The following is a 273770-nucleotide window of genomic DNA, read 5'->3' as shown; positions in this document are numbered from 1 at the left end:
GAGCCAGGAGTAAGTGCTGAGCGTTGCCGGGTATGGCCCCCAGCAAAAGCAAAAACAAACCAAAACCTGGAGAGGCCAGAAGGGTTCTGGTTTGGGGGAGCCACGGTGTGAATGAGGGGCCACAGAGAGGGGTTGAACTTGGACCACAACCCTTGAGATACATGCGCCCAAGCGGGGTGGGTTGTGTTGCAGGGTCTGGCTGCCGGGTCCTGAGCTGGAGAACGCCCCGATGTCTAGAGCCACAAGGGACACTTGGCTTTGGACTTGGGGCAGGCGCGCGCGTGCGTGTGTGCGTGTGTGTGTGTGTGTGTGTGTGTGTGTGTGTGTGTGTAGGTACCGTGAAGCTTAGCTTGCAGACACAGGAGCTTCCCAGGCCTTGAAGAAATGAACATAGAGCTGAGGGTGAGGCAGAGCAGGAACCCAGACTGGTGCCCAGCCCCCAGCCCCGCAGAGGGGATGGCTGTGAGCCCCGCGTTTCCGAACAGACCGTGCCAGATGGGAAGGATGCGAGCGCCACACTTTCCCAGCCGTGGCTCCCTGCTGCCTTCTCTCCGCCCCCCCCCCCCCCGACTTCTTCTGGCCCCAGAACACCCCTGAGCCAGAACTCTCCCAGATTCAGCTAGGAGATATTTCAAACCTCTGGGGCCCTGGACGGAGCTGGCTGGGATTTGGATGACGCTGCAGGTGTGGGGGGGCAGGTTGTGGCTCTGGAAAGATCCATCCCAGAGCTCACATCCCAGCCTTCCTGGAGCAGCATGTGCTCTGTCATCGGGAGGAAGGCGCTGCTATTCCCAGATGGGAAATACATTTTATTTTCCAGATGGAAAAAAACAAGGCTCAGGTGGAGGTCACATGCGGGGAAGGAGAGTTGCCAGAGGAAGGAAAAAAATACCCAGTGACATTGGCGTATTGGGGGCCAGAGAGACAGGACAGTGGGGAAGGTGCTTTCCTTGCTTACAGCTGGCCTGGGTTCTGTCCCTGGTCCCCGCTGTGGTCCCCCAAAACAAAGCCAGGAGTAATCCCTATGCACAGAGCCAGGAGTAAGAGCCACCATAGCCAGATGTGGTCCCCCAAGACAAAATAAAATAAAAACAAATAGACATAGGGGCAGGAGTGATAGTCTTTGCATGCAGCAGACCCAAAGTAGCAGACCCGGGTTCAATCCCCGGCATCCCATATAGTCCCCTGAGCACCGCCAGTAGTGATTCCCGAGTGCAGAGCCAGGAGTAATCCCTGAGCATCGCCGGGTGTGAGCAAAATAAATAAATAAATGGGCATAGCATAAGGCTGCTGGTGCTCACTGTTTTCCATGTGAGAAACCAGAATCCATGAGAGCTCGGGAGTAGCCCCTGAGCACGGATGGGTGTGACCCCAAAAGAAAACAAAACTGAAATGCCGACAGAACTGGGCATCTGGTATTTTTTCACTTGCTAAATCTGGCAACTGTACCAGCTTGGTACTAGGTAGGGCGCCCATTTCCTTCCTCTTCCCTTCCTTCAACTTTAGAAAGGGAAGAATGGCAAATCCGGAACGCCAGGCAGCCAGGACGGCTGCAACACCCCAAGCCCCAGCAAAAAACCTAGGGAGAAATAACGGTGGGTGGAAGGGGAGAGACACCGCAACTCAGACTCCGCCCCCGGAGCCTTAGGCCCGCCCCCACCCGGCTTCGCGGCCAACCACGCGCGGCCCGTACCGGCGGCGCCCGCCCCATCGTAGCCCCGCCCCTCCAGGCCCCGCCCCCGCCGCGGGCTCCTCCCGGCCCCGCCCCCGCCGCCCGCCCCGCACTTTCGGCTTCCAGAAAGCAGCGGCCGCTGCGCCGCCTCCGCCCGGGGCTGCGTCCTCCTGCTCGACCCGCTGGCCATGGAGCTTCGAGCAGCGGATCGCATGCAGTCGGCGCGGCCCGGCCTCTCCTCCCGGTGAGAGGCCGCCGGCCCGCGGAGGGGCGAGGGGGCTGGGAGAGGGGAGGCAGTGCTCGCGCTGCTAGCTCGCCCCAGGCCTCCCCTTTCGCCTGCTGATCGTGTGTCTGCGGGATGGGGTGGCGGAGTCGAGGCTCCGGCTCCCGGTTCTGGCAGACCCAGACCCGATGCGTGACCTTGAGCCGAGGGCTCCCCGCCCCTTCCTCTTTTCCCCCCACGGGGCACCGTGGGGATGGGCTGGCCGGACGTCTCCTGCGGGAGGTCCCCGATCACCCCCTTTCCAGTTCCCCATGGCACTAACAGGTGTTTGGGAGCTTGCGGGCGCTTGGATTCTCCAAGACCTCATCTCCTTTGATGCCGGGGGTCGAGTCTGCTGCTTCAGCTTCCCGAGGCGGTGTCCTCCCAGGCCTGGCCCCCCCACCCTTCTGAATTTCTGGTGCTTGGCAGGTACCCAGCTCCGACCCTGGCCCAGCCCCAGCCGTGGAGACAGCAGCCTCCCGAGTGCTGAGAGCAGAAGCAGCATGAAGGCCTGGGTAAGTCCCGGGAGGGAGGGAGGGAGGAAGGAAGTGGCTAGAGAAAGGGGGCACCGAGGCGGGCTTTGGGTTTCCTAGACCGGGCGCGACCCGGGGCACCCTCAACCCCTCGCCCTGCCCAGCAAGTCCAGAGCTCATGTGTCGGGCAGGTGGCTGTCCTCTCTGTCATGCCTTTGCCCCGCTCCCCCTAAAATGGAGAGCTGTCCCCTCCTGGAGCATTTGCAGACGACCAGATGAGACCCCCCCCTTCTCCCTGCCCCCCCACACACACACACCAGGAGTGGGACCACCCAAGGCCAAGTTAAATGCTGCTGCTGTTGGCTTGATCCTGCAGCCCCTTGGCTTAGAGGAAGAGGCCTGGATGTGAGTAGAAGTTGGGCCGGAGGGACCCAGTCTGTCCCCCTGCAGGAGCCCAGGACCTGGGGTGCCTCTGGGGCTGAGGGGGGGGACGGGATCAGGTATCAGTTGCAGCCTGAGACCTCAGGGGCCGAACCCTGCCTCCCACACAGCTGGCCATTAAGAGATTTATTTTTAGAATCTGATGTGCCTTGTGGGCACAAAGGGTGGGTCTGGCAGGATGTGCGGAGGGGGGTGCCTGCCTCCTGCCTCTGCTCTTGGGGCTGTTTAGAGTTTCTCAGCCACCCCACACCGGCCTGCCCTGCCCGGGAGAAGCCCAGCTGGAGAGACAGATGGCCTGAAGTGACCCCGTGCACGCTGCTTCGCCCTCCAGGCAGCCCCTCCTGAGGGCCTGGCGAAAGGTTTTTCATGACTGCCCGTGGCCCAGCCAGTGATCTGGAAGGTTCCCTGCTCCAAACCGGGATTGTGGAGCTTTCAAGGATCCAAGCTGGGTCTTCAAGGACATCCCCACCCCTCCCCGCCCACCGGCCTCTCTACTCTTGGGCGACTGACCCACATTTGACCTATACTGGTCAGCCGCTCCGAGCTGGCCCTGAGTCAGTAGTGGGGGGGGGGGGATGCTAAGAGAGCTGACAACCCCTCTTCGAACCCTGGAGCTCCTGAACTGGGGGTTGCAAGCTGAGGATGAGGTGCAGCCTTGGGGCAGAAGCTTCTTGGAACTCCGGGGCCTCCTTGGTGCTATCACCCCTCCCCCCCCAGAGTCGGCTCCTGCTGGTCATCCTGTGTTCTGTGGGCTTCTCCGCCGCCTGCTTCCTGCTCTGCTGCTGGGCCTGCCTGCCCGTCTGCCTGGCCTCCTGCCTGGACCCCCGGCTCGCTCCCCAGGCCAGGCCCACCGTGCCGGGACCCTTGCACTTTAATGGCTACAGTAGCGTCCCCGATGGGAAGGTGAGTGGACAGGGTGATAAGTGGGGGTGGGCAAGACACAGACAGCCAGGGGGCCTCCACAGCTTCCTGGGAGACAAAGAAAAGTGGGCTTGGGCCAGACAGAAAGTACCGGGTGGGGGGCTAAGGTGCTTGCCTTGCACTGCGGCCCTGGTTTGATCCCAGAGCACTGCCCGGGTTTCCTCCTGAGCACTGAGCTAGGAATAGTTCTTGAGCTGTTTGAGTTTTTTGTGTGTGTGTGGCCCAGACTGTCTCCCAAAAAAAAATGGGCTCATGAAATAAAAACTGGGCCAAGCTGGGCCCTGAGCTTAACTTCTCTTCCCACGAGCTCTGTGGCACTAGGCCTGTTCTTTCCAGCTCTACGAGGAAATGGGTTTTTTTGATTCAACAAGCATTTCCGGGCTAAGTGAGGGGGTGCCTGCCCCCGGCCCCTGAGGGGAGATTCATCATCAGGGCCTAGTCAGACATGTGAACTGGGCATCTCTTGCTCCCACTTGTACCATGTATCCCAGGGAAATGTCCACCTTACGGTGAAGCCTTGCGGTGGAGGCTTGGCAGGTCGACACGTGGACAGAGCAGGAGCTGATGGAGAAACAGCCGGGGTGGGGCAGCGATAATCGCTGGGCCCTCTGCTTGTCCCGTCTTCCAGGGCAGTGGCTCCTGTTCATTTCAGACCCTCAGCTCATGGGGGCCCAGTGTGGCCACATCCTCTGGGGCATTGAAGAGCAGCTGAGAGGCTGGAGCGGTAGTATAGCAGATAGGGTGCTGGCCTGGTACACGGCTGACCCGGGTTCGATCCCCGGCATCCCATAGGGTCCCCCCTAGAGCACCAACAGGAGTAATTCCTGAGTTCAGAGCCAGGATTAACTCCTGAGCATCACCAGGTGTGACCCCCCCGCCCCATCCCCCAAAAAAAGATATTAGATAGTGAGGACAGGCCGGAGTGATAGTATAGCAGGGAGGGCGTTTGCCTTGTACACAGCCGACCCGGGTTTGATCCCCGGCATCCCATATGGTCCCCAGGAGTAATTCTGAGTGCAGAGCCAGGAGTAACTCCTGAATAACTCTGCTGGGTATGGCTGGCCTCCTAACCCCCAGACCACCCACACACACACACACACACAGAAGCTGAAATCCAAGTCAACATCAAGAGGACTGCTTTTTACAAATTAGGGAAGAATTACACCCGGTCTCTGCCAGCAGTATTCAAAGTGCTTTATAAATATTTGCTCAGCTAACCTGAATGAGGGGCCCATGATGGGGACTGGAAGGGCCTCCGTCATAAGATCAGGACAAAAGGCTGCTGAGGGAGGCCAGAGAGATAGTACAGGGGTTCAGGCACTTGCCTTGCATGTAGCCGACCCCATTCTATCCTGGTTCAATTTCTGGCACCACATACGGTCGCTTGAGTACCGCCAGGACTCACTCCTGAGAACAGAGCCAGGAAAAGGCCTTGAGCACTGCCAGGTGCAGCCAGAAAACAAAACAAGAAAGCGGCCGAAAGAGGCCAGAAAGATCGACCGGCTGGTCAGGCACTTGCCTTGCAAGCAGCTGACCCTATGGCGGATCACTGGGACCACACAGGGTTCTTTGAGCTCAGTCAAGATTTTGCACTGAGTACTAGGGCTGGTGCTCCCTCAGCGAAAGAAAAAAGGGGAGGGGGGGCCCGGGAAGGCTGCTGAGGAGGAAGCTTGGGGTTCTGCATCCAAGCTCTTAGCTGTGCCACCTGCTGTCACTGTGACCTTGGCTAAGTTTCCTTAGTTCGCGCTTCTGCAAGAGGCAAAGAACCTGGCGCCAATAACGGGGTCCGAGGAGGTCGGCAGGCATTCCTGGGTGGCGGTGCAGCAGGAGGAAGCCGTGTGCCCACGCGCCCGTCCATCTCTCTCTCTCTCTCTCTCTCTCTCTCCCCCCCCCCCCCCACCTGCAGCCGCTGGCCTGGGAGCTGTGCCGCAGCTGCGCCGTGGTGTCCAGCTCCGGGCAGATGCTGGGCTCGGGCCTGGGCGCCGAGATCGACCGCGCCGAGTGCGTGCTTCGCATGAACCAGGCGCCCACCGTGGGTTTCGAGGCAGACGTGGGCCAGCGCAGCACCCTGCGCGTCGTCTCGCACACGAGCGTGCCCCTGCTGCTGCGCAACTACTCGTACTATTTCCAGCAGGCCCGGGACACCATCTACGTGGTGTGGGGCCAGGGCCGGCACATGGACCGGACCCTGGGCGGCCGCACCTACCGCACGCTGCTGCAGCTCACGCAGATGTACCCGGGCCTGCAGGTGTACACCTTCACTGAGCGCATGATGGCCTACTGCGACCAGGTCTTCCAGGACGAGACGGGCAAGAACCGGTGAGTGGGCACGCCTGCTCCAGACCCCGCCCCTCCGGGCAGGACTCCGCCCCTTGCGCGAAACCCCGCCCCTTGCGCGAAACCCCGCCCTCCAGGCGAGACTCCGCCCCTCCCAATAAGGCTCCACCCTTTCACTGAGATTCCTCCCTTCCCGACCAGGACACCCACCGGACACCGCACCCTCCAGACTGGGCGGAGGCGTTGGTGGCCCTGCCCTTCCCGGGGTACGGGAATCACTGGCACTGCCATCCTTAGGGCAGGGTGGGGTGGAGCACCGCCTCAGGTGGTAAAGATCCAGAACAGTAGGGGACTGGGGATAGATAACACTTGGAGGAGACAGCCCCTGCAGGGGTGGGACCTGATTTATCTCTGAGAGCGGGAAAGTTCCTGCTAGATAAGGAGGGCAATAAAAGTAACTAACAGTTGCATAAAGACCTCCTTTTGGTCGGGTACAAAACACCTTTTCACTTCCTTCTCCTCCCGCCTACTCTTCCTTTTTGCACCAGGCTGTCTCTCTCTTCCGTCTTCCACCCCTTCACCCCCCCTCCCTTCTCCTTTACCCATTATTATTTTTATTTTTTTGGTTTGGTTTTGGGTCACACCCGGAGGAGCTCAGGGGATTACTCCTAGCTCTGCACACAGGAGTCACTCCTGGAGGGCTCCAGGGGACCCTCTGGGGTGCAATGGATTGAACCCTGGTCTGCCACATGCAAGGCAATGCCCTGACCATTGTATTTCCACTTCCTCTTTCTCCCTCATTTCTTTCTTTTTTGGGTCTTACCCGGCGATGCTCAGGGGTTACTCCTGGCTCTGCACTCAGGAATTACTCCTGGTAGTACTCAGGGGACCGTATGGGAAGCCGGGGATCGAGCCTGGGTCAGCTGTGTGCAAGGGAAATGCCCTACCTGCTATACTATTGCTCCGGCCCCTCCCTCCCTCATTTCTTCCTCCTCCTCCTCCTCCTCCTCCTCCTCCTCCTCTCCTTTCTCACCCTCTTCTCTGAAGAGAAAGAAAGAGAGCCCTCAACTTGGACTTCCCGCATTCCGTCACCTGCACACACAGTCTCCTGTTTCTCCTCCTGGCCCATGATGTGACTACCACCCCCTGCCTTGCAAAACTTGGTCTCCCCACTGCCTCTCAGGCTCTCTGGAATCTGAGGGTAGCCACTGGTGACTGTACCTCTCAGCTGGGCCTCCCATCAATGGCCCCCTTCACAGAGCCAAGTGTCCTCTAGCTGGTCTGTCACTGCATAAGGCCCGCCTCCCCCACCCCAAGGCCTTTGAAAGTACTGTGGCTTCTGTCTGCTGACCATCAGCCCCAGTTCCCCATGACCTTGCCCTTTAAGTCTGGATGGAATGTCACCCTGCTAATTTCTCCCCATCTTCTCAGAGGTGGCCTCCACTTGGGGTGCCAGCACTTGTGGGTGCCAGGCTCCCGGCCAGCCCAGGCTGGAGGTGTTCCACATAAATGAGCCAGCCCAAGACCTCCTGGGGGAGAGGCCAGGAGGTCCCCAGCTGGGAAGGGCCTCATGCAGCTTGTTGAGGGAATCACGGTCTGGCTCCAAGTTGCAGGTGACTGACCTGACTGTCCCCCTTGCCTTCCAGGAGGCAATCCGGGTCCTTCCTCAGCACCGGCTGGTTCACCATGATCCTGGCCCTGGAGCTGTGTGAGGAGATCGTGGTGTATGGGATGGTCAGCGACAGCTACTGCAGGTCAGTTGGTGCGCGTGCGCCGGAGGAGCTGTGGGTCTAGCGGGAAAGGATGGGCTCGGGGGTTTGGCCAGGCACCCTACCTGGGTGGCAGGAATAACACGTGAGGGGCTGACTGCACTGTGGCCAGTTTTTTTTGTTTTTTTTTTGTTTGTTTGTTTTGGCTTTTTGGGACTGGAGCGATAGCACAGCGGTAGGGTGTTTGCTTTGCACGCAGCCAGCCCGGCCAAGCCGGGTTCGATTCCTCCGCTCCTCTCGGAAAGCCCGAAAAGTTACCAAGAGTATTTTGCCCGCACAGCAAAGCCTGGCTAGCTCCCCATAACGTATTCGATATGCCAAACACAGTAACAACAAGTCTCAAAATGGAGACGTTACTGGGCCTGCTCAAGCAAATCAATGAACAACGGGAGGACAGTGCTACAGTGCAGTGGGTCACACCCGGTGATGCACAGGGGTTACTCCTGGCTCATGCACTCAGGAATTACCCCCGGCGGTGCTCAGGGGACCATATGGGATGCTGGGAATCGAACCCGGGTCAGCTGCGTGCAAGGCAAACGCCCTACCTGCTGTGCTATCGCTCCAGCCCCATGGTGGCCAGTTCTCGTGGTGGGGGTCGCCCTGTGCTGGGTGTGGGGCGCAGGGCCTAGCACCTCCCAGCTTTACAGGTGGGTTCTGGGTCACAGTCAGCGCCAGCTTGTGCCAGGCAGCGTCCAGGTTTCAACCCCAGACTTTGGGATCTGAGGGATCCCCCGACCCCCACTTCTCCCCGCCTCCTCAGGACCAGGCCTGAATGCCAGGGGTCTGCGGGGACCGACCGGCGAGGAGGGGCGGGATTGGCAGAGGGTGGGCGAGTGCGAGGACCACACCTGTCCCTGTCCTTGCAGAGAGAAAGGCCATCGCTCTGTGCCCTACCACTACTTCGAGAAGGGCCGGCTGGACGAGTGCCAGATGTACCTGGCGCACGAGCGGGCCCCGCGGAGTGCCCACCGCTTCCTCACCGAGAAGGCCGTGTTCTCCCGCTGGGCCAAGCAGCGGCCCATCGTCTTCGCCCACCCGTCCTGGGAAGCGGAGTAGCTGGGAGTAGCTGCTGGTACTCTGGCTTTGGCCACGCCCACGTCAGACCACGCCCACCTGGACACGCCCCCACCAGGCCACGCCCCCTCTGGCAAAGGGCCTGCCTAGGCCATACCCCTGACCTGACCTCACTCTACTAGAACATTCCCAGAGGGATCCGCTACCCCAGGGCACTCTGGCTCCCTTCCTGCCAGCTGGAGGCCAGCAGCCCCTCTGTGCCTCCAGACTTGGGGATGAACAGGAGGAGGAGGGTCATGTGATTTCGGCACACCCCCCCCACCTCTGCTTTTCTGGAATCATCTGGATGATGTGTAAGGGTTCAGGCCTTGGGGGGGGTGGTGTCTGTGCAGTGGCTTTTGCCCCAGGGCGGGTTGCGCCCCTACTCACCAGCATCATGATCTTGGACCTTGGGCCAGCCCTAGGACTCGTTCTCCAGTGCTCCTCTGCCTGCCTTTGGTGCCACCCTTTCCTAGCCGGCTGCCCAGAAACGGGTTCGTTGGTTGAAGGGGACTTTCAGCTGTGACTCAGGGTTCGGGGGGAGGCGGTAAATGAATGTTTTCTTGATGCTTGTCTCCAGTGTGGTCTGGGGTAGAGGTTGGGGCACCATCCCCTCACGTACAGCTCCAGCACAAAAACCTTTCCGCTATACGGGCCTGAGTTCCTGGATCCCTCCTCCAACCCAGGCAGACTGGATTTCCTGCCTGGATTCTGCCTGCACCTCCAGAAGCCTCGCCCCCATCCCCCACTCCCCACCACCCTCATCGTGCTGGGACACCTCTCCAAGAACTTGGTCCAGGACTTGCCCTCCCCCAGAGGCATTGAGACCTCCTACCCCTCACCCTGTGGGAGGAAAAGCCCTCGACTTGAGAGGAATGAAGAAATCCCTCCCGCCCATGGCCTCCTCGGCCCTAGCTTGCATTCCAAGGCCCTCCAGTTAAATGCCTATTTCCTGTGCTTATGTCTGTAGTTACTCCTGCTTACAGGAAGCACTGGCAGAGCAGGCCCAGGGCTCAGCTTCTCGGGCTTCAGTTTCCTCCCCTTTCAAGTAGGGGACACGGAGCCAGCAGCCAGCAGTTGGCCTGGGTGGGCAGTGACTCGGAGAAGGGGCTGGTATCGGCCCATTTTACAGATGAGGTGATGCCATAGACTGGGCCCAGTGCCATCCCATGTCTGGGTCTCTGGCCCAGCACTTCAGTCTAGGACCACCCCATCCACCAGGATCTTGTAAAGACTAGAGAAGCCCCTAGGACAGGCGCAGGAGCCTATCTGTAGGGCACTGTCCTGCTCCTGGCAAGCTGAAAGCTTTCTTTGCTTTTCTCTGTCAAACAAGGACCCGTAGGGCTGGAGAGATAGTTCAGTGTGCCCAGTTCACAGCACCACATGTGACCTCCCCCCCCCCAAATCCCACCAGGAATAATTCCTCAGCACAGCCAGGCTGGCCCCAAAACCAAAACCACGGGTACCAGGGTGCCCCGTCTCCTGGGGTGGTTGGTATTCCGAGCAGTGGCATTTTCAGTGGGGTCCTTCCGGCTCTCTTGTCCTTGGGGACACACAGGCAGGTGTGTCCAGCTGTCTTACTGCTCCAGGGTCTCCAGGTAGCCTCTGCCAGTATTTGAACCAGCTCCGCCCAGAACTCTTCCAGGAATGAGAACTCTGCCCACTCGGCCTCTCCCAGTGGCTCAGCCCTTCTGTCTAGACAGAGGCGTCTCTGACTCCCGCGGGGTGTCCACCACGGAGTGGTGACCTTATCAGAGCCGGCCACGCACTGCTGTGGAGAGGGCCTGTTGGCAGCTCTCAGAGGACCCCCTTCTCCTTACCCTCAGTTCCTGCGGCTGGAGGTGAGTGAGGGAAACGAGGATGGGGGGAGGGGTCCTTGATGTCTAGTTCTTCCCTGGGTCTCTCTTCCTGCCCTCCCACTTCAGAGGGCCCACACTCAGCTGCAGGGTGCTGGGGTCCGGGCAGCAGCACCTCGAGGCCCCACTGTGTGCCACCACCCCAGGCAGCTGTCCCCACCTCAATCTCAGGTCCCAGAGGCATCTGATGTCCAACTTCCTGTACCCCGGTGGGCGTTGGCTTCAGGCTCTAAGTTGGGAGCAGGGGTGGGAGGTGATGGGGGGTGTCCGTAGACCATGGGGAGGACGACTGCTTCAGATCAGGACATGGGGTGGCCCCAGGGTTTCCCCTCCTCTGCCACTCAGCCAGGAGGGTCTGCTGTGGGTGAGGGCTGGGCCTGGGGTTTCGGGGCACAAAGATGACATTCAGTACCGCCGGGCCAGACCCGCCCGCGAGAGCCAGCCTCAGGTCATGGGAAGTTCACTGCTGAGAGCTCAGTTATTAAGAGCTCATAATCCTCCTGTTATTATTGTGGACGCAGTTGTGATTGCTCTGGGGTTCTGAAAAGGGGAAACTGAAAAGAGGATCTTGGATTAACACTTGGCTTCCAGACACAGGCCTGAGGTGAGGGCGGAGGGACCCTCACTCTGATTTCCCCCGCTCTGGTTCCCTGAGGTGAGGAGGAGCAGCACTAGGGCGGCCTCCACCCTGTCGGGTGACCCCAGACCCAGGGCTCCCCTCCCTGTGCTGCCTGGCTGATGAATCATGGGGCTGCCCCAGGCTCTGGCATTTTCCTTCCTGCTGGGCAGCCTCAGACTGCCCACCCCCTCCCGAACCCTCCCTCACTCTGCTGAGTTCTGTTTTAATGGAAAACAAAGTTGTGTTTGCTTACCAAATTAGTCCAATAAAAACAAGGTGGAAGTCAGGAAAGGGTGGGGGGAAAGGGTAGTGCCCCATATCCATTCTCCGGGGGCATCTCTGTGGCACCCTTATCCTGTCCTCCAGACGCCTTTGTAACATGGCACAGTTGGCCAGAGATAGCACTGTGGGTAGGGGTCTTGCTTTGCAAGCAGCCAACCTAGATTTAATCCCCGGCAGCACATAGAGTCCCCCAGACATCGCCAGAAGGGATCCCCGAGCACAGAGCCAGAAGTAAACCCTGGACAGGAGCGATCCCTCGGTACAGAACCAGGCTGGCCCCATGGCCAAAATCGAAACCAAGGGTACCTGGGTACCCCTGTCTCCTGGGGTGGTTAAGTATTCCGAGCAGTGGCATTTTCAGTGGGCTCCCTCTGGCTCTCTTGCCCTTGGGGACACACAGGCAAGAAGCCCCTTATCCCACCAGCTGTCTTCCTATTCCTCAAAAGTAGGGGAGATTGCTCAGAGGGTGTGTGTGTGTGTGTGTGAGTGTGTGTGTGTGCGCGCGCGCGCACGCACATCCTAGCACTTCGTGGGCCCTGCCAGTACCACATGGAGTGACCCTGAAGCACTAAAGTAGGAGTCGCCCCTCCGTACTGCCTGGTGGACCCCGAAAACCAAATGAAAAATAAAGGAGGGTCTGGGAGCTGCTCGGATCTGTCAACTAGTAGATACATGCCTCGCATGCACAGACCCGGGGCTCAGTCCTCAGCACTGTTTGGGGAGTGGTGAGTGTGGACTCCACAATTAAAAAAGGAAAAGTCACCAGTTTATATATACAGTTAATTAAAAAAAAATTCCCTAGCAGTTGGAGAGATAGTGCAGTGGGCAGGACTCTCGCCTTGCACACGACTGACCCTGGTTGGATCCTTGGCGTCCCATATAGTCCCCCAAGGCTGCAGGAGTGATCCCCGAGTGATCTTCCTTGCAGAGCCAGGAAGTAAGCCCTGAGCACTGCCACGTGTGCTCCCTCACTGACAAAAAAAATTTTTAGAAGTAAGAATATAAGTTCCTAGAACGAACAGATGCCACTGGGCTACGCTAGCACGCAACAGGGATGAATGGAGACGTTACTGGCACCCGCTCGAGTAATTCGATGAATAACGGGGGATCAAGCGATCAAGTGACGAATATAAGTCTCCAGAGCGGAGAGAAGAGATGAGCTGAGATGCACATGTTCTGCCTTGCAGATGGGAGGCTCAGGCTGGGACCTGACACTGAAGGTCGCTGAGCATGGGTGGGGGGGCTGAGCACGGGGAGAGCAATGGACACCAAATCCGCCCGCCCACCCACACCACACATGTGACCCAACTGAAAAAAAAAAGGCAAATCTACACAGCATCTCCTTATCAGGGAACATGTCACAAGATCTCCAGGGACTTCTGGAAACCCCAGACCCCAGTCTCTCTGTGCTGTTTGCCCTACCATGTGTCCCTGTTTGCTTCATAAGTTACAAGCGGGCCCAGCGAGAGTCCAGCAGGGAACTACTAGCTTCTGCCCTCCCTGCTGGACTGACCCCCCCCCCCCAGTTCAATCCTTGGAACCACATATGGTCCCCTGAGCCCCACCAGGAGTGATTCCTAGCACAGCCTGGGTGGTCCCCAAACAAGACAAAGCCTCAATTACAAGCATCTTACAGCTGACTACTAGTAATGCAGAACTCCGTGATGATACATTGCCAATCAGGTTTGTGGCCTCGCTCTTTTTAGAAGTACTTTTTTTTTTGTTGGCTTTTCTTGGGTCACGCCTGGCAATGCACAGGGGTTACTCTCCTGGCTCTGCACTCAGGAATTACTCCTGGCGGTGCTCAGGGGACCCTATGGGATGGCGGGAATCGAACCCGGGTTGGCCGCGTGCAAGGCAAATGCACTACCCGCTGTGCTATCGCTCCAGCCCCTTTCTGGAAGTACTTGACTGTGTTTAATATTTTTTGACTTAGTGTTTGATCATGTGGTCATGGGGTTCTTGAAACTCAGAAAAGCGCAGATAAGGGTATTCTTTTGTAAAAATATGAGGCCATTGTCTGAAAAATGGGGGAAATGAAGCCAAGAAGTGGGGTGGAGGGAGGAAGCAGTCCATAATCTTATTTTAGCAAAAGCTATTATTAACCTCTTAATCCCTGTGACAGGCAAAAAGTAAAAAAAATTCCCTTGGTTTTTCTTCCCTCTTTTCCCTTTGAGAAATACTGGGTTTTCTGGGGAACCCCTGTGACCTCCTTGGCAAGCCTGTCAACTCAGCGGGTCCCCACCCTCAGGCTTGTTGGGAAACGTATCCACAGTAGCCCGGCAGCTGACCCCAAGTAGCCTGTCTCTCTGCATTCCCCTGCCAGGCCCGATGGGTGGGATGGTCCTGTGGGGTGTGCTGGGGTAAGGTCTCTCGCATGCAAAATAAGCACTTTAAGCCTATATGATCTCCATCTCTCTCTCTCTCTCTCTCTCTCTCTCTCTCTCTCTCGTTCTCTCGTGGGCGGGGGGGGGGGCGGCTCACCTAGCAGTGCTCAGAACTGATTCTGGCTCTGTGTTCAGGAATCACACCTCAGGGGACCATATTGGTGTGGGGATCAAGTGCAGGTCAGCCGAGTACAAGGCAAGCCTTGCCCACTGTACCATCCCTCTGGTCCCTTTCTCTTAAAAATTAAAAATCTCAGGGCTGGAGATACAGTACAGCAGGTAAGGCATTTGCCTTGCACGCAGCCGACCCAGGTTCGATTCCCAGCATCCCATATGGTCCCCCAAGCACCGCCAGGAGTAATTCCTGAGTGCATGAACCAGGAGTAACCCCTGTGCATCGCCGGGTGTGACCCAAAAAGAAAAAAAATGATCTCTCTCTCTCTCTAGATAGATATAATACAGTGAACACAAATGAAATGTAAGTTATACAATAGAATAATAGAATGAACTTCTTTTTATTTATTGTTTGGTTTTGGGGCCACACCTGGCGGTGCTCAGTGCTTACTCCTGGCTCTGCACTCAGGAGTTACTCCTGGCGGTGCTCAGGGGACCCTAGGGGATGTGGGGGATCGAACCCAGTTGGCTGCGTGAAAGGCAAACCTTATCTGCTGTGCTGTTGCTCTGGCCTCATGTTTTGTTTTGGGGTCACACCTGACAGCACTCCAGGGCTACTCCTAGCTCTGTGCTTGGGGACCGTGAGGTGCTGGGGGTTGAATCCAGGTCTCCTGCACTCAAAGCACGGTCTCCGTCTATTATTCCTCAGCCTTTTCTTTTCATTTTCTTTCATGTTTAGTGCTTACTTAGCCCAGCGGGTAGGGCGTTTGTCTTGCAAGCAGCCAACACAGCCGAGTTCGATTCCTCTGCCCTTCTCAGATAGCCGGGCTATCTACTGAGAGTATCTTGCCCGCACAGCAGAGCCTGGCAAGCTACCCGTGACGTATTCAATATGCCAAACACAGTAACAAGTGTTACAGTGGAGATGTTACTGGGCCCGCTTGAGCAAATCGATGAACTACGGGAGGACAGTGACAGTGACTCCGCCAGCCAGGCGGGGGTTTCAGCGCTCTGGCCCAGCCCTTGCATGCTCCAGGCTGGATCACGGAGATCAACCCTAGTGTGCTTGGGGACCCTCAGGGTCACACGTGGGCCAGTTATGTACCCTAACCACGTATATTTTCAAGTATCCCTCCTTTTCTCTGGTGGTGGTGGGGGAGGGAATAGACCCAGCTGTGCTCAGGGCTTACTCCTAGCTCTGCACTCAGAACTCATTCCTGGCAGGCTCAGGGGACCATATAGGGTACCGGGGACAGAACTGGAGTCAACTGTGTGCAAGCAAGCGCCTTGCCCAGCGCACTATCACTCTGGCCCCATTTTGTGACTATTGCTGTAGGGACCCACACTTCATGGTATTGGGGACCTGTGCCATTCCTGCCGGGGTCCAAACCAGGATCTCACACACGTAAGACATGGGTAAGTGCTCTACTACTAGACTCACATTCCTGCTTCTGTGTCTTAGTTCTCTAGCTATGTGCCTGGGGGGCGGGGGGGGGGGGGGGGAGTCGCTCCTGGCAGTGCTCGGGGCGCTGGGGGTTGAAGAGGTTCTCAGTTTGCCAGGCAGGTGCCTTCCTCTCCGCACTCGCTCAGGCCCACCTTAGTCTTGTCACCCAGTGGCTATCAATGGTCCACCTTCATGGACTCTGAATAGCCTCATGATTATACTGTCACTGTCACTGTCCTCCTGTTGTTCATAGATTTTGCTTGAGTGGGCCCAGTAACGTCTCCATTGTGACGCTTGTGACTGTGTTTGGTATATCAAATACGTCACGGGGAGCTTGCCAGGCTTTGCCGTGCGGGCGAGATACTCTTGGTAGCTTGCTGGGCTCTTCGAGAGGGGCTGAGGAATCGAACCCGGGTCGCCTGGGTCGGCCGCGTGCAAGGCAAACGCCCTGACCACTGTGCTATTGCTCCAGCCCTGGAATCTAAAACCTACAAATACAAGAACTTTAAGCTGCCCAGCACAGTGCTGTCATTATTCATGCCAATTATTAGTAAAAGAGCCAGTCTTTTGCATGTTTATATTCTTTTTATAAAATCTAAGACCAAATCTAAAGACATAGTGATCTATAAACTGTGGAACAAGGAATATAATTATATTAGCTTATTATTTTTGTTCGGCTTTGTTTTTGGATCACACCCGTCAACGGGCTCAGGGGCTGCCCAGTGTTTGGAGGTTGCTTCCTGAGGGCTTCCACACCGGGACCACTGCGGGGTGGGGTGGGGTGGGGGCTGGAACATGCAACCGAGTCAGCTCCCTGGCCGGCCCTACCCTAGTACCTTGAAGCCTTCCAAAGCCGCACTGAGGTCTTTCTGCAGCTGGTGGGCGCCGGAAGCGAAGCCCAGGCAGAATCCGAGTTTACCCGGGGCGGGGAAGGTCAGGGTGCAATTCGACTGAGCTCAAATCGCGGGATGCGCCGGACTCAGTGTCCCCGTCCTGGTCGTGGTCAGCACCCCAGAGAGAAGTGGGCTCCATCCGGTCTTGGGAAGGCTGCTGCTCTCTCCGCCGTCACTGAGCGTTGCCGGGAGTCAGCTGGCGGCTCCGGTGGTGGTGGTGGTGGTGGGGTGCGGGGTCTTGCGAGCCCACCCCGCACCCTTCCCTCCCAGCACCGCCCCGGGGCGGAGCTAGCCGGGGGCCGCCTCCCAGGCCCCGGGCAGCCGCGCGGCGGCGCTAGGACCCCGCGGGCCGGGGCTGCGGCGGGGCCTGGGCGGCCGGAGCGGCTCGGACCCCGGCTCGCGGCTCCCGGCGCCATGTGAGGGGGCTCGGGGGCCGCGGGGGGCCGGGCGCTCCCCGGGGGAGGTGAGCCGACGCCGCGCGGGGGGCGGGGGGCGGGCGCGGGGGGCCCGGCCTGCACCCCGGGGGAGCGCGCCGGGACTGCGCGGGGCGGGATGCGGGGGACCCCCCTGGGGAGGGGGCTGGCCGCGCGGGACCCCCGGGGACGGGGCTGGCCGCGGGAGACCCCCGAGGCCGCTGCCCGCGCGCCCCACGCGCCGCGGGGCCTCCGGCCGCGCCGTTGGAGCGCAGGGACCCGCGGCCCGTTAGCCGCCCCGGGGAGGGGCGCGGGACCCCGGCGAGCGGGAGTCGAGAGGGGCGGGGGTCTCGGCCAGCCTGGCCCCCGCCCGCCGCCCGCGAACCCCGCCTCGGAACGGGGAGCCCCCCGGCCGTGCTCCCCGGAACCCTCCTCCCACGCGTCGTTGGGGAGGGGGCACCCCAGCCCTGCGGGAGCGCTCTTTGGGTTCGGGGAGGCGGAGACCCCCCAAACGGGGCGCAGGGTGGGGGTGTCCCCGCCGGAGCCCGGGCGCTCGGCCCTCCTGCACCGCCGCCTGGGCGCGGGGGGCCACGCTCCGGCCCGGGCCCTGCGCCCCGGCCCCCCGGCGAGTCGCCCCCACGGGGAGGCAGGGGGCTCGCCCCGCGGGGCTGCGGCGCCCACCCCCACGCCCCGGGAGTTGCCTGTGCCCGGCGCTCGGCCACCCTGACCCTCGGCCTCCTCCCCCTCCTCCTCTTCCTCCTCGTCGGGGTCGGGAGGTGGGGGGCGTTTGCAGCCCCTCCGCGCGGCCGCCTGGCCGGGAAGGCGCGCGCCTGGCACGGACGCGCCGCTTGGCACCGGGGTTTGCGGGAACCGGGACGTTTACCGGTCAGTGTGGGGGCGGCGGGGACTCCGGCAAGGCGATGGATAACCCCAGGAGCGCCGGGTCCCGCAGGCGGGTCCAGCGGGCCGGCGAGTGACCCACGCGTGTTCCCGTTTCTCAGATGTGGAGGCTGAGGCTCAGCGAGGTCCCATGGCTCTCCCGAGGCCCCTCACCCAGTAAGTGCTGGAGCCGGGATTACGCACGCACGCGGGATGCTGTCACTGACATCACCGGGCCGCTCAGAGCAGAACGGTGCTGGGCTGACCACTGGGGGGGCGGGGGGCGGCTCAGGCAAAGGTCGGACAGTGGGGGGAGCACCGGAGTCGGGGATCTGAGCCCAAGGACGAGTTAGCCACGCTTCCCTTGGGGTGAGCCTCGGTTTCTCCAGCCGAGGACGTGGTGAGCGCCCCGGGCCTCCTCGGGGCCAGGCCCAGGGAGAAACCTGAAGCCCAGCTGGGGAGGACGCGCCAGGCCCGGGGTCTGGCCAATCGGGAGCGGCGAGCGGGTGGGGGTGGGGGTGCCCCCGGCGGCCCTGGGGCCTGTGCCCTGTGTCACTGGCTGAGTAAACAACCTGTAGGTCAGGGCCGGAGCTGGGCTGCGCTCACAGGCCCCTGCCGCGACCTAGAACCCCAGTTTCTCCCTCTGCCCCGTCCACTCCACCCTCAGTTCTCTGTGCTCTCGAATCTTCCGGAAGTGGTTGGACCCAAGTACTTGCTCCCTTTTGACAGGTGGGGAAACTGAGGCCCCAGAGAGGCGCTGGTTTTAACAAGAACAGGAGGAGGAGGAGGAGGAGGATTCTGGGGAAGAGCAGACCCAGCTTTGTCTGACCTCCTGGGGGGGCTGGGGCAAAGAGGAGGGTCTATCCAGGGTGCCCCCCAGTTCCACGCTTGGAGAGCCGCAGCGCTGTGCTGCCAGCCCCAGGACCACGCGTGCGCAGGTGCCTTTAGTTCGCACCGAGATCTGTTCCTGAATGGAGCGATTCTGCAGCACCAACGGGTGCATCCTCCCGCCACCCCCGGACTCCCCCCAGGCTCAGGAGAAGCTGAGCTGGCTGCCCCCCCACCCCCACCCCGCAGAAGAGGCAGCCTGGCCTCCGGAACCCCGCAGGGGGAGTTCTCCCACCCCCGTGGGAGAGGGGTGGGGATGGGCAGGATGTGTCGGTGTGGGGGCAGACATGCACAGTCTGGGTGCGGGGGCAGAAGTTTGGGGCCCAAGGAGACTGTTTCACTGCAGGGACCTAAGAGCAGGGACGGAAGACAGGTCTTAACGTCGAGCATGTATGGAGAGGGAGTCCAGCAGTGGGGGAGGGGGGTTTGTCCTGCACACGGCCAACCCGAGTTAAATCCTCAGTAGCCCATCCGGTCCCCTGAGCATGGCCAGGAGTGACTTTTTTTTTTCCTTTTTGGGTCACACCCAGCAATGCTCAGGGGATTACTCCTGGCTTTGCACTCAGGAATCACTCCTGGCAGTGCTTGGGGAGGGACCCTATGGGATGCCGGGGATCGAACCCGGGTCAGCCACGTGCAAGGCAAACAAACGCCTTACCTGCTGGGCTATTGCTGATTTGTGGGCAGTCACATCGCTGCTGGATGTGACCGAAAAGCCGAAAATAAAGTTGGGGGTGTGAATGTTGCTCCCTCTGCTCCCCCACCGAGGAGCCAGCTTCAGCTCCGTGGGCTGCTAGGGTGTCCCCCAGGAGCGGCGGAGGGAGAGGGGTGGCTGTGGGGAGAGATCACGGCAGTGCTGCCGCCTGGCTGTGTGGTTTCGTGGATTCCTCCTCTTCCTGCTCTCGGTCTGAGACTAAACACCATGCATGGAGGGACCAGAGAGAGAGCGCGCGCAGTGGGTCGAGCGCTTTTCTTGCATGTGGCCATCCCTGCTTGGAACCCCAGTACCAAATAAAGGTCCCTCGAGCACCCCCGCGAGCTTCCCTCAGAGCCAGGAGTCAGCTCTGAGCACTGCTGGGTATGGCTCAACCCCCCCCCCACCACCACCGGAAATAAAACGTCCTGGGTGGGCAGGAGGATTGAGTGGGGTATGTGGAGGATGCCAGCCCCGGTGGAGGTGTCAGGACATGATCCTTTCATCTGTTCTGTGACTTGCAGGAGTGACCCCTCCTCCGTGTCCCCCGGGCCACTTGCAGGACACCGGCCCCTGCCCCACAGCAGATGCCGCAGAGAGATGAGTAGCAACAAAGTAAGTCCTTCCAACTTGGCCCCGTGGCCACCTCTGAATCCGGCTGTGGGACTCAGGCCCAGGCCATCGGAAGTCCCCCCTCCTTACTGCCCAGTGGCCATGGGGACCTGGGAGGGCCCCATTGTGCATGGTGGGGCGGCGGGTACAGCTGTGGCCACTCTGGGCTCTGTCCCTCACTGGCCTCCCCGGCCTGGCCGTCTTCAGGAAAGGACTGTGGAAGGGTGACTGGAGTGTTGTGGGGTGCAGGGGGGACCGGGAGCTGGCCGGGAGCGGGAGGCTGAGGGGGAGAGAGAAGTTGGGAATGAGCACCATTTCAGGGGGCACTGAGGGTCCCCCCTATCCATTCACCCCTGCTTTCCCCCAGCGCTTCCCAGTATCCTGGGCTGAGCCTGAAGGTGGTGGTCGGGGCTGTGTGTGTGGTGTGTGTCTGGGCGCAGTGGAACAGAGAAATCCTGCAGGAACTGGGCGGGGGAAAGTGGACCATGAATAATTACTGAGGCGTAGGCAGGACTGAGGGAGAGGAGCTCTGAGCAGGACAGAAATAGGCTGCATCAGGGACTCCCCACTCGGAGAGCTGAGGTCCCGGCTCCACGGGGCCCCTGGGTGCTGTGCAGCTTGCTGGGTGCTGTGGGTTGACGCCAGAGATGACACGCTCACAGCAGGGGCCAGGCTGCAGAGGTGGGAGGGGGCAGAAACTGCAGGAAGGGCCCGAGCCATAGGACACGGGGAGGGTGGGCAGGCGGGCGCTGGCCTTGCACGTGGCCAACCGCCAGGGGCCCAGCATCCCATCTGGTCCCCCGGACCGGCACGCGTCATTCTTGAGTGCAGAGCCAGGCGTGAATCCTGAGCACCGCCAGCTGTGGCTCAAACGCAAAACAAAACCATACAAAAAGCTGCAGGGTGCAGGGGACCCTTTGGGCCCCCCCACCCCCACTCTGGGAATCCCGCCTCCCGTGGGTGGGCCCGGCTCCAGCAGCCGCTCTCCAGCGCCCTCTACTGACAAAGCGTCGCCAAATTGTTTGGCAAAGAAACCCAGGGCCAGACTCAGATCCATTTGCAGGACACGGGCGAACAGGGTGCCCTGGACCTAAGGACAAGGCCCGGATCCATGCCCCGCACCCCGCAGGGGCCCCAGCCGCCGGGGCCGACCCGCACATTAACCCAGAGAAGCCCCAGGGCTCCGGGGATGGTTTGAGTGGAGCCCCCGGCTGACCCTGTGCCCAGCCTCAGAGCTCACGATCGCCCCGGAGGAGGGGACGGTTGGAATGAGAGGAGGCCTCCCTGGAGGAGGTGGGACCCCAAATGTAACTGAGCACAGGCATTAGGGGCAGGGAGGCGTGGGGGGGGTCGCACCTGCGACGGCTGGGCCCTCACGGCCTCTCCCCTCTCCAGGAGCAGCGGTCAGCACTGTTCGTGGTCCTCTTTGCCCTCGTCACCATCCTCATCCTCTACAGCTCCAACAGTGCCAATGAGGTCTTCCACTACGGCCCCCTGCGAGGCCACGGCCGCCGGCCCTTCAATCTCAAGAAGTGGCACATCAGTGACGGCTACGTGCCTATTCTTGGCAATAAGGTAGGGGCACGGCGGTTGTTTGGGGGCTGGCTGGGCCTCCTTCAGCTGCTCCCGTCCTTCCTTCCCTCCTTCCCTCCTTTCCACCTTCCTCCTTCCTTCTTACCTTCCTTCCCTCCTTCCCTCCTTCCTTTCCTCCTTCCTCCTTCCTTCCCTCCCTCCTTCTCTCCTTCCTTCTTCCTTTCCTTCTTCCTCCTTCCCTCCTTTCCTCCTTCCTCCTTTCTTCCTTCCCTCCCTCCTTCCCTCCTTCCCTCCTTCCTTCCTTCCTTCCCTCCTTCCCTCCCTCCCTCCTTCCTTCCCTCCTTCCCTCCCTCCTTCCCTCCTCCCCTCTTTCCCTTCTTCCTTCCCTCCTTCCTTCCTTTCCTCCTTCCTTCCTTTCCTCCTTCCTTCCTTTCCTCCTTCCCTCCTTCCTCCTTTCCTCCTTCCTTTCCTTCTTCCTTCTTCCCTCCTTCCCTCCTTCCCCCCTTCCCTTCCCCTTCCTTCCTTCCTTCCTTCCTTCCTTGAATTTTGGGTCATACCCGGCAATGCTCAGGGTTTACTCCTGCCTCTGCACTCAGGAATTACTCTTGGTGGGAAGTGGGACCATATGGGATGCTGGGGATCGAACCCGGGTCGCTCACGCGCAAGGCAGGCACCCTCCCGAGTGCACTATCACTCTGGCCCCGCGTCCATCCTTCCTGAAGGTATAGACCCCAGGAGCCCAGGCTTTGGCTCCTAGTACTTGTTTTGTTTTGTTTTGTTTGCGTCTTACCCGTTGGTGCTCAGGGCTTGCCGGCTCTGCACTTGAGGATCATTCCTTGAGGTGCTCAGGGAACCATTTGGGGTGCCGGCGACTGAAGCTGCGTCTGCCGCCTGCAAGGCAAGCACCCTCCCCACTGTGCATCACTCTGGCCCCAACTCCTAGTACTTCCGCTCCTTGTTTGCTGTGTGACCTGGGACAAGTGTCTCCTCTTCTCTGAGTCTTGGGTGTACCCAAGGGCCCGTGCTCTGTGCTCCTTTCCTGGTGTCTTTGGGTCAGAATCCCTCTGGAAAGGTACTTCTGGTTTTCCCTGATCTCTCTCTCTGCCGGGGGCGGTTCACACAGGGTTCCTCACAAAAACTCAGTCAGGATAATAGTTGCCCCTTGCCGGGTAAAAATGGGGCACTCTAGGACGTGCTATCTCCCATGAAGAGAGGAGGAGTTGGGGTCCCAGAGAGGTGGAGACACCGGTGAAAGTCCACACAGCAGGAAAGAGGAGGAGCTAACGCATTGCCCCATTCCTTCTGCCTCGCAGCTTGTTTGGGGGCCATCCTGGCGGTGCTCAGGACTTACTCCTGGTCTGGGCTCAGGTGGGTCTCCTGGTGGGTCTCAGGGACCGTATGAGATGCCAGGGAGTGAGCGAACCCATATCAGCTGCATGCAAGGCGAGCACTGTACCCGCTGTCCTGTCGCTCTGGTCTGAGTTGCCGTTTGTAGAGACCAGAAGTTGGGGTGAGGCTCCTGCTCGCCGTGGGAACTCTGAGACTCAGTATGTATCGCTGGGATTCTGGTGGCCCGCTAAGCCCGAATTGTCCTCCCTGGGGCCAGGGGGCATTATCAGCTTGAGGGTGACACTGCCCACCCAGTTTTTTTTTGTTTTTTTTGTTTTTTTTTTGCATTTTGGGTCACATCCGGCAATGCTCGGGGGTTATTTCTGGTTTTACACTCAGGAATTACTGCTGCCAGTGCTCAGGGGACCATATGGGATGCTGGGAATCGAACCCGGCTTGGCCACGTGCAAGGCAAATGCCCTACCCGCTGTGCTATTCCTCTGGCCCCCCAAACTCCCTTTTGCAATCCCAGCAGTAGTTTGTTTTTTCTTTTTGGGTCACACCTGACGATGCACAGGGGTTCCTCCTGGCTCTGCACTCAGGAATTACTCCTGGCGGTGCTCGGAGAACCATATGGGATGCTGGGAATCGAACCCGGGCCGGCCGCATGCAAGGCAAACGCCCTCCCCTATTGGTCCAGTTCTATCAGGCTCTTTACAAACACAAAGATGTTGGGTGCAGGGCTCCAGCTGTCGCCCACCAAGCCCATTAGCGGGCGTGTAGACCCCGTCCCCCAGGGGGACTCAAGAGAGAAATTGAAAACAGTGCACCCTGGGAGAACGTGGAAGAGTTTGGGGGTGACCGAGAGGGAAGGAAGTGGAGCTGGGTCTCTCGGCCTGTCTGAGTAGTACCCAGAAAAGCGACAGTGCAGGCACCCGGGATATGTTGGCAGCTCAGGAAGGCTGCCTGGTGGAGGTGGCTTCAAAGCTTGGCACTGGCTGCGCGAGAATTCCATAGCAGAACGCAGACTCCCCCCGCCCCCCCCCCCAAAAAAAAAATTAGTCCTAGCGGCACAGAAATACTCAGAGAGCCTTCTGCCCTGGTCCCTACTGATGTGCTCATGGATGCTGTGGAAATGTCACAGGTGTGTGGGGGAGTATCCCCTCTTTGGGGAGCTGGGCTGAGTTTGGGGCTCTGGGGTTCAGACCCCACGAGATGAGCATCCCTGCCTGTTTGGCCCACAGCACCCTGCACCCATCTCCTCCCCCCCCCCCCCCCCGCCACCCTGCTCCTCCAGCCTCCAGCTCTTCTCCGTGGGGTTCCTGCTTAGCTCAGAGAGGCCCTGCCTGACCCTCACGGCTTTCCCAGAGCCCACCCATTTTTCTTATATGGATCTTGGGGGAGGGGTCACACCTGGCAGTGCTCAGGGGTTACTCCTGAGTGCACTCAGGACACCCGTGGTGGTCAGGACGCATGTGGTGGTGACCCTCTGGGATACTGAGGATGGAACCCAGGTGGGCCATGAGTAAAGCACATGCCCACCCCCCCCCCCACTGTGCTATCTCTCAGCTCCCCCGAGTTTTTGGTCTGTGTTTCTGGGCCACGCCCAGCAGGCCACCCCCGTTGGTGCAAAGCCAGCCCCGTCCTCCTCTCTGCACACTTCCTGACATGTTTTGGTTGTTGTTTTTTGTTTGGGGACCACACCCAATGGTGCTCATTCCTTAAGGGACTTGGGGGGCTGTCTGGGAAGCTGGGGACCAAACCTGGGTGGGCCTTGTGCAAGGCAAGTACCCTGCCCACTTTACTATTGCTCCCTGTCATTATTGCTTTATTTATTTATTTATTTATTTATTTTTGGTTTGGGGGCCACATCTGACTATGCCCCGTGGCTAGTCCTGGCTCGGCCCTCAGGAATTACTCCTGGTAGTGCTCTGGGGACCATCTGGAATGTCAAGGATCGAACCTGAGTTGGCCACATACAAGGCAAGCAGCCTACCCACTGTACTATTGCTCTGGGCCACCTATTAATTTTTTGCTTTGTGCTACAACCCTTTGAGCCATCTCCCAGCACAAATACAGTGATTTTTTTTTTTTTTGGTCACACTCAGCGATGCTCAGGTATTCCTTCTGCCTCTACATTCAGGAATTAACTCCTGGCGATGCTTAGGGATCATATAGGATGCTGGGTATTGAACGCCGGTCAGCCATGTGCAAAAGCAAGTACCCTACCCATTGTCCTTTCTTTCTGGCCCTCACACGTTTTAAAATAATAAACCTTTTTTTTTTTTTTTTTGCTTTTTGGGTCACACCCGGCGATGCACAGGGGTTACTCCTGGCTCATGCACTCAGGACTTACTCCTGGCGGTGCTCGGGGGACCATATGGGATGCTGGGAATCGAACCCAGGTTAGCTACGTGCAAGGCAAACACCCTACCCGCTGTGCTATCACTCCAGCCCCCAATAAACCTGAAAATAAAAAATTTTATTTTCATAGCACTATAGCACTGTCCTCCTGTTGTTCATCGATTTGCTCAAGCGGGCACCAGTAACCTCTCCATTGTGAGACTTGTTACTGTTTTTGGCATATCGAATACGTCACGGTTAGCTTGCCAGGCTTTGCCGTGCAAGTGCAATACGATTGGTAGCTTGCCAGGCTCTCCGAGAGGGACAGAGGAATCGAACCAGGATCAGCCTGGGTCGGCTGCATGTAAGGCAAGCGCCCTAACCACTGTGCTATCGCTCCAGCCCTTTATTTTTATATTACACCTTATATAAACACTGTGGTTTACAAAGTTTTTCATGATTATTTGTTATAGATAATCAATATTCTGGAGCCCTGGTCGGGGCAGGGCGGAAAGCTCAACCCGCTCCCCTCCAAGGGGCCCCGGCGAGGACAGCCAGGCGAGGGGGCAGGAGACTGCACTGTTCTCTTCCGGGAGCTGGTTTTTATAGTCTCTGAGTCTTGGCCGCTGATGGGATTACACAGCGCCAGGGGCCCAGTTGGTGGGTGTGACCCCGAAGACCTCCAGGACCAGCCACCACCATGCTGAGACCACTCTCCGCACACCTGAAGGTACCGGCAGAGGAACAAAAGGCAAGCGGGTCCCGGGGCTGAGATCTCCAAGCCTACTCGGATCGGGACTGAGCATCCTCCACCCAGATCCTCCGAATTCCAGTAGGCAGGGGTCACACCCACCAACTGGCCCCCTGGCGCCGTGTAATCCCATCAACGGCCAAGACCCAGAGACTATAAAACCCAGCTCCCGGAACTGCGCGGCCGTGAATGCTTATATGACATCTTATTATCTCATTCCTACTTTGGACAAACTGGCAGGCTATCGAATGTAGCCTGCCCACATGGCAGAGCCTGGCAAACTCCCCGTGGCGTACCCAATATGCCAAATACCAGTAACATGATGGGTCTCATTCTCCTAAAGAGCCTTGAATATAATCTCAGGGCTAGGATGAAGGAGACGTTACTGGGGCCTGCTCGAGGCAATCGACGAATAACAGGATGGTCATGATTCGTGATTCGTCGTGAATCAATATTCCAGTACCAATTCCATAGTGATTGCTTCCCACCACTATCTCCAATTTTCCCAACCACCCCTTATGCCTGCCCACATAGCAGGCCCTCAATTATTTATTTCATATTCCTTGTTATAATATGCTAAAAGAATGATCAATTTTTATTTTAATTTTTATTAGTGAAACACCATGAGGCACAGTTGTAGATTTACAGATTTTTGTGCTTGGGTTTCGATTATACAATGATGAAATACCCATCCCTCCACCAGTGCCCCTTTTCCACCACCATGGATCCCAGTAGCCCTCCCACACCCATCCCCCCCATCCCACCTTGCCACTGTGGCAGAGCAAGAATGATAAAAAATGTTTTCTCAGAAGAAAGTGAAGATTGTGTATCTCACCGTGGAGCTATTAAGCCCTTGCATAAGCAATTACTAAGATATTATTACAGGTTAAGCCTCTGTGTTGGTATTTTGTTAATTGAGATTGGATGCCTTCTATATGTTACATCCCATCCAAGCTGGTGGGCTACTCCTGGCTTATCAGTGTTGTAGAGTTTGAGATGTCACTCCAGGAAGTCCAAAATTTTTATTTATTTATTTTTTTTAAGGTAAGCTTTTATTATATTTTTTTAATTTATTTTTTGCTTTTTGGGTCACACCTGGCAATGCACAGGGGTTACTCCTGGCTCTGCACTCACGAATTACCCCTGGCGGTGCTCAGGGGACCATATGGGACGCTGGGAATCGAACCCGGCTCAGCCGCATGCAAGGCAAATGCCCTACCTGCTGTGCTATTGCTCCAGCCCCAAGTCCAAAATTTTTAATAAACTGATACCGCTGGAGTTAAATTTTTAACTGGGTGGCATTTGAGGGCATGTGTGTGACTGCCATGGCATCTAAAAGTACAGGAAGATGGGGGAGGTAGCCCAGCCCCAACTTTGCAGAAGCCTGGAGATTTCAGTCACAGAACCTGCACAACTGTATTTTCAACAGATTAATCTCTGGATGAGGCTAGTCCTGAGCAGTGGAGTCCGGCCTGGAGCATGGCAGCACTATGGAGCGTGGAGGTTTTCGGTTGCCGGGGCTCTGTTTGGGCCGGTGCTCGGTTCACCCACACCCCTCGGGGGTGCCCCAGACCACTCAGCCTTGCATGGGGTACAGAGGAATCTCTGTATCTTGCTGATCTCTCTCGAGATTTATTTATGAGTCTCTGAACCATAGCCAGTAAAAGAGCTTGCATCTAAAATAATAAATTTAGGGGCTGGAGCAATAGCACAGCAGGTAGGGCGTTTGCCTTGCACGCAGCCAACATAGCTGACACAGGTTCGATCCCCAGCATCCCATATGAACCATATGAACCCCGAGCACCGCCAGGAGCGATTCCTGAGTGCATGAGCCAGGAGTAACCCCTGAGCATCGCTGGGTGTGACCCAAAAAGCAATAAATAAATAAATAAATAAATACATAATAAACTTAGAGCTATGCAAGGTATTATGAAGATTGCAGGTCCCTGGAAAACTAAGGGCTCCAATGCAAGGATCTACCCGTGGGCCACTTCCCCAGCTCCACCTGGCATTATTTTGGGTTTGTTTTATTTGTTTTGGGGTTTGTTTTGTTTGGGGGCCTTACCTGGTGGTGCGTAGGGGTTACTCCTGACAGTGCTTGGGGACCATATTGGATGCTGGAAATCAAAGCTGGGTTAGCCGCATACAAGGCAAAGGCCCACTGTGGGCCTGATTTGTTTTGTTTTGTTTTGCCTTGTCTTGTCTTTTTGGCATTCACCTGGCTGTGCTCAGGGATTACTTGTGACAGTGCTCAGGGGACCATATGTGTTGTGTTGTGGGGATTGATCCTGGGTCCATCACCTGCAAGGCAAGTGCCCTGCCCACTGTGCTATCCGTCTGGCCTTCCAACTTGGGCATTACTTTGACTTGTTCAGTCAGTCTACCCGATCCCGATGTTTGGTGGGCCGTTAGCCAGCTCACAAGAAACGTGATGAGGGACCAGCCCGACAGTACAGTGGGTAAGACACTTGTCTTGCACACTGCCGACCTGGGTTCGATGCTGGGCACCCCATATGGTCCAGCGCCTGCTGGAGTGATTCTGGAGTGCAGAGCAGGAATAAGTGCTGGGCACCACCCCGAGTGCTTCCCCCCCCCCCAATAAAATTGGTGACCGTTGTGAAGGGCTCCAGCTGCCCTGTCCCTACGGGGCATGATAACCCCTGCCTCCAGGGGTCCTGGGCATGGGGGGAGCTGGCCCTGAGTGACTGTGACAGTGCTGTCTTTCCTTGCCCCCTTCCCCGCAGACGCTGCCCTCACGGTGCCACCAATGTGTGATCGTCACCAGCTCCAGCCACCTGCTGGGCACCAAGCTGGGCGCCGAGATCGAGCGAGCCGAGTGCACCATCCGCATGAACGACGCGCCCACCAGCGGCTACTCCGCCGACGTGGGCAACAAGACCACCTTCCGCGTGGTGGCCCATTCCAGCATCTTCCGCGTGCTGCGGAGGCCCCAGGAGTTTGTGAACCGGACCCCGGAAACCGTGTTCATCTTCTGGGGCCCCCCCAACAAGATGCAGAAGCCGCAGGGCAGCCTGGTGCGGGTCATCCAGCGGGCCGGCCTGCTGTTCCCCAGCCTGGAGGCCTACGCCGTCTCTCCCGGCCGCATGCGCCAGTTTGACGACCTCTTCCGGGGTGAGACGGGCAAGGACAGGTACCGGCCTCCTGCCTGCACCTCGGGCCAGCCCTGGGGCCCCCCCTGCGCATGACACACCTTGCATGACACACCTCGCATGCCCGGCTCTGGGGTCCGGGCAGGTGACCCGGGGCCATGCTTCCAGCATGCATGGCAAGGCTCCAGCTTGACTTCCTTCCTCCCAGCAGGCCTGGGGCGGGGGGCACAGGGGCTCCCAGCACGCTCTGCTCCGAGATGCCCCAGCATCTTCCAGGGAGGGACCCTGGGAGCGGCTTCCGGTTCAGGGCCGGCTTTTCAGCATTGTCTTGCTTCCACACACAGTTCTCACGACACATCACTCCCAACATGCTTGGCTCTCCCCTAAACCCCCCCCTGAAAAGCTAGGTAGTACAGCGGGGAAGGGGGTTGTCCTGCACACTGGGGGCCCAGGTTCAGTCTCAGATGCCACACCAGGAGTAAGCCCTGAGCATGCCAGGTGCAGCCTCAAAAGAAAAAAACAAAAAGAGTAAAAAGGTCCAGAGAGCTCATACAGGGATAAAGCATCGACTTGTCTTGCACAAAGGCAACTCAGGTCAACTCCCAGCAGGCCGGATGGTCCTCTCTGAGCACAGAGAGAGCCTGGGAGGGAGCTCAGAGCACTGGTGGGTGTGGCCTGAAAAAATTTAAAAAATAGAGTGAAGGGAGTGGAGTGATAGCACAGCAGAGAGGGTGTTTGCCTTGCACGCGGCCCGACCCAGGTTCGATTCCCTGCATCCCATATGGTCCCCCCGAGCACAGCCAGGAGTAATTCCTGAGTGCATGAACCAGAAGGAACCCCTGAGCATCACCGGGTGTGACCCAAAAATAAAAAATTAAATAAATAAAAAATTTAAAAATTAGAGTAAAGGGAGTGGAATGACAGCACAGCAGGGAGGGTGTTTGCCTTGCACGCGGCCCGACCTGGGTTCGATTCCCAGCATCCCATATGGTCTCCCCCCCAGCACAGCCAGGAGTAATTCCTGAGTGCATGAACCAGGAGGAACCCCTGTGCTTCGCTGGGTGTGATCCAAAAGAAAAAATATTAAAGTGGAAAAGAGGGAGCAGAGAGATGTCTCAACAGACTAGAGTGGGGCTTTGTCTGCAGGAAGTCCAGGCTCCATGCCCAGCACTCGCATGGCCCCCAAGGGCCACTAGGAGCGACCCCAGAGCATGGAGCCAGGAGTTGCTCCTGAACATTACTGGGTGTTGCCCTAGAGGAGTGGAGAACAATAGTGTTTGTCTTGTGCTCAGCCGATGATGGTTCAATCCTCGGCACCCCATGTGGTCCTCCAGGCTCTGATAGAAGTGAACCCTGAACACCATCAGGTGTGCCCCACCCACACCCCAAAAAATGGAGGGAGCAGAGATAATGCAGGAGGCAAGGTGTTTATCTTGCATGTAGTTGACACAGATTGGATCTCAGGAACTGGATATGGTCCCCTGAGCACCACCAGGGATCATTCCTGAGCACAGAAAAATCAGAAATAGCCCCTGAGCACTGGCAGCGTGATCCCACAAAACAATCAACAAACAAAAACTAGGTTAATTTTAAGACTGGTGTGATAGTACAACAGGGAGGGTGCTTGCCTTGCATGTGGCTGACCCTGATTCAATCTGAAGCACCCCAAATTGTCCCCTGAGTCCTGCCAGGCATCACCCCAGAACACAGAGCCAGGAGTAAGACCTGAGGACAGCTGGTTTTAGCTCCAAAAATATTTTAAAGGGTTAATTTTAAGATATTTCACTGGACCCAGTATGTCCAATATAGAGTCCATAAATATTTAATTACATTTATACATTTTAAGGGTATGCAAATAGTATTAAAAAATTTTTGTTGGGGCTGGAGCGATAGCACAACGGGTAGAACGTTTGCCTTGCACGTGGCCAACCTGGGTTCGATTCCTAGCATTCCATATGGTCCCTCAAGCACCACTAGGAGGAATTCCTGAGTGGAGAGCCAGGAGTAACCCCTGTGCATCACTGGGTGTGACCCAAAAAGCAAAAAAAAAAAGAATTTTTTTGTTGTTCTAAATTTACTGCTATAGAAGTGTGACTGAGTTTTGTGTCCTAGAATCCTGGCAAGCCTATTTACTGATTCTAGAAGATTTTTGTAGCTTCTTAGTGATTTTCTTGCAGATGGTCATGTCACGAGGACATGAAGATAGAGACATTTCTTCTGGTACTATCTATCTGTGATAGCACAGGGGGTAAGGCGGACAACCCGGGTTCGATTCCTCCATCCCTCTCAGAGAGCCCGGCAAGCTACCAAGAGTATCCTGCCCACATGGCAGAGCCTGGCAAGCTCCCTGTGGCATATTCGATATGCCAAAAACAGTAACAACAAGTCTCACAATGGAGACGTTACTGGTGCCCGCTGGAGCAAATTGATGAACAACAGGAGGATAGTGCTACTCTCTCTCCGTATACCATGTTTCTTTTTCTTGCCTTATTGCATTAGCTAGGACTTCTGATACAGTTCTGAGATGGATTGGAAGAAGTGCCAGCCTTTCATCACTGAATATGGCTTTCACCGTGGGTTTTGTAGCTGCCCTTTATTGGGGTGAGGGGTTCCCATCTCTATTTTATTAAGAGTTTATTATCACTAGAGGTCAAATTTTATTACAAATTTTTTGTTTATTTACTCTGGGGTCATATCTGTCTGTACTCAGGGCTTACTCCTGTCTCTGCACTCGGGGATCACTTCCCGTGGGATCACTTCCGGTGGGCTCTGGCTACCCCATGGGTGCTGGAGATTGAACCCACGTCAGCAAGCACCCTACCTGTGGTGCTATTGCTCTGGCCGCTATCAAATGTTTTTTTCTTTCCTTATTTAAGTAGTGTTTCTTAAAATTATTAATATATAGATTATATTAATTAGGTATCAGTCAGCTTCATATTCCAAGAATAAATTCTTTTTTTTTTTTTGCTTTTGGGGTCACACCCGGCAATGCACAAGGGTTACCTCCTGGCTCTGCACTCAGGAATCACCACTGGCAGTGCTCAGGCACCATATGGGATGCTGGGAATCGAACCCGGATCGGCTGTGTGCAAGGCAAATGCCCTACCCGCTGTGCTATTGCTCCAACCCCCAAGAATTGGTAGATTTTGAATGTAGAATTTTTAGTTACGGGGTTGCATCTAGTCGTGCTTGGGGAGCCTTGCAAGTGTCAGGGATTGAGCCCGGGTCTCCTGCTTGCAAAGCATCCTTCCCTGTGCCCATGGAGCTATCTCTGCCGCCAGTGTATTTTAGCTTTAAATGTTTGGTAGAGGGGGGCTGGAGCAATAGCATAGCAGGTAGGGCATTTACCTTGCACACGGCGGCCCGGGTTCGATTCCCAGCATCCCATATGGTCCCCTGAGCATCGCCAGGAGTGATTCCTGAGTGCATGAGCCAAGAAGTAACCCCTGATCATCATCGGGTGTGACCCAAAAAGCAAAAAAAAAAAAAAGGAAAATTTGCCAGTGATACTATATAGTCTTGGATAGTTCTTTATTTCTTTTCTTTTTTACTCCTTTTTTTTGTGGGGGAGGGGCACACCTGGCAGTGCTCAGGGGTTAACTCCTGGCTTTGTGCTCAAGAATCTCTCCTGGCAGTGTTTTAGGGGACCATATGGGATGCCGGGGATCAAACCTGGGTTGGCAGCATGCAAGGCAAGTGCCCTCCCGGCTGTACTGTGACTCTGGCCCCTTGGAAGCTTTATTTCAAACTCTGAATTCCCTTCACTTCCCTGTTACAGGATACTCAGGCCATCTCTTTCATCTTAACTAAATTTTGGTCGTTCTTTAAAGAATCGGTTCATTTGTCTAAAGGGAGTGCGTGTCCATAGTGTCTCTCCTTTTTTCTCTCTCGGGGTCAGTGATGCCAGCCCCTCTCTATGGTCGTGGCCCCGGGGTTTCACAAACACTGTGGGGATGACAGGGGTCACATGTGGCAATATGAGGGGTTGCTGGGATCGAACTCAAGGCCTCACATGTGCAAGGCATGCAATCTATCACCGAGTCGCATCCGGGGCCCCTTTCTTGATGTTAGTCATTTTTGTCTTTGTTAGTCTGACAAGAAACTGATTTTATTTGTTTATTGCTTTTTGGGATCACACCCGGTGATGCACAGGGGTTCCTCCTGGCTCTTCACTCAGGAATCACTCCTGGCAGTGCTCAGGGGACCATATGGGATGCTGGGAATCGAACCCGGGTTGACTGCGTGCAAGGCAAACGCCCTACCCGCTGTGCTATCACTCCAGCCCCAAGAAACTGATTTTAGATTTCTTTTTTTTTGGGGGGGGGCCACATCCAGTGATGCTCAGGGCTTACTCCTGGCCCTGTGCTCAGGGATCACAGTGGTGCTTGGGATCCCTCCTGGTGGGGCTCAGGGACCCTATGGGGTCCCAGATCAGGGCCTGCGAGACACGTGCCCTGCCTGCCATACTATTTCTCCAGCCCTGATTTTCGACTTTCCAAAGAAAACCTTCCGCCAGATCTATCCAAAACTGTCTCGTTCAACATGTCATTGCTATAAAAGACAATCTATGAGCTGTTCCACGTTCCTTTTCCCACTCTGTGAAATTCTGGTGTCTTACCAAGGCAGCCCATCTCAGCCACAGTGGGGTGCTCAGAGGGGCCCGCGTGTGGTGGGGGGGGGCTCTGCTTTCTGGCCTAGTCTTGCATGCCTTGTACTCGACCCCAGCATCCCCCCTCTCTCATGAGCCCCCCACGCCCCCTCGGAGTTGGCTTGCGCTGCTTCCTGCATGCTCTGTGGTCCTGATCGTAGCCTGTCTGCCCCAGGGTCACTGGTCTCCTCAGGAGTTTATCTCTAGCCCGCCTGGCCTCCCCCTTTCCCTCCCAAGTGCGGCCTCCACAGCCCTATCTCTGTCCATCTGGACCAGTTGGACTTGGGTATCGGAAGTGGTTGGAAGGCCCCGCTGGGGGGGAGGGGTGCTGGAGGAGTTTGGGGAGCCTCCTTGTGGATTGGATTGGCCCTGCCCCCTGCCCCGCCTCTGTGCCCTCTCCTCATGCCCCTCTCTCTCTGCCCCCAGGGAAAAGTCCCATTCGTGGCTGAGCACGGGCTGGTTCACCATGGTGATCGCGGTGGAGTTGTGTGACCACGTGCATGTCTACGGCATGGTCCCCCCCGACTACTGCAGGTGAGCTTCCCCCCACCCCCCAGCAGCACCTAATCACTGACCTCAGTATGGAGCTGGAGACTTGGGTGGGGGTGGGGGTGGAGCCCCTGTTTCATGATGTTCATAGATCTAGGCTCCTAGGCTGGACAGTGGGGAGGGCGCTTACTTTGCATGTGGCTGAGCTGGGTTCAATCCCCAGCACCCCATCTGCGCTCCCAGGCACATAGGAGTGATCCCAGAGCACAGAGCCAGGAGTAAGGCGCCTGAGCACAGCTGGGTATGACCGAAAAAAGAACAAGAAAAGAAAAAAAGATCCAGGCAACTCAGAGCTGCCTTGGGGGCCTTCACCCCAAATTTAGCCAGAGTTTATTATTATTATTATTATTATTATTATTATTATTATTGTCACTGACCTCCCGTTGTTCATCGATTTGCTCCAGCGGGCCCAGTAACGTCTCCATCGTGACACTTGTTACTGTGTTTTGGCATATCGAATAGTCACAGGTAGCTTGCCAGGCTTGCTGTGTGGGCGAGATACTCTTGGTAGCTTGCCAGGCTCTCCGAGAGGGGCGAAAGAATCGAAACTGGGTTGGGCAGGTCAGCCGTGTGCAAGGCAAATGCCCTACCCGCTGTGCTATCGCTCCAACCCCAACGTTGTTATTATTATTATTATTATTATTTTATTATTTTGTTATTATTATTATTATTATTATAAAAGCCTCCTGGGTAATAGCTGTTCTTTAGCGAGTGCTACCCAGGTGCATTTAACCTCTTTTACTCCTCACTGCGACCTTAAGCGACAGTTAATTACTCCAGCCATTTCAGAGATGAAAATAACCAAGGGGCCCTTTTGTGAAAGGCCTTAGGGCTCACTTGCAGTAAGAGGTGGGTGAAGCTCCAGTTTATTAAGGAAAAAAAAAGTGTTTTTATTTTTTTTGCTTTTGGGGTCACACCTGGCCATGCACAGGGCTTCCTTCTAGCTCATGCACTCAGGAATCACTCCTGGCGGTGCTCGGGGGACCCCGTGGGATGCTGGGAATCGAACCCGGGTCGGCCGCATGCAAGGCAAACGCCCTCCCCGCTGTGCTATCGCTCCAGCCCCAAATGTCTTGTCTTAAACTCGTCCATCCTGCACCCCTTTTTACAGGTGGGAAAACCGAAGGCCAGGGAGGGGCAGGCATTGCCAGGGTCCGGCCGGGGCGGGGGGCGGGGTGGGGGGCGACCCGGCTCACGGCTCATCCTCTGCCCCAGCCAGCGGCCCCGCCTGCAGCGCATGCCCTACCACTACTATGAGCCCAAAGGGCCCGACGAGTGCGTCACCTACGTCCAGAACGAGCACAGCCGCAAGGGGAACCACCACCGCTTCATCACCGAGAAGAGGGTCTTCTCGTCCTGGGCCCAGCTCTACGGCATCACCTTCTCCCACCCGTCCTGGACCTAGGCTGCCGGCCAGTGGGGTCCAAACCACAGCCCCGGAGAAAGCACGCGGCCCTCGGCCCCGCCCCCGCGGCCTCGTCTGGGCCAATCAAGGCCGGCCCGGGTGGCCCTCGGGCCAATCAGGCTCCGGGCGGCGGCTATCTTCCGGCCAATCAGCACCTGCGGGGCGTCTCGTGGCCAATCAGGGATTTGGGCTTGGATGTGGCCGATCAGGGGTGTCGGGGTGATTCTCGTTAAGTCAGGGTCTGAGTACAGTGAATCAGGGTATTTCTGAGGAATCCGAGGCTAAGGACACGACTTTTCCCATGAGGCCTTGGGTTCAGCGCCCCTCCGTGGGCCCCCAAATCACTTCCCGTGCGTGGGCTGGGACCTGGGGGTCTTCCCGGGAACTGGGAACGCAGCATCGCTCCTCACTTCCCAGCACCTGAACGTGAAATCGTGGGGGTGGGCCCGGCAGCGGGAAGGCAGGTATCCGGATCCCGCTCTGCCTTTCCGGGCTGGGCTGGGGACCGGCTCTTGGTTCTGCTCCCTGAGCCCGTGGACCTCCTTCCTGCTCTGGGGGGGTCCAGTGGACCCCCCCCCCCCGACCTCCCCCCTCCTCACCGGCTGCCTTGGGTCAGTCCTGAGACTGGATGCGTCCAGTCCGCCCTCTCGGGAGCTTCCTTCCCACCCAGAAACATGAGGGTATCTTTTTTTTTTCTTTTTTTTTTGCGCACTTTCCCCGGTTTGGGGAACTGGCAGGAAGGAGAGACCCTTTAGCTCTGATCTTAGCCTCTCAGCCTTTAGTTTGGCTCTTAAAGAGCCAGGCCCCCCTTCCTGCTACCATCCCGCTCCCTCCTGCCTCCGGAGGAGCCTTGGGGGCTGAAACTGGGTCTCATGCAGCCCCTGTCTGCTGCTGGAGGCTTCCCAGGGTCTCCCAGAGTGCTGGGCCTGGAAGGCTCGAGGGGGCCTGGAGCAGTGTCTTTACCCCCGCCCCTACCCCCACCCCCCCTTCCCTATCAGGCACTTTAATTTGGGTCTCCCCTGCTCTTCTGGACCTGGAAGGGAAGACTGGAGTGCTTCCTGGAGGAGGTGCGGAGCGGGGAGAGGTCCAGGGGAGAATGTGGAGGTCTGCAGCGAACCATTGCACATTGGGGTGGGGTGGGGGGGCCCGCCAGTTCCCCGACTTGATTTTGTAATGATTTGTACAGGAATAAATGCTCCTGAGTTCCCGTTCGCTGTCTGTGTCTCTGGCATCATCTCGGGGCTTCTGGGGCTGGGGGTGGCGAGCTCCTGTGGGGGTTCGGAGCCAAACTACACCCCCCCCCCAGCTTTTCATGGTGCCTAAAATAAAGCAAACAGAAGAGGCACTGCATTCGGGAAGAATCTTCCTCTGTCTGCAACCAGAGATGCAGGGGAAGGGCACGAGATTCCCCTTCTCCCCCACCCCCAGCTTCTCTCTGCCTGTCTGTGTTGGGCAAGTGACTCCACCCTTGGGGTCAGGTACTACGGCGGGGAGGGGTCCCAGATCCCCCAGGGGGGAGAGGGACCCACCGTGGGGGCCTGTCTTGACCTGCCACTCAGAACAGCAGAGATGATGCAGATGCAGACACAACCCCTGTGAGAGGGACTCTCTGAGGGTGTGAGAAGAGCAGGGTGGGGAGCCCAGCCGCGGGGAGGAGCCGGGAGATGGCGGTGGGGGGGGCAGACAGGGGTTCATGCCGGGAGGGGGGAGCTTGGGGCTGGGAGCCACCGTGTCGCCTGGCCAGGCTGATCCTCTGGGGCTGGTTGGCGAGAGTCCCTTTGAGGACTTGTTGGGGCAGGAGGCAAGGCTGTGAGTCTTCAGAGATTACAGACTGTCGCAGCGATAAGATGCCCTCGGGAGCCTCACAGAGAGAGGCCTGGCACCTGGGCAGGCGGGCAGGCGGGAAAGAGAGCCCTCTGGGCACGCGGCCAGCAGGAGGAGGGCCACCCGCCGAGCGGCACCCTGCCACCCTACAAGCTTGGTTCACATAGCTGTTCTCCCCAGGGCGGTGTCCTGCCTTGGCTTCCTGATGCATCTGGGGGGGGAAAGGGGGGCTGGCCAGGCCATCAGTAGCCCAGCCGGGGGCCCAGGTGGGGGCAGAACCTCCGCTCCTCCCTTCTCTTTGCACCTGGGCAGGGCACTGGGAAGTTGCTGGATCCAGGGTTGCCAGGACAGGGTGATGTGGGTCGGGGGGGGGGGGGGGGCGACCTGAAAGCCTTGCAAAGTCCCTACATGTGGAGCTCCAGCCCTGTGGACTGGGGAAGGGGAATCTCGTGCCCTTCCCCTGCATCTCTGGGCGCAGACAGAGGAAGATTCTTCCCGAATGCAGTGCCTCTTCTGTCTGCTTTATTTTAGGCACCATGTGTCCAGTGCTGTTAATGATAGGGTTCCGTGAGTCCGTGAGTCGCAGATTCCAGAACCGCACCCTCCTCCCAGTGACCACTTCCCTCCACAGGAAATGCAGTGGGGGAGGTGCATGAGGCTGGGGCGGGGGTATTGCCACTGTCGGTGGACCTGGATGGTTCATTTTATTTATTTTTAATTTTTTTTTAAATACTGTTTTTGCTTTTGTTTGGGGGTCACTGTTGGCGATGCTCAGGGCTTACTCCTGCCTCTGCCTCAGGAATTACTGCTGGGGGCTGGAGCAATAGCACAGCCGGTAGGACGTTTGCCTTGCACGCTGCTGACCGGGGTTCAATTCCCAGCATCCCATATGGTCCCCTGAGCACCGCCAGGGGTAATTCCTGAGCACAGAGCCAGGAGTAATCCCTGTGCATTGCCGGGTGTGACCCAAAAAGCAAAAAAAAAAAAAAACTGAAGGTGCTTAACGCTCAGCAAATGCAGTAATCTGTTTTGACCAGTTTAAACCAGTTTCTGAGTTTTTTTTTTTATTTTAATACCAGTTCAATATCTCAGGACCAAACCCAGGCATACTACACGTAAGACATGCTCGCTAGCATGTGAACCAGCTCTTCAGTAGTTCTTTAGATTTTCAAGTTAATTTGGGGACATAAAAAACACATAACATTTACTTACTGTTCAAGGCCAAAGCAAGAATACAGCAAGTAGAGCACTTGCCTTGCACATGGCCAACCCAGGAGCACAGAGCCAGGAGTAAGCCCCTGAGCACTGCCAGGTGTGGCCCAAAAAGCAGAACAAAAAAAATTACTTAAATCATAATGATTTAATTTTTTTATTGTATATTTGGTCATAACCATTTTTTGGGGGGTCACACCCAGATATGCTCAGGGGTTACTCCTGGCTCTGCACTCAGGAATTACCCCTGGAGCGACCATATAGGATGCTAGGGTTTGAACCCGGGTCGGCCGCGTGCAAGGCAAATGCCCTACCTGCTGTACTATTGCTCCAGCCCACGTCATAACCATTTTAAAGTGAATTTAGATTTCTTTGGTTATTTTTCCTGGTTTCTGGGCCACACATGGGTCCTTAGGGCTTACTCCTGGCTCTGTGCTCAGGGACCACTCCTGGTGGTCTCAGGAAACCCTAAACAGTGCCAAGACTAAACCTGGATTGGCCACATGCAGGGTCTCACCCATTGGACCATCTCTCTGGCCCTAGTGAAAAGTAGTTTTACCTTGTGAAACAGATTTCTAGAACTTTCCTCTTATAACTCTGAGCCCCTCTCCTCTATAGGATACCTCCTCCGCTGGCCCAGGTAAGCAGGGTTCCACATTCTGTTCACTGACTCAAGTGCTTTGGATAAGTAGAACCATGCACTCTGCTTTTTTTCTGACTGGCTTATTTCACTCAGCTTAATGCCTGCAAGGTACATTGGTGTTAAAATGGTAGCACTGTAGCACTGTCCTCCTGTTGTTCATCGATTTGCTCGAGTGGGCACCAGTTACGTCTCCATTGTTGTTACTGTGTTTGGCATATCGAATATGTCATGGGTAGCTTGCCAGGCTTTGCCCTGCGGACGGGATACTCTCAGTAGCTTGCCGGGCTCTCTGAGAGGGATGAAGGAATCGAACCCGGGTTGGCCACATGCAAGGCAAGCGCCCTACTTGCTGTGCTATTGCTCCAGCCGTTAAAATGGTACCAGAATAAAGTAATAGATTTTTTTGTGGACCAGAGACAGAACATGGGTGAGTAGATGCTGGCCTTGCATGTATCTGAGTCTGATTCAAATTCCTGCCCCACAGAGGGTCCCCTGAGTCCCGCCAGTGCCTCTGGGTGTGCCCCCCAACACCAAAACCAAACCAAAAAAAAAAACTGGAAAGAGACTTTGTTTTTATTTATTTTGCTTTTCGGGTCACACCCAGCGATGCACAGGGGTCATTCCTGGCTCTGTACTCAGGAATTACCCCCGGGAGTGCTCAGGGACCCTATGGGATGCTGGGAATCGAACCCGGGTTGGCCGAGTGCAAGACAAACGCCCTACCCACTGTGCTATCGCTCCAGCCCCTGGAAAGAGACTTTAAAGCGGCCCACACTCTGCTCATTGAGAGTGATTGGCAGGAAGGCGGGAGCAGATGGGCACAGCTCACGTTTTGCCCATTTCTCATCCATTTAAGTCCAGGAGCTGTTTGCAAGGACACAGGACTCAGTGTCCTTCCACAGGCCTCAGTGTCCTTTCTCCTGCTGTTCCTGCACCGGATCTCCGCCATACCTGGCAGTACCACCCTCCTCCTCCCGTTCGTCTGTCCCCACTGGCTAGAGAGAGTCACCCTGTACACACTGGTGCCCACGTGTGGGATCCGAAAATAGAAGGCAAACATGAGTGATTCTGACTGGCGCCATGCACTTGCTTTCCCCAGAGTCTGTACCAGCACACACACCATCTGCAGCCCGAGAGAAAGTCCTTCAAACACCCTGCAGAGTGGGGCTGCGGTGATGGCACAGCGGGCAGGGCACTGCCATGCGTCTTGGCAGCTTGGTTCAATCCCCAGCACCACTTTTGATTTCCTGAACCCTTCTGGGACTGATCCCTGTGAGCACAGAGCCAGGAGTCAGCCCTGGGCACTGCCGGGTGTGGCCCCAAACAAAAGCCAACCAAATGAAACAATTTCCAGTGCAGCCCCCCGCCCCCAAGACCGGAAACCCGGGTCCCAGGAAATAGGCTCTTGGGACCAGGGAGATAGATAATACAGTGGGTAGGACTCTTGCCTTGCACGTGACAGATGCAGGTTCGATCCCCAGCATTCCCTGAGCAACACCAGGAGTGATTCCTGAGAGCAGACCCCTTGAGCATCGCTGCTGCTGTGAGGCCCCCAAAAACCCAACAAACAAGAAGTAGACTCTTGTGTGAAGTTCCAGGAAACAGCTGGGACCAACCCAAGCTTCTGGTGTCCTGGCTGCCCCCTAGAGGGGCTTCCTCTTCTAGGACCTGCTCAGACTCATTCCAAGGGTCCCTCGTGCCGAGGAGACAAATTCAGAATTCTGGACCGGAGCAATAGCACAGCAGAGAGAGCATTTGCCTTGCACGCGGCTGACCTGTGTTCGATCCCTGGCATCCCATAGGGTCCCCTGAGGCTCGCCAAGAGTGATTCCTGAGTGCAGAGCCAGGAGGAACACCTGAGCATCACCGGGCGTGACCCAAAAGGGAAAAATCGCATTGATGATGTGGGCTAGGGTGAAGGGTCTGAGCTGCGGACTCCCGGTCTCATTACCCAGCTCCTGTGCAGGCCAGACTCATCATGTTCTCCCGGGGAGCCTCAAGGTCGTCTGTCTGAGCGATGAAAATCTCCCTTTACTTCTCACTCTGAAAGGTTCTCAGGGGTGGCTGAAGTTCAGAGCCCACAGGGCACCTGGCTCCAGGTGAGTGTTCGAGTTCTGATTTCGGGGGCTGCTCCTGGCATGGTGCTGGGGGCGTGGTGGGTGATGGGTTGCTTCCAGTGTGCTTGGGGGCGCTGGGGATCACACATGCAACTCCTGCATGGAAACTTGTGCTCCCATGGGAGACCTATGGGATGCTGGGAATCGAACCCAAGTCGACCACATGCAAGACAAACACCCTACCCGCTGTACTATCACTCCAGCCCCTGGTGTTGGTGTTTGTTTTTTATTTTATTTATTTATTTTTGCTTTTTGGGGTCACACCTGGCAATGCACAGGGGTAACTCCTGGCTCTGCATTCAGGAATTACTCCTGGCAGTGCTCAGGGGACCCTATGGGATGCTGGGAATCGAACCCGGGTCGGCCGCGTGCAAGGCAAACGTCCTACCTGCTGTGCTATTGCTCCAGCCCACTGGTGTTTTTTTTTTTTTTTTTTTTTTATTGAATCACTGTGGGAAAGGTTACAAAGCTTTCAGGTTTATGTCTCAGTCATGCAAATATCAAACACATTTCCCTTTACCAATACTTATTTTTTACCATGAAGAACCCCAATAAAACCCCACCCCCTACCCCTCCCCGTCCCTGTGAGGCAGATGAATTCTAGTTAACACTCTATCTGCTTTAATTAGATTCATTGTTTCAATAAAAGATTCACCACTATTATTTAGAGTTTACCCCCCCCCCAAATCAGACATGCTGAAAAAGCATTGTGAAGTGATTTGCTTTCTACGGCTGGGTTCAAGAATTAAATGTTGGTTTTGGATTTCTGCTCTTTTACCTTTTAAATCAGGGTCATTGGCCCTATCTGGGTTCCTACAGTGCTCTGAATGCCTGGTGCTTGCCTCCACAGGGAGAAGGGGCACAGAGCTGAGGTGGGTTTTTTTTTTGTTTTTTTTTCAGTGTTTCACACCTGTCTGTGCTCAGGCCTTACTCCTTGGCTCTGTGCCCAGGAATCACTCCCTGGTGCCCGGGGAATTGTGATTGATGCGGGAATGAATCTTCCGCTAGCGCTTCCGTGCACAGAGCTGAGTTTTTTCATCGTTGCAGTTGCTCAATTGGGTGACAGGTGTCTTTGGAATCTTTGGAAGTTCCGGGGAGGTTCAGTCCCCAAGGAATTAGGTCTTAGTTTGGTTTGGGGGGGTTGCATCTGGCAGTGCTCAGAGATGACTCCCGGAGGTGTTCAGGGGGCCTGAGCCTGGGCCTCCATCACGTAGATTCCTGCACTAGCACTTGGAACCACCTCCGGAATGAGTTCTCTGGGTCTCCTCCCCAAAAGGGTGGAATCCCCTGGAGTGGATGGGGGCCAGGCGCCTCTGAGCTGAACCTGCGGGCACCTGTATAGTCCAGGCTGGCTCCCACTGGGCCCTTTCTTCCAGCCCCAGCTGGCACCCAGATGATGACATGGCAGGCCCTCCCTCCCCCCCTACAGCCGCCCTGCAGGAGGGAAGCACTTTCCTTTACCCCTGGAGAGAGAGCAGGTAGTGAGAGCCCTCTGCAAGGGGGGGTTGGGTTGGTACAGGTTGGGGGGGAGGGGGAAGGTGAGGGTGTGAGGGAGGGGCCTCGGGTGCTGGGGGATGTGAGGGCGCCCTGGGTGGGGGGACTATGCTGGCCTGGAGGGTGCCAAGGGGGTGGTAGGGGTGAGGGGATGCCCCTGAGTGGGCTGATCCGGGGTGCTGGGTGCGGGAGGGGGGCGGTGCGGGGGGGGGGCGGGGGGAAGCTGAGTGGGGGGAGCTGGATGCGGTCACAGGGGTTGGGGTGCCAAATGCGGGGGGCGGTTGGGGGGGCGAGTACGGGGGTTGTGAGGGGCCAGGTGTGGTCCCGGGGGCTGGGGGGGCCGGGTGCGGGGGGGGGGGCGGCTGGATGCGGGCACGGGAGGTTGGGTGGGGCCGGGTGCGGGGATGCGAGGGACCGGGTGCGGACTGGGTGGGTGCGGGGGCCGGGTACGGGGGGGCCGCGTGCGATCTCGGGGATGCGGGGGGCCGAGTGCGGGGCGCGGGGGGCGGGGCGTGGGTTGGCTGAATGGGGGCACGGGGGTTGATGGGGGGTCGGGTGCGGTCCTGGGGACGTGGGGGGGGACCGCATGCGGGATTGCGGGGGGCCAGGTGCGGTCCCGGGGCTGCGGTGGGGGGTCGGGGGGGGTGCGGGGGGGGCTGGATGCGGGCACGGGGGTTGATGGGGGTCCGGGTGCGGGGTGCGGGGCGCGGGGCTGCGGGGGGGGTCGGGTGGGTGCGTGGGGAGCTGGACGCGGGCACGGGGGTTGATGGGGGGTCGGGTGCGGTCCTGGGGACGCGGGGGGGACCGCGTGCGGGATTGCGGGGGGGCCAGGTGCGGTCCCGGGGCTGCGGTAGGGGGTCGGGCGGGTGCGGGGAGTGCTGGATGCGGGCACGGGGGTTGATGGGGGGTCGGGTGCGGTCCTGGGGACGCGGGGGGGGGGACCGCGTGCTGGATTGCAGGGGGGCCAGGTGCGGTCCCGGGGCTGCGGTGGGGGGTCTGGGGGGTGCGGGGGGGCTGGATGCGGGCACGGGGGTTGATGGGGGTCCGGGTGCGGGGTGCGGGGGGCCGGGTGCGGGGCGCGGGGCTGCGGGGGGGGTCGGGTGGGTGCGTGGGTAGCTGGACGCGGGCACGGGGGTTGATGGGGGGTCGGGTGCGGTCCCGGGGATGCGGGGGGGGACCGCGTGCGGGATTGCGGGGGGCCAGGTGCGGTCCCGGGGCTGCGGTGGGGGGTCGGGCGGGTGCGGGGAGTGCTGGATGCGGGCACGGGGGTTGATGGGGGGTCGGGTGCGGTCCCGGGGATGCGGGGGGGGACCGCGTGCGGGACTGCGGGGGGCCGGGTGCGGTCCCGGGGCTGCGGTGGGGGGTCGGGGGATGCGGGGGGGCTGGATGCGGGCACGGGGGGTGATGGGGGACCGCGTGCGGGACTGCGGGGGGCCGGGTGCGGTCCCGGGGATGCGGGGAGGACCGGGTGCGGGGCGCGGGGGCGCCGGGTGCGGCCCCGGGGCCGCGGGGGTGCCCAGTGCTGGGGGGGCCGGCCCCGCCCGCCCCGCGCCCCTCCCGCCGCGCCGCCCGCCCGCGCCTCCCGGCATGCCGCGCGCTGACAGCCGTATAAGTCGCGGCCTCGGCGGCGGCGGCGGCAGGACGCGCAGGGCACGCGCGGCGCCCCGCGCCCACCCGCACCCAGGTCAGTGCGCCGCGGGCGGGCGGGGCGCGGCGGGCGGCGGGCGGCGGGCGGCGCGCGGTCCCCGCGGTGGCGGGCGTGTCCCGGGCTCGCCGCCCGCCGGGCGAGGCCCCCGTGCCAGTGGGCGTGTGCGCGCGGCGGGTCGCGGACAGTGGCCCTTTGTCCGGGGGCGCCGGCCCCTGCCCTTGGCGCGTCCTGCCCGCGGCCCGGGAGGCCCGCCCGCCGCCGCGTCCTCGGGGAGCCCCGGGAAGGGCCCCGCCGGGCCCCCGCCGCCCCGGCTGCGCGGGGGTCTCTCCTGATCAGCCCCTCCCCCGTCCAGGACTCGGCCTGGGGTGCGGGTCGTCCTCCCCCGCGGTGGGGCCGGTGCAGCCGCCCAAGACCCTCCCCCTCTTTGCGGCTGCTGTTCTGCCTCGGCCGGCCGGACCCTCTCCGCTTGGGTGGGCGTCAGTCAGGTCCCCCCGCAGACCCCCAGCCGGCGAGGGCCCCTTCCAAGGCCTGCTGCGGGCCTGTAACCCAACTCTGCCCTGGACCCTGGGTCCCGGCGGGGCCTCCTCACCGCCCCAAGCTATTTTGGCTCCGAGAAGTGGCAGGTGCCGCCAGGACCGAGGGACTTGGGTTACAGGGGGGGTGGGCAGCGTGGGGTTGAAGGAGGCTGTCCCTGCCGGTCACTGCAGGCCGTGTCCCCCTGCAGAGGCCCCGGGCCTGCCAGCTCCTGCCCGGCCGCCAGCACCCCCTGGGCAAGGAGGAGGCTGTAAGTCAGGCCCTGGGCATCAGGGAAGCCGGTGCCAGGCCCAGCCCCAGAGGAGCAGACAGCTCAGCCCCTGCCAGGAGGCAGCCCTGCCCAGAAGCCAGTCTGGGCCCCCAGCCCAGGGAGGCTGGGAGGATGGAGGGAACCCCCACCCCCTTGCAAGCCCTCTGTTCTGGGGTGGGCCGGGCCCCCTGGCGGTCACAGGGGGACACAGGCCTGCAAAGGGCGGTAGAAGCCCCCAGAAGGCAGGAGTGGAGATTTTGCTAAGTCCGGCAAAATCTAGAAAGCCTTCGTGAAAGAGGCGACACCAAAGCCAAACCTAAAAGCTAGCATCTGCCACACGCCCAGGGTCCCGGAGGCAGTCCAGTCCTGGGGACCCCGGCAGTTCCGGTGACTGATAAGACTCTAACAGTGCCACAGCCAGGCCTCCAGGGCCCTGGCACCTGCCGTGAGGGCCCAGGCCTTGCCACTGGCAGGGAGGGCCACACTGTGGCCGGGTTTGATCTGTGGCTTTGGAGGAGATTCCCGCTGATGCCCCTGGGGTCTCTAGGGGGGCCTAGGAGAGGGGTGGGGGGCAGCTGAGCCAAGTTCATGGGGTGCAGGTGATGGGATGAGCGTACGCCATGGACCCCCACCCCCCCATGGGAAATGCTAAAGGGTTGAGCCCAGCGCTTCCTCACGGCGGGGTGGGTGGGTGCTGTGTCCCCGGGAGCGTCTGTGGCAGCCAGGCCCCTGGAGGACTTAGCCTCCAGCCCCGGGGAGCGTTGCCACGGAGCCTGGGACGCAGATCCATCCCCTGTGTCCTGACACTTGCTGCGGGGGGGGGGGGGGGGGGGTGCGGGCGGGCATTCACCCGCTGCCTGACCACAGCAGAGGACACGGCCTGCTGGCCCTTAGGATTGGCGAGGTGACACCCCCCCAGCCGTGCAGCTTGTGGGGCCTCTCTGCCCCATGGTCCCCTCCCGTCCCCTCCCCAACCGGCTGCCTTCGCGTGATTGCAGAGGTGGGGGGTGAGGCTCAGCCTGCCGTGACCTGTGTCTTGCAGAGCGCTGACTCGGACCGCCCCCCGGAGGGCACAGACGCAGGATGGAAGGTACGCAGGCGCCTGGTGTCCCGGCCGCGGGGTGGTGCCAGCCCCCAGTGTCATTTTAAACGCGCTTCCCTCCCACGCTGGTATTTATAGAGCCAGTGCTGCCTTTTCTGGCGAGGGTGGGCGAGGGGCCCTGGCCGGGGCGGGGGTGGGGTGGGGAGTGGCCCTGAGGATTCTTTGCTCATTGGTTTTTAGACCACACCTGGCGGTGCTCAGGGATCACTCCGGGGGGGGGGGGCCAGGGGACCCCTGCGGGTGCTGGAGCTCGACCGGGTTGGCCCCATGCCAGGCAGCGTCTGCCTGGTGTCCTTTCGCTCTGGCCTTGCATACTCTAAGTGCCTGTGGCTCTCTGTGGCTCTCTGTGACTCAGTTTCCCTGGTGTCCCCGGTTTGTGGCCCTGAGGGAGTCTTGGGCATCTCTGGCTTCGGGCACTGGGACTGAGAAGCACGTGGGGTGGGCCAAGTGCCGGCTGGCCCGGCTCCTGGTGGCATGACCGTTCCCACCCCTGGCGCCGTGCCTCTGCCCAGCCGCAGGTCTGCTGCCGCCTGATACCCAGGGCCCCCCACCCCCACCCGCAGCCGCTAAGCTGCGCCCTGGTTCCAGAGCCCTGAGTCTGGAGCTCCCTGGGGCCCAGGACCCCCTTCACGATCTTCTCACCCTGAGGCCCTGGTATTGCCTAGCCTGTGCTGTCTTGGGGAGCAGGGCTGGGGTGCGGAACCCTTTCCCATGGTGGGGAGACCTACATCCAGTGGTGCTCAGGGGCGATTCCTGTGCTCAGGAGTGACCCCTGGCGGGGGTCTGGGGCCCTGTGGGTGCCTGGGTAGAGCTGGGTGGGCCACCTGCAGGTCTTCTCCCCTGCTCTCCCCGAGTCCAGGGATTAGGGAACTAAAGCCACGCGGTGGGGGTGTGCCCAAGAAGAGGGGAGGCTTGGGGCTGGAGTGATAGCACAGCGGGCAGGGCATTCGCCTTGCACACGGCCCACCCAGGTTCAATTCCCAGCATCCCATAGGGTCCCCCGAGCACCTCCAGGGGTCATTTCTGCATGCATGAGCCAGGAGTAACCCCTCTGCATCACTGCGTGTGACTCAAAAAGATAAAAAAAGGAAGAAAAAGAGGGGAGGCTGGGTGTGACAGGCCTCAGTTTCCCTCTTGGGGCCTGTCACAACACACCAAGTGCCCTCGACTGCCCGAGGCGTGCCCTGTGGCTCAGGCTGTGCCCCCCCCCCCCCACTTTGCTCTCCCCTAGAAAAGCTGAAGAAAACCAAGATCATCTTTGTGGTGGGTGAGTACAGGCAGGGCCGGTGGGGGAGGGGTGTGTGCAGAGCCTGGGGGCCACCTCTCCCGGCGACCCCTTCCACCCACCCCCCACATACACTCACCCTTGGGTGGGTCTTTCAGGTGGGCCTGGCTCGGGCAAGGGCACCCAGTGTGAGAAGATTGTCCAGAAGTACGGTTACACCCACCTCTCCACCGGGGACCTGCTGCGGGCCGAGGTCAGCTCCGGCTCGGACCGGGGCAAGACGCTGTCGGAGATCATGGAGAAGGGCCAGCTGGTCCCGTTGGTGAGTGGGCGCTGGGGGGACAGTGTCCTTGAGTGGACACCAGCCCATGGCACACAGCAAGGATGATCGTGATCGTCTGGGGGGCCTCCACGACCCTTGGCAGCAAACTTTCCAGAAGCTGCCAAGCGCCTCTGTGCCGTGGGCAGCCCCGCCCTCCAGACTCACCCCTGCCCTCCCCTCCCCACCCTCCCCCTCCTCCCCGCCCAGCTGTCTGTCCTCCAGTGCCTGGTCTTTGTCACCCTCGCATTCCCGCCTGCCTGGAAGGTTCTTTCCTACACACCTTGCAGTTCTGACGTCTCAGATTTGGTCTAAGGCCACCCCTTCTACTTATTTTATTTTATTTTATTTGCTTTTCGGGTCACATCCGGTGATGCACAGGGGTTACTCCTGGCTCTGTACTCAAGAATCACCTCTGGCGGTGCTCAGCAGAGCCTATGGGATGCTGGGAATCGAACCCGGGTCGGCCGTGTGCAAGGCAAATGCCCTACCCGCTGTGCTATCGCTCCAGCCCCTTCTACTCATTTTATACATCCCTGTTTTCGTTTCCTCCCACCCCACATCATGCTTGGACATGAATAAGTCACCTGTGTCTGCCAGCAGTGTGGGGCCCAGGACGGGAGCAGGGTGGGGTGTGGGAAGGGCTCAGCCGGCATTATGGAGAAATGAAGAAATGCATGAACGGGGGCTGGAGCGATGGTAGAGCAGGGAGGGTGCTTGCCTTCACGCGGCCGACCCAGGTTCAATTCCCGGCATCCCACAGGGTCTCCAAGCATGGTCAGGAATGATCCCTCAGTTCAGAGCCAGGGGTAACTTACCCCTGAGCATTGCCGGGTGTAGCCCAAGAACCAAAAAAGCAAGAAGTGGATGGAGGAGCAGGTCTATCAACATGTCAGGGTCTCCCCTGGATAGTGAAGGCGGCCAGGCTGGGGTGGCAGCAGAGGAGCCTGGAAGGTGCGGGCAGAGGGGCTCAGGGCCCCCTCATGTGCCTCCTCCCCAGGAAACAGTGCTGGACATGCTTCGAGACGCCATGGTGGCGAAGGTGGACACTTCCAAAGGCTTCCTGATCGACGGCTACCCGCGGGAGGTGAAGCAAGGGGACGAATTCGAGCGGAAGGTGAGGCGCCCAGGGCCAGGCCCGGGACAGCCAGGCAGAGGATGCGAGAGGGAGTTCGGGTTTAGGGGCTGACGGGGTGGGAGGGCAGAGCTGCTGGGAAAGGAGGAAGCCAGGAAAGTGTTTTTGAAAGTCTTTCTGGGGCTGGAGCGATAGCACAGCGTTTGCCTTGCACGCGGCCGACCCGGGTTCAATTCCCAGCATCCCATATGGTCCCCTAAGCATGGCCAGGAGTCACCCCTGAGCATCGCTGGGTGTTAAAAGAAAAAAAAAATAAGAAAGTTTTTCTGGATGACAGGGATACTCAGGGGATTCCCAGCTGGAGGCGGGTTTCAGCTCCCTGACTGGGGCCCTGAACCCGCCATCCTGCCTCTCTGCACCTCCCTGGCCCCCTCTGCAAAATGCGAGAGACAATCGCAGATGGTTTGAGGGGCAGTATGGGTGGGTGGGGTGTGAATACCCAGTGGCACCTCATGGGCATACACTCCAGGGGCAGGGAAGAGCATGGACAGGGGGTGGAAGGGGCCAGAAAGGGCCAATTTGTGCAGAGAAGAGTGGCGGGGGGTAGGGCGGGCAGGGCTGAGTCGGGGGGAGGAGGTTCCGGCCTGGCAGGGCCTGTGCTGTCAGGAGTGCGGGGTGTGAGGGGGGAGGTCCTGGCTCCTTCCAGGACCCTCAGAGTGACTGCAGGGCCGGCCTGGGGAATGATGGTGCTGAGCTTCCTCAAACGGCTGCCTTAGGAACCCTGCCGTGGGTTCCACACACGTGCACACGGGACACCAAACACACACACGCCAGCACCTACAGGGATGGGAGGTCACAGCTGCGCACACACACAGGGAGACACACGTGTGCACACGTTGCTGGTGACATATGCAGGTATGCAGAGCCTGGACATAGGCAAGTACACGTAGACACATGCGTGCACGTGGCCAGAAATACGTGTCCAGGCACGTGGTACAGGGACACATGCATGTGCAGACACAGGCACAGGTGGCATCATGGGCTGCACCAGGAAACTGGGGGGCTCCTTCTGGGCCTCGCACATGGCCGGCAGGGTGGGCCCCCCCAGCCCCCTCCCCGCCCCGTGGAGACCATCCCAGCGCCAGCCTTGCCTTCCTGCACATTTGGTTGGTTGGTTTTTTGGCCCACACCCGGTCATGTCCAGGGCTGACTCCTGGCTCTGTGCTCAGGGGTCACTCCTGGTGATGCTCAGGGGAACACACGGGGGGCCGGGGATCGAACCCGGGTTGGCCATGGGCCAGGCAAGCACCCTGCACACGGTACTGTCACTCCAGCCTCACTCCTGCCTCTCCTGACCTCCCCCAGGGCTGTAGATCTCAAGCAAGTATCTGCCCTGCTCTGGGCCTCAGTTTTCCTGTCTGTGAAAGTGGGGGGCCAGCCAGACTTCCTTTTGATGGGGAGGCTATGGAGTTTATTGGCCAGAGGCTTGGCAGCTCCGAGACAAGGCCTACCCTGGCCCCTGCGGTGTGACGGTGTGACGCCGCCTCCCACCCTCAGGGCCAGTCCTAGGAAAAGGATTGAATGAAAATCAGGCTCCTTTTTTTTTTTTTAATTTATTGAATCACCATGAGAACAGTCACAAAACCTTTCAGTTCAAGTCTCAGTTGGTCATACAATGATCAAACACCCATCCCTTCACCAGTGCACATTTTCCACCACCAAGGACCCCAGTATACCCCCCCTCCCACCCACCCCCCGCCTGTGTGGCAGATTTCCACTTTTCTCTCTCTCTACGTTGATCACATTCAATATTACGACAAAAGACCCAACATTGTTATTTGGAATTTCCCCCAACATTCAGACCTGCCACAAAGACATTATTAGATAATTTGTTTTCTGTTGCTGATTATGAAGAGCATATGATGTCATGTGGCCACGATAGTGGCCACGCGAATTTGGATTTCTGATATTTTGGTTATAAGCCTAGAGGGTTTACTGTCAAAAGCGCCTGGGTTCCGAGATTGGTATGTGTGCCTCTGGGATCATGGTCGTTCAGAAGCTGGAGGAGGCGTTTGAGGCTGGCAACCCAGAGCATTGTCATGGCGGGGAGCAGGGCCGATTCCACCCCCCATCCCACGAGGCCCCTCGTGCCTCGTCAATGCAGTCTCCTACCTGGCTGTTCATTCGGCTCTAAAAGATGCAGGCCACCATGCCGCCGCCGCAAGGGGGGACAGGAGGAGGGACAGACACCCTTCCCCTCCCAGGGCGGCACAGCACCATAGTGAAATGCACAGTCCAGATGCATTTCGGTTGTCCATTCTGTTTTGCTTGGATTTTCTCACCTCCATTCAAGCCTGTTTTTCAGGGACAGTAAATGCTAGATCATTTACTTTCCATTGATCACTTTGCATATCAGGAACGCGGCCGCGTGGTTCGGAAAATAGTCCTGGTACCCGCATACTGGAGCCATGCTTGTAGAAGCTCATGGTCGCCAGGATTCCATCTGGAGAAGGCCAGGAGACAGCACCTACCCCATCTGTGGCTTTGCAAGACCTTCTCAGTGGCCTTCTGGGCCCTGGACACTAGAGGGCGCCAGAGCCTTCCTCCTGGCCTCTCCCTGCCTCCCCGGGGACGCGAGGGTCAGGCCAGGGGCACCGGGCGGCCGTCCTGCCCAGCGGCTCCCGGCTTGGCTGGGGAGAAGGGGTTGCCGGAGCCCTCCCAGAGGATAGCAGAGGGTCTGGAAGATCGTGTCCCGGGGGTGCTGGTGACTGGTGCTGTGAGCTCAAAACACGCAGGCATGCTTGAAGGCCGAGTGGGTTTGGTAGAATCAAGGAGTGAGCAGTGAGCAATGAGGAGCACTGGGCAGTGAGTCTGCCAGGCAGGGTGCTGGTGGGTCGGAGGGCACAGACTTCTCCTGTGTGCGTAGGGAAGCCATGTAGGAAGCAGTGGCAGGCTGGTTGGGAAGGGGTCGCCCGGGTGCAGGGAGGCCCCCCCAGGCTGCCTTGGGGACGGGCTTGAAGGTCTGGGGTCTGGAGTTGGGGCGGGCACGTGGCCCCAGGTGACCTGTCCCCCCACCCGCAGATCGGACCCCCCACGCTGCTGCTGTACGTGGACGCGGGCGCCGAGACGATGACCAAGCGGCTCCTCAAACGTGGGGAGACCAGCGGGCGCGTGGACGACAACGAGGAGACCATCAAGAAGCGGCTGGAGACCTACTACCAGGCCACGGAGCCCGTCATCGCGCACTACGAGAAGCGGGGCATCGTGCGCAAGGTGGGCAGCCCGCGCAGCCTCGGTTTCCCCACTGCTGGTGTGTGTGTGGGGGGAGGTCAGCCCCCACGGCTCCGCCTTCACGGGGGACTCCGTCTCCCCGCAGATCAATGCCGAGGGCTCCCCCGACGAGGTCTTCAAGGACATCTGCACCCACCTGGACCAGCTCAAGTAGGGCGGCTGCAGCCCCCGACCCGCCCCTACCGCCCTCCCGCCCGCCCGCCGCAGGCTCGCCGGCCACCGCCCAGGCCTGCTGGGACAGAGGAAGCCACTTCATCCTGTTTTCATGGAGGCCCACAGCACTAAAGGAATCGTCAAGGACATTCCGTTTTCCTCTTTCTTTGCTCCCGCCAGAGTCGGTTGCCTGTGTTGTGTGTGATTGGGGGTCCCGGCCCCTGCCACACCCTTGCCTCCTTGGACCCCCGCACCCCGCCTCTGGCCATGTCCCCTGGCGCAGTGCCTGCATGCGGCTCTCCCCCTGGGGTCCTGCCTCCCTCCCAGGGTCTGAGATCCTGGAACCCCAGGGGCCCCCTGGGGACACAATGGCTCTGAGGTGGGGACCTGCCTCTTTGTCCAAGAACTCTGAGGGTGACGAGGGGCTTTGAGACCCAAAGGGGAATGTGGGGTCCCGATCAGGGGTGCTTTCTCACCATGAGGCCTAGGCTGGGCTCCATCTGTCCCCCTCCTCTATTTATTTTTTGGTTTGGGGGGTCATCCCCAGCAGTGCTCCCCACTTACGCCTGGCTCTGTGCTCAGGGATCACTCCTAGAGGGGCTCAAGGGACTCAAATGCCATGCAGTAGATTCGACCTAGTGTCAGACTCCGGGGGTCACAGGCGAAGCAAGTATGTCACCTACTCGCCCTCTCTGATCCCGTTTCCAAGCCTGAGTTCGCTTGGGGCCCCTCCTCCCAGCTCAGATGAGAGCCCGGAGCAAAGGCAGCCGGAAGTAGTCAGCTGCCAGGCAGGGCCAGAATGCCTGGGGGTTACCCGAGAAATCGTGGGGAGAACCAGCTTCCTTTTCCTATCCTCTTGTCCCCCCAGGGACATCCTCGTGGACAGAGCCTCTCCAGAGCTCACAGAGGACCCAAGAGAGCCTTAGGGGGGGACCACAAACCAAGTGGAGGGTCCATGTGCCCCGAGGGCTCCCAGCTACTGACCTCACCTGCGTCTGCTCTTCCGGCTTGCCTTTCAAACGCGTGTTTAGGTGGGGGGGGGGGCAAGCCTGGCTCGGTGGCAGAGAGGGAGGCCCTGGGCCCATCCAGGGACCGCAGAGAGAATGCAGAAGGGCCTGGAGCAGCATAATGCTGTGTGCTGGGGGACCGGGAGAGGACGGAGACTGTGGGTGACTCGGAGTGAGCCTCCTGGACCAGGGGTGTCGCGTTTGCCAAATACACGCACCAATTCTTTTTATTCTTTGGCCACACCCGGCGATGCTCAGAGCTTGCTTAGTCCTGGCTCCACGCTCAGGAATTATCCCTGCCGGTGCTCAGGGGACCCTATGGGATGCCGGAAATCGAACCCAGGTTGGCCGAGTACAAGGCAAACGCCCTCCCTGTTGTGGCCCCAACACCTACGCCAATTCTATGGAAGGATGTCTAAGATCCAGTGTCAGGATGAAGCCACGCCAGCGGACTTAGAACCTGGAGAAATCCTCCTGGTAGCCATCAGAGGGATGCACAGCAGGAGGCAGACCCTGAGTTCTATCCCTGGCACCCCAGGAAGATCTGAATGGTGTAGGTTTTGTCAGGGCCAGAGAGAGAGAGGACAGCGGGTGGGGTGCTTGCTGGCCTTGCATGCAGATGACCCCAGTTCAATCCTCAGCATCCCATAGGGTCCCCTGAGCACTGCCAGAGCGCCAGGAGTGACCCCCGAGTGCAGAGCCAGGAGTAAGCCCTGGGCACCGCCAGGTGTGGCCCCCACCAAGAAAGAAAAGGGAAAAAAGTTTTTGGTTTTTGGGGCCACATCCGGCTGTTCTCAGGCCTTTTCCTGGCTCTGAGCCAGGGGTCCCACCTGGCAGTGCTCAGGGGACCACGTGGGGTGCTGGGGATCAAACTCAGGTCGGCCACATGCAAGGCAAACCCCCTCCCGCTGTGCTGTCTCTCCAGCCCCCACGATATTAGCTCTTTTTCTTACTCATTTGCAGGGGTGGGATGGAACCGAGGGCCTCCCATTAGGCCCATCCCTAATCACTTTTAAAGTTTTATTTGTGCTTTGAGTTCTGGGGTTTTTGCTTTGTTGGGGGCCCACACCTGGTAATGCTCAGGACTCTGGGCTCGGTGCTCAGATGACAGCTCCACGGGCCACATGGAGTGCTAGGCATTGAGGCAAGCACCTGAGCCCCCTCCAACCCCACTTTTTATGCCCTAGTTTGTAGGAACTTAACTGGCCTCCACGTTTTTCCCATAGATTCATTTTGTTCTCTCTAAAGTAAAAGCAGAAGGTCGAGGACTGAGATTCGCAGGGTGGGCAGGGCGGGTGCCTTGCCTGCCAGTGGGGGCCGGGACTGTATCCCTGGCACCACATGCTCCCCAGTTGTGACGGGAGAACAACACGGGGGGGGTGCCCCCCTTCCAGATAGAAATGAAAAAGCAGCACCTGAAACGTTTTGGCCGGGGGGGGGGGGGGGTTGTGGGGGGAGGAATAGAGACGTTATCACCAGCAGCCAGTGTCAACCGCCCTCAGGATTTCCTGAGGGAGCGTCTGATGAGCTTCAGGGCATGGCCAGGCCGGCAAGACCCAGCGCCTAAGCTTCGTAGGGCTGAGGGGAACCCCAGCACCCCACACTCAGCCCATCTGGGAACCACATCAGCGCTCAGGGGCGCCCCCTGCTGGCGGGAGACTCCTGGAACTGGGGTTCCAAGAGTTGGCTGGGAATCCAGGGACAGTGCAGGACCGAGGACAGGCCACTGCAGAGACACGGGCGAGGAGAGGCAATTAGGTGGCACGCAGACATGTGACGCCCCAGCAGGGCCATGAGTGGGCGTGGTGGCAGGAGACGGTGTCTATTCTCCATGAATGCCCACCCAGGCAGGAGGAGAACTTCCCCAGAGGGCAGTCAGAAACTCGGGGGTACTGCCCAGGGGCCAGGGATCCAGCCCAGGGCCTAACGGCTGAGCAATCCCCCCGCCCCTTGTCAAAGAATTTGAAAGTAAATTACATGCTCCAAAAGAATGTTATCTCCAAAATATAAGTTTAGTAGCGGGGATGCTAAAGTCATTTTAGCCTCATGTTTTCCAGGTGAGGGAGACAGCTCACGGCAGGGGAGGGGGGCTACACGCCTGGAAGGCTCCAGGTCCCAAGTTTGATCCCCAGCACCGCTATTTCCCTCATTCCCTGCCTCCCCCCAGGCCCTGGTGGCAAAAGGTCTGGCTTTAGTGGGGTCACAGGGCTAGGTACCACCCAAGTGGGCCACTAGACCCTTGAGCACTGCTGGCGAGTCCTCTCAGGAAATCAGGAGGTTTTCCTAGATAATTACGTTTCAGAAACAGAAGATAATGTTAAGAACTGGAGCACGTGCCATTTTCTGTAATTGTTTCCAGGGTCATGGCTCCAACAACCAACTTCCCCCTCATTCCTACACCCCACGGATTTCTCATGCCCTGGAAATTCTCGGCAGAGTCTTCATGGATTCTAGACTAAGCCTTTGGGGCCAGGAAATCGAAGAGTGAAGATTTTTTTTTTTTTTTTTTGGTTTTTTGGGTCACACCCGGCGATGCACAAGGGTTATTCCTGGCTCTGTACTCAGGAATTATCCCTGGCGGTGCTCAGGGGATCATATGGGATGCTGGGAATCGAACCCGGGTTGGCCGCGTGCAAGGCAAAGACCCTCCCCGCTGTGCTATTGCTCCAGCCCCTAAGAGCGAAGATTCCTGAAGAGTGTGAAGGCAGGCGGGAGGCTGGACCCCGGTCTGACAGACACACAACAAAACCTTCCAGACTGGTTCTGATTCAACAGGTCTGGCCACAGCTGGGGGATGGAGCTGGAACCCTGTGTGTGTGTGTGTGTGTGTGTGTGTGTGTGTGTGTCTGTGTGTGTGTGTGTGTGTAGGGTGGGGAACAGGGATGCATCTGTGTGTGTGTGTGTGTGTGTGTGTGTAGGGTGGGGAACAGGGATGTATCCCCGCCAGGGAGCCAGAACCTTCTCCCCAACCGAGGGCGGAGGGAGACCTTATGACCTTTCAGAGCACGGCTCCAGAAAGGGCCCCCCCTGGGAGGTGGCCTTAGATGCCCCCCCCAGACTGCGCCCCCAAGTCTTGGCTTCAGGGGCTTGGAAGGTCCTGGCCGGAGGCGCAGAAGTGGGAGAGGAAGGAAGCAGGGAGCAGAGGAGGCCAAGCTGTCGCCTCCCAGCCGTGAGAGGGGCCTCGAGTAAACAGGAAGGCCTGGCGGCTCCACCGTGGGGGGGGGCTTTCGGGGGTAGGGGGTGCGGCCCAGGACATGCGCAGCTGTGAGACCCTGCTTCCTCCCAGGGCACCGGATGGGGAGGGCCCCACCTCCCCTCTGTATGCCTCTTGGGGCTCCCCAGTTGGGAGCCCCTGACCTGCCACTCGCGTGTCTCACGGGGTCCCCAAATGACTGTCTCATACTCACGGACCTCAGTTTCCCTCTCGAGGGACTCAGAAACAGAACAAATCATGTGCTAGGATTCTGGAGCCCAGGAAATTCCTCATGGCTTCTTGGGGAGCAGGTAACTCAAGGGGAAGGCCATTTGGAGGGACTGGAGCCCCTGGGCACAGAGCCCTGTCTGGAGACCTCCTCAGACACTGGGTGTGTGTGTGGGGGGTCACCTCCCTGAGTGCTGCGTGTCCCCAGGACCCCTTCCAGGACTCAAGAACACCACCTCTGAGGCCCCAAGCAGGGATACCCCTGAGACAGGCCCTTTCACAGTTTCACCCTGGAAAACTTCTGTCCTGGAGAGCAAGGCAAATAAAAACACTGGAATCCAGGGGGTGCTGGGGGTGGTATGTTCCCTGGGAAGCGATTGTCGGTCTGGGGGACAGCCTTGCGGCCCCCATGAGCACAGGTGGCAGGGGAACAGGAAGGAGGCCAGACACTGAAAGGGGGGCGCCAGTGGGGAGATGCTGAGGGGGAGGGAAGCACCAGCAGGTGTTTGGGGCTGTGGCTCCTACCCTGGAGGAGAGTGCAGTGGACCCCTGCACTGGGCCGAGGGCTGGTCTGGGGGCTTGCTTGCTGTGCACGGCGGGAAACGAGTTCAAATGCGGAACCACTGCTGAGTGTAAGCCCCAGAGATGCCCAGCACTGCCAGGGTGGCTCCTGGCATCGCAGGACCTAGTGGGACACTTGTCTTTACAAGGGGCTCCAGGACTCCTGAGCACTGCTTGGGGGCCCCATTCCCCTCCCACCCCCCAAAAATAAACGTGTGGAGGCAAGGTGAGCTCTGCGAGGTGGCAGGAGCATCGCTGAGGGTGCCGGAGCAGATGGGGGAGCAGCCTAGAGAGGGATTCTAGCTGGTGGTCGCCGAAACGGTGCACGTGTGCAGCTCACGCGCGGTTGTAAGAAATGCACATGGGCTGGGCTCAGAGGTGCGCATGCGCAGTACTCATCCAGACCCGAGGTCTTGGATGTGCGCATGTGCAATGGTCAGCCGCGCGCATGCGCAGGGGCGCCCCACATCCCTCCCTGCACGGTGCTGGGTTCGAGTGTGAGCAGCAGAGGAGATCCGCGTTGCGGAGTCACTGAGCCGGGAGCCACGTTTTATGGCCAGGATCCTGGGAGTTAGGACCCCACTTTTTTTTTTTTTTTTGCTTTTTGGGTCACACCCGGCGATGCTCAGGGGTTACTCCTGGCTCATGCACTCAGGAATTACTCCTGGCGGTGCTCGGGGGACCATATGGGATGCTGGGAATCGAACCCGGGTCGGCCATGTTGGTTGCGTGCAAGGCAAACGCCCTACCTGCTGTGCTATCGCTCCAGCCCCAGGACCCCACATTTTTGCATTGTTTCGGGGGGAACCTTCCTCGCTGTGCACACGCAGCTCCCAGACACGCTTGACCAGGCCGGACAGTTCAGGGCTCGGCCCGAGGACGTGGCTTTGTCCCCGGGCCATACCCAGCTGGGGCGGCAGGTGGTGCCGGGCTCAGACTCCTGTCTGGCCCCGTTGCTCTGCTCCCCGGCGCTGTGATCTCTCGTGAACGTTCTTGTTTTGTTTCATAGCTGCAACTGGTGGTGCTCAGAGATCATCAGAGATCACCCCCAGCAGGGCTGGGGGGACCCGATGCAGTGCGGGGGATCGAACCAGGGTCTCCTTAACTAACCCTGGGCTGTCTCTTGGGCCCCGGGTCCTGCCTGTGAGAGAAAACAGAACAGGACAGTCGCCTATTACAGAGGCAAGGGTGCGCCCCAGGGCTATTGAGTCTCGTGGGCCTGCACTCCGGGGCTGCCCTGCCTTGGGGCCAAGGTCTGTAACCTCACTGGGGAGTGAGGGTGATAGAGAGAGGTCCAAGCCTGGGAGGATGAGGAGGCAGCCAGAGCCACCGGGATGGAATGTTCTGGAAGCCCAGGGTGGAAAGCCAGGCCCAGATTCCAATTCTCCTTGGCGTCTCCCCTCCCCACCCCACCGTCCTGAGCCTCAGTTCCCTTCCTGCTGAGTTGACAGCCCCCGCAGGGGCCCTGGACAAGGGCTGGACAAGTGCATGGGGGTGGCGGGTGCAGTGGTCCCCAGCTGTGTGAGAGACGTGAGCTCCTGCAGGCCTGCAGCCCGCCCCAAAATCCGGCCCTCGGGAGGCCTGTCCTGTCCTGGCCTGCTCCGTCTCACTTTCTCCTGGGCCCGGGGTCTGGCCCCGGTCCGCTCAGTGGCTCCTGGCTCCAGGCCGGTGCTGGAGACGGACAGCCGCCTGCGGGGGTGGGGGGTCATCTCTGGGGGCCGCCGCACATTCCTCCAGTGGCCAGTGGCCAGGGTCGACGTGCTGTGGTTCTTCCTGCGGCCCTGGCCAGTTGGGAGGAGGAAGCAGCGCGTGGCCACCGTGGGGCTAGACACGGGTCTGCCCTGGCCCCCAGCCTGCGGTGGGCTTGCGTGGGAGTCTGGGACGGGGCTCCTTCCAGGGGGGCCCCCAGGGCCAGGGTAGGGCCCAGGGACTGGTGGCAGCAGGGGCTGGGCCATTTGGGGCTTGGAGGGCCTGGTCAGGGGAGCGAGCCTACAGATTGGCAGTGACCCCCCCCCAGAGGAGGGGACCGGAAGAATGAGCCCTCACGCTCTTCCGGCCCCCCCTCTTCCTCCTCCCTCTCTGATCTGGGTCCAGCTGGACTGAGGAGCCTTGTGAGGGGCAGGCAGAGGAACCCCAACCCTGAGGTCTGACCATCAGGCTTCTCGGGGACAGGAATGTTCTAGAAGCCCAGGGAGGCCCAGGATGTGCCTCTTCCCGCAGGGGCAGAGCCTGCTTCCCTGAGCCTCAGTTTCCCTCTGCTGCAGCATCCCTTGCGCCCTTGTGGGCTTTTCTCTTCTTGTTTTACTCAGGGGGTGCCCCCTGCTCTGCTTGAGGGTTGGTCCTTGTGGAGTTTGGAGGGGTCTCTGTGATGCCAGGATGGATCAGCCCACAGGTACCCCTTGCCCAGCATATGAGCTTTCCAGGGAGCACCCCAAGGGCAGGGCGCCCGCTGGGGTCTGTATGGGGACCCCCAGCAGGAGCCAGCACCCCCACGCACGGGGTGGGGTGACCGCTGCAGGGAATGGGACGGCCTCTCTAAAGTCTTGGTGGGCCCAGGCTCTTGGAGGCTGGCTGGAGGGTCTTCTCTCTCTGGAGCCCCCAGTTCTTCTCTTAATACCAGGGGTTCCTGCATAAAGGGGTGGGTGCAGTGAGGGGTGGGGCCTTGGGACGGGCCTCCTATGAGGGTCCCCCGAGACCCGTGACATCTGTGCCTCCCAAGTTCAGAAAGAGCTAAGCTGGGGTCCAGGCAGCCCTGGGTCTCCATTGTGCAGCTGGGGGTTACCTTAACTTCAAGGAGCCCCAACTCTTCGGTCAGCGGGAGACCTGGGTGGGGTATAGATTCAGAGCTGATCAGGGGAGTGCCTGGGTGGGTGGGGGAGGAGAAAGAGAGATGGGGGGGCCGGAAAGAGGAAGGGAGAAAGGCAGAGGGAGAGGGTCCCCCAGCTGCGAGTTGGGGTACAGGCTTCTCAGTCACCCCTGGGCTGCAGAAGTGCCTTAGAGATGACCCCAAGTTGCGCCTTTTGAACCGGAAGATGTCGACCCCCACCCCCCAGGGACAAGCGTGTGTGGCCCGGGCTGCCCCCCTGGTTCTCGAGGCCAGTCCGTGCCTGGGTGGACATAACCCTTGCTCATCACCAGCCTCAGTTTCCCTCCTGTCCCAGGGTATACCCCAGGGCATACCCCAGCTCCATCATCACCAGCTCTTAGCCCGTGGTGGGGGCTCATCTGCCAGGCTGGGCTCAGCGCTACCCACAGTCCCCGGCCAGACCCGGGCCCCAGAAGTCCCCAAGAGAGAATTTCAGTGACAGCGTTGGTCTGTGCCCCCCAGCCCCCGCATACCACCAGCCCTGGCGGGAAGGGATGAGAGGGGAGGGTGTGTGGGGCGATGAAGCCGGAGCCTGGACCCTCCCACCCCCCCACCCCGGCCCAGGGCCCCCCACCCAGCGACAAAGCCCGTGGCACTTCCTCTCCCCGCCTGGCAGGCCGCCTGGCCCGGCCCCTTCTCTAAGGAAGCGCATTTCCTGCCGCCTCTGGCCCGGCTGGATGAGCCCGAAGCTCCCACCGCTGCCGCTCAGACCCCAGCCTCCAGCTGCACCCACGGACCCCGACAGTCCCCGCAGCAGCTGCCACTGTCCACAGGAGCCGGCCGCCCCGCCCATCCAGCCCCCCTCCCCACCGGCCGCACCACCACCCCCCGGCCTGGCCCCGTGCCCCGGTGCCCACTTCTCCTGACCCCTCGGCCGCCACCTCAGAAGGCTGGAGCAGGGACGCCGCCACTCCGGCCGCCTGCTCCCCTTGGGTCCCCACGAGAGCCCACGCCGGCCCCCGCGCCCACCCGCGGCCCTGCCCCTGGACACCGGATAGGGCCCCGCACGCCGCGCCCGGCTGGACAGCATGGACCGACGCCCGCACCCCCCGCTGCTGACCCTGTTGCTGGCCCTCTACAGCCTCGGCCACACAGGTAGGTGCTCAGGGACCAGCCGGGGATATCGCGACGCCCCCCCCCCCAGATCCCTGCCCCCCCACCCTGCTTGTCGCCTGAGCTCTGCCCAGCGGTGTGGCTGGCCCCAGCCTGGCCCCCAGACCCTCCAGCTCCCCAGGAAAGTTGCATTTACTTTCTCTCTTCCCGCTCAGCACCCCTCCTTGTTGGCCCCCAAGAAGCTTGGGTCCCCATGTGCTGTGCGGGCCTGGGCGAGTCGCCTGCCATTTCTGGGCCGTTTTCCAGCTGCGGAAGGTGGTTCCAGGCTCAGGGCAGGGCGGCCCCCGGGCTCCGAGCTGAGCGGGCTTTGGCGGGCAGGGAGTCAGTCTGCTAGTCCCCGGTGCTTCTGGTGCATGTATGTTCACCGTCCCGTCCGACGCCCCCTCCCCTCCCGGAACCCCCACTTCGCTCTGTCTCAAGAAGGGTTCAGGGGGGGCTGGAGCGATAGCACAGCGGGGATGGCGTTTGCCTGGCACGCGGCCGACCCGGGTTCGATTCCCAGCATCCCATATGGTCCCCCCGAGCACTGCCAGGAGTCATTCCTGAGTGCAGAGCCAGGAGTAACCCCTGTGCAAAGCCGGGTGTGACCGAAAAAGAAAGAAAGAAAGAAAGAAAGAAAGAAAGAAAGAAAGAAAGAAAGAAAGAAAGAAAGAAAGAAAGAGTTCGGGGTTCAGGCCCGGGCTTGGGGTGCTGCGGGGGCCGTTCTTCCACCTGGGGGGGCTTCTTCCAACGTGTCTTCTGGTCTCAGCTGCTCCCTGGAACTGGCCCGCCGTGGGACTGAGGCCTGCCAGCCCCTTGTGGCCTTCACGGTGGGTCTCGCTGGGCCCTGCCCCATCTCCCCCAGGCCCCAGGGCGACCCCTGGGTCCCCTTCACTGGCTGCTGCCTTCAGGAACTCCCAGGGACTCTGGAGGCAGTTGGTGGGGGGGGTTGCTGCCGGACGCCCCCTACCCTACCCTCAGCCTTTAAAAATCCTCGCTCCCTCGCCACTAACGCTAGCGGCTCAAGGCAGGCAGGAAACTGAGTCTGATGCTGCGCAGGGATTTGACCCCCAGCCTGTGGCTCAGGGAAATGTTCGCTCCCAACCACGTAGGGTCCCCGTGCCCCTCTGGGCCCTCTCTCTGTGGGCCTTCAAGGTGGCTGGCATGCGGCCCACTGGACGGGGAAGGGGGAGGAGAGGGGACTTTCTCCTGCCCGCCCCCCATTTCTGGGTGAGATAACTCACTCAGAGAAGCATCTCGGCCCTTCGGGGTCTGGTTTCTAGGGGCTGGAAGGCCGTGACGCACAGATAAATCATTAGTAACCAGGGCGGGGTAGCTTTTGTCAATTTTCATGGGGGGAGTGAAATGTTCTCACCCGGCAGATCACGGTGCACCCCCTTATCTGGTGCTGACACCCCACCGATCAGTGTGATAGTCTCAGGAGCACAGACAATGACAGAATGAAGAGTAAGTGGAGAATGTGAGCTTAATGTTCACTGCCTTTAAGAATCCATCACTGGGGGCTGGAGCACAGCCGAGAGGGCATTTGCCTTGCACGCAGCCGACCCGGGTTCAGTCCCCGGCATCCTATATGGTCCCCCAAGAAGTGCCAGGAGTAATTCCTGAGTGCAGAGCCAGGAGTAACCCCTGGGTATCGCTGGGTTGCCCCCTACCCCCCCAAAAAAATCAATCAATGGAGGCTGGAGCCTTAGGACAGCAGGGAGGGCTCTAGCCTTGCATGCGACCGACCCAGGTTCGATCTCTGGCATCCCATATGCCGCCCCCCCGCCCCAGCATCATCAGGAGTGATCCCTAAACACATAGCCAAGAGTAACCCCTGAGCACTGCTGGTTGTGCCCAAAAACAAAGAAGAAAACACGCTTGACTTCCTTGGAAGTTTATGAAATGAAATGTCTGATTCTGGCTGATTTGAACACCCTGAACCTCGAGGGGTCTGCTCCCATGAGCAGGGTAGGAACAGCGGGGTAGGGAACATGTCAATGATTTGGCGGCTCTCCAGCATGCCACCCGGCCCAGCTAACTGACCGTCTGGGCAGCAGGAGCCCAAGGAGGACCCCTAGTGTGTGGGCTCAGGTGTGGGTCCAGGTCTCTGCGGTGGGCCAAGGGGGTGGGAGGGGACCCTCGTTCCTGATGGGGACGTGGTGAGCTCAGGTCACCACGTGAGCACAGGTTCCACACAGCGAGGCAGAACCTTCCAGAAGCTGCGGCTGCCTGTGGTCTCCTGAGGTCGGGCCGCATAGCTGGTGGCCCAGTTCAGTCAAGACACGTCGTCCCGGGGCTGGAGCGATCGTTCAGTGGGTAAAGCCAACCCGGGTTTGAACTCTGGCACGGTGTATGGTCTCCCAAGCCCCCTCTGGCATAATCCCTGAGCACAGAGCCAGGAGCAGGCCCTGAGCACACACGCCCCCACTCCCCCCCCACCAAAAAATAAACACGTGTGGTCCAGGGTGAAGAGAGAGTACAGGGTGTGGTGTGTGCCTTGGCATGACCAGCCCTGGTTGAGTCCCCAGAACCACCTGGGCTCCCCGAGCACCGAGTCAGAAGCCGCTCCTGAGCACTGCCAGCTGTGGGCCCTGGTTTTGTAGCAAAAACCTAACGCACCTTCGGGCCTGGGTGAGGCCCCGAGTGCCCATCCCAGACGTGGCAGCGGTTTCCCAGGCTGTCCCTCAGGCCTTGAGTGGGTCCCTGATCAGGAGCCCCCCAGCACTGTACCAGGAGGGACCCTGGCCCACCCCAAGCCCAGCAAACCCGAGTGTCCAGGCGCTCGGTCTCGGTGAGCAGAGAGCCCTGCGGTGGGCACTGGGCAGTGCCTGGCCTGTTGCGAGCAGATGTTGGGGGGCATGTTCGGTGCCCCAACAGCAGGGGTTCCACCTCTTCAAGAAGAAAGGGTGATCTCCGGTGAGGCTGTTTTCCAAGGGTCCACACTGTTTTTCTTTCCCTTTTGTTAACTGACGGGCCATCCCCAGCAGTGCTCAGGGCTCACTGGTGGCAGACTTGGGGGACCCCATGGGATGCCCAAGGGTCAGCTGCTCGCAGGGCAGGCGGCTGCCAGATGCGCGCTCTCTCTCTCTCTCTCTCTCGTGCGCGCGCACACGCGCTCGCTCACTCACTCGCTCGCTCGCTCTCACTCTCTTCCAGCACATCTCAGGTCCCCTCCCAGCAGTGCCCTGCCTGGTGACTCAGGCCTGGTGGCTCATCCCACCTGTGCAGCGGTGCTGGGGCTTCCCTGGGGTCACCCTCTACGGCGCTAGGGGTCAAACTGAGGACCCCATGCCTGCTAGGCATGCGCAGTTAGCCACCTGGCCCCTAGTTTTACTTTGTTGTTGTTTGGGCTGGAGCGATAGCACACGCGGCCAACCTCGCCGACCCAGGTTCAATTCCTCTGCCCCTCTTGGAGAGCCCGGCAAGCTACCGAGAGTATCTCGCCCGCACGCGGCAAAGACTGGCAAGCTCCCCGTGACGTATTTGATATGCCAAACACAGTCACAAGTGTCACAATGGAGACGTTACTGGGCCCACTGGAGCAAATCGATGAACAGTGGGTGGACAGTGACAGTGACAGTTGTTTGGGGGCCACACCTGCTGGTGTTCAGGGATTGCTCCTCCTGGCTCTGTGCTCAGGGGTCACACCTGGCAGGGTTCAGGGTGACCCTGTGGGGTGCCAGGATTCACACCCAGGTCCGCCAGTGCAAGACCAGTATTTTATCATCTTAACTGTCACTCCAGCCCCGATGTTGGCCTTTTTTTTTTTTTTAAAAGAACAAACTTGGGGAGGTGTTTTCAACGTAGCCTCACCACGGCTTTTCTTCAGGCCCTGCTCCGCACCGATAAGAGGGGAAATTCCCTCCCAGGGAATTTTTTTTCTTTGCACGTTGTGGGTGCTAGGGGTGTCTCCCAAGCAGTGCTCAGGACACCCAAGGTTCCTCGGTGATTCTCAGCCAGGCAGATTGGCGATTCAGCGCTGGGGCTTGGGGTCGTGGTGCCCCTCAGACCCTGTGACGTTGGGGGTCACAGGGTGCAGGGACGGCAGGACTGACCCAGCCATGTTCAGAAATCGGGGTTCAGCCACATGCACAGCAAGTGCCTTCACCCCTTCACCCCTGTACTCTTTCTGCAGCCGAGATTTTTGGGGTTTGGGTTGGTTTGGTTTGGGGGCCACACCCAACCATGCTCAGGGCTTTCTCCTGGCTCTCTGCACTCAGGGATCACTCCTGGCATACCTGGGGCAACCATATGGGGTGCTGGGGACCGAACCCAAGTTGGTCACCTGCCAGGCAAGCGCCCCTCTCCACTGCACTATGGCTCCAGCTCCCACAGCTCTAGAATGCAAAGGGGGTCGATATTTGGGAACTTGCATATTCTTCTCAGGTCTCCAAACTTCCTGTGTTGGCGGCATGTGGGCTCCATAACCACCCCAGGGCAATTCTGGAATGTTCTCTCCTTGTGAATCCCCTCCTGTCGACTGTTTTGGTGGCCGCCCCTTTTTTTAGTTACAAATGCCACCTTGGCACACATTTTCGAGACTTTTCCCTGTATTGGGGGGTTATTCTGGTTGGATGGATGCCCGGGGTGGGGGGTGCTGGGGTTCACCGGACAGCTAGGATTAAAGAAGGTGGAGGGCAGGGGTGGGGGGCCGAGTCTTGATTTGGAACTCTCAGCCCCCCGCCGCCTACCCTCTGCTTCCAGCCTGAGGGTGGGGGTGAGGAACTTTCTAGAAAGGGGCAGTGGTGCTGGGCAGAGATGACAAATACCCATTTCTTGGGCCAGAGAGGTAGAATGGGGGGTAGGGCTCTTGTCTCACACGCAGCCCTGGCCCAGATTCGATCCCTGGCACCCCCTCTGCTGCCCTGAACCACACCAGGAGTGACCCCTGAGCACAGAGCCAGGAGGGACCCACGAAACAGATGCTCCAGATCTCAGAGGCTTTATTCTGGGGCAGCTGTGCATTCGCCAGAGGGAAAGAGGCTGGACCAGGGGCCAGGATGAGCAGGGAAGGCGGGTCCTGGGACCAGTGGCCACAGGGATGAGGCCGGACTGAAGGTGACACAAAATGAGGAGCAGAGGGAGAGACAGTCACAGCTGGGTCCCCGCGGGCTTCCTGTGGGCAGGCGGGATCCCCTCTCCTGTGTCCTGGGGGCAGAGGGCGACTCTTTCTCTAGACCCATTTTACGGATGAGAAAACTGAAGCTGGAATGGAGGTGATGGGAGGGATCCTGGGGACGCTGGTGCTGGGAAATGTGCTCTGGTGGGGGGGATGGGTGCTGGGACAGTGTATGACCGAAACCCAACTTATGAACAGCTTTGTAAAGATCTGTCTCAGAGTGTGTCGATAATAAAATCTTAAAAGGAAAAAGGAAAAAAAAAAAAAACCGAAGCTGGGGCAAGAGGCAGGTCCAGATCTCTGCCCAGGCCGTCTGCTCCCTCACCAGCATCTTCCCCCGTGGTTGGGGGTCTGGGGCCTGCAGCTCACAGAGCTGACCCCTGGACGCCAGGCTGCCGTGGCAGGGGCAGAAGGGGGTTCTCTGAGGCTGTGGGGAGGGTCAGGGTGTAGTGGATGGCCCCCAACATTTATTCAGACCCTGTTGTGGGCGTGTCACAGGTACAGACCCTCTGCAGAGGTCAAGAAAGCAGGCCCTGGGGCTGGAGCGATAGCACAGCGGGAAGGGTGTTTGCCTTGCACGTGGCCGACCCAGGTTCGATTCCCAGCATTCCATCTGGTCCCCTGAGCACTGCCAGGAGTGATTCCTGAGTGCAGAGTCAGAAGCAACCCCTGAGCATCGCCGGGTGTGACCCAAAAAGAAAAAATAAATAAAAATTTAAAAGGCCCGTCACGGCCCCTGCCCCGGTGGCTGGCCCGGTGCCCTGACCAGGCCATGGTGATGCCACTGGGAGGTGATGAGAACTGGTGACCAGATCTGCTTGCCCCGGGCCCTTGGTGCCTTCTCCGCACCTAGGCTGTCCCTCCCAGCCAGAACGTACCTCTGGGACCTGGCGGGGACAGTGCCCTGCCCTGCCTTCCAGACTCCCAGACGGACCCCTGCTGGGGAGCTGCCCACTCAGCCTCTCACGCTCATTCCCCGACGCACAGGGCGGCTGACTCACGGAACGGTGGGGGGAATTGAGGCAGGGGAGCCAGCAGGCCCAAGGGGACAGTCTGCAGCGCCATCCACATCCACCCACATCTGGGTCAGGTGCTTGGGGGACACAGCGGTCTCCACCGTGCTCCTGTCCCGGAAGAATGTGCCGGTGCCCGCAGGGTGGACAGACGGGACTGCTTGAGAGCAGCTGTTCTAGAAGGACATTCAGACACTGGAGACCCCAAGAAGGAGGGGCGGGCTCCGTTCTGTTGAGACTCTGAGCAGTGGGTTGTTTTTTTTGTTTGTTTTTTTCTTTTTGGGTCACACCCGGCAATGCACGGGGGTTATTCCTGGCCCTGCACTCAGGAATTACTCCTAGCAGTGCTCAGGGATGCTGGGAATCAACCCATATCGGCTGCATGCAAGGCAAATGCCCTCCCCGCGGTGCTATTGCTCCAGCCCCAGCAGTGGGGCTTTGAAGGCTGAATAGAAGTTGGCTGGGATCTGGGGTCAGAAACGGCAGAAGTGGGGCTCGAGATGTGCTTGAGGAGAGGCTCACGTGCCCCCAGGGACTGGGCATGAAGTGTCAGGACAGTGGGTGCCAGTTCTGTGTGTACCTTGCACCCCCGAGGCTGCTCAGCCCTGGGGCCCCGCTTATGGGGCTGGCACTCAGGAAGCCTTCACCTGAGGCAGGGGCGTGGGAGCACCCCCACCCTATTCTTCAGAGGACACCAGGAGGCCCCAGGGCCTCTCCGCCCCTGTCCTTTACGCTTTCTGACTTTGCGGCTAGTTCCCAGTCGGAGGGAGGGGGGCCGGCTGCAGCTTCAGGCAGGGACCCCAGGCCCCCTGTGTATAGAGCCTGTGTCAGCCCCTGAGTGCTCCCTGGGGCCCCCCCATCACGGTCCTTTTCACAGAGTGGAGTACAGATGGCAGATGACAGGAAAGTTGGGTGAAGCCTTCCTGGGGGCTGTGACTGAGGGGTGGAAACTGGGAGATCCAGTTTTGGTTTGGGGGGCCACACCCAGCAGCCCTCCTGGATCACTCCTGGAGGGCGTGGGGGGACATTCTGGGTCCATCACATACAGATCACGGGCTCTCCCCGCCGGACTATGCTCCAGTCCCTGGGAGACCCGGGAGGTGATGAGTGAACCCTAAAATAAGCCCAGGCAACCAAAACAAGACAGAAACGATCAAACAGGCCCGGGAGAGGGTCAGCGGGCCAGAGTGCAAGCTTCGCACAGGGGGGCCCCATCACCGTAGGGTCCCTTAAGCACGGCCAGCAATGGACCAAATGCCCCCACCCCCATATACACCAAGTAAAACGAGCCAAGGGGACTGGGGGGGACTCACTTTGAAAAGTCCCTTTGGAAGAAGTCAGTGGTCAGAATGAAATCTCAGCCCATCGCGACCCCTCTGTGGCCACTCACTGATCAGTCCCACCCACACAGCTGGGCGACCTCTGGCCAACGCTCTCTCCCAAGCCTCACATCGTCCGGGTATAAAGAGCATCTTGCAGTGCTCAGACCCGGCTCCCTGCGAGCATGAGGGGAACTGAGAAGTCTGAGAAAGAGCGCATTGCCAGGAGGGCGTTTGCCGCGCGTGACCAACCTGGGATCCATCCCCGGCCTCCCAGTTGGTCCCCCCCACACACACCGAGCACTGCCAGGAGTCAGCCCTGAGCATCTCCAGGTGTGGCCCCCAGACCAAAAACACAAAAGGGAGCTCTGGGGCGGAGAAGGGAGGCGTTTGCTGGGGGCTGGCCGCTCTTCCTCCCCACCATCATCCTCTGTGGACCCCCAAGGCAAGGGGTTGTGGCCGGGCGGCCAGGCGGGGCGAGGAGGAAGCGGGAGGCCCCAGGGGAAGGCGACTGGGGCCCCTCACTCGGGCCCTGTCACCCAGGCCACAGTGGCGCCTCCTCTAGCCCGGTCCCGAGAGGCCCGGCGTTGCCCTTGGTGCCAGCGGATTGTTTTCGGCCGCGTGGGCCCGCCTCCGGCTCCGGGAGACAGGCCCGGGCGTCACACTCCCTGTCTCCCCATTCTCGTCTGCGGGGCGGGGGCAGCCAGGATCCGAAAAGGCCCCAAAATAAATGGGCCTCTTATCTGATCTCCCAGCATGGCCGTTATCTGATCATTACATAATGGCCAGGCCCGTGGCCTCTCCCGCCAGCTGACGGCAAGGAGGAGGTGGCCGGGGCGGCCCCCGCCGTCGGGGAGGAACTGGGGTTCCTGGAAGTCTGGGGAGGGGGTCAGGGAAAGTCCAAGGAAGGCACTGTGTGATCTGAAGGCTGGAGCCTGGGCCATGGGGGGTGGGGGGTGGGGATGTTGGGCAGGGGGGACCCTCCCCCAACGTCTCCCGCCAGCACCCTGATGCCTGCAGACCTGTCAGCTGAGAAGGGGCAGCATAGCATCTGCCAGCCTGAGACCCCCTGACACCTCCCTCAGGGGTCCCACACCTGCAGGTGTCTCCGCGTTCCTTCACCACCCACCCCCGCCCGTTATGGGGAGAGAATCCCGACGGGTCGGTTCTCCCCAATACATGCAGGGCTGTGGGTTCCTGTCCTCAAGGGAGGAAAGGGAGGAAACCCAGGTGGCAAAACCGGGTGTCAGGCCTCATTTAGGGTCCCTGCCCTCCCCAACCCTGGCATGGCCAGGCCAAGGCCAAGGCCCGCGGCGGCCACGTCCAACCTGCCTCACCTGGGGGGGGGGGGGGGGCTGTGTCCAGCCAGGCAGGACAGTCGAGACGGGGGTGGGGGAGTGGGGGGTGGGGGGGGCGAAGCCTCCCTGTGTGCCTCCCCCGGGGGCTGGCGTCGGCTGGACGTGTGGCCGGGCCCTCCGCACCCATCTTTGATCTCCAGGAAAACAGGAAGTGAGCGCGACAAGATGGAGACACTAACTTCCAAACAGTCTCCCCTTCGCTGTGTCCTTCCCTCCTCCGGAGTGGCCCCCCCCCCATCCTGCCCCCCCCCCCCCGCCCCCAGCCCCGGCACATTCCTAAGGACGAGGTGTAGGGGCCTCATTTCCTCTTCCTCCTTGCCCGGTCAGGGTGAAATTCCATTCCCTTCCCTCAGGACCTGTGCTTCTGGGCAGGCTGTGGGGCTGGCCTCCACGGCCTCCTCTGCCTCCTCTGCCGCCAGCCCCCAGAGTCGGTGCCCCCTGGCTCCTGCCATCTGGGGATGCGGGAAGGGCCCCACTCATGCCCACTCCTCCAGGTCCCTCTTGTCCCCTTCCTTCCAGGGGGGTCAGCCCGCCTGGACGGCTTGTACCCGGGCACAGACAGGGAAGTCACGAAGGAGGAGTAAACACACACACACACACACACACACACACACACACACACACTCTGCCCTATTCAATTCCAGCATCAGATAAACAAGGGAAACTTTCTAAGGGCACGCGTGTCCCATGTTCTAGTCGTTCTTTCAAAATACTTGCCGGGGTTGGGTGGGCTGGAGGGATGGTACAGAGGGTAGGGTGTTTGCCAGGTGCACGGCTGACCCAGGTTCGATCTCCGGCACCACCTAGGGTCCCCTGAGCTTCGCCAGGAGGGATCCCTGAGCCCAGAGCTAGGAGGAATCCCCCCTGAGCCCTTGCTGGGTGTGGTCCCCCCAAAAGCAAACAATAGAACAACACGCTCGGGGTGGGGACCCAGAGAGACGTCTCAGCCTGCTGAGTACACCCTTGGCCTCTCCGAGGCGCTGGTTCGAACCCCCCCAGCACTGCTGGGAGTGCGTGATCCCTGAGCACTGTGCGGGGAGTAGCTCCCAAGTAGTGCTGAGTGTGATCCCAAAACAAACTAGACCAGAACAGAGCTGGACAGACTGAACAGCAGGCAGGATGCTAGCCCTGCAGGCAGCTGACCCAAGTTTGATCCCCAGTTTCCCACAGGGTTCCTCGAGCCCACCAGGGGTAACCCCTGAGTACAGCCAGGGGTGGCCACACACAGACACACTTGTGAGGGCTCAGGCGTGACTAAACCAGTGCCCCAGTTGGCCCTCTGGCCCTGCCTGGCTTCTCAGTATGAGCACAGGGTGCAGAGTGCCCGTGGCTGACTGCTGCCGGCCTGAGGGGCTACCCACTTTCACTGTCCGGGAGACTGGGGATGTCGCTGCCCCCCACCCCCCACCTGGTCTCACTACTCGTCTTTCCTCTGTGGCCCCACCCAGGTCTTGGCGAAACAGTCCATTGTGACCTTCATCCCGTGGACCCTGCGGAGAGCGAGGTGACGTATGTCACGAGCCAAGTGACCGAAGGCTGCGTGGCCCGGGTCTCCAATGCTTCTCTGGAAATGCACGTCTTCTTCCTGGACTTCTCAGCGGTGAGTCCTGAGGGGCAGGGCGCCTTCCTCGAGGGTCCCTGCAGGGGAGGACTGAGAGTGATGACATCGCAGGGACAGCTTGGGCCGAGCTTCCCGTGCAATGTGGAACCTGGGTCTGGGTTCAGCCAGTGAGCAAGAGGACGAGTGTCGGGTGGGCAATGGCTTAACACCCCCAGTGACGGGGAGCCCCTTGAGGTGGCTGTGACTTTGAGAAGTCGAGTGGCCCTGTCACACGTCTGTGCCTCGGTCAGATGGCTCCGGCCTGACCATGGCATCCTACTGCGACACTCCAGCTCCGCCATACCGTGAGGGGCGTTTCCTGTCTTCCATTGGGCAGTCTGTCACTACCCCCTTTCCCAGAGGGAGAAACTGAGGCAGGCCTGGAGAGGTGGCACCCTGCCAAGGCCGCAGTTCCCCCTGGACTCCGAGGGAACACCGGCCGGTCGTGGTCGCGATGTGGGGGATTCGGCTGAGGGTGAAGTCATGGCTGACCCACCATTTGCGCAGTGATAAGACGGTGCCCAGACCACCAGTATCGGGGGGCTTGCTCCCACCGCCCTGCCTGGCCCCATGACTGTAGGCCCCGATAATCTCCAAATGGCAGAATGGCAGATCGCCCAGCACAGGGCGTGTGGTTTCATGGTTTTGTCACTATTGTCATTAGTTCAAGTTTGGGGGTTGTGGGGACAGCAAGCCCCCGCCCCCGCCACACACACACACAGCTCGCTGTGCCTGCTCAGATCTTGGGCCCCCTTGGAGAATCTGGGCCCCCGGCACCATCCCTCGACGTTGGGCCAGGCAGAGAAAGGGGCGCCACCCCTTAGGCAAGGACCCATGAGCAGCAGGTGTGTGGAACAGGTGGGGCCCAGGTGCCCAGGGGGGCACCAGGGAGGGGTGCCCAGTTGCTCGGGGGGCATCAGGGCACCATGGGTGAGGCTGAAGGGCAGCCCCTGAGGGAAAGGGGGTCGGTAGGAAGCCCTGGGGAGTGCCCCGATGGGGTCCTGGAAGGTTGGTGTAGGCAGAACTGGGGTGCCCCTGGACCAGGGCTGGGGAGATAGGGACGTCCCCGGGGCTGCAGGACAGGGCAGGGACAGGGTGTTGTAGCTGGGGTCGTCCCCGTCTGCATCTCCTGCAGATCTCCCAGGGCTGCCCATCGGTGGGGATTGGGATTGTAGCCCCCACCTGTCCTTGGCTGGACCCTCATGCTGCATCTCCCATGTAGGAGGCCTCCTTACAGATGCATGTTTGGGGTCCCTCCAAGCCGTCTTAGGGGGCCCTAAGGGGTACTTGCAGTGATACTTGGCCTGGCAGGAGGACCCTGAAGATTCAGTGCTCAGGCCAGCAGTGCTGGGGCCACCAGGGTGACAGGGTCCGTCTCGGGACCCCTCCATGCACCCAGCCCCACCCAGCCCCGGGACACACGTTTTTTGGGTCCGGGGTCTTTCTGGAAAAAAAAAAAAAAACAGATTCTGGCCAGGGTGAGTATATTCCAGAGTCCGCTAAATAAAGAATGAATGCATGCACCTGTGAAAATGAATGCATGTTCGAATTCATGCACGCTCAGATGCGTGCATGAATAAATGCACGTTCCAGCGGCGCAAATGAAGATACTCACGACTGAATGATGCTTGGATGCATGCATGCACAAACGCATCCAATGCACAAATGCATGCACGCGTGAAGTGAGCCGAGCGGCCTGGAACCTGAACGTGGGTTTCTGTCGTGTGGACACCGGGCCTGGCCCCCACCCCTGAGCTGTGAGAAGGGAGTGTGGAGGAGGTGCTGGGAGCGAGCTTGGTGGGCTGGGGGGCTGTGACAGAGCTGTGTCAGGCTGCCTGGAGCAGCAGTGGGGACCTGGTGGCCTGTCAGCCTGTCACCCACCCTTCTTGGCAGCATGCACTCTGGTGCCCATTGGTGCCTCTGAGGTCAGGGCCTCCAGGGAAGCCAGGCAGAGGCCACACCCATTTTCTTTCTTTCTATTTTTTTTAAGTTCAATTTTTTTTGGGGGGGAGTCACACCCGGCAATGCACAGGGGGTACTCCTGGCTCATACACTCAGGCGTTACTCCTGGAGGTGCTCAGGGGACCCTATGGGATGCTGGGAATCGAACCCGGGTTGGGCCGCGTGCAAGGCAAACACCCCCCCCTGCAGTGCGATCACTCCAGCCCCCACAGACCCATTTTCCCATTTTCTGAGGGGCAGCGGAGGCTGCTGGGGGGGTGGGGGGTGCTTCACATGCGTGCGCATACCACGCACACGCAGACATGCACGCACATACATGGGCATCCGCACACATGCTCCCTCGCGCTTCCCCGTCAGACCCTTCGCTGGTCTTTCCTTGGGGGTGGGTGAAACCTGGCTCAGTGCTTGGGGCTTACTCGCATCAGTGCTCAGGAGGAGCTGGGGTCCTGGGGCCCCCCGCCCTTTGAGCCATCTCCCCGCCCCGCGCTCCTCTTCCTAAAGGCCGGCTCGTGCCCACCTGTGCCGGGTGCTGAGCTGGCTGGGACCAGGGTGCTGAGTAGCACCCTGGGGATGGGGGTGCCCGAGAGGGGGCGAGGGCTGCGGTCTGGAGGCGGGAGGCAGGAGGCAGGAGCTTGGAGCCGAGCAGGCCCGCAACCCCGACCCTCCTGTCCTCCCGCGCCCCCTCCGAGCCCGGTTTCCTGTGTAGGTGGCCGAGGTCTGGGGTTCGGGGCAGGCAGCGTGTGCGCACGCCGGGGAGGTTGGCGGACAGAGCGGGGGCCCCGCCGCCAGGGGCACGATCTCCGGGCCCCCGAGGGGCCAGGCCGGAGCCTGGATTCCGGGAGGGGGCCGGGGTCACATCCTGACCCGCAGACAGGAAACCGGCCTGGTGTCTCAGCGGTTCCCGGCTGTCCTCCTGACCAGAACAGAGCCGGTAGCCGCTGATTCACCCCTTTTCTGGGCAGCCTTGGGGAACCGAGATGCCCCGCCCTGCAGCAGCACCCCCCTCCGAGTCCTGACTCATCCGGAGATCAGACGAAGGGGCAGGTGAGACTGCTCAAGGCAAGGGGGGGGGGTCAGAGGGACCCCGGGGCTCCCCCAGAGCATCCTGGGAACTGCCCTTCCCCCCAATTAGAGATGTCTCTCCGCTCCAGCTGGGGGGCCCTGCTTACGTGAAGGACTGTGCCCCCAACCCTGCTTCTCCGTGCCGGCACTGCTCTGGGTGGCCCAGCACGGATGCAGGAAGGCCGCCTGCCCGGGCTCCGTCTCATCCTCCCAAGGGACACAGCATGACTGGGGGCTCGCACTGAGGGTCTCCTCCCGGGAGGCCTCAACTCTGGGGCTGGGGCAGGCAGAGCCTGGGCACCTGGGCTGGGACGAGGGGCCAAGGGGCTCCCGTCTGTGTGCCTGTCCCAGGCTGCATGTGGGGGCCAGCCTGGGGGTCCGAGGGCCAGGTCGGAACAGCCTGTGTGCTCTGATGGCCCCCCTGCCCCCCCCCAGGGCTTAGCAAGTCCAAGTAAATACAGGTGGCAGGGGGGTGGGTGATGGCTGGATGATGAGTGGGAGGAAGGATGAATGATGGAGAGAAGGAAGATGGAGATGTGGATGGGTGGGCAGGTGGAAGGAAGGAAGGCCCAGTGGACACGAACTTGTAAGCCTTTGCTCCTTGGCCATCCTCTGGCCGATTGCGGCCTTAGACTGCACCTGTACCGATGCCTGGAGGGCAGAGTTGTGCCTTATTTTTTTCTTTTTGGGTCACACCCAGCAATGCACAGGGCTTACTCCAGGCTCTGCGTTCAGGAATTACTCCTGGAGGTGCTTGGGGGACCCCATGGGATGCCGGGGATTAAACTCAGGTTGGCAAGGCAAACGCCCTCTCCAGCCTGAGTTGTGTCTTCTTTCCCTCCCTGTTGGATGACCCCCAGCTGTTGCCTGGCACTGTCCCCTCAAATGAGTCCACCCTCAGCAGCTTCTAGGTCACGACCCTCAGATGCTTGACACTCAGGTCAGCAGGGGGCGGGCCGGAGTTCAGGGGTCACACAACACCTGAACATCCGAATCTCCTCAGGACTGAGGCCAGAGCGGGGGCACCCAGAGAAGCCTGGCGCAGTTCCAGCAACCCCCTGCCCGACTCACCCAGCATCTCCCACCCCCTGCCCACGGTGTCCCTCTGGAGGAGTGGACACGGAGAGCCTCAGAAGGAATGAGGGGACAAAGGATATCGTCCCCCCAACCCTGGGGGGGGACACAGCATCCCAATAGGGGGCACAGCATCCCAATCCTCAATTCCTTAGACACCACAGTGGGGTCCTGGCCCGCTTGCTTTATAGGGGGCCTCACCATATCCTCACAGGTCTGGGAAATCAGCGGTTTGGTGGTAGAACCCATTTTCCGGATCGGAAAACTGAGGCCCCAAGTGGGGAAAACACTGCCTGGGGTCGGGACTAATGAATGACAGGGCCAGCATTTAATACTAATATTAGGTCAGCCTGGCCGGGACCCTCACCCCCACCCCGCGCCGGCCATCCTGCCTGCAGGTACCACCCACGTCAGCTGGAGTGGACAGGCTTGGCGGGGGCACGGCCGGCCCAGGAGGGTGGGGGTACAGCAGCCCCAGGGCTCCACTCCTAGAAGAATTGCTGGAAGCGACTTTCTATAAGTGGCCACTGCTGCTCAGGGCTCCTCAGCAAAACCCCCTTCCCGCCACCTCGCTGGGCCAACAATGGCATCTGTGGGGACACAGGACAGAAATAGCAACTCGGTGTCCCGCCCACCGGCCCGCGACGGGGTCCGGGGGTTCCCGGCTGCCTGGCTGCCTCTGGGCTCCCAGAATTGCCAGGATGCCTCGGGCAGAGGGAGGTCAGGGCTGGGGGGTTTCTCTGCTCAGCCGCAGGCAGTGACCCCTACTCAGTCCCCCTGGCTGCGGGGAACCCGGCGGGGCTGACCAGTGGCTAGTGGGCTCGGTTCCGGTTCTGGTTCTCGGGTCTCTTTCTCCCTGTCCCCTGCCCTGGTCATGGCCAGACTTGACCTCCACGACTCCCCCCACTCAGATGGGTGACAGGACCTCTCTCTCCCAGTGGCTGTCACATGCGGCCCCCTGGCCCCGGGGGGTGGGGTTCGCAGAGGGGCAGAGTTGGCCAGAGACCCCAGACGTCTCTCACTCCTAGCCCCCCACCGCCTCCCGCCATGTGTAAGGCCCCCAGGTTCCTCCCCCTAGGACCGGGCGGCAAGGGGCTGGGGGCAGGCTGGGAGCACCGCAGGGTCGGGAGGAGGAGCACAGCACAGCGGGGAGGGTGCCCGCCTTGCACAGGGCCGACCCGGGTTCAATTCCCAGCATCAGGTCCCCTGACCCTGCCAGGAGTGATCCCTGAGCGCACAGCTAGAAAGAAGCCGAGTGTAGTTCAGAAAAAAAAAGGGGAAAAAAAAAAAGAAAACTTGAATCAAGGGGCCCAAGAGATGACTCAGAGCTGGAGGTCATGCTGTACCCCCCCCCCCGTTAAATAATCAAAAATGGAAATGCATCCAAACATACACACAAAGCAGATCACTTCCCTATAAACTGGCATTCAGCAAATATTCAGAAACAAACTTCGGTAAGTGCATAAAACTTTAAAAACGGGCAAGAGGGGGCGGGGACTGTGGAAAATGAACTCAGCAACGCTTTGCTCGTTTTTTGTTCGTTTTAAGGAGCAGAGAGTCCCAAACAAAGGAGGCCGCATGGTGTCATTATTGAGACCGGAAATATTTCCGCGCAGATTTTTCCAGCAGCCGCAGCCCAGAGGGCTTCGTGACAGCCGCTGGGGAAAGGGCCAGGAGATAGTTAAGAGCGAAATCCCAAACCTTTCCACCCGTGTTCTCATCCTGAAATATCCTGAGATATCCGTCTCCTTCTCTGATAACCCTCCGCGGTGAGCGGGCCCCGGGCCCTCTACAGAGCCTGCCCAGCCTCTGGAACCCATGGCTGGGTTTCCAGTGTGTGACACCCCTCCCCCCCGCCCCGTCCCTGTCCCCTGCTCCCCTGGCCCAATAGCAGGAGATCTGCCTCCTGCAGCGGGGTGGGGGTGGGCGGACGCAGGGTCCAGGGTCCTGGGAAGAACCAGCAACAACAGAAACTGCATCTGGAGGGCCGGAGCCATAGTACGGCGGGGAGGGCATTTGTCCTGTGGCCAACCTGGGTCTGACCCCCTGTGTTCTGTACGGTCCCCAAGCCTCCTCACCAGGAGTATGTTCCCAAGTGCAGAGTGGGTGTAACCCAAACCCCCCCCCCCCAGAAAAATATTATATCTGGCTAGTAGGAGGGCTGGAGCGATAGCACAGTGGTAGGGCGTTTGCCTTGCACGTAGCCGGCCCAGCTGAGCCAGGTTCGATTCCTCCATCCCTCTCAGAGAGCCCGGCAAGCTACCAGAGTCAGGAGTAAGCCCCGAGCACTACCAGGCAAGAGTATCTCGCCCGCATGGCAAAGCCTGGCAAGCTCCCCGTGACGTATTCGATATGCCAAACACAGAAACAACAAGTCTCACAATGGAGACATTACTGGGCCCGCTTGAGCAAATCGATGAACAACAGGGGGACAGTGACAGTAACAGTAGAGTGGAGGCTGCTCTGGGGCACAGCCTGGTTCCAGATTCCGGGCACCGTGGGGAAAGGACACCCCCACACCCCCCCCAGCACACCCCCACTCCGGACCTCAGGAATTGATCAGCTGCGTATTCCCCGGAAGATGGAGTCAGGCCTAGAATCCAGGGAGCACCGTTCCCCCTAAGTGAAAACAGCAGCAGCTATTTCTCAGGGCAGATGCGCCTGTGATGCCCTCGGCACAGTCCGGGGCCACAGTGTCCCCAGCAGGAGCTGTTACTGTCCCTTTTTTCCTGAGAGCAATATAAATGCAAACCCAAACGCCCTGCCAGGAGGGATCCCTGAGCACCACTGTGTGTAAGCCAAAGACAGTGGTAGGGCGTTTGCCTTGTGTGCAGCCAGCCGGGCCGAGCTGGGTTCGATTGCTCCGCCCCTCTCGGAGAGCCCGGCAAGCTACCGAGAGTATCTCGCCCGCACGGCAGAGCCTGGCAAGCTCCCCGTGACATATTCAATATGCCAGTAACAACAGGTCTCAGAATGGAGACGTTACTGGGCCCGCTCGAGCAAATCGAACAAACGGGAGGGCAGTGACAGTGATATCAGCTCTTTCAGAAGCTGTGAATAGGCTCTCGCAGAGGGCTGGAGAGAGAGTGCAATGGTTAAGGCACTTGTCTTGCATGTGGTCAGCTCAAGTTTAATCCCGGCGCCCCATAGGGTCCCCTGAGCACTGCCAGGAGCGGTCCCTGAGCACAGAGTCAGGAGTAAGCCCTGAGCACTGCCAGGTGTGGCTCACCTCCCACATATAAGTAGATATGTGCACTTATGAACATTCTTAGACAATATCGAAACTGTGTTATTAGGGACTGGAGCAATAGCACAGCGGGTAGGGCATTTGCCTTGCATCCGGCCGATCCAGGTTCGATTCCCAGCATCCCACATGGTCCCCCGAGCACGGCCAGGAGTCATTCCTGAGTGCAGAACCAGGAGTAACCCCTGAGCACCGCTGGGTGTGACCCAAAAAGAAAAAAAAAACTGTGTTATTAGATCCACAAAAAGAGACATTTCGGGGCAATAGGAATACCGGAAGTGGGCGGGCAGCAGCCCAAAGCTGGGGTCTGAGAAGGGCGCAGGGCACGTCTCACCGTCCAGACGCTGTTAGACTGGGACATGACAGGGGCTCAGGATATACCTGGATCTGCTGCTGGAGAGAGGCGCCTGGCATGTTTGGGGGGCCTCCTTGGTGGGGTGGAGGGCTCCACCTGCCCGCCGGGGTGGTGCCCCAGGGCCAGGCTTTCGGGGGGGGTCCAACCTTGAACTCTCTCCCTGACAGCTCCTAACTTTTCCCCCCTCGTAGGATCTGCTAGGGACCGACCCTTCGTTCCTTCAGCAGGTCAGGCTGTCCAGACAGCCACGTGACTGTCTGTTTGTCCCTCTCTTGTCCCCCCCGCAGGAGGTGTCTAAGCTGGAGTTGACTGTCCAGTCATCAGAACTAGAAGGCCCCGGGTCCCCAGAAGTGCACCTGGTGCTCAGCGTGACCAAGTCCGTCTTCCTGCATCTGCACAGCCCCCCCGGGATCCCGCTCCACCTGTTTGCGGTGCGTGTGGCTCAGGCCCCCGCGGCCTCTGTCTGTGGTTCCCAAGGGCCCTGCCGGAGAGTCCCCAGGCACGGAGGACCCCAGGGCAGCAGGCTCTCAGGTAGAGTCTGCACCAGGGCTGGAGGGGTGGGATAGCAGGTAGGACGCATGCCCCGTGCACAGCCAACCTGGGTTCGATCCCTCGCACCACCTCTGATCCCCCTGGGTGATCCCTGACACAGACAGAGATGGGGTCAGGGCCTGACAGCCCTCCCTGCTCCTCACCCCTAGCCTCAGTCTTCCCATCCGCGCAGTGGGAGCAGGGGGCCCAAGGATGTTCCAGTCACCTTGCCGCAGTGATAAGACTCTTCCCTTTGGAAATCTTTTCACATGAGGGAAGGAGCCAGGGGTCACCCCACAGCGCCAGCAGGCCTTTAGGGCAGGGGTGAGACAGACATCTGGGTCTCCATGCTGAGCAGAATTTGTGAGGTCAGCTGCAGTGAATAAATCTTTTTATTTTTTTTTCCTTTTTGGGTCACATCCGGCGATGCACCGCGGTTACTCCTGGCTCTGCACTCAGGAGTTACTCCTGGTGGTGCTCAGGGGACCATATGGGATGCTGGGAATCAAACCTGGGTTGGCTGCGTACAAGGCAAACACCCTACCCGCTGTGCTCTCTCTCCAGCCTCAAACAAACCATTTTTTAAAAAACTCCTCTTTGAAGTGCGCTCCATCAGAGAGCAGAGGTCAGTGGCGGAGCCCCAGAGTGGGACCTCAGGTAGATGGAGCGGGGGACGCACCCCCAGAAGGGAACAGCTGTTGTTACCGCCTGAGAAAACAGAGGCTGGAGGGGTTGGAGCAATAGTACAACAAGGAGGGTGTTTGCCTTGCATGCGGCCGACCCGGGTTCAATCCTCACCATCTCATTTGGTCCCCTGAATTGGCCAGGAGTCAGCCTTGAGCATCACTGGGTGTGGCCAACAGAAAGAAAAGGGAAAAAAAAAAAAGCAGAAGCCGAAAGGGAGAACTGAGCCAGCCACAGCCGGAAGGGTGCAGGGGAGAGCTGGTGGCCTTTGGGGGGTGGGGGTGGGGTGGCAGGGGGGAAGCGGGGCGGGAGGGGGCCCAACACCCAGACCCCTGTGGCTGGAACACAGGGAGGAGGTGGGGGAGGAGTCCAAACTGGAGCAACAGACAGGCAGAGGACAGATAGACAGATGGATGGGTGTGTCCCGCAGGCAACCCTGAGGGAGAGAAACAACCAAGAGGCGCTCGGAGGCTGAGGTGGACCAGCCCACAGGGCTTCCCCGGCCTGGCAGGGGGAGTACTCACCCCCCCACCCAGTCCCAGCCGGGCCCCTTCCGGGAAGGAAGGTGGAAGGTCACGGGCCTCCTGCCCACCTTCCTCTCTGGGCTAAGAAAACCCAGACTGGGGGCAGGAGTGACGGGAGCCATTGTCAGCACCGAGTTAGAGGCTGGGGAACCTCCACAGAGCACACAGCCTGTCTGGGGGCGTGGCCCCACACCAGACTTGGCACACGCACCTGGCCCCGTCACTAGGTGCTTGTGTTGGGGCCCTGCTATGGGGTCTGTTATGGGGGTCTCCTGTTATGGGGGCCACTGTATAGATGCTGCTGCTGAAGGGTCAGCTGGGTTCCCTGCCCCCCGCAATCACCCTCCCCTCTGGACCTCAGACCCAGCCCTTCCATCATGGGGTCAGGGGTCTGCACCCCACTGTTAAGGTTCAGCCCCAGGCTAGGCGCACAGTCACTACTGCCCCTGGTGGAAAGTCCTGCAGCCCTCAGTGCAGTTGCTCCTGGCCTTGGGGAGGGAACTCAGAGCACCTGTCTCTGACCACCTCCACCAGGAAGTCCTCCCTGATTGCTTCCCACAGCCTGCCCTGAGCCATGGGCATTGGAGGGGGCTGGGGGCTGGAGCTGTTCCCATCCCAGGCCCACCTGTTCTGCTCATTTGTGTCTTGCTAAATAAAATATTCCCCATCTTCTGCTGTTTCCATAACCTGAGGCCTAGCTAGTTTCTGGGTGTTGAGCTTCTCCCAGGCTGAGGCTCACCTCTGTCTGCCGTCCATCCCTCATCCATCCACAAGCCACTTATCATCCATCATCCACCCATCATCTATCCGTCCATCCATCCATTTATTTCCTCTTTCTGCCCTTCCCAGGGCCACAGCTGCCTCAAGCCAGACCTGAGGATGAGGCTGATGCAGGTGTCCCGGAAGGGTTCAGCAGGGCTCATGTCCTTGCTCACAGACCAGCAAAGACAACCCGTCAGCCATGAGATGTTACTAGTTGTGGGGGACTGAGCAAGATGCCCCTGGGCACGGCGAGGGGCAGGCCTGACTCTGGGGATGGGGGTGGGGGGTCCAAATTGCCCAGAATCTACAGAGCCAGCGCTCAGCTGGGCATGAGCATCTGGGGCCCAGGAACTGCGCCTTGAACCTCCACATGCCTCCCCAGGACCCCCTGGTCATCTTGCCAGACCCCTCAGGAATCAGCCGCACACTGCTGCCATCCTTCTCCACCCTGAAGGAGCTGGTCACCTGGGCTGCTGCGAAGGGCCCTGTGGCCTCGGCGGCCCAGCTGAACAATCCTCAGAGAATCCTCCTGCGGCTGGACCAAGGTCAGTGCCCTGTGCCTCCTTTCAGCTCAGGGCTGCACTCGGGAGTGGCCTGTGAGCCCATTCCCCAGATGTGGCCACTGAGGCTCCATGAGGGGCAGAGACTGCCCCCCCAGGCCGCACTGTACTGGCTCCTTGACCGCGGTCCAGCCTGAGCCACACAAACTCGCCTTGGCTAGGCCTTGGACGTCAGAGGCGGACCTTCTCTGTGACTTGCTATGCAGCTGCAAGGGGCCAGTGCTGGGCACAGCGGGGTCTGTGGCAGAGCCAGACCCGAGCTCCTGGAGCTGTCACTGGGGGGAGGTGACAAACCAGTGATGACCCCGGTCATCCCAGGCCTGGGCAGAGTGGGCTGAACCATCGGTGCCAGGGCCCACTGACAGATGAGACAGGCGAGGCCCGGGCCCCGCAGGCCGAAAGGGAGAGTCCAGCTCCCCTCCACCCCGGCCCCGCACTCGGGGGCTCCATCCCGCAGCCCCTGTTTGGGTTGTGGGCGAGAGGGGGCCTCGGTGTGAGGCTACTCAGCAGGACACTGAGGCGTGCTGGTCCCCCGCAGCCCCGGGATCACCGCCGCCCTGTAATCCGGAGCCCCACGTGGACATGGGCCGCACGCTCGAGTGGCAGCCTCGCTCCGGGGTTCCCGTGCAGAGCTGCCGGTTGGAAGGGGTGGCCGGCCACAAGGAGGCGCACATCCTGAGGGTCCTGCCCGCGCTGGAGGCCAGGTGAGGCAGCCCGGCCCCGCCCCGCCCCGCCCCAGCCGCCTCGGCCCCGCCCCATCTGCGCAGGCCCCGCCCCAGCCGCCTCGGCCCCGCCCCATCTGCGCAGGCCCCGCCCCAGCCGCCTCGGCCCCGCCCCATCTGCACAGGCCCCGCCCCAGCCGTCTCCGCCCCGCCCCAGCCATTTTTGCCCCGCCCCAGCAGTCTCCGCCCCACCCCAGCCGCCTCGGCCCCACCCCATCTGCACAGGCCCCGCCCCAGCCGTCTCCGCCCCGCCCCAGCAGTCTCCGCCCCTCACATCTGCACAGGCCACGCCCGTCTACATCGGCCCCGCCCATCCACACAGGTCCCGCCCACCTACCTAGCCCCGCCCCGTGGGTTCAAGCCCCGCTCCGTTCCCACGCCCATCCCCACCTCCCGACCCCACCCCAACTCCCGCCCTGCCTTGATGCGGGCCCTGGGACCCCACCAGCCCGCTCCTGCCCCTCAGGCCCCAGACAGTGACCGTGAAGGTGGAACTGAGCTGCCCTTCGGGGGACCCCGATGCCGTGCTCATCCTTCAGGGCCCGCCCTACGTGTCCTGGCTCATCGACTCCAACCACAACATGCAAATATGGGTGAGTCTGGCCCCGAGGTCCGGGGATCCCACGCTCGCTTTCCCCCAGCCCCCTCTTCCCAAGGAGAAACCCCGGATTTCTGGCACTACCACCTCTGCCCGGAGCCTTCCCCAGGGACAGATCTTTGCCCTTTCCTTCCGCACTGTCCAGTAGGGCAGACAACCTCCAGGGAAGCACCTCCTCCAGGAAGCCTGCCAGGATCCCTTAGAGAGGTCCCTAACCCAACCCACCCCGCAGGGTCAGAGGAGACTCCTGGAGAACGGAACCCTTATGTTTGTCAGAGAGGAGCCAGTGCTTTCTGGAAAGGGTGTCCCAGGCAGGGAAAACAGAAAGCGAGGAGAGAGCAGGACAGGGAGGGGAGGCGCTTGGCTCACCCACCCGTGACGGCGTGTGCGACCCCCCCTCCCCGGTGCTGCCCTCCCCCGCTGCAGACCACTGGCAAATACTCCATCAAGATCTTCCCCGACAAGACCATCCCTGGCTTCGTGCTCCCGGACACGACCCAGGGCCTGCTTAGGGAGGCCCAGAAGCTCAACGCCAGCACCGTTGCCACCTTCGCTGAGCTGCCTCTGGCCAGTGAGGTGTCTCTCCTTGCCCGCAGCTGCGGTGAGTGCCCGCTGTCCTCGCCTAGTGGGGGGTCCCCGCCTGTCCCCAGGGGCCTGTGGACATAACTCGCTTCCCAAGTGCTCAGACTGCCCCCCCACCCCCATAGGCGGCGGGCTGCAGACCACCCTTGCTCCGGTTCAGACCACCCCCTCCAGGGAGATGTGTGACCAGACGTTGCTGCTGTCACTGGTCCAGCCCACGTGTGCTGAGGACACCATGACCCTCGTGCTCAAGAAGGAGCTCACGGAGGTGAGTGCCCCAGCTCCGGCACGGTGGGGGCTTGGCCAGCTCTAGACGCTGGGGCCCCCAGCCCAGGCAGGGGCCACATCTCCACAGGCCTCAGCGTCCCCTCTCTGGGAACGAGGCTCAGGGGCCTGGATACGGCTCAGTGGGTGGGGCGTGTGCTTGGCCTGCCGGAGCCCCAGGACCCATCCCCGACACAGCACAGTGACCCTGAACACTGCCAGGTGTGGCCCCCCAAGCATCCTCCCCCAAAATGGGGTTAATAATGGCCCTTGCACTGAGGTGGGAATGAAGTGGGTCCGTCTGCTCCCTGGGGCCATTGTGGCATCTGGTGAGAATTTTAACTGATGTTCCCCAGGTCAGGGACAGAAGCAACTTCCCACAGACACAGGAGCTCTGCCGCTGAGCTCCAGTCTCCTGGGAAGCTTGGGGAGGGGCAGTATTATACTGAATGGGGGCTGATCTGGGCCATCACGCACATGTGATAGAAGATAATAGATTTTAGTAGAAACAAAGACTGGGGGTCGAGAGAGCACTACAGGGAGAGCACTTGCCTCACAGCCAGTCGGTCCAGGTTCCATCTCCAGCATCCCATACATCCCATATGGTCCCCCAAGAACCACCAGGAGTGTAGAGCCAGGAGTAAGCTCTGAACACAGCCAGGGTAACCCAAGACCTGAAATAAAAAAAACAGAGACCTGGGCCGGAGAGATGGTACAGGGGTTAAGGCTCTTTCCTTGCATGCTGTTGACCCTGGTTGGGTTCCCAGCACCATGTATGGTCCCTGCTGGGTATAGCCCAACTGCATCCCACTGACCAGTTTAATTAAAAAGTGACTTGGGGAGGGGGGGCTGGAGCAATAGCACAGCGGGTAGGGCATTTGCCTTGCACGCGGCCGACCCGGGTTCGATTCCCAGCATCCCAAATGGTCCCCCGAGCAACGTCAGGAGTGATTCCTGAGTGCATGAACCAGGAGTAACTCCTGTGCATCGCTGGGTTTGACCCAAAAAAGAAAAAAAAATTTTAAAAAAAGTGACTGGGGATGTAAAGATAGTATAGCAGGGAGGGAGCTTGCTTTGCACACGGCCAACCCAGGTTCGATCCCCGGCATCCCATGTGGTCTCCTGAGCACTGCCAGGAGTGATTTCTGAGTGTGGAGCCAGGAGTAACCCCTGAGCATTGCTGGGTGTTGCCCCAAAACAAAACAAAAAAGTGACTATTTTTTTTAATGTGGAAAAATTGAAAACAAACAAAAAAATCAGTTTTTCCACCAAAGGGCAGTTGCTACCAAAATTTTGATATTTCTTTTTGAAATTCCCTCTGTATGTATCTTAGGTAATCTAATATTATCAAATATAGCTGTCTGCCCCTCCTCTATAATCATTGAACATTTAAAAAGTTGACAGATATTTGATATCATTAGGAGTAAACATTGTATATTGGTAATAGATGATATTGCTCATATCAATATTATTGATATTCTGCCATATCTTGTTAGGCAGGCATATAGGTTGTTTTTAATTCTGTAATGTTACTACTACATGGAAAATGCCACTGTGCGTGAACTTTTCCTTTGTCTAGGATTATTGTCATGGAGTAGATTTCCACTTAGTACTATATTTCCATTGAGACTGCTGGGTCCCCATGGGTGAACATTCTGGAAGTTCTGTTTTGTGTTGCCAACCCACTCCACTTTCCAAATGATGAGTCTGATTTTCACTGTAAATTTAGAAGATAAATCTCTCTCTCTTTTTTCTCTCTCTCTCTCTCCCTTCTCTCTCTCTCTCTCACACACACACACACACACACACACATTATCTTTATTCTGTCTTTGTTGGGACCACACCTAGCAGTGCTCAGGACTTACTTCTGACTTTAAGCTCAGAGATTGCTCCTGGCAGTGCTCAGGGGACTATATGGGGTGCTGGGGATTGGCCTTTGGGTGGGCAGTGTGTGAGGGTGGTGCCCTGCCTGCTGTACTGTCTCTCCAACTTATGACTATCATTCTCACTGAATATAGATTCTTTGTTAGGATTCTTGTCATTTGGGCAGTAGTATTTGTTTGGGGGTCACACCAGGGCTTATGAGGCAAGCGCCGTATCCACTGAACTCTCTGACCGGCTGGAGCGATAGCACAGCGGGTAAGGCGTTTGCCTTGCACACAGCCAACATGGCCGACCCGAGTTCGATTCCTCCGCCCCTCTCGGAGAGCCCGGCAAGCTACCGAGAGTATCTCGCCCGCACGGCAGAGCCTGGCAAGCTCCCCGTGACGTATTCGATATGCCAGACACAGTAACAACAAAGTCTCCAATGGAGACGTTACTGGGCCCACTCGAGCATATATATATATATGTATATATGTGTGTATATATATATATATATTTGTTTTTTGTTTTTTCTGGGGGACCATGAGGTGCCAACGCTCTGAGCCACCCTCCACCCCTGTACCCAGCTAGTGTACTTTTAAATCTATTGCATGTTCCAACATGAGGCCAGTCAGCTGCCCATCTGGGTTCTTTATTTCTTCTGGCCTTTCTAAGACACTCTCTCCAGATCCCTGACAAAGGGCCCATATTCTCAAGGAGTTGTTTTGGTTTTATTAAAACATACTTTTTTTTTTCTTTTTGGGTTACACCCGGTGATGCACTGGCTTTGCGCTCAGGAATTACTCCTGGCGGTGCTCAGGGGAACCCGGGTTGGCCGTGTGCAAGGCAAATGCCCTACCGGCTGTGCTATTGCTCCAGCCCCTTAAAACATACTTTTTGAGGGGAGACCACACCCAGTGGTGGTCAGGGCTGAGTCCTGGCTTTGCACTTGGAGATCACTCCTGGAGGGCCTTGGGGGACCATATGGGGCTCAGAGGATCGAACCCGGATTGGCCGCTTGCAAGGCCAGTGCCCTGCCTGCTGTCCCATCTTCCCAGCCCCCTCCCAGGGAGTTTTAGAATGATACTGAACTCTGTGGTTAGCTTTATATGGAAATTTGGGGGGTGTGAGGGGGGACCTCTAGTGAGCTCCTCCGGCTGCTGCCCCCTCCAAACCCACCCCTTTTTCTGCCTGAGGGCGGAGGAGGTGATGCAGAGACCCGAGCCATGGGCATTACTCCCCTCTGAGCGCAGTGCAGGGGCGAGGCGGGGCTGCCTCCAGACCCGCAGGGCCAAGCGTTGTCTGTGCCAGCCAGTTCCCTGGAGCCAGAGCTTGGACACTGGACTGCAGTCACTGTTATGCTTCCCCGAGCCCGAATGGGGGTGGGGGTGGCAGTTGATGTGGGGGTGACCTGGCCTTGGGGGTTCCCACATACTTGGCTGTGCTCCTTGCCGGGGCCCCACACTCAGCCGCTGTCTCCCTGCTGCGTATGAGAGCACAACAACGGGGCGAGCATCCTTTGCTGAGTGCCCGGGTCAGGGCCATGTGCCCTGGCCATGCCACTTGCACAGCTTTTACTTGTGGGCATCACCGGAGGTTGCAGCCCTTTCTGTGACACTTCCACACCAACGGGTGCCTGGGGTTGGCGGACGGCAGGGCTGCACGGCTGTGTTGGTGAATGGGAGGTCCCGGGGATCTGGACTTGTGACCTGACGCTTCTGGGGCTGGTGGTCTGCGCTCCTGCCCTTCTTCCAGGCCCCAAAGTGGGAGAGGGACCGAGCTCATGTGTGTGTGGACCACCTGGGTTCAACCCATGGTAGTGCAACCAGGGCAGCCCTGAGCACAGAGCCGGGAGTATCTCCTCCTGAGCACTCTCCGGTGAGGACCCCAACAGAACAGAATAAGAAGGGAGCACCAGCATCAACGTCTGAGCAGGTTCACGCCCCCTGCGGAGCTCACCAGCCTCCCCACAGGTGACAGTCTGTGTAGCGCTTTGAGTTCAGGACCTGGTGGCATAGGGGTCACCCAGTGCCATTTCTGTGGGCAGGACTGAGGCCAGCAGTAGCGGTCAGGGACGGGCTACTGGAGCGGAGACTGGGAGGCTGACCGGACTCGAGGGGCCCTTCTGGTGGCCACTATAAGCCCCCGAGGGTCTTTGATCCCGAGTGGGAATGAGGAATTCCACGATTTGATTCTTCTGAGGAGGAAGAGAGCAAATGATGGCCCTCCTTGTGTGTTTGTGTAAATAAAGTTTTATTGGCATGCAGGCCCCGGCCCTCAATTTGCACATCCGCATGATGTCTTGGTTGCTTTCCTAATTGTTGGAGACCACGTGGTCTGCAGAGCCCACCAACGATTACTGTCAGGTTCTTTGTGTTGTGTGTAGGGTGGGCAGTGAGAGGGGCCAAGGGGTTGGCGCATATCGAGGGCCTCAGGGATCACTCCTGGAAGGGCTCTGGGGACCATCTATGGTGCTGGGAATAGACTGTGCAGTGTGACCCCCAAAACAGAAGAGAAAAAGCTGTTTGACAAGCCCAGCTCTAGAGTCCATTTTGGAATCGATTGGCTGGGAGGTGTGTGTGCCCTTAGGAACATGGCAAATTTGTGCATTAGAATCCACCTGCATCTAGTTTAAGTTTTACCTATTTTGGGATTGGGGGGGGGGGGAGAGCCATACCGGGCTGGAGCGATAGCACAGCGGTAGGGTGTTCGCCTTACAAGCGGCCAACATGGCCGACCCGAGTTCGATTCCTCCGCCCCTCTCGGAGAGCCCGGCAAGCTACCGAGAGTATCTCACCTGCACGGCAGAGCCTGGCAAGCTCCCTGTGACGTATTCGATATGCCAGACACAGTAACAACAAAGTCTCCAATGGAGACGTTACTGGGCCCGCTCGAGCAAATCGATGAACAACGGGATGTCAGTGACAGTGACAGTGGGGGCCATACCCACTGGTGCTCAGTTCTTACTTCTGGCCCCTTGCTCAGGGATCACTCCTGGTAGGCTCCGGGGACCTATGGCTCGCTGGGGACCAAATCTAGGTGGTCTGGGGGCTGGAGCGATAGCACAGCTGGTAGGGTGTTTGCCTTGCACGCAGCCAACCTGGGTTCAATTCCCAGCATCCCATATGGTTCCTCAAGCATCGCCAGGAGTAATTCCTGAGTGCAGAGCCAGGAGTAACCCCTGAGCATCAGGTGTGACCCAAAAAGAAAAAAACAACAAACAAAACAGGTAGGCCACATACAAGGCAAATGCTCTACCAGCTGTACTAATCATCCCAGCCCCCACCTGCGTTTATTTTAATGGTTTTTTTTTCCTCTCCCTTTGGATTTTGGGCCATACCCAGCCATGCTCACTGACTGGCTCTGCACTGGGGAATTACTCCTGGTAGTGCTTGGGGGACCATATGGGATGCCAGAGATTAAACTTGGGTTGGCCGGGTACAAGGCAAGTGTCCTCCCCACTGTCTCCCTCTATTTTAATAACATTAAAAGAAAGACACAAAGTAGCTAAGCCGTGGCCATGCTCACATCTTCCTGCCTTGCACAGGGTAAGGTTTTTTAGGGAGCTCTATCTGCTGGTCTCAGGGCTACGCCTGCTTTGGTGCTTAGGGGTCACTCCTAGTGGTACACAGGAGACCGCGTGGTGCTGGCATGAACACAGGGCGGGTGTTCCATCCCCTGAGCCATCCCTCCAGCACAAGGGTTGTTTGGTTTTGTGTCTACATCGAGTAGTGCTCAGGGCTTACTCCTGCACTCAGGAATCACTCCTGGCAGGGCTCAGGGATCGAACCCAAGTCTGCTGAGGCCAAGTCAAGCACCTTATCCACTGTACTAGCTCTTGGGCCCCAAGATTTTTTTTTTTTTTGCTTCTTAGGTCACACCCAGCGACGCTCAGGGGTTACTCCTGGCTCATGCACTCAGGAATTAACTCCTGGTTGTGTGGGGGGGTCCATATGGGATGCTGGGAATCGAACCCGGGTCAGCCTCATGCAAGGCAAATGCCCTACCCGCTGTGCTATCTCTCCAGCCCCCAAGATTTTCATTCTTAAATGACGTGATTGAGCAAAACTGGAGAGGAGAGGGCGTAGGGCGCTTGCCTTGCACCGAACTGAGTTCTGTCCCCAAAAACCCCACATGGTTCCCTGAGCACTGCCAGGAGTCATTCCTTAGTGCATCAGCAATGCCGGGTATGCCTCCCCGCTAGAAACTAAGAGTGGAGCAGGAGGCATGGGGGGCCTGGGGTGGGTTTGACAGGCCCCGGCACTGGTCCCTGATGCCCCCCTCCCCCCACCTTAGAAGCTGGGCTGTGCCATCACCGGGATGAGTTTCAGGGATGCCGGCTGCCAGGCCGAGGACAGAGGTGACCACTTCATCCTGCACAGCACCTACTCTGACTGCGGCATGGAAGTGACGGAAAACGTGGCCAGAAACGAGGTGAGGGCCGGGGCCCAAGGCGGGCAGGTGCTCCCCATGTAGGGACCCCTGGGGGGGAGCAGCGAGGGCCTCTGGGATGGGGTCAGAACGAGCCCTGACCGCTCTCCACTCTCTCCCTGCAGGTGGTCATCAGTCTCTTGGCAAGCTCATCGCCGCAGCGGGTGAGCTGGCTGTCACCGTGCTCAGCATCCTTTCCAGGGGGCTTGGGGGCCCCTTCTGAGCCCTGGAGGGAGTAGGTCTCCGGAGACTCACGCCCCGGTCCTGACCCTGGAACCAGTGTGCCTCAGTTTCCCCCCATCCAGTGGGAGCAGCACCATTTAGGGCTCCGTTCTCTGCCTCTTTAAGTCAGCAGGATGCTTGACCTTAGGCAAATCACTTAAGTCTTCTGGACCCCCCAGGTCCTTTCTGTGCCGGGGACGTGGCCCTAAGGAAGGACACCCTCTTTCTCACTGCCTGGGGCTTTCTGAGCTGAGCTCAGGGCTGTGCAGTCGAGTGAGAGGCCTCCCTGCCCGCCTTCCCTCCTTCCTGGTTTTTGGGCGACACCTGGTGGTGCTCGGGGCCACTCCCGCGGTGCACGCAGAGGTGCTCGAGCAGGGCTCAGGGAACCGCATGCAGTACCAGGCATCAGAGCAAGGTGAGCTGGGGCTGGTCCGCAGCACAGCGAAGAGGACGTTTGCCTTGCACATGGCAGACCTGAGTTCGATCCCCGGAATCCCAGACGGTCCCCAGAGCACCGCCAGGAGTAATTCCTGAGCTCAGAGGCTCTGAGCATTGCCTGACGTGACGCACAAAAGGAAAACCCAAAGCAGGTTCTGCCACGTGCCAGAGAAATGCCTTCACCCCTGTTCCCTCTCTGGTCCCCACTACTGTCTCTCTAGTCCCAGAGTAAGCTCTTGGTATGCTTTCTTTTTCTTTTTGGGTTGGGACCACACCCGGTGATGCTCAGGGCTTACTCCGGGCTCTGCACTCAGGAATTACTCCTGGTGGCGCTTGGGGGACCCTATGGGATGCCGGGGATCGAACCCAGGTTGGCTGCGTGAAAGACTAATGCCCTAGCCAGTGTACTATGGCTCTGGCCCCTATTTTTTATTTTCTTCTTTTTCTATTTTTATTTTTTCGTACTGATTTATTTCCTGGTTTGGGGGCCACATCTGCAATGAGGGGGGGATACTTCTAGCTTCGTGCTTGGAGGTCACTGCTAGGGAGCTCACTGACACTGCAGGTGGGACCCCCTCCTGCATGTGAAACAGGGGCTCCGCCCCCTGAGCATCTCCCCAGCCCCAAATTCATAGTTCCTCATTGCGGTTGTGGTTTTGGTTTTGGGCTGGTGCCTGGTGTTTCCCAGGCTGACTCCTGGCTCCGCACTCAGGAACCACTCCTGGTGGAGCTCAGGGGACCCGAGGGGGTGCTGGGGATCGAACCCGGGTCAGCTCTGCACAAGGCAAGCTTCTGACCTGCTGCACTTAGCTCTCCAGCACCCAAATTCATTGTTCCTTTTTTTTTAAATGTGAGGCGCATTCTCTGCTGTCCCGTCACTACCTCGGATGCGGATGTTCTCCATCCACTGTTCTAAGTAAAATTGTTTCACTTGCAAAAACTTGAATGTTAGGGGGCCATAGTGCTAGCACAGCGGGGAGGGCGTTTGTCTTGCACGCGGCCGACCCGGGTTCGATTCCCAGCATCCCGTATGGTCCCCCGAGCACCGCCAAGAGTAATTCCTGAGTGCAGAGCCAGGAGGAACCCCTGTGCATCGCCGGGTGTGACCCAAAAAGCAAAAAAAAAAAAATCTTTAATGTTAAAAGGGGAGGTCAGTTAAGGCTAGAGTGATTGTACAGTGGGGAGAGCTCTTGCCTTGCATGTAGCTAACCTGGGTTCGCTCCTCAGCATCCCTTCTGGTTCCCTGAACTCTGCCAGGGGTAATTCCTGAGTGCAGAGCCAGGAGTAAGCCCTGTGCATCGCCGGGTGTGACCCAAAATGCAAAAAAAAAAGGGGGGGTCTGAGGCTGAGGCAATAGCATAGCGAGTAGGGCGTTTGCCTTGCATGCGGAATTGAACCCGGGTTCAATTCCCAGCATCCCATAGGGTCCCCTGAGCACCGCCAAGGATAATTCCTGAGTGCAGGGCCAGGAGGAACCCCTGAGTATCTCCAGGTATGACCCAAAAAGCAAAACAAAACAAAACAAAAAAAAACAAAAAAACAGGGGAGAAGAGGCTGGGGGCTGAGTACACAGCATCAAGGGTGGGTGCACAAGGGGGGTCGTGGTGTGATGCCCAGCACCACCTGATGCCCTGAGCACTACCCAAGTGACCCCCAAGCACTGCTGGGTGTGGCCCCAAGACATTTTTTTAAAGGGTGAGGATGAAGCGGTCAAGGGCCTGGCGCTGCCCAGTTTGACCCCCTGAGGGTCTCCCCCAACCACAGGGTCTCCCATCACCCTGAGCACAGAGCTAGGAGCAGCCCCTGCACCCCACCAACAGGTGAGGGTGAGGTTCAGGTTCCAAACGCTCCAGACCGTGACTCTGTCACCCCTGCATCCCCGGGTGCCTCGACTCACCCAGTCCCCCCCTCTCCTGCAGAAAACAGTGCACTGTGTCAACTTGGGAAGCCTCTCCTTCCAGCTGGGCCTCTACCTCAGCCCCCACTTCCTCCAGGCCTCCAACACCATCGAGCTGGGCCAGCAGGGTTTCGTACAGGTACCCCCCTCACGGGCCCCCTGCCCCCGCTTTGGTACAGACACGAGCCGGGAGAGAGCCAGCAGGGGGTGGGGGTGGCCCCCCCATGCCCCCCCAGGCTGGCGCACCATCCTCCCATCTCCCTCAGGATCCCTGAGAGCGGGCTGCAGGGGTGCAGGGCTGCCGGTGACCGCGCCCTCCTCCCCTCACCCCGGCAGGTCAGCATGTCTCCGTCCATCCCCGAGCTCACCCCGCAGCTCGACAGCTGCCAGCTGGACTTGGGGTCTGAGGGAGACAAGGTGGACCTCATCCAGAACCAGGCTGCCAAGGGCAGCTGCGTCAACCTGCTGTCCCCCAGCCCTGAGGGCGACAAGCGCTTCAGCTTCCTCCTCCGCGGATACATGGTGCACACGCCCACGGTGGGCACCCTCACCTGCTCCATCACCCTCCGCCCCAGGACTTGGACCGTGGTGAGTGGGGCCTGGGCTGTGGGTCGGGGGTTCCGGGACAGGATGAGACCGGACAGGAGGACGGGGGCAGCTCACCAGGGCCGAGCCAGTCAGATACGTGGCTTTGGGCTCCCGGGGGCATTCGTGCTGCCACCACCCTGGTGGATGCTTATCTCGGACTTGTAGCTGCAAACCTGCCTCTCGTCCCGCCCAGTCAGCCTCTATCTGTCCTTCCTCCATCCATGCATGTCTCCATTCACCAACCATCCCACCCAGTCATCCAAACCCCCATCCACCCATCCACCCATCTGCCCATCCTTCTATCCATCCACCAACCATCCCAGCCAGCCAGCCAGCCACCCATCTATCCGTCCACCACCCACCCGCTAACCATCCCACCCCATCTCCATCCATACCCACGTCCCCCAGGCCTCTGTTCCTCCATCCCCATCATCCACCGTCCGTCATCTCTCCTGCCCAGCCATCCATCCTGCTACCAGCCTTCCATCCATAACTGTCCCATCCATCACCCTTCTGCTCATCCGTTCACTGACCATCTGTTTGTCCACCCGCAGACCCACCTGCCCATCACCCAGCCACTCCATCTCTCTGCCCAATCTCAGCCAGCACCTGGGCGGGGGGCTGGTTGAGGCAGAGCCCACAATTCTATGACCATCAGCACTTACCGGCCATGCCACGTCACTCTCCAGTGGCTCTCCCTGCCCTGGACACTCATGGCCACTCCCGTGGAAGAGTCTCTGGAATTACAACCCCCTGGGGCCCACCTGGCTCCAACCTGCATGACCCCCCAAGTGGAGGGCCGCAGCTAGAAGTTGGGGCCTCCCAGTCCCTCTTGGGGAACGTTCCAACAAAGGTCCCAGTTATCCTCCGAGTCTCCTAGTACCTCCCCCAAGCCTCCTTCTGGGATGCAGAGCCAGGGCCTTGGAGCCGGGTGGGCCTGTGGCAGACTGGGGAATGTGCTGGAAGCTTTCCCCTGAAGGCCTTGCCCCTCACCACTCTCGCCCTCTCCAGGACGTGCTAAGGACTGCCTCCATCCGTCTGAACATCGTCGGGCCGGGCCTGCCTGGTGAGTGCAAGCGGAGCTTGGTCCCCTCGCTGGACCCAGCCCCAGGGTGGGCTGCTAGGACAGACGTAGGGGTGGGCATGGGGGGGAGGAAGGACCCTTGGAGTGGTGCCTGCCTCACCTGCATAAGGCGCTGTCTGCAGAGGGGGGCCTTTCAGCCTCAGACGGAAGAGCCCTGACACCCCAGCGTTATGTGGGGCAGGGCGGGCCTATGAGGTGAGTCAGGGCTGTGCAGAGGCCGAGGAGGAGTGAGAGGCCAGAGGAGGCCCCAGGTGCCTCGGCAGCGCCCATCCACTCCGGCCGGGCCCAGCTCCTGCCACCCACTGTCCCATCCCCAGGGGACAGGGGACAACAGTCATGCTGGGCTTCAGGGGGGGTCCATGCAAGTTGGGGTCCGGCCAAGCTGGGGCAGGCACCGGTCCTCTGCCCTGGCCCACATAGCAGGGTGGGGGTCTGAGCGGGGTGGGCACAGCCACGTGCTGACCAGGCCACGCACCCCTTGCTGGCACAGGCAAGACCCTCGTCCTGCCCGCCGTGCTGGGCATCACCTTCGGCGCCTTCCTCATCGGGGCCCTGCTCACCGCCGCGCTCTGGTACATCTACTCGCACACGCGTGAGTATCCCGGGCCCCCGCCGCCGCCAGGGGGGAGTGGGGAGCCCTGGCCGGGGCCCTGACCTCCACCCCTGCCCCCAGGTGCCCCCGGCAAGCGGGAGCCCGTGGTGGCGGTGGCTGCCCCGGCCTCGTCGGAGAGCGGCAGCACCAACCCCAGCATCGGGAGTACCCAGAGCACCCCCTGCTCCACCAGCAGCATGGCCTAGCGCCCACCCGGACACCGGGCCCCGGGACGGACCCTGCCCTCCCTCCCCGCCTGTCAGTCAGCGGCGGCACCGGCTCGGAACATCACGGGGGCCCGTTACCCCGCCCCGGCGAATCTGCAGACCCAGCGTGCCAGGGCTAAGGCTGCCGGGGCCACGGAGAGAGACAGCACTGCCCTCCAGGACCAAGTCTCTGCCATTCGAACCCAGACCCAGCCCTGAGATCGGGCCGGGCGGGAGGGGAGAACAGACTACCCAGGGCCCCCGGGGCCCAGCACTGCCCCCGGGCAGCAGGAGAGCATCACGCAGGGCAGCAGGAGCTGGTGTCCGAGGTGTCATCGTTGTCGGCCCTGGCTGGGCCCGGCAGGAAGCACAGGCCTGAGGGCAGAGGGGCGGGGCTCCTTCCTGCGAACACCACCCGGAGCCCCTCGCCCCCTAGCCTGGGTCCACCCCCATATACTCTCCACCAATAAATCAGACTCTGAAACCCACGCCGGGTGGATGGGCACGGGCCTGAGCACCAGCACTAGGGCTGGGTGACAGCTCTCGGTTCGGATCCTGGTCCCCTGGTCCCCCCCCCCCCCCACCCCCCCTAGCAGGCTGCTTGGGGATCAAGGCGGGCAGGGGCTTCCCAGGCAACCCGCTGCCCTCCCCCCACCCCGGTCCTGTTCTGTACAGTTGCAGATACATGCCCGGTGTCCTGTGCCACAGACGGGCACCCTGACACCTGGCAGGCGAGCGGGCGAACCTTGACCACACCTCTCGGCTCCTGTCCGCTGCAGCCCCAGCCCAGAGCCTGTGGGAGATTGTAGACAGCAGGAGACACACTTTTAAAAAGTTCCAGGCTTTACTTCCCTCTGTCCCTGGGGGCTCAGGCAGGAGGAAACCGATGAGCCAGCCCCGGCAGGACCCCCGCCTGGCCAGGCCTCTCACACAATGAGCTGGGCCGGAGCCAGGAAGCACGGGGTCGGAGGGGCCACGGCTGCCACCACCACCGTCACGCCGGGGAGCCCCCTGCCTGTCTCGGCAGGCGGCGGGAAGGAAGGGGAGGCCGGAGGCTCCGAGACAAAGGATGCTAATCCTGGCCTCCCGTGGAGGGCGGGGGGGAGCGCCCCACTCGTGTCCAGGGCGCTGGAACCGGGGCAGGCCCAGTGGAGTCAGGAGAGCCAAAAACCAAAGGCACCGCAGATAGGAGGAGTCCGTGGAACAAAAAGGCAGGGGGGGTCCCCGAGCTACTGGGACATGCTTGGCTGCAGCAGCTTGAGCACGCCGCCCACCAGATGCAGGCTGCCGGTGACCAGCACGTGGACGGCCGCGGCCTCCCGCAGCACACTGGCCCCGCTGTTGGCCACAGGGTGCGTCAGGAGGCTCTGGGGGGCACCGGGCAGCTGGAACACAGGATCCCGGCCTTGGCTGATCCACTGCAAGGCGTGCGAGATGCAGCTGAAGACCAGGGAGCTGGGCCGGGGGGCGGGGGGTGGCCGGGAGGCCAGCCGCAGGGGGGCGGGCCCGCTGGGCTCCGGCTCTGCGGGGGGGTCCCAGAGGTGCAGGCCGCTCTGCTCCTCAGCCAGGCGGCCCCAGAGCTGCTGGTGTTCAAGGCAGCGGAGCAGCACCTGGTCCAGCGTCACCATGAAGTTCTGCTGATCTGTAGGTGGGGAGGGGCGGAGATGGATGCCTCAGTCGGACAAGGGAGCCTTCCCGGGGAACATGGAGGGGAAACTGAGGCTTAAAGGGTGCAGGCAGAGCTGGGCAGGCTGGCTTCTGGGCTGGGTGCTGCCCCAGGCTGGCGTCACGAGCTGCATCTGGAAAGTTGATGCCCACTGGGGGCCCCTGCCAGCTTCCAGAAGGCACGTTCCTCAGCTCTCCCCAGGTGCCAGGCTGACGGAGGCCTGGCAACTATATTCCAAAACACGGGCCCAGGGGGCTGGAGCAATAGTATAGCGGGGAAGGCGTTTGCCTTGCACGTGGACCAACCTGGGTTCGATCCCCAGCATCCCATAGGGTCCCCTGAGCACTGCCAGGGGTAATTCCTGAGTGCAGAGCCAGGAGTAACCCCTGTGCATCGCCGGGCGTGACGCAAAACAAACAAACAAACAAACAAAAACACGGGGCCCAGGGGGAGGCGCTTGTGCTGGGCCCAGCAGGATGGGGGCACAGGGGCCACACCTGGCCTCTGTGCTGAATGGACCCAAGGCCTGGAACAGGCAGGGTCTGTGCTCTACACTTCACACCATATCCCGGCCCACATTTCGACTTTTCTGGAATGCACATTCCCACTGGCAACCCAGTCCCCACACACGTCACATGCCGGGAACGGCATCTCTGAGAAGAGTTGCCACCCCAGCCCGACACTGGGCTTGTGGGGCTTCCTACTCGCCTCTGCTTAAAATGACGCCGGCGTGCCCACTGCCGACTTCAGAGCCCTCAGCAGCTGTGTTCGCTCTCCCCGAGGGCTCCTCCATACCGCGGCAGGACCACCTTGCAAAATTCTGAATTTTGTGTTTGTTTTGGGGCCACACCTGGCTGTGCTCAGGGCTTACTCCTGGCTCTGTGCTCAGGGATCACTCCTGATAGGTCTTGGAGGACCCTATGAGGTGCCAAGGGTGAAACTTGGGTTGGCCACATGGAAAGCAAGCCCCCTACCTGCTGCTCTATCTCCCTGTACAACGTTCAAACTGGTGTATGAAGAATCAGCACATAAAAAACATCGACCCCAGGGCTGGAGTGATAGCACAGCGGGGAGGGCGTTTGCCTTGTACGCGGCCAACCCAGATTCAATTCCCAGCATCCCATATGGTCCCCAGAGCACCGCCAGGAGTGATTCCTGAGTGCAAAGCCAGGAGTAACCTCTGTGCATTGCGGGTGTGACCCAAAAAGTAAATAAATAAATAAATAACATCAACCCCATGGGGCTGGAGCAATAGCACAGCTGGTAGGGCGTTTGCCTTGCATGTGGCCAACCCGGGTTCGATTCTCAGCATCCCATAGGGTCCCCTGAACACCGCGAGGGGTAATTCCTGAGTGCAGAGCCAAGAGTAACCCCTGTGCATTGCCAGGTGTGATGTAAAAAGCCAAAAAAATAACCCAAAAAACATCAACCTCCTGCCCCAAGTCCCCCACTCAGAAGACCCTGCTGTTCCCGGGAGAGGGGTCCCCCCCATGAAGCCAGGCACTCACCCGCATTGCCTGTGGATGACACCTCGGTCAGGTTCGGGCAGAACACGGCATAGTCAAAATGGCAGGGCTGGAGGGCAAGGGGACGTGCTCAGAGTCAAGACACTGGGAGGATGCGACCTCCACACAGCACCCCTGAACCCACAAAGGGTCCCCATTTCTGCAGCACCCCCGGCCCCCACAGCACCGGAGTGATTCTGCAGAAACCCACTCGCATCACCCCCAAGCAAGCCCCACTTCCATTTCGACTGTGTCTGGGATCCGGGCCAGAAAGCACAGCCCACGTGGGGTGCAGGAAGCAGGTCAGCCAGCTGGGGGAGAAGCTTTGTTCCCCCAAATGGGGATTCTGGGCATGAAGACCAGCCTCCGCCTGCTGGCTGGGAAGCGGGACCTGGGAACCCAGGAGGGATTTCAGACCCAGCAATCTCCGCAGCCTCAGTTTCCCCAGCAAAGCAGGGTGGAGCTTCACAACTGACTCCTTAAACCAAATCTAGGCAGCAGTCATTGGGAGCAGCGACCCCATTATGTGGAGAGACAAACAGGCTCCACATCCCCCGCCCACCCTGTGTTTGGTGATCCTATTCGCAGGTGCCAGGCCAGTCCAGGGGTCCTTGGAGCTCCGGGCTTGAGTCTTCCCCGGAGAGGTGGGCAGCGGCCTGACCCCCGCCCCTGCGCCCACACACTCTCATAGCAATCACCGGGTGCAGGGCATCGGCTCCAATTCACAGCTGAGGAAGAAACGGGAGGCACAGGTGGGGACACACGCATGCCAGGCCCCTCTCGGGCCCTCACCTGCAGCAGCTTCAGCAGGGCCGCGGGATCCCTGTCGCCAGTGGAGTTGAAGAGCAAGACTCGCACTTCGGGCCCGCTGCAAAGAGGCAAGGAGCAGTCAGGGACCGCCACCAGGGAACTCCTCGCCTCAGCTGCACTCGGTGCCCTGGCCCCGCCCCTCAAGGAGGCCCCGCCCCCCTGTGACCACGCCCCCTCGGGCCCCGCCCCTGTCCCGCGCTCACCTGCCCTGCCTCTTGCGACTTTGCAGCGCCTGCTTAAACCAGCGGGTGCAGGCCAGCACGCTGCTCGAGGTGTGCGCACCGTCCAGGTACCAGGTGAGCGGTCCACGGCACAGCACCTGCGTCCGGCCAGGCCACTCCGTTTCCCGAAGCCCTGAGAAAGCGGGGCAAAACTGCCCCTTAGGTCTTTCTCCCGAGGAAGCCCTCATCTCCTCTCCCACCCCAGCCCTAACTTAACTCCCTCCTGGGACCTGGCCGCAGCTCCAAGGCAGCTCTTACCGGCCACCAGACAAAAGTGGGGGGGAGTGAGAGGTGGGGGTGGTGATTCCTCTGGAAGCTTAGGAGGGGGCTACTATGGGTTACTCCTGTTACAGGTGTCACTCCTGTTACATCCCTTATCAGAGAGGTCAGGGAGCTGGGATGTGGACCAGGATCTGCAAGGCTGAGCAACAGCACACGCCAATTTACCAGCCCTGAGCATCCACCGTGTACAGAGGCTTTCAGGGCGACTGGGAAGCGGGCCATGTCAAGAGTCTCATGGTCCTGGGGCCGGAGTAATAGTGCAGCAGGTAAGGTGCTTGCCTTGCACATGGCAGACCCAAGTTTGATTTCCCGGCATCCCACATGGTCCCCTGAGCACCACCAGGAGTGATGAGTAACCACTGAGCATTGCTAAGTGTGGCCTAAAAATCAAAAATAAATGAATGAATGAAAGAAAATTAAAAAAAAAAAAATCTTATGGTTCTGGTGGACCCGGAAGGTGGAGCAAAGGCCTGAGCACAGGTTCTGCATGCGACAGCCCCACGTTCCATCTCTGGTCCCTTATGGTCCCCAGAGCACCACCTGGTGAGGCCCCTAAACAAATACAAAACCCAGAAAAAAACCACCATGGTCGGGGGACAATGGTGATAACAACAGTGAACTGCCAGGGCCGGGAGCCTTGATTCTCCACCTTCTGGGTCCAGTCCCTTAGTGATGACCCTTCAGTGGGAAGATTCTACCACCTCCCAGCAGATGGAGAAACTGAGGCTCAGTCAGAGTTCGGGAGTCAAGCTGACTGACCGCAGAGATCGTCCACTCGCCCCCACAGAAACGAACAGCCTGAGGGTCCCGCTCACCAAGCCGCATGTGGGGCGTGGGCCGGAACACAGGCGCCAGAGGCAGCTGCTGCAGGAGGGGCGGCCCGGACTCCTTCGGCTCTCCGACGTCTGGAGGACAGGAGACGGGGGTGAGGGAGAGAGGCACAGGCGGCACCGAGAGTGCCCGGGGCCCTCAGGGCAGCTCCTCGTACCCTGCTGGTCCCGCTGCCGCTGCAGCCAACACCGCGCCAACTGCAGGGCCAAGGCGGCGTTGGAGCGCTGGTGGTCCCCCTCCAGGCCCAGGGCCAGCGGCGGCCCGCCCTCCTCCAGCGCTTCCAGTGGTGGACACACGTAGAGAGGACACTACGGGGGAGATGGAGCCGGTCAGGGCCCTGCCACCATCACGTGCTCTCCGATGCCCTCCCGCTCCCAGAACCCGGACGGAGTCCAGCGGAGAGCCGGCAAGGACCAAGGCCTCCCTGGCTGGACACTGCCCCCCAGACTCACAGAGATCTGCTGTGCGCGGTCCCTCAGCACGGCCAGGGGGCTGTCAGGCTGGGCCACAGTGAAGGCAGGCACACCAGGCTGGGGAGAACTGCGTGAGTGAGGGAGCCTGGCCCCAACTGCCTGCCACATTCCTGGGTCAGGGCAACGATGACCCACTCTGCCCAGGGCCCGTGGAAACCCTGATCCTGCCTTTTCTGATGGGAGGATTAAGGCTAACAACGGGGTTCGGCTAACTACAGTCACCCACAGAGCAGAGGAGAGTCCAGACCTTGCTCAGGGACAGGACACCCATGGCCCCGTCCGGTCCCCTTTCCTGAGTCTCCAAGGCCCCTCCACCCCTCTGCTGCCTCATCACCTTGAAGATGCCCCCTTTCTGCCACGCGATCTTCTCCAGCGTGTCCCCCAGAAGGCTGGTGTGGTCGATGCCCAGCGAGGAGACCCCGCACACCACAGGCTTCCTGCAGAAGATAAGGGGGCCTGTGAGGTGCCCACCTGGAGCCAACTGGGCTCCTGGCCGCTGTCCCTCCCTCTGTCCACCAGGCGTGCTCACCTGATGATGTTGGTGCAGTCGTACGCCCCGCCGATGCCCACCTCCACCACGGCCAGGTCTACCTGCAGAGGCCCAAGGAAGGGCACAGCATGGGCTCATGGGACGCCCAGAGGTCCCAGCCTGCCACAAGGCCCCTCCAGGCCCCGGGCCCCAGTGCAGCATGGGGCACCCACCTTTTCTTGGAGGAAGACGTGGAAGGCCATGAGCGTGAGGAAGCGGAAGTAGGCGGGCATGGACAGGCAGCTGCTGCTGTCCTGCAGGTAGGAGCCAGTCAGCGCTGAGCCAGCAGCCCCGGCTTCAGGCTGACACCCCACGGCTCCCCCCATCCTGCACCATCTCCCCCCCACCACTCAGTCCTCCTGGGGGGCACCTTGGTCTCCTCGAGGCGGTGGTAGAGGTGCCAGAAGTGTCTGGTGAAGAGCTCGGGGCTGATGGGCTGCCCGTTGATGCGGATCCGCTCACGTACCTGCACCAGGTGCGGAGAGCTGCCGGGACACCTGGGGTCACGGGATTCTTCCCCCACACCCCAGCCCTCACAGCTCTGCCCCGTCGCTCCTGCTGAGCAACCCTGGCTTCCCTGCTCCCCACCTCCCCTGCCAGCTGCCCATCCGGACCCCAGCCTGACTGCACTTGGGTCCCTCCACGCTCCGTGCCCTACACCCCCTTCTTTTTTTTTTTTTTTTTTTGCTTTTTGGGTCACACCCAGCAATGCACAGGGGTTACTCCTGGCTCATGTACTCAGGAATCACTTCTGGCGGTGCTCGGGGGACCATATGGGATGCTGAGAATCGAACCCGGGTCGGCTGAGTGCAAGGCAAATGCCCTACCCGCTGTGCTATCGCTCCAGCCCTAACACACCCCCTTTCAAACCCAGGGCCTCTCACCTGCCCTGCCCCACTTTCCCTCGGCACAACTCAGGGAATTCTCATGCAATCCCCCAGGGTTACTCCCGCCCAGGGCTGCAAAACCTGCTCCCACCATTCCTTTGTCGCTATGCTTGGGTGTGACCAACTGGGGTGCTGCCTCCAGCAAAGCAGATGGAGGCTGGGTGAGCAGGAGAGGCCAAGGGTGTGGGAGCAAGGCCTCCACACGGTGGCAAAGAAAACGGGGTTCTCGGTTCCTAACTGCGCAGACATCCTAACTGATAACTGTCCCTATGTAATTTTCAAAACCAAACCAAACAAAACAAAAAACAATGCAGAATTAACAAATGGATGGCTTTGCTACTAATGTTATCCACCAATGTTATTTGAGTTGCCTTTTTCTTTTTCTTTTGGGGCGATGGTGGGGTAGGGGAGGGTGTTGGGACTACAAGGGTGTTGCTCAGAGGTCACTCTTGGCTCTATGTTCAGGAATTATCCCTGGCAGTGCTCAGGGTTCCCTGCAGAACGCCAGGGAATGAAGCTGGGGTGGCAGCATGCAAGGCAAGCGCCTTGCCCGCTGTACTATCACACCAGCCTAGCACTGTCCTCCTGTTGTTCATCGATTTGCTTGAGCGGGCACCAGTAACGTCTCACAACAGATTGTGAGACTTGTTGTTACTGTGCTTGGCGTATCGAATACGTCATGGGCAGCTTGCCAGGCTTTGCCGTGAGGGCGAGATATTCTTGGTAGCTTGCCAGGCTCTCCGAGTGGGGCGAAGGAATGGAACCCGGGTCACCCATGTTGGCCGTGTGCAAGGCAAGCGCCTTACCAGCCTAGGCTTTATTTATTTATTTTTGGGTCACACCAGGCAATGCTCAGGGATTACTCCTGGCTCTGCACTCAGGAATTACTCCTGTCAGTGCTGAGGGATGATATGGGATGCTGAGGTCTGAACTCAGATTGGTCGTGTGCAAGGCAAATGCCCTACCCACTGTACTATTGCAGTCTGACATTATTTTTTTAGAGTGGGAAAAATGGACTCAGTAGTCAAATCTTTTTTATTGATTTACTTATTTTTAAGACATCTGACTATTCCTGCTATGTAATTAATCTGCTCAAATCATTGCTCCTCCCCTGGGTGTTTTTCTATTCCGAAATTTAAAGACTGGGGTCAGGGCTGACACTCAATGCAGAGCACTTGCCTGGCATGTGTGAGGCCCTGGGTTTTCAATCCCTGGCAAGGCAAAAATAAATAAATAAATAAATAATAAATAAATAAAAAGAGAGAGAAAAGAACAAAAGGGGGGAAAAAAAGAAAGAAAAAAATCAAAGATTGCCATGACACTCCATTAGGGGCTAACCAGTGCTGCAGAATAAATAAACATGAACAGAAAGCCACTCATCAAGGTTCTGGGGGTACCCTGGCCCTGACGGCACCTCCACATCCCGAGGGGACACCGCCTCCTTCCCCAGCCCAGTACCTGAAGAATCCTGTCTTCAGGCCATAGCTCCGGAGGATGCGTTCGGTGAAGGCACAGGTAGAACCCTGCGGGGACAGTTTTTTTCTGGACAGGCCTTCCCAGGCCCCTGGGACCCCTCACCTGGGCACTGCCCCTTCTCACCTTTCCCTTGGTCCCGGTGACGTGGATGATGTTCAGCTGCTCCAGGTCCTCCACCTGCAGCCAACAGACCAGAAGGAGGTCGCAGCCTCTGCTGGCACTCAGGGCAGCCGTGACGGGCAGATCCGGGCCGCACCCCACTTACCTGCAGCCCGCTCCGGGCCAGGTAGAGCTCCATGGCCTCCAGCTGCGTCTGGGGGTCTCCCCGCTGGTGCTTCACCTGCTCCAGGTAGCTGGCATTGGTCTGCAGGGTGTTGAGCATGCGCACCGCCTCCTGGGAACCCCCATGGGGGTGGGGGGCAGCGAATGAACGCTTAATCGGGACCAGAGGGGCAGAGGTGGCCCGCACCCCAGAGGTCACACCTGGGCTCCTGGCCAGCCGTGCCTGTCCTGTGGCTACAGCCTCAAGGTTACTGGTCCAGACAGAATGGGGGCCAGGGACCAGGGGCAGGTCTGCTCCACCCCGGGAGGGGCAGAGAAGGAGATGATGAGACTAAGGGCTCAGCCTGGCTTTTCTTTGGGCTCTCAGGCGCAAAATAGGCGGTGTGGGGGAAGTGTGTGTGTGTGTGTGGGGGGGGGGGGGTTGTCTTTGCCTTAAGTTACTTTTACGAATGAGCAAATCCTGAGACTTCCTTGACAATCCCGGGCATTGGGGCTCCACACTGGGACCCAGGAAATAGCTGCTGAAAGCAACCAGGTGGAGAAGAGAAAGCCGCCTGGAGAAAGGAGCGTCCTCGGGTTACTCAGCCGGAAGGCTGGTTAGGGACAGCTTCAGGAACGTCCACGCTGCGGGGGGGGGGGGGGGGGTGGGGGTGCTGTTTACCTGCCTGCTCCATCAAACCGGTGCCACCTGCCCTGGGAGGCATCAAGTTCTGGCCCCTGGCACAGAGCCGGGTGGAAATGTTTTGTTTCCCAGGTTCCTTACCCCGCCCCCTGACCCTAACTCCTTCCCGATCCCTGAATTCCAGGCACTTTGGGTTTCCACCTTCTAACTCCTGGAGACCGCAAGCCCGGATCCGTGGGCCTGGATCTCTCGGAGGGGCACTCCCAAATCCCCTGTCCGTCCCACCTTCCCTGCCCGACTGCCGGAAGCCCTCGGCGGCGCCACCGGGTCCCAAGTCGGCCCCGGGGGGACCCTTTCCACTCCCTCGGGGGCGCTGCGGTCCCAGGATTCACCAGCAACTTCCGGGTGGCCCGTTCCCACTCTGGACGCCCAGGACGTCCCTGCCCTGCGCCTCCAAGTCCAGGCCCCGGTCCCCCCCGCAGCGGGCGGGCCCCGGCGCGTGGCTCAGGCCGGCCCCACGTGTCCCCACGCACGACACCCCCTGCCGGGTACCTGATACTCCATGTCCGGTTGCTGCGGCGCGGGCCACGCGCTCCAGCCGCGCCGCGCCGCCGCCCCGCTCCTTGCGCCGCGCGGTGAGAGCCCCGCCAGGGACAGCGCCGCGAGCAGGTGGCCGTGGGCCCGCGACATAGTCGCAGCGAAGGCGGCGGCTCCCCGGGGCCTGCGGCGGACACCGCCCCGCCCCGCCCCGCCCCGCCCCGCCCCCTCAGGCCCCGCCCCCGACCTCCGCCAGGCGGCGCCGCCCAGGGCGCCCTCCGCACCAATAGGAACCCGCGCGGTCCCAACCCGAGCCGGCCCGGACCCGCCCCCCAGGCCACGCCCCCATATCCTCGCCAATCGGCGTCTCCCAGGGCGCCCTCTGCACCAATAGGAACCCGCGCGGTCCCAGCCCGAGCAGGCCTGGACCGGCCCCCCTCGGGACACGCCCCTCCAGCTTCCCGCCAATTGGCGTCTCCCAGGGCGCCCTCTGCACCAATAGGAACCCGCGCGGTCCCAGCCCAAGCCGGCCTGGACCGGCCCCCCTCGGGACACGCCCCTCCAGCTTCCCGCCAATTGGCGTCTCCCAGGGCGCCCTCTGCACCAATAGGAACCCGCGCGGTCCCAGCCCAAGCCAGCCTGGACCCGCCCCCCTCGGGACACGCCCCCACAGCTTCCCGCCAATCGGCGTCGCCCAGGGCGCCCTCACACCAATAGGAACGCGCGCGGGCCAGCCCGGCGCGGGCGGGCGCTCCGGCCACTCGGGGACCGGGAAGTGCCTCCCGGCCGCGCTCTCCGGGCTGCGGGCCCGGCCCTCCGCACGCTCCTCCCCGGGGCCCGGCCGCGCTCCGCTGAAGAGCCAGTTCCGATCCGCTCTCAGCCTGTTTCCAGGCCGGAACCAAAGAGACGGAATAGAGAGATCCGGCGGACTCCGGGTGGGGATCATTGAACTGTCCGGCCGGAAATGTCCCAACTGAACGGGCAGGCGCCCGGCTGCTGGGTTTGGGGGGATACGTCTGGTCCTCACCCGGCGAAGGGCCCGAATCCTGCGGCCGGAGAAAACACACCTGGTGGCTCAGCCACCCCCGCCGCCTCCCCACCCCCATGCACGCACACACAAAAAGGAAGAACAGTAAGATCAGACACATGGACCCTTTGAAAGGCTTCCTGCTCCGAGAAGGAACAGGAAGCCCCACCTGGGCAGGTGGCAGTCACCACAGAGTGGGCACCTCCCTTGGTCCTGGAGTTTTCAGAACTTTTTCCTGTGCCAGTGTTTTGTCCCTCCTGATAGCTTGCACGAGAAAAGGACACCAGAGATTGGAGGGCGGATGGGGGCTTCCTTCCGGCCCTGCGCTCAGCATCACGCCTGGTGGGCGGCTCAGGGAACCGTATGTTTTGCCGGGTATCAAACCCAGGTGAGCTGTATGCAAGACAGGCTCCTTACTCACTGTCACTAGTTCTCCAGATTCTTTTGCCCAGGTCCAGAGAGGCGGGGCAGCCTCCCACCCTCTTCCCTGCAGGCACTGGAAGTAAATATTTATCTGTCATTGTTTGGTTTTGAAATAAGTGATGGGTGGGGAAGATTTTGCCATTCACCTCTACTGGAGTCCCCACTGTGGCCCGAGGGAGATAGAGATCCTTTCCTCGCTCTTGTTTCCCCCTCTTTTGTTCTAGCCGCACCCCATCCTCGGTAGTGCTGAGATGGGGAGCCCACCACAGTGCTCTGCCTGGCCCTTTGGGCCTGACAACTCAACACTCACTACTGCTCACATGAGCTCCACTGCCGGTGACATCCTCTTTGACTTCCTTTTTTTATTATTGCACGGTCTGCACTGTCCTCCCGTTGTTCATCGATTTACTCAAGCGGGCCCAGTAACATGTCCGTTGTGAGACTTGTTACTGTATTTGGCATGTCGAATACATCATGGGTAGCTTGCCAGGCTTTGCTGTGCAGGCGAGATACTCTCAGTAGCTTGCCGGGCTCTCCGAGAGGGGTGGAGGAATCGAACTCAGGTTGGCCAAGTTTGCCGCGTGCAAGGCAAATGCCCTAGCGCTGTGCTATTGCTCCAGCCCTTATTAAAATTTATTATTCTGTCTGTCTGTCCTCTTGTTATTCATTGATTTGCTCAAGCGGGCCCAGTAACGTCTCCATTTGGAGACTTGTTGTTACTGTGTTTGGCATATCGAATACGCCGCCACGGGGAGCTTACCAGGCTTTGCCGTGCGGGCAAGATACTCTCAGTAGCTTGGTGGGCTCTCTGAGGGGTGGAGGAAGCGAACCTGGGCCAACCGGGTCGGCCGCGTGCAACGCAAACGCCCTACTGCTGTGCTATCGCTCCAGCCCTTAATAAAATTTATTATTATTATTATTTATTATTATATGGTTTGGGGCCACATCTGGCAGTGCTCAGGCCTGACTCTGTGCTCAGGGATCACTCCTGTCTGCTCAGGAGACCCTATGTCATATCAGGATTGAATCAGGATTAGTTGGTACAAAGCAAGCAAGCACCTTAACCCCTGTATTCTCTCTCTGGTTCTCATTTCCTTTTTTTAAAAAAAATTATCTATTTGAGAGACAGCAATAGTACAACGGGTAAGGCATGGCACACAGCTGACCTGGGTTCAGTTTCTGGCATGCCATAGATCCCCCAACCACTGCCAGGAGTGATCCCTGAGCACAGAATCAGGAGAAAACCGTGAGCATAGCCCCCCCTGCCCCAAATAAAGCATTCCGTGCTCATCCCACCCCCACCCCCCAAAAAAGTATTCTCTGCTCAGGCATGGAAGAGCCTATGGGTCAGTGCAGAGCAGAGGCTGAGGCGCCGGGGGGCTCATTTTCTGCACCTGGTAGATTGCACATCCTTTTGCTCAAGCTGAGCTGAGTGTTGACTCTGGGATTCCCCTTCTGCAATGACCATGAACATCTTTCCTGCTTGGTTTCGAAACCGCCTCCCTCTGTCAGGGCCCCTTCTCTTCTCTAAGGTCTGTGTGTCCCTGTCTTGTGAAAGACAGCGCTCTGGGGATCACAGATGCCACTCAGCTGTGGCTTCTGTCCGGACGGCATCTTCCCCAGCTTCTTGGTTGCTGCAGTTGATTCATCTGTAACAGAGGGCATCAGCAGGCTGGACCAATGCCTGGAACCCCAAAGGGACTCTCTTCTACCTACTAGTTAGCAAAGGACGTGGCTCAGTGGCAGAACAGTTGCCTTGCACGATTCCTGCCCCACCCCGCCCCACCTCTGGAAATCCCACATTCCTGATTCTTTTTGTTTGGGGGCCACACCCTGCTCAGGCCTGACTCCTGGGCTCTAGGCTCAGGGATCACTCCTGGCAGGCTTGGGGGTGCTGGGGATCAAACCCAGGTTGGCCATGTGCAAGGCAAACACCCTATTGCTTCAGCCCTGTCCCCTTCCTGATTCCTAATTGATTTCTTTCTCCTCTGTCCTGAGCAAAAAAAAAAAAAGTTCCTTAAGTGGATTTTCAGTGCTGACAATGATTAAGCAGATCTCAGCTCTGCTTGGAAACAGAGTCAGATACAGAATTTACTAGGTGTTGTTCAGGGTGATGCGAAGGACTGAACCCCAGGCCTCCCAAATGCAGAGCATCTGCTGAGCGCTTCTGGCTATCTGACACGCCAAGGGGGAAAAATGTGATGGGAGCAGTCGAGCCATACCTGGTGATGCTCGGGGGTGATTCTGTTGCTGTGCTCAGAGGGACCGTTTGAGATTAGCTGTACGCAATCAAGCAAGCAAAGACTTTAACCCCTGTACTGTCTCTCCACTCCCCGCCCCTACCCCGCCACACACCCCATTAAGGACCGTTTTCATAGCTGGTGTCACAGGGAAATTGGTAGGCATCAAATATTAGGTGGAGAGGGGAGCAGAATGGATTTAACCTTATTTTTTTTATTGAGAGAGAGAGAGAGAGAGAGCACACCTAGTGGTGCTCTGGAGCTACTCCTGCCTCTGTGCTCGGTGATAGGTCACATGAGCGACAATGTGGTGCCAGGGATCAGACTGGGCTTGGCCACATGCAAGGCAAATGCCTTAACTTTTCATCCGATCTTCTCTGGCCTCATACTTTTCTCTTTTGGGGGTGGGGAGCCATGCCTGGTGGGCTCAGGGGACTATATGAGATGCCAGGGAGTGAACCATTTTTCCTGTCTTGTGCCACGCCTGACAGGCCCTATGGCAGTGCTTGAATGTGCCCCTGTAGTTCTTAAATGCAGGGGCCAGAACCGACTTTCAACATGCAAAGTTTGTACCCTTAGAACTATCTCCCTGCAAATCAAAACAACAATGAGATATCATCTCATACCACAGAGACTGGCACACATTCAAAAGAACAAAAGCAACCAGTGCTGGCATGGATGTAGGGAAAAAGGGACGCTCTTTCACTGTTGGTGGGAATGCCAATGGGTCCAGCCTTTCTGAGAACAATATGGAATTTTGAAGGAACAAAATTCCTTCAAAAACTAGAAATTGAGCTTCCAATAAGACCCCACAATACCACTTCTGGGAATATATCCGGAGCGTGCAAAAAAGCACAGTAGAAATGACATCTACCTATATGTTCACTGCAGCACTGTTCACAAAGGTCAGAATCTGAAAACAACCCAAGTGCCTGAGAACAGATAACCGATTAAAGAAACTTTGGTACATCTACACAATTGAATACTATGCAGCTGTTAGGAGAGATGAAGTCATGAAATTTGTTTCTAAGTGGATGGACATGGGGAGTATCATACTAAGTGAAATGAGTCAGAAAGAGAGGGACAGACATAGAAGGACTGCACTCATTTTTGGAATATAAATAACATAGTATGAGACTGACACCCAAGGACAGTAGACACAAAGGCGAGAAATATTGCCCCAAAGTTGGAAGTCTGTCTCATGAGCCAGGGAAGAAGGCAGCTGGAATAGAGAAGGGATCACTAAGATAATGACAGTTGGAGAGATTGTTCAGGATGGGAGATGTGTGCTGAAAGTAGATAAAGGACCAAATGTGATAACCTCTCAGTATCTGTGTTGCAAACCATAATGCCCCGAAGTAGAGAGAGAGTGTGGGGGAAATTGTCTGCCCTGGAGGCAGGGGGAGGGTTGGAAAGGGGGGTACACTGGGGACATTGGTGGTGGAGAATGTGCACTGGTGGAGAGATGGGTGTTTGATCATTGTATGATTGAAACTCAAACATGAAAGCTTGTAACAATCTCACGGTGATTCAATAAAGGTAAAGGCCCTCCTGTTGTTTGTCGATTTGCTCGAGCGGGCCCAGTAACGTCTCCATTGGAGACTTTGTTGTTACTGTGTTTGGCATATCGAATACGTCACGGGGAGCTTGCCAGGCTCTGCTGTGCGGGCGAGACACTCTCAGTAGCTTGCCAGGCTCTCCGAGAGGGGCGGAGGAATCGAACTCGGGTCGACCATGTTGGCTGCGTGCAAGGCAAACGCCCTACCGCTGTGCTATCGCTCCAGCCAATTAAAAAAAAAATTTAAAAAAACTATCTCCCTGGCCTTTTGCTTTTTTTTTAATTGAATTCTAATATGGGGGTACACACCACACCTGGTGGTGCTCAGGACTTACTCCTGGCTCTACACCCAGGGATCCCTTTGGGAGGGACTCCAGGACAAAGTGTGGTGCCGGGGATCGAACCTGGGTAAGCCACGTGGAAGGCAAAGCACCCTACCACCCTACTGTCTCTTTGACTCTTCAATTTTAATATTTAAAATAACAAATTGTTGGGCCAGAGCAGTAGTAAAGCACCCGGTACCCCATACCTGAGCACCACCAGGAGTAATCTTTGAGCGCAGAACCAGGAGTAAGTCCTGAGCACCGCGGGGTATGGGCCCAAAACACAAGACAAAATTCTTATACATTTTGGAAGATAACACATGATGACATTCAAGTAGAGGCGCCCAAAGGTGTTTCGTGAAGAGCTTCCCCTCATTCCAGAACCCAGCAGCCTAATTGCCCTCCCTGAAGCATTCCAAACTGTTTCTCCCAGAGCTTGTCGTTCCTCTTCAAGCAAACCTGAATCTATAGCACAGCGGTAGGGCGTTCGCCTTACAAGTGGCCAACATGGCCAACCCGAGTTCGATTCCTCTGCCCCTCTCGGAGAGCCTGGCAAGCTACTGAGAGTATCTCGCCCGCACGGCAGAGCCTGGCAAGCTACCCGTGACGTACTCGATATGCCAAACACAGTAACAACAAGTCTCACGATGGAGACGTTACAGGGCCCGCTCGAGCAAATCGATGAACAACGGGAGGACAGTGACAGTGACAGTGGCTTTTTAGGTCACACCCGGCGAAGCACAGGGGTTACACCTGGCTCTACATTCAGGATTTACACTTGGCGGTACTGGAGGGATCATATGGGATGCTGGGAATCAAACCTGGATTGGCCTCATGCAAGGCAAACGCCCTACCCACTGTCCTATTGCTCCAGCCCCAGCAAGTTTTTTTTTTTTTTTTTGCTTTTTTTGGGTCACACCCGGCCATACTCAGGGGTTACTCCTGGCTCATGCACTCAGGAATCACTCCTGGCGGTGCTCGGGGGACCATATGGGATGCTGGGAATCGAACCCGGGTCGGCCGCGTGCAAGGCAAACTCCCTACCCGCTGTGCTATTGCTCCAGCCCCAGCAAGTTATTTTCTTAAAGTTGCACCATACTCAGTGGCATGGAAGAACTATGGTGCATTGGCAATCCCCAGTGGACAATGGTTTCCAGTACTGAGGAGAGGAGAGACAGGCCACATCCAGCAGCGCTCAGAGGCTCTCCCCAGCTCTGTGCTGGGGTTATTCTCATCAGTGCTTTGGGGTGGAACCAACGTGGTCACATGTAAGGCAAGTGCTTTGCCCTGTGTTATTTCCTTGGCCCAGTACGTTTCCACCATTTTGTCATCACCAACAAGGTAATGTTTAGCATTTTGCCCACATTGTTACTTGGCTGTCAGCATACCTGATACACAAGTTCCAAGTACAGAACTACATGAAGTACGCGTGAAGTATGTGACACACAGAAGTACGTGACTGAGTGGAAGATTTGCATTAGACACTTTGTATGAGGGTGGGGGGGAGGGGGGGAGTGTCGGGCTGGGAAGATGGTAGCAGGGGGTCGGCTCTGACCTTGCTCATAAGTAGTTTGACCCACCCTGATTCCCACCCAGGAGCATCTCTGAGTAAGGTGAGCCCTGATCACTGCTAGGTATAGTGTAACACAAACAAAAACTTTTCAGCCCCAAACCTGCATTTTGACATGACGTTTTCATACAAATGATCACATTGTCTTCCAGGAGGGTGGGGCCGTTTCTACCCCCTCCCCCTACCAGGCAGACAACCATTATCACCTTCTCACCAATACTAAGTATGAACTGACTCTGGGGCCGCAGAGCGGGAGTGGGGTGTGGGGGGGGGGAAGGAGGGGGGAAGGGGCTCTCGGGGGGGGGGGGGGGTGTCACTGGCCTATCTTAGGAGGAAGCCAAGCACTGTTGTTCTGTGGGGCTATATCCCGCGGTGCTCAGGAGCTACTCCTGGCTCAGTGCTTGGAGGTGGCTCCCGGCGGTGCTGACCAGAACCCAGACTCCTGCAGCCAAACCTGCACCCTCTGGCCCTGACCAGCTCCCGGGCTTTGAGCACTCTTGGTCGTGTATGAAAGCCACACATACTTCCTCTTCCGTACCGTGGTTTGTTCTTGGAAAGACCACAGGTGTTCATAGTAGGAACAGAAACACGGAAAGGAGGCGAGAAGAAAGAAACGTCACTGCATCCCTGGAGAGAAGAGGTGTGCGCGTCATTCTCCAGAGAAAGGGTAGAAATAGCCACTCTATGAAGAGGAAAGGAACTGAGGCTGCATGACTGGAGATGCAGACCACTCACCGCTGCCCCAACCTCACTGACCCCCACTGACCCCCTCACTTTTGTTGGATAACATTGGTTCGCTCTGGCTCCTCCCCCAGGGAGCTTAGGTTTGTCAACTTACTCCCACCACAGTGCTCCTGAGGTATGCCCAGTTCCATCAGGCACTCCGAATCCTATATTGCTTTTTTCTTTCCTTTATGTCCTTTGCATGGTTTAGCGATGCCCTTTTTGATTAGACAGAGGAAGACAGCTAATGCTATGCCTTTGTAGCATGGGAGTTAATTGACTTGAAATAATATTTACTCCTCAAGTACAATGTAGCTGTTAGAAAAGATGAAGTCATGAAATTTACATACAAGTGGTACTACATGGAAAGTATCGTGCTAAGTGAAATGAGTCAGAAAGAGAGGGACAGACATAGCATTCATCTGGGGAACATAAAGTAACAAAATAGGAGACGAACACCCAAGAATAGCCGAGATAAGTACCAGGAGGATTACTCCATGGCTTGGAGGCCAGCCGCACATGCTGGGGGAAAAGGCAGCTCAGATAGAGAAGGGAGCACCAAGTCAAGGGTGTTGGGAGGATCCTCCCAGGATGGGAGATGCATGCTGAAAGTAGACTATAGACCGAACAAGATTGCCACTCAATGTCTCTTTTGCAAACCACAGCACTCAAAATGAGAGAGAGAACAAAAGGGAATGCCCTGCTACAGAGGTAGGGTGGGAAGGGGGGATGGGGGGAGGGAGGGATACTGGGATTAGTGGTGGTGGAGAATGGGCACTGGTGGAGGGATGGGTACTCGATCATTGTATAACTGAAACCCAAGCACAAAAATTTGTAAGTCTACAACTGTACCTCATGGTGTTTCACTAATAAAAATTTAAAAAGGAGGACTGGAGCGACAGCACAGCGAGTAAGGCGTTTGCCTTGCGCGCAGCCAACATGGCCGACACAGGTTCGATTCCCAGCATCCCATATGGTCCCCCGAGCACCGCCAGGAGCAATTCCTGAGTGCATGAGCCAGGAGTAACCCCTGAGCATCGCGGGGTGTGACCCAAAAAGCAAAAAAAAAAAAAAATTTAAAAAGGAAAAAAAATAATATTTACTCTCATCCATCATATTTACTTGACTTAAGCCTCAGTTGTCCTTATTTCCTAGCACCCCCAAAAGGAGGGTCCAGGTGAAGGATTGGATGGATCCAGAGCAAGCCATAAGCTACAATGGAATCAAAAAGGGACAGGCTAAGCACCATAAGAAGTATAATAAGTTAAAAGCACAGTCATGGAACAAACTCTGTCATGACCCAAAAAGAAGTAGCTGGACAAGGACCCTGCTGGGGTTAAGAAAGATTAACCTGGCCTGAGGTCCAATAATCCGGAATATATAGTGAGATGTCCCCAGGAAGAGTCAACCTTTAAGCTTAATATATCTCTTACTGTGCTCATATAAAATGACTAGAAATAAATGGGTTACTTGCTAAAGAAAGGAGAAAGCAGTATGCCCTTAGATGTGATCCCGTCCTTGAGCGGATCTCCTAGTCATCTGGAGTGCTGAACCCCCAGGTGAGATTTTGAGTTAATCTCCTAGAAAAAATTCCCTGAAGGAAGGGCTTTGTATCTGTTTATTGTGATAATGTTCAACTGCACCTATGTGTACCCCCACCCTTCACTGTCACTGTCACCGTCCTCCCGTTGTTCTCCCAGTAACATTGTGAGACTGGTTGTTACTGTGTTTGGCATATTGAGTATGTCACAGGTGACTTGCCAGGCTTTGCCATGCGGACGAGATACTCTCAATAGCTTGCTAGACTCTCCAAGAGGGGCGGAGGAATCGAACTCGGGTCGGCCCGGTCAGCTGCGTGCAAGGCAAACGCCCTACCCACTGTGCTATCATAACTAATGCTGTGAGACTCGAATAAACAGTCACGGATTGCCAACCAGCCTGTGGCTCTGTTCCTTCATTCCTTCATTCATCCAGCACTGTCAGCTGGCCGGGGAACAGTTCTCGGCCACTGAATGCACCCATTCTTGAGCTTACAACTTTGAGCCCTAAGTCTGACCAGCTTCTGTCCCCTGCATTGAAGTCCACTCTGAGTACCAAAGGAAGCGTTCCAGGAAAACTGTCACTCATCATGATCATGCAGATGGAGAAACTGAGGCACACAGCATTGACTCAATCAAACGCCATATAGGGCCAGGAAGATGGACAGCTGATAAGGTACTTGTCTTACAAGTGTGGCTGATTCAATCCTCAGCACCCCATATGGTCACCTGAGCACCACCACTATAGAGCCAGTAGTAAGCCCTGAGCTCTGCTGAGTGGGACCCCAACACAATCACCGAAAAATGAAAAAGCAGAAGTGACCAGAGAGACAGTAGAGCGATTAGGGCCTTGCTTGGGGCTAACCGGGGGTTCCATTTCTGGCATCCTGTATGGTCCCTTGAGCCTGCCAAGAGTGATCCCTGAGGGGCTGGAGTGATAGCACAGCGGGTAGGGCGTTTGTCTTGCACGTGGCCGACCTGGGTTCGATTCCCAGCATCCCATATGGTCCCCCAAGCACGGCCAGGAGTAATTCCTGAGTGCATGAACCAGGAGTAACCCCGGTGCATCGCTGGGTGTGACCCAAAATGCAAAAAAAAAAAAAAAAAAAAAGAGTGATCCCTGAGCACAGAGCCAGGAGTAAAGGTAAAGGTAAAGGCCCTCCCGTTGTTCGTCAATTTGCTCGAGTGGGCCCAGTAACGTCTCCATTGGAGACTTTGTTGTTACTGTGTCTGGCATATCGAATACGTCACGGGGAGCTTGCCAGGCTCTGCTGTGCGGGCGAGATACTCTCGGTAGCTTGCCGGGCTCTCCGAGAGGGGCGGAGGAATCGAACTCGGGTTGGCCATGTTGGCTGCGTGCAAGGCAAACGCCCTACCGCTGTGCTATCGCTCAAACCATCCAAAATGAAAACTTATTTTGTGGGGGAAGGGGACCTCCCAGGAGTTCTCAGAGGGTGGGGACCACTGTTCAGTATTGCCTGGGGTCCGTGGGTTGCCAGGGATTGAACTCAAGGCATTGAGCACGCAAGGAGCTCTCTCCCAGGGCCATGAATAATGTTCCTTTCTAGAGCTCAAGGCTTCCTCCTGGCTCTGCTCTCAGGGATCACTCCTTGCAGGGCTCAGAGGAACCATACAGGAAGCCGGGGATCAAATCCCAGTCAACTGTGTGCAAGGCAAGTGCCCTCCCCACTGTGCTCTCTCTCTGGTCCCCATTTTTGGATTTTCCAAGCACTGCTCAGGGGACTCAGGAGCCCCCCCTGGCGATACTTGGCCATACTTGCAATGAGGCTACAGCAGTGCTGGGGACCACCAGGGCCATCCCAGTGATGGTTGGGAAGCAGGTGGTGTTGGGAATGAAATTTTTGGGGCCTCTCACGCTAGGCCTGTGCCCCAGGCCTTCCATCCTTTGTGTCATCTCTCCAACCCCCCCAAAAACATTTGTATTTTTTTTGAGGGGGGGGCACCCACACCTGCTGGCGCTCAGGGCTTAGCCCGACTCTGTCCTCAAAAATCATCCTGGTGGGCTCAGGGGACCACATATGGTGCCAGGTCTCCAATATGGGTCAGTCGTATGCGAGGCAAGTGCCTTAGCTGCTGACCACTGCTCCGGCCCAATATATATATATATATATATATATATATATATATATATATAATTTGCTTTTTGGGTCACACCCAGCGATGCTCAGGGGTTATTCCTGGTTCTGCACTCAGGAATTACTCCTGGCGGTGCTCGGGGGACCATATGGGATGCCGGGGATTGAACCCAGGTCGGCCGCATGCAAGGCAAACGCCCTACCCGCTGTGTTATCGCTCCGGCCCCCCAAATATTTTTATTTATTTAGTTCGTTTTTGCTTCACACCCAGCGATGCTCAGGGTTTGCTCCTGGCTCTGCACTCAGGAATTATTCCTGGCAGTGCTTGGCGGACCCTATGGGATGCTGTAATCGAACCCGGGTCGGCCATGTGCAAGGCCAACGCCCTCCCTGCTATGCTATCACTCAGACTGCCAAATAACATTTTTAAAGGAGGGTGATGGACTCGGACCCAAGCCGAGAACAGTCGCCCCGGGGGGGGGGGGGGATGAGGTTTGCTGGGTACCAGCTCTCACCACCTCTGCTCTTCCTGTGTAATCACTTCTCCCTGGGACACACCCCTAGGAAAGGGAAGGAAGGACCCCATCCTGGAAAGCCCATAGCTGTGAACACTGAGGCCTGGGCAGGGACAGACCCCAGCTGGCACCCCGTAAGGCTCCAGAATAACCCTGGGGGCCCCTTTACAGCCAGGAGGGAAAGCACCAGGGGGTGGTGAGGGACCTTGTGTCCGGCCAGGCCTCCCGCGGACTGGCTTGTGCCCCTGAGAGCAGCTTCCTCAGTGGCTCTGAGGGAAACAGAAGTGTGGAGTTTCCCCAAAAAACTTTTTTTTTTTTTGCTTTTTGGGTCACTCCTGGCGATGCACAGGGGTTCCTCCTGGTACTGCACTCAGGAATTACTCCTGGCGGTGCTCAGGGGACCATATGGGATGCTGGGATTCGAACCCAGTTTGGCTGCATGCAAGGCAAATGCCCTACCCGCTGTGCTATCTCTCCAGCCCCCCAAAAAACATTGCTTTTATTTGAGGGGGAGGTCGGGGCCACATCTGGCAATCTCAAGATTTTCTCTTAGCTCTACATTCAGGGGTGACTCCTGGTGGTGATTAGGGGACCCAAAGCATCTCCAGGAATAAAATCAGGCTTCCCTTGCATGGGGTCAGAGCGATAGGACGGTGAGGAGGACATGCACCTCACCCGCAGCTGCGGTCCCCAAAAAGCAAACAAAAACATGCCCCAGCCACTGTTCCCTGGGGTGTGAGAATCACCTGGCTGTCTTCCTGCCAGGCCACGTGAACACTTTAGACAGGTGAGGCCAGTCAAGTCCAGACAAGAGAACTTGCTGGTGACAAACCAGGGTGCAAAAGTTTCCACCTGAGAGCCGCAGAGGTGGCACCAGGGCCAGGAGCACAGGCCTGGAGTGAGGCCCCATCATTCCCTGATCCCCCCAAGCTGCACCCAGGCCTGAGCTGCACCAAGCCGAGTGTCACCCGGAGCCGGGGCGAGGGGCCCTGGCTCTCTGAGCACTGCTGAGGAGACTCCAGAAAAACACATTTACAAAGCTCAGCCTCGTCTCCGTCTGATTCTGCAGCACCGGTTCAGCTGTCTGGCTAACGGTTTCTATTGGCCAAACTCGAATTCCTTCCTGACACTGGTCCCGTATGAGGGGACCCACATACCCACTCCCCGCTCTTCTCGGACCCCGAGAGAGGGGAACTGCTTGGTTATTCACGGGTCTGGTTCCTGACCCGTGCTGGGTCCCGGAGTGCCTTGACCTGGAGGTGATGGTGACGTAGCTGTTAGCTCACCATAAGGGGACGGTGCCTGGTGCTGGCAGCGGCCCATGAAATCGCACCCAACTCTGAGGCCCGCTGCAGTTGGCCCCCATCGGGGAGAGAAGCAACTTGTTGCCTTGTCAACCCAGTGAATGGGGCACCTGGCTGACCTCTTAAGGCCCTTACAGCTGAACTCTGAGCCTCTGCAACCAGTCCTCCCCGCCTCCACCCCAGGGTGCAGGAGAGGGGGCCCAACCAAGTGGATGGCCCCGGGGAGCAACTCTGTGTCCTCCCAGCTTTGGCCTGAGCCGTCCCCTGTGAAGGGACATCACAAGACCCCCCTCCGCCCTCCTTGGAAGGTTGCACAGAGTCTGAGCTTCCCCACCCCCCCCCGGTCAGAAACGTTTAATGGGAGCGGCGGACACAGCTCAAGGGGTAGGGAACACGCCTAGTTGGCCTGGGGGCTTGGGTCCGATCCCCAGCACCCCAAAGTCCCCAGCACAGCCAGGCTGGCTGCCAGGCATGGCCCTGGCCCCGCTACCCCCAGCACAGCCGGGTGTGGCCTCTATAAAAAAGAAAACAGAATGTTCTAACGGTCTCAGTCCCTAACTGCGCCGTCCAGACCTCCCCAGGCCTCCCCAGACGGAGACGCTGGCTCAGGGCCAGCAGGAGGACGCACCCCGCCTTGTCATTAGACTGAAACGGGGCCCCAGGACACGGGCATAGGAAAGTCTGTGAAGCCAGCCGCAGGTCACTTAAAGGGGAGCTGGCATCTGGAGGCCCCTCGGGGGCAGAGGTCACCTCCCATGCCTGCTGTTCTCCTCTAGGAAACCTCCCCTCAAGTCCCCCACAAACCATCTGGGCAGGGGGGCAGATGCACTGAGGTCCAGAGGGGTCCGAGAGCACCTCAGGCCTTTAGAACAAGGGCCCTGCAAAGTGCGGGCTCTTTGTCACTCCTGCTGGCCCGAGCACCCCGGGACCTTGTGCCCCAGTGAACCCTCCTACCTGGAAAGAGACGCTTCTCGGCCAGCAAGGACTCCTGGGGGGGACCGGCCCCTCGGAGGCTGCACCCTGCCACTTCTCGGCCATTGGCCACGAGGTGCCCAGGGACCTGGCCCCTCTCATCCCTCACTTCCTGTTGGGCCACCGGGCAGGCAAGCCAACATGCAGGCGTGGGCAGCTCTGCCCGTGACCCAGCAGAAAGGGAAGCTGGGGGGGTTCCGGAGACCTCCCCCCACTCCCCCCAGCCTCAGCACACAGGGACAAGGTACCTGATAGGTCATCCTAGAATGTGCCAGGAATCTCACATTTCCAGAAGGCCGGTGCGTCACCTCTGAGTTAAATAACAACTGGGTAAGGGTCGAAGGTGAGTAGAGCAGGCCCGGGTGCTGGGGGCGGGGTACAGGGGAGACTTCCAGACCTTGGGGTTGGGCTTCCTGTAGAGCTGGGCTGGCCAGACTGGCCTCTTCCAGGCTGTGGTCGGTCATCTCAACACTGAGGACCGTGACAGGCTGGGACCCAAGGAGGGCAGGTCATGGGGTGCCCTTCATCCGGGCAGGACAAGGCCGCGGGGGTGAGGGTGGGGTTGGGTGCAAGTCTGGGTTTCCCCAGACAGTCCAAGAGGCCAGGCCCCATGGGCGACCCCCCACAGCCAATGAAGACTCCATCTCTCCATCGCCCCCTACTGGGCCTTTGGTGACCTTGCTCCCAGCATGGGCCTAGGTACCTCCTGTCAGCCCCAGAGTGGGTCAGGTAGCCCTGCTTCCGGCCTTGCACCCCGCCCCCCCCGACCCCACCACATTGGGGTGCGAGACTGCTGTGGCCCAGAGTAGGGCTCCCCAGAAGCCTTGACCTCTGGGGTGGCCAGGAAGGTTCTGGAAACCAGCAGCCCAGGGTGTGGGAGCTGTGTGGGCTATTTGGGGGGTTTGGGTCACACCCAGCAGTCTCAGGGATCCTTCAAGGCCAGGCTTGGGGGCCATCGAAGGTGCTGGGTGGGCCACATACAAGCGCCTTTCTGCATGTCACTCGGGCCCCCCAAAAGCTCACACTGCAACTTTTTTGTTTTTTGGGTCACACCTGGCAACGCTCAGGGGTTACTCCTGGCTCTGTGCTCAGGAATTACCTCTGGCAGTGCTCAGGGGACCATATGGGATGCTGGGAATCAAACCCGGGTCGGCTGCATGCAAGGCAAATACCCTACCCACTGTGCTATCGCTTCAGCCCCCACAATGCAAGTTTTGTCGCCCTGTGGAGACGCTAAAACCTCCCTAATGGAGCCAGTGTGACCCCAGGAACTTCGTATTCCCAGCGCATGAAAGCAGGCCCCCGGGTGTCATTCCATTGACCGCCGGGACAGGCTTTGCCTTTCTCTATGGAATTCTGGGAATGTTAACTGGGATCTGGATAAGGCCATGCCTTGCACCCTGCTTAGAATCCCTGGTTTGAATCCACAGCATTGCTAACGGGCTTGCAAGCATCACCGGGTGTGGCCCCCAAACCACACACACACTCCTAAAGAGAACTTCCAAAACTGGTCTCTGGAGACCATTTCATCACAGGGCCCAGCTCTAACCATGCTGCCGGATGGCACCAGAATTCAGGCCTCACAGGGGAGGTTCCACCAGTTCAGGGACTGACTGGGACGTCCCCAGGTGGGAGAAGTAAGGCTCCAACTCGTGGGAGTGGGGGCTGGTTTCCTGCCCTGTGCAGTCAGGTCAATGCGTGAGCACATTCCCAATAAAGGGACAGAAGCAGAGAAGACAAGGACTGAGGCTGAGTGGCCTGGAGTGGTCACTGGCCCCACTAGCCGGCCAGACAACTTTCCCTCAGGTATGTTGCTGCTCTTCCAGTCTGGGTTCCCTTCCTCCCGTAACCCACGGTTCTAGCCAAAGCTCTCTCATGCAGAGACTCACCCCAAGTATGTTTTTTGTCACTGCTGTGGCTGCAGAATCCTCCTCTTCCTGGGTCAGAGCGACAGGAAAGCAGGCAGGCCCGAGTTTGATCCCTAGCATCATGGCTCCAAGTAAGCCTTAGGGTAAGCCCTAAGCACTTCGAGGTGTGACGCCCAAACCCAAAACTTACTTGTTCAAATCTCACTGGGGCATAATACTAACGGTGGGTAGGGTGCTTATCTTGCAATGGCTGACCCAGGTTCAGTCCCCGGCACCCCGTGTTTCTTTTGCTTTTTTGAGTCACACCCGGCAATGCACGGAGATTACTCCTGGCGGTGCTCGGGGGACATATGGGATGCTGGGGATTGAACCAGGGTTGGCTACGTGCAAGGCAAACACCCTCCCCACTGTGCTATTGCTCCAGCCCCGCCCCCATGATTTTTTGAGCCCACCAGGATTGAATCCTGAGTGTAGAACCAGGACTAACTCCTGAGCACTGCATATACCCTGCCACTGCCACTGCCACTGCGGGGGGGGGGGGGGGGGGGGAGGGAGGGAGAATTTCTTTAAGGGCCCAGAGAGTAGAGCGGGTAAGGCATGTGCCTAGCCGTCAGTTTGGGTTTGGTCCCCAGCACGGCCAGGTGTTAAGCCCTGTGCATCACTGGTTCAGTGCAACCCCAGAACAAACAAAAGAGCTAACTGGGGAACAGGAGAGGCTGCACGGGCCTGGGTTCCATCCCCAACCACCACCAGGTGTGGCCCCAAAACAAGGAACAGGATTGGGGGTGAGCTACCATACCGGGCGACTCATGTGTCATACACGTGACCCACCCAGGCTTAATCCTGGGCACCACCTGGTCCCAGGCACTGCCAAATGCAGCCTGAGAGGCCCTAAGCCACTCCCAAGGGACCCACCCGCGGGACTCCAACAGGAATACTGAGGAGGAAGAATGTGGGCACACGCAGGCAGGCGGGGGGGGGGGGGGGGGGGGGCGCGTGAAGACACTGCAGAATGCGTGTACTGAAAAAGACAACTTTAATCGCAACGGACCTAACTGCATTCAGGGAGGTCTCCAAACAATCCAACGCAAAACCCACGGTAATAGCCTATCGAAGAAACCAAGCACTGACCAGCCCCAGTACCTGTGGGGAGGTCAGACCAAGGGCAGGCCCTTCCCAGGCCGGCGCCCCACTTCCGCCTCTCAAATGAGAAGGACCCCTTCCCTCTTGCCACAATGCTAAGAACACTTAGCAAGTCACTGGGGACTCGGGGAGGCTCTCTGCCCACCCCCCCGCCAGCCGCGGGATTCCCCCGGACGGCACCCCCACCAAAACCCAACAACAAAGCGAGGTGGGCCTGGCACCCCTCCGAGACTTCTTCGAGGCCCTCCAGCCTGCTGGGCCGGGCTGCCAGAGCCCTGGGTGGGGATTAAATAATGTGTGTGGAGAGGGGGGAACGCAGACCCCCCGTGGCCCCCGGCAGGCAGGCAGTCCCGGCGGCGAGCCGCAATGCTCAGAAGACACGCTCGAACTCCGTCTGGTTGGTGGTGGCGGGGTTGCGGCTCTGGTTGGTGGCCTGCTGCGTGATCTGACTGCCCTTCCGGCGTGGCGGCGCCAGGTACTCGAACATGGACGTCAGGTGGGTGGACAGCATGCCCTTGAGGTCCGAGGGCATCGGGTCGGACCAGAAGAAGTCATGGTTCAGGGCGTCGTCGCTGTCGATGCGCTGTGCCGGGTCCAGCACCAGCAGCTTGTCGATGAGGTCCAGCGCGTAGGGGTCGCGCACGTAGGCCTTCAGCCTGTCCTTCACCTTCCGCTTCTGGCCCTTGACCAGCTCCAGCTTCTCAAACAGCTCGTACTTGTCCACATTTGGCCAGACCTAGGGACAGGCAGGAGGCAAGCAGAGAGGACGGATGGAGTTACTGGCGGGCACGGACGCTAGGGCTGGGGTCAGGCTGGCCTGCTGAGCGGGTACCGTCGGGCATGGGACATCCTGGAGGCTCCCGACGGGCCCCCTGGAGAGCGAACTGGACCCTCCGAGGTGACAGTCGCGGGGACCCATTCGGCTCCGCCCGAAAGCCAGCCCAGGCAAGCAGGCCACCGGACCAGGGCCACTTCTGACACAGGCAGGCGTGTGGCCAGGAGAGCTTGTACGGCCTCGCCCAAGGCCAGGCAGGCGACCGTGGACCCCGGGCCGGGGGTGCCCTGGAGAGCAGGCCCTGTCCCTCTGCCAGCCACGCTCCGGAGGGCGTGCTCCTCCTCCACTGCCCGCTCCTCCCCTGGGAGGGAGACTTCCGTAGCCCAGTGGAGCTCTGGCCTGGGGGGCCGGGGGCCACGCACCTCCGGGGTGATGGAGCCACAGAGCTGGCTGATGAGGGCGAGCTGGTGCTGCTCCGTGTTGCCCTGCATGATAGGGCTGCGGGTCCACATCTCCGCCATGATGCACCCGGCACCCCACAGGTCAATGGGGGGGCCGTAGTCCCGCTCCCCTGGGAAGAAGAGCGCCCCAGGGGGGCCCTTTGAGCCCGAGGGCCTCCTGAGACGCGTGGCCTCAGGGCTGGCGGCTCAAGAAGCCCTGACAGCGGGGGGGCGAGGCTGGGTGCGCGCCAGCCCCAGCCCCCCCTCTGCCGGCTCGGGCGTCCTCACCGAGCAACAGCTCCGGGGGCCGGTACCAGAGCGTCACCACGCGGTTGGTGTAGCGGTTGGGCTGACTGTTCTTAGCCAGGCTGAAGGCCCGGGCCAGCCCGAAGTCGGCCAGCTTCAAGACCCCGTCTCGGGTGATGAGCACATTGGCGGCCTTCATGTCCCTGTGCAGGATCTGCGGGGAGCGAGCGCAGGAGTGAGGGTCCCGCACGTCCCCCACCCCCCATTGCCCCGCCCCAGCCCCTCTGGCCCTGCCCCCACCCACCTTGTTGCGGTGGATGTAGTAGAGGCCGTTGAGCAGCATCTGCATGACCCGCTTGATCTCGGCCAGCGTGAACTTGACCAACACGTTGCTCAGCAGGCCCGCCAGGTCATGCTCGCAGAAATCGAACACCAGGTAGATGCTCCCCTTGCAGCGGTTATAAGGGGAAGCTGAGGGAGAGGAGAAAGTGAGAATCCCCACGCGGGATGGATTTTCCCCGCAGCCAAACCACCCCCTCCCCGGGGGACACCCAGAGTCCGCCTTTTGTGGGGAACAAAGGTTTCCAGTGCCTCCAGCAGGCCCCCGGGGACGGACCAGCTGCGGTGACAGGACCAGAGAAGGCAGTCACGGCTGGGACAAAGGCAGAGAGAAGGCAACTGAAACGTGTCTGGGTCCTAGGCCTGCCAGGTCTGAGGCTCCGAGCCTCATCCTCCACCGGAAAACGGGGGACTGGGGAGGGGGGGGCAAGACTGACCTTTGGTCCGACAGATCTCAATCAAGTTGACGACGTTCTCGTGCTTTAGGAGCTGAAGGATCTTGATTTCCCTCAAAGCTGTAATGGGGAACTGGGCGGAAAGACAAAAGAAAAGAGCAAAAGTGAGCCGGGCACCAGACCAAGGAGCTGCCCATGGAGGGTGGGGCAGGGCAGCCCCAGAGGCTGAGTCTGGGGGGTGGACAGGTGCTGAAAGCAATGTCTCTGAGCAATGCCCTGTGGGCACTCGGTCTCTCTCACTGGATAAACGCCCCTGAGCTGCTTCTCCCTTGGTGCTTTAGCTTAAAATCACTCCCAGTATGTGAGATCAGGCCCCATCCTGAGCCCAGGCAGCGGGAGTCAGGGGAGGGGGGAGGACTCGGTGCAACACGTGAGCGCCCCCTCCTGGTCCCCCGGGGCTACTGCCCTAAGAAATGAAAGGGGCCTGAAACAGCTGAAGGCATCACGAAATTGAGACGTCGAATTTGGGGCTGGAGGACAGCACAGCGGGTAGGGCGTTTGCCTTGCACGCGGTCTACCCGGGTTCGATTCCCAGCGTCCCATATATGGCCCCCCAAGCACCGCCAGGAGTCTTTCCTGAGTGCACGAGCCAGGAGGAACCCCTGTGCAACGCCGCGTGTGACCCAAAAAGCGAAAGAAAAAAAAAAGAAAAAAACCAAAACTCCCTGGGAGGTGAAAGTCTATACACACGTGGACTCTGAGTGCGAAGATCCCAGGTGGGGGACGGAAACACGCCCCCCTCCCCCCGCCCAGCCGCGGGAGGAGGCAAGAGTCCAGGGGGATGGGCCGGCCTGCCCACCCCGCCAGCTACTCACCCCCTCTTTCTCGTTCTCCATCAGCACTTTCTTGAGAGCCACCTTCTGGCCGGTCTTGCGATGCTTGGCCTTAAACACCTCCCTGCGGGCCGAGGAGGGACCACGGGGGAGGGGGCTCAGCGCGCCGCTTCCGCAGGGGCCGCCCCTCCCCCACCGCGAGGGCCGGGCCGGAGGGAGCCGGGGCGGGGCGGGGCGGGGCAGGGCCTCGGGGTCCGCCCGTCCCCGGTCCCCGGTCCCGGAGGTGCCTTCCCCGACCCTCGGCTTCCGGCCTCGGGCTCCCCCCACCCCGGCCCCGCGCCCCGCGCCCCCCGGCGGCCCCTCCCCGCGCCCCTCCCGAGCCTCGTGGCTCCACCCCGCCAGGCGACTCCGCCAGGCCCGCGCGGGCGGCGGCGGCGGCGGCGGCGTGGCCGAGCGAGACCCGGGCCCGGCCCGGAGCCGGGGGCGTGGGGAGGGGGCCTCCCGCCAGCCCGGGGCGGGTTGCAAGGCCCCCAAGGGCGCCCGGCCTTACCCGAAGGTGCCCTGGCCGATCTTCGCCAGCTTCTCGTACTTGGTCACCTCGTCACAAAAGGGGCACTCCACCGAGTCGTACTGCTTGGCCATGGCCGCTTCCAGCGCGCCGCCGCCGCCGCCCCCCGCCGCCCCCGCCGCGCCCGCCCCCGCCGCGCCCGCCGCCGCCGCCGCCGCCGCCGCCGCGCCCGCTCCGGGTCCCGCCGCCGCGCTCCAGGGCCCTCCGCGGCCGCGCCACTTCCGCCTCCACGGCCACTTCCGGCCTCGCGGCGCCGGCCCCGCCTCTTCCGCCCGCCGCCCGCCGCCAGGCCCCCTGGGACTTGTAGTTCCCGGGAGGCCAGGAGGAGCCGGAGCTGCAGAGGAGGAGGAGGCGCCGCCGCCGCCGCCGCCGCCGCTGCCCCCGCCGCCGCCGCCGCCGCCGCCGCCGCCGCCGCCCAGGCCGGCGGAGGCCCCGGTCGGGGGCGGCGCGGGGAGCCGGGGCGCCGGGGCGGGGGCTCGGGCCGCCGCGTCCCGCTGCATCAGCCCGGGCCGCCGCTGCCGCCGAAGCCGCTGCCGCTCTGGCGCCCGATCCGGGGCCAGCCGCAGTGCCCTGCTCCTCCTCCTCCTCCTCCTCCTCCTCCTCGGACGGCGCCGCCTCCGCCGGGCTGCGCGGGGCGGCGGCGGCGGGCGGGCGGCTCGGCGGGGGTGGCGGCCCCCGAGCCGCGGCCCGGGGGGCTCCCTGGCGGCGCGGCCCGGGGCCGGGCGGCCGGCCGAGGGGGCGAGCCGGGGAGAGCCGACGCGGAGGCGGCCCGCGAGCCCGGGAGGGGGCGCGTTATAAAGAGGGAGGCGCCCGGGCCTCGCCCTCCGCGCCCCTCCCCCTCCGCCCGCCCCCGCCCTGCGCCCTCCCACCCTCCGCGGCCGCACCTGCCGCCGTCGCCGCCCGCCCGCCGCCGCCGCCGCCGCCCGCCGCCCTCGGCGCGTCACCGCCCGCGGCCCCTCCTCCGCCTTCGGAGGTGGGGCCCCGCGCGCCGCACCTGGCCGCGGGCCGCGGGCCTCAGTTTACCGCCCGCGCGCCGCCCGCCCGCCGCCTCCCCGGCCCGGCCGAGGGAGGGGCGGCCGGGGGCCCCGGGAGGAGGGACCGGCCCCCGCCCCCGCCGCCGCCGCCGCCGCCGCCGCCCGGGCCCCCGCCACCCGCCGTTGACATGGCAACCGACGGCCACCAGGGGGCGCGGCGCCACTGGCGGCTGCGGGCGAGCCCAGGCCCGGCCTGCAGCCCGGGCCCCCGGTTCTCCGGAGGGGAGGCAGGCGCGCGCGAGCGTGCAGGAGGCAGGCAGACCCCCGGGGGGCCTCGCCTCGCCCCGCGCCCCGCCGCGGCCGGGGCCCGAGCCCGGTTTGGAAGCAGCTAAACGTTTAACCAGCCCACCCCCCCTCCAGCTCCCGTGCTCTCGGAAGCGCTGGGTCGGGGGGGGGGCTCCTGCTGAATCCTAGCTTCCCCCCCTCGCCCCCCGCCCCTGGGCTGGGTGGGCGACCCATTTTACAGAAGACCCTGAGGCTCAGAGAGGTGAGGTCGTTCGCCCCAAGGTCACCGGAGGTCAGCGCTGGGACGGGGATCCGAGGAGGGGTTTGCTGATGGGCGATTCCTCCCTGGCGCAGAGGGGTCGCGCACCCAGCTCCCAGGGACCCTCCTCCTCCCCAGCGCTTGCCCGGCGCCTGCCTCCAGCAACCCGATCCGGCCCTGCGCCTGCTCCTCTGGGCCTGCCCCGGCTCTCCAGGCCTCTTCCAGATGGGGCCCTGGGCCTGGCCCTCTGCCCCTCGCAGCACCCCTTCATTCCAGAACCCCCGTGACTTTGCCTGCAGCTCCCGACTCTGGCCCGGTAGCTGGCAGTGTGGACCAGGCCGGTCTTTAGAGGGGAGTGACCTGGGCTCGGTCTCCCGGAGGCTCCAGCAGGGCTCCAACGTTGGCTGCCTTGGGGCCGGGGAGGCCAAGAAGAGAGAAAATAATAATAATCGTGGTAATTACAACTTTATCGACGGACAATAGGCAGCCCAGGCCCTACACTTAGCGTGAGCTCAGCTCCAGCATGAAGGGAGGGTTGGGTGCAAGGGGACACTGCACTCCAGGTGACGTCTCCCGGACAGTGACCACTCCGACCACCGAGCCAGATCAGTGTGGCACGAGCCCAGGCCCTGCCCAAGGCTGAGCCTGCTGGCCTGGGTGCCTGCCTGATGGCAGCAAGGGGAGGAGTTCGACATCGGGGTGGCCATCAGGGTCTGGGTGTCGCCACCCTCAGACTCTCGGGCCCCTTCCTGTTTCCCACGAGCCAGCCTGAAGTCACATCCTGTGAGCAGAGGTTCCCCCCCACCCCCACCCCATCCTCGCAGATCTGAACCCTCACACCCGCCAGACACTTCCCCTTGGGGCTGGGGCCTCTTGCTCCCCTGGGGAGGAAGGTGAGTGGGAATGGACAGAAGCAGACTGGACGGTGCTCCCCAGAGCCACTACTCGTGAGTTCTGATTCCTTGACGATTGGTTGCGGGACAGGGTGGGCAGTTGGGTTGGGCAGGGGACCATACTCGGTGCAGGTGTCAGCTGACTGAGCCGCCCCGCCATGCTGCTGCCATTTCACAGATGGGAAACTGAGGCCCTGAGTAGGTAGGAAGGGGAGGCACTGGCCAGCTGTTTGACACTGCCTAGGTCTCTGTCTCCCCTGGAGCTGGCACCGGCGACGGACACAGAGGGAGAGACGGGACCCTGGGTGTCCTCTGGGCTGCACTCTGGGGTGCAAAAAAAAAAAGGGTCACTGGATTGGGGGTGCGGGTGCCCACACCAGCTGGGCTATGACTCTCTGACTTGCTTATCGGCCGGACCTGTAGAACTCTCCAGAACCCTCCCTCAGGACGCGGCTCTTAGCAGATCCAAGTCCCCCCAAAGGGAACCAGGAAGCTGCAGAGGTGGGGTTCAAAGCCAGGACCCCGTGACCTCCAACATGAAGACTCCCCGGGTCCTGTTGCACCTTCCCAATGTGTCCCCCCCTCAATACCAGACCACGTCTCCTGAGGCCTAGGGTGGGGGGGCCCTCCTATCTCAGGGAGCCCGGGTCTGCCTGAGACCCCAGAGAATCTAAGACCAATGAAACGAATGCCGACTGCGCGTTTTGTTGTTCCTTTTGATCTTGCCTTTGTGCCTTTTGACTCCTGGGGGTGGGGTGGGGAGGGACGGAACCAGGCGAGGCCACCAGGTGAGGAGATTGCCCAGGCAACCAGGTGGGGTTCGAGCCGGGGCCCCGTGAGTCCAGCGCCTCTGGCTGGCAACTGAAGCCTCCCACGTCAGCCGAGTCCTAGGCCATGGTCAGGCAGGAAGGGGCAGTCGCGGGCCCAGGCCCCTGACGGACCTGGAGGAAGCGCGCAGAGGCGACGGATGAAGCCGTGCCCGCGGTGCCGGTGGCAGAGCCCTGGGTGTGCAGGGCTGCGGGCACGGGCCAGACTCCAGCGCGGGTGGAGACAGCCTGGGGGACAGCCACTCACCAGCAGGTCCCCAGCCGCACTGCCAACGGCCACTCTCGAAGCTGCACAAAGGGGCTCTGAGCTCAGCGGAGCGACCACACTGACCCCATTCATCCTCCCGGGGAGCCCCCCGGGGCCCTGGCGCCCCAGCCAGAGGCCGCCACACCCCGCCTGCACTGCTGCCGGGGCCCCACGGGGGGCCTCACCACCACCACCAACACTCAGATCCCCTCACTGTTGACCTGCTTCTGCATGGAAGCGCCCCCCTTCCTTCCTCCACGAAGACCACCTGGGTCTGCAGAGGTCACAGCCCATGGCCCAGGGCCAGCACTCACTCCTTTTATGCCTTCAGCATCCCCGGAAACGGGGGCCCGCCAGGAGCCTGTTTCGCAGATGGGGGACCCGGGAATTGAGAGTCTCAGGAAAGCAGCTCCCAGTCGGTCGGGTGCAGGAAGGGGGTGTCAGCTCCTAATCCAGGAGCACCCATCACTGGGGGTTCCTCTGGGGGGCAAGCCCAAGGATCCCCCTCTGCCTTCCACTAAGAAGACCCCCCGCCCACATCCCCAGCTCTGCCAGGCCCCCCCCTCTGATCACATGAAGATGATCGGATACCACCCTGGGAGCTGGGAGGTAGCAGTCTGCCTGCCCTCTGTTCCTCATCTGTGAAATGGGCTCATAGATCTGTTGAGCCTTTGCCCAAGGACGGGCCAGGGGGGCTTCCAGCCTCAGGCCTGGCTCAGGTCAGCGCTTGGTAGAAGGAGCAGAAATGTTCCCTCCTCCCTGTTCCCAATCCAGAGCCTAAAAACCCCATCCTCTCTTTTGAACTTTGAACTCAGCCCTAGCCAGGCCTTTTGTTCTCATGGTCTGTGTTCCCCGCATCCTGAGTCAAGAGGTTCAGCTGGGGGCCAGAGAGATTTCCCAATGGGCTGAGCACATGCTTTGCATGCTGGAGTTCTGCGTTTAATTTTTGGCCTATGTGGTCGCTCAAAAAAAACGCTGGGAGCGGGGCTGGAGAGATAGTATAGCGGGGAGGGCGTTTTTCTTGCACGCGACCAACCTGGGTTTGATCCCCGACATCCCATATAGTCCCCCCAGCATCAGCAGGAATAATTTCTGAGTGCAGACCAGGAGTAGCCCCTGAGTATCACTGGGTGTGACGCCAAAACCAACCAACAAGAATATGCAGCTCCCAAGCCCCAGGTTGGGAGAAGCCCCTGGGCAGTTTCCGGCATGCACCCCCCTGCCCCGACCTCCAAATAGGCTCAGTCAGACCTTCCTCCACCAGAGTCCACCGTCCTGTTGGATCCAGGCACTTGTAGGTATGGACGCTGGGACCTCAGTCTCCACAGCTGGACAAGCAGGTGCCGATTCCCTATAATCTAACTTCGGGGGACCTTGATTTCCACATCTGTTGGAACAGGAGACAGGAGGAACAACACTTAGGGTCAGACAGACTAAGTGACCTGAAGATATTCATGGGCACTTTTTTTTTTAATTTTGGGGGTTTCTTTTTGGGTGGGGGGCTCACACCCTGCAATGCTCAGGGACTTCTCCTGACTCTACACTCAGGAATCACTCCTGGTGGTTCTTGGGGGACCATATGAGATGCCGGGGATCGAACCTGGGTCACCACGCGCAAGACAAACGCGCTCCCTGCTGGACTATAGCTCCGGCCCCAGAACTTTTTTTTTTTTTCAGTTGTTTTTTGGGCCTGACCCAGTGGTGTTCAGGGATGACTCCTGGCAGGGATCAATCCTGGATGCTCCATGTGCAAGACAAGCTCCCTACCCACTAGAGTATCACTTCAGTCCCTCTGGCCACCATTTTGGTTTCGTGTTTAGGGACCACAGCTGATGGTGCTCACGGGCTACTCCCCAGCTCATGCTCAGACCCCAGCAATGCTCAAGGAGCCATGTGGTCCCAGGTGCAGGACCTGGGGCTCCCACATGTGAACCTGTACTCTGGCCATTGGGTCATTCTGGTAGGACACAGGGGACCTAATGTGTTGCCGGGGAAGAAGCATGGTTGGCAAGTGCCCTACTAGCTCTGCGGCCCCCACGGTCACTGTTGTTACGCCCCGTCTTACCTGGGAGAGAGGACCCAGCACTCCAGCTGTCCTAGGCGGTGACAGGCAGCAGAGCGGCGGTGGGTGACCCTGGGCTCAAGCAGCCCAGCCTCCACAGGTGTGGGACAGCCTGTGAAGGACCTTTCATTTCCTCCTCTCTGTTCTGCTCGTGTGTGTGGGAATACGCACCTTTACACACATTCGTACACATACATGCAACAAATTATACATACATGCACAAAGGTATGCTCATAGACACACAATATGCATACACACATTGATATATAAACTTGTGAGGACACGCGCACACACACACACACACACACACACACTTGCACACAGGTTGTGGGGTGAAAAAACACCAGTTTGTGGGTTCAAGAACCAGCCAAGGACTAACTCCTGAGCATCGCCAGGTGTGACCCCTGCCTCCTCGCAAAAAAAGCAAGGACCAGCCAAGGGGCTGGAGTACAGCAGGTAGGATGTTTGCCTTGCACATGGCTGACCGGGTTGATCCCTGGAATCCCGTATGGTCCCCCAGTCCTGTCAGGAGTGATTCCTGAGTGCCGAGCCAGGAGTAACCCCTGAGCATCATCGGGTGTGACGAAAAACAAAACAAAACAAAAAACAAACAAAAAGGACCAGCCAGGGTGAGTTGTAACCTACTTGGCCTCAGTCTTAGCTTCCCCATCCATACAATGGGTGTGATGGACTGGATTGGTGAGTCCCAGCTTTATTTGACCCACTGGTCCCCTTTTCAGTAAAGGGATCACTTAGTGGCCCCGGAAATCGACCTTCAAGCAAACAGAAAGTGCACCCTGATGATACCGGGGGGTACCCGTGCCCACTTTGGGAAGCACGAGGTGGGCCTAGGATGGTGCCCGAATCAGCATGGGCATTGCTTTTCTAGCACCGTGTCCTGGAGGTGGGCACTGCAACTTACCCCCGGCTCACGGGGGAAACTGAGGCTCAGGGAGGAGAGTTCCCAGGCCTGCTAAGAGTGGGCCCTGGCTCTGGAAGCCCTCTGGTCCTTCCCTCCTCTTCATCCCATCCCCCGTACCAACCCCCCTCCCCTCTCCCTGCACAGAATAAGCCACTCTTACTCAGCCCCTCCCCCCCACCCCCCCGCTGGCCCCATCTGGACAGCTGCTGGCAGGTCCCCCGTGGCCCCGGCCCAGTGGGCTCCGTTCCCAGAGTCTGTGGTTGGTTCCACACAGGCTTGTGGTCTGCCCCCTGCCCCCTGCTAGGGGCCAGCGAGGCGGCCCATAGGGCCTGCACTGGGGGTGGCCCTGGGCTCCCCCCCCCCCCCCCCCCCCCCGCAGAGAGGATGGGAGGGTGGGGCTGTGGGAGTTTCACTGGTTTAAAAATACACAGAGGAAGCGAGTTGAGTTTGAGGGTGCCAGAAAAGGGAAGGGGAGGTGAGGCAGACACCTCCTCAGTGCTCTTGGAGCCCCGGACTCGGGAGGCCTGCCCGGTCCAGGGGGATGGAGGCAGAAGCGCCCAGGAAAGCCAACAGGAAGTTCAGTGAGTGCCGTGCCCGTGAGTTCTGTCCAGTCCTGTCCCTGCCTGGCTTTCCTGTTGGGTCTCTGCCTGCGCTGCTTCACAGCCTCTGCCTCCTTCCCTCCTTCCTGCTTCTCTTGCTATCTGTTGCTGTCTCTGCCGGGGAGGGGGGCTCCTCTGGACCCCGGGGTCACTGTCTCCAGCACACTGGTCCTGGACCACTGGCTCTGCCGCCTCTCGGGCTGTGCATCCGTCCGTCTATGCCTCTTGGGCTGTGCATCCGTCCGGGTATGCGTCCCTCTGCACGCCTGCCTCCAGTTTCCCAAGGGGGCTGGTGGGTGGTGGTGGGGGGGGGAGTCCAGGACCCAGGGCAGATGGGGTCCTGATGACTTCTGTCTTCCTTGAGGGTGACATTCGGGTGGGGACAGGACGGGATGGTCTGAGACAGCCAGACAGACAGTCTGAGATGGGGAAGGCTCAGTTTCTCTCCCTGCCTCATTGCTGGGTCCTCCAGATCTTCCCTGCCCGGACCCTGACGTGAGGGCTGAGAAAGGGGGAGCCTCTGGGCCTCCCTCCGGTGGGGTCACATCTGCCCCGAGGGCACCCCCTCTAGCCATGTGTCAGGCCAGAGCCAGAGAACAGGGCAGTGGACAGGGCAGGGAGTGAGCCCCCTGGCCTCCCACGGCGGCTTCCCAAGGTCTGTTCAGGCTCTGCTGGGTGGCCCATCGCGTGGGGTGTCCTGCCACCCTCCCCGTGTGTTCGGGAGGACCCGGGCAGGCGAGGAGGGCCCAGACGTGGGAAACAGCAGCTTCTTCCTTTGCTCCTCCTGAGGCCCTGCGGGGAGGCAGAGGGCGGAAAGCTTAGGGGACAGTCCCTTGGTGGGGGGAGAGGGGCAGAGGAGGGCCCTCGGCTCCCGCGGAAGCAGGAGAAGGCTGACTGCCTGAGCCACCACAGGCTCAGCTGACAGGAAGGAGAGACCGCAGGGAGGGGACCGTCCTGGCCTTGGGACCATGTTACAGACCCCCTCCCTGCCCCCACCCCGGCACGCACATTTTCCCCTGCCTGTGGCATGGCCTCAGTGGGTCGTTTCATCCTTCTGAGACACAGTTTCCTCATCTGGGAAATGAGGGGGTTAAACTGAGAATTCACTGAGGCCCGGGGTGCGGGTCAGGTCCGGGGGTGGGGGAACAGGGTCTTCAGCCCTACCATCCTCTCCATCACTTCTTTTCTTTTTTAAACTTTCTTGATATTTTGGCCACACCTGGAGGTGCTCAGGGCTTACTCCTGGCTCAGCACCCAGGGATCACTCCTGGCAGGCTTGGGAGACCATCTGGGGTACCAGGGATTGAACCCGGGTTGGCCGTGAGCAAGGCAAGCACCTGTGCACTGCACTATCTCTCTCGCCCAACATCACTTTTTTTCCCCACATCCAGTGATGCTCAGAGGTTACTCCTGGCTCAGAAATTATTACCGGAGGGGGGCTGGAGCAATAGCACAGCGGGTAGGGCGTTTGCCTTGCACGCAGCCAACCCAGGTTCGATTCCCAGCATCCCAATGGTCCCCTGAGCACCGCCAGGGGTAATTCCTGAGCGCAGAGCCAGAAGTGACCCCTGTGCATTGCCGGGTGTGACCCAAAAAGAAAAAAAAAGAGAGAAATTATTACCGGAGGGGCTCAGGAGACCATATGGGATGCTGAGACTTGAATTTGGGTTGGCCGCGTGCAGGAGAGTGCGCTGCCCACGGTACCATCTCTCTAGTCCCCTCTCTTTCACTTCCTTTTTTTTGGGGGGGGTCATACCCAGCAATGCTCAGGGGTTACTCCTGGAGGTGCTCGGGGGACCATAGGGGATGCTGGGAATCGAACCCGAGCCAACCGTGTGCAAGGCCAACGCCCTCCCCGCTATACTATGGCTCCAGCCCCCCTCCTTCACTCCTGACACGTGGTCTCTGTGGCAGGCAGCCTGGGCTTGTCTCTGTCCTCTCACTCCTGTTATCTCTGTTTCTTTCATTTTCTTTCTGCTTTTCTTTTTGGGGGTTTGGGCCACACCCTGCAGTGCTCAGGGCTTTCTCCTGGCTCTGTGCTCAGGGATCACTCCTGGTGGGGCTCAAGGGACCGTATTGGATACTAGGAATCAAACCCAGGTTGGCCGGGTTGCAAGGCCAACACCCTGCCCCCTGTACTATCAACTCGGCTCCCTCATCTCTGTTTCTTAGGGCAAAGAATGAAGCCCAGAGAGGCCAGACAACTTGCCTCAGGTCACACAGGTTCAAATGTAGGACTTGAGGTGATTCCAGCACTGCCATATTTTATACGGAACAATTACAGAGGGGGTGAGGGAAGCCTCTGGCCCTCGTTAGGACCTCAGTGAGGGAAACTGCACACATGTCGGCGTCATGTTGGCACTGATGTGAACCTTTTGCCCTCCCTTCCCCTGCCAGGGTTCTTCAAGTTCAAGGGCTTTGGGAGCCTCTCCAATCTCCCTCGATCCTTCACTCTGAGGAGGTCGGCACCCACCATCAGCATCCGGTCTTATCTGCAGCCCGACACCTTCGAGACCACACAAGATGACATGGTGACGATCCCCATGAGTCCCCCACCCTATGCCCGCTCCAGTGACATGTACAGCCACATGGGCACCATGCCACGCCCCAGCATCAAGAAGGCTCGGGACCGGCGGGCCATATCACAGGCCCGGCAGCGGAACCCTGAGCCCCACCTGGGGCCCCCAGATCAGGCTGACACCCCCAGACTGGAGGCAGCCAAGGAGGAGGTGGTGGCGGGGACCACTGCTCCCACCCCCGCTGCGGGAACCAACCCTTCAGCCACAGAAGAGGACCCCACGGAGAAGGAGAAGCCTAAGAACCCCGAGGAAGGCGCCGCAGAGGATATGCCCTTAAACATGCCCCCGGAAAGGTAGGTGGCTGGGGGTGGCCTGCAGGGACAGTCTCTAGCTTCTTCCTTCCACCAGAGAGGCACCCCACACACACCAGGAAAAAAGACACCGCCGAACGAAACCTCAAGGGCTTATCTGTTTGTGTATTTGTTTGTTTAGGGGCTACATCTGGCCACATCAGGGTTTTCTTGTGGCTGGGGACCATATGGGGTCCCAGGGATCTCACCAGAGCTGGCATGTGGAAAGCAAGCACCCTGCCCACTGGACTTTTTCTTTGGCCCCTGAAAAGCTTCGTTTTTTTTTTTTTGTTTTGGTTTGGTGGTGCTCAGGGCTTACTCCTGGCTCTGTGCTCAGGGGTCACTCCTGGCAGGGTTGGGGTGCTGCATGTAAGACCCAGGTCAGCTGAATGCAAGGCAAGTACTATACCTGGCGTACTTTCTCTCCAGCTTACATCTTGGAATAAACCACAAGAAAAACAAAAACTCAGGTGAGGAGTACTTTTATTAGTTTCATACTTGAACGGGGACACTGAGATTCAACAGGAAGAGCCATCGGCTTCCCAGCCCCTCCCCCCAACTCCCACAACCACAGGCTAGGCATCTAATAAAGGACAAAGTTAGGATTTGAACTTTCCTGACCCCCCCCCCCCCCCCCAAGCCCTCCCTAGGCAACTTCCAGCTTGGGTCCTAGCAAAACCATTTGTCAACTTAGCTTGATTACAGGCTGAGCTGAGTTCATGTAAATTTCAAATGATGTTTACCGGACCATAGTGCTCATTTAAAAGCACCCTTCTGGGGGCTGGAGCGATAGTACAGCGGGTAGGGCGTTTGCCTTAACGCGGCCCACCCGGGTTCGACTCCCAGCATCCCATAGGGTCCCCTGAGCACCGCCTGGAGTGGTTCCTGAATGCATGAACCAGGAGTGACCCCTGTGCATCGCCAGATGTGACCCAAAAAGCAAAAAAAAAAAAAATCAAATAAATAAAAGCACCCTTCTTTCTTGCGGGGGTGGGGGTGGGGCACCCCGGTGGTGCTCGGGGGACCCTATGGGATGCCGGAGATCCAGCCCCGGTGGGCTGCGCGCCAGACAAGCACCCTCCCCGCTCTCTTTCCTGCCGGGAGAGCGCTCCTGGACGCTTAATAGAGCGAAAACTTTATTCGGAGGCGTGCCTGGCTGCGGGAGGCGGCCTCCTCCAGCCCTTGTGTCACCGTTTCCTGCAGGTAGAGGGCCCCCAGCCCGCGATAGGGACCTTCAGAGGCAGCCCGCAGCCTGCGCCGAGCTCGGAGAGTTCCGGGGCGCCAGGAGGGAGCTCTCGGGGTGTGGCTTTCCGCTGAGCTCGGGTAGGTGAAGCGCGCGGGGCGGGGCGGGGCGGGGCCTCACGCGCCACCGACACCGATCAACGCCCCAAGTGGGCGGGGCCAGGCGGGAGGCGAAGGGCGGCCCGGGCGGGCGTGGCCTTTCAGGGTGGGCGTGGCCTCGTTGGTCGGGGCGTGGCCTGCCGTGGTCACGCCCCCCGGGTTCTGCCGGGAGCTCCGCGGCTCGCTGGCCGTAGGAAGGCGGGAGCCGTGGGGCCGAGGGGGTCCCGGGGCTGCAGGCGGCGATCGCGGGGAACCATGACTACAGTGGGCCGAAGGTGCGCCGCAGTGGGACCCAGAGGGTGAGTGACCGAGCCGGGCCTGGGGACGGCCGAGGAAATTCCTGACCGGACTGTGCCAATCCTTGCTACCTTGGTGCCTGGGTGGGTTTGATTGGCAGCAGGAGCTCGAAGCCGCCTTTGAGGGCATCTCTGTCCCCACGAGGGCTCGGCACGGGCTGGGCACCTACTCCTCGCCTCCCCCCCAGGAGAGAGGCTTTCATCACTCCCCCTGCCCCGGCCTTGGACAGATAAGGGTTCACTTGGCCAGTTGGGCACTTTCGTAAAGTCAGAACCTTCCTGGCCCCTGTCCTTAGCAGCTGGGCACCCCACGCTCTGCAGGCGTCACTGAGGCTGGTGAAGGGGCGTCTGGACAAGCTTAGGGATGGCCAAGTCCAGGAGGCGCCCAGCCTCCCTCCGCTGTGGGCTTCTGACCTCTTGTCCGGGCGGGTCAGAGCAGGTAGAGGACAGACCGTGTCCCCACCCCGATCATCGGGCTGTCCAGGGGTCCAGCATGGGGAGCCCCTCCTGGAGCCCCCCCTGAGCCCCAGTCTCCTGCCTGACTCCCAGGCTCAGCAGCAGGCCAGGAACCCAGCATTTCTCCCAGGATCCCCTGAGCCTCAGCCCTGTCCCCCACTCCCCTGTGTGACCAGATCTCGCCCTCCTTGTCTCCAAAGCAGGGCCCAGGGCGGTCTCTCTCTGAAGAGGACATTGGAGACTTGTCACCGAGTCTGGGGGGCCTCGGTCTTTTTTTGGGGGGAGGGGGCACCCCCCGCAGTGCTCAAGGCTTACTCCTGGCTCTGTGCTCAAGGACCTCTCCTGGCGGGCTTAAGGATGCCAGCAGGGACGAACCCGGCTCATCCCTGCGCCCCATACCCACTAGACTATCTCGCTGGCCCCATGGGAGCCTCATTCCTGTGCATGCTCTCGGGAGGGATGGAGGGCTTGTCCTCAAATCTTCCTAGGGAGCCACCGAAGTGGCAGAGAGCTAGAGTCCCCCACCCCACCCCCACCCCCCGGGAGGCAGGGTGCACCTGGAGCCGAAGGAAGGAAGGGGAAGAGGTGAGGCCGCAGAAGTTTCCTGGTGCCCGTTCCGGGCTGAGATCATGAGGGGGATGTGGAGGAAGGAGGGAGGCGGGGCCGGGAGCACAGGGCATGGGTGGGGGGGCTTCTGGTGCCCTGGAGAGCTGTCCCCACCGCACCTCAGCCTCCGTGAGGCTGAACCCTGACACTCTGTGGCCTCAGCCATGTTCCAGAGGAAGAGGCAGACGCTGGGGGGGGGGGTTAGAGGGGGGACACTCACACTTGCTCCCCCCATGTTGATTTGTCAGGCCTGGATCCCACCTAAGGGATGTGACCCTAAGGGGCACAGAGGTGACCCTAAGGGACATGGCTGGCTGGAGCACCCAATGGGTGACATCTGCCGCACTGACCTGGGGGTTGGGGGAGTGGTCTTTATCAGCTGGATTGTTTTTTTAATGAGGAAACTGAGGTGCCAGGAAGGGCATTTTCCTGGGGTCACAGAGCCTAGACTTGACCCGATCTGAGCAGCGTGCCCTCCCTGTACCACAGTTCATTGCCTGCCGGCCAAAGTCCTGATTGCTGCAGATAATTTTCCAAGATAACCCCCCTTCCCTTCCCACACACACACACCAGGAAAAGAGGCAGCTAGCACCCACTGGTGGAGAAAGACACGGGTCTTATGAAGATGTTTGTGAGGCTCATTCCACTTGCCCGTTAAATTAGGGTTCCACTTGTTTTAATTTTTGCTATTTTTTTTTCTTTTTGGGTCATTCCCGGCATTGCACAGGGGTTACTCCTGGCTCATGCACTCAGGAATTACTCCTGGCGGTGCTCGCCAGGGGGACCATATGGAATGCTGGGAATCAAACCTGGGTTGGCTGTGTGCAAGGCAAATGCCCTACCCGCTGTGCTATTGCTCCAGCCCCCTGCTAATTCTTTTCAATGTTCTTTTGTTTGGGGGCCACACCCAGCGATGCTCAGGGGTTACTCCTGACTCTACACTCACAAATTACTCCCAGTAGTGCTCAGAGGACCATATGGGATGCCAGGGATTGAACCTGGGTCGGACGCGTATAAGGCAAATGTCCTACCCCTGGTGTTATCACTCCAGCTCCTTGCTTTAATTTTTTTTTTTGGTCACACCCGGCGATGCTCAGGGGTTACTCCTGGCTTTGCACTCAGGATTCACTCCTGGCGGTGCTCGGGGGACCATATGGGATGCTGGGAATTGAACCCGGGTCGACCGCGTGCAAGGCAAACGCCCTACCCGCTGTGCTATTGCTCCAGCCCCATTGTTTTTAGTTTTTGGGATATTTTTGACCAGACTCGGCAGTGTTCAGGGCTGACTCCTGGCTCTGCATTCAGGAATCACTCCTGGCTAGTCTTGGGAACCGTGTGTAAGACAAGTATCCTACCCACCGTATTATTGCTCCAGCCCCTTGTTTTATTTTTTACTGAGAACCCACTATGCCTCAGGTTCTGTTCTTGGTCTTGGGGAGGCCGGGAGGGGCATGGCTCTCAGACCAGCTCTCATGCCCCCACTCCCATTCCTTGCAGGGAGAGCAGGGGCAAACTGGGTAAAGCTTTTTTTGTTTGGGGTCATACCTGGCAATGCTCAGGGGTTGTTCCTGGCTCTGCGCTCAGGAATCACTCCTGGCGGTGCTCGGGGGACCCTATGGGATGCTGGGGATTGGACCTGAGTCGGCTACATGTAAGGCAAATGCCCTCCCCGCTGTCCTCTCGCTCTGGCCCCAAACTAGATAAGGCTCAAGTGGAAGAGAAAAGGAAAAATCTCTGGAAATGTTTCAGTGAAGTGAGGGAACGGGGGCGGGGGCGGGGGGGGGCACCGAGGGACTGGGGGAGGGTGAATGCCATGGGCCGTTTGCAGAGGTGAGTTAGGGAGAAGTTTGCACGAAAGTTCTGTGGGGGGTGAGCAGAGATGGGCGAGGCCCCCTTTGCTCCCTGGGGGAAACTGAGTCAGGCCAAGGGGACATGACCCTGTGCATGGAGACCAGGAGTAGGGCACACAACAGAGACCCTCCTGGCTGGAGTAAGTAGATTGGGAGCTGAGGGAAGGAGAGTCGGGGAGCAGAGGGGACTTGGGGCGCAGATAACATCAGGCTGGCAAGGCCCTGCGGGGGAGGAGGGTCTGACTCCTCGGGTTTCTCCAGGAGGATTCTCGCTCTCAAGGGGCTCCCTCGGTAAGACCCAGAGATCCGTCCCCTCTGGTCCCCCCAGACCAGGGGGCTGTGCTGAGCCGGAAGAAGGCGACAGTGCGAGAGAGCAGGGGAGTTCCTGGGCTGCCCCTGTCCCAGCCCTGCTGGGTACTGAGAACGAGCCAAGGCGACCCCTCCACCCCCATTTCCTTCTGGAATGTTGATTTTGGTCCAAGAATTCCCAGCGCTCCCCAGAGTCCCACGACCCTCCGGCCTGCACGGTGACGTCAGCGGTCGGGCATCTGGTAGCGATTACCCACCAGGGGAGGGGGCCCGTGGTGGGCCCGGGCCGGGGCGGGCGGCTGGTCCTTGTCTTCCAAAGGGGCCCAGCTGCTCCTGGCTCTCGTTTCCTGTGGAGACTTTCTCACAGTCCCTGAGACCCCCGGACGCCTCAGGCTGTGGGAACGGCGCTGCCTTAGGGCGGATGAACAGCCCCCGAGTGCCCCTCTCCTGCACCCCGAGGGACTCTGGTCACAGAGATGCTGCACCTCGGGTGGGGGGTGAGGGCTGGGGGCCACAGAGCCAGCGCCTCAGAGACTGCCGACCCCTCCCCCCTCTGTGCCTCAGTTTCCCCATCCAGGCAACACCGACCTGCTTCCCCGGGGGTTCTTGTGCAAATAGCAGGAACAGGAGTTACTCACGCCATCCCTCCCCCCCACGAGCAGGAAGGGGAAACTGAGGTTGGAGCAGAGCAAGGTGACATAGCCTTCCCTTCCCGGCCCTCTCCGGTCCAAAACCAAAAACCCAAAGAAAGCAGAATAGTGGCCTTTCTTGGCTTCCCCGCTCCCCCCCTCCCAGCGTCTCCCCGTCTCCAGCCCAGAAGCTGTCCCCGTTTTCTGGGGGAGCCCATGAGGAAGTGCCTTCAGGCCAACCCAGAGCCAGTCCCGGCAGCCAGCCGCGAGCCCAGGGCTAAGTTCCAGCAACCTCGAGGGAGGGCCGGAGGGAGGGATGCCGTCCCGGCGCCCAGCCCACACTCAGCCAGCACCTTCTTTTTTTTTCTTCTCTTGGAAGTAAAAATTACAACCAAATTTTATTTGCAGGTTTGAGGAAGGGAAGGGAGGGAGAGAAAGAGAGAATATCGCATTCAAGAGAGAACATGGGCTTCTCCAGCGCGGAGAGGGAGTTGCAGAACATGCCCCAGCGTTAGCTGCCGAGGGATGAAAGTGGGCAGATGTGGGGAGACGCAGGAGGTTGGGCGACACGTTTGCTCGGGGGCCACAGGCCGGCACCTTCCCTGTCTCCTACTGGCTCTCAGCACTCAGGCCCCGCCAGCCCTGGCCGGATGGCCCCAGGGTCGTGCCCTTCTGTGCTCCCGCAGCCCAGTGGAGACAGAAGGACCAGTGACTTCTCCAGGGTCGAGCTCCCATTCACAGCCTGCTAGGGAGGCAGGCAGAGGGCGGGTGTCCTGGGTCATTCCAGCACAGAGCCACGTGTCCCGTGTCCCCTCGGTATGTGGGGAGGGGCGGGGACCTGAGCATGGGTCAGAGTGAAGGAGGGGAAGAATCTTCAGCGCCCCGCACCCCGCCCAGAAAGACAGGTAGGGGCTCGCCAGGGCTGGGGACCGGAGCAGCCAGGATTCTCCCAGAATCCTCTGGGTCTCAGGAAGGAAGTCACGATGCTCCCACTACACCTCGAGGAAGCCCAGCCTCAGAGGGGGAAGGAGGGCAGCTGAGAAGCGGGAGGCCCTCGGGCACAGTGGCACAGAGAGGGCAGACGGGCAGAGGCTGGCCCCGGACTGCCCGGGTGCCTCGCCCTTCCTCAGAAGCTGACCCAACAGGGAAGCCTGCTCGGGGGAGGGAAAGGCTAATGGCCAGTAATCACCGCTCATTAATGCAATTAATTAAGCTAATGTATGCAATAAGTGGTGTCAGTTATCAGGACAAATCGGTTCATGCAGGCAGTTCCAGGCGTTGGTTATTTCAATAATTAATGTGGCTGATTAATGGGCCGGATTGGGGACAACTGCTCAGTTGTCACTATTATTTCTTAATTGATTTCACCACCAATATTCGAGGGGAAAGTGCCTCTCCAGTGCATGAAAGAGGAATACATTAATCAATGGGAGCTGAGTTGATTTTGGTTTTTTTTTTTTTTTTTTTTTTTGCTTTTTGGGTCACACCCGGCGATGCTCAGGGGTTACTCCTGGCTCATGCACTCAGGAATCACTCCTGGCGTTGCTCGGGGGACCCTATGGGATGCTGGGAATCGAACCCGGGTCGGCTGCGTGCAAGGCAAACGCCCTCCCCGCTGTGCTATTATTCCAGCCCATGATTTTGGTTTTTAAACAAAAGTTTTTTTGATTCCCAGGTTTGATGGGCACAATAGAAGAATGTTCTCGTCGTCTCCAAACAAACCGAGATCTGAAGGCTGGTTGGGGATCAGTGTGGTTGAAGGGAGAAAGGCAGTCCCAGGCAGAGGGAACCTCTTGTGCAAAGGCTCTGAGGTTGGAGGAAGTCCTGGAAGTCAGAGGTCAGAAAGAAGGGCCAGGGGAGAAAGCGGGGGCAGAGAAGGTGCTGGCAGAAACTGGTCACAGAGCCCCAGGCCACAGGACTAGACTTGTCCTGAGGGTGGCCGGTCCTCCTGTGACATTGATTCATTAAACGAGAGAGAGAGAGAGAGAGAGAGAGAGAAAGATACAGCCAGCAGGGAGTGCCCTTGCCTTGTCCACGGTGGACCTTGGTTCGATTCCCAACACCCCATTTGGTCCCCAGAGCCCACCCCCCCAGGAGTGATCCCTGAGTGCAAAGCCAGGAGTAAGTCCTGAGCATGGTTGGGTGTGGCCCAAACACAAAAACCAAACTGAACCGAATCAGTAAATTCACTGGGACTGGGAGGTGCTGCCATGACCAGCTACTGAGCACTGAGCCAGGAGTAGCCCTTGAGCGCTACCCGATGTGGCCCCTTCCCTGAGCACCCACGCTGTGCCGTGTGGCACTGAATCCCGGGAGAGACACGGGCCTGGGTCACTGGGCGGCTTCCCCGGAAACGGCATGTGAGTCCAGCAGCGAGAAAGGGTCATCGGGGCAGCAAGCAGGCATGGCCAGCAGTAGCCCTGCGCGGCCCTTCCTGGGCCTTGCAGCCAAGCAAAGGTGTGATTTTTTTTTTTTTGGAGGGGGAAGGTCACACCCAGCAGTGATCAGGGGTTACTCCTGCCTCTGCACTCAGGAATTACTCATGGCAGTGCTCGAGGGACAATGTGGGATGCCGGGGATCGAACCAGGGTCAGCCCCGTGCAAGGTAAACACCCTCCCCGCTGTGCTATCGCTCCGGCCCGGCAGAGGTGTGATTTGAACATCATTGTTCTGGCTGTTGGGGTGAGGACAGGAGTGTCCCCTGAGGCAGCCGAGAGGCCAGCGAGCAAGTGGACGCAGGGGTCCTGGCCGGCCGGGGGCAGTTAGCAAGCTGTGTCACTCTTGTCTGGGAAATCCTGCCGTGTGGCGCAGAGTGGGATGCTGCCCGGGGCCTGGCCTCTGCCCTGAGCGCCCCCAGGGGCTGGTTGCCCTGTTCCACCTGGTCCCTGGGGCCGCCTCCCCCTCCGCGCTGCTCCACTCCCGCTTCAGTGCCCGAGGGGAAGTGGGCAGGAAGCAGGAGGAAGTGCTGGGGCGATCCCGGTGTCCTGGCCAATCTGTTCCCAGCAGCCGGAGGATTTCCGGGCCTGAATGACCGGAAAGGCTGGGATGGACACCTCACCCGGGAAGCACAGGGGGAGGTGATCAGGGGGGTCCCTGCCCCCGCCCATATAGCCACAGGTCAGAGAGAACCCAAAGGACTTAGGGAGCCTGGACAGGGGTCAGGAAGGACTTGTAGGACAGTGGCCCTCAGTGGCCTTCATGCCGGCCCTTGGCGGTTAGGATAGTCCAAAGCTTAGCTCCTCTCTTCTTCTTTTTCATTTTTTTTTTTTTTGGGAGAAGGTCCCACCCAGCTGTGCTCAGGGCTTACTCCTGGCTCTGCACTCAGGAATCCCTCCTGGTGGCGCTCAGGGACCACATGGGATGCCGGGGATCGAACCTGGGCCGGCCGTGTGCAAGGCAAGTGCCCTCCGTGCTGCCCTATTGCTCTGCCTCCTTGCCTCCCACGTTTGCAGATGGGAATCCAGAGCCGATGCTGGCCAGAGGACTAGGAGCCAGAGTGGCAGCTGGTCCTAGGGACGGGCACTGGTTGAGGGCTTAGTAGCCATCCCTGCGTTGAGCAGTCAGCGTCGATGGTGCTCTACAAGCGCTAAGCTGGCGGCTCTCTCAGGAAGGAGGCAAAGTGAGTGGCCTCCTCATCTCATTGCTGCCAGGAAACGAACAAAGTGGTCGTTCTGGCCCAGGACGGGTGCTGGGAGGACCGAATGAAAGAGCAGGGAGGGACTCTTCAGGGTAGGATAGTCAGGGCAGGCTTCTTGGAGGAGGGGCCATGAAGAAGAACCCGGGAGAAACTGGTCAGGGTCGGGTAAGCGGATGACTCCCTGGCGGGCCTATCAGCGTTTGAGCAGTGCAAAGGCCCTGTGGCCTGAAGGAGGCAAATAAGGGGCCAGTGGTGCTGGGGCAAGCTTGGGGGTGGGTGGGTGGATGAAAGGAAGAGGGGTGGGGCTGGAGAGGGAGTACAACGGGTGAGGCCCCTAACATCCACCAGCTCGTTAGTGTTAACCCGGGTAAGCCGAGGCGCAGAGAGGAAACCCGGACTCAGGGCCAGCGAGACCCACCTGCCACGTGGGCCCAGCCCACGGTGGGCAGAGGAGCGCAGAGCTGCAGCGCCCGCTCCCGTCGCCAGGGGGCGCCCCGCCGAGGCCGCGGACACTCACTCTCTGTTCCCCTTCCAGGGCCGGTGCAGAGCCAGAGGCTGGTGGGGACTACGTGAAGGTAAGCGGTGGGCGCTGGGGGGCTGGAGACTTGCTGCGGGGAGCAGAGTCCTCCTCTGAGTCTCTCTGGGCTGGGGTGGGGGACCTCGGGGTCCCTGCTCTGAGCACGTGGGGCCAATTCCGGTACCCCAACCACTTTGCTAGCGGTCTAGGACCCCCTCCCCACTCCCCACACACACGCCAAGGGGTCTCCAAGCTGCGCGTATTCATCCCGGGCCCTGGGAGGTTGGAGTAATGATGCTAGCAGCATTAATGGTAGGACAGAACGTGCCTGGCTGGAGCGATCGGACAGCAGGGAGGGCGTTTGCCTTGCACACAGTTCGATTCTGGGTACCCCTATATGGTCCCCGGAGCCCTCCAGGAGTGCAGAGCCTGAGCTTCGCTGGGTGTGGTCCCCAAACAAAAATAAAACAAAATAGAGGATGTGGACGCCTTACTGGGCGCAGAGCCCTGGCTGGCTGCTGGCCCTGGAAAGAATAGGATTTTGTGCTTTTTTTTTTTTTTTTTTTTTAGCGCCACTGGGGATCAAACCCAGGTAGGTCCTCCACATAGGGGTGCTCTCTTCTGGTTTTTGTTTGCTTGTTTGTTGTTTGCTTTTTGGGTCACACCCGGCGATGCACAGGGGTTACTCCTGGCTCCGCACTCAGGAATTACCCCTGGCGGTGCTCAGGGGACCCTATGGGATGCTGGGAATCGAACCCGGGTCGGCCACGTGCAAGGCAAACGCCCTACCTGCTGTGCGACTGCTCCAGCCCCAGGGGGGTGCTCTATTCTGAGTCACATCCCCAGCCCTATTGTTCTCCTCCATACATGTCTCAATGGACAGCAGAGACCTTCTGCTCTTTAATTGACAGGAAACAAGGCCCAGAGATGTGCGGTGTTGGGGCCCTGGTGGTCACACAACAACTGGAGGGCAGAGTGGGGACTGTGACCTGGTTTTCATCAACTTTCTTTTTCTTTTTTTCAATTTTTGCAAAAAAAAAAAAAAGGGAGGGAGGGTGTGGTAGGGGCACACTCAGCGATGTTCCGGACTTGCTCCTGGCTCTGTACTTAGGGTTCACTTCTGGTGTGACTCAGGGGACCCCATGGGGTGCTGGGGACTATAGGGGGTGCCAGGGACTAAACCCAGGTCAGATGTGTGTAAGGCAAGCTCCCTACCACTGTGCGATTGCTCTGGCTCCTTCATTTCTTTTTCTAAAATTAAATTTAAAGTATTGGGAAGGGGCTGGAGCAATAGCACAGCGGGGAGGACGTTTGCCTTGCACACGGCCGACCCGGGTTCGATTCCCAGCATCCCATGTGGTGCCCTGAGCACCGCCAGGAGTAATTCCTGAGTGCAGAGCCAGGAGGAACCCCTGTGCATCTCTGGGTGTGATCCTCCCCCCCAGAAAATAAACAAAGTGTTTGGGAAGTGCACATGTGCTATACCACTGAGCCAAATCCCAGTGCCCCACCTTGAATTCATTTGGTCTTTCCCCTCCCAGATACCCCCAGCACCCCCGAGCCAGACCCTATTTTTCAGAATCTCCCGTGCCAGTGGGACCCAGGCAGAGCCATACATAGCTGGACATTTCCAGCAGATCCTTTTTTTTTTTTTAATTTTAATTTTTGGGCCACACCTAGCAGTGCTCAGGCCTGTCTCCTACTTCTGTGCTCAGGGATAACTCTGGGCCCTTATGTGGTATCAGGAATAGAGCAAGATAAGGAACTTAACCCCTATACTATCTGTCTGGCCCCGGACCCAAATGTGAATGAATGAATGGTTTTATTTATTTATGTATTTATTTAGGGGCAAGACTTTATATATAAATATAAAAAAATAAATATTTTTAATATTCATTTTATTTGGGGCTGGAGGGGTAGGGTGTTTGCCTTGCACGCGGCCGACCTGGGCCGACCTGGTTTGGTTCCTCCGCCCCTCTCGGAGAGCCCGGCAAACTACCGAGAGTATCGCGCCCGCACGGCAAAGCCTGGCAAGCTCCCCGTGAAGTATTCGATATGCCAGAAACAGTAACAAGTCTCACAATAGAGACGTTACTGGTGCCCACTCGAGCAAATCGATGAACAATGGGAAGACAGTGCTGTTCATTTTATTGTGTCACATCTGGCGATGCACAGGGGTTACTCCTGGCTCATGCACTCAGGAATTAGTTCTGGCGGTGCTTAGGGGACCATATAGGATGCTGGGAATCGAACCTGGGTTGGCCACGTACCTGGCAAATGCACTACTTGTTGTGCAATCGCTCCAGCCCCTAGTTTTATTTTTTATAGCTGGGAAGTCCACACCTGGTAGTACTCAGGGGCCAGAAGTCATTCTTTTGTGCTTAGGACTCGTGGTGCTGCCATCTGGTGGTGTTGGGGGGTATGTCCTGCCAGCGATTGAACCCATAGCTGGCTAGGGCTAAGTGTGTGTGTGTGTGTGTGTGTGTGTGTGTGTGTGTGTGTGTGTGTACCACGGGGAGCGGGGGCCTCAATCCTCCACTCCAGCAGTTCTAGATTAGATGAAATTCGAGCATGTTTATTTGGGGTGCCTCCCAACCAGTGCTCGTGGGATCCAGGGGCCACTCTCAGGGGTACGTGGCCAACAGGGCTGGTGATTCACTCTAGGGCCTGAGGCTGCAGTGCTGTGGGGGCCTGTGGTCAGGGGGTTCTCGGACTACACGTGCTGCTGGGGCTTGAACCCAGGTCGGTGCACGCCAGGCTTGCCCCTAATTCTGATTCTATCTCCCAAGCCCCAGACCTGCCATTTATTCACCACATGACGTTAGCGTGTATGTGACCTGCGTGGGCCTCCGTGTTCAATGAGCTAAGAGCAGGGCCCCCAGCTCAGGTTACTGTGATCTCACGGAGGTGGGGAGGGAGTTGCCCCCCCCCCTCCCCGTGCAGAGCAGGCGGGTCTGGCTTCTGACCCTCTGACATCCTGCCCCACAGACACTGCCTGTGAGGCACCGGGAGAGCCCTCCCATCCCTGCCCCACCCCCACCCCCACCACCAGAAAGCTTCACTAAGGAGTTTTGGGACTCGGCTCTCAATCCAGGAAGGCTTCCTGGAGGAAAAGGCCCTGTCAGTTCGCTTCATCAGCAAGTTCACCAGCATCTTCTCTCAGCTGGAGGGAGACTGGGATGAGGTGGGGGAACCCCAGCATGTGGCCCAGGCTCAGCCAGTTGAACGGGAGCTTGTGCTCCCTGTCAAGGAGGGGGGCAGAGGTGGAGTAGGGGTGAGTGCTGGGGTGGGCCCCGAGGCTCATGTTTCAGCATCCCACAGATCCAGCTGCCTGGCAAAGTCCTGAGATCCCTGAGATCATGGATGGCATGAGATGAGATCCCTGGGAGGACTTTTTTTTTTTTGGAGGGGGGCAGGGGAGGGCCAAATCTAGTGGTACTCAGGGTTTACTCCTGGCTCTGCACTCATGGGTCATTCCTGGCGGTGCCTGGGGGACCCTATGGGATGCTGGGGGTTGAACCCAGGTCGGCCGTGTGCAAGGCAAACGCCTTTCCCTGCTGTGCTGCCTTATGAGGACTTCTAGCTGGAGTTTTCCTTTTAGCTTAGCGCTGTCACTGTCCTCCCATTGTTCATCGATTTGCTCGAGCAGGCCCAGTAACGTCTCCATTGTGAGACTTGTTGTGACTGTGTTTGGCATATTGAGATACTCTCTTGGTAACTTGCCGGGCTCTCCGAGAGGGGCGGAGGAATTGAACCCAGGTCGGCCGGGCCGGCGGCATGCAAGGCAGACGCTCTACCGCTGTGCTATCGCTTAGGGGATAAGAAATTAGAAAGTGGGGCTGGAGCAATAGCATAGCGGGTAGGGCGTTTGATTGCACGCGGCTGAGCCGGGTTCGATTCCCAGCATCCCATAGGGTCCCCTGAGCACCGCCAGGAGTGATTCCTGAGTGCAAAGCCAGGAGGAACCCCTGAGCATCGCCAGGTGTGACCCAAAAAGCAAAAAAAAAAAAAAAATTAAGTACTGTCAAAAAAAAAAAACCACGACCTGCTCTCCAGGTCGGCCTCCACAAGCCTGAGAGGAGGAACTTCAGGGTGCCTGTGTTCGTTTCTGGCCTCAGATGAGGGGGGATTGTAGTGTTCCAGTTCCTTCCCACCCTGAGGTGCTCACCTCCAGGGCCAGGGGTGGGGCCAGGCTGGGGTAAGGGTTGGGGGGGGGATCGTGAACAAATTCCAAGCTCTCATCCTCAGAGTTTCACCTGCGATTTCAGAAAAAAAAAAAAAAGCCAAAACAGAGACCCACAGAGAGGCTGTTTCAAGGGCCTGAGGTCACACAGCCTGTCAATAGATTGTTAACCTCTTTTTTATTTTCCGCGGGGGGGTGTGTGGTGTTGGTGATGGTGTTGCGGGTGAGCGCGCCGGCTGTGCTCAGGGCTTAATCCTGGCTCTACTCTCAGGCATCACTCCTGGCAGTGCTTGGGGGACCCTAGGGGTGGCTGGGAATAGAACCCAGGTTGACTGGAGTGCGTGGTGGCAAGCACCCTCCCCGCCGGCTGTTCCAGGGCTCTGGTCCCAACTGTGAACCCTAGGTGGAACTATGCGGAGTCAGATTCTCCTAAGACCCCGAAGTCCAGGTGTTGAAGACAGCGTGAAGATGCTGGGAGGAGGGGCCCAGAGCTCAGTGGCCCGGGAGTATGTTCCCCCGGCATCCCAAAGGGAAAGGGAAAATCACGGATTTCTGGAACCGTCACTCTGTGCCCCTCGGCTTCCACGCCTGGGCTCAGCCTGGCCCCTGACAGCTGGTGGTCAGGAGTGCCGCTGTCCGCTCCAGGACGAGCCGGCGGGGCGGTGGGGATGGGGCGGGGGGCTCCCCTCTCCGTGAACTCGGATTAGTGCCCTACCCGCTGCGCCTGACTGACCCCGCGACCCCCGAGCTCTCGGAGTCCCAGCGAATTCCCAGCGGAGCCCAGGACGAACGAACGAACTGGAGCTCCGGGCGCGCCTGGAGCATCCCGAGGCCACAAAGGGTCTGGGCAGAGGCGACGCGGGGAGGTGGCACCCGCTGGGGACGTGATTGAATGCAAAGTCTCTGCCCGGCTGGGGGGTCAGCGAGGGAGTGACCGAAGCCCAGACCCCGCGCGGGGCTTCCCCAGCCGGCCCCGGGGTCCCCCCTGCTCCCCCCCGTGACGCCCCTCGGGGCAGCTCCTTTCCCGACTCGGGCGGCCGGGGTGCGCCCGCGCGGGGGCCGCGGGGCGCGGGGCGCGGGGGGCGGGCGGAGGGAGGAACAATAGCCCCCTCCCCTCCCGTCCCCGGGCCGGCTGGAGGGTGGGGTCTCCCCGCCCCGCCTCCCCGCTCCTCCCCCGACCAGGCGATGAGGTAATCGCGCCGCCGAGAGGCACGCGCAGCCGGTGCCCAGCCCGGTCGGTCCCTGCGCCCCTGCCCCGCCGCCGCCCCCGGCCCGTCCGGCCCGGCCCGGCCCGGCCCGGCCCGCAGCACCATGACGGAGCGCTGCAGCCTGTGGAGCGCCCTGTCGGCCGCCGCCTGCTGCTTCTACCGGGGCTCCTTCGTGCAGGTGCAGGTGAGGGGGCGGCTCCGGGACCCCCGGCGCGCCCCGGGGCTCGGGAGCTGGGGTGCGCGCCCGCCCCGGGGCCCGGCAGGGGCGGCGGCGGCGGGAGGGGGCGGGGCCGCCCCGGCCTCACCTCTGGGCGCCCGGGCGAGGGTCGCAGCAGACTCCGCCGCTCCCGGGACCCGGGGGTGGGTGGGGTGCGGGAGCAGCGGGGGGCTGCCGGGCAGGTCACGCAGCTCTGCTTTCCGCTCTGGAGGAGCTGGCCGGGGCTGCGACAGCGGGTCCGGGAGTTCCTGGCAAACCCGCCGGACCCCGGGCCAGGCACTCCGGTGCCTTCCTTTGACCCCGGGCCGCCTGGTCCCATTGTACCGGGGGGCGCTGGGCTGGAGGGCACAGGCTGAGTGAGGGGCTGCTGCCGTGGGACAGCGCTTGCGGGAGGGGGGCGTTTCAAGGCGCCCGCCACTCTCCTGCCACCTCGGGGAGCTCGGGGCAGGCTGGGGGCACGGGGCTCTCAGCCGGGCCGGCCGGACACTGGGGGACAGGGCTGTGGCGGTGAAGGGGTTAAACGGAAGGGGGTGGAGGGGAGGACCCGACCCCGCCTCTCTGCAGAGCATCATCTGGGGGATTCTTGGCTTGGGGAGGCGAGACTGGAGACAGGGGCTTGCTGGGCGCGCGCTGGCGGCAGGGGGTGAAGACCGTGACCCGGGGCGGGGGTCTCGGCGTCCGGGCCGCCCGGGCTCCTGGAGGGGCAGCCGGGCACGTCACCTCTGCGCTCCGGTATCTCACACGCTCCGAGCCCGCCAGCGGAGCGCAGCATCCCCGCGCCAGCCAATCAGGGGCGCGCAGGCCTGGAGCGGTGAGATCATCTCTGGCCAATCGCAGGGCGCGGAGCGCAGGGATGCTGCATTCGCACCCCGGCACCCCCGCCCAACACTTGATAGTCCGAGACCCCCAGGTCGAGGGTGAGGAGGAGGGCGCAGGGGCCTGAAGGTCGCCCCGTCTCGAGAGTGTGGCAGGCAGGAACAAGTTGATCCCCGAGTCTCTCCCGGCCCTTGAGGGCTGGAGGAAACCAGCTCTGAGACTCCCCCATCCTTTCTCCCTTTGACGGCCCAGAGAGGGAAAGTGACTGGCTCAAGGTCACAGGGCAGGCAGAGCGTGGCCACGGCTTCTTCCCACCCAGCCCCGCCTTGCGGGGGAGGGGGCCCACCTCTCCGTGCTGCAGGGAGGGCGCTGGGAGGTCTTGTGAAGACACCGGCAGAAAGTTGGGGTACTGACGTTTTTGCCCCTAGGACGCCCACCCTTCCCCAGGGTGTGGTGTTCTGAGGGGGCGGGACCTGGAGAAGTGTGGGTGTCAGCGCTGGCCCTGCTCTATTCAGCTCCAGCCTGGGTTTAGGGGGGCAGAACGGACCTTGCCTCTGCATGCGACCCTGCCATCTGCCTCCCGAATCCTCAAGTCCTCCAGCCCCAACTAGCCCCCCCCCAGAGAACAACATCGTGCGGGATCCCTGTGGACATAGGGGTCCTCGCTGACCCCTCAGCCCCTACCTCCAGCTCCCCCACGTCCCCCTCTCCTACCTCGCCCACGCCGGCCCCACCCCAACGGCACTTATGGAGAAAACTCCCGGCCACCTCCACACGGCAGATGGAGCCTTCCGCGGCCTTTGGGTGGGTGCCAGCTCCAAGGCTGGCTCACAGCCCTGCCACAATGCCCCCCACCCCGCCCCCCATTCCCTTTGAACCTTTATTTTATTATTATTATTATTTCTTTGGCTTTTTGGGTCACACCTGGCGATGCACAGGGGTTCCTCCTGGCTCTGCACTCAGGAATTACCCCTGGCGGTGCTCAGGGATGGAATGCTGGGAATCGAACCCGGGTTGGCCGCGTGCAAAGCAAACGCCCTACCTGCTGTGCCATTGCTCCAGCCCCTCCCTTTGAACCTTTAAAGCTTCTCGACACAGTCTCCCCTACCCACCACCTTTCCTGGGCCTCTGTCCCTCTGTTGGGGGCACTGTGGAGTCCCAGACACACCCTTGCTGTACACCTTAGAATGTTAGGAGAACCTGGTCAGCGTCCGCCTAGCCCCCACAGGCAGCTGTCCTCTGTTCTGATGACTTTGGACTCGTAGCCCGTGGCACTGGTTCCAGCCACAGTGAGGATTTTGTGTAAAATAATGGCCAGGGGCTGGGGAGAGAAGGGGATGGGTTGGAACAACCCCTGGGCACTGCACACTGCACACACTGGCCACTGTTTATTTGGTGGCCCCAAACCAAATAAACAACAAAAGCCTGAGTGATAGTACAGCAGGTAGGACACTTACCTAGGTTTGATCCTAGCATGCCCTATGGCCCCAGGGGCCTTGCCAGGAGCGATCCCCGAGCATCAGAGCCACAAGTAAGCTCTGAGCACAGCTGGGTGTGACCCAAAACCCAAACAAAAATAAAGAACTAGTGTGTCTCAACAAACCCAAACCCAAACCCAACCAAAAACAAAGAACCATTAGAGTCTAGAAAGCTGGGGGGCATATTCTATTGGGGCGTGGTGGGGCTGGGTGCTGAGATCTGTGGCGGGTTGGAGGTAGCAGGGAGCAGAGTGGGGAGACTCACCTGGGCAGAAGTCCCATCATCTGTCTTACTCTGTCAGGCCCACGGCCTGTCTGACCTGACAGGGCCATCTTTGGGGGTGCGGGAGGGCGGGAGTCATCACTGGCTGTCACCTGATGAGGACATCTCTGTGTAGGTCACAGTTCCCTCAGCATCATCTCCACCCCCCTCCTCGCCTCAGAGAGAGAGGCAGATTCCTGCCTCTCATTGAACCCATTTTACAGGGGAAGAAACTGAGGTCCTGAGGTCCAAGCCATGGTGGGGCTGGACTCTGGTGGGGGCACACCTGGCCATGGGCAATGCCCTTCCGCTGTTCTGCAAGGTCCCAGGGTCTGTCAGCTTCCAATTCCTAGAGATGGTGCCCTGGGAATAGACAGGAAGGGGAAGGGAGTCCCAGCATGCCCCGGGGCTTCCCTGCACGGCCATTCCTGGGAGAGAGAGCCTCCTTGGGAATTGCAGAGGCCAGGCAAACGGCAGGGTGAGGACTCTGGCCAGGAAGCCTGGCCGCCTGTAGAAACCATTCCCCCCGTTCTGCTAGGGTACTGTCAGGTCTGATGTAACTGGGGTGCACGTGCTCTATTGGGGCTCTCTCCCAGGGAAGCTGCCCGGAAGGGCCCCCTCCAGCTCCCCTCCTCAGAACGGTCTTTGCCTCCTCCGAACGGTCTTTGCTGGCTCCTTGGCGCCTTTGCCGCTGTCCAGGACTGTGGTGCTGACCGTGGGCTGCTCCCAAGCGCGGTTCATTGACTCTGCCGCTCATGAACGCCTCGGAGCTCCTTGAGGACAGGACCTGTTTTTTTTTTTTTTGTATAAATTTGTATCGCCACATTCTCCAGCCGCCGCCCCCCACCCTCATAAGATGCACAGTGGTCCCGGGTGGTCCGTGGTAGAGTTCTCATTTCTCATTCTCCCGTGCGCATGGCACGAGCTCTGTATTGGAAGAGTGAATAGAGGTTTCTTTCCTCCTGCTGGGATGGGATTCGGGGCTGACCCTATTTTTGGGGGGACTTTTCGGGCAGCCGTGCCCGGGTGTTCCCAGGGTCCAGGGCTGGAAGGAGGCGGGGTCAGGGAGGGGATGCAGCGGGGGTTCTGGGTTGGGTACCAGCCCTTCCTGTCTCCTGCGCAGTTCTCCAAGGAGAAGTACATCTTGGACTCATCCCCTGAGAAACTGCACAAGGAGCTGGAGGAAGAGCTGAAACTTAGCAGCACGGACCTCCGCAGCCATGCCTGGTACCACGGCCGCATCCCCCGCGAGGTGAGCGAGCCCCAGACGGGGTCTCCCCGCTCTAGACCCTCCCAGCCGCCTCCTCGGCCATCCGCCATCCAGAGAGCACCAACCTGCTGCTGGGTGGATGCGGGAAGACCAGTTCGGCCCCTTTATTAGCTGGGACCTGAAATGGTTACTGTCGTTCTCCGAGACTCAGTCCCCTCAACCTGGGAAAGGGGGGAAATCAGGCAGGAGTGATAGTACAGTGGGTAGAGCATTTGACTTGTACACGGTCGACCCGGGTTCGACTCCCAGCATCCCTTATGGACACCCGAGCACTGCCAGGAGTAATTCCTGAGTGCAGAGCCAGGAGTAACCCCTGAGCATCGCCGAGTATGACCCAAAAAGAAAAAAAAAAGGGGGGAATCGAGAAATGCCCACCTCGAGGGTGGTCTGAGAGTCAGATGAAGCTGCACACATGTGTGTGCGGCTGTGCAGGAAGGCTGTGAGCTGTGAGCGGCAGAGGAGCCGGCCCTCCTGTTCGCAGTGACGATACGGCAGGTGCTGTGTGTTCAGTTAGTGAGGATGGGTCTTCGGGTTCTGCAGCTTTGGCAAAGTGAAGGGGGTTCACCAGGTGGGCAGGGTGGGCAGGGGGCTCTGGGCAAAGGAAGCAGTTTGCGGCACCAAGGCACGTGCTTTTTTTTTTTTCTTCCACTTTTTGGGTCACACCTGGTGATGCTCAGGGCTGACTCCTGGCTCTGCACTCAGGAATCACTTTTTTTTTTTTTGGCTTTTTGGGTTACACCTGGTGATGCACAGGGGTTCCTCCTGGCTCTGCACTCAGAAATTACCCCTGGCGGTGCTCAGGGGTAGACCATATGGGATGCTAGGAATCGAACCCGGGTTGGCCGCATGCAAGGCAAATGCCCTGCCCGCTGTGCTATTGCTCCAGCCCCTCAGGAATCACTCTTGGCAGTGTTCGGGGGACCCTATGGGATACCGGGGATCCAACTCGGGTTGGCCGCATGCAAGGCAAACACCCTCCGCCTCTACTATCACTCTGGCCCCAAAGCAGCTGCTTGGAGAAGGGGGCGTGGCACTCAGCGACAGGACAGGAGGGGAGCTGCGGGACACGGAGGTGGGATGATGCAGAGATCTCGGGCTCCCGGGCCCCAGGGCCCCATGACTTCTGCTCCCCGGAAGCTTATGCCCTCGGGGTTTCTCACCTTCGTGCCTCAGGCCCCGGGCCTCTGGCCGGTGCATCCTGTCTCCCAGCTGAGTTGATCCCTGCATGCACATGCCCCCCCCCAGACCACCGACCCGCTCCGCCCCTCACCGGCCCCCTGGTGCTCTGGCAGGTGTCGGAGACCCTGGTCCAGCGCAACGGCGACTTCCTCATCCGGGACTCGCTCACCAGCCTGGGGGACTACGTGCTCACGTGCCGCTGGCGCAACCAGGCCCTGCACTTCAAGATCAACAAGGTGGTGGTGAAGGCCGGCGAGAGCTACACCCACATCCAGTACCTGTTCGAGCAGGAGAGCTTCGACCACGTGCCTGCGCTCGTGCGGTACCACGTGGGCAGCCGCAAGGCCGTGTCCGAGCAGAGCGGGGCCATCATCTACTGCCCGGTCAACCGCACCTTCCCGCTGCGCTACCTGGAGGCCAGCTATGGCCTGAGCCCCGCCGGTGGCGGCGGGAAGGCGTCCAGCCCCGCCAGCCCCTCGGGCGCCAAGAGCAGCCACATGAAGCGGCGCAGCGTCACGATGACCGACGGGCTCACCGCAGATAAGGCCCCCCGCGGCGAAGGCTGCCCGGCCAGGTCAGCGGGGACCCCCGCCCCCGCCCCCGCCCACCGCAGCCAGGCGTGCAGGGAGGGTGTGTGTGTGTGTGGGGGGGGGTGGGTTGTGCCTTGTGGGACGTGGGGTGGGGGCAGGAAACTGACGTTCTCGGCTGTCTTGTCATATCACGTGGTTGCCTCTGAGCCTGGGGGAACCACCGCAGGTAATTGTCTCCGTGCGCCACTGCACACTGGCCGGGTGCCAGCTGCTCTGGGGGGTCCCCAGGGAGCAGGAGACCCTGTCTTCACCCTCGCTGCAGATGGGGAAATAGGCTGGAGAGGAAGCCATGTGCTCGAATCGCTGGTGACTCCAAAATCTGTGCTCCTGATTTTTTTTTTCTTTTTGGGTCACACCTGGCTATGCACAGGGGTTCCTTCAGGCTTTGCACTCTGGAATTACCCCTGGCGGTGCTCGGGGGACCCTATGGGATGCTGGGATTGGAACCCAGGTCGGCGTACCCTGCTGTACATCGCTCCAGCCTCCTGATTTTTTGGGGGGGTCACACCCAGTGATGCACAGGGGTTACTCCTGGTTCTACACCCAGGAATTACTCCTGGAGGTGCTCAGGGGACCCTATGGGATGCTGGGAATCAAACCTGGGTCGGCGGCGTGCAAGGCAAACGCCCTACCCGCTGTACTATTGCTCCAGATCCTGATTTTTTTTTTAATGGGGGGAGTGCATGTCACTGCCCAGTGGCACTCAGGAACTACTTCTGGCTCTGTGCTCAGGGAGTGCTCAGGGATCACTCTTGGCGGGGCTCTGAGAACCAAATGGGGTGCTGGGGATTGAACCAGGAGTGGCTGCATGCCAGGCAAGCGCCCTCACCCCTGTGCTACCTCTCAGCCCCTGGACTCATTTTCTCCGGCATCTCTGACTGCCTGCGAGATTTGCCATTCATGCCACCATCACATGGGCAGTCCCTCATGGTCCCCTCTCTGTGGTCCTGGGCTCGGGTCTGTTCCCTCCTGGTTGGGACTGCTCAGACTGCAGTGTGGAACCCAAAGCGTTAGGTCCACAGGGGATAGATTCCCAAGCCCGGCTGGGAGGAGGCGGGGCAGGGCAGGGGGCGTGGCTACGTCTGGCTTCCCACACCTCCCCCGCTCCAGGGACCACTCACCAGAGAGCGAGGAGGCAGTGACTCATGGCGGGGGTGGGAGAGATGACTCAGAGAACCAGTGCTCGTGCTTGGCATGCGGGAGCCCCAGGGTTGCTACCTGGCACCTCCTGGTTCTCTGAGCTCTGAAATCTTCCCCCCAGCATGGTCAGGTGTGGGTCCCCAAATCTAAATAAGTAGATAAAAATTTAAAAAATGAAAGCAGAGCTGGAAAGAATCTTCACCCCATATGGTTCCCTGAGCCTGCCAGGAGTGATTTCTGATTTCTGAGCGTGGAGCCGGGTGTGGCCCCCCCCAAAAAAAATCATTTAAAAAATAAAAAGAGAAGGCAGACTGGAGAGATAGCACAGTGGGAAGGGCCCTTGTCTTGCACATGACCAGCTGGGGTTTGCCCCCCAGTACCACGCATGGTCCCTCGAGCCCTACCAGGAGTGATCCCTGAGCACAGAGTCATGAGGGAGCCCCTGAGCACTGCTGGCTATGACCCCCAACCAAAAAGTAGCACTGTCGCACCGGAGCACTGTCCTCCCGTTGTTCATCGATTTGCTCGAGCGGGCCCAGTAACGTCTCCATTGGAGATTTTGTTGTTACTGTGTTTGGCATATTGAATACGTCACGGGGAGCTTGCCAGGCTTTGCCGTGTGGGAGAGATACTCTCGGTAGCTTGCCGGGCTCTCCAAGGGGGTGGAAGAATTGAACCCAGCTAGGCCGTGTTGGCTGCGCACAAGGCAAACGCCCTACTGCTGTGCTATAATAATAATAATAATAATAATAATAATAATAATAATAATAATAATAAATTTTAAAAAGAAAGCTTGGCCAGGGAGATAGTTTAGTTAGTTTAGTTCAGTTCGATCCCCGATGTCAGCATGGCTCCTGGGTAGGTAACAGCCTTAGAAGCCCCAAGCCCTGCGGGGTGGCCCTGGTGGTCCCCAACACTGCAGGGCCTGAGTAGCGGCCCCCACGAGCCCCTTGATCACTGCTCGTGAGCCCCCCCCAGATAAATGGATGATGAGTGAACCAATCAAAGCCAACGCCAACGGGACTCAGGTGGCATCCGCTCGGCCCTTGGTCCTTTCTTCTTCTTCTTTTTTTTTTTGCTTTTTTTTGGGGGGTCACACCCGGCGATGCTCAGGGGTTACTCCTGGCTCTGCACTCAGGAATGACTCCTGGCGGTGCTCAGGGGACCATATGGGATGCTGGGAATCGAACCTGAGTTGGCCGCGTGCAAGGCCTATCTGCTGTGCTATCGCTCCAGCCCCATCGGCCCTTCCTTCTTTGGACTTCGGTGTTCATCCTGATGGTGGGAGCCAGGCTGGGTTATCTCCCAGCTCTCCTGCTGGGGGCCTGGGGGTGTTCTCAGGCCCGACTCTTCTCACCCGGGGATCTGCTCCACAGCTCATCCGTGCCTCACCCCCGGGAACCCATCCGCAACTGCGCCCTCAGCATGGACCAGATCCCAGACCTGCATTCGCCCATGACCCCCATCTCCGAGAGCCTCAGCTCCCCCGCCTACAGTACTGGTATGCGGGAAAGGGGGTGTGGTGGTGGGAGGCGGGTTGAGTTGGGGCATGACCTTGTCCACGCCTGCATGACCTCGTGTGCCTTGCGGGCACTGTCTGTCTTTGATGCTCGTCACCCCATTCTGAGAGCAGCGCCCCACTAGGAGCGGCTTAGGAAAGCTGCTAAGGAAACCTTTCTCAGTGACAGAGGGGCGCTTTCTGGAGCCCCTGTTGGGCGCCCATCACTGGGCTTGGAAGGGGGTCTGGAAGAGGGCCGGAAGGGGGTCGAAGGGGACCGAAAGGGGGTCTGGGAGGCAGGATGTCTGCTGCAAGCTCACTGTCCCGGGCTCAGGGCTGTGATGTGGGTCCACCAGAAGCCCTCCACCTGCCATGTGGAGGCACCCCACCAGGCCCTGCAGTGTCTGGGACTCTGTGTACCCCAGATCCCAAATGGCTGGCACAGAGGTGGCTGTTCGTGTTGAGATTTTTCTCTTTTTTTTTTTTGATGCTCAAGGGTTACTCCTGGCTCTGCACTCAGGAATTACTCCTGGCGGTGCTCAGGGGACCATATGGGATGCTGGGAATCGAACCCGGGTTGGCCGCGTGCAAGCCAAATGCCCTACCCGCTGTGCTATGGCTCCAGCCCCCTTTGATTTTGTTTTGGGCCCACACCTCGAGATACTCAAGGCATTGCTATTATGTGCTCAGCACTGACTCCTGGTTCTGTGCTCAGGGTTCACTCCCGGTCAGGGGATCATATAGGTACGGGGAATGGAACCTGGGTTGGCCATGCTCAAATTCAAATGCCCTGCCTGCTGTACCATCACTTCAGCCCTTTATTGGGCCACTTCTAAGCATCATGGCCTAGTCAAGGAGCTGAGAGGGTCAGGAGCAGATACCTGGGTTGTTTTGTTTCTGTTTTTGTGTTCTGAGGGCCACACCCAGCAGCAGTGCAGGGGTTACTCCTGGCTCTGCACTCAGGAGTCACTCCTGGCGGGCTGGAGGGATTATACGGGATTGAAGCAGGGTGGTTTGCAGCACCTAGTGCAAGGCCTACCCCATGTCTGGACTGTGTGTCTCTCCAGCCCTGTGATGCCTGGTTTTGCTTTTCAATTTGGGGGTTTTTGGGTTACACCCGGCAGTGCAGGGCTTACCCTGGGCTCTCTGTTTAGGGATCACTCCTGGCACGGCGTGGGGGACCCAGCATGCTGGGAATTGAACCAGGGTCATTCTCCTATCCTGATGCCTGCTTTTATTTATTTTCTTATTTATTTTTGGCTTTTTGGGGTACACCCATGCCCAGGGGCACCATATGAGATGCCAGGGATCCTACCCGGGTCGGGTCAGCCGCGTGCAAGGCAAACGCCCTCCCCACTGTACCATGGCTCTCCCACTCCGTCCCCTCCCCCCATCCCTGGGTTTCAATCCCAGCTTGAAGCCTGGCTGGCCGGCTGGGTGACTGCCAGGAACCACTCCCCTCTCCAAGCGGAGATGCAGGATCCTAAAAGTCCTGATCCTAAAAGTCCCTGGAGGGACTCGTGGGCTCGCGCACAAAGGAAGCTTTGATAAACATCACCTCTGGCTGGGGGGTGGAGGGGGCAGGCGGGCTGTCCTGTGGCTGACTCGTGGGCCGTGTCATACATCACAATCACAATTCCCCAGGAGCCCTTGCGCGTGGCACAGGGAAACTCCGCCAGGGTTTAAGTGTCCCTGACCTGCCAGAAGGCTCCTCTGAGCTTTCCCCAGGCTGCGGCCAAGCTGCCAGGCAGCCACGTGCAAAACCCTGGGCTCAGGTGACCGAGTCCCAGGCCTAGGCCTGGCCCAGTGCTGGTGGGGACGAGGGGGGGGAGGGGGGGAACAGGGCAGGGGCTGCCCCTTCGGAGGGTAGCTGGAGCCTGTCTGTCGGGGCTCAGGGAGATGTCAGTGGCTGTTCGCTCATCTTCTGCCCCTCTTTCCCCAGTGACCCGCATTCACGCGGCCCCTGCGACCCCCTCCGCCACCGCGCACCCCGCCTCTCCTGTCGCCCGCCGCTCCAGTGAACCCCAGCTGTGTTCCGGAAGTGCCCCAAAGCCCCCTGGGGAATTGGACAAGGGCTCTCACGCCAGCCCCTCCCACACCCTCGGCAAAGCCTCCCCCTCACCGTCACTCAGCAGCTACAGCGACCCAGACTCAGGCCATTACTGCCAGCTGCAGCCCCCCGTCCGCAGCAGCCGAGAGTGGTCGGCGTCAGAGACCCCCAGCCGGCAGGCCCGGAGCTACGGGGAGAGGCTAAAGGAACTGTCAGAAAACGGGGCCCCCGAGGGGGACTGGGGCCGGACCTTCACGGCGCCCGTGGTGGAGGCTGCCTCCTCCTTCAACCCAGCCTCCTTCCAGTCTCTTCTGATCCCCAAGGAGAACCGGCCCCTGGAGGTGGGCCTTCTGCGCAAGGTCAAGGAGCTGCTGGCCGAGGTGGACGCCCGGACGCTGGCCCGGCACGTCACCAAGGTTGACTGCCTGGTAGGTGGGGTGCACCGTGGGCCGGGAGCGAGCCGGGCACAGTGCTCTCTGATCTGGGGACTCGATCAGGGCTGGGAAGGGATCGGGCCTGAATGCTCCAGGTAGAGTGAGTGGGTCTGCAGCCTGGCTTCACTTGCCTCTCTGGACCTTCATTTACCCCCCCCTTTTTTTTTGTTTGGGGGCCACACCTGGCAGTGCTCAGATTCAGTCACTCCTGATGGCGCTCAGGGATCAGATGTGGTGCCCAGGATCAAACAGGTTGACCGTGTGCAAGACAAGCTCCTCTCCCACGGTATATTTATTTCTACCCCTTTTAAAAAATGAAGGAAAGGGGCTGGAGCGGTAGTACAGTGGGTAGGGCATTTGTCTTGCAGGTTTGATTGCTGGCAGCCCTGCCAGGAACCCGAGCACAGAGCCAGGAGTATGCCCCGAGATTGCCAGGGGTTGCCCCCAAACAACAAGAAGATAAATAATTAAGGGAAAAAAACCAACTCCCCCTAATGTATTTGTTTATTTGTTTGTTTTTGGATCAGAGCCAGCAGTGTTTAGGGTTCACTCCTGGGGGTGCTTGGGGGGCCAGATAGAACCCCAGGGGTTGAATCCTGGTTGGTTTCATGCAAGACTAGCACCCTGCCCACTATGCTATCTCGCTGGCCCCTCCCCCAAATATTCTCCATTCTTCCAGGTGTCGGTGCGGCACACACACGCTGGCAGTCTCAAATCCAGCAGGGTCTGGCGGTTTGGAGAAATGTGTCTTGTCTTGCTGGACAGGTGGACTAACCTCCCTCACGCCCCCTGCTGGACAAAAGCAAAAGTCATTACCTGGACCAGGGCCAAAACACCGTCTTTTGCTTTTCTAAGCACAGAAGAACCCTAATACTCTCCAGGCTTCACATTGCATTTTTTTTGGGGGGGGAAAGGGGGTACTAATTCCTTGGTGGCAGTGGCTGCCAACCTCCAAGAGCAAAGAAAGCGCAGGCATGAAGGGTATGACCCTTGGGGTCTATACTCAGGGTGATCTTTGTCAAGTGCTCCACTCCTTGGGGTTTTAGGCTCACGTCCTGGAATAAGGGCCCCCTAGTAGGGTCCTTGACCTTACCTTAATATGCCACGTGTCAGGCGTCTTTCCATGATCTCCATTCATCCCACTGCACAGATGGGAAAAATGAGGTTCCTTCCCTCAGTGTCTGGAGCTTAGCGGCGCTGAGAATTCACATCCGGCCTCCCAGTCAAGCGTCCCTGCTAGATGGAGCTCTGTGACTCTCAGCCGGCTAGGGCCAGCCAGGACAGGAAATTAATCAGCCCTCTGGGCGTCCTTGCAGGTTGCTAGGATACTGGGTGTTACCAAGGAGATGCAGACCCTAATGGGAGTCCGCTGGGGCACGGAGCTGCTCACCCTCCCCCATGGCCGGCAGCTTCGACTAGACCTGCTGGAAAGGTAAGGCAAGAAGGGCCCCAAGGGGCCTCTCGGGGGAACCCCAGGGCTGCCTCGCTCCCCCTTTGCTGTGCCCGGTTGGCCAATCACAGTCCCAACTCCGGGTCCTGGGCACGCCCCCTGCACCGCTGACCAATAGCAGCTTCTCATTTATCCAGCTCCATGCAGTCGTTCCTGATTCAGCCCAAGTTCGAAATCCTTTCTCCCTCTAAAGGATTCAACATTTGCATCCCCTGACCAGTCAGAGTCCAAGTTGGGTTGCGCTCAGCGGCTCTGGTTTCTGTCCTTCTCTGTCACTCGAGCTCTTCCTCGGAATTCCAAGCCTAAGTACCACAAGCCTCTCAGCTGGGCGAGCTGGCCACGCCCCCTAATTATACGGGCCAATCAAAAGCCCCGACCTGGCTGGCCCGCCCTCTCGGGCCACGCCCTCAACTGCTGATCCCTCTTCGGGCCCCGCCCCCCGCCCGAGCCCTCACCCTGCATCCTGCATCCTGCATCCTGGGCCCTGCATCCTTACAGGTTCCACACCATGTCCATCATGCTGGCCGTGGACATCCTGGGCTGCACGGGCTCCGCCGAGGAGCGGGCCGCGCTTCTGCACAAGACCATCCAGCTGGCGGCGGAGCTCAGGGGCACCATGGGCAACATGTTCAGTTTCGCCGCGGTCATGGGCGCCCTGGACATGGCCCAGGTATTGAGGGGGCCCAGGTCGAACCGAAAGCAAGCCCTGGGTCGTGACCCTGGGGTGGGGGAGGGTGACTGGTACCCGGAGTCAGGATGAGCTTCATGGTTCTGTGGCCTGAGCCCCAGGCCTTGCCCTCTCTGAGCTGGGGTTCCCTCAGACACCGGGTGCATCATCGGGTGAGAGCCGCGGTCATCCCCACCCGTCCCTCCAGGCCCGTCCCAGCTGCTGGCTCAAGTCTATTTCCCCCTTTAGATTGCTCGGCTGGAGCAGACGTGGGTGACGCTGCGGCAGCGACACACGGAGGGGGCCATCCTCTATGAGAAGAAGCTCAAGCCCTTCCTCAAGAGCCTCAACGAGGGCAAAGGTAGCGCCATCCCCCCCGTTGCTGTGTGACCGCGGGCAGGGTCCCGCCCTCTCTGGGCCACTGCAGTCCCTGGGTGGAGTGTCTAGGCAGCAAGGGAGCTCGGGGCGGGGCGGGAGGAACCCCAAAGGAAGGGGGCGTCTGGGGGCTCATGAGCCTGGTGGGGACCTCGGGGAGCCTCTGGGGGAGGCCTGTCCCTCAGGATTGCCCCCCTCCTGCAGAAGGCCCCCCGCTGAGCAACACCACGTTCCCGCATGTGCTGCCCCTCATCACGCTGCTGGAGTGCGACTCGGCGCCAGCCGAGGGTCCCGAGCCCTGGGGGAGCACGGAGCACGGAGTGGAGGTGGTGCTGGCCCATCTGGAGGCCGCTCGCACCGTGGCCCAGCACGGAGGCCTGTACCACACCAATGCCGAGGCTAAGCTGCAGGGTGAGTTGTGGGCCTCGGGCCCTCCTGCCCCTCCCAGCCTGCCCCGAACCATCTCCTGCCCCCCTCCAGAACCTTCTGCCTGAGCTTCCTGCACCTCCCTTCCATCAGGCAGTTTGTAACCAGCTGAGCAGTGGGATGGGGCTCATGGAAGTTATGCGCCCTCAGCTTCTTCTGCAGGCCTCAGCTGTCCCATCTGCACAGTGGGCGTGTGACCCGGCCTTTCCAAGGCTGTTTGCAAAGCCCGGGGCCTCTGGCTCAGGGGCTGAGCTCCATCTTTTACTGCTTTAGCATGGTTGGAGTCACAAATACTCATCGTAGATACACTTGGAAATTACACAAATCACCCACAAGGCCGGGGAGAATGTCCCAAGAGCCTGATATGTGCTTTGTAGGGAGACCTGTGTACCCTGGGAGTAGCCCCCAGCACCCAAACCCCTTCCCAAATATACCGCTTATGTTCCTTAGCAGGGGGGAAGAAAGAACTTGGGGCTGGAAAGATGATGCACCAGGGAGGGCGCTTGCCTTGAATGCGGCTGACCTGGGTTCGATCCCCAGCACCCCATGTGGTCCCCTAAGGCCCAGCAGGAGTGATCCCTGAGCACAGAGCCAGGAGTAAACCCTAAGCACTGTTGGGTGTTGTCCAAAAACAGAAAGAAAGGAGCTGGAGCAATAGCACAGCGGGTAGGGCGTTTGCCTTGCACATGGCCGACCCGGGTTCAATCCCCAGTATCCCATATGGTTCCCCTGAGCACCACCAGGAGTAACTCCTGAGTGCATGAGCCAGGAGTAAACCCCTGTGCATCGCCAGGTGTGACCCAAAAAGAAAAAAAAAGAAAAAGAAAAAGAAAAAAAGAATTTTCAGAAAAAATGAAAAAAATTAAACAAAATTAATTCTTTTTTAAAAAAGGGAATTCTCACAGGATTCCCTCCCATGATCATGAACATTTTCTCATCTCATTATTTATTTATTTATTTATTTTATTTTTGGGTCACACCTGGCAGTGCACAGGGGTCACTCCTGGCTCTGCACTCAGGAATTACCCCTGGCGGTGCTCAGGGGACCATATGGGATGCTGGGAATCGAACCCGGGTTGGCCACGTGCAAGGCAAACGCCCTCCCCGCTGTGCTATCGCTCCAGCCCCCTCTCGTCTCATTACTTAGAAATCATTTGTCACACAGGGTCACAAGCAAGCAGCCACACACCTCCCGGGTGCTTGTGTGGGTGGGGGAGGGACAGGAGAGGGTGTGGGGGGTAGGTTGTGGGGGACAGGAGCCGTGTCAACCTCGCCTGGCGGCGCCCTGACCTCCCGTGCCTGTCCTCAGGATTTCAGGCACGGCCCGAGCTGCTGGAGGTCTTCAGCACCGAGTTCCAGATGCGCCTTCTGTGGGGTAGCCAAGGCGCCGCCAGCAGCCAGGCCCGGCGCTACGAGAAGTTCGAGAAGGTGCTCACGGCCCTGTCCCACAAGCTCGAGCCCGCCGTCCGCTCCAGCGAGCTCTGACCCCAGGTGCAGCTCCAGGGAGGGTCCCCACCCCCACGCCATCAGCCTGGGGATGTGCTGGGCACAGTTCCAGCCTCTTCCGTGCAGCTCGGGGGGGCTCTGGGCTCTGTCCCACCTGCCTCATCCCCCCGGCCGGCACATCCCCTCCAGCTCCTTTGTGTCCCTGTCCCTTGTCCCTGCCTGCCGCCAAGGTACCCTGGGGGGGCTCCCCAGTTACGCCCCCTCTAGGTTTCCACGCGGGTGTACATACGTTTGTCCTGTAAATTGATGTACAGAGCTCCTGCCATTTCTTTCATAGAATAAACTTTTATGACTCTTTGTGTTTTTTTTTCTGCTCCTCGTGGGGTTTGGGCGGGGAAAGGGGCCCCTTTTCTTGGGTGGAAGGTGGAAATCTTCCTTCCGTAATGCTGATTTAGTCTGTAAAATGATCCAGACTGTGGGGCTGGAGCAATAGCACAGCGGGGAGGGCGTTTGCCTTGCACGCGGCCGACCTGGGTTCGATCCCCAGCATCCCATAGGGTCCCCTGAACAGCGCTAGGAGTAATTTCTGAGTGCAGAGCCAGGAGAAACTCCTGTGCATGGCTGGGTGTGACCCAAAAGGCTAAAAATAAAACGTTCCAGACTGTTCCAGCAGTGACACATTTACCTCGCGTATGAAAAACCCGGTGCCTCCCGGATGGACGAACTGGGAGACAGAAACGGCCACCTCTAGCTGGTGGCAGAGAAACTTAGTGGCTTGTCTCTCTCTGCCTCCCTGCTGGTGCGGCCATGGACGAGGGGTTCCTGAATGTGCAGGGGATGGAGGGGCCTTTGTGTATGTGTTTGGGGCCACATTCAGTGGTGTTCAGGTCTGACTCCTGGCTCTGTGCTCAGGAATCACTCCTGGCAGCTTGGGGGACCCTATGGAGGGCTGGAGATCGAACCTGATTTGGATGTGTGCAAGGCTTGTGCCTTACCTGCTGTACTCTCTCTGGTCCCAATGTTCACACTTTTGGCATACGACTTTTCTGTCCCATCACCACCACCAACTGCAAAATGTCTGTCCCTAGGTACAGATCGCCCTGTGTCACCCCACTTCGTAACTTCAATTCTGTTGTCAGTCTAAGGACTTGTTTCATTAGCCTTTGTCCATCCACTGTCTGGGTCATTATTTCTGGGTGTTTGGGCCACTCCCAAATCCCAGCCGTTCTCAGGGGTCACTCCTGGCGGTGGTTTGGGGATGATACGTGGTGGCAGAGATTGAACTAAGGTTGGCTGCATGCATATCCCCTCTCTTTCTGGCCCTTTAAATTTTTTTACTTTTTTTTGGGGATCACACCCAGCGATATTCAGGGGTTATTCCTTTACTTCTGGCTCTGCATTCAGAAATTACTCCTGGCAGTGCTTGGGGAACCATATGGGATGCCGGGGATTGAACCTGGGTCGGCTGCGTGCAAGGCAAATGGCCTACCCGCTGTGCTATCGCTCCAGCCCCTGTTTTTTAATTTTGATATTTTGGTTTTGGGATCATATCCGGAAGTACTCAGGGCTTTCTCCTGGCTCTGCACTCAGGAATCACTCCTTGTGTGCTCCTCAGGGGACCATATGGAGTGTTAGCTGCCTTTCCCCCTAGCATGTGCAGCTGGCCATGACAATTATCTTAAAGAAGGCATTAATGATACTTATCCTTAATGGTGGGCTGGAGCGATAGCACAGCGGGTAGGGTGTTTGCCTTGCACACGGCCGACCAAGTTGGCCCAGGTTCGATTCCTCCGCCCCTCTTGGAGAGCCTGGCAAGCTACCGAGAGTATCTTGCCCACAAGGCAAAGCCTGGCAAGCTACCTGTGACATATACAATATGCCAAACACAGTAACAAGTGTCCCGATGGAGATGTTACTGGGCCAGCTCCAGCAAATCTATGAACAATGGGAGGACAGTGCTGCAGTGTTATCCTTAACGGGTAGGTGAGTATTTATTTATTATACAAAAGAAAAAAGTGCATGAAAAAGGGGTGCAGTTTGCCTTGCTTGCAGCTGACCGGGATTCAGTCTCGGGCATCACATATGACGCCCCAACCCTGCCTGGAGTAAGCCTTGAGCACCACCGGGTGTGGCTCCAAAACCAAAACGAAAACGAGGACGGAAGACACCTTGCAAAGGTGTAAAGTGCCCACTCCGTTTCTCTACAACTGTGAGGTCACCCTTGATGGTCAGAATCCTTCATTAATTGCTTGCTACCCCGATGGTCCCTTGGTTACCGTGGCCATGGAAACGCGACCCGCACCCCGGGGGCGGGGAGGAGGGGGGTGAGACGGCTCGCGGGCGCCCCCGAGAGGCCACCCCCGGATCCTGCAGCGGGATGACGAGGGGGCGGTCCTCCGCGAGGAGCGAAAGGGATGCTGGGAGTTGTAGGCCACAGCCCAGGCCTCCGCGGGGCGGTGCATGCCGGGAATCGTAGTTTCCGGGAGGACCGGCCGCCCGCCCCCGACCGAGCTCGGGCCGCACACGGATGGCGGCTGCGACGGGCGGCCGCCGGCCGTGGGGCTCGTTCCTCGGGCTCCTCGGGCTGGTCTCGGCCTCGGTCGGGGCCGCCTCCTGGAACGTGGCTTCGCTGCGCTGCAGCTTCGGCGCCTTCTGCGAATGTGACTTCCGGCCCGACCTGCCGGGTGAGGAGGAGCGGCGGCGGGATCCGGGCGCGCTCGAACCCCGGGCCGGGGCAGGATCCGGAGCCGAACCCCCGAGGGTGGCACTGGGGGGCGGGACCCTCCCCGGCGGGACTGGCCCCTCCGACTTCCGACACCGGGACCGGAAGTGGGCCCGGCGTGGAGGGGCCGGGAGAGCCTGGACGCGGTGCTGGGGCCGGGGGCTGAGGCTGTTGTGGGGGGCGGGGGGGCCCGGACCAGGCCCCGCCCGGAGGAGGGGAGGCCCGGGAGTGCGGAGCCTTGCGGGTGGGTGGGCTCAGGCGTCGGGACACGCGCCGGGGGGCGCCCCCACTGACAGCCGGCGCGTGCCCACTGGGTGCCACGCCGAGCGGCGCCTGGTGGGGGCGCTGCCGAGCCGAGCCCGGCGTGCACGTGGCCGGTCGTCGCCTGCTTTCCGCCCCCCTGTCCCCGACAGCTTTCAGCAGCCGTCCCGGGATGATGCGCCCCCGGCCCGGTTCCCGGCGCGCTGACCGGTCCTCCCTGTGGCCCTAGGTCTGGAGTGTGACCTGGCGCAGCACCTGGCCGGCCAGCCCTTGGCCAGGGCGCTGGTGGGGAAGGCGCTGCGGGCCTTCGTGCAGGACCCGGCGCCCGCCAAGCCGCTGGTCCTCTCCCTGCACGGCGGCTCGGGCACCGGCAAGTCCCTGGTCAGTACCCTGCTGGCACGCTACCTCTTCCGGGGGGGCCTGCACAGCCCCCACGTGCACCACTTCTCCCCTCGCATCCACTTCCCCCACCCCAGCCATATGGACCGCTACAAGGTAGGCGGGGCGGGTGGGGGTGCGAGGGTGGGGTCTGGGGAACCAGGGGGTGCCCGACCCTCCTTGGGGACTGAGCCCCGAGCCCAGAGAGGGGTAGTCACTTGCTTCAAGGCCACACAGCCAGTTGGAGCCTCATCCGGTGCAGAGCCAGACCTACCTGCCAGGGATCTGTCTTCCTTCGGTTCCTGGGGGTTGGCTGGGAAGGTGGCAGTGGAGGGACCCGAATGGTCCCTGCACTGGAGGCGGGGCGGCTGTGCGCATCTTGGGGTACTACTCGCCTGCAGTCTTCCTTCTGTCCAGCCAGGGGCTCAGGGTGGGCGCCTGCCATTGCAGATCGTTGAGGCGGGAGCCTGCTGCCTGCAGCTGGCAGGACTGCTGGCCGCGTGGGGACCAGGTCACCACCTTGTCCCTTTGTCGAAGCGGTGGGGTTGTCAGGGAAGGCCAAGGCCTGGGTTTGAGCCCCGCTTCTCCCGCCGACCTGCTGTATGACCTTGGACAAGCCTCTGCCCCTCTCGAGGCCACCAGTAGTAAGTGCCGGGTGCTGGGAAGGGGACCAGTCCTTGCTTTGGGAGGAAGGCGGAGGGGGGGGAGGGGAGGGGAGGGCGGCGAAGCTCCAGGCCCCCTTGAACCTCCTGCCTCTCCCCTGCAGAAGGATCTTAAGAACTGGGTTCAAGGGAACCTCACTGCCTGCGGCCGCTCCCTCTTCCTGTTCGATGAGATGGACGAGCTGGCCCCGGGCCTGATGGAGGTCTTGAGACCCTTCCTGGGACCCTCGTGGGTTGTGTACGGGACCAACTATCGCAAAGCCATCTTCATCTTCATCAGGTGGGGTCCGGCTTTGCAGCGGGGCAGGGGGGAGCGGGCTGAGGTCTGAGCTGCCCCCGTGGCGGCATACGGTTCCCCTCACACACACACACACACACTGAGCCCGTTCTGCTTCCCTCCAGTCTCTCACCCCTGCTCTGGAGACAGTTAATTTGGGGAGTTGGACCTGCCCTAGCCTTGATTCCCTCCTAGTCCCATCTCTGTGCGCCCCATCATTTCTTTCCGGAAGCCCCTGCTTGGTCCTTTTGTGGCTGGGAGGATGTGGGTGAATTAGGACAGGATTCTAGACCTGTCTGAGCAAACCACTTTCCCGCTGTGACCCCCAGCAACTTCTGCTTGATGAGGTCAACCCAGGACTCCGTGACCTCTTGGCAGAGGTCGGCATACTTTGTGGACTTCCCTGCAAACCGGCTTCTTTTACTGGGGCCAGTGGAAAGTGCCTCCCCCCCCACCCCAAGTTTGCACTCTGGGCTGTTCTGCTTGGCCCCTCCCCTACCCCGGGGATCGCTGTCACTCACTTTGGGCCAGGCGGTCCTAGAGACTGGGTGAGGGAAAATCGTGAAGGGGCCCAGGAGTGTCCTGTCAACTGAAATACATGTGACCCATGGGGGTGACTGTCTGGGGGCCGTGGGTGTGGACTCCCAGTTCCGACAGGGGGAGTGGGGACTGGTACTGGGAGCGTTCCAGCTCTGGCTCCTGCCAACAGGAGTCCCCCCTCCCCCCCGCTTCAGTTGCATCGGGTGGCAGGCGGGCTGTGAGGGCCCCACCTCCCCCCGTCTGAGTCTGGTCCGGGTCCCTGTGATTCTAGCAATGCTGGCAGTGAGCAGATCAACCAGGTGGTTCTGGAGGCATGGCGCAACCGCCGGGACCGCGAGGAGATCCGCCTGCAAGAGCTGGCGCCCCTCATCTCTCAGGCCGTGCTGGACAACCCCCACCGTGAGTGGGCCAGGGGACCCCACCCGGGGGCCTCTCCCCATGCCCCTGGGTTCCGCTTTAGGTGGGGTGGGGGGCGGCTGCTCTACCCACAGCCCCGGGCCTTGGTTCTGGTGCCAGCGCCCCCATCTCTCCCGGGGTCTCCCCGAGCCCGGCCTGCGCCAGGCCAGCTGCTCAGGGCCCCCCTCTCGGCCCCCCGCAGACGGCTTCTGGCGCTCCGGCATCCTGGAGGAGCAGCTCCTGGACACGCTGGTGCCCTTCCTGCCACTCCAGAGGCACCACGTGCGCCACTGCGTGTTCAACGAGCTGGACCAGCTGGGCCTGGAGCCGAGAGAGGACGTGGTCCAGGCCGTGCTGGACAGCACCACCTTCTTCCCTGAGGAAGAACAGCTCTTTGCCTCCAATGGCTGCAAACTGGTAGCCTCCCGCCTCACCTTCTTCCTCTGACGTGCCAGGGCCCCCTCCTCCCCAGGCCAGGCCACTCTGGGGCCTCTTGGAGGGGCACCGTGACGTTGAGTGTTGGCCGGGCAGGCCCTGGCTCCTTCCCTGGCCTTACTGGCCTCGGCGTCCTTCCCCACACGGGAAGTCCTGACCTCCCCTTCCAGGCTGGCCTTCTGAACTGTGAATTGTCACTCAGGGACAGGGGAATGTGCTCACCCATTACTTCTGGCCCCTTGAGCCCCCGTGCCAAACCCCATACCCCAGGATTGTCCAGCTGTGCTGGGGATTCGATTCTCGTTCCCCACGGGTGGAAGGACTCAAGCTGCCAGTGGGGTCTGGCTTTCAGATTTTTTAATTTTGTAAAACGACACACAATAAACATAGCGATGAGACCAGAGGAGTGTCGGCTGAGGTTTTTGATAGCTCTGGAAGGAGGCTGTTTGGCTGGGCACCCTGTGTTTGTGGGGGTGCAGTCTCCCCGGCACCAGCCAGAGGCAGGGGGCTCTGTGGTTCCCGTGGAAGGTGCTGTTACTGCCGGCTGAGGTTCCGGGCGACCTTGGTCTTGCCGCGACTCCGGTTGTGACCCTTGACCTCAGTCGTTCTGGGACATTGGCCGTGCCCGTTGCTATTCGTGGTCTTGCTGGGACTCGGGCTCCGGCTCCGGGTGCCCTTGGACTTGGTGGGACTGAGGCTCCAGGTGACTCTGGACTTGCTGGGGCTCGGGCTCTGGTTCCGAGTGATCTTGGTCTTGGTGGGACTCCAACTTTGGTTCTGGATGACCTTGGACTTGCTAGGGCTCGGGCTCCGGTTGCCCTTGGCCTTCGTGGGACTTGGGCTCCGGTGGCCCTTGGACTTGCTAGGGCTCGGGCTCCGGTTGCCCTTGGCCTTGGTTGGACTTGGGCTCCGGTGGCCCTTGGCCTTGGGACTTGGGCTCCGGTAGCCCTTGGCCTTGGTGGGACTCGGGCTCCGGGTGACCTTGGACTTGGTGGGACTTGGGCTCTGGTTCTGGGTGACCTTGGGCCTGGAGGGACTCCGGCTGAAGCCCTGGGTGGCATCCGTCTTGCTAGGGTTCCGACTCTGGTCCTGAGAGCCCTCGTTCTTACTGGGAATCGGGTTCTCCTCTGGGGTCGCCTGGATCTTGCTGTCACTCTGGCTGTGGTTCTGAGAAGTCTCGAGCTTGCTGAGACTGGATCCGTGGCTCTGGGTGGCCTCAAGCTTGCCAGGATTCTGGCTGTGGCTCGGGGCAATTTCGATCTTGCCAGGACTCACGGTGCAGCTGTAGGTGACCTTGATCTTGATGGGGCGCTGGGTATGTTCCTCTGCGACGTCAGTGTCTCCGGGACTCTGGCTCGGGCTGACTTTGCTATCAGGGTTCAAAGCTGGATCCTGGAGAAATTTGCGCTTGGGGGGCCCTCGGATCAGTCGCCAGCCCCAGTCCTGGACAGCCCTGACCTTTCGGAACCGCTGCCTGGTGCCCTGCGCCGCCCTGCTCCTGTGCTTCTGCTTTGGCTCCTGGGTAGCCTCCTCGCTGCCGGTGGGCCTCGGGCTCCAGCCCTGGGCCTCCGGGGTCTTGCAGGGATGCTGGTTCTGGGCCTGGAGGGCCTTGGTCTTGCTGGGAGCCTGTCTCTGGCCCTTGGTTTTTTGGGGGCTGTGACTCTGGTCCTCCATGTCTGAGGACTGAATGGCCTTCACCGAGGAGTTGGATATTCCTGTGGTTGAGGTGCTCTTGTAGTCCCAGCAGACGGTGGACGTCTCCGAAGTTTCTGGGGACGTCCCGGTACTGACTAGGAATGACAGATGGGGAGCAGCGATCAGACCACAGGGCCTGGACAGCTCTGGCCAAGGACCGGCGCCCTATGGGCGGGGCCTCCCGGAGCTCCGCCTCCCCTAGGCCTGAAGGGAAGGCGGTCCCAAGAGACCCCGCCCACCCAGCCCTGGCCCCGCCCATCCAGGCCTGGCTCCGCCTCTACCACAGCCCCTCCTGCAAGCATGTCCCTGGCCCACTTTGTGGGTGTCCTGAACACCCCCTTAAGGGGCTTAATTGACCCACAGCTTTCTGGGACCTCCATACCACTGGAAGCCCCCAGTCTTTTTTTTTTTTTTTCTTTTTGGGTTACACCTGGCAGTGCACAGGGGTTACTCCTGGCTCATTACCCCTGATGGTGCTCAGGGGACCGTATGGGATGCTGGGATTCGAACCCGGGTCGGCCACGTGCAAGGCAAATGCCCTACCCGCTGTGCTATTGCTCCAGCCCCCACACTGTGTTTCTTACCTGTTTCCTGTGGGCCTCCTCTTGTCAGAGCCCCCAGCTCTGGCCCCCCAACCCCATCCTATCAGGGGTTCCTGCCTCACACCTGCCTGGGCACGCTGGGGCTGCATTCTGGGACTTGTCCCTTCTGTCTCCTGCCAACTGGTGAAAGCCCTGGGACATGCGCTCAGGGGGGTTGGCTGGCAGCAGGGAGAGGCCGAGAGGGCAGCGAGAAAGGGCCGCCAGCCCCGCAGGGGAAGTGGCATCCCCGGAGCCCTGAGCCCCCCTCAGCTGGTTGCAGGCATTTCCTTGAGAGTCCCTGACCGTGACCTTCGCCCGCTCTACTGCTTTGGGTCCCCAACATTGGGTCAGAGCACTGGGAACTTACTGGCCAAGATGGGGCCTGAGAAGGTGGAGTCCAGGTAGCTGTTGGACGAGGACTCCTTGTTTTTCGGCGCCGGCCTCCTCTTCTTCTCCTAGGGTGGGAAAAAAAACTGCCACTCCCAGGCTCTGGGGGCCCACGGGGCTGGGGACCCCGCTCCCCCCCCCCCACACACACACACTGGGTGGCTGTTCTTCTAAGCTGAGGATGCCTGAAGGGGCTCGCTGAGGACTGAGGCTGGGGAGGCGAGGAGGGGTGATGGCCGGAGGCTCAGGCCTCAGTTTCCTCTGGACTGAATGCACATCAGTTCCGGTGTAGGTGGGCTCTGGCAGCCACAGTGTGCGCTTTCGGGGCTCTTTGCCCTGCGGGTCTCAGCCCATTTTATCCTCTCCACTGCAGGGCTGGAGCAACAGCACAGCAGGTAGGGCATTTGCCTTGCATCTGGCCGACCCGGCCGACCCAGGTTCGATTCCTCTGCCCCTCTCGGAGAGCCCGGCAAGCTACTGAGAGTATCTCGCCCGCACGGCAAAGCCTGGCAAGCTACCCGTGATGTATTCAATATGCCAAACACAGTAACACGTGTCACAATGGAGACGTTACTGGGCCCGCTCGAGCAAATCGATGAACAATGGGAGGACAGTGACAGTAACTGCAGGACCCACTTACTGGCGCCTCTGTAGCCTGAGTGGAGCCCTGGAGACCCGGGTGCGACCCACCTGCAGGACTCCTGACAGCTGAGGGCATGACAGTGTGTGGGGAGCAGACAGAGCTGCAGAGGCAGGGTGGGCCGGGGCCTTCCGAGGGGACAGAGCAGGAGAGGGAGACGGAGGGAGGGCAGGCTGGCCAGGCGGCTAAGGACAGGCGGGTGACCCCGCTGCTTGCCTGTGCCAGCAGTGAAGGAGGCCCAGAGAGCTCTGGACTCTGTGGTTCTTCAAGACCAGGGCCTGGTATGCGGTGCTGGTAATCAAAGCAGGGTTGGACCAGGTGCAGGCAAAGCTCCTTATTTCTCCCATTACCGTCCTCTCTGGACCCCACAGTACCATTTTGTTTTTATTTTTATTTTTTTTATAATTGAGAGTAGTGACCAAAGAGACAGTACAATGAGTAGGGCACTTGCCTTCAATGCAGCTGACCTGGAATTGATTCCTGACACTGCATATGGTCCCCCAAGCCCTGCCAGGAGTGATCCCTGAGCACACAGCCAGGAATAAGCCCTGAGCACCACTGGTTAAAGGAGTATGACCTCCAGACACACACACACACACACACACACACACACACACACACACACAAAGAGATTATGTCCTCTTATGTATCTCTGGCTCGGAGCAATAGTACAAGAGGGTATGGTGCTCCCCTTGCAGGTGACCAACCCAGGTTTGATCCCCAGCATCCCATAGGGTCCCCTGAGTGCTGCCAGAAATAGCTCCTTAGTGCAGAGCCAGAGCCAGGAGTAACCCCTGAGTATCACCAGTTGAGGCCCCAAAACAAAACAAAACAAAAGAGTGCACGTAGAGCACACACCCACGTTTCATACACACCCACATTCGTGAAGGTGAGTGTGGGCGGGGTTCGGGAAGGCAGCTGTGAGGGTCAGCGCCAGCCTTCCCGTGACCCTCAACTCTGGTTGGGTTTGGGGTGCTGCACCCCAGACCTCCACGCCTCCCCCAGCCCCAGTGTTTGGCACACTCACCTTCTTGCGGGGGACTCTTGGCTCCACCCTGGAGACCTGCGGCGTGGACTTCATCACTTCAGGGGCCTCCGGCGGAAGGTCTTGCTGCTGCTCTGCGTCTTGGACCTTCTGATGCTCGAGCTCCTGTTCCCGGAGCTTCCTGCCAAGTGGGGGGCCCAGAACGCCCGGTCAAGTGCTGGCAGCGGACAGCCGGAGCCCCGAGGAAGCCGCGCGCCCCCTCCCCCCGCCCCCCAGCTCACCCTAGGATGCTCTGCGGGAGGCTGTTCTGCTCGCTGTCCTCCAGCTTCTGCTTCAGCTGCTGCTGGGCCAGTTGGCACACCTTGGTTTTGCGCACCTCCTCCACCGACATGCCCGGGAAGAGCTTATCTAGCAGCGGGAGCAGCTGCCAAGGGAGAGAACAGAGCCTGGAGTGGCCCAGGGCAGGGGCAGCAGGGGTGGCCCAGTTGAGCCTTTTGTTAGGGTTGAAGAGGGGTTAGAAATCAAAACGATGGGGGGGTGGGGGGGAGGGATATTATCCATGGTGGTGAAAAACGGGCACTGGTGGAGGGATGGGTATCTGATCATTGTATAACTGAAACCCAAGCACAAAAAGAAATAAAAAAAAAATCAAAACGGCTATTGTTGGGTGTCAGTCTCCTATTTGGTTATTTTATGTTCCCCAGATGAATGCAATCTTTCTCTCTCTGTCCCTCTCTTTCGGACTCATTTCGCTTAGCATGATACTTTCCATGGAGTACCACTTGTATGTAAATTTCATGACTTCATCCTTTCTAACAGCTGCATAGTACTCCACTATGTGGAGGTTTACTCCATGGCTTGGAGGCCAGCCGCACACTCTAGGGAGAAGGGAGCACCAAATAAAGGGTGTTGGGAAGATCTGCCCAGGATAGGAGATGCATGCTGAAAGTAGACTATAGACCGAACACAATTGCCACTCGATTCCTCTTTTGCAAACCACGGGACCCAAAAGGAGAGAGAGAACAGGGGGGAGTGCCCTGCCACAGAGGCAGGGGGGGTGGAGGGATGGGGGGTGGGAGGGATACTGGGATCAATGGTGGTGGAAAATGGGCACTGGTGGAGGGATGGGTACTGGATCTTTGTATAACTGAAACCCAAGCACAAGAGTTTGTAAGTCTACAACTGTACCTCATGGTGTTTCACTAATAAAAATTAAAAAATTAACAAAAAAAAAAGCAGTGCAGGTAATTCTCAAAAAAAAAAAAATCAAAACGGGCTGGAGCAATAGCACAGCGGGTAGGGCATTTGCCCTGCATGTGGCTGACCCGGGTTTGATTCCCAGCATCCCACATGGTCCCCTGAGCACCGCCAGGGGTAACTCCTGAGTGTAGAGCCAGGAGTAACCCCTGTGCATTGCCGGGTGTGACTCAAAAAGCAAAATAAATAAACCAATAAAAAAATAAAAATAAAAACAGTTAAAACTGTTTTGATTTGCGGGTGCTCCACAGCGATTCTAGGCCAGCCCGGACTGTGGTTCAGTGCAAAGGCTCGAGATATGATGTGTCTGGGCCTTGCAGTTCTGGGGATACCCGGCTCACCCTGGGGGTGCTGGGGGCTCTAAAGCTATACACGGTGGAGGAGGGGGGACTGTCCAGAAAATGCCTGTGCCTTGTCCTCTGTACTAGTGCTCGTTCCGCCAACTCATTTTCAAAGGGCCAGGTCTTTTAGCCCCCAAATGATCAGGAGGCTTCGAGAAGGGGACAGTTTGGAGAAGGAACATCGGTCAGGCCCACCCTGAATTCTGGAGCCACACCAATCGGGTCTGACCCTGACCAGCAGGGGCGACCTGGGCACAGGGTCTGGCTTCGCCAAGCCTCTTCATCTGTAAGCTAGGGAGTGGAAGGGGAGATTATGCTGCTACTTGTCCTATGGGAATGCTGGAGAGGGTTAAACAAGGCTGCCAGGTCAGGAAAGTGCCCAGCACACAGGAAGGCTCTGGCCCGATCCGAGCCAGGGATCCTGAGCAGCTCTTGGTACGAGCAGGAAACCCCATGTCTCTCCCGGGTAGTGGGCAACGCTTTCCTGTGCAGGGCTGGTGACTGTAGCTTGACCTCCTGGCCCTTTGGGAACACACCTTGGGGTGCTTGGGGTTAAGGAGCAGCGCGGTCGCAGCGTCCTGACGCGCCCCAAAAGTGTTCTGCAGGAATTGCCGGGTCTTAGCTCGGAACAGGTAGTTCTGGACCTTCTTGGGGTTGTGGTGGATGGCCATTGAGAAGTGGGTCTCTGCCTTATCGAAGTGCCTGGAGAAAAAGGGGGTCACAGGCCCTGAGTGGGGGCTCTGGGGGGACACAGGAGCTTGAGGACCTCATCGAGGAGTTTGGGGGAAACCTGGTGGGTGTCTGCCCCCTCTGTCCGCTGGCCATGCCATCATGTTCTCTGCTCCCATGTCAGCTGTCCGTGGGCCCAGATCACAGCACCACTGCATAATGCCAGCTGAAGTGGATGGTTTGGGTATTTTTTTTTTTGGGGGGGGTCATACCTGGCTGTACTCAGGGCTTGCTTTTGGCTCTACACTCAGGGCTGCTCCTGACTGGGCTCGGGACCAGTTCTATGTGGTACCGGGGACCAAACCTGGGTCCGCCATGTACAAGGCAAATGCCCTACCTGTTTTTCTATCCCTCCAACCCTGAAGTGGATCATTTTATGTTCTCAGAGTGGGGAAAGAATGTCTGAGAATTTCCTAGGCCCAGAAACCAAAAATAAAAGCATTCATTAATGACTATGCTTCATTTCCAAGTTTTTTAGTGGCAAAACATCCTAGAAGCCAGAGTGATAGTACAGCGGATAGAGTGCTTGACTTGCACTAGCCAACCCCCCGGGTTTGAGCCCTGGTACCCTATATGGTTCCCCAAACCCCACCAAGAGCGATCCCTGAGCACAAAGCAAGGAGTAATCCTTGAGAACCACTCAGTGTGACACCACCCCACACACACCTATGATAACTGAATGCATTAGCAATTTATTTATTTTTGGATTTAGGACCATAGTGGCACTTCTCAGGTGCTACTCCTGTGTCAGTGCTCAGGGGTCCTTAGAGTTCTGGGAACTGAACTTGGGGTCCGTCCCTTTAGAGCCAACTGGCCTTATACTAGGAACTTAAACAGCAGAATCTGAACCGTGAAAGAGAGTCTTGCTTTTCTTTTTTCCTATGAGATTATCCCGGGCAGTGCTTAGGGCTTATTCCTGGCTCTGCACTCAGAGATCCCTCCTGGCAGGACTCAGGGGGTGCTGGGGATCGAACCCGGGTAAGCCACTTGCAAGGCAAATAGCCTACCTGCTTTATTCTCGCTCCAGCCCTAAGAATTGAAAAATAATCTTAACACCCCATCCGAGTAAAGTTTGGGGAAAACAAGGCTCTCCTTTCCCAACAGAGCTTACACTGGCTTTATGTTTGGGGAGAATAACTGGATTAAATTATTTTGGAGGAAGGGTCTGTAGTAATAGCACAGTGGGTAGGGCATTTGCCTTGCATGCGGCTCACCCGGGTTCGAGTCCCAGCATCCAGGAGTAACCCCTGTGCATTGCTGGGTGTGACATATATATATCTCCAGGGCCGGAGGGACAGATGAGTGGGTAAGAGTGGGTAAAGCACAAGTTTTAAGTGTGACTTCCCCTGTGCCATCCCTGAAACCTTCTGGTCGTCTGCTGAAGGTGTTCCCTGAGCACTGCTACATGGTCCAAGCTCCTGTGTGCTTGGATCATGTCAGCTGAGAATTGCCTGGAGGGGCCTCCAGGCCTCCTGAGCAACACTTGGGAACCCCCAACTGCCCTCCAAAATAGTTTGTTTTTTTTTTTTTGCTTTTTTGGGTCATACTTGGCAATGCACAGGGGTTATTCCTGGCTCTGCACTCAGGAATTACTCCTGGCGGTGCTTGGGGACCATACGGGATTCTGGGAATCGAACCCGGGTCGGGCCGTGTGCAAGGCAAACGCTCTACCTGCTCCAGCCCTATAGATACATATTTTTAAACGTTAAATTTCACATCACTCGGTACTATCGCTCTGGCCCACGATCTCACTTGTGGAAATGATCACTATTATTAGTATATGCATCCGAGACAATTTGGAGGGATCTTCACCTAGCTTCTGAGGGATGGTGGGAGGTGATGGAACGTCATCCATGGTCCCGGTTATATATTACATAACACTGAAGTGTCTAATAATTAAAAAAAAAACCCAAAGGTGAAGAACCTTTTACTGAAATCAACGTAGAAAATAAGATGGGTATTTTTAAGGAAGCTGGAGCAATGGAACAGCGGGTAGGGCTCTTGGGTTTGGTCCTGCCAGGAGGGATCCCTGAGCGCAGAGCCAGGAGTAAGACCTGAGCACTTCTGGGGGTGGTCCAACACCCCCTCCCCACCCCACCCCACCCCACCCCACCCCACCCCAAGCAAGGATATTCAGGAGCCCTAACGGAACAGCCTCAGAAGCTTCTCATCCAGCCTGGGCGGGCGTCGGAGAGGCCGCCCCCGCCCCGCCCCGCCCCCGGGACCCCCGGGACCCCCGGGGGCGCACCTTCGCTTCTGCTCGCAGAAGCCCAACTTCTCCTGCAGCAGGCCCATGCGCAGTTTGGCCCCCTCGTCCTGCGGGCTCAGCGCCAACGCCTGCTGGTAGTCGGCCTCCGCGAAGACCAGGTTGCCCAGCTGGAAGAAGCAGTCTGGAGCCCGCGGCGGGAGCTGGGTCAGGCCTTCACCCTCCCCCCAGGACCCAGGAGCCCCCAAGCCCAGCCCCCAGCCCAGCATGCGCCCTCCCCCCCCAGCCCCCACCCCGGGGCTGGTGCTGGGGGCGGGGAGCTGATGACACCCCCATCCCCCTCCTCCCCCAGCTCTCTCGCTGCGATTTTTTGTTTTTGTTTTTTTGGGTCACGCCCGGCGATGCACAGGGGTTACTCCTGGCTCTGCACTCAGGAATTACCTCTGGCGGTGCTTGGGGGACCCTACGGGATGCTAGGAATCAAACCCGGGTCCGCAGCGTGCAAGGCGAATGCCCAACCCGCTGTGCTATCTCTCCAGCCCCTGTATGGATCTTTTTTTTTTTTGCTTTTTGGGTCACACCTGGTGATGCACATGCACAGGGGTTCCTCCTGGCTCTGCACTCAGGAATTACCCCTGGCGGTGCTCAGGGGACCCTATGGGATGCTGGGAATCGAACCCGGGTCGGCCACATGCAAGGCAAATACCCTACCCGCTGAGCTATCGCTCCAGCCCCCTTGCCGCGATTCTGAGCCCTCAGAAGCCGGTTCGGTTCGTCCCCGGGCGCCCCCTCACCGCCGCGGTTGATGTAGAGGCCCTTCTCCAGGTGCTCGTCCTTGAGCGCCTTGTTGAGCAGCAGGACGCCCTCCTGGTAAGCGCCCTGCTTGTAGCAGTGCAGTGCGAAGTCGTTGTAAGCCAGCAGGAGCTGCCGCTGGGCCTGCTTCACCGTCTCCTCGTGGCCCTCGCTCACCATGTCCAGGGCCTTGAGGAAGTCCTCCACGGCCGCATCGAAGTCCTGCATCCGGCGGTACATGGTGCCCCTGGAGTGGGGGGGCGCACGTGAGGCTTTGGTCACTTTGATTTTTTTTAATTAATTTTATTGAATCACCGTGAGATAGTTATAAGCTTTCACGTTTGGGTTACAGTCACTCAATGATCAAGCACCCGTCCCTCCACCAGTGCACATTCCCCACCACCAATATCCCCGGTAAAACCCCCCTTTCCCACCCTCCCCCGGCCTCCATGGCAGACATGATTCCCCATAATCTCTCTCTACTTTTGGGCATTATGGTTTGCACTACAAACCCTGAGAAGTCATCACGTTTGGTCCTTTGTCTATTTTCTGCACACATCTTGAACTTATTCGCCAACGTGGCTTGGCACGTGCCTCAGGCAACCACAAACAAACGTCCGAACTGGCAAAACAGTGCAGAGAAGCCATCAAGGATGACCTCAAAAACAGGAGAGCAGCAGTACTGGTAGATGCAGCAGAAGCTGGGAAAAACATTCGTAATGCCCGCCTGTCCTTCACCAACTACAAAACCAAGATGACTGCCCTCCGACATCATGATGGATCTATCACATCTTCCAGAAGGGCAATGGAGAAGATTATTCATGACTTCTACTCAGATCTCTTTAATAGCCACATCCACTTGCCCACATACCACATACCACATGATGGATATGTCGTTCCCAATGTTCTCCCTTCCGAAATCCAACATGCCATCTCGTCAGTAAAGAAACAAAGAGCACCTGGCCCAGACAAGATCAGACCTGAACACCTGAAGAACTTACCATCAGTACTCATCAATACATTGGCTCGACTCTTCACACGCTACCTGTCTGAATGCAAGGTTCCATCCCAATGGAAAACCAGCAAGACTGTACTACTATACAAGAAAGGAGACATCCACGACATTGGCAACTATCGCCCAATCTGCCTATTGTCTGTCATCTACAAACTATTCACTCGAGTCATCCTGAATAGGATTAGCAGAACACTAGATGAAGGACAACCATGTGAACAAGCTGGATTCCGAAAAGGATTCAGTACCATCGACCATATCCACACAATAACCAAGCTCATTGAGGTATCTCGGGAGTTCAAGATGCCACTCTGTCTAACGTTCATTGATTTAAAGAAGGCTTTTGATTCTGTTGAGACGAAAGCGGTCATGGAAGCCCTAGCCAATCAGGGCGTACAAACTCAATACATCAGGATCCTTCGTGAGCTCTATTGCGGATTCAATACCAAGATCTCACCATTCTACAAAGAAGTTATCATCCATATCAAGAGAGGGGTTCGGCAGGGTGATACCATTTCACCAAAACTCTTCAGTGCCACCCTCGAGAACATCATGCGACGACTGGAATGGGAAAACATGGGAGTGAAGATAGATGGTCGGCAACTACACCACCTCCGCTTTGCTGATGACATCGTTCTAATAACACCAAACATCAACCAAGCGGCACAAATGCTGAACGACTTTGACCGTGAATGTGGAAAGGTCGGACTACAGCTGAATCTTACGAAGACAATGTTTATGAGAAACAGCCTTGTTCCTGATGCTCCATTCGCTCTCAACGGAACCACCATCTCCGAATGCAACAGTTATATATACCTAGGTCGAGAAATCAACATGATGAATGACCTGGCACCTGAGTTGCGCAGGAGGAAGAGAGCGGCTTGGAATGCCTTCAAGAGCATTGAAGAAATAACTAAAAGGACAAAGAACCTCCAGCTACGAACACATCTCTTTGATTCCACTATTCTTCCTGCATTAACATATGCCTCAGAGACCTGGACCCTACGAAAACAGGATGAGAATACTATTCGGGTCTCTCAAAGAGGAATCGAAAGAACTATGCTTGGAATATCACGATTCACTCAAATGAGAGATAGAATCCGGAGTTCTGATCTTCGTCAACGCTCAAGAATCAGGGACGCTGTCTCATTTGCCAAGACATCAAAAATCAGATGGGCTGGACACGTAATGAGGTTTACAGACAACCGCTGGACTAGAGCCATTACTGATTGGATTCCACGAGACATCAAAAGATCACGTGGACGCCCACCTATAAGATGGTCAGACTTATTCGTCAAGACCCTAAATGATCGGTTTGAGGCTCTACATGTTCCTAAAACGAACAGATACCATTGGGCTACACTAGCACGCAACCGAGATGAATGGAGACGTTACTGGCACCCACTCGAATAAATCGATGAATAACGGGGATTAAGTGATTAAGTGATCTTGATTTTTGGTTTGGGGACCACACCTAGCGGTTCCTGTGTCTAACTCCTGCCTCTGCGCAGGTGGTGGGGGGGGAGGAGGGGATCACTCCTGCCGATGCTGGGGGATCATCTGGGGTGCTGGGAATTGAACCCGGCCTGGCCGAATGCAAGGCACTCTGCACCTGGCATTGGTAATAACTTATTTTATTGTTTTGTTTTTTGGGGCCACTCCCGGTGATGCTGAGGGGTTACTTCTGGCTCTGCACTCCGGAATTACTCCTGGTGGTGTTTGGGGAACCCAGTGGGATCCTGGGGATCAAAAGCTGGGTTGGCTGCGTGCAGGCAAATACTTTTCCTGCTGCTGTACTGTTTCCAGCAGCAGGCACTAATAATGTTATTTCCCTTGAAAAATAGGTCCTGGGGCTGGAGGGATAGCACAGCGGGTAGGGTATTTGCCTTGCACATGGCCGACCCGGGTTCGATTCCCAGCATCCCATAGGGTCCCCTGAGCACCGCCAGGGGTAATTCCTGAGCACAGAGCCAGGGGTAACCCCTGTATATCACCGGGTGTGACCCAAAAAGCAAAAAAAGAAAAAGAAAAAAAAGAAAAATAGGTCCTTTCTTTTTGGGGAACCTGGAGCCCACCAGCCCCTAGACCCCCACCTCCCACCCCCTTAAGCCCTGAATGGCTCTGAATTACTTGGCAAGGCCTGCAGGTGGGGGCGGGATTAAGGATGACCAGGGCAGAGTCCACCTCCCAGGGTCTGGCCCAATGGGGACTAGGGAAAGATGACTAGGGCTTAAATGGGGGAAACTGAGGCCTGGGCAGAGTCACAGGTTGTCCCCCAGACCAACCACGCAGAGGGCACATGGCAGGGCAGGCCTGACCTGGGCCCTAGGGCCAGCCCCTCACATCCTCCACCCCCCCCATCCCTGCCCCAGTACCGGAAGAGGAAGAGGCTGGGGTCCAGAGGGTTGTTCTCTATGGCACAGTTGATTCGCTGCAGTGCATAGGACAACTTGCCCTGCACGGCCAGGATTCCCGCCTCCTCGCGCGCCTGCTGGGATTGGCTCACCAGCACCTTCAGCAGGGTCTTAGTCTCGGGGTGCTGGGCATCCAACAGCAAGGCTTTATGTAGGTCCCGATAGCAGAGGTTTGGCTGCGGGGGGCAGGCTGGCATCAGGCGCAGGCCATGGGGCGGGCAGACCTGCAAGCTGGTCGGTGGCACCATGGTTCTCCCCACCCCCTGCCACTGGTTCCACCTCCTGGAGGCAGTAGGGGCCATGGAGGGAACCCCGCTTCAGGTGTGCTGTGCTCTGCCACCGAATAGGGGACAGAAGCTGCCTCTTTCTTGGGAAGGCCCCTGTGAGGCTGACTCCAGGGGACAGGCACAGCCATTGGACTGTGACAGTTGCATGTCACACGTGACATGGTGGCCTTACTCTCCCAACCTCAGAGCCATGGGCTGAGGACATCCCAGGCAAGGACCTTCCACAGGTCTGAGTCAACCAACAGGCAGAACAGCCTGTGTCCTGCCGGGCACCGAGCGGAGGCCAGGAGGGGACCATGACAGAGACGATGATCACAGGGCTGCGTGGGTGCACTTGGGTTTTAGGTCACGCACTGGCTGTGACCCTCAGGGAGTCCCTCAACATTTGCTCCCAGGTGTCTGAATAGGGGATCCCAGAGCATGAGGGGAGAGGGTGGGGCCGGGGCTGGCAGATCTGGGCGGCAGGAATGGCCACATCCCCCGACAATGACAGCAAACACCAGGGATTGCCACCGTCTTGCCTTTGAACCAGACTCCCCTGGAAGTACCCCCACCCCAACTCCCAGAGAGGGACACTTGGCCTTCCACACCCCAGGACACCCATGTCCCCAGACCCTGGACTGAGCCTGGATATCCCACTGCCTCACTCTCTTATCCGGCCACGACACCCAGAGGATTCTACCCCCCCGCAACTCACCCCCTTCTCCCCAGTGCAGATACACCCCTCGCCAGCCCTTGCCCTTCCTTTCACGACTCTCCTCTTCAGCTTCCTCCCCCTCCCCACTGTCCACAACCTCGCCCCCAGGAGGGTCCTTCAGAGCCCACTGACCCAGGAAGCACCTTCGATTGCTTTTTTGGGGGGGGTCACACCCAGCGATGCTCAGGGGTTATTCCTGGCTCTGCACTCAGGAATTATCCCTGGCGGTGCTCAGGGGACCATATGGGATGCTGGGAATCGAACCCTGGTTGGCCGCGTGCAAGACAAACGCCCTACCCGTTGTGCTATCGCCCCAGCAACCCCCCGGGGAGCACCCTTGAGATTCCTGCTGCCCCCTCACCACCCCCCCGAGTCCCCTTGCTGCCCGTGATCTAATCTGCTCCATCGTTCCCGGGTGGTGACACTTTGGGTGAGGATCTGCTTAGGGTTCGAGTCCTGGGGGGGCCAATGGGGTGATCAGCACCCGACATGCCAGATGGGGGGCCTAGACTGTCCTCTTGAGGGTCCCAGGCTGGGGAGAGCAGCACTCCCTGTCCCACCTCTGCCCTGCCCTGCCCTCAGGGCGCTCACTACCTTCTTTTTTTGGGGGGGGGTCACACCCAGCATTGCACAGAGGTTAGTCCTGGCTCTGCACTCAGGAATTATTCCTGGCGGAGCTCCGGAGACCATATGGGATGCTGGGAATCGAACCCAGGTCGGCCGCGTGCAAGGCAAACGCCCTCCCCACTGTGCTATCGCACCAGCCCCTCACTACCTTCTTGGAGGAGTTGTAGAGCCTGGCCCGGAGGACATACAGGTCAGCGCTGACCAGGCCTTGCTTCATCTCCTTGTTGATGTAGGAGAGGCAGGTTTCCAGCCGCCCGAGGGCCAGGTAACAGGCCATGCTGAGGGGGAGGACAAAGGGGCTCTGTCTGGGCCGGGGAGAGGGAGTGGGGAGGGCGGGGAGGGGGGCGGGGGGCAGGGGCCGAGCACCTACCATCGGTACCGGAAGCAGGATCTCTGGGGCTGGAGCTTAGCCGCCTGCAGAAAGTATTTGAGGGCTTCCGAGAAGGAGCACAGCTCGAACAGGCACTGGCCCTGGGGACACAGGATGGTCACTTCAGCGGAGCCCCGTGGGCAGGGCAGTGTGGAGATGGCAGGACAAAGGGACAAGAGACAGACTGCTGTCCTTTGGATTTGGGCGAGACTGAAAGATGAGACACCGATTAGGAGGAAACGGGCAGTGGGGGAGGGGGGACTGCCCAGGGAGAGGTCACGGAGGGGGGGCAGGGCGGAGAGAGGGACGGGGGCTCTGGAGCCAGCAGTGTGGACATGCGGGCACACTGTAAGGTCAGTCACAGGCCACACGCATCCAGGTGCCATCAGCTGGCGATGGAGAGAAGACGGGAGATGCCAAGAAGCAGTGCCCGAAGGGGATCAGACCCCCCCCCCCCCGTGATGGGTAAAGCAGGTGGTTTGGGTACGCCCAAACATGTCTTTAAAAGAACTAACTAGGGGCTGCAGCTAGAGTACAGTGGGTAGGGGTATAGTACATTGCCTTATATGCAGCCAGATCTGGGTTCAGTCCCTTCCCCCCGCCCCGGAACCCCATATGGTTCCCTGAACCCCATCAGGAGTGATTTCTGAGCGCAGAGCCAGGAATAAGCCCTGAGCACTGCCGGGAGTGGCCCCAACAATAAAAGAAAGGTTGGTACATCTACACAATGGAGTACTAGGTAGCTGATAGAAAAGATGAAGTCATGAAATTAACACACAAGTGGTACAACATGGAAAGTATCATGCTAAGCGAAATGGGTCAGAAAGAGAGGGACAGACATAGAAAGACTGAACTCATCTGGGAAATACAAAGTAACAAAATAGGAGACTAACACCCAAGAAAAGCCAAGATAAGTACCAGGAGGTTTACTCCATGGCTTGGAGGCCAGCCGCACATGCTAGGGGGAAAGGCAGCTCAGATAGAGAAGGGAGCACCAAATAAAGGCTGCTGGGAGGATCCTGCCAGGATGGGAGAAGCATGCTGACAGTAGACTATAGACGGAACATGATTGCCACTCGATGTCTCTTTTGCAGACCACAGCACTCAAAAGGAGAGAGAGAACAAAAGGGAATGCCCTGCCACAGAGGCAGGGTGGGATGGGGGGATGGGGGGTGGGAGGGATACTGGGATTAGTAGTGATGAAAAATGGGCACTGGTGGAGGGATGGGTACTCGATCATTGTATAACTGAAACCCAAGCACAAAAATTTGTAAGTCTACAACTGTACCTCATGGTGTTTTACTAATAAAAATTAAAAAAAAAAAGGTATTTAAGTTGTCAAAATGGAACATATCTGGACTTTGTGGGTATCTTATTTTGGATCACAAATGGGGGCCAGGGCTAGGCCAGAAAGATAGTACAGTGGGAAGGGTGTTTGCCTTGTATGTGTCTGACCCAGGTTCGATTCCTGGCTTCCCATATGGTCCTTTGAACCCCAGGAGTGATCCCTGAACACAGAGCCAGGAGTAATCCCAAAGCACTCTCAAATGTGCCTTTCCTCCATAACTCCCCTCCCTGCCCCAAAAAAACCCAAATGGGACTATCATTTCTTTTGTGCTTTTGGGGGTTTAATTTTGGGTCATGCCTGAAAGCACTCAGGGCTAACTCCCAGTTCTGTGCTCAGGGATTGCTCCCAGAGGTCCCCAGGGAACCCTGTGTTTCTAGGGATGAACCCAGGTTTCCTGCAAGCAAAGTGTCCAGACCTCAACCTCTCTGGCCTAAGCAAATCTAGATTCCAGCAGATTCTAGATCAATTTGGCATAGTCACCAGTTCCCTATGGCTCCACAAATGTAAAATGCAATCTGGGGCCAGAGAGACAGTGCAGGGGTTAAGGCGTTTGCCTTGCACATGACCCGCTGGGGTTCCACTGCCAGCCAGCACACATATGTTCCCGAGTCCCACCAGGAATGATTTCTGAGCACAGAAGCAGGAGTAAGTCCTGAGTAGCGCTGGGCGTGGCCCCCAAATCAAACAAAGAGAAATGAAAGGCAGTTTACAGAATTCCCTCTTCAGTCACACCAGCCACCTTTCTGCGGCTCGTGGCGCTCAATGTGCAAACTGGATAGTTCACGGGGGCGGAAGTACAGTGCTCGGACTCTTGCCTTGCACGCTGCCAACCTGGGTTTGATCTGGGGCATCCCGTATGGTCCCCTGAGCACTGCCAGGAGTGATCCCTCAGTGCAGAGCCAGGAGTAAGCCCTGAGCACTGCTGGGTGTGGCCCAAGGAGCAAAAGCAACAGCAACCTGGACGGTGCCGACGAGACAATTATCATTGCAGAAGGGTGGACGGGACAGTGTTGCCAGGCACTTTAGCAGCCCTGGCTGGAAGACAGCTTGGGAGGGGATGAGTTGAGAAGACAGGAGGACAAAGAGGTCCTCCGAAGACAGAAGCAGGTGCCAGGAGCAAGGAAGGCCCTTCTGGCTATAGAACCAGGAGGCTTGTGTGCACATGTGTGTGTGTGGGGGGGGGGGGGCGCTCTGTGGGCCTGGAGCATCGGCACCTTCAGGTAAAGCACCAGGCTGAGCCGCTTCAGGAAGTCGACGTTGTCCGGCTGGTAATAGTAGGCCTTTCGCAGGTTCTGGGCAGCCGAGGAGAAGTCGCAGAGCTGGATGTATGCTTCGGCTCGAAGGATGTAAAAGTCCACCTGAGGGCAGGGGGCACCCAGCTGTGGTTCCCTCCGCCCACCCACAGAGGAGGGCTGGCAGGCGTGGCAGGGAGGGAGAAGCGGGTACCAACCCACGCCCACCCCGGCTTCTCTTCCTCTCACCAGCTCTGAGTCCAGGTGAAGGGCGCGCGAGAAGAACAGCACGGCCATCTCCCAGTCCTTTTTCTCCAGGCATTGCTTACCTCGGACATAGCTGCAGGCGGAGGGGACAGAGGCTGGCCCTGACTTTGTTTTATTTTTTTTTAATTTGTTTTTTGGGGGCTATACCCGGTGGTACTCAAGGCTTACTCCTGGGATCTGTGCTCTGGGATCACTCCTGATAGGGCCCAGGGAACGTTATGGGACATCAGAGATAGAACCTGGGTCAGTCGTAGGCAAGGCCAGGGCACTACCCACTGTACTATATGGCCCCTGGCCTCGTGGCCTTTACTTTGAATCAGCCCTGGGTGGGGTGTGTGTCTAAGAGAGGGATCTGGATGGAGAGTCAGAAAGGGCAAGCTGGCGTTCTTGGGGTGCATCCCCGTCAGCGGCTTTGCCTCTGCGAACATGGGTGAGCCATTATTATACAGCCGAACCTGACTGGATCGGACCTAAGCCCAGGGAGGCAGACGAACAGGGACGGAAGCATGACCACGGCTTGTGCTGGGTCGCTCGGGACCTGGGACCTTGTGGAGAGAGACACTCACTACTCCCTGACTTTGTGGGGCACCGTGAACTCCGATTCCTTTGGTTTTATTTCCTCGGAGTTCGTGAACACCTGGCTGGTGCCAAAGATGCGCTGGATGTCGGTCTTCGGGGCGGGTACCACCCATGGCTTTGGGATGTACACCGAGGAAGTCTGGTCAGCCCCCACACCATCCTGGAAAGGAGGGGAGGCAGGTCTCAGATGACGCCCGCCCCCCCCCCCCCCCCCCCCCCCCGCACACCCGCTCCCCTGGTCTTTCGTCGGTCCCGGGTCCTCGACCTCCCTACCCACAGCCCTGGCGTCCTGGTGACCTCCTCCTGCCCGCAGCGGGGGCTCAAACTGGGCCTCCAGCCAGAGGCCGGCCTCCCCTCCTCCGACTGTCCAGGAGCCCCGAGACCCGGCCTCTGCACAGCCCGTTTCCCTCCAGCTCCGAGCTTCTTGAGCTTCTTCGGCTCCTTCCTCCGGTGCACCCGGAGCTCAGGCCCCCTCCCGGGGCTGCACGCCGGTCCCCGCCGCTCCCGCGCTGGAAACCTGGCCGGCGACCCGCCCCTCGCCTCCGCGGCGCCCTCCCCGTCCCCGCGCCTCTGCTTCGTCCTTCTGCACCTCTCGGTTGTCTGTCATGAGTCCCCCTTCCACGAGGCCCTCAGGGCCTGCGCCGGCTGCCTCGAGGCCCCCCACCCGGGTCTCGTCCACTCCTGACGTTGCTAGGCACCATCTCCAGGACGCCCGCGGGCCACGCCCCGGCCACGCCCCCTGGAATCCGACCAATCGGAGACTCGCAAAATTGGACCCGCGCGAGGGCGGCCGAGGGGGTTGGCGCGAGGAAGGGAACTGGCTGGGGGGGGTCCCAGCGAGACGGCGCGCCCCGGCGAGGGTCACAACAGGGCTCCCTCTCCGCAAACCCGACGGCCGGCGCGGGTCCCTGCGAGCCCCACAGGGAGGGGGAGGGGAGGGCCCCGAACCCGGGGGCTGCCGCGGCGCGGCGAGTGCGGGGGCGGGCGCTTCCGGGCCTCGCCCCGCCCCTTCCGCCTTTCAGGCTCGGGCTCTCCGGATTGGCTGCCGGCGGCCGCCCAGGGCAGGAGGCGACTGTGATTGGTCGGAGGCCGGGTCCGCCAGGGGGGAGGGTCGGCGACCCCGGCTGCAGACGGTCCGGTGCAGGGGGAGGTCGGAGGCGTTGAGTGGACGTGCCATGCCGCCGCCGGGCGTGTTCCAGCCGATGATTTGGCCCAGTCGGCCCATGCACGAGTACATTTTGCAGCCCCGGACCTCCGGGAAGCGGTGGCTGGTGAGTCTCAAGAGCGGGGGCGCGGGGGGCGACGTGGGGTCCGCGCGCGGTCGGCCCGCCCCGCCCACTGTCTCCCGTCGCCGATCCCGAGACGGGGTCCGCGGTGCCGGCAGCGTCCCAGACTCCCGGGGCTCCTGCCACAGGTGCCCGCGGCTGCGCGCGCCCCCGCCCCCCGCGCGCCCCGCCCCCTCGCCTCCTTCCCCTCCCCCACGGGCCCCGGGGGCGCGCGGAGCGGGGGCGGAGGGGGCGGCGAGAGCTGGCGCGCCTGTGTCCCCGGTGCCCCCCCGCAGGTGGTCGGCCTGGGCGACCCCGGAGTGGCCGACACGCGGCACAGCGTGGGCATGGCGCTGCTCGCGCGCCTGGCGCAGCGCCTGGGGGTGGCCGAGAGCTGGACGCGCGACGCGCGCTGCTCGGCCGACCTGGCCCGGGCCTCGCTGGCCGACGCCGAGGTGGTCCTGCTCCGACCGCGGCGACCCCTGCACGCCAACGGGCGCTGCGTGTCCCGGGCCGGTGAGTGGCGCGCGCGGCCGGCGGGGCCGGGACTCGCGGGAGCCGCCGCCGCCGCGCCCTCGGGCTGTTGGGGCTGGGGCTGCTTTGGGCGCCTCCCCGTGGATCTGGGGACCGGCCACCGTGGGCGCGCGCCGAGCTGACCGGGTCCCCCCCCTTCTCGTGGCACCCAGCGGCGATGTTGGGGCTGGCCCCCGATGAGGTCTACCTGCTGCACGACCAGCTGGACAAGCCCCTGGGGAAACTGGCGCTGAAGCTGGCCGGCAGCCCCAAGTGAGTTGTCGGGTGGGGCCGGGGCAGGGGGCGTGAACCCCCGCCCCCCACGTCCTAACCACCCGTTGCCTGTCCTTCTTCCAAGGGGCCACGAGGGAGTCCGGTCCTGTATCAGCTGCCTCAACTCCAGCGTGAGTGACCCCCATCGCCTCCTTAGCATGGATGGGGTCCCTGCAGCCCTTCGAGGAGGGGGTGGGTCTGCAGGGGCACCCCCCTCACCTGCGCTCCCCCCCCACAGCTCATGCCACGGTTGCGGGTGGGCATCGGGGGCGCCCAGCCGCCAGAGGACGTGCAGACCTACCTGATGAGCCCCTTCTCGCCGGAGGAGCAGGAGCAGCTGCCCCAGCTGCTGGACCGTGCTGCTGACCTGCTCCTGGACCACCTCCAGGAACGCGGCCAGGCGGTTCCGCTAAACCCCTGAGCCCACAGCTGCAAGCAGATACACCGTCCCACACTGCCCACGCACCCCCAACCCCCCAGTCCAGGAAGTGCCGCGCTGACCCCCGCTTTCCGTTTATTTATTTATTTATTATTATTATTTAATAGAACGTGTCTCTGCGCTGCCCCAGGTAGCCCTGGAGGGTGGGGGGCAGGGGGCAGGATCTGTGGCCGGGACAGCCCGTCTCGGGGCTAGGGGGCTGACATCTCTGTTTTACTTGAGAAGGAGAGAACCTTGAGGATGGCCACACTTTCTCAGCCTTTTCTTCTGCATTCCAAACTTCATCTACAAGATTAAAGATGCATGCATGGAAGCCGAGTCCGGGGCATCCTTCCCCTGCCTGTGCGTTGCGCAGCGGTGGGGGTCCAGCCTTGGCCCCACGGACACACAGTTGCCTGCCAGAGCCCGGATGCGCCACCCTGCCCCCCCGCCCCCAGCCCCTCACCTCGGTGTTGTTCTGCATGTGCAAGTAGCCCACCTTCCCCATGCGGCTGGTGTGAGAGAGCAGCTGCAGGTCCTTGGGGTTGGGCGGGATGCCTGTGCTCCGGGGCACCAGGCCGAGGTCCCCGGGCCGGTAGGGTCTGATGTCAGCCAGCTGCTTCAGCAGAGCCGCGCGGGGGGACTGCTGGCTGGCCTTCCTGTGGGGAGGGGACACGGCCATCGCCTCGTGTCACTGAAGGCTGCAGTCCCCCCAGCCGGGCCAGCACTCACCTCTCCTGGTGGGGACTGGCGGCCTGAAGGGGATCAAGGGCCAGGGTCGAGCTGAGCATGGCCAGTAGCTGCTCCATCAGCTCCCTCTGTTGCAGCTGGAACAGGAGCTCGGAGTCTTTGCCCTCCTCTGGTTGCATCTGTCGGGGTGGGGGGGCACCGCCATCAGGCCCTCCGGGGAACGGAACCCCACTTCCCGAGGGTTCTCCCAGCCACAGCTGCAGGGGAGACGCCCTCACCCCGCCAAGATGACAAGACCGAGGCGGGCCAGCCCCTTGGACGACCTCCCGCTACCCTGCAGGGCTTCAGAACCCCTCGCCCCTGCTTCCAAGCACTTCCGGCCCACCTGCAGGATGCTCTGGAGGAACGAGGTGACCTGGGTCACGGTCTTCTCCAGCCTTGCCCTAGTGTTCTGCTCCTGGGCCAGCTCCTCCTGGAGCCGCTGCCCCTTGGCCTGCTGCTGCTCCAGGCTGGCAGTCAGCTGCTCAGTCTTCTTCCTGCGCCCCCGACAGAAGGGTGAGCCGGGGGCCTCAGCCCCTCCCTCTGAGGGGTCACCCGCCCGCCCGCCCGCACCGCAGCGCCTGGTTCTCCTCCTCCCGCTTCTGCAGGCAGTGCTCTTGCTTGCTGAGCTGGGCCTGCATCTTCTCCACCTCCTTCTGGTCCAGCTGCTGCTCCTCACACTTCTCGGTCAGCATGAGGATGAGCTGTGGGTGCAGGCGGGCACTCCCTCACACCCAGGGCTCACCCCTGGCCCAGAGAGAGAGAGAGAGGCCACCAAAGTCCCCAGAGGACCCAGCCTCTCCTCTCTGGACACCACCGCTGTCCCCCACCCAGCTCCACTCCAACAGCTTACGGGGGGAGGGGGGCTTAAAGCCAAATAAGGAAAAGCCGGGCTGTGGTGGGGAGGGGGTGCCCCTTCTCTGCCACTCCCCCAGAATCTCTCGGGTCGCATCCAGCCCTGCACAGCCAGCCGGGTTGGCCCACAGCAGCTGCGGGGGTGCCAGGCGGGGCGGGCGCGCCCGTTGGGGAGCAGGGCACCTTCTCGTGGGACTGCTTGTTCTTGGCCATGGCCTTCTGCGTGCTCTCGAGCAGCTCCAGCTCCTGGCGCAGCTGGCACTGGGTGCTCTTGAGCTCTTCGTTCTCCTGCAGCAGCTGCAGGCCGTACCGGGACACCTTGGACAGCTGCAGGGTCACCATGTTGTTCTCCGTGATGGTCCGCTTGGTCGTGTCCCACATCTGGCTGGCGGCCAATTTGCGGAACTCGGCAGCCACCAGGTTCACGCGCTGGATGATCTCCTTCCGCAGCCTGGCGGGGCGGGGGTGGGTGGGTAGGGGAGCGGGCATCAGCACCGCGGCCCAGCTCCGAATTCGTTCTAGAGCCTTCCGAGCCCTGGGCCTGCATCACCTACTAGGCACGGCAAGAAGACAGGGACGACAGGCAGGGGGTGGGGGGCTCCCTCCCTGCCGGCCCCGCCCACCTGTCCTTGTCCATCATGGACTTCTTCTCGGTGTTGTAGATGTGCTCCTTGTATTCGCTCTCTTGCTTCCGCAGCTGGTCCTCCAGCACCGCAAACCTCTCCATGAGCTCCTCTTTCTGCAGCCGGAACTCCTCCAGGGCTGCCAGCTTCCCCCCTGCCCAGGGCACAGGGCCGGTGAGGGGGAGGCGTTCGGGGCATCGAGGACCTTGAAAGGCGCCCCCTCCCCCCCACCGCACCATGGTCCCTGGTCTCTAAGAGGCGCTGTCCCCAGGCAGGTGGTTCTCAGTCCTGCCCCATGGACCCACACTTGGTCTGGGATGCCCTCCCTCCGTCCCTCCTCCATTCGTCCTGAGAAACCTTGTTCGGGTGCCACCTCCTCCAAGAAGCCCCCCACCCCATGAACCTCTCTCACTCTTCTCGTGAAAATGTATCACAACAGCCTCTGGCCTTCACCCTCCACCCCATTCTGGCCCAGTGTTGTCCTGAGTCCATGGGATGGCCTCCCCAGCGGGTGGCTGTGAGGGCCCTCGGGCATCTACCAGTGGGGCATGGAACATCCTGTCTCCAGCACTAGGGGCACAATTATGAGTCAATGTGGGGAGCCGCACAGGGCTATAGTTACAGAGGACATGGGGGTCAAAATGATAGTCCGGGGGGCTGGAGCGATAGCACAGCGGGTAGGGCGTTTGCCTTGCATGCAGCTGACCCGGGTTCAATTCCCAGCATCCCATATGGTCCCCCAAGCACCGCCAGGAGTGATTCCTGAGTACATGAGCCAGGAGTAATCCCTGAGCATCGGCGGGGGTGACTCCAAAACAAAAAAAAAAAAAGGTAGTCCAGTGGGTCAAGCGTTTGCCCTGCACGTGGCAGACCCGGGTTTGATCCTCGGCATCCCAGTATGATCCCCCAGGCATGGCCAGGAATGATCTCTTGAGTGCAGAGTCAGGAGTAACCCCTGGCCCTCTGCTAGGGGTGGCCCCCCAAAAAACAGTGGTGTGTGTGGGGTGACACATCATTTCCCCATTGGCCCAGGTGAGGAAACGGGGGCAGAGAAGGGCTGGCCCCAGGCTGTGCACAGAGGTGGGCAGAGCCAACAGGCCTGGCCCAGAGCCGGGGCTCCCGGGCCCCTCACCGAGGGCGATGTTCTCCGTCGTGAGCTGGTCCTTGGTTTCCTGGAACTCGTGGCGCACCTGGGCCAGCTGCGCCTCGAAAGCATCCTTCTCCATGTCCTTGGCCAGCTGCAGGCTCTGCAGCTGCTCGTTGAGGTCGGCGATCTCGTCCATCCGCTGGTTGAGCGTGCGCTTGAGGAAGGCCACGATCTCCTTCTTGTTGGTGGCCAGCTGCTCAAACTCCTGGCGGAACTGCTTCTCCTGCACGACCAGCTCGTCCCACTTGCGCTGGTACCTGCGGCGGCGGCGGGGGCAGAGCAGAGGTCCGGGCCTGCTCTCCCCACCCCGCCCTCAGAGCCCGCCCCCTCATCCGCTCCCACCGCCCAGCCGCTGGCTCGCCCAGAGGTGTCCCCTGCAAGGATAGGGTCTGGGTCAGTCCACAGCTGTGCCCCCTACCCCTTGGGCAGACGGTGCCGGGCCCTAAGGCCACTCTCCTGTGTATCTGTTGAATAGGTGAGCAACAGTAACGGATTGGGGGTGATGGAGAGACAGTACGGTGGGGTGGGTGCTTCCAGAGTGCAGCAGGTAGGGTGCTTGCCTTGCACGCAGCCTACCTGGGTTCGATTTCTGGCACACTATATGGTCCCCTGAGTACTGCTAGGAGTGAACCTGAGCACAGAGGCAGGAGTAAACCCTGAGCACTGCCAGGTGTGGCCCCAAACAAAACAAAACCATTCCCGAAACAAAAAAGCGAGGAATTAGGGGCTATGATAATACCATTTTTTGCGGATGTGAAAACCTGAGGCTCTGAAGGATCAAAATAAAGTCCTTGTCAGTGAGCAGCAGAACCAGAACTCAAGTCAGTCTGACCCCCAAAGTCGAGGGTCTTTTTGGGGGTGCTCAGGAGCCCAGAGGTCCCACCAGGCACTTCTCAGTCAGTGGAGCTGGCAGCTCACTGGTCAGGCCGTGCAGTGCTCGAGAGCACCCCGGTGATGCTTAGGGGCTCCAGCGCTGTGCTCGGGGGTGGGGTCAGGGATCCAGCCGAGGTTGGCTGCATGCCAGACATGTACCTTAACCCCCATACATCTCTGGCCCAAGGTTGAGTCTCTTTTTCGGGGGAACATTGGGGCCGCACCAGGCCAGTGCTCAGGGCCAACTCCTGACTTTGCTCAGAGATCACTACTGGCAGGGCTGGGTGGACCCTCTGCGGTGCCAGGTCTCAAACTCGGGTTGGCCACAGGCAAAGGCCAGTGCCTGCCGCTGGACTCTCCTGCCCTCAAGGTGCTTAGCTCAAAATGGCCACCCCTGCACCCAAGTGAGGTCGGGCCTCCCTGGCTTCACTATCACCATGCTACACAGCTCTCTCCTTCCTACCCCTGGGCCCCCACGCTGCCCTCTCTCGGGTGCTCTGCTGGAGACTCACCCTGGTCTGCCTGGGCAGCTGAGGCCTGGGTAGTGGCGGTCGTGTCTGTCTTTGCCAGCAGACCCCCGTCCCCCCTCCCCTGCATTCTTGGGGCTTGGTAGAGGAGCTGGAAAGCCGCCCCCTGTCTCCCAATGCTTTCCTCAAATACACAGGTGCACCAGCTTGAGGGGACCTGTGGGTGTCTAATTAGATGGTCACTTAAATGATGCACCGATTCCCCGTGGCACACTGGACAGACCTGCCCGAAAGACCTGGCATGCCCACGGCAGCTAAATGGTCATCCAGGCCCCTGGAGGCTTAGAGCTTAGCTATGTGCCTTTGGTGCGGGGCAGGCAAGGAGCACGGAGCTCCCCCTGCCCGGTCCCTTTTCCTGAGTGTCCCTCTTCCTTCTTGAGCCTCAGTGCACTGGGGGGCAGGCCCAGGCCCTTGGCACAGTTTCCAGGGTGTAGTGAGCACATGTGGGGGACGCATGAAGCATCAGATCCATCCACCTCGCTCATCAGCAAAGAGGTCCGTCTCAAGGCGGCCCCAAGACAGGCTGTAGGGCGGCGCGATGGGAAGGAGACTGTCTTCAAGCTGCAGGAGGTGGTACCCCGCTCCTCACCACTCCCCGCCCGAGCCTGCCAGGAGTGATGCCCAAGTGCAGAGCCAGGAACAAGTCCTGCACACTGCCAGGGAGGACCCCCAGTCCAATCAATAAAGTGCAGTAGGTTATGGGCAGGTTTTTCTGAGCTAGGGAGCCCCCCCTCCATGCTACACAGTCACGGCAGGGGGTGACTCTCATTCACAAGTGGGGAAACTGAGGCCTTGCATGGATACCTGGGCCAGCAGCTGGGTAGGTTTATTGGGGCACACAGTGCCACGGTCCAGATAGGGCAGATGGAAGAAGGAACCCCCAGGGTATAATTCCTGATTCATCTCACCAGCTAGACGCCCCTTGATGAGTCACATGGGCAGGAGGGAGGCCTGCCCGGGTCAGGGTTGCCAGTTAGATTCGGGACCCCAGCACACAGCCGGGAGCGGCTGGAGAAACTAATTTCCCCTCCAAGTTTCGAAGCCTTCCACATTGCCTGGAAGGGACCAGAGGTGAGGAGGGGTGCGGACCCCACCTCAGGAGTCTGGGGCACAGCCTGGCATCCCCGGTGGGGGGGATCCCCGCCGGCCCACCCACCGGGCCAGCCTGTCCTCCAGGTCTCGGATCTGCATGAGGTAGAATTCCTTCGTCTCCTCGCTCAAAGGTGGTTCTAAGGGCTTGGGGATGCCTGTATCCTTCTTGCCGCTTCTCCGCTTCTTCTCGAGCTCGTTGGGCACCTTGTTTGTCTTCTTTTTGGGAGCCATGGCTGGTGGCAGCCACCGCTCAGGCCCCTTTAAGGGACTAAGTGGTTGCTAAGGAAGTTGGTCCCAGACATAGCAACGAGCTGAGAGCCAAGCTGGCCTTAAAGGGGCTCTGCCCTCTGCCCCTCTGAGCAGAGTGGACACCTGCCCGCTCTTCCACGCGACACAGACAGACACACCCTTGGCCCGGAACACCAGAGCACGAGCTCTCAGGCACCAGGACGCCAGGTCCTCAGGGTACCCTTCGGGCTCTGCCGCCCCAGTGACTGATGTGAGAGCACCAGAGGGCACCCAGGCTCTGGCAAGGGTTAGAAGTGTGTGTGTGATTTCAGCATCCGGGGTGGGGGGGGGGGTGAGGTGCAGGACCAGGTGGAGCCCAGGGCAGTACCTGGGGGCTGGGCCTCGGTGGGAAGGAGGCTGGGGCTCAGGACAGTTGGCCTTGCTGTCCACACTGGGACCCTTGTCCCCTCCCTGGAGCAGGCTGTGTGTGTGTGTGTGTGCGTGCGTGCGTGTGCCTGTGCGTGGGTGGGGAGACAGGGGGCGCCTGGGCATGCGTCTGTCTCCTTCCTGGCCACACCGTGGAGCCCTGGTGGCAGCTGGCACAGAGAGTCGCTGACACAGCTCTCACAGGACCACATGGGTGCAGACCCTGCGAGGCAGCCGCTGCTGATGTCAATTTGGACTGCGGGGATGAAAGTCCAGGCAGACACTGGACTCCGAGCCACATCGTGACCACACAGCGGCTGGTGGGCCCCGGGCTCCCCCAAAGAAAGGAGCTATTTGCTTGTTTCAGGACCATACCTGGTGATGCTCAGGAATTACTCCTGGCAGTGCTCAGGGGACCATTGTAGGATGCCTGGGATTGAACCTGCATCAGCTGCGTGCAAAGCAACCCCCTTACCGGGAGCATTTTCTTTTTTTTTTTTTTTGGTCACACCCAGCGATGCTCAGGGGTTACTCCTGGCTTTTGCACTCAGAAATTACTCCTGGCGGTGCTCGGGGGACCAAACGGGATGCTGGGAATCGAACCCGGGTCAGCCACATGCAAGGCAAACGCCCTACCTGCTGTGCTATTGCTCCAGCCCCAGTGGGAGCATTTTCGAGAAAGATCAAGTAACCAAAAACTGGTCTGAAGGAAGGTACCCCCATGTCTGCTCCGGAGTAGCTGCACCTTTTCTGCCAGCGCCCCAGAGCCCCTGCTGGGAGAAGCTGTGGTCACTGGTTGGGGCATCTGGCCTGTGACCTGTGTGTGATGTGGACGGGGGTGGGGAGCTGTCACGAGGAGCAAGGAGCAGCCGGTCAGAGCTCCTCCCAGTGGGCCTCTCTGGGCCTCACACAGCAGCTGTGCTGTGCTGTGTGGAGACGAGCAGCATGTCTACAGGGACCCCTTGTGGAAGCCCCCAAGCCCGGGAATGGCCGGAGCTGGTGCTGAAGCACTCACTGATTGGAGTGGGGGCAGCCAGGATCGAGTCCTGGGCCTCGCGCTTGCAGGCAGTTACCATGTGACCCTGACTGCGGGCACGTTACCTTTGGGTGCAGTCTGGTCAGGTGGGGTCCCCTTCTGCCACCAGCCCCCTGCTTTTTGTTATCTGAGCATTTGTGGGGGTGTCTTCATCGGGCAGACACCCTGTGGGGCTCCCGGCACCCAGCACGGCTCAGTTGTGTGAAGGGTTTGTATAGCTGTGTTGTTTTCTTCTTTTTCCCTTTTTGGGTCACACCCGGCAATGCTCAGTGCTACTCCTGGCTCAGCACTCAAGGATCAGTCATGGCAGTGCTCGGGGGACCCTATGGGATGCTGGGAATCGAACCTGGGTTGGCCGCGTGCAAGGCAAATGCCCTACCCACTGTGCTATTGCTCCAGCCCCCTGGCTGCGTTCTTAAAGAGAATAAAATGACTCTTTTCTCTCACAAGTATGAGGACACATGGCTCCACCCACACGGAACCAGAAGTCAGGAAATCTCTGAGACAGGGGTGCCTGGGTTGGGGGAAACTGAGGCAGGCCACAACCCTTAACCTCTTGACTCTGTTCTGGTCTTCCCAGTGGCGGCTCTGAATCGGCTGTTTGTGTTCATAGCTCTGCCGTGATAGAGCCTGATAGATGGGACCCCCTTGGCCAAGTTACTGGGTATCTCTGTGCCTTTGTTTCCCCACCAAGAGCTGTTGAGAAGATTCCGCAAGATACACAGAAAGCCTCCTTCCTGACACACAGGGAGCTGGCAGGGTGCGGCAGGTAGTCACTGTCACTGTCCTCCGTTGTTCATCGATTTGCTCGAGCGGGCCCAGTAACATTGTGAGACTTGTTGTTACCGTGTTTGGCATATTGAATACGTCACGGGGATCTTGCCAGGCTTTGCCGTGCAGGCGAGATACTCTCGATAGCTTGCCGGGCTCTCCAAGAGGGGCGGAGGGATCAAACTCGGATCGGCCGTATTGGCCGCTTGCAAGAAAAACGCCCTACCCGCTGTGCTATATCGCTCCAGCCACTGCCTGTATTTTGTGATTCAATAATGTGCTTGCTTTTTTTAAAAAATATTTTTTTCATAAATTGTTTTTAATTTTTTCTATTTATTATTTTTTTCTTTCAATGATGTGCTTTCGGCAAAACCTGGCAAGCTCCCCGTGATGTATTCGATATGCCAAACACAGTAGCCACAAAGTCTCACAATGGAGACGTTACTGGGTCCACTTGAGAAAATCGATGAACAACAGGAGGACAGTGACAGTGACAGTGACGTGCTTTCAAGTGAGATTGGCTTGGTGGGCGGGGAGCGCCACACAAAACCAGCTTTATCTGGGGAGCCTCTTTCCCGACTGATTCCCTGGGGTGTCTTCACACATGAGGGTACAGAAGGCGGGGTGTCTGTGTGTGTCAGAGGGCAGAGGAGGCCGGGTAGGAGCTGGGGTGTGTCGGGGGCCACAGGAACCCGTGCAGGGGACGGGAATGTGTGTGTGTGGGCACAGAGCTGGAAGGAGACAGTAGTGTCTGTCCTGGGCCGTGGACCTTTGCTTCTGAGCAATGTTGCAGGCAGATGTTCCTCTCCTGGGTCCACCCCCGGAGGCTGTCACTGGGAACACAGCTCCAGAAGAAAGGGGGTGACACCCACAGACCAGGCTTGTGGGGTGCCCTTCCTCTGCAGGGCACGCAGCACCAGACAAAAGATGGGGTGCTGCTGCCATCCGCCACAGAGGGGACCACGGCCGGCCCCGGGACCCACCATCTGTGGGTAGAGGATTCTAGAAGGTTCCGGAGGGACCCTCGGCCTGACCTGAGGGTCTGTTTCCCAAGCTGGGTCAAGTGCTGGCCTCCACGTTGGGCTGACCACGCAGCAGCCTGGAAAGTTCCCATCGTGGGGGCCGGAGGGAGCAGAGGGAGGAGGCTGGGGGCATCCCGATGGTGACCTTCTCACCTGCTTGAGGGGGACGCAGCTGTGGACGTGCTGGGGACTCAGACACTCAGGGGCTCGGCCCGCCCAGCCCCCCGCCCGCTGCCCGAGGCGCGGGAGCCGGAGAGACGGAGGTTTCTTTATTATTGGACTCAGCGCTGCGGTACAGAACGGTACAGAGGCTACAAGGTTTGTGCTTCGATCCTTTCCCGACACTGAGATTCTGCTCATTCCAAGGTCGACACGTTCCAAGACGGACTAGCTTTCTTAAAATATCCTTTTGATAAATTATTTTGATATAAATAACAGAGAAAGGAAAACCGACGTTCCATACACGGGGTGGGGGGGCGGGGGGGGCGCGGTGCCGGCTCCGGGAAGGGGCGAGAAACGAACCGATGCGGGGTGGGGGGGGGCCTACGGCGGAGTCCTACGGAAATCAGCTCGCGGGGACACGGAGGGGGGGCGGGGACAACTCATCCGAGTGCAGGGGCGCCTGGAGGGGGGCACGAGGCACCCCAGGTGGGCCGGGAGCAGGCTCCGGAGGGAAAGCGCCGAAGCACGCAGCACGCGGCGACAAGGACGGCACAGCACGAGACAGCACACACGCGTCTGCGGGGCGGCGGGAGGGGCGCGTCTGTGACTTCCGGGGCCATTCTCTTCCCCGACCCAGCACGGCAGCAGGATGGGGCGGCCGGGGGGCGGGGGGGGGATGCAGAGAGGCTGGGAGGTGGGGGGGGCTCCCGGCATCCAGGGGCGGCTCAGTTCGCGGTGAAGGGTCGCTCGGGCTGCATTCTTACAGGGAATAAAATGACTCTCTTTCTCACACACGGCCCCTAGGGGTGGGGGAAACTGAGGCAGGCCAGCCCTCTCTTCGGCAGGACCCCAGGCTTTCTGCATCCCGGCAGCCCCACCAGGGCAAGAAGCACTGTCGGGTCAAGGGGGAGCAGGACCTCCAGGTGCGGGGGCAGGGGGGGCTCATGGACCCTCGGGCCGCCTCCCCCGCTGCACCCTGATTCCATTCACAAACCAACAGGGACGAGCACGGGAGAGGGGCCGGGAGCACGAGGCAGGGGGGGGGGGCTGGGGGGGGGGGAGAGTCTCAGACCTGAGATGCTTCCTGGGGTGGGGAGGGGAGGGTGGCGCCTGGTGAGGTGGTTCCCAGAGGAAACCGCAGCCACCCCACCACCCCACACAGGTTTTCGGACCCCCCAACCCCTCTCCCCGGGCCGGCTCATCCCAGCTGCACCCCAGGTCCGAGGTGCGTCCAGTCACTCGGCAGTTGCCCAGCTTCTCGGGCCGCAAGGCCCCTCCCCCCCACACCCGTGTCCCAAAGGCGTCTCCCCCCGCCGGGCCCGGAGGACACTCTTTCTGGAACACACGATGCAGCGTTTTCTCCCGTTTCACACGAGAAGGGGCGTCACGAAACACGAGAACGTGGCGGCGACTGTGCGTGCAGAGCCGGGGAGGGGAGGGGGCGGGGGGGGAGGTGGGCGGCCGCAGGGGCGGGGGGAGGGGGCAGCAGCTTATTTAACTGCTTATTTCTTCATCTGTTTTATTCAGTTTCTTCAGCGTGTCCAGCAGTTTCTGTGGGGTGAGAATGTGCGTGGATCCTGGGGGGGCCGAGAGGGGGGGAGCAGAAAAGACAGTGAGCGTGTGGGTCCTCGCGCCCCCCAACTTTCCTTTCCCGCCCCTCCCCAGCTCCCCATCTGGCCATGCCCCCACCCCCGCCCGGGGGGGCTCGTGGCAGCGGGGAGGGGCTGGGGACGGGGGCTCGGGGTTGGGGGGAGGGGGACCAGGTCGCACAGGCCTGGGAGCCGCCGCCGAGGAGGGGCTTGTGGGTAAACACACACGTCCTCCGGCTCAGGCGAGGTTCCAGGATGGACCAAGGGTGGGGGGGCAGCCCCCACAACCCCCCCATTTGGGCTCGGCCAGCTCAGGAGACTGCAAACATCAAACATCAGGGCCAGAAGACTGGGGCCTGAGTGTGGAACAGAGGGGGTCTGGGGGGGTGGGGGGAGGGACATGTGCCCGACCCCCTTGCGGCTGGTGGGTGCTGCCCCAGGGCGGGGACCTCAGGTTGCCGGGGAGGGCGGGGGCCTGAGGCCTTACCTTGCAGAGCCCGCGCACTGCTAAGAGGTTAGAAATGCTTGCAAAAATCTAAGCTAATGGAATCAGATATACTTCTACGGCAAAAGTAACCAAAAAAAAAAAATCAATGAAGTCCCTTTCCAGAAGGGGAGAGGGAGAGCGAGAGAGAGAGAGACAGAGAGAGAGACAGAGACAGAGAGACTGAGACGGAGCGAGCGCTGACGCGTGCATGAAGAAAGAGGCATGTGAGGGGACACGGACTCTAGACAGGACACGGGACACGAGTCAAGCATGAGCGTGCACGCATGCGGCCCAGAAGGAACGTGGGGGCTCGGACTTGAAAATGTGCCTCCGGAGGTGTGGGCGGATGAGGGAAGGGCCTCCTGGGGCAGAACTTCAGCCGGACGCCGCCTCCAGGCAGCCAGGATGGGGGACCCCCGCAGGCTCCCCTCGCCCGGGGGCCTGCTGTGGACAGGGCTGCTTCCAGCACCCCATCCCGGGAACGCTGTCGTGACCTTGGCGCTGCCCGTGGCGCCAACTCCTTTGTCTGCAGAGCCCCAGTTGTCTGTGTCCCCGGGTGCTTGCCAAGCTCCCTGTGTGTCCCCCCCGTATCCATGCTGACGCCCTCCCTGACCTGTCAGTTCTACAGGAAGGGGAAAGACTGCTCTGGTCAAGGGCACCCGTCTGGGCGGACACAGACACCCGTGGCCACAGTCACTACGGGGTTCTGGGAAACCACCAGGGTCTCAGGGGAGAGCCGGACAGGAGGGAGGGATGGGGCAGCTCTGCCCACTGTGGTACCCACAGAGCCCCCCCACCCCCCGCCCCGAGACCTCCGTTCCTGCAGATTCAGGGCTGGGGAGGGTGAGGAGGGCACAAGGAAGCCACGGTCTGGAGCTTTCTGATACCTGGGATGTGCGGAAGAGCGTCGGGCGTGGGCTCAGCGTCTCCCCGCAATGCTCCCTGGGGCTCCTTTCAGCACCCAGGGTTTCTTAACACCCTCCCCCCACCCGTGACTGGCACTGAGCAGGGAGCAGGCCAGGCCTGCCTGCAATGGGCTCGATCACTTGACACACAAGAGATGCTGAGACCTAAGTGGGGTAGGGGGTCTCTAGAGGCCCCGTGAGCTGTGCGAGCTGTGCGCAGGTGTGGAGAGACCCTTCACTGCAGAGCCGGACACCCTGAGGCCCTGTCCACATGGCCAGTTCAGCAGCAGCAATGAGAGGCCAGGCGAGGTTGAGGGCCTTGTCGCCAGCTTGACGTCCAGTGTGCTGGACACCCAGGGGAGAAGGACATCAGACCCAGATACTGAGGCTCTTCTTCCTTCCTTCCTTCCTTCCTTCCTTCCTTCCTTCCTTCCTTCCCTCCCTCCCTCCCTCCCTCCCTTCTTCCTTCCTTCCTCCCTCCCTCCCGCCCTCCCTGTTTCTAGTTTTTGGGCCATACCCAGTGATGCTCAGAGCTTAACCCCTGGCTCCGCACTCAGGGATCACTCCTGACAGTGCTCAGGGACCATTTTGGGTGCCAGAGGTTGAACTGGGTTGGCTGAGTGCAAGGCAGACACCCTCCCCGCTGTGCTAGCGCTCCAGCCCCTTTCCTTTTCTTCATAAAAACATTTTTTGGGGGTAGGTTCTTGGGGCTACTCCTGGCAGTGCTCAGGAGATGCTCGAGTTACTGTGCTCGGGGAACCCTCCGAGGCGCCTCCTGCTGTGAGCCTGTGCTTGCTCGGCGCCTGTGCTCCCTCTCTGCCCTGGGCCCCGCGGGTAAGAGCCGACACCCCACCAGCCACTGCAGCAGCCACGCCGTCGCCGTGGGCGGCTCAGGCTTTGCTCTCGGGGCCTCAGAGGCCCTCGGACAAGGGCAGGTGGGGTGCAGTCTGTGGACACGAACTCACAGGGACATGCGGGGTCAGCACGCGTCCCTCCCAAGGGTCCGTGGGCAGGGAGAGCGGCTCCCACCGGCACCCACACAGCCTGGCCACGGCCCGGGTCCCGCCCGAGCCACCTGCCTGGTCCTGGTCCTGGTCCTGGGGGGGTGGGGGCAGCAGGATCTGAGAGGGTGGCAGGGCAGTCTGTCCTGCTGTCCGGGATCCCCGGGGCCCCAGTGCTGGGAGCTGCAGAGCCAAGCCAGGCCTCAGCCCGCCTCTGGGGTCGCACACTCTGGGGCCTCACTGGGCGTGAGTCGGCCTGAGGTGCTGGGGACGGACTTGGTACCCGGGGCAGCAGCATTGTCGCACGGCTGACCCGAGGGAAGGCCGCGGGAGGGGGTTCTACTAAGCCTTTTCCTCCCACCCCCCGAAACCCTGCTCGCAGAGCCTGGTGCTCCAGTCCCTCGAACCCACTCCCGGACCCGAGAAGGTGTGGACTGAGGGGAGGGGGTCGTACCCTCCAAAGAGCCCGTGTGTCTTCCAAGGGACTGAGGGGGAGCAGTAACTCAGCTCCTCCAAGTCTTCATGGGACAGTGAAGATGGGAGCAAGCCGGAGGGCAGCCCCCCCGCTAGGCACGAGGTCGTCAAGACGCCACCGGTCCCAGGATGGGGCTGGCTCCCTGTCACCTGCCACCACCGGAGTCTGTCCTGTCCTACCGCTCCCCGCCAGCCTCCTCCCTGCCAGGGGCCCACGGGTGTCCGCCTGCGCCTGAGCCCGGCCTCCCTGCAGCCTCAGCCTGCACAGGTCACTGCAGGATGTCGCTGTCTGAGCCCTCCCCCTCGCCCTCCCCCGCTCCCGCCTCCCCCAGGGCCGGCAGGTGTGGGCAGCGGGTTCGGGTGCCGTGGGCAGCGTTCTGGCACTCCTTCCCGCCGGGGTGCCCATCCCTGGGAGGCGGGCGCTGCTGTCGGCACACCCGCGGGCCTCTGGGAGGGCGGGCGGCCCTAGACACATTTTCAATCAGTGCTCAGAAAGAACGGCAAGCATTTTCTCGTCCAAAGTGGGGGAGGGGGGAAACAAAAAAAAAAAACCAAAACCAGAGAAATCATACGAGTCGCAGAGGGGAGAGAAAGGAGCGAGAGTGATGGGAGAGTCAAAGAAAGCCTTCGGAGTGGAAGAGTTTCTTTTCTGGGATAAACTGCTTTTACTTTGTTTCTTGGGCTCTCTCACTCCATTGCTGGAGCCTGATCCTCAAAAGATACCCTAGAGGACTCCCTGAAGTCGGGGTGTCTCAGGTCCATGAGAAATTTGGTGGGAGTGAGAATGTGAGTAGAACCTGCAGGAGAACAGAGGCCAGCTGACTGCTTGAACACAGGTACGTCAGAGGAGCATGCCCAGGCAGGCCAGACAGACACGCCGCAGCCCACGAGGAGGGCGGGGGAAAGCGGGCGCATGCGGGGGGCGGGGGGCGCCGGACGTCAGCTGCCGCGCCAGGCTGCTCCCTGGCACTGCAGGGGACAGTGTGTGTGTGTTTGCTTTGGGGGGGCCACACCCGGCGGTGCTCAGGGCTGACGCCTGGCTCTGCACTCAGGAATCACTCCTGGCGGTGCTCGGGGGACCGCCTGGGGTGCCGGGGATCGAGCCCGGGTCTGCCGCGTGCAAGGCAAACGCCCTCCCCGCTGTGCGACCCCTTAACCCCTCGCTCCCCCACCCTGTTCTCTCCGTCCCCAACTCCAACCAGGCCCTCGTCTCCCCGCGGGGAAGCTGAGCTGGTGTCTGAGAGGAAGAGGGAGACTCCGGCCCGAGCCTGGTCGTGGCAGCTTCGGCCCGGGAAGGGAGTCGTCTGGCCACCAGGCAACACAGAGGCAAGCAGGGGGACACAGAGCGTGGCCGCAGGGGCCCGGGTGACAGAAAGGGACAAAACAATCCAGGGAGAAGCAGAGACCAGAGAGCACTTCCGGGAGGAGGGAGAGAGGGGGACGTCGGACCGTCTCCCCACGGGATGGTGGAAGCTCGGAGCGGGGTGGATGGGCCCAGACACCCCTCAACGGCCCAGCCATCGCAAGCTCTGGGCCGCGGCCCCTGCTGGTGCTCAGGGCCCGGGAGCACTGAGAGTGGAGCCGTCACTGGGGGCAGGGCCAGGAGCCCGTGAAGGGCGCAGTGGGGGGCGCCGGCGAGGCCGGATCATCCCCCGCTCGCTGCCCTTCCAGCCCTGAGCCCGTGGGGGCCCGGGAGAGGCCCAGCTCCACAGTTCCCGCACATTGTCCTCGCCTCCCCCGGGAAGGCAGTGGGGACCCCCAAACTCGAGAGTGCGGCGGGAAGTCGCTGGACCCCGCAGCACCCCGCACCTCCGTCCCCGCGTCCCGGTCACGGTGGCCCGAGCACTGGACACAGACGTGACAGGCGAAGGCGGGGAAGGCCCAGCCCGCCGTCCACTGGGCGTCACCTGGACGGGGCCCCGAGGAGTCCCGGGCGCCGGCGCGCAGTGACCACCAGGCCTAGGGCGGCCTCTGGGGTGGGGGCGCCGTGCCCTGGCCGCCCCCCGCATGCAGCGCCCGGCCGGCCACGGCAGGGACCCTCGGGCCCCTTAGCTCCGCCATCCCCCAACGTGGCCAGAGGCCAAGTTGTGCGGGGTGAGGGCGGGCGAGGGCGGGGGGACTCGCGGAGGTGCGGGAGGGAGCCTGCACGCGCCATGCAGCAGCCCGGCCCTCCCCCCGGGGCCCCGGCCGCGAGCACTCACCGATGAGCACTTCCCACTTGCCGTTGGCCTGGGTCACCTCGTAGGCGCAGCGCATCTCGTTCAGGCTCACGCCCCCCAGGATGAAGATGATGAGGCGGGGGCCGCTGCGGTACTCCCCGGGGGCCTTGTTCTTGTGCCAGTGCCCGTAGCGGGCGCTGCGGGGAGGGAGACAGCCCTCGTGTCCGTGGGGTCCGCGGCGTGGCCTCCTGCCCTCGGTGACTTGCCCACTGGCCGGGGCTTCCCGAGGGCTGAGGCACTTCCCCAGGCCCGTCGGGGTGGGCCATGGGCAGCAGCGCCTGCCCCCGTGTCCAGGCTCGTCTAGGGCCAGTCATTCCTGTCCCCCTACTGGCCGCGCCCTGAGCGTGTGGCTGGGCTCTTTCGGTGACCCCAGCTGTGGCCGCCACAAGTTCTGGGGGCATGGGGAGAGGAGGCCAGGGACTGAGAAGCAGGCGCCCGATGGAGGGGCTCAGCGCGGGGGGACCTGAGGGGGGACGCAGGGGCCTCCTGGGAACTGGGGACAGTTCCCCAGAATGGCCACCCTGGGCTCTCCGAGATGGGTTCTGCGCTCAGAGGACCAATGAGAAATGGGGGGGGGGGGATGCGGAGAAAATGGTCTCCTGGTTGCTGGAGCGAGAGCACAGAGGGAAGGGTGCTTGCCTGGCATGCAGCCGACCCGGGTTGGATCCCGGCATCCCACATGGTTCCCCGAGCACCGCCAGGAGTAATTCCTGAGTGCAGAGTCAGGAGGAACCCCTGTGCATCAGTGGGTGTGACCCAAAAAAGCAAAAACAAACCAAAGAAACAAAATGCTGGTCTCAGGGGACAGTCATGTCCAGGGATTCAGGGGGCATGAAGCCATGAGGCTGTTGTTCTGGGCGCCTGCCCGGGGTGCAGGCCTCACCCTGCCCTGGTCGGAGCCCTCTGGTGCTCACTGCCGCTTGAGCAGGTGCCTAGTGCCCCGACAGCAAGTGGCCCGTAAGGCCTCCAGTGGAGCGGGGGGACTGTTGAGCCCCAGGTGTGCGGCTGCCACGCTGCCCACCAGAAGCCCCCCAGGTGCTGCTCAGCCCCGGCTGCCCCTGTGGGCCCGACCCCACGGTGAGGCACAGGGGAGTGAGTCTGGAGCCGACACCACGTGTGGGCCGGCAGCAGCGTCCCTGAGTGGGCACCTGGGCTGTGTGCCCACAGCCCTGCGGGGAGGTTTCGTGCAGTGGGCAGGAAGGAGAACCAGGTGGGGGGTGCGGGTGGGGGTCGGGTCCCTCCAAGTACCCACAGGCCGCAGGGACCGTCCAGGCGAGTGTGGGCTATGCTGTCGGAACATGGGGCGGGGAGCTCTTCTCTTGCAAAACTGATTTCTGGGACCCCTCCCCCATCTCCCACAGCTCCAACCTGGGGCTCTAACCTAATCTCCCCCTTCTAGAACAATCCAAAAAGGGGCAAGTGATCAGGGTGAAGACAGGCAGCGTGCTGGGCTGGGCGGCAGAGGGGGCCTGATCCCTGTCCCTATCCACACTCCCCTGTGCTCTGAGCGACTGGCGGCGGGGAGGGGGACAGGGGGGCCCCGGGACCCCGCCTGGGCCTCTATCTCCCGAACACCTGGCTTGGGAGAAAATTCTCGTATCGCACATCTCGCTGTCACGGGACTGTGACCCCCACTTGGCCCCGTCCACCTTGGACCTCGGTCCCCATCTGAGACGGACACCCTGGCCCGTGAATGGTCAGTCCCTTTGCTCCCACCCACCTGCCACCGGCCCCCATGCTCATCTGTTGGTGCAGTCTGCGTGCATCCTATGGGGCTGCTGACCCTGGCCCTTCTCTTCCTGTCCAGGTCACTATGTGTCCACTAACTGATCGAATTCCCTTGGGTGCTCCTTGTAGGAGGGCTGGGAGGGTCATGGGTGTGAGCCAAGGGGGACCCCAGGCCAAGGCCTGCGGAGGGGTGAGGGGAGCCCTGAAGACATGCCCAGGTAGGGGCAGTGCAGAGGCCCCGCGTGGACGCCTGCTGAGGCAGGGAGGCATGGGGAGTGGGGGTGGGGGGTGGGTGTCCCCCAAGTCTGCTCATGAGGGGCGTGTGTGTATGTGTGTGTGAGAGAGAGCGACAGGGGCTGTGGGCTTCTTTCCCCCTGTGTCTGCTCGAGGCCCCTCACGTGGGGTGTGTGTGTGTGTACGTGAGTGCAAATGTGTGCATGCGTGCATGTGAGCGCCAGGGGCTGTGGACTCCCCCCCTCCCCGTGTCTGGTCGGGGCCCCCCTCACCTCACAGCGGTGGTGCTGAAGGAGGCAGAGGAGCGGGTGGAGATGTACGGGTAGTGCTTGGTGTCGAGTTTGTCCTCGATCGTGTCCTGGAGAAAAAGGAGACACTGGTCAGGAGGCGCCAAGCAGCAAAGCCCGGGTCAGCTTCGCCGGTGCAGCCCGGCCCTCCAAGCCTCACGGGGATCCCGCGCTCTGGCCGCAGGTCTGTGCCCCCAGAAGCAAAACCAACTGCATCGACTCTGCTGCCTCACCAGCCCCTTCCTCTCTCCCCACCTGCAGGAGTGACAGCCACACTGGGGGGGGGGGGGGGAGGATCTCCCGGCAGGGCCGTGGTGCCCCAGAGGCAGAGGCTGGCCTTGCTGGCCAAGCACCAGTTCCCAGGTCTGGGGCAAGTCTAGATCTCAGTTTCTTTATCTGGGGGGGGGGGGGGGGGATTAGGTGAATTCTGAGCACCAATTAAATGCTCTCTCCCACGGAAATGCACCAATATTATCATCTTCCGGTCACACAATTGCTTTTTTTGTTGTTTTTTTGTTTTTTTGTTTTTCAGGTCACACCTGGCGATGCACAGGGGTTACTCCTGGCTCTTGCACTCAGTAATTACTCCTGGCGGTGCTCAGGGGACCATATCGGATGCTGGGAATCGAACTCGGGTCTGCTGCGTGCAAGGCAAACGCCCTATCTGCTGTGCTATCTCTCCAGCCCCTTCGTACAATTGCTTTGAGTTTTCTTTTTTTTTTTTTTTGGTCACACCTGGGGATGCTCAGGGGTTACTCCTGGCTCTGCACTCAGGAATTACTCCTGGCGATGCTCCAGGGACCATATGGGATGACGGGGATCAAACCCTGGTTGGCCTCGTGGAAGGCAAACGTCCTACCCAGTGCCCTATGGCTCCAGCCCAATGCTTTGGGTTTTCATCTCAGGATTCACGTGGCATTTAAAAAGTGGGGGGAAAAAAAAAGAATTTCCTGCAGGAGAAGCCTCTAGCTCGTTTCCAAGGGCCTTGCTTGTCTGGTGGGTGGACCTCACGCCTGCAGCTTAGAAACTGATGCTCCTAACAGCCGCTGCCCCCGAAGCCCACAGGGGCAGGGAGGGAGGCGGAAAGGCAGGGCAGAGGACAGGGATCTGAGCAACAGTCCATGGGGGAGGGCGTCTCTTTGCAAGTGGTCAACTTGGGGTCGATTCCCGACATCCCACAGAGTCCCCGAGCACTGCCAGGAGTGATTCCTGGGTGCAGAGCCAGGAGTAATAAGCCCTGAGCATCGCCGGGTGTGGCCCAAAAAGGAAAAATTAAAAAAAAAAAAAAGGCGGGGGCAGAGAACCAAGGGAGCGCTCCACTTCAGCTCCTCAGGTGGAAGCGGCCCCCAGCTGCCTTCGCTCACTCTGGTTCTGTGAGCAGCTGCCTGCAGGCCCGGCAGGGCTGTGTTTACGTCTGGGCGGAGCTGAGGGCGAGGCCTGTCATTCTCTGGACTCCTCTCCTGTCCATCTGTTGGAGCAGGACTTGGACAGATAACCTCTCAAGAGCCAGAGGGCTGGGATGCCACATCCCATCACTCCCTAGAGGGGTGTGGGACCCCTGCACCGGCCCCGCTGGGTACAGAGGACAGCTGATGGACATGGGCTGGGACAGTCCATCCCGCCTGCTGCAGGTGTGGGGGGAATTGAAAGGATGAGGGACGAGGCACCTGGGCCAAGCCGGGCAGCAGGAGTGGGAGGGGGCAGGGCCTCCCAGCAGCAGCAGGCAGAGGCTGAACGGGGTCCCGCAGAGCAGGGACACCGGGTCCCCTTCTGGAGCTCCACACTCCCGAGAGAGCCTCATGGCGGGACTGGACACTCGTGTGGAGCACATTTCTCCTCTGACGCTCAGAGCGGGGATGGGGGCCCTGGAGGGCTAACCCAGGGCTGAACCCCAGCATCTCCTCGCCAACCCTCAAGACACGGCGTGCTCAGAGACGCTGCAAATCCCTGGACAGGAAACCTAGGGCCTGGGCTCCCAAGAGCAGGGGCCTGGAAGCCTCAGGGCCTCCAGGAAGGGACTGGGCCCGGCCGTCCCCCCGCACCCCACCCCGGGGCCCCTCACGGACCTCCATGATGTCTTTGATAATCGGGGTCCAGCGGGAGAGCTGGTAGGTCTGCTCACTGATGCGCTCCTTCCGCTCGGGCTTGCTCCTGCGGCGCAGCGTGGACTGAACCAAAACCCACGTGTGAGACAGGCAGGGTCACCTGGACACGCATCCACACCGCATATACATGCATGCACACACAGCACGTGCACGGACACATGTGCATAAGGCAGGGAGGGCCGCCTGGACATGCAGGCACACACATGCAAGAAGGGAGGGCCGTCTGGACACACACACACAACACACGCATGCACGCACAGAAATTAGGCCGGGGAGGGCTGCCCGGACACAAGTAGACTTGCACAGTTGGACACACAACATGTAACGCATGCACATACACAAACACGCGTGCGCACATAAGCACACGTGAGGCAGGGAGGACCAATTGGGCAGAAGCACACGCACGCACTGAATGTGTGTGCATGTGTGTGTGTGTCTGTCTGTGCGTGAATATGTCTGTGAATGTGTGTGTGTGTTTATACAAGTGTGTCTGTCAGTGTATGTCTGTGTGTGTGTGTGTGTGTGTGTGCGTGCATATGGGTGTGGGTGAATGTGTGAGTGAGAGTCTCGTGTGTGTGTCTGTGTGTGTGAATGTGTAAGCGTGTGTGTGCGCATGTGTCTGTGCGTGAGAGAGAAGTGCCCCTGGGTGAGGTGTCCCCCGCCCGCCCTTACGTCGGTGACGATGGGCACCCCAAGGTGCGCCATGTTGGTGATGATCTCGCTGTCCTCCGGGGGGATCTGTGCATGCTGGATCAGCTTGTTCAGGTTCTCCTCAGTGATTCCTGGAACAGACCCAGCAGCTCCCATGGCTGAGGGGCCACCTGGGGCCCGTCCCTGTCCCGCTCACCACAGCCGCGTCAGGTTCGAATCCCAGCATCCCATAGGGTCCCCTGAGCACTGCCAGGTGTGACCCAAAAAGCAAAAAAAAAAAAAGGCAGCACAGAAAAGGCAGAGGGACACTCGGATCCTTTCGCGGCTGCCCACGTCCCCCGGGAGGCACCCGCACCCCCTCACCGTTCTTCAGAAAGATGTAGAGCAGGATGATGCGGATCTTGTCGTAGGTGCTGACGTTGGCGTCCAGCAGGATGGGGACGATGGCTCTCATGGGGTCCTTGATCTTCTCCCCTTCGGCGTCCGTCCCCATGGCCAGGTCCTGCAGGACACAGCACCCAGGTCTTGCTGGCTATAGCCTGGACAAGCTCAAGCTCTGTCCCCACGGAGCATCCTGACCCCACCCTCTCACTCCATGTGCCACTGTCGGCATGGTTCCCTGACACCCGATCAAGCTTCGTGTCCACTTTCCAACTGGCCACCTTGCTGACAGGCGAGCCAGGTCGCTCCTTGCACAGGGTCCCGCAGCTCGCCAGGGGGTGCCGGGAGGAGGGAGGCCCCCCCAGAAGCAAGCCCAGGCCTGAACGTCGGCGGTCTGGGGTCCCTGCTGACTCCCTCCTCCCCTCGCTGCCCCCAAAGCCCGGAGGATAGACTTTGTTCCTGAGTTCTAACTTTAGGGTCTTGCTTGTTGGTTTTTTTTTTTTTTTTTTTTTTTTTGCTTTTTGGGTCACACCAGGCAACGCACAGGGGCTACTCCTGGCTCATGCACTCAGGAATTATCCCTGGCCATGCGCGGGGGATCAGATGGGATGCTGGGAATCAAACCCGGGTCGGGCTGCGTGCAAGGCAAATGCACTACCTGCTGTGTTATCACTCCAACCCCCTTGCTTGTTGGTTTTGGGGTCACAATCTGCAGTGCTCAGGGCTCTGTGCTCAGGGATCACTCCTGCTGCGGTTCAGGGTCAGTGATGTGTAAGGAAATGTGTACTATCTCTCTGGTTCCTTCTCTAGATTGGGATTTCTTTTGGGGGCCACGCCTGGTAGTGCTCGGGGCACTCCAGGCTCTGTGTTCTGTGCTCAAAGGGACCACATGGGGCTGGAGCTCAAACCTGGGCCGCCTGCAACCAGAGCTTGCACTGGGGGGCTGGAGCAACAGGGCAGCAGGGAGGGGGTTTCCCTTTCATGTGGCCAACCTGGGTTCGACCCGTGGTATCCAATATGGTCCCCCGAGCACTGCCAGGAGTGCTGCAGAGCCAGGAGTAACCCCTGAGCATCGCAGGGTGTGGCCCCAAAACCGGAAAAAAAAAAGAAACAACCCCAAAATAAAACTTCCACTTGGCCTGCTGAGCTGTCTGGTTCTGTTTCTCATTCTCCAGTAAGGAGACACACACTGGGCCTCCACCATGCAGGCCACAAGGGACGCAGAGGTCAACTGGACAGGGCTGGGGCATGTCCTCCCCACGACCCTACAGCCGGCCAGTCAAGAGTCCAGCATCTCGCTGGTAGAGCGGCCCCTGAAGCTCCCCTGACACTGCCCACCTCTGCCAGTCCCCTCTGTGCTCACAGGGGCCACAGACTGTGGGCCCCAGTCTTTCCCTTGGTGGACAGCCTCAGCCCATGCGGCACAGCTGAATGTGACTCTAATGTCCCCCTTGAAAATCCAATGCCAGGGCCAGAGTGTAGTACAGCCAGGTAGGGCATTTGCCTCGGCCGACCCGGGTTCAATCCCTGGCATCCCATAGGGTCCCTCGAGCACTACTAGGAGTGATTCCTGAGTGCAAAGCCAGGAGGAACCCCTGAGCATCGCCGGGTATGACCCAAAAAGCAAAAACAAAATAAAATGTCCAATGCCCTGTAAGCAGCAGCAAACAACCACTGGCACATGGAGGCAAGATGCATTTCCAGGGGACGTCCAGTGGTGTGGACGGCGAGTGGACGCCGGGTCAAGGCAGCTGTCTGCACCCGAGTGTGCCTAGGACCAGACTCCCAGGCCCTGTGCCCAGAGCCCCAGCAAGCTGCAAGGGGCTTTTTCCTGGAAGGGGCCTATCTGCAGAGGGCTCCAGCTCCAGCTTCCCCTCCACGCTGACCCTGATTGCGTGACCGTGCCCTTTGCAAGGAGGGTGGCATCCTGCAGATCAGGGCCTCCACATGAATCCCCGACTCCCCGAGAAGCAGGGCAGCAACGGGATCTCCCCCACTGGCCGAGGAGAGTGAAGCAGAGGAAAGTGGCCCATTGAGGCAGACAGGGAGAGCCTGGGAGAGGTCGGGAGAGGCAGGGCTCCGGCCTGACTTCGGCTGTGAGTGTGGGGTGAGGAGGCGTGAGGCCGAGTGTGGGTTCGCATCACGATGGCATGGTCCGGCCTGCCCCTGGGCTGCCAGGTGTGGCCAGGGCAGCAGAAAATGTATTCAGAGAGTGACAGTAGGTGTCCCGGCCAATGCGGGCTTCGGGCCGCCCGTCCACTGCTCTTTAGCCGTTCCCAGGAGCCTCTGGGCGGTAAGACATGCAAAGTCCAAAGGCAAGTGTCCAAGGCCCAGTGCTGGTCCCCAGTCGCGGCTGGGACGGGCCTGGCAGGAAGGGGAGGCGGCGGCCCTACCTGCTCCACCCGGCAGAGCTTGTCCACGGTGCCCTGGTAGTGCTTCATGCAGTCCTCGGCCAGGTGCAGGTGGGTGGAATACTAGGAGGAAGCAGAGTTTGTTTGGACTCACGTGTCAACGAATGTCTGCTAGGGACAGCGGATCCCCATGGGATGCCCCAGTGAGCATGCACGCGTGCGTGCACACACGCAGAGGGGCAGGACAAGCCCTGCACTGAGAGGCGAGAGGAGGGAGAAGTTCTGTGCAGGGAGCAAGTCCCATGGCTGCGTGACACCCCCTTGAGCCCCCAGAGCCCCTTACTCCCGCCACGGAGTGGGGCTAGACCCAGAGACCCGCTCTGAGTAAGGCACGTGGGGAACAGGCTGTGACAAGCCACAGGGGTCCTCCAAGTGACCCCCCTTATCCGGGGAGCCCCTCTGAGCATGTTCTCACCTCAGGGGACCCCCCTGTAAGCTAAGCTCACTCACTCATGGGGATCCCCCAGATTTCACAGGATCCCCCAGGTCTCAATGACTCATGGGGATCCCCAGATCTCACTCACTCACGGGGATCCCCCCAGATCTCATCGGGATCCCTCCAGATCTCACTGGCTCATGGGGATCCCCCAGATCTGACTCATGGGGATCCCCAGATCTCACTTGCTCACGGGGATCCCCCCAGATCTCACAGGGATCCCTCCAGATCTCACTGATTTATGGGGATCCCCCAGATCTCACTTGCTCACGGAGATCCCCCCCAGATCTCACTCACTCATGAGGATTCCCCCCAGATCTCACTGACTCATGGGGATCCCCCAGATCTGACTCATGGGATCCCCAGATCTCACTCGCTCACGGGGATCCCCCCAGATCTCACGGGGATCCCTCCAGATCTGACTCATGGGATCCCGAGATCTCACTTGCTCACGGGGATCCCTCCAGATCTCACGGGGATCCCTCCAGATCTCACTGACTCATGGGATCCTGAGATCTCACTTGCTCACGGGGATCTCCCCAGATCTCACGGGGATCCCTCCAGATTTCACTGATTTATGGGGATTCCCCAGATCTCACTGACTCATGGGATCCCCAGATCTCACTTGCTCACGGAGATCCCCCCAGATCTCACTGACTCATGAGGATTCCCCCCAGATCTCACTGACTCATGGGGATCCCTCAGAGCTCACTCTCTCACGGATCCCCCTGAGCCCACTTGTTCTCTCTCATTTGGCTGAGAGGAGCCAGCAGCCAAATCAAAGGCTGCTGGAGCAGCACAGGATGAGGTGAGGCGGTGAGGGAGGAGCAGGAAGGACGGGAGGAGGGGTGGGGAGGGGTGGGGGTGGGGGAGGGGGAGAGGCAAGGGCAAGGGGGAGGGGGGATCCAAGGGGAGAGGAGCTGCCCTGCCTGCTCCTCAGGGGCTTTGTGCAAACAGACTGAGGAGAGCAAACTTGGGGGCCCCAGAAGCCATCAGCAGCGTCTCCTCACCTTGCTGAGCTCCTTCTGGTACTGTGGCATCTTCTTCAGCATCTGGGACAGGTCCCGCATGGTGGTCTGGAGGGGAGGAGGGCACTGTCACCACCCGCCCGGGCACCCACCACTCCTGCTCGGAAGCCGGCAGCTGGTTCTACTGGGGGTTGTCACGGGGGAGGGAAGGTCTCTGCACGGCAGCGCGGGCCTCAGAGGGCAGGAAGCGGGTGGCTGCCCGCCCCACCTGGCCCCATGCACTGACCCCACCTAGCATTGAATCACGAAATCACGAACACAGGCCAGTGAGGCGGAGACACAAAGCCAGGCTGCGTGTCCTGTCTCGGGGCGCTGGCATCCTGCAGGGGAGCCGTCCCCACAGGGGCTGGCCATGGTGGGTCTCGGGAGGGCCAGGAGGGGGTTCCTGAGTGGGAGCTCACAAGGCAGGGTCGGGGGTCAGCTGAAGGACATGGGGGTCACGAGGTGGCTCAAAGCCAGGCAGCGACACAGCTGGAGGGAGGCCCCACTGACACACGGTCAGGAGAAGGTCAGGCGGGTGGGATGACCCCACCGTCAGCTCCTAAGGGCGAGTCGGCTCTTGCCCTCAGCGTGCCCAGACATGAGCCATTGGGTGGAGCAGAGTGGCCCCTGCACCTCTCCCAGGATGGACAGTGGTCATGTGACCAGGGGGACAGTGACACCCCCCAGCATCCAAACTGTCAGTGGAGGAGCGCCCCCCTCCCCTCACCCCCAATCCTGGGGAGAAAGAGGGGGCTCTCTAAGGGGGGGGCCCGAGGTCAGGGTTACCTTCTCCCCCGTGTTCATTCTCTTGCTCGAGGAAAAGTCCTTCAGCGACCGGGTGACTTCCCTGGAAGAGAGCAGGCGACACCTGGGGCCTCTGGATGCGAGGCTCTTCCCCGGGAACACGGGGCACCTTTCCTTTCTGGAGCCGGGGGTTGCTCAAGGAATATTTCCAGCTCTGTGCTCAAGGGACTGCATGAATAACTATTCTGCCAGGAATAGAGCTGGGGTGTCCCACACGCACGCCAAGAGCCTCACCCCTGAGCGACTTCTGCCCATCAGCAATGCATGTAAAGTGATTCTCAAGAGACTCATTGCTTTTCTTTTTCTTTTTTAAGGAGTATGGTTTGAGGGCTACACCTGGCGATGCTCAGGGGTCACTCCCAGATCTGTGCTCAGGGATTATTCCTGGCACTGCTTGGGGGACCGTATGGGATGCTGGGGATTGGACCTGGGTCGGCCATGTGCAAGGTGAAGGCCCTCCCCGCTGTGCTATCACTCCAGCCCTGGATGAACCTTTTCCTAAAGCTGAATGATCACAAAAAGTTTGGAGAGTACCGTCAAGACCACAGAGTCCAAGAGCAGGGCACACTTCACTGCTTCTCCTCCATCTCCTAAGACCTACGTTCTCCAACTCAAGGGCCCGGTGTCTCTGCAAACGCAGAACTGTTATCCACAGCTCCTGCTGGCTCACAATGTTTAAATGTTGGAAACACATGGAAATACTTGCAGAATGAGCAGCTGTTTCAGAACGGAGCAGCTCGTGCTCAGAAGTGACAGGTCTGTTTTTGTTTTTGTGTTTTGGGTCACACCCGACGATGCACAAGGGTTACTCCCGGCTCTGCATTCAGGAATTATTCCTGGCTCTGCTTGGGGGACCATATGGGATGCTGGGAATTGAACCCAGGTCGGCCCCATGCAAGACAAATACCCTACCCATTGTGCTATCGCTCCAGCCCCAGAAGTTACAGGTCTGAAGCCAGGGAGAGCACACACGGCCGAGAAAGTCCAACTGGATGTAGCTGTCTGGATCTCTCAGTAGAAAGGAAGAACTTTATTTTATTTATTTATTTATTTATTTATTTATTTTTTGCTTTTTGGGCCATACCTGGCGATGCACAGGGGTTACTCCTGGCTCTGCACTCAGGAATTTCTCCTGGCAGTGCTCAGGGGACCATGTGGGATGCTGGGTATCAAACCCGGGTCGCCCGTGTGCAAGGCAAACGCCCGACCCGCTGTGCCATTGCTCTAGTCCCAGAAGAACTTTATTTTTAATGTAAGATCTTTCATTTTAAGGTTATGGTGCCTGGGATTGACTCCAGTGCATCCTACATATGAAGCAGTGGGTGGACTGTGATGAGCTTCATCCTTGGCCTCCAAACTAGATTTTCTTGGCGGTTGGGAGCATGCATACCTGGCTGTGCTCAGGGCCCACTCCTGGCAGGCTCGGGGGACAATAAGGGGTGCCAGGCAATCAACCTGTGTTGGCTGTGTGGAAGGCACAAGTTCTGGACCCCAAGCTAGCTTTAGAAGTGTGTATTTTGGGGCCAGAGAGAGAGAGTACAGGGAAAAGGCACTTTGGTTGCGTGCAGTCAACCCTGGTTCGATCCCCAGCACTGCGGAGTCCCCCAAGCACCGCCAGAAGTGATGCCTGAGCCTGGAGTAGAGTCAGACTGGAGCATAGCTCTGTCCCCCGAGGAATTGTGTCTACAAAGCACTGGGGGCTGGGCGCTAGCAAGGACCAGCGGGCGGCTGGCCTGGGTTCGATCCCTGATTACCTCTAGGGTTCCTCAAACCCTACCAAGGAGTGACCCCTGAGTGCAGAGCCAGGAGCTATCCCTGAGCACCACCAAGTACAGCCGACAAACTACACCCCCAAACCACCTCCCACAAGCATTTTGCTGAAAGAGCTACTAGGAGTGGGCCCTGAACCCCCGACATCACCCGATGCTCTAACTCGTGACTCGGGACTGGAGCCAGCAAAGGAGTCCAGAGTCCCGGGGACCATCCCGGCCCTCAGCGAAAGCCACTGACCCTCAAGGATGCCTGAGGTCACATATGGGTGAGCCGGGGCTGGAGTTGGGGGCTCCTGGAAGGGCAGGGGGCACAGGGAACAGTTATGGGCGCGGGAGACAGAGCTGGGGGGGGGGGGGGTTGGGAGTGCGGGAGATGTGATGGGAAGGCAGGGCAGGGTCGAGGGGCACAGGGACCAGGGGTGCTGGGCGCAGGGTCTGGGGCACAGGCTCTTACTGGGACACCTCCGCGATGTGCTTGTGGCGTAGAGCCACCCACAGGTCATCATCCTCGTCCAGCAGCACTTCCTTGACCCGTGCCTCCCCGATGCCGCTGGTCTCGTACCTGCAGAGACAAAGATACTCTGAGTCAGGGTTGGAGGGATGCCGGCCTCCCCCAACAGATGATTTCACAGGCAGCCCTGGCCCCAGGACCGCCTCCCCTGACCCCTGCAAGGCCGCTGATGGGCCCTGGTCTCGCGCTTCTGCTCTCGAGTCAACTGGGGGGTGGATCTGGGTTAGCGGTGGGTCAGTCTGGAGGACCCGTTGACCCTCACGGGAGGGAAGGGAGTGGCTGGCCCGCCCAGGAGGTCAGTAGCTCCTGCTGTGGCAGGTGTGGGAAAGCCAAATGGACAGTACCAAGGGGCAGGAGAGAAGACATCAACGTCTGCTTTTGTATGTTTATTGATATTTAGTTTTGGTTTTTGGGCCCCACATGGCAGTGCTCAGGAACCCCCTGGCGAGCTCCGGGGACCTTATGGGGTGACAGAGATAAAGTCTGGATTGTTGGTGTGTAAGACAAATGCCTACCTGCTGTACTATCGCTCTGGCCCTTGCTTTTATTTATTTCTGATTAAATTTTTTGTTTGTTTTTGAAGCAGCGTTCAGGCTTACTTCTGGCACTTGGCAATCACTCCTGGCGGGGTTAGGGGTCCAGAGGTGGTGCAGGGGATTAAATCCAGGTCAGCAGGTGCCAGGCAAGTGCCCTCCCGTCTGTACTATGGCCCTGGGTCCAACCACACCCTCACCGTGAAACCATCACCTCTGCAGTCAGTGTTCACGAGACACGGTTACTGCACAATTACGCCCATAGAAAGGAAAGCCCGGAACTGGGAAACAGTTCCCACGGCCTGCCACTGACATCACTGTTTGCAGTGAGGAGAGCGGAGCTCAGGGAGAAGTGTGGCTGCCGGATGCTGTCACCTTTCGTGGTCCTGATGTGCCACGGAGTCAGGCCCACGCACCCACGCGTCTGCGCGGCCCACACGGCCCAGCAGGCTGTGACTGTAGGTGACTGGGTTCTCCTGAGCTGAAGACCTGTCCTTCTCCACAACAGTCACCGCCATGACAACGGCCAGGATATTCCAAGTGACAGGGACACTTTGAATCCACACAATGCCCTGTGGCAAACTGCAGTTCTGCACCCCAAGGAGGCCTGAGCTCCCCAGCGGGCCCCAGGGGGTCTGGGGGAGTCTCCAAGGAGAGCGTCTTAGCAAGCCTGCTTCCCGAGGCCCTCTTTCCAGGGGTGGCGCGTCTCTCACACAAACCGAGCCCTGTGGGGCACGCGTGTACTTACTTATAGACATCATTTTCAATGGGCAGCAGGTCGTAGCTCATGGCCTGGAAGGTCAGTTCGTGGAGGACCGGGGAGCTGGGGTCGAAGCCACGGTCCAGGATCAGGAGCTGGGAGCGCGCCTTGTCTGGGCCCTGGGGGGCAGCACAGGGAGTGGGTTCCCACAAGCTCCCCAGGCACCTGTTGTTGTTTTGGCTTTTGCGGTCACACATCCAGTGATGCTCAGGGGTTACTCCTGGTGGTGCTTAGGGGACCATATGGGATGCTGGGAATCAAACCCGGGTTGGCTGCGTGCAAGGCAAACGCCCTCCCCACTGTGCTATCACTCTGGTCCCCTCCCCCAGGCACCTCTGATCACTGGCTTGTGTGGGTGCCCTCAGAACTGGGGCAGCCGGAAGTGACATCTGAGGCCAAGCCTGGCGAGATGGCACTGGCAACTTGTCCAAGAACCCCAGGGGTCAGCGTGGAAGCCGGCATATGTCATGAGGTGTCCCGTCTCCTGATTCCCCAAGCACCAAAGAGGCGGCAGCTCACGGGACACATGTGCTTCTTAGCGTTCCCAGCTCTCGGCCACTCTTCACCAAGGCCAGTGCTTTGTGTCTCAAAACTTGCCGTGGCCCGGGCAGGGCCGACACACCGGCTCACCAAAAAAGCCCTGTCACCAGCAACCAAAAATTGCCGGGGCCTCGCTTGACGCTCTGTTGGGAGGGTCTGGAGACAGAAGTAGGTGCATCTCCACGTAAGCCTGTTTGCTTACACAGCCACCTCCAAAGCGAGTTTATCAACAGGGCCTTGGTGCAGCTGCTAGCAGGCGCGGCCCGTGCACCAGGACGGAGGGTGGTTCCATTAGAAAGGACCTTCTGGGTCTGGCCCCAGTGATGTCAACAGTACGAGACAGGGGGCTGCAGTCCAGACTCAACTCATGCACACGGTGTACAAAGGAAAGGTCCTGGCATCAACTTGCTTTCAACATGGCACTACTGGGCGGGTTCCAGGACAAGCGTCTCTCGGGGCTTGACGTGGGACAGTCCAGGGAAATAGAACCGAGGGGGCCACAGATTCTGTCACCCACCGAGTGTGTCCTGAGGCTCTCACAGAGTGGGGCCCGGGGCGGCTGTGTGGTCTCCGTGCACTCACCTCGCCCATGGTGGGGTCATCGGCTTTGTAGGCGTCCAGCTTGTCCTGGATCAGCTGGGCCAGCAGGGCGTTGTCCTTGTATTCCCTGACAGTGGAGGGGAATAGGGTGAACTGGGGCACCTGCCCTCAGGGGATACGCAGCCCAAAGCGTGAGGGGGGTGAGTCCTACTCTGCGGGCTGGGGTCTTACACACACCGTTTCCCCGCAAGCTGGCTGGCTGTGCCCCAATTCCCCCCACTTGGGTTCCTGGGGCCTGCTTCGAGATGAGAGCCATAACTGCCAACACAGCGGGGGGACGGTCAAGCTGAAGGCCTCCTGTGCTCCTGCCACCAGATGGCAGGTACGGCCCCCACTCACCTACAGAGGGCCACGCCCACCCTGGAGCCACACCCACTGGAACAGTCACGCCCACTCTGGAGCCACGCCCACTGCTCCCACTGGAAGAGTTGCTCCCACCCAGGCCACGCCCACAACTGGACCACACCCACCCAAACAGAGCTGCTCCCACAACATGACCACGCCCACCCGGGAGCCACACCAGAGGGGAGCACTTGTGCCTAGCAGGTGGTGGTGGTCCCAGACCCTTTCACAGAGGCCCACCCCTCCCCATCTCTCCTTGCCTGGCTCTTGCTCACACATCTAATACATGACTCCTAGCACTGCGTCCACGCCTGCGTCTCCCCCCAGCTTTCAGAGACAGTCCCTGAGGGGCGTGACCCAGACTGGCTGGTCTGAGGCCCTGGAGGTAGCTGCATCGGCTGGTGGCCCTCTGCATGCTCAGTGCTGGAGGCATCCCCAGTGCCATCGGGAGCATCGGCCAGCAGTGCTCCTGAAGCCCCTCTGTGATGGCCACTCACTGAGACCCTCCTTCCTTCCAGACTTGGCCCCTCTGGGTTCTCTCGGCCGCCGGCATCTCTCCCTGCTCAGATGCTCCTGTCCCGGACCTGCGCTCCTCTTGGGCCTGGTCTTGGAGGTGGTAAGGCTTGAGAACCTCCCTAACAGTGCCCATTCGAGGCTCCTCTGGGCAGTTCTGTGTGCCTGACGCACAGCAGGTGAGTGGCAGCAGAGCCCCGAGGGAGGCCGAGAACCACTCGGTCACTGACAAACTCTGGGAGGCCTGGGCTGAGTGGCAGTGGCCCCCTGCTCCCGCACCCTGAGCCGAGTGGATTCTCTCCTGCCCCCTGGGTGGGCGCTGTCCCGGTCACGGTGAAACACGGTAACAGAAACACGGGTCACAGAGTGGCCGGTGGGAGACACCCTGATCTTGGCCCCCTTAGACAACTGGGGAAACCGCAGACCCAGGACGGGGCGTCACGCCGCCTTGCTCACCCCCGATACCGCACGGCGGGGTACTCCTTCAGCGTGGCACACAGGGTGGCAATCTGCTCGGCCAGGCGCTCCAGGATGGGGCTCTTCATCTGGGCCTTGTGGGGACTGTAGAAGCTTTGGAAGGAGTCGGCCGAGTCCAGGGAGTACACCTGAGCAGGAGTGAGAACCAGGCCTGCTATCAGCGCCCGGGCAAGAAGGCCGGCTTGCCCCCAGCACCCAGAATACGTTTCCCTCCTCCCCTCCGACCCCCCATCTGGGGGCACACTGGGAACCAGCCATCACCTCCATGCCTGTTCACAAGCAGAGCATGTGGACCACAAACCCGATGGAAAGTGGGAGCTTAGCTGGGGCCTGTGGATGGGGGGTGGGGGTGGGAGGGGATGGGAAGGCAGCCGGGAGGGGCAGGGAGCTTTGAGGCAGTGGAGGGGTCCTCCCTGCGGGGGTGAAGGGGGAGCCCCGCCCAGGCAGGCAGGCAAGGTCCTGAGTGTCCGTGAGCAATGGGGAAGCCCCAGGGTGAGGCCTCAGGGTGTGTTATAAACTCAGTTTTATGACATCAGCACACACAACCTATGTACTATCATCAGATGGAGCTCTTCTTGGCTTTAAAAGGAGAACTTTTTGGTTCTTTAGTAACTTCATTAAAAAAAAAAAAGAAAGAAAACAAAGCCAGAAAGCGCAAAAGTCCTAAAAACAGAGTGTCAATTATGATATAGCGATTTTCCCCGAAGAACACAAAAATTTTGATTTAAGTAGCTGTCTGCAAACCTCTGTTCACTGCAGAAAATGCAATGGCAGCAGATGGCACGAACCAAATGTCCAATAGATGAGGAGGTAAGGAAGCCGTGATAAGGAATAGCACAGCGGGTAGGGCGTTTGCCTTGCACGCGGCCTATCCGGATCGACCCGGGTTTGATTCCTCCACCCCTCTCGGAGAGCCCGGCAAGCTACCGAGAGTATCTCGCCCGCACGGCAGAGCCTGGTAAGCTCCCTGTGACATATTCAATATGCCAAACACAGTAACAACAAGTCTCACAACGGAGACATTACTGGGCCCACTAGAGCAAATCGATGAATGAGAAGACAGTGCTAGAATACAACTGTAAGAAAGGATGAAATCATGCAACAGCCTGGAGGGAACTGGAGGGTCTCCTGATTTTGTTATTCTTTGGCCACACTTGGCAAGTCTCAGGGGTCAGTCGGGGCTCTGGGCTCAGGGATCACTCCTGGTGGGCTCAGAGAACCATATGTGATGCCAGGGACCAAACCCAGGTCGGCCACATGCAAGGCAAGTGCCCTCACAGCTGTACCATTCCAAGGATGCTGGGTTTTGCTAAGCGAAATCAGAGGGGAAAAGGCAGATCCCAATGATCTTGCTCACTTGTGCTGTCGAGAAAGACAAAACGAGGGGCTGCACAGGACTAGCCGACAGAAAACACTTGGCCTTGGCTACAAAACTCAGATGCCCAAGCAGGGGGGTGGGGGTGTGTGTGCAGGGGCGGGGAGGGGAAATTGGAAGTGACACAGGGACAGTGATGGAGGCTACTGGGCACTGTGGTAGTAGCAGGTGTAGTAAATTAACTGTGTCCACAGCAACTGTCAATGTTAACACTCTTGTAAACATGTGGCCTGAATCACAATGATTTTTTTTTTTTTTTTTTTTTTTTGCTTTTTGGGTCACACCCGGCGATGCAATGGGGTTTCTCCTGGCTCTGCACTCAGGAATCACTCCTGAGTGATATGGTGCTCGAGGGACCATATGGGATGCTGGGAATTGAACCCAGGTCAGCTGCATGCAAAGCAAACGCCCTACTTGCTGTGCTATCGCTCCAGCCCCATTCAACTAACTTTTAAAAATCACTGTGATTCATGGGGGCTGGAGCGATAGCACAGCAGGTAGGGCATTTGCCTTGCATGCGGTCAACAGAGGTTTGATTCCCAGCATCCCATATGGTTCCTCAAGCACCGCCAGGAGTGATTCCTGAGTGCAGAGCCAGGAGTAAGTCCTGTGCATCGCCGGGTGAGACCCAGAAAGCAAAAACAAAACAAAACAAAAAGTTAGTTTAATAAAAAAGCAACTAGAAACTGTGCTGTGATTGTGGCCAAAGAGAGAAGCTTTTTGTGGATTTAATAATTTCCTATCCTGGGGCTGGAGCGACAGCACAGTGGGTAGGGCATTTGCCTTGCACGCGGCCGATCCTGGTTCGATTACCAGCATCCCATATGGTCCCCCTGAGTACCGCCAGGAGTAATTCCTGAGTGCAGAGCCAGGAGGAACCCCTGCACATCACCAGGTGTGACCCAAAAAGTAACAAAGAAACAAACAAAAAAATCCTATCTTCAGTAGTATGCACTAATCACTTTTCTTTATTTTTTTCAGGGTCCGACAAGTTCACTATTTCCTCTCTAGTCTATTAACAAGCAAAATTCTCTTAGAATCACATTTATGTAAAATGCCCTGATCTTTTGAGAAAGCCTGAAGCTTAAAACAAAATTGAGGGATGGACAGGGCTGGAATGATAGTACAGTGAGTAGGGCATTTGCCTTACACCAGCTGACCTGGGTTCATCCCCAGCACTCCATACGGTTCCCCACGCCCACCAGAAATAAGTCCTGAGCACTGCTGTGTGTGGTCCCAAAACAAAACAAAAAATAGAGGAACTATTTTTTGCTTATTCTTGAGCATAAAAAAAAAGTGTGTTTGGGAAATTATCCCTTATTAAAAATATATGAAGTTTGGGACCAGAGTGATAGCACAGCGGGGAGGGCATTTGTGGCAGATCTGGGTTTGATCCCTGGCATCCCACATGATTACCCAAGCACTTCGAGGAGTAATTCCTGAGCACAGAGCCAGGAGTTACCTCTGAGCAACACCTGGTGTGGCCCCAAAACAAAAAAGAATATCTGAAGTATGATGTGTTTTTATTTTTCTTTTTGGGTCACACCCAGCAATGCTCAGGGGTAACTCCTGGCTCCGCACCCAAGAATTACTCCTGGTGGTGCTTGGGGACCATATGGGATGCCAGGGATTGAACCCAGGTCGGCCATGTGCAAATCAAACATCCTCCCCGCTGTACTACTGCTCCGGCCCCATAACATGTTATAGGATGCTGGATTTGTTCCGTTTTGTTCTGTTTTGGGACACCCATCTATGTCCAGGACTTGGTCCTGGCTCTGTTCTCTGGGATCACTCCTGGCGGGCTCTGGGGACCACACAGGATTCTGGGAATCGGGACCGTGGGTCAGCTGTGTGGAAGGCAAGTGCCCTACCCACTATAGTATCTCTCCAGCCCTGAGGATGCTGGCTTTTGCTCAAACCAGGTGGTGACTGAGCTCCCAAGGAGGGGAAAATTCCTGTCTTCAAGCTGGGAGCAGGCCTCAGGCCAGCGAGAAGGGAGAGACAGGCTTTCACTGTCCACAGGAGATTTTTCCATTCTCCCTTTGGTTTTGTTTTTGGGCCACACCCAGTGCTCAGGGGTCACTCCTGGCTCTGTGCTCAGGAATTAGTCCTGGCAAGCTCAAGATCACAATGGGATCGAACCCAGGTCCCATGTGCAAGGCAAGCGCCTTCCCCACTGTAATACTGCTCTGGGTCCTGCTCCTCATAGGGCACTCTGTGGCATCTGGCCTATCACCCCCTTATCTGACCAACCACTCCTTTTCCAGAAAACAAAACACAACAAACAAACCAAAAAAAACCCTTTCCAGAAAACAAAATGAAACCAAAAACCCCTTTCCAGAAAGCAAAACAAAATAAAACAAAACCCTTTCCAGAAAACAAAACAAATCAAATCAACCTTCTTGAAGTGAACAAACAAGAGGAGCCCCAACTGCCCCCGAGGCTACTTCTGACCCAGGATCTGTCCAGGTCCCCTGACCCGAGGGAAATGCCGTTCTAGGAGGTGCTCAAGGAAGATCCAATAAACCACAGTCGCCCTTTCTCTGCCAGGTTCTGTCTCCAACACCACAGAGGGTCCCCCAAGCCCCACCAGAAGCGATCCCTGAACGCGGAACCAGGAGTCAGCCCCGGGCACCGCCAGGGGTGACCCCCAAACAAAACCAAAAAGCTATAAATATTGCATGTTCTCTCTCCGTCTGATTCACCTGCTCTGGACTGGTACCTTGGCCTTTTCCCGAGAGGAGAGAGAGAGGTTTTGCTACCAGCCTTTGGCATGGGAAGTGTTAAGGGCTGATGACGGGGGTGGCCATCTGTTCCTGACCAGCTGAGGTTATCTCTACGTTAAAAAAAAAAAAAAAAAAACCAGGCTCCCTGGAAGCAGATGGAGACGCGGCCCCCCCCCATCCCTCCGGCTACTCGTGGGCTATTTAAGGCCTCAGCCAATGGGGGCGGACGCTCGCAGAAACCAGTGCAGGGCAGGGAGCGGTTGGTAACTGAGAGCAGGGTGAGGGCTTCCGGAGGGGACGCAGGGGACACTGCTTCCGTCACACACCTCGCTCATGGGCGTCCTTCCACAAGTGCCAGGACGCCTGAGAGAATGAGCGACCCGGGGGGCCTCACCTGGGACTCGTAGGGGAGGAACGCGATGTTGATTTCCGTCAGCGTTTTGATGACTTTGGCTGCTCGAGATTTGACCAGCTCATTGAACAGGGCATCTGGACAGGCTGCAAGGAGGACACGGTGACAGTCAGCAACAGGCTCTCCCGCCCTTCTGCAGGCTCGCGCAACTGCAGCCCAAGTCGGGGTGGGGCGGGGGTCTTTGCCTGGAGTTTTTACGGAGGAAACTGAGCCTCAGTCAGCCACAAAATCTAGGGCAGACGAGGGACAGACGGGCTGCGGATGTGGCTCTGGGGGGAGCTTTGCACGCATGCAGCCTGGGTTCAACCCCCAGCACCGAAACTGAATTAAGGGCGATAAATACAAGGAATGGAAAACAATCTACCAGGCCCTCGATATATTGGCAATGAAGATGGAGAGGGGGCCGGAGTGATAGCACGGCATTTGCCTTGCACGCGGCCGACCCGGGTTCGATTCCCAGCATCTCACATGGTCCCCCGAGCACCACTAGGAGTAATTCCTGAGCGCAGAGCCAGGAGTAACCCCTGTGCATCGCCAGGTGTGACCCAAAAAGACAAAAAAAAAATGGAGAGGGTTTTTTTGTTTTGGGCCACATCAGGCGGTGTTTGGGGCTTACTCCTGGCCTTGCACTCAGGGATCACTCCTGGGGGGACTGCCGGGGCGCGGCACATGGAATGCCGGGGATGGAACCCGGGTTAGTTGTAGGCAAGGCAAGCGCCTCCCCGCTGTACCTTTGCTCCAGTCCCCAGAAGATGGGAAGGAGAAAACTAATAAGACCCTTTTTCTGGTACTGAGGAAGGAAAGCAGGAGAGGCCGAGAAGGCAGATGAGGCCAGGCGGCACTCGTCACGGGCTGGAGTGCATGTGTGGACATGGAGGCCCGGGTTCAAATCCCAGCACCCCAGGGAGTGGCCCTGGGCACCGAGCCTACAGCAGGGCATATCAGACTATTCAGGAGGCCTAATGCAGAACATGGAGTGGAGGATTGTGGAGGTGGGGGTGGTGGGGGTGCTCAAGGCACTTCCCTGAGAATTCAAGGAGCTCAGAGGAGCACAGGACACACTTGTGGGGAACTACGGTTTCAAGCGAGTCTCCTGAGCTGGATGAAAGGCTGCAGGCTCCCGGCGCATGCTGCTGGGTTATGCTGCTGACGCCGTCAGCCCAGCACTGTCAGCCCAGCTGGGACAGTGCCACTGCTTCCTCGGCCCCTAGCTCAGCGCTGAGGGCTGGAGAGGCCCCCACGAGTCCAGGAGCGCAGCTCCTGGCACGCTCTGGCTCACAGGTGAGGGCTGTCTCCAGGGTTACAGGGTGACAGTCGCCCCCGCCCTGGGCCTGATTATAAACCCTCGCCATGTTAAGAGGCCTAACGCCGGGCAGAGGATCAGGGTCCCCTGACATGGACACCGGCCAGTGGAGCATCGCTGGGTCCATCTGGAAGCCCCTACAGAGAAGCTGGGGTGCAGAGGACAGCTCCGGGGGTGCAATCGCTAATCCTGAGAGGCGTCACTTTTCATGAGGGAGCAGAGCCTGTAACTGTGTTTGTGTTTCTCGTGTGAATCCTCTTCTGGAGGGAGGATGAAAGTGTAAGCAAGCCTGTGGCCGGCTGGCTGTGGCCTGCGGTGCCAAGCCGGTGGCTGGTTGGCTGGGGTCTGCAGTGGACAAACCTATGGCTGGCTAAAGTCTACAGCGGACAGACCCGTGGCCAGCTGGCTGTGGCCCACAGTATACAAGCCCATGGCCGGCTGGCTGGGGCTTACGATATATAACCCCTGGCTGGCTGGCTGGCTGGCTGGCTGGCTGCAGCTGGCAGTGGACAAGCCTGTGGCGCCTGGCTGTGGCCGTGGCCTACTCACAGTCAGTGAAGAACACGTGTGCCGCCCGGTACTTGGCAGTCGGCGGGTCCTTGAAGTCGCTGATGAGCGAGTGGACAGACTGCGTGGAGTGGGAAGAGCAGAAACTGAGTCTGAATATGAAGTCGGAAGGGGCCCAGGTCTGAGCCGAGTCAAGTCCCGGCCAGCTGTGTCTCACTTCAGCAGGGAGTCCCACCAGAGCAGTGGGAGCCCCCAATTGAGGCCAGCGCCCCACCCCAACCCCCGGCCCCGGCCTCTCTGCAGCCACAGCTGGGGCTGTCGATATATGATTAACCCTAACTTAGGTCTGGCGATGGCTAGGTTTGAGGGACTTTTCCCACCCCACCCCGAGGAACTTAGATAAAGAAACGTTTTCTGGGTTCATTCCAGGAGGGCACCGTTCTTCCGAGCCCACAATGGCTGGGGTTCCCAAGAAGAGGGCCAGCCTGTCTCCAGGAAGGCCAAGAACCTTCTGGAAGATGCCAACTGAAGTTGTGGCAATGCAAGGGACATCTGCCGAAACGCTCAAGTTGACAGCTGGTGGCGTGGAGAGAGCTACTGAGGATGGAGACGGAGACAGTGACCACCCTCGGGCCCCAGCACCAGCACATGCCCAGTCTGGATTCTGGCGTGAGTCACCCCGAAGCCTAAGTCAGGTCCCGTGGACACAACTGCTGCCTCTTGGTGACATCAGGCAGGAGAAAGTGCCAGCGCCTGAGTTCTTTCGGGGCCCTCGCCAGCTCAGGTGGGTCCCCCAACCCCAGGGTGGGACTCACCTTCTCGGACGGCGTGATGAGGTACACGGCCTCCAGGCTGGGCAGCGGCTCCCTGCGCTTGTTGATGTCTTCCACAACTGGATTGGGGGCGGGGACAGCAGCAGAGGGGGGTCAGGGAACGGGATGGGGGTCACCGAGTTGGAAGCCACCCCCGTGCGGGCACCTGAGTGCACACGCACCCACAGAGGCCAGGTCGGAGGGTCCCCATCTGGCCTGACCTCACACCTGAGATGCTGGGAAGCCTGGACAGAAAACGGCTCTCACTCTGCCGAGAAAGAACAGCCTTTTTCTCCGCTGTTCTGAGCATCTCTAGGTTGAGTTTCCTGGTTCGCAACTGGGTCGTGTTTGCCTTGCCCCCGTGTGTCCAACAGCTATGACAGGGCTCCCCTCTCCATTCCTGTCCCCTACACAGTCCAGGGCTGAAACAGCGTATTCTGTTCAAGAGAGTCCTGGACCTCTGGTTGACAGCCGGGTCTGCTCCTGCCCCTGCCAAGAGCAACCTGGGGATAGTTCTTAGCTTACAGTCACCTGACAGAGCTGGAGCTGCACCAGCGACTCCTGGAGGGGGAAGGGAGACCCGGGTGCCCCTCTCAGGGCAGCGAACAGAGCAAACAGGGCATCTCTCAGTGTGAGGCCCCAGAGCAGTGTAAAGACATTTCACTAGATGATGTTCAGACTCACACCCAAATCCTTCGAACACATACAGGGTTTGAAGATCTTGTTTTCAGGTTTTTTTTTTTTCTTGCTTTTGGTTTCTGGACCACATCCGACAGTGCTCAGGACTTACTACTGGCTGTGAGCTCAGGGATCACTCCTGGCAGGCTCAAGTGACTTGATGTGGTGCCAGGATCAAACCCAGTCAGCCGTTGGCAAAGTTGGCCCAAGTTCAAAGTTAGCCGGTTGGTACTGACTGGGTTTGCTCCCCGGCACCCCGTATGTTCCCCCCAAGCCTACCACGAGCAATCCCTGAGCACAGAGCCAGGAATAAGCCCTGAGCATTGCTGGCTGTGGCCCCTCTCCCCCCAAAATAATCCAACCCAGGGAAGGGACAGCGGCATCTCACTCTGCCTTGTCTGTCTTGTTTCTGAGCCACACTCTGCGTTCAGGTGCATCTCCCTGACCACCAGGGATTCTTGGGTTCACTGGCATTCGGATGATTTCTCCCTTGGCTGAGTCTGTTTGAAAGTAGTCTTCTTTCTACTGAGAAGGCTTTTCTTTTCTTTCTTTTTTTTAAATTTAAACTCTCCTTTGGGCATCTTTTGACGGGTTTTCTTTTTTGTTTTTTTAAAATGGAATCACCATGAGATACACAGTGACAAAGTTGTTCACGGCTGGATTTCGGTCATACAACACTGCAATGCCCGTCCCTTCACCAGGGCATGTCTCCCGCCACCAATGTCCTCAGTTTCCCTCCACGCCCTCCCCCCCAGCAGCCTGTCTCTCTTTCTCTCTCCCATTCCCTCTATCCTTTAAGGCACTATGGTTTGCAATCTGTTCCTGAGCGGTTATCACGCACATCCCTTTGTCTCCTTTCAGCACTCAGCTCCTGTCCAGAGTGACAATTTCAAATTACCATTAACTTAGTGGTCCCCCCGCCCCTTCCCTGTGGCAAGCTCCCTACCCTGGACAGTCTTCCTGGCCCTCGTTTCTACTGCCTTTGGGTAGTATTCTCAAACTTTTTTTTTTTCAATATCTGGCAAACAAGTGTGATCATTTTATGTCTGGCCCTCTCTCTCTGACTCATTTCCCTCAGCATGATGCTCTGCATGTCCATTCACGTTGAAGCAAATGTCGTGACTTCTTTTTTTCTTAACGACTGCGTAGTATTCCGTTGTGTAGACGTACCACAGGTTCTGTATCTTTTAACAGATTCAAGAGCGGCACTGAGTGCTGGCTCGGGTGCAGGGTCCCAGCCAGGGATGGATGAGAAGCCCTGGGGCTCTCTGGGGAAGTTCCAGCCCCGACCACCCCGCATGCTGGGAGACCCTGAAGCTGAGCCAGGCGGGGAGCAGAAAGCCCAAGGGCAAAGAGGAGGCCACACTCACTTGTGATCCCCTCCGTCATGATGTCCGTCATCTTGCAGCAGGACGAGAGCATCCTCATGCTCAGCTGGTCCACCACCAGGACCTGGAAGCAGAGGGCACAGCTTGTGGGCTGCAGAGGCCGGGGGGTGGGCACCAAGCTCCCTGTGTTCCTTCCCGCCCCACTGCCTTGGCCAAACCCTGCCTTCTAAGAGGTCAGGCTTGGCTCTCGCTGACTTGATCTTCTAAGCGTGAACAAATACAGGTTTCACGTTCCAGGATAAAGCAATTCCCCGGTTGTCAGAAATGCAAACGTACAGGAGCGTGTTGGCCTTGCATGCGGCCCGCTGGGTTTGATCCCCGGCATCCCAGATGGTTCCCTGAGCATCGCCAGGAGTGATTCCTGAGTGCAGAGCCAGGAGTAACCCCTGGGCATCACCAGTATGGCCCAAAACCATAACAACAACAACAACAATAATTAAAAGTAGGCAAAGGCTTTTCCACTCTGGAGAAACCCGTGTTCTCTCGAACACTATATTCTCTCCTTCTCTCTCCTCACACTCCCCTAAGTCGATGTCTTTAAATAAAACCGCACCTGCTACCAGCAGGGCTCAGGGAACAGAGCCGGGACTGGCTGCCTGCAAGGTGAGTGCCTTAAGAGCCCGGTCCTGTCTGTCTTGCCCAGCACCAAGACTTTTGGACCCAGGATCGTACTTAGTGAGCGGCGGAGCGGACCACCTTTTGGGGTTCCCAGGCACGGCCCGCCCACACCCCTACGCCCCTGCCCTCTGCCCCTGCTGGAGTCCCCCCACGGGAGCTCACCTTCCACTCTCCCTTCTTCTTCACCTTCTTTATCACATCGTGCATGATCTCTACAAAGAGGGAAGGGAAGGGTGGGAGGGGGTGGGGGAAGAGGAGGAAGGAGGGAGAGAGAAAAATAGAATTTAAAGTCATTTCAGGGGCTGGAGCGATAGTACAGCGGGTAGGGCGTTTGCCTTGCAAGCGGCCGACCCGGGTTCAATTCCCAGCATCCCATATGGTCCCTTGAGCATGGTCAGGGGTAATTCCTGAGTGCAGAGCCAGGAGTAATCCCTGTGCATTGCCAGGTGTGACCCAAAAAGCAAAAAAATAAATAAAATAAAATAAAGTCATTTCAGGGTAGGGCGCTGCCTTGCACAGAGCCGACCCGGGTTCGATCCCCAGTACCACCAGAGGTAAGCCCTGAGGGCTGCTGGGTGTGGTCCCTTCCCCCCACCCCCCAGAAAAAGGGGTGTGTTCAGGGCCCCAGGGGCTGGCTCAGAGGCTCACACTGGCTACTCTGCAAGAACACAGGTGCCGGACTGGTGTCTGGACTCCAGGAACCGCCAGACTGCGCGATCTCCTGGGCCTGGCCAGGCTCGGGAGGGTCCCACAACGACAACTGTGAGACTTGCGCAGCCAAGGGTCGCAACTTCAAAACAAAATGATGGACAGGAGCTGGAGCCACAGGACGGTGGGCAGAGTGCTTGCCTGGTACCCACCACTGCATCCGATCACTGAGTCCCGCCAGGAGCGAGCCCTGAGCACAGAGCCAGGAGTACACCATGAGCACAGCCCATGTGACTCCAAAACCAAATCAATAAATAAGAGACATACATGAGCTGGAGTGACAGTACAGCAGGTAGGCAGGAAGGGCGCCCGGCTTCACGCCCGGCCAACCCCAGTGTGGCCCCCGGCATCCCATACGGTCAACGAGCAGAGCCAGGAGGAGCCCAAAGGCTGTGACTCCAGGTCCCCCTCCAAGGGTGAGGCTAGTGGCCAGGAAGGCAGCCCCAGGGAGCAGGTGTGGGGTGTGACAGCAACCCCACCTGCGTGTAGAGACGGGCGCAGGCCCCAGGCCGCACACAAGTGCTGTGTGAGCAGCAGAGCAGATCCACAAAGGGAACCGCAACCACAAAGCAGCGACAATGGGAAGGAAAGACGAGGAAGAGAAACTGGTTTTCAGAGAGCGAGTGAGCACGGGACCCCAGGGAGTGTACCAGAAGCAGCCCGAGGGCCTAGAGCGACAGTCTGGCGGGTGAGGCGCTTGCGTTGCATGTGGTGAACCCAGGTTCGATCCCTGGCATCCCATATGGTACTGCTATTCCCCCCTACACACACACAACCCGGCACTGCCAGAAGTGATCCCAGAGTGCAGAGCCAGGACTTAGTCCTGAGCACCGCCGGGTGTGGCCCACCAAAACCAAACAAAAGAAGTACCCTCTGGGGTTGGAACAATAGGACAACAGGTACGGTGTTTGCCTTGCACGCAGCCGACCGGGGGGGGGGGGGGGGGGGGGGGGGGGGGGGGGGGGGTTCGATTCCCAGCATCCCATATGGTCCCCCGAGCACCGCCAGGAGCGATTCCTGAGTGCATGAGCCAGGAGTAACCCCTGAGCATCGCCGGGTGTGACCCAAAAAGCAAAAAAAAAAAAAAAAAAAGGTGAATGGTGGGCCGGAGTGATAGTACAGCGGGTAGGGCATTTGCGGGTAGGGCATTTGCCTTGCATGCAGCCAACCCGGGTTTGATCCCCGGAATCCCATAGGGTCCCCCCAGCACCGCCAGGAGTAATTCCTGAGTGCAGAGCCAGGAGTAAGCCCTGAGCACCACTGGGTGTGACCCAAAAAAAGAAAAGAAAAAAAAAAGACGCATCCTCTGGGCCTTGAAGGGGGCCCCTCAAAATGTCAACAGCAAATTGGGGGGGGGTGTATTTTTTCAATGGAGGGTTCCAAAGAGTGTGAATGCAGGTAACTGTGAACAGGTGCCAACCTGGGAAGTGAGCAGACAAAGTTGAAACTGAATGAATTCATTTCAAATAACAACCTGCCCTTAATACACTGACATCAACAGCATTTCCGGGAGACGCGATTATGCTTTCCGCCATGGAACATTCTGGAGAGGACACAACACTCTTTCTGCTTGGGCAACTGTCTACGCCCCCGGAGGCTCTGGGTGGGGGCGGCTGCAGACCCTCTTATGCATGCGCCAGCATCAGGCTGTCTGATCTGGGACAAACCCAGGAAGCGTCTGGTCCACTGGGTTATGTGCGCGCAGTGGACATCAGGGCCCATTGGAAACGCCCGTGAGGCAGAGCTTCTGTCCACCCTCCTCACCTCACTCTCTCCGTACGGTCACAGAGATGCGGCCGCCTGGCCTGAGCTGGGGGCCAGGGACCCCCCAGGAGGCTGAAGAGCTGCAGAAAAAGTCAGAGGAAGCAACGACCTCCAGGAGGGGCCCTGTGGGCAGGGCACTCCTGGGATGCTGCGTGGGGACAGCCGTGGCCGTCACACCTGGAGGCCGAATGGCACCAAGGGCCCTGGTGAGGGGGCCTAGAGAGGGAGCCTGGGAGCCCCTCGGAAGGGCAGCGGCCTGAGCCCACGCTGGGCTGTCACATCCCCCAGCCCTGAGGGATCCAGTTCTGGTCAGCAGGCAGAATCACAATCACGTGTGTGTGTGTGTGTGTGTGTGTGTGTGTGTAGAGAATGGCCATGTCTGGTCAGCAGGCAGAATCACAATCACCTGGTGTGTGTGTGTGTGTGTGTGTGTGTGTGTGTAGAGAATGGCTGCGTTTGGAGATGACGCTGGGACGTGCACAGGAGAGGTCTGGGGTGCAAGCCGAGACTGCGTGTGAGCCGAGGTGACCTCGGAACCCCAGCTTCTGATCGGGTGATGCGGGGCCGGAGGTCGGACAGGAAGTGACAGGGAACTCTGCTCTGGAGCTGACATTTTATTCTGCTGGTTTTGTCTGGGGGCCACACCCAGCAGTGCTCGGGGCTGACTCCGGGCTCAGCACTCAGGGTTCACTCTGGCAGGTTTCGGGGGAGCGTGGGGATGCTGGGGATTAAATCCCCGTGTGCAAGGCAAGTGCCCTCCCTGCTGTACTATGGCTCCAGCCGCAGCAGCTAATGCCTTGGAATCTGATGTCCAGCAGAGGTAGAGAGGGCTGAAGATGTGGCCTGGTGGCTAAGGTGCTTGTCTTTGCCGCCGCTTAACCAGGTTCCATCCCCGGCATCCCATTTGGTCCCCGAGCACTGCCAGGAGCAATTTCAGAGTGCAGAGCCAGGAGCGAGCCCTGAGCAACACTGGGTGTGGCCCCAAAACAAAAACAACAAAACCCTCGGGGCCATAGGACACTGTGTGCGCCTTGCACACGGCTGACCCTGGTTTGATCTCCAGCATCTCACAGGGTCCCCTGAGCACTGCCAGGAGTGATTCCCGAGTGCAGAGCCAGGAATGACCCCTGAGCACTGCTGGGTGTAGCCATCCAAAAAAAAAAAAAAAAAGAAGAAAGAAAGAAAGAAAGAAAGAAAGAAAAAGAGATAGGAGATGAAAATGGGGAAACCCCAGTTCTGGCAGTACAGGAAGCAAAGAGGGGAACCCCCAGCCATGGTCACTCTTGACAAGAGTTTCCATGGACCCACAGGATGACCCACCCCCATGGGTGGGATGGGGGGAGTGGGACCCGAGCACACGTCTCGCCTGCGTTACACAAAAAGGCCCCGATGCGTTGAGAACGCAGCAAAGGTTACACTTCTCAGCCGTCCAGGGATGATTAATCTCCCGCTATGCCTCCCCGAGGCCCCAGGCTTTCGGCACAAGCCTGTTATTTAATGGAAGGGGAAAGTGTTTTTTTAGAGACTGTAGCCCCAGGGGTGGGGCTCTCTTTGCACACACGATTCCGTCTGGAGACCTGTCTGGGCAGGGAGACGCGTGACACGTGACACCTAGGAGCGTCCTGGGCTCCAGATAAATCCTGAATTATTTTTTCAGAAGCATGATTCATACCCACTCCCACTAGCGCGCTATACGGCTCGCCACATTTGCATAACCCGGAGGCTTATTTTAGTCTCTGCTGATGTGGGAGCAGAAAAGGGTAGATTTCACTGTCTTCCTCTGAACTTGAGATATTACTGAACACTCATCCTTTTATCTCTGCTCCACCATACGCGATGAATTTAAATCTTCCGACTCGAAGGCCAGGGAGGGCCAGAAAGATTGCTCAGTGGTCAGACCGTAGGTTTTGTAGGACAGAGGTCTGGGTCTGATCTCTGGCACCCCACAGTCTCCTGAGAGCTGCTCAGTGTGGCCCAGGAAACCAAGATATTTATTTATTTACAAATAAATAAATACATAAAGACATACATACAGGGAGTTGACTCCAAGGGCTGATGCACAACCTTTGTGTGTGGGGCCTTGGGTTAGATCCCTGGCACCTGATGGTCCCCCAAATTCTGCTGGATATACCCTCCTTTCCCCAAAACCCCAGACTATGCCGCCCACCTGAGTGCACTGACTTAGAATTCCGGGGAGGGGTGATGGGGAAAAAATGGAACAAGTGCCAAGAGGACCGACTGGACGCAGGTCTCAGGCGCCAGGGCCGCGACGGCGTCTGAGCCGCCAATCCTGCCCTACATTCTTCTAATCCAATTCCGCCCAGGAAACACGGATTAGCGCCCGTGTTAGCGCCGAGAAAAGCGCTCAGGGTCATCCCTGACCCCCGTGTCGCCTTCTCGGAAGTGCTTCTTGTGGCCCTGTCTGTGGGTGCTGGGGCTTCTGCTACTCCGCCGGGGACACAGCACTCGCGTCCCCCACCCCAACCCAGGCGGATGAGGCAGAAACGGCACCGAGTGGCTCTCAGTCCAGCCACAGACCTGGGGGTGGGGACAACGCCACGAGGAGGGAAGGAGGTGATGGGTCCTTCTCTGCAGGGGGTCGGGGATTCCCCCCCCCCACCTGGGGCCACCAACTTCATCTCCCATCCGGCAGAACCCAGAGGACCAAGATAAACAGCAGATGTACCTGGTCTGCAGATGCACCTGGTGCCCAGGACATAGCTGGGGCTGGCGGGGGCAGCTACAGGGACCCCCCGAGGCCTCAGCTCCCTTGAAGCCCAGCCAAACTGTCCGGGAATGGTGACGGTGCCAGCAGGGCACAGGGCACACGCAGGACGCCTGAGTTCTGGCAGCAGAAACAGGCGCCAGTGCCCACGTCCTGGGCCCCTTGGTGGAGTCGGGGCTCTGTGTCCCTCTGTGCTCAGGTCACGTAGTCGGGCACCTCCATTCCCAAGGGATGAGGTTTTGGGGTCTCAACTCCGCCCTCCTCTTTCCTTGCTCCCGATTCAGGGAATTCCCTCCGCAGCGCTCAGGGGTCACTCTCAGAGTCCAGGGTTCCTGCATGCAGAGTGTGAGTCACATCCATGGCCTGAAGTGACGGGTTCTAGAGGGTAAAGTTCAGATAAGAGCTGGCTATAGGGGCCTGAGCGAAAGCAGAACGGGGAGGGGGTGTGCCTGGCACCAGATGACCCGGGTCCGAGCCCCGGCATCCCCCAGTGTCCCCCACCCACCACCACCAGGAGTCGTTCCTGAGTGCAGAGCCTGGAGTAACCCTCTGGGCATCCCCAGGTATGGCCCACCAAACAAAACAAAAAGCAACAACAACAACAAAATAAGAATTGGATAAATAAGAAGAGAAACTTCCTCGTTCTCTGTCCTTGAGGGGAAATGACTAGCAGCAGTTTGGGGGCGCCCTTCCAGAGCCCCCCTGGGCAGAGACGGGCTCAGGTGTGGTATGTGCAGACATTCAAGGTTGGTGCCCCGAGTTGATGGCACCCCCCGAGGTCCAGTACGTTTCCTGGATCATACTGGACCTGATAATGCCTGCAAAACACAGACACGGCCCCTCACTGGGCACTGGTGGGTGGGCAGGAACCTCCGGATACCCAAGACATGTGCTTCCCAGGGCAAGCCCTGGCACTCGGGCTGGGCACACGGCAGATCCTGGCATTGAGCAGGGTATTCCTTTTGTTTGTCTCTTTTTGAGCCATACCTGGAGATGCTCCAGCCCCACCCTTTTTTGTTTTTTTGGGCCATCCCCTGTGGTGCTCAGGGCTGACTCCTGGCTCTGCAATCAGGGAACACTCCCGGAAGTGCTCCACGGACCACACGGGATGCTGGAGATCAACCGGTCATCAACCTTCACCAGGTCTGGGCCAGCTGTTGCTGCAAGGCAAAACCCTTATCACTGAACCCAAGGGCCCACCCTCTTGGGTTTGTTGTTTTGGGCCACACCCCGTGGTGCTCAGGGCTGACTCCTGGCTCTGCACGCCACTTCCGGAGGGGCTCAGGGACCCGTACGGGATGCAGGGGATCGCACCTGGGTCAGCTGCATGCAAGGCGAACGCCCTCCCCACTGTTCTGTCGCCCCTTCATCCCTGTTCTTTCATCCTGACATGAAAAGGCAACGTGATTGTGGGTGGGCTTGGGGCAGGCGGACAGACAGTGAAGGATCCAGAGCTGTGACCTCAGTCTCCCTCTCAGCGCCTGCCTCTGTGCCCACTGAGCTGTCCATGAGCGGTCAGTGAGGTCCTGTGTGGACAACACCCAGCTCGTTGGCCACAGGCTTTCACCACCTGCATTGTCTGCGTTTTCGGTGGAAGCTGACCTTCCCAAGGAGGACCTGGGGTGTCTAGGGTCACTTTCTTCCTGCCTTTCATGGAGCTGGCCACTGAGCTCCTCTTGCCTACTTGCTTCCCTTCCCAGCAGGGGACGAGTAAAAATCAGCCTTCCTGGAAGCCAGAAAAACACCAGGAACAAGACACCTGCTCTTAAGGCACTTCCCTGGTGGGCAGGTGGCACGGGCCAGAAAGGTGAGCAAGGGAGCAGATCATTCTATTTTTATTTTTTTTTTCGGGGGGGCACACCCGGCAATGCACAGGGGTTACTCCTGGTTCTGCACTCAGGAATCACCCCTGGCTGTGCTCAGGGGACCATATGGGAAGCTGGGAATGGAACCTGGGTCAGCCACGTGCAAGGCAAATGCCCCACCCGCTGTGCTATCGCTCCAGCCCCATGAGCAGATCATTCTAGAGGGGGCTAAGTGCTCCCTACAGGGAGCAGGTTCAACTTGTGGGAGGTGAGTGCCTGGGTGAGGGTCCTCTGAGGAGTCGCCAACGCTGGGATGATGGGGGGGGTCCCCCAGAAGAGCAGGGGAAGAGCCTTTCAAACAGGACCACGAGCAGGACAGCGGATCCCTGAAAAGGAGAAGGCTGGGGAGATGGGTGTGCTCGGGGAGGTCCCCGGGAATCTCGCTGGATCTGAAAAGCGTCACAAATCGCTCCCGGCATTAGGCTCGAGAACACTAACCCCCATTCATGAACCTTCAGACGTGACAACTCCCCGCCCTGTCTCTGGAATCTGCCATAAAAATCACGATTTAGCAAAGCCTAAATCACATGAGAATGAATGAACCGAGGAGATCAGCAAAATGAGCCCTGCAGGCTGGGGGCAAAGCCAGCGGGTCTGGGGGAGGGGGGGAAAGAGGTTGGGAGGGGGCTGCGAGGGGCAGCAGCAGGCGTCTCTAGAAAATACCCACCCCCATCCAGGAGTGGCCAGACAGACAGACTCTCCCGATGCCCCGGGGTCCAGGACCCCATTTACAGAGCACTGTTCTGGGCCAGAGCGATAGCACAGCGGGGAGGGCATTTGCCTTGCACGGGCCAACCCAGGTTCGATTCCTCCGCCCCTCTCGGAGAGCCCGGCAAGCTACCAAGAGTATCTCACCTGCACGGCAGAGCCTGGCGAGCTCCCCGTGACGTATTCGATATGCCAGACACAGTAACAATGAGTCTCACAATGGAGACGTTACTGAGCCCGCTCGAGCAAATTGAAGAAAAACAGGAGGACAGTGACAGTGACAGTGACCGTTCTGGGCCAGAGCGATAGCACAGCGGTAGGGCATTTGCCTTGCACGGACCGACCCAAGTTCAATCCCCAGCATCCCATATGGTTCCCCGAGCACTGCCAGGAGTAACTTCTGAGTGCAGAGTCAGGGGTAACCACTAAGCATCGCTGAGTGTGACCCAAAACAAACAAACAAAGAGCACTGTTCTAAAGAAGACCCTCAGGACCCTTTCTTGACCCTCAGGGAAGGTGTACTGGGCCAGTCCAACGGCAAGATCCAGCAGGATCTGGAAATAGTCTGCACTCGCCTCCCTCAAATCCAGTGAGGTATATGCATGTTCGTGTGAATGTGGAGAGAAAAATGCCCAGACTGGTGTGGGAGCGATAGCACAGTTTTGCACAGGGCACTTTGCAAAGGGCACGTGCATTGCACGGGACCACCCAGGTTTGGTCCCTGGCACCACATCTGATTCCTGAACCCGCCAGGAGGGATTCCTGAGCACAGAGCCTGGAGGAAGCCCCGAGCACTGCCAGGTGTGGTCCCCAAACAAAAAAGAAACAAACAGGGGCCGGGTGATCGCAATAGAAGGAAGGGTGCTGGCCTTGCACGCGGCCCAGTCGACCAGGGTTCAATCCCTGGCATCCCAAAGGATCCCCTGAGCACTGCCAGGTGCTTGAGTGCAGAGCCAGGAGTGACCTCTGAGCATTGCCAGGTGTGACCCAAAAAGAAAAACAAAGGCAAAAAGAAAAAAAGAAAAAAAAAAAAAAAAAGCTCAGACCCCAGGTTTCTGCCACTATGGCATTTCTCCTGCTCCTGAGAAATGTGATATACACTAAGAAGGACTACTTGGACAAGCTCGCTCAGTACCCGCCCTCCCCCCCCCCCCAACCAGGGCCAGGGATCAAGCTCAGGGCCCCTCACGTGCCAGACCCGGGCACTGCCAAGCGAATCACATCCCTGCCCCCCACTAATCAATTTTCCAGCTGTGTCTACTCTAGATCTACGCTAGGGAGTGACCTCCGCCAAAATGCTGTTAAAAGCTCCTATTAAAAGACACAATCCAATCATGCTGAGTTCAGGCAGAAGGAAAGGGAGGGAGACAGAAAGATCGCTCACCTGTGGGACTTAAGGACACACAGCAAGGAGCAGCAAAGGGCCAAAGGGGACCATGCGTAGTTTAGGGGGTCGGGGCTGAAAGGGGGGCGTGGGGCCCTTGGGCCAGGGAGGTGAGCGTCTCCGTGATGGCTGTGGCATTGGAATTATGTACACAGACCCTATCATTCACAGCACTGTAAATCACAGACTCTCAATAAAAAGTTAAAATAGAGGCTGGAGTGATAGCACAGCGGGGAGGGTGTTTGCCTTGCACGTGGCCCAACCCAGGTTCGATTCCCAGCATACCATATGGTCTCCTGAGCACGGCTAGGAGTGATTCCTGAGTGCAGTGAACCAGGAGTAAACTCCTGTGCATCATTGGGTGTGACCCAAAAAGCAAAAAACAAAAACAAAAAAGTTCAAATAAAGGAACAGGGGCCAGAGCAATAGGACAGCGGGTAGGGTGCTTGCCTTGTACACAACTGACCCGGGTTCTATCCCCGGCACCTCATATGGTCCCGCAAGTCCTGCAAGAGGTGATTGCTGAGTGCAGAGCCAGTAGTAACCCCTGAGCATCAGAGTTTGACACCCCTTGTTAAAAAAAGAAAAGAAAAAAATACACCAAAAGAATAACAAGGAAAAGAAAAAAAAAACTCAGTAACTCCACTTCAGGAGGTGTTATGTACCCAAATTATTTTAATTGTGATATTAGAGTTGTTGTAATTCTTTAAAACTTCACTTCATTAAGGAGAGCAACACCCTCGTGGCTGAAAGGTTTAAGATGACAGAGTCACACACTGCTTGGTCCTGGTAATTGGACGCTGAGGCTGGTGCTGACTGTTTGCAGCGAACCCCTGTGCTGGCAGGCCTGGGCGAAAGTGTGCCCTGACCCCAGGCAGCAGGAAGGACCATTCGCCCCCGCGGGAATCTGCTTCTCCCTCCATGAAATCGTTTCTCACACCCCTTTTCCCCAGCACCACGGCTGCTGAGCTGTGACTGTTTTTTTTTTTTTTTAATTTTTATTAGTAAAACACCATCAGGTAGACTTACAAATTTTTGTGCTTGGATTTCAATTATACAATGACCAAATTATACAATGATCAATGATCATATCAAATGTGACTGTATTTTGATGTAAGGAGGCAACGGGATCTCTCTTGACTCAAAAGTCCTTCGGATATGAGGAGTTTGCTTTGATTTTGGTCCATACAGAAGTAAAAATCGCAGTTTATTGTGTATAACGTCACTGACACTTTGGAATGTAGTTTTGGAGTCTAAGTGCACCCCCAGCCTTTGTACCCTGGGCCAAAGGGGCTAGAAGCCCATCACGATCCCTGGGTCTGTGGCAATCATATAAACTTCTGTCCTCCAGATAGATTGCTCCATAGCTGGACGCCTGCCTCATGAGCACAGGGGAGAAGGCAGCTGGAAGAGAGAAGGGATCGCTAAGAAAAAGATGGCTGGAGGAACCGGTCGGGATGGGAGATGTGTGCAGAAAGTAGATAAAGGACCAAACGTGATAACCTCTCAGGGTCTGTATTGCAAGTCATAATGCCCAAAAATAGAGAGAGATTATGGGGAATCATGTCTGCCATGGAGGCAGGGGGAGGGTGGGGAAGGGGGGTTATACCGGGGATCTTGGTGGTGGGGAATGTGCACTGGTGGAGGGACGGGTGTTTGATCATTGTGTGACTGTAACCCAAACATGAAAGCTTGTAACTATCTCACGTTGATTCAGTAAAATTAAAAAAAAAAAAAAAAAAAAAAAAAAAAAAAAAACTTCTGTCCTCCTCCCTGTGTCTCAGCTATTTTTTTTTCTTTTTTGGGTCTCACCCAGCGATACTCAGGGGGCACTCCTGGCTCAGGAATCACTCTTGGTAGTGCTCGGGGGACCCTATGGGATGCCGGGGATCAAACCCAGGTTGGCTGCATGCCAGGCAAATGCCCTCCCTGCTGTGCTATCGTTCTGGTCCCGCCTCAGCTATTTCATTACGACCTGACCACACCTGGAGGATGAGATGTCCACATCAGTTAGCACCACCACCTGCAGAATGACCTCCTCCGGGTAGCCCTGCCCAGACACCTCAGTGGTGCCATCCCGCAGACTCCTTGGGACCCTCCAAGATGGGATCAGCTCATCACTCCCATCTGCCCAGGGGGAAACGGGCGTCCAGAGAAGTGATGAGTCTGGCATATGTATCACGGGATGCCAGGAAGCCTCTTCAGACTGCCGGAAAGAAGAGGAAGGATCAACATCCTGACCGCCAGGGAGTTACGAGGTGGTTGGAGAAACAGGATGTTGCCCCTGCAGTAACAGTAGAAGTGACCCTGCCCTCACCGGCACCAGCTGAACCAGTTACCAAGTCACCTGGCAGCCCTGCTATGGGGTCTGGCTGCGGAAAGAGACCACAGATCCACATGAACGCCCATAGTAAACAAAACCAGCCTGAACACCCATTGTCAGCCGAAGGAAGAAAGAAATGAATAAGCCCAGCCAGACAAAGGAATATTATGGAGCCAGAGAAAAGAATGGGGCAGCACTACATCATGACCACAAGTGAAGCTGAATAGAAGCTAAAGGGACCAGAACGATAGCGCAGTGAGTAGGTGGTTGCCTTGCACATGGCTGATCCAGGTTTGACCCCAGTACCCCACAAGGTTCCCTGAGCCCCACTAAGAGTGATCCCTGAGCTCAACCAGATGGATGTGGCTTGGAAACCAAGGAGCCAGTTACGAGAGGCCATGCAGTGTGTAAGTTCAACAAAAGGAAATGTCCAACAGGGGCCAGAGTGATAGTAGAGGGGAGGGTGTTTGCCTTGCATGCAGCCAACCCAGGTTCAATCTCCAGCAACCCATATGGTCCCTGAGCACCGCCAGGAGTGATTCCTGAGTGCAGAGCCAGGAGGAACCCCTGTGCATCGCCGGCTGTGACAGAAAGAAAGAAAGAAAGAAAGACAGAGAGAAAGAAAGAAAGAGAGAGAGAAAGAAAGAAAGAAAGAAAGAAAGAAAGAAAGAAAGAAACGAAAGAAAGAAAGGAAGGGGGCTAGAGTGATAGTACAGTGGGTAGGGCGTTTGCCTTGTACCCAGCCGACCCGGATTCGATTCCCAGCATCCCATGTGGTCCCCTGAGCACTGCCAGGAGTAACTCCTGAGTGCAGAGCCAGGAGGAACCCCTGTGCATCGACAGATATGACAGGAAGGAAGGAAGGAAGGAGGAAGGAAGGAAGGAAGGAGGGAGGGAGGGAGGGAGGGAGGGAGGGAGGGAAGGAAGGAAGGAAGGAAGGAAGGAAGAAAGAAAGAAAGAAAGAAAGAAAGAAAGAAAGAAAGAAAGAAAGAAAGAAAGAAGGAAGGTCCTGCAGAGGCAGAGCAGTCAGAGAAAAGATGAGTGCAGGATATCGCGGGGGTGAGGAGGGGGTAAGGGGTGACATCTAAGGGCGTCTTTCTTTGGAGGGCGGCCAAAGTTCTCAGCTGACGCTCGATGCACTGTTCTGTCCGGAGACGGACAGACGTGGCGGGGAGCCTGCACCTGAGAACGCCGCTGCAGAGCCATTCGAGAGCGCGTGGGGCTAAGGCTCTTGTATCTGGCTACGGGTGACGGCTGCTCTGCGTCCCAGCACTGCAGGTGGTCCCTCAAGCACCGCCACAGGCAGCCCCTGAGCACCAGCCGGTATGCCCCCCTTCCCCCCCACATCATTCGAGGGCCAGGAACGTGGCTTAGCAGTAGAACACTTGCCACGCACGCGTGAGGTCCCGGGTTCCATTCCCAGCACCAAGAAAGCAAGCAGCCAAGAACCACAGCGCATCAGAGAGGGCCCGGAGGCGGTTAGGGCTGGGGCGAGCCCCGCGGAGGCCCTGAGCAGCGCTTCTGGGACGTGCTCCCAGCACTGCCAGGGGTGGTCTCCAAAAACAACCAAACCATCAGAGAATCTCCAATGGAAGCTTTAAACTCAAACGGAAAGCCCCACTGCGGTCTTGCTGGTTTTGCTTAGTACAGGACGGGCCATTGGTGTCTTGCTCCGAGGACGCAGGCGCTGGCCCTCCACCCCACGGCAACAATCCAGAAAGATCCTTAATGGCCTAATTATACTCAGCTTAAGTGGAAGACAGGGCGCAAGCGTCCCACACACTGCCAGCCCCAGGGGAAGCCCCGGGCACTGCCGGGGAGCACCTGCTCCACCTCCTAATAATCGGATAATCCTCTTTAGGCTGGTGTGGGGGGGGGGGGTGGCAAGGCACGGAAACAGCTGCGGCTTTAGAAGGAGAGATGGACAGACGGACGGACAGAGTTGCTCGCACACACAGGAGCCGACATCCCAAACCGGGACAGCTGTCGTCGTCGTCGTGGGTGCTGGCGGGGCGGAAGCTGATGTTTGAGACCACGTCCTCCCTGCTGACCCTGGACGGCCCTGGCAGGTTCTAGAAACGGCTGCTTGCTGCATCACCTTCTGTCTATTCCCACCCACCCCCACCCCCGCCACTGTGCCGGGAGGCTGCTAGTCCACAAGCCAAGTAGCAGGAAAGCCAAAACCTGGCCGAGGGAGCTGGAGCAATAGCAGAGCGATAGCACAGCGACCCGGGTTCGATTCCCAGCATCCCATATGGTTCCCTGGGCACTACCAGGGGTCATTCCTGTGCATCGCCAGGTGTGACCCCCCCCCAAAAAAAAAAACCTGCCTGACCTGGAGATCTAAACTGGAGAGCACAGGGAGAGCAGAGCAAGTGCCGCTGCCTGGCACCCGGGCCCACACGCAGGAGGCTCCAAGGCTCTTTTCTTCTCCCGCAGCTTGGATGGACATGTTACACATCACCAACAAACTCAGAGAAAACGCCGCTGGAAATGGAAACCCCCAGGGCTAGAGACGGGCACGGGGTTTTTAGGCCCTTGCCTCGCCCATGTGGTTAACCCTGGTTCAATCCCTGGCATGGCCTGGGGCACCCTGAGCACAGCCTGGGGCACCCTGAGCACAGCTGGGAGTGAGCCTTGAGCCCCGCTGGGTGCGTCCCGAACACCAAATAAAAAGGGAAATAAAAAATATATATATATATAAAATAAAAATAGAAACCAGATTACTTTTATCTTCTTAGAAGAGCTCAGAGTGGGCCGGAGTGATAATCGAGGGGAGAGCCTTGCACGCCACAGACCCAGGCTCAATCCCCGGCACCCTCTGTGGTTCCCCGGCACTGCCAGGAGTAATTCCTGAGTGCGGAGTTCTCCCTGAGCACTGCACGCGGGTGTGACCCCCAAAACAAAACAAAACAAAAAAAAAGAGCTTAGAGAAGTAAATGATCTTTAGTTATATTCCTCTTTCAAAACAAAAACACCTTAAGGAGACCAGAAAACCGCAAGCAAGGCTTCTAGGACAGACAGCTTTACCATCACCTCGGAAGTATGGCCAGGGCAGGTTTTTGGAAGGAAGTCGGCAAGAAAAAGGGCCGTCTGCTTCCAGGACCGGCTGAGGCGCTCAGCGAGAAGAAATGGGGGTCTTCGCCTCTGCTGAAAAGGAAAGGGGGCGTCCTTCTGGGCCCCCATGGTGGCAACCCGATCAGTTTTACTCTAAAAGCTGACCTGCTCCACGTTTTTAGATGGGAAAAAAAAAGAATGAAAAGGAATAAATTCCTGCCTTAGCCCATGGATTACGAAATTTGAGATTAACAAATGGGTGGGGAGGGGTCAGGGGGGCTAGGGAACAAAGAAAAAGAAAAGTGATAGAAGGACGTGAGTGGGGAGTCCCGGGTACTCTAGTAGTGATGAGGTTGATGAGACAAACACGAACACGACTGTAAACCCAGTCCCTAATCTGTTAATGATAATTGAGAGACTTCAATAAACGAAGCTTATGCCCGCACAGCACAACAAAGTCAGAAGACCCTCTGAATCCTCTATTTCTTGGTTTTGGGGTCACACCCGGCGATGCGTAGGGGTCACTCCTGACTCTGCGCTCAGGGATCACTCCTGGTGATGTCAGGGGACCACATGGGATGCCGGGGCCACATGGAAGTCAAGTGTCCTGCTCTCTGTACTATCTCCCCGCCTCCCCCTCCACCCCCCACCCCTGTGAATCTTCTAAACCATCCATCATTCCACAGGTATCAGACACGAAAACAAAAAGCCCCCCAGGAGTTGCCAGGAGCAGGAAAACCCGGACACATACTGGTACATGCGTGCACACGCACACACACACATGTGGCAGGCACACAGGCGCACACACAGGTCTGATTCCAGGAGGGCCTGCTTCCTCTTCCCAATCCACGGAACTGGCCCCGCGGCCACGGGGAAAGACTCACATCCTGTTGGGCCTGCGCCCGGGCCCAGCACAGGAACAGGGTGGAGCCCAGAGCTCAGAGAGCGACAGGAGAAACGGCCACGCCCAGGTGACTCCCCAAAGCGGCTGGGGATGGGGTGGGGTGGGGTGGGGGGGTAGGTGTCTCCCACCCACCACAGGACGCTGCGCCAGGGTCCAGGTGGCGGACAGGCCGCCTCCCCCCCCACCCCCCGGCACTCAGCACAGCTCTTCCCTGCCACTCTTATGTCTGGGAGCCCCGAGGGGCCGTTTTCTCAGAGCTGGTCTTCACGGACATGCGTCCACTGAAGCCGCCTGCCACGTTTCTGTATCTCTCCCTCACCGCTCACCTACCTTCATCAAGTTCCCATGCAGGTGTTTATTTGTGTGTGTGTGTGTGGTTTTTTCTTTTTTTTTTTTTTTTTTGCTTTTTGGGTCACACCCACACCCGGTGATGCTCAGGGGTTACTCCTGGCTCATGCACTCAGGAATTGCTCCTGGTGGTACTCGGGGGACCATACAGGATGCTGGGAATCGAACCTGTGTTGGCCATGTTGGCTGCGTGCAAGGCAAACGCCCTACCCGCTGTGCTATTGCTCCAGCCCCCCCCCCCTTTTTTTTTTGCTGCCTACTGGGGCTGGGTAGGGGTGGAATTCTTCTGATCACCTATTTCTATCAAATTGTGGGGCACAGGGGTGGGGGCGCCCTCTGGCCTCCTGCCATTGCCTACAAAGTCCTGCCTCCAGAGTCGGCTGGCGTGTGGGGGCGAAACGGCCTGGGCCCAGCTCAGCTAGGGGCTGGGTTACGGACTGGTCTTTATCTACTTCTTTTTAGGTTTTTAAGCCACACCTGCCGGTGCCCAGGGTTCTGCACAAAGGGATCACCCCGGGCAGGGCTCAGAGATGGATGCCTATACGCAGCTGACCCGGGTTCCATGCCAGAGATGGAACCCGGTCAGCTGGTCAGCTGCATACAGTCATTACCCACTGTACTCTCATTCCGGCCTCTGACGGGTCATTTCTGTTTGTTTTTATTTTTGGTGCGTTCCCGGCTGTGCTCACTCTTAGCTCTGCACTCAGGGATCACTACTGGTGGGGTCTGAGAACCAAACCTGGCTCGGCCGTGGCTATCCACTCCCCCCTGCCCCTGACTGGCCCTTCAAAGCTCCCTGGACTGTGTGACTGAGTTACAGGGGTAACACGCTCGGGACGGGCTACAGAGAGCCCGGAGGAACAGAACTTCCTGCGTCCCAGGGACTCAATGAGCCCATTCAGAGGGAAATTCCTGCGCCTGCGGACCTTGTGCCTGTTTAGTGAGACTCGCATCTGTTGCTCAATTGACCCCAGAAACCTCAAGGACTTTCCATTTTCCTCTCGGCAGGCCAGCAGGCACCAAGAACACAGTCAGGTCGTGTGGCCACGTTCAGGAACTCAAGAAACTCGGGTGTGGTGGTCCCGGAGCATCCGGCTGGGGCCCGCCCCACCTTCCTTCCTGGAGTGCCCCTCTGATAAAGGGCCAGGCCTTCCCCGGGTCCTTCAGGCCTATGGGCTTCTCCACGATGGAGGGGCCTTAAGCAAGCTGCACCTGCCCCCCCCCCCCGAAACAGCCAAGAGCGTGCCCCAGGAGCTGTGACTGCAGCGTCAGAAGCAGCTCAGAGGAAGCCCCCGACCTGAGGGTCTACCCCTCCCATGCGGGGAGACTGCCCTTCTCCCCCGAAGTGGCACCCCGTTGACTGTTTCCTCTTTGGGCTGAGACACAGACAGAAGCCCCGGGCAGCGGCCAGCACCAAGGCGAGTGTGAGTCCAGGCTGGAAACAGAGGGGTGAGGGACCACAGGTACCCAAGCTGTTTGGGCCCCCAGAATCGTACCAGCCACACCTCATCTCCCAGGAGGGAGACAGAGAGAGGCTTTGTGGGGGACTGGGGCCAAGGTACGAAAAACTAAAGATTTTGACAGTGGGGTTCCCCGAAATACAACACACACACACACACACAATCTAGGCCTCCCTTCAGCCATGTGGCCCAGCCCTGGGTGGTCTCACCCTGCTACACACACACACACACACACCCAGCCCCAGTCAGACCCTGCACGGGTTCATGAGTCTCGAAACACACACACACACACACACACACACACACACACACACAGCCCCAGCCCTACCCTGCACGGACCCATGAGTCTCAAAGCAGGGGACCTGGGAGAGAGAGCTCAGTGGGCAGGCTGAGATCAAGAGGGGGTGTCCCCCCGCCCTGCACCCGCCATGCACAGCCCCCAGCACCTCTAGGAATGGCCCAATGCCACCACCCTCTAGCCTGGCCACCCTCCGCCACCCCTCCTCCTCTCGCCCCCGTCCCCCATTCTGCCCCTCGTAGCAGTGACCTTTGCCTCCAATCTGAGGTGGAAGGGGCAGGACTGGGGGGCAAAGCCTCCATCAAAAATGGGGGCTCTGCTGGCACCATCAGCTGTGGGAAACGGGAGGACGGTGATTGCAGGAGCCCCCAGTATTTCCACACGGGCCTTTCTGACACGCAGCCCCTCTGGGCGCTGGCCAGTAATGACACACCTCTCCTGCAATTCCCACTATGTGTGGAGCCGGAGCCACAGTATAGGGGGGCGGGCGCTTGCCTTGCACATGACCGACCCAGGTTCAGTCCCCGACATCCCATATGGTCCCCCGACACCACCAGGAGTGATTTCTGCAGAGCCAGGAGCATCCCTCAAGCATCACCAGGTATGACACAAAAAGTCTATATATATATGTATATATATATATATATATATATACATATATATATAAAATCCCACCATTTGTCCCATTTTCCTATTGAAGAAATGGGGAGTCAAGAGTTTGGGGGACAAAATAGGAGACTAACACCCAAGAATAGCCGAGATAAGTACCAGGAGGTTTACTCCATGGCTTGGAGGCCACCCGCACATGCTGGGGGAAAAGGCAGCTCGGATAGAGAAGGGAGCACCAAATAAAGGTGTTGGGAGGACCTTCTCAGGATGGGAGAAGCATGCTGAAAGCAGACTATAGACGGAGCATGATTGCCACTCAATGCCTCTCTTGCAAAACACAGGACCCAAAAGGAGAGAGAGAACAAAAGGGAATGCCCTGCCACAGAGGCAGGATGAGATAGGGGGGATGGGGGTTGGGAGGATACTGGGATCATTGGTGGTGGAGAATGGGCACTGGTGGAGGGATGGGTACTCGATCATTGTATGACTGAAATCCAAGCACAAAACCTTATAAGTCCACAACTGCATCTCATGGTGTTTCAAAATGGTTTTTTAAAAATTAAAAAAAAAAGTTTGGGAAGACTCAGGTTGCGGGGGTTCGGTTACTGCTCATGATGTCATGTTTCCCACGTGCCACTGCCTACATTTTGCTCATTGCTTGGTGCTCAGCGTACTGTGGGGCAGCAAAGGCGGGCGACCACTGACACCCTAAAAAGAGGCAGGCCGCACCCAAGCCCGGCTCACTGAGAAGTGGGCGGGACTCGCACCCCAGTGCTCAGGCCAGAGGCCTGGCTGAGGGCCTCGCTCCATCTTCACGGATCTGGGCCTGGTTCCTAGACCTTTAACTGTTTGTTGTTGCCGTTGCTGCCAGGAGCTAGGTCAGCACGGGTGTGGGTGAGGCCTGGGATGACCCAGGAATCACACGCCCGCCTCAGGCCTCAAGCCTATGCCCTTGGAGTAGGTGGTTGTGGAAACCACTCCTGCAAGTCTCTGAAGGAAAGTGCTGGGGGTACCCCGGGGAGCGTCAGGCCTCTGGGTTCCATTCCTGGCCCAGTCCTGACTCTGCGGCAACACTGGCGACGTCACGGTGTGGAGCACCAGGCCCTGGAAGGCCCCCTTGGTGCTACCACCCAGGAGCTGCAGGGACCAAAGTCCTGCCTGAGCCCAAACAGGGGCCAAAAGAATCGCTTTGGTTTGGCAGGACCTTGACAAGCTCCAAGTAGTTTTCACAGGGCCTGCGAATTGCACTGCTGGGTACACACAGCGACAACGACACCGACGTCCACACCAAGGAGGGCACAAACATTCGGGTGCCAGGGACAGGACTCAGTGACGCTCAGTGACACAGCCCTGGCCTGGCATGTGGTAGGCCCTGTGCTGGACCCCTGGATGGGGTGGGTGACAGACTGAATGAGGGGGTGACCCACGGCGACAGAATCAGACACACTGACGCACTGCTCTGTGGGGCAGGAGAGACAGCACAGCAAGCATCGACCCAAGTTCCATCCCCTGGCGCCCCATATGGTCCCCCAAGCCCCATCGGGAATGATCCTGGAGTACAGAGCCAGGAATAACCCATGAGCATCACCGGGGTTACAGTGTGGTCCCCCAAACCAAACGACCACAGAGACCACACTATGCTCTGTGGAAAGAGTCAGATGCAAAAGTCCTAAGAGTCCTGAGATCTGGGGCTGGAGTGATAGCACAGCGGGTAGGGCGTTTGCCTTGCACGCGGCCGACCCGGGTTCGATTCCCAGTATCCCATATGGTCCCCCGAGCACTGCCAGGAGTAATTCCTGAGTGCACGAACCAGGAGTAACTCCTGTGCATCGCCGGGTGTGATCAAAAAAGAAAAAAAAAAAAAGAGTCCCGAGATCTGCTGAGATGGGCCGGAACGACAGGATAGAGCGGAGGGGACCTGCCTGGCCCACGGCCAGCCCGGATTCGATCCCTGGTATCTTGTCTGGTTCCCCCAAGCCGGCTAGGAGTGATCCCGGCCTGCAGAGCCAGGAATAACTCCTGAGCACGGGCAGGTGTGCCCCTCCCCCCGCAAAAAAATAGACTCTCTGAGGCTGAATATAAGCCAGCAGTTGTCAGGGGCCCTCAGGGGCCCGAGGATGCAGGGGGCACCACATGGGGTGAACCCAAGAGGTCAGCGGGTTCTTACTGAGGGGGTCAATTTGGAACGAGGGGAGGGGGTTTTATACAACACCGAGTATACTTAAAAGCTCGCTCATGCTCACCTTGCACGCAATGGACCTGGTTTCAATCCCGAGCACCAAGCACTGCCAAGAGTGAGCCCTGAGCTGAGCCTGGAGAAATCCCTGAGCACCGCTGCGCATGGCCCCAAACACTCCAAACCAAGCACCAAATCTCCATCGGGTGCCACACTAGTTACTCACGTACTTGTCTCTGCCGCTTACAACAGAGCCGAAAATCGAAAGAAGTGCCCCATTTTTTGGCCACGTGGCAAACACGTTTTTTGGCACGTTCAGCTAACAAGGCAGAATGGCAAAGACCTAAATGAGGGCTGGAGCGATAGCACAGCAAGGAGGGCATTTGCCTTGCACGTGGCCGACCCGGGTTCGATTCCCAGCATCCCATATGGTTCCCCTGAGCACTGCCAGGAGTGACTCCTGAGAGCAAAGCCAGGAGTAACCCTTGCGCATCATCGGGTGTGACCCAAAAAGCAAAAAAAAAAAAAAAAAGACCTACATGAAAACGCAAGTCCGTCCGACCCAAGCTCGTGTTAGCGCACAGACGCCAAGATCATTCCTTAAAGAATTCGTTGAAATACCTTTTACTTAGAAAAACCATCCAACACATGATGCTGGAAGAAATGAGAATACCCCAGGAATTATACAGGAAGGTAGACTAGGGAGCAACTTCAGTGATATTTAAAATGTCTAACTGGGTCGGAGCCAGAGTCCAGCAAGTAGGGCATTTGCCTTGTACACAGCCCATCCGGGTTGGGTCCCCAGCACCCCAGAAGGTCCCGTGAGTCCCTCCAGGAATGATTCCTCAGCACAGAGCCAAGAGTAAGCCCTGAGCACTGCCAGATGTGACCCATACTGCTCCAATCCCCACCACCCCGAAGGCAAAGGATCTGTAGAAACATTTCTAAACACACACACACAAACACACACACACACACAAACACACACACAGAGTTTGGAGTAATAGTACACGTAAATGTTTATATTATGTATTTATATAATGCAGTACTTATAAAACCTGTAATATATATGCACACACACACACACACACACACACCAGCCGAGAAGTACAAGGAACAATGTTTAACATCATTAGTCATCAGGGAAATGCAAATGAAAACCACAGTTAGCTATCAATAAGATATCACTTCAGAGAGATAGCACAGTGGGGAAGGCGTTTGCCTTGCATGCAGCCGACCCGGGTTCGATTCCCAGCATCCCGTATGGTTCCCTGAGTACCGCCAGGAGTGAATCCTGCATGCAGAGCCAGGAGAAACCCCTGAGCATCATCGGGTGTGGCCAAAGACAAAAACAAAAGCAAAACCAACAAAACAAGGAGATTACTTCATACCTAACAGGATGACTATTTGGCTAAAGAGACAAATAAGGGGCTGGAGCGATAGCACAGCGGGTAGGGCGTTTGCCTTGCACGCGGCCGACCTGGGTTTGATTCCATATGGTCCCCCAAGCACCGCCAGGAGTAATTCCTGAGTGCAAAGCCAGGAATAGCCCCTGAGCATCGCTGGGTGTGACCCAAAAAAGAAAAATTATTAAATAAATAAAGAGACAAATAATAGATCTGGGAACCCTCACACACTGCAGGTGAAGACGGAAAACATGGCAGTACTTTGGAATAATTTGGCATTTCCTTCAAAACTCAGAGTTACTCTCATGACCCAGAAATCCTGTATCGTGGACACCAACCAAAACACATGTCACAAGTTAAAATTAAAGAGGTCGGGCTGCTCTTCAGCAGGAGAGCATCTGCATTCCATAGTGAGGACGTGGGCTTGATCCTCGGCTCTGCAAAATACATTAATTTAATTAAGCGGAACAAATGTAAGATATTCTTCCAGTCAATGAACATGGTATAGCTCTGCGTTGATTTAATGAGCCTGGTTTAGTGCATCAGTGGTTTGTGGCTTCCAGCAAAAAGATGTGGAACACATTCTGCTAGATATATGCCTAAGTTGGGGGGCCCAGATTGACAGTACAGCAGGGAGGACACTTGCCTTCTATCTGGCCGGCCTGGGTTCCATCTCCGGCATCCCATACGGTACCCGAGCACCACCAGGAGTGATTCCTGGGTGATTCCTGGTAACCCTTGAGCATCACTAGGTGTGGACCACTCTCAAAAAATCTATTCTGGGGGCTGGGGTGATAGCATAGCAGGTAGGGAGTTTGCCTTGCACACAGCCGACCCGGGTTCAATCCCCAGCATCCCATATGGTCCCCCGAGCACCGCCAGGAGTAATTTCTGAGAGCATGAGCCAGGAGTAACCCCTGTGCATCACTGGATGTGACCCAAAAATCAAACAAAAAAAATACCCAAAAACTATTTTGCCAACATCAGGAGTGTCACACCCCTAAATTCCCCGGCCCCATGCCCTCTGTAGTTAATCTCTTGCCCTGCCATCAGCCCCTGGCAACTCCAGTGCCGCTTCTGAAATGTGCATCTTTCTTTCTTTCTTTCTTTGCTTTTTGAGTCATACCTGGCAATGCACAGGGGTTCCTCCTGGCTCTACACTCAGGAGTTACCCCTGGCGGTGTGCAGGGGACCGTATGGGATGCTGGGTATCAAACCCGGGTTGGCCACGTGCAAGGCAAACACCCTACCCGCTGTGCTATATTGCTCCAGCCCCTGAAAGGTACATCTTTAAAGTTAGCAGAAAGTGTTGGGTGTTATGGGGCCAGGCCAAGGGCTCTTCCTGCGTATGGCTGTGCGGGGTCTTACTGACCCACCCTGTAGTGGGAGGACTATGGAACTGTTCATACTTTTGGACACTTTAAAATGCGTCTATAAAGTTTCTATGATTCATACATGGGATTTGTGCGAACATGTCGCTCGGACAAGGACATGCCTAGAGTGGGATTCGTGGATTGTACGACAGGTGTGTTGTGCGGAGTGGTTGGCCCACACCCAGCAGTACACAGGGTGTATTCGCAGGGGGTTCCTGGGGGACCAGGTGTGGTGCCAAGGATGGACCCAGGGAAGTGTCCTGACCCCTGTACTCACTCTCCATCCTAACTTTTCTATACTCGGATGAAGACTAGAGTTCCTGGCTGGAACATTAAGTTTGAAGACTATTCATTTAAAAGGATGAATTGGGGCTGAAGAGAGAGCACAGCAGACAGGACACTTGCCTTGCCTGCGCCAGACCCGGGTACTTCATATGGTCCCCCAAACCCCAGGGCCTTTGCCTTCCATGTGGCAGACCTGGGTTCAATCCTTGGCACTCCATATGGTCCTCCAAGCCCCAGCAGGAATAATCCCTGAGCAATGCCAGGTGTAATCCTAGAACAACAAATAAACTCAAAAAGTTTTTCAAAGGGTGAATGTTGGGTCCAGAACAACAGTATAGCAGGTAGGAAACTTGCCTTACAAGCAGCCAACCCTGGCTTGAGTTCCAGCATCCAATATGGTCCCCAAAACACTGCCAGGAGTGAGTTTAGAGCCAGGGGTCAGCCTTGAGCACTGCCGAGTGTGGTCCCAGAGCAAAAAACAAACAAACCAACCTCCAAAAAAGGGTGAATTTTGCTAAATGAGAATTGTCCTTCACTTAAAAAATGGAAAAGACCACAACATGCATTCAGTGTATTTCAAAATACACTTCAGGGGCTGGAGCAATAGCACAGCGGGCAGGGTGTTCGCCTTGCCCGCGGCCGACCCGGGTTCGATTCCCAGCATCCCATAGGGTCCCCCGAGCACCGCCAGGGGTAATTCCTGAGCGCAGAGCCAGGAGTAACCCCTGTACATTGCCAGGCGTGACCCAAAAAGAGAAAACAAATACACTTCAGCTATTTGAACGCTAACCAAAGTTTTTCAAATTAAAAAAAAGTGTAGAATGGGGGCCAGAGAGTTGGTACAGTGGATAGGGGGCTCGCCTTGCATGAGGCCAACCTGGGTTCGATCCCTGGCATCCTGTTCCTGAGTGCAGAGCTGGGAGGAACTCCTGAACATCACCGGGAGTGGCCCAAAACCAAACAAACAGATAGTGTAGAATGAATCAAACTCCAGTCTAGGTGCTCAGCTTCTACAGCCCATGACCCCAGGGGAAAAGGAACATATCCAGTGTGCAACAGGAACCATCTGGAAGAACGTAATTCCTCACCCCCATGAGAGGAGAAATCGCTACTGACAGAACTTGAGTGGACACGATTTTTGTAATGGAAACATGACCTATAAATATAGAACAGATATACAGGGCATCAAAAGGATATTCTCCCTTCTCTTACAGTCTCCAAGGAGAGCAGGGAAAACCACACCGATATTTTATGGAAAGAAAAAAAAAACTGGTGGGGGTGGACTGGTGCTTGCCTTGAATGCAGCTAACTACAACAGGCAGGCAGGCAGGCAGGAAGGAAGGAAGGAAGGAGTGGAATGGCAACAGAAGAAGGTCAGACGACCTTCAGAACCTTCTTCTATCTCTGCTGGAGGTTCCTTCTCTCTGTCTGGCCACTATGGGGATCTCGTCCTAACCATCTTGACTTGCCAAGAACTGTGCTAAACGCTGTCCCCTCATCAACTCATTTGATACTCACAGAGCTCCATGTGGTGCGTTTACCCATTTTACAGATGATAAGGGAGAGGCATGGGCCACAGAGATAGGGTCTTTGGACTGGAGCGCATGCTTTGCATGTAGAGGCCCTGGGTTCAATTCCTGGCACTGGGTGAAGCCCTGAGCAGGGCGGGGAGTGAACCCCACGCACTGAGCCAGGACTTGCCTCCGAGCACCACGGGGTATGCCGCACCCCTTCAACCAAAAAAAAAAAATGTGGAGGCACAAAAAGGCTCTGTTAAAGCCACCAACTGATAATATATGTGGTGGCTGGAGTTCCATGCCGGGAGCCTAAGTGGATTTTGTTAAGCACTGGAAGTCAGACGAGGCTCAGCGACAGCCCCTGCAGACAGACCCAGGCCTGAGACCCATTCTCACAGCCCTGGCAGGAACTTCCGGTCTAGCTGGGCAACCCAGACAAGTGCAGAATCAAAGGTCACCCTAGGTACGTGTCGAAAGTGACAGGAGAGGGCCGGAGCGATAGCACAGCGGAGAGGGCATTTGCCTTGCACACGGCCACCCGGGTTCAATCCCCGGCGTCCCACAGGGTCCCTTAAGCACCGCCAGGAGTGACTCCTGAGTGCAGAGCCAGGAGCGACCCCTGAGCATCACTGGGTGTAACCCAAGAAGAAGGAAAAAAAAGTGACTGGAGAGTGACGGTGGAAAGGGGGGTGAGGAGGGGGAGGGCGACAGGCAGCTCTTCAGGATTGTCTCTGAGAGCATTACCCTATTTTTGTTGTTTTGGGGCCACACCCAACAGTGCTCAGGGCTTCCTCCTGACCCCTATGCTCAGGAATCACTCCAGGAGGGGACTGGGGGCCCCAGGGGGTGCCAGGGACCAAACCTGGGTCAGCTGCATGCAAGGCAAGCAACTTCCCTGTGGTACTCTCTCCCGCCACCCACTGCCCTATTTCAGCCATCCCGGTGCTCCTCCAGAGTGCTCCCAGCGGGCCCCGACAAACACACCACGGCAGCACCACTCAATTTCCCAGCTCCTCCACACTCCTGAGCTAGAGGGGGCGCCGCTCGCCTCACACGCGGCCGACCCAGGTTGGATCCCCAGCACCACACAGGGTCCCCCAAGTCCCGAGTACAGAATCCTGAGTGCGGTCCCCGCCCGCCACCTCCGAGAGAGACAGAGACAGAGACAGGGCCGGGAGAAGATACTACAACACGGACGGCGCTTCCCACGCTCTCTGCGGTACCAACCATTCACTTGATAATACTGAGGCCGACTCTTGGACTCTTCGCTGTACTGTTCCTAGCACCAGACTACTGGTCGATATAGCAGAGAAGGCCCCGCTCTCCCGCACGCAACATCTGAGCAGATGAAAGCCTGGAGCAATGACCAGACCAGACCAGACCCGCCCTACCCTGGACCCCAGCCCCCCAAACTGAGCAAGATTATTTCCAAACATTTTAAGTGCTAGAAAGAAAATTAAATGGGGGCCGGAGCAAGAGCACAGTGGGAAGGGCATTTGCCTTGCACACAGCTGACCTGGGTTCAATCCCAGGCATCCCATATGGTCTCCGAGCACCGCCAGGAGTGATTGCTGAGTGCAGAGCCGGGAGGAACCCGTGAGCACTGCCAGGTGCGGTTCTAAAACAAAAACAAACAACCCTCCCCCCCCCCGCCAATTAATTAAATTAAGGACCAGAGAGATAATACAGCAGGTAGTGTGCTTGCCTTGCATGTAGCTGATCCTGGTTTGATCCCCAGCATCCCACATGGTCCTCCAGCACAACTAGGAGTAATTCCTGAGTATAGACCCAGGAGTAACCTGAGCACTGCTGGGTGACCAAAAAAAAAGAGTAACCCCTGAGAAGCGCCGGATCTGGCCTGCTGAAAAAGAAAATGAGGCAAATAAACAATGAGGATAGGAATTGATGGCAGCTGAGGAGACCAATCAAAAGGTGACATTTGGCAGCAAAGGTGCCATTTCATCTGGTGCACGTTGGCTAGTTGAAGAAATGCCTTAACTTTTATTTCTGGAGGGGAAAAACTGCAGAGTCAGAAGCCCCATACAAAATCTGGTGCTAAAATTAACCTGTGTCATTGACAAAGGAGGACGGCAATAAAAATTTCCCAAAATGTATATGAAACTCGGTGGTTACAGGAACGGGAGGCAGCGTCAAGCGTTTCACGTACAATTGGTCTAGCCTTATTCTCACCAACAGTGGCGTTCCTTTATTTCGGAAAAGGAATTTTGGCCAGATTATGTATTGACTTCTTAAAATTTGTGTGCTTGCTTCTAAAAAAAGACGTGGGGGGTGGCACTCAAGGGGATGAGTAAGGAACCTCCTGAGTGAACAAGAATCCTGGAGAAAGACTACTAATACTCAAGGCTTCTGTTTATAAGTGCAGCAGTCAAATATAACCTGGGTGTTATAACGGAATGTTACTTCACTAAGGATCATGTTTAACACAAGGGCCAGAGCAATAGTACAGCGGGTAGGGCACTTGCCTTGTATGTGACCGACCCACGTTTGATCCCTGGCACCCCAGAAGGTCCCCGAGCACCTTCAGGACTGATTCCTGAGTGCAGAGCCAGGAGTAAGCCCTGTACATCACAGGTGTACCTCAAAAACACACACACACACACACACACACACACACACAAAACACTTAAAGGGGCTAAGAGAACTGTACAGTGAGTAAGGCACTTGTTTTGCAGGAAGTCAGCCTGGGTTCAAACCCTACTACCCCATAGAGTTCCCTGAGCACTGCCAGGAGTGAGCCCGGAACACTGCCTGGTACAGTACAAAAATCAAAAAGAGAGAAGAAGGGGGGGAAAAAAACACTTGAAAGAATACAACATATAACATCACGTAATCTTTTAAAAAGGAAATGGAATCTATAGAATAATGAAGAAAGTTATTTGTTTACCAAGGTTGCAAAGAAATGGACAGGAGGTTTAGATAAAATTCCCTGGAGCTGGGCGGGGTGCTCACGTGGGAAGAGCACAGGCAAAGCAAGCACCGCCCAGTCAGGCTTTCCACCACAAGAACGGAAAGAAAGAGGTTCAAAATGAGCTGATCTGGGGGAGCACATCGGGTCTCAGCCTCCAGCTCCTTCCCAGGGGGTAAGGGAGGGTGTCGCCTGTGGTCCCTCTGGGTCTTCCCAGTTTGAAGCAGGCTGATTCTCCTTCAAAAACAGAACTCCTGGGGCTGGAGCGATAGCACAGCCGGTAGGGCGTTTGCCTTGCTGACCCAGGTTCGATTCCCAGCATCCCACAGGGTCCCCTGATCACCGCCAGGAGGGATTCCTGAGTGCATCAGCCAGTCCTGAGCATCACCAGCTGTGACCCAAAAAGAAAAAAAACAGAATCCTGGGGCCGGAGAGATAGAAAGGCCAGTGAGGCCCTTGCCTTGCATGTGACCTGACCTGGGTTCTATCCCCCTCCCGTCCCCATCGAGTCCCTAGAGCCAGGTCAGAAGCGATGCCCGAGCACAGAGGCAGGTGCAAGACCTGAACACCGCGGGTGGGTGTGTATGTGTATGAGAGAGAGAGACAGACAGAGACAGAGAGACAGACAGAAGCTTTACAGCACAGGCAAAGCAGGTGCTTAGACAAGGGCCCCTCTGGCCACTGGCCGATTCCGGGCTCCATCTCCAGCACCGTTTCCCCGGGATGGGCCAGCTGCACAACAAGTGGGGAGGGGCACAGGCCCCCCTGCGCAGCCCAAACATCTGGGGCGGGAGGACCACGCGCGAGGGGGATCGCGAGCGATGCGAGCTCGAATAAGGGGCTCGAATCAGGGCAGGAGGCTGCGATTTCCCCATTTTTTCGCTCCGCTTCCTTTCCCAGCCGCCTCGAGACGAAACCCCACCTGGATCTTCGGTGCCGAGACGGAGCGCAGGGCACGGCGCCCCTCGCCACGCCGGGTGTCCCCCCGCCCCGGCTTAGACCCACGTCTCCCGCGGCGCCCGGGCCCGCAGAGGCCGCAGGTCCGGCCTCCCACGCCCGAGCCCGCCGCAGCGGACCCCCGGGCCGCGTCCACCCCGCGCCGACGCGCGTCCTCCTCCCCCGCGCGCACCCGGCCGCGGCCGCAGCGCCGCGCGTCCCGCCCCGCGCCGCGTCGCGCCGCTGCGGGCCGGGCCCTGCATCCCCCCAGACGTCGGGGCTCGGGCCCCCGGAGCCCCCCGCCCCCGCACCGCGGCAATGGGGAGGCGCCGAGGGCCCCTCTCGCCCCCCACCCCCGCGCCCAGGGCCCCTCGCGGGCGGGTCTCGTCCCCGCAGCCCCGCAACCGCGCGTTCACCTCCCCCCGGGCCGCGCGCCCCAGGAAGCAGGAAGGGGAGGGGGGCGCCGGCCGCGGTTTCGCTCGTCACGATTCACCGAGGGGGTGGGAGGGAGGGAGGGAGGGAGGGTCGGGGAAGGAAAGAGAGCGGAATCGGGGAGCGTCGGGAATAAAGGAGGGCAAGGAAGGGGAGCGGGAGGCGGGGGGGGGAGGAAATGCGGGTGCAGACCGGGGTGCCGGGGAGGGGCATGCGGTGCAGCGGCGGGGCAGGGGCGAGGCGAGAAGAGGGGTCGGGGTACTGCGCGGCTGCGGGGGAGCCCGAGGAGACGGAGTGAAGGGGGGGAGCAGAAGGGGCGACAAAGGGGTGGAGAGGGGCGAGAAACCGGAGAAATCGGGAGCGTTGGGGTGGAGATGGAGGGAAAACAGGGGTGGGGTGAGGAGGGAAGGGATGCTAGGAAGGGGTGCGGAGAGAACGGGGTGCAGAGAGGGTGGGGTGCAGGAGGGAGGGGTGCAGAGCGGATGGGGTGCAGATAGGACGGGGTGCAGAGAGGGTGGGATGCAGGAGGGAGGGGTGCAGGGAGGGTGGGATGCAGGAGGGATGGGGTGCGGAGAGGGATGGGCGCAGAGAGGACGGGGCGCAGAGAGGGAGGGGTGCAGGAGCGACGGGGTGCAGGGAGGGTGGGGTGCCCGGGGATGCGGGGCTGGGAGCCGACGAGCAGGGGAGCGGGCGCCGAGGCCCGGGGGGAGCTCCCCCGCGCGGGCGGCGCCCTGACGACGCGACCCTCCGGGCCGGAGCCGCGGGCCGGGCGGGGCGCTGCGGGCAGGTACCGCGCCGGGCCCCCTCCGGGCATCCGCAGCGCGGGGCCTGCGGGGCGGCCCCCGACTCCACTTACTCTCTCCGACCACGGCTTTGAGGCCAATGGGGGCCATGGCGCAGCGCGAGTCTCCGGGCTCCGAGCCTGCCGCGGCGACGCCCGCGAAGCCCTCCGCCTCCCCGGGGTGGGCGCGCTCGGCCGGCCGCTGCCCGCCGCCCCGCAGACGCGCTCGCCGCCGACTGACGCGCGGACCCGGCGCGGGGGCGCCGCGGCGCGGGCCAGAGCGAGGCTGCCGACTCGCCGGCGCGCGCGCGCGCGGGGGGCGGGGCCGGAGCCGGGGGGCGGGGCTTCGCGCCCGCCGTCCGCGTCAGCCGCGCGCGGCGGCCAATCGCGGCGCGCCCTGGGGGCCAGGCCCCGCCCCCCGGGCTGCGGCTGGGCGTCCGGAGGGCGCTAGGCCACGCCCTCCCTCCGCCTGCGCTGCGCCGCAACGCGCCCGCCGCGCGCTCCCGGGCTACGGGGTCCCAAAGTCCCATCTGTCGCCTCCGCACCTGAATCACTGACCGCAGACGACTCACGCGCTGCATCCTCCCGAGCCCCGCTGTGGTCCTCTGTCTCGCAGAGCCTTCGATCCCCCCCCACCCCCAATCACAGCGTAGGCGCTGTTTCCGTCTCTCCAGGTGCCGATCCATAAGTCACCTTTCATTTCACGCTCCGATTTACGGGTCAAGCTCCGTACTATGCACCATCCACGCCTCATCTCATCAAGTCGATCATTGGACCTTCTTCTGGGTTGCCATTTTCGGATGAAAAATATTTGAGGTTCAGAAGCATTGAGCCCCGGGGCTGGGGTTGGACCTCCGCGGTGGAGCGCTTCTCTTGCATGTGCGAGGCCCTGCACACCGCAGAAAGTGTGGGTGAATCCCACTAGGTTTGCCCTCAGGCTGCGTATCCTCCTTTAGCAGATATTGGTTCTTCCTCTCCGGGATGTAAACCACTCTTCTGGGTATTTCAAAGACTGTTATGTATACAAGGCTGACTTCCTGGAGCCTATAATTACCAAGGTCAGTTCTTGCTGGACTTCCTTTCTTGATGAAGAAGACTATTTTTGGGGGGGTTAGAGGCACAAACCACCGTGATCTGGGGGTTACTCGTGGCTCTGTACTCAAGAATTACTCCTGGTAATGCATTGGAGGATCAAACCTGGGTGGGCTACATACGAGGCTGAGGCAAGTGCCCTACCCACTGTACTTTCCCTCGAACCCAAGGAGGAAGACTTTTAAATTACAGGCAGCCCTCATTTCTGACTAATAAAATTTTAGTTAGTCAGGATGAAACATAGCTCAAAGGGTTGGGATGCATACTTTACAAGCAAAAAATCTGGGTTTGCTCCCCCAGCAACTGGCTAACACCTCCAGGTGTGACCTCAAAACAAAACCTAATCAAAGAAATTCGGTGAGCCAATTAAAAGTTAAAAAAAAAAAAGATGGGATGGGTGAGCTAGTCATAAAATCAGTAGCTAAACCCATTCTGTCTTTGGAACACTTTCTGCCAGCCTAGTCCTTTTATCCAGATTGTTAAGGGCTGGAGAGCTTGTTCAGCGAGTCGGGCGCTTGTCTTACACAGCAGACCTGCATTTGACCCCCAGCACTACAGATGGTCCCCCAAGTCCCCTAGGAGTGATCCCTGAGCCCAGAGTCCAAAAACAAAAACACAAAACCACACGAAACGTAGTTAGTTTGCAGGCGAGGATGTAACAGTGCTTTGCTATGACAAAGGAAAGAACCCACTCTGCAGTCTGTGAACCGTTATTTTGCCCTGAGCAAGCAGCCAGAGAAGCTGAGACTTTCCTAAAAAGGTTTCCCAGGTCTGAAGGAAACTTCACCCTCAGGGATGAGGCCTCAGGAGCGCAGACACGAACTCCAGAGTTAGCTTTGGTCACTTCTCTGGGAAGGAGGAGGGGCGGCAGGGATAAAACTCAGGGCCTCAGGTGGGAAGATCATGGCCCCAACCATTCAGCTCCATCCTCCACCATCTCTGGGCTTTAGGGCCTGGGTCCAGGACTATTCCTGGCTCTGTGCTCAGGAGTGACCCCTGGTGGCGCTCAGGAGAACCGTAAGTGGTGCTGGTCCATGATCATGCCTTCAACTTATAGTTGAGTATCATGGCTCAACTATATAACTATAACTATTATATATAACTATAACTATATAATCGTGGCCTGGCCCATTTCGATGCCAGGGTAGCTCACTGCTTGCCCTGGGTCCATTCAGTCCCTCGTCGGGACCCTGCTTTTGGGGTGCTAGGAACTAAGGGCAACTGAGTCAAGAAATCAGATACCCAGGAGTAAATATTATTCGGAGTCAATCAACTCCCAAGTTACAAAGCATAATATTAACTGTCTTCCTGTGTTCACACAGAAAGGACATTGCTTACAATACAAGTTCAGTGTCCTTAGATGGGTGTGACCTGACAAACCTAAGCTACCTGAGGAAGGACAAAAGAGTGTTATCCTACAGTGCTGGTGGTCTGAACCCAGTCCTTGCAAGGCAAGCGCTTTAACCCCTGTACTCTCTCCAGCCCCCTTTTATGTTCATACTGACACATCTTTGCATTTTAACATTCCATATAAATAATCCCTATCTTGGTGTCCTGTGTGGCATGGAAACTCCATCTGTGCTTGTTCTCTGCTCTGCCCAAACCTTCCCTCCTCTCCACCATCCTCACCCCCAAATCCTTCCCCTTCCCTTCTGGGAACCACTTTCTGAGTTTACCATTGAAGTTTATTCTTAGGGCCAGAGTGATAGTACAGCTCGATTTGCTCGAGTAAAGGCCCTCCCGTTGATCGTCGATTTGCTCGAGCGGGCCCAGTAACGTCTCCATTGGAGACTTTGTTGTTACTGTGTCTGGCATATTGAATACTCTCGGTAGCTTGCCGGGCTCTCCGAGAGGGGCGGAGGAATCGAACTCGGGTCGGCCATGTTGGCCGCTTGTGAGGCGAACGCCCTACCCGCTGTGCTATGCCAGACACAGTAACAACAAAGTCTCCAATGGAGACGTTACTGGGCCCCGCTCGATAGTACAGCAGGGAGAGCATTTTCTTTTTTTTTGGGGGGGTGGGGGTCACACCTGGCTATGCTCAGGGGTTACTCCTGGCTTTGCACTCAGGAATCACTCCTGGCGGTGCTCAAGGACCATATGGGATGCTGGGAATCGAACCAGGGTCAGCCGCGTGCTAGGCAAACGCCTACCCGCTGTGCTATCGCTCCAGCCCCAGGGAGAGCATTTTCTTTGCATGTGGCCAACCCCAGTTCAATCCCCAATATTCTATATGGTTTCCCTCGCCCTCCTTCCCCCTGCCCCAAGCACCGCCAGGAGTAATCCCTGTGCATCGAGGGGTGTGATGCAAAAGCCAATTTTGAAAAATAAAGAGTTGATTCGGGGCTGGAGTGATAGCACAGTGGGTAGGACGTTTGCCTTGCACGCGGCCGACCCGGGTTCGATTCCCAGCATCCCACAGGGTCCCCCGGGCACCGCCAGGGGTAATTCCTGAGTGCATGAGCCAGGAGTAACCCCTGTGCATTGCCAGGTATGACCCAAAAAAAGCAAAAAAAAAAAAAAGAGTTGATTCTTACTATCTTTGGCTCATCTGTTTCACATCGGACCCCCTCTCCCTCTCACCCCACTTTACCCCCATAGAATCCACTTTTGGCAGCCCTGTCTACTCATTAGCGCCTTCAGTCTCTTTCTTCCCTGCCTCCCCTGACAGGCTCCGGGTGCACCGGAGAAGGAGAGGGCCATCTGCAAACAGGAGAGGATCGTGGATATATGCGGATGCCACCTGCTCTCTCCCTAGCCAGCTGGCACCATCCACAGAGAGCAACCTCCATGCAAGAGCCTCATCCTAGCTGGGACGTCACACAGGCCCAGGGAGCCGCCAACCCCTGGCTTGCTGCTCTAGTGAATGCTGCAGGAGGTCGGTGAGCTGTGGGTGGAGAGTGAGGCCCTCTGACTGAGTGGACACAGGCAGGCGTGGGCAGAGGCGGAAGCAGGACCTGGGAGAGTGCCTGGGCTGGCTGGCCCGGCACCAACAGGAAGGACAGGAACTTGGGACAGGGCACTGTCCAGGAAGGGGAGCCCCAGGATACACTGCTGCATAAGGAGGGCTGAAGGACAACTGGGGAGCAGAAGTCTGTGCGGGTCCTCCTCGAAGGTCAGAGCCAGCAAGTGACACAGTTCCTGATTTTCTGCAGCAGGGGGACGAAAAAAGCCCTTTTCCTGTGTCTGTGTACCCGAGATGTTCCCTCCGAGTCAGCACGGTGTGGTGTTAAGTTGGAGGGTGAGAAGGGGGGCGGCAGACAGTGAGGCCCTCAGCACCCCCTGACTTGGCAGCTGTAGGACGGAATCACTCTGGATGTGGGCTCGGATGCTTCCCAGCCTTGATTTCCCTCCTCCCCCCCACCCCCGCCCCCACTGGTCAAACGGAGGATAAAGCTTCCAGGTTGTGAGGGAGGGTGTTGGGGGTCGCGGGTCTGAGAGTCTGCAAGGCCACCCACCCGAAGGACAGTAGCCGGCTGTGGCACTGGGCTCCTTCCTTGCATAGCCGATTCTTCAATACTTATTTCTGCGCTCCTCATCATTGCTTGCAGTATCTAAGCGTTGGATGTGAACCCCCCGCCCCCAACCAAGGGGTCTTCGCTCCAGCCCCAGGAGGTGGATGCTATTGCTCGGTCCATTGTCCTGGGCGGGGAGGTCACTTCCCAAGGTCACGGGAGCCCAGCTGGGACTCTGACCTCAGAACGCCCAAGGAGAAAGGCCAGTCCCAGGGCTCAGCCAAAGGCCTTGCTCTAAGGGGGTGCGGGGGTGCGGGGCGGTGGCGCTGGTGGTGTGGCCAACTTCCTAGCGGAGGAGAGGCACGGGGACCCCAGCCCCCGTGGGAGCGCGTCTCCCTGGCCGGGTGCTGCTCCTGGGAGGGAGGATGCGCGGGGCGCGTGGGCAGCCCCGCCCGCCCGGAGCGCAGGTGTGTCTGCGAGTGCGCACGCGCGGCCTGCAGCCTCTGCGGCGCGGGGAGCTGCGGGGTGTGGGGGGAGGGCGGGGATGCCACGCTCGGGTCACGTGACGGGGGAGCTGCCAACCCGGCGGGAAGGCAGATGCGGAGCGGGGGGGCCGGGGTGCCCGCAAGGGGGGTCGGCGATGCGCCACCTCCAGGCGCGGGCTCCTTCTCCAAGACCCGAGCCTGCTGCCCACCGGGGCTTGGGGGTCCTCGCCCCCCTCCCCCCACCTGTGGGTCTTGGGCTCAGCTCCCTCCCCGCTGCATTTGCCTCCGTCCTCACCCCAGTGGGGGTGGGGGGTGTAGGTTCAGCTTCATTCTTTCTCTTTTTACTTTTTCCTAATTAAGAAATATAGTTTTTCTTTAAACTTAGGGGCGAGGGGAGAGAAAGAGAACACGGGCTTTTCCGGAGTGGGCAAAGCCAGCAAAGAGGCCCAGCCCAAGCGAGAACACCTGCCCGAGCCTCGGTTTCCACCTTTTTGTTTGCTTGGTTTTGGGAACCGGTCCCAGTGGTGCTCAGGGCTGACTCCTGGTTCTGTGCTCAGGGATCACTGCTGGTGGGCTCCTGGCACCATGTGGGATGTTGGGGAACACACCTGGATGGGCCGAGTGCAAGGCAAACGCCCTCCCTGCTTGCTATACTATCACTCAGGTTCCTAAAAGCCTTTAAATATATATATACATATAGTTATATATAAAATATCTCTATATATATATATATATATATGCAAGGGGCTGGAGCACGTGGCCGACCAAGGTTCAATTCCCAGCATCCCATATGGTTCCCTGAACACCGCCAGGAATAATTCCTGAGTGTAGAGCCAGGAGTAACCCCTTGTGCATCACCGGGTGTAACCCAAAAAGCAAAAATATATATATTCAATAATATTATATATTCAGTAATAATAACATTCTATGATTCTTTCCACGGAAGCCAATGAAGGGCCAGAGCTATAGCTCCATGCAAGGATGCCCAGAGGTTTACCTATCTCCACACCCCCACAGTTCCCTGAACATCTTGGCAGAGTAGCAAACACATCAGCCCTCCGGGAGTACATCTCCACCCGTGTTTCCCCTCACCCCCACCCTCCAGCCCAACCTGGGGTATTGAGTTCAAGAAAAATCCTTGGCCCTGTCAGCTGTTTGAGATCTAAATACTAGATAGGTGTGTATGTGTGTGTGTGGGGGGGGGGGATTTGTTTTCAAAATCTTGTGTGTGTGGCTTTTGGGGTCACACCTGGCGATGCTCAGGGGCTACTCCTGGCTCTGCGCTGAGGACTTACTCCTGGCATTGCTGTGGAGCGGGGCGGGCGAAGGGAACCCTATGAGATGCCCGGGATTGAACCCAGTTCGGCCGCACGCAGGGCAAACGCCCTCCCTGCTGTCCTATCGCTCAGCCCTGTTTTCAAAATCTTAAGCATGTCTTTAGGGTGTGAAAACATGGGTGACGCTCCAGATGTGATGGGGGAGGGGGTGTCGGGGGCCAAGTACGGCTCTGTCAGGACGGGTGGTCCTTGCTTGGCTCTACCGCTGGTTTCCACGCAGCGAGCTGGCATCTTGTGGAACTTAGGTGCCATCTTCCAATATTGCTGTTGCAATAGACTGGGGGAAAAGATTCACGAGCCATAACTGGCCCAGCGGAACAAATCAAGAACCACATACACCCTCCCCCCCAAATCCCTACAAGGTTAATAACTAGTTAATAGTTAATAACTAGTCCCAAAGGGAGAGCTCGACTCCCAAGCAGCCAGTTCCTAGAGAGGCACTGATGTCCACCCCGCCTAGGCATGAGAGCGCCCCTGGAGGGCTGACTGTCTCCAATCTTTTTTTTTTTCTTTTTGGGTCACACCCAGCGATGCACAGGGGTTACTCCTGGCTCTGCACTCAGGAATTCCTCCTGGCAGTGCTCAGGGGACCATATGGGATGCTGGGAATCAAACCCGGGTCAGCCGCGTGCAAGGCAAACGCCCTACCCGCTGTGCTATTGCTCCAGCCCCATCCAATCTTAACTCCTAACGAATTGCACCCCGTCCCAAACCCAAGGACCCTCACCTGAATATCTTTGGGAGCAAACTCCCCACTGCCCTGGCTAGAAATGACTTCTTTTTTATTTTTTTTAAATTTATTTCATTAATTAATTTATTTTTGCTTTTTGGGTCACACCCGGTGATGCACAGGGGTTCCTCCTGGCTCTGCACTCAGGAATCACTCCTGGCGGTGCTCAGGGGACCCTATGGGATGCTGGGAATTGAACCCGGGTTGGCCGCGTGCAAAGCAAACACTCTACCCACTGTCCTCTCGCTCCAGCCCCTAGAGATTACTTCTTTTTTAAAACCAATATTGAATGGTCAGAGAGATAGTACAGAGGGTAGGACGCCTGTCTCGCATGTGGCCCGCCTGGGTTGGGTTGGGTCCCCAGCGTCCCATACAAAATCCCCGAATCCCACCAGGAGTGATCCCTGAGTGCAGAGCCAGGAGTAATCCCTTAGCACCACCAGGTGTGGCCCCCAAATCAAAAGATTAATAATACTAAAAGCAGTGTGGATAATAACATTGAACAAGACAACTTCAAACTCCGAGATGTAATTTTAGGCCATGCTGTAAGCAGGCCGCCCTGCAGTGTGACAGCAGGTGACAGGTGTCAGAGAAAAAGTGAGGAGGCTGGGGGGCTCCCTGTGCATTT

General features: G+C 58.9%; 13 protein-coding genes across 22 annotated transcripts; 8 read left to right on the top strand and 5 right to left on the bottom strand.

The window, feature by feature from the left end:
* Nucleotides 1–1768: 1768 nt before the first annotated feature.
* On the top strand, nt 1769–9435 carry ST6GALNAC4 (ST6 N-acetylgalactosaminide alpha-2,6-sialyltransferase 4; the record flags this gene model as incomplete). Its single annotated transcript, XM_056108914.1, has 6 exons — nt 1769–1916; nt 2364–2449; nt 3566–3751; nt 5676–6088; nt 7693–7800; nt 8682–9435. Coding segments are annotated over 6 exons (1131 nt in total), but the record flags the coding sequence as incomplete, so codon positions are not given.
* Nucleotides 9436–16773: 7338 nt separating this feature from the next.
* Nucleotides 16774–36831, top strand: ST6GALNAC6 (ST6 N-acetylgalactosaminide alpha-2,6-sialyltransferase 6). Of its 3 annotated transcripts, none has more exons than XM_056108805.1 (7): nt 16774–16926; nt 17878–17932; nt 19862–19952; nt 21345–21524; nt 28650–29056; nt 34090–34197; nt 35432–36831. In XM_056108805.1, exons 2-7 carry the CDS (start codon nt 17907–17909, stop codon nt 35838–35840), a joined length of 1221 nt encoding a protein of 406 aa, XP_055964780.1. In that variant the 5' UTR covers nt 16774–16926; nt 17878–17906; the 3' UTR covers nt 35841–36831. The 3 variants fall into 3 exon arrangements, with proteins under 3 accessions (XP_055964780.1, XP_055964782.1, XP_055964781.1); XM_056108807.1 differs by having other exon boundaries at nt 16775–16926; nt 35428–35689; XM_056108806.1 differs by lacking the exons at nt 16774–16926; nt 17878–17932 and adding an exon at nt 18040–18053.
* Nucleotides 36832–44525: 7694 nt separating this feature from the next.
* On the top strand, nt 44526–52651 carry AK1 (adenylate kinase 1). Of its 2 annotated transcripts, XM_056108822.1 has the most exons (7): nt 44526–44591; nt 46382–46429; nt 47673–47708; nt 47825–47988; nt 48986–49102; nt 52142–52333; nt 52437–52651. In XM_056108822.1, exons 2-7 carry the CDS (start codon nt 46423–46425, stop codon nt 52503–52505), a joined length of 585 nt encoding a protein of 194 aa, XP_055964797.1. In that variant the 5' UTR covers nt 44526–44591; nt 46382–46422; the 3' UTR covers nt 52506–52651. The 2 variants fall into 2 exon arrangements, with proteins under 2 accessions (XP_055964797.1, XP_055964798.1); XM_056108823.1 differs by lacking the exon at nt 44526–44591 and having other exon boundaries at nt 46364–46429.
* Nucleotides 52652–61096: 8445 nt separating this feature from the next.
* Nucleotides 61097–96590, top strand: ENG (endoglin). The gene is made up of 15 exons (XM_056108785.1): nt 61097–61454; nt 71712–71863; nt 79848–79991; nt 82444–82606; nt 83160–83325; nt 83810–83936; nt 84368–84542; nt 84649–84791; nt 90947–91084; nt 91207–91245; nt 93661–93777; nt 93975–94226; nt 95238–95292; nt 95801–95902; nt 95984–96590. The coding sequence occupies exons 1-15, from the start codon at nt 61388–61390 to the stop codon at nt 96106–96108; spliced, it is 1965 nt and encodes a 654-aa protein (XP_055964760.1). The 5' UTR covers nt 61097–61387; the 3' UTR covers nt 96109–96590.
* Nucleotides 96591–96951: 361 nt separating this feature from the next.
* On the bottom strand, nt 96952–120812 carry FPGS (folylpolyglutamate synthase). 3 transcript variants are annotated; one of them, XM_056108792.1, is made up of 15 exons: nt 120767–120812; nt 105054–105182; nt 104912–104965; nt 104771–104835; nt 102796–102910; nt 102599–102679; nt 102426–102487; nt 102231–102333; nt 101876–101953; nt 101581–101731; nt 101408–101497; nt 100293–100443; nt 100072–100147; nt 99283–99349; nt 96952–97750 (listed from the first exon to the last, which is right to left on the bottom strand). In XM_056108792.1, the coding sequence occupies exons 1-15, from the start codon at nt 120776–120778 to the stop codon at nt 97338–97340; spliced, it is 1647 nt and encodes a 548-aa protein (XP_055964767.1). In that variant the 5' UTR covers nt 120779–120812; the 3' UTR covers nt 96952–97337. The 3 variants fall into 3 exon arrangements, with proteins under 3 accessions (XP_055964767.1, XP_055964766.1, XP_055964765.1); XM_056108791.1 differs by lacking the exon at nt 120767–120812 and adding an exon at nt 120501–120714; XM_056108790.1 differs by lacking the exon at nt 120767–120812 and adding an exon at nt 106245–106425.
* Nucleotides 120813–123405: 2593 nt separating this feature from the next.
* On the bottom strand, nt 123406–127262 carry CDK9 (cyclin dependent kinase 9). The gene is made up of 7 exons (XM_056108800.1): nt 127108–127262; nt 126600–126681; nt 125767–125857; nt 125295–125461; nt 125033–125204; nt 124727–124875; nt 123406–124265 (listed from the first exon to the last, which is right to left on the bottom strand). The coding sequence occupies exons 1-7, from the start codon at nt 127197–127199 to the stop codon at nt 123900–123902; spliced, it is 1119 nt and encodes a 372-aa protein (XP_055964775.1). The 5' UTR covers nt 127200–127262; the 3' UTR covers nt 123406–123899.
* On the top strand, nt 127198–138269 carry LOC130018051 (basic proline-rich protein-like). Its single transcript, XM_056108913.1, has 5 exons — nt 127198–127233; nt 127324–127414; nt 127545–128390; nt 136591–137065; nt 138266–138269. The coding sequence occupies exons 1-5, from the start codon at nt 127198–127200 to the stop codon at nt 138267–138269; spliced, it is 1452 nt and encodes a 483-aa protein (XP_055964888.1).
* Nucleotides 138270–138626: 357 nt separating this feature from the next.
* Nucleotides 138627–167634, top strand: SH2D3C (SH2 domain containing 3C). Of its 3 annotated transcripts, XM_056108781.1 has the most exons (11): nt 138627–138702; nt 146722–146761; nt 155991–156119; nt 157430–157890; nt 160423–160547; nt 162487–163022; nt 164345–164460; nt 164977–165148; nt 165395–165506; nt 165725–165931; nt 167256–167634. In XM_056108781.1, exons 1-11 carry the CDS (start codon nt 138659–138661, stop codon nt 167429–167431), a joined length of 2118 nt encoding a protein of 705 aa, XP_055964756.1. In that variant the 5' UTR covers nt 138627–138658; the 3' UTR covers nt 167432–167634. The 3 variants fall into 3 exon arrangements, with proteins under 3 accessions (XP_055964756.1, XP_055964758.1, XP_055964757.1); XM_056108783.1 differs by lacking the exons at nt 138627–138702; nt 146722–146761 and adding an exon at nt 152087–152272; XM_056108782.1 differs by lacking the exons at nt 138627–138702; nt 146722–146761 and adding an exon at nt 152087–152278 and having other exon boundaries at nt 167256–167631.
* A 2214-nt stretch (nt 167635–169848) lies between these two features.
* TOR2A (torsin family 2 member A) lies at nt 169849–173127 on the top strand. Of its 2 annotated transcripts, XM_056108814.1 has the most exons (5): nt 169849–170076; nt 170605–170870; nt 171520–171695; nt 172504–172631; nt 172831–173127. In XM_056108814.1, exons 1-5 carry the CDS (start codon nt 169920–169922, stop codon nt 173073–173075), a joined length of 972 nt encoding a protein of 323 aa, XP_055964789.1. In that variant the 5' UTR covers nt 169849–169919; the 3' UTR covers nt 173076–173127. The 2 variants fall into 2 exon arrangements, with proteins under 2 accessions (XP_055964789.1, XP_055964790.1); XM_056108815.1 differs by lacking the exons at nt 169849–170076; nt 170605–170870 and adding an exon at nt 171273–171394 and having other exon boundaries at nt 172831–173126.
* A 53-nt stretch (nt 173128–173180) lies between these two features.
* On the bottom strand, nt 173181–192275 carry TTC16 (tetratricopeptide repeat domain 16). The gene is given in 15 exon segments (XM_056108912.1): nt 173181–173197; nt 173555–174853; nt 175707–175794; nt 177394–177532; nt 177633–177775; nt 179486–179651; nt 181927–182068; nt 182679–182923; nt 186064–186278; nt 187862–187991; nt 188084–188184; nt 190646–190789; nt 190913–191003; nt 191497–191669; nt 192099–192275. Coding segments are annotated over 15 exon segments (3111 nt in total). The 5' UTR covers nt 192117–192275.
* A 376-nt stretch (nt 192276–192651) lies between these two features.
* PTRH1 (peptidyl-tRNA hydrolase 1 homolog) lies at nt 192652–194000 on the top strand. The gene is made up of 5 exons (XM_056108820.1): nt 192652–192780; nt 193071–193290; nt 193461–193560; nt 193646–193691; nt 193799–194000. The coding sequence occupies exons 1-5, from the start codon at nt 192685–192687 to the stop codon at nt 193979–193981; spliced, it is 645 nt and encodes a 214-aa protein (XP_055964795.1). The 5' UTR covers nt 192652–192684; the 3' UTR covers nt 193982–194000.
* A 99-nt stretch (nt 194001–194099) lies between these two features.
* Nucleotides 194100–200137, bottom strand: CFAP157 (cilia and flagella associated protein 157). Its single transcript, XM_056108911.1, is given in 9 exon segments — nt 194100–194135; nt 194445–194637; nt 194711–194847; nt 195054–195273; nt 195275–195411; nt 195746–196013; nt 196186–196339; nt 197318–197589; nt 199889–200137. Coding segments are annotated over 9 exon segments (1584 nt in total). The 5' UTR covers nt 200056–200137.
* Nucleotides 200138–204893: 4756 nt separating this feature from the next.
* On the bottom strand, nt 204894–266317 carry STXBP1 (syntaxin binding protein 1). 2 transcript variants are annotated; one of them, XM_056108788.1, is made up of 19 exons: nt 266119–266316; nt 236221–236270; nt 235423–235504; nt 233378–233454; nt 232605–232683; nt 230735–230838; nt 226219–226367; nt 224890–224974; nt 223756–223886; nt 222418–222525; nt 220174–220234; nt 219388–219453; nt 217924–218004; nt 215513–215651; nt 215171–215280; nt 214460–214561; nt 212379–212464; nt 210127–210281; nt 204894–205046 (listed from the first exon to the last, which is right to left on the bottom strand). In XM_056108788.1, exons 1-19 carry the CDS (start codon nt 266153–266155, stop codon nt 204964–204966), a joined length of 1785 nt encoding a protein of 594 aa, XP_055964763.1. In that variant the 5' UTR covers nt 266156–266316; the 3' UTR covers nt 204894–204963. The 2 variants fall into 2 exon arrangements, with proteins under 2 accessions (XP_055964763.1, XP_055964762.1); XM_056108787.1 differs by lacking the exon at nt 204894–205046 and adding an exon at nt 208561–208722 and having other exon boundaries at nt 266119–266317.
* Nucleotides 266318–273770: the final 7453 nt, after the last annotated feature.

This window comes from Sorex fumeus, unplaced genomic scaffold (assembly GCF_029834395.1).
Source record: "Sorex fumeus unplaced genomic scaffold, SorFum_2.1 ptg000233l, whole genome shotgun sequence".
NCBI classification, from domain to species: domain Eukaryota; kingdom Metazoa; phylum Chordata; class Mammalia; order Eulipotyphla; family Soricidae; genus Sorex; species Sorex fumeus.
The sequence above is the reverse complement of the archived record's forward strand: the minus strand, read 5'-3'. Positions and strand labels throughout refer to the sequence as shown.

Coding starts and splice junctions, on each gene's coding strand:
- CDK9 (XM_056108800.1), bottom strand. CDS start 127,199: ATGGCCAAGCAGTACGACTCGGTGGAGTGCCCCTTTTGTGACGAGGTG. Junction 125,858..126,599: donor TGGAGAACGAGAAAGAGGGG/GTGAGTAGCTGG, acceptor CTTTCCGCCCAG/TTCCCCATTACAGCTTTGAG. Junction 125,462..125,766: donor TGAGATCTGTCGGACCAAAG/GTCAGTCTTGCC, acceptor CCTCTCCCTCAG/CTTCCCCTTATAACCGCTGC.
- LOC130018051 (XM_056108913.1), top strand. CDS start 127,198: ATGGCCGCTTCCAGCGCGCCGCCGCCGCCGCCCCCC. Junction 127,234..127,323: donor CGCCGCCGCCGCCGCCCCCC/GCCGCCCCCGCC, acceptor GCCGCGCTCCAG/GGCCCTCCGCGGCCGCGCCA. Junction 127,415..127,544: donor CGCCCGCCGCCCGCCGCCAG/GCCCCCTGGGAC, acceptor GCCGCCGCCCAG/GCCGGCGGAGGCCCCGGTCG.
- ST6GALNAC6 (XM_056108805.1), top strand. CDS start 17,907: ATGGCTCTCCCGAGGCCCCTCACCCA. Junction 29,057..34,089: donor GGTGAGACGGGCAAGGACAG/GTACCGGCCTCC, acceptor CTCTGCCCCCAG/GGAAAAGTCCCATTCGTGGC. Junction 34,198..35,431: donor GTCCCCCCCGACTACTGCAG/GTGAGCTTCCCC, acceptor TGCCCCAGCCAG/CGGCCCCGCCTGCAGCGCAT.
- FPGS (XM_056108790.1), bottom strand. CDS start 106,382: ATGTCGCGGGCCCACGGCCACCTGCTCGCGGCGCTGTCCCTGGCGGGG. Junction 105,183..106,244: donor AACCGGACATGGAGTATCAG/GTACCCGGCAGG, acceptor GGGGGTTCCCAG/GAGGCGGTGCGCATGCTCAA. Junction 104,836..104,911: donor TCACCGGGACCAAGGGAAAG/GTGAGAAGGGGC, acceptor CTGTCCCCGCAG/GGTTCTACCTGTGCCTTCAC.
- ENG (XM_056108785.1), top strand. CDS start 61,388: ATGGACCGACGCCCGCACCCCCCGCTGCTGACCCTGTTGCTGGCCCTC. Junction 91,246..93,660: donor CAAGCTCATCGCCGCAGCGG/GTGAGCTGGCTG, acceptor CCTCTCCTGCAG/AAAACAGTGCACTGTGTCAA. Junction 94,227..95,237: donor GCCCCAGGACTTGGACCGTG/GTGAGTGGGGCC, acceptor CGCCCTCTCCAG/GACGTGCTAAGGACTGCCTC.
- SH2D3C (XM_056108781.1), top strand. CDS start 138,659: ATGACTACAGTGGGCCGAAGGTGCGCCGCAGTGGGACCCAGAGG. Junction 146,762..155,990: donor CTGGTGGGGACTACGTGAAG/GTAAGCGGTGGG, acceptor TCTCCTGCGCAG/TTCTCCAAGGAGAAGTACAT. Junction 164,461..164,976: donor CGACTAGACCTGCTGGAAAG/GTAAGGCAAGAA, acceptor GCATCCTTACAG/GTTCCACACCATGTCCATCA.
- AK1 (XM_056108822.1), top strand. Junction 47,709..47,824: donor CAAGATCATCTTTGTGGTGG/GTGAGTACAGGC, acceptor TGGGTCTTTCAG/GTGGGCCTGGCTCGGGCAAG. Junction 52,334..52,436: donor AGCGGGGCATCGTGCGCAAG/GTGGGCAGCCCG, acceptor GTCTCCCCGCAG/ATCAATGCCGAGGGCTCCCC.
- STXBP1 (XM_056108787.1), bottom strand. CDS start 266,155: ATGGCCCCCATTGGCCTCAAAGCCGTGGTCGGAGAGA. Junction 223,887..224,889: donor ATGACCCCACCATGGGCGAG/GTGAGTGCACGG, acceptor GCTGCCCCCCAG/GGCCCAGACAAGGCGCGCTC. Junction 215,281..215,512: donor CTACATCTTTCTGAAGAACG/GTGAGGGGGTGC, acceptor GGTCTGTTCCAG/GAATCACTGAGGAGAACCTG.
- TOR2A (XM_056108814.1), top strand. CDS start 169,920: ATGGCGGCTGCGACGGGCGGCCGCCGGCCGTGGGGCTCGTTCCTCGGG. Junction 170,077..170,604: donor CTTCCGGCCCGACCTGCCGG/GTGAGGAGGAGC, acceptor CTGTGGCCCTAG/GTCTGGAGTGTGACCTGGCG. Junction 171,696..172,503: donor GCCATCTTCATCTTCATCAG/GTGGGGTCCGGC, acceptor CTGTGATTCTAG/CAATGCTGGCAGTGAGCAGA.
- PTRH1 (XM_056108820.1), top strand. CDS start 192,685: ATGCCGCCGCCGGGCGTGTTCCAGCCGATGATTTGGCCCAGTCGGCCC. Junction 193,291..193,460: donor GCGCTGCGTGTCCCGGGCCG/GTGAGTGGCGCG, acceptor CGTGGCACCCAG/CGGCGATGTTGGGGCTGGCC. Junction 193,692..193,798: donor TCAGCTGCCTCAACTCCAGC/GTGAGTGACCCC, acceptor CCCCCCCCACAG/CTCATGCCACGGTTGCGGGT.